This window comes from Schistocerca cancellata, chromosome 8 (assembly GCF_023864275.1).
Source record: "Schistocerca cancellata isolate TAMUIC-IGC-003103 chromosome 8, iqSchCanc2.1, whole genome shotgun sequence".
Classification (NCBI taxonomy): domain Eukaryota; kingdom Metazoa; phylum Arthropoda; class Insecta; order Orthoptera; family Acrididae; genus Schistocerca; species Schistocerca cancellata.
The window spans coordinates 281,000,351-281,288,708 of record NC_064633.1 but is presented as its reverse complement, the minus strand read 5'-3'; the positions used below and the strand labels follow the sequence as shown (position 1 = coordinate 281,288,708).

The 288,358-nt window shown below is 39.0% G+C and overlaps 3 protein-coding genes across 3 annotated transcripts; 2 read left to right on the top strand and 1 right to left on the bottom strand.

Annotated features, from left to right (window-relative positions):
• Window positions 1-21,071: 21,071 nt before the first annotated feature.
• Window positions 21,072-38,202, top strand: LOC126095514 (sorbitol dehydrogenase-like). Its single transcript, XM_049910299.1, has 3 exons — window positions 21,072-21,076; window positions 27,281-27,465; window positions 38,015-38,202. The coding sequence occupies exons 1-3, from the start codon at window positions 21,072-21,074 to the stop codon at window positions 38,200-38,202; spliced, it is 378 nt and encodes a 125-aa protein (XP_049766256.1).
• Window positions 38,203-56,325: 18,123 nt separating this feature from the next.
• On the top strand, window positions 56,326-177,968 carry LOC126095735 (sorbitol dehydrogenase-like). The gene is made up of 8 exons (XM_049910503.1): window positions 56,326-56,463; window positions 90,387-90,420; window positions 111,575-111,739; window positions 137,637-137,796; window positions 153,191-153,375; window positions 166,575-166,753; window positions 166,914-167,035; window positions 177,647-177,968. Exons 1-8 carry the CDS (start codon window positions 56,404-56,406, stop codon window positions 177,798-177,800), a joined length of 1,059 nt encoding a protein of 352 aa, XP_049766460.1. The 5' UTR covers window positions 56,326-56,403; the 3' UTR covers window positions 177,801-177,968.
• A 36,473-nt stretch (window positions 177,969-214,441) lies between these two features.
• Window positions 214,442-239,391, bottom strand: LOC126095737 (transmembrane reductase CYB561D2-like). Its single transcript, XM_049910505.1, has 2 exons — window positions 238,778-239,391; window positions 214,442-215,959 (listed from the first exon to the last, which is right to left on the bottom strand). The coding sequence occupies exons 1-2, from the start codon at window positions 239,030-239,032 to the stop codon at window positions 215,444-215,446; spliced, it is 771 nt and encodes a 256-aa protein (XP_049766462.1). The 5' UTR covers window positions 239,033-239,391; the 3' UTR covers window positions 214,442-215,443.
• Window positions 239,392-288,358: the final 48,967 nt, after the last annotated feature.

The window sequence follows — 288,358 nt, the reverse complement described above, 5'->3', positions numbered from 1 at the left end:
GAGGGTGTGCCTAATTTAGGTAAGCAAGAATTTCTGAAGAAGGCAATAATCACCATACCTTCCTTGGAAAGCATACGATATTATTGTAAGTACATAGGAAAATTTATTTAATATTTTCAATTAGGGTGTGCCTAACTTAGGTCTTTTTGTAAAAGGTAAAATAAACATATATTTTAACCATGAGTCTTACTGCTGTTAAAAACGAGAAAATCATTTCTTACCTACAGTTACATGATGCCGAAAGGATTATCGTGTAAAAAAGCACAGAAAATCCTTCAACCTGAAGTTTTTCCTTCTGATCCTGGTTCTGAGTTTTCAGTCTCTAAAAATGAAAGAAAGAATTTGAAAAGGCATCTCTCTGAGATGGGCAACTACTCTGAGAATGTGGGTCAACCGATCCTCCACCTACTAAAAACTGTAAAATCCCAGTTCAATCATGTGTAAATGGACAGGAGCTGCCGTTCCTCGTACCTTGCCAATGTGGGGCAATGTTGTCATTCCGTCTCCATCGAGACGCGTTCAGGCCCATCACTAGACATTTGCCGTACTGAAAAATCAACCTCTCTTACTTTATCCAGATGCCTAATGGATGAAAGGCTGGATCATACGGTTTTCCAGACAAATGTATACGCTCAGCAACATGAAAACAGATACATGTCCTGCTCAAAGATGGAAATAGAAGTATTTTCGGCATTACAATGTTGATAAAGATAACAAAATAACCAAGTTACAGAGACTGCTGGTTTTCACATTATGAACTGAAACTAATGCCAGTAGATTACTGCTTAAGCTGGTTTGTCTTTCACACTCACATAAACGACTTGCAATCTAATGTCTAAAGACAGTTACTGACTTGTTCCATAGGTCATTTTTATGACAAACGTTACGATGTGAAACTGTGCAGTAATGCAAAAAAATGCCTCATCCATTTTTTTAAAAAACGCATCATCAGGAAGATTTGCTGCCGGTATATGATTTCTTACCTATTACAGTATCTAAAAAGTTAGAAAATATGAAAAGTTTGTCTGTGTCAAAGACACAAATTTCGTTCGACACCCGCCACAAGACTTTGTACTGCTCCTTATTAGAACGAGCTGAACCTTTTCTCTTTCTGTTTTTCGGTCAGTTTTTGCGCCCCTTCTGTGCCTGCAGCCTTGGAGGGGTCCTGTCTCGCCACCACTTCGTTACAGCTCTGGTTGAGCTGAGATAGAGATGCCATTTTTAAAAACAATTAAAATTGCTTCCACAATTTTTGCTGTATGTACCGAAATTTTTAAGCTCCGTCATCCGAAATAAATTGGATCTGCCCATGTTGCACCAGTCTATTTGTTCGGGCGTCGTTCAGTAATAAACGTTGAGTATTTAAACTAGATTGTCCGAAAACACAGTGCTTCATTTGCTTCTTTTTTTCCCTTTTCGCAACCGTCTTTGAGATGCAGTTTATTCCCTTATATAACACGACACGTCTAAATCGCTCGGCGAGGTAAAAATACGTTACAGTTACAAACAACTAGATTACAGTTCTGAGTTGCGGCGTGTAATGTGCCAACTAAGCGGGCGTTCTTACATAATGGCTCAGTAATTTACTTCCAAGTGTGTCTGCTTCTACTGCAGTCAGAGTTCCCTTAGTTTTGCGAGATACTTTGATGACAGATCTCTGTTCATAACGACGATAAAGATCATGGCAGAGCAACAAGAGAATTTGGCCGCTGTACTCCACAAGAAAGATGACATTCGTATAGAAAGTACCAGTGTTAGTTTAGAAAAGTTTTATTTTAAACTGACAATAGGAAACCTACCTGTTTGGCCTGCTATAGCTTTCAGCTTCTCTCCCTGTTTCCGTAACGTATGTCTTATTTCCAGATGGTTATCAAAATTACGAACTTACCTGACAGAATATGCTAATTACTGCATTAGACCTCATATAGCATGATTATTCCGTCCATAAGGGGCGGCATTATGACGACTACAACTGTTGATAAATACAATGAAACAGTTTCTGTATCAGCCACTCGTTTATTTTACTACTATGCGTTTCGAAGGTTCACACCACTCTCTTCAGGTGGAGAATTGTTTATTTACGTGGTTGCTGTTGGTAAAGAGTACAGAATCATTTCACATTAGAAGACCAAGGACAGTGCAGGCTATTTTGCGTCTTTTGCTAATAATAAAATTTGTTTATTTAGCAATAGACGCAAAATGACATACACTGTGCTTGATCTGCTACTGTGAAAGACGTCTGTGCTCTTCACCAACACCAGCCATGCAATTAACTATGCTCCATCTGAAGATGATGGTGTGAACCACCGAAACGCAAAGGCAAAATAAACAAGTGATTAATGTAGAAACTGTTTTCATTTGCTCATATAGCATACCGTATAGCTGCAAATCATCGTGGAATGCTTAACTACAGATAGTATACATATTTCACAGAAATTCTATGCCATTCAGCAGGCTGTGCAGTACTTAGTTTCGTTAACGATGCTGTGGTGCGAGATACGCATCAGATTACCTGCCCCCAACATAGTTGATACTGCTGAAACAATATGTTGGGGAGGGTCACCTCATCCACATCGTAATAACTGCATTGAGCCAAGTTCGTCGTACAACCTCGTCTTTGAAGACGTTGTTCCCATTACACCTTTCTTTCAATCCAGCACTAAACATTGCTGAATATCTGTTGTTCAGTTATTGTGGTGCATTACGCTTTGTTAGGCAATGCATCATTATACACCATACACAGAGGAAAAAAATGAAATGCTTGGTCGGATCCCGTGTACCATCAGCACAACTTTCATTAATTCACAATTCAACATTTACAGAGTAAGGTTAAAGTGCACAAAACCTGAACGAAGGTAGGTGTGAGTGAGCAAACTAGATGCTGGATGAGTAATAACAGTTGTAAGTCCTCGTAAAATCGTAATCAGCATTGCAGTTAATAGTCTATATAGCAGTCCGCAGTCTAGTCCACCAGAGAACAACCAAGCTCCAGTGGTTGAGTGGTGTGTCATGAAGATGACGTCAACTGCATTCACTTGGTGATCGATATATTCTGTGGCGGAATCTATGTTGTTATCTGGGCGACAGACAAGCTCCTTCGTCCCAAAGTTCGTCGGTAAGAAACGTCCAAGATGGTGACAGAGACGACGAACCAGACGAGGGCGAATGTAGGTGGATATCTCGCCCAATGGTTCTGTCAGCAGAGACTGCATATCCACGCCCAAGGTTGGCAGGGAGATCGGAGGTGCCTCATCCATTTCCACTTCCAAAGGTGGTTGGCTGTCTACGGCGTTGAATGAATGGGCAGCAGAATCAGTGCAGCAATCCATGGAATACCGTGCCATCTCGTACTTGTCAGTGGCGTTTTCCCGCAAGACTGTGATCACATTGGGGCAATTAACCGACGAAAAATATAGGTCGAAGACGGCTGACTTTTTCAAATCAGTATGCAAGTACCTCTGCAGTCATAGTGCAACCAATATCATCGTCATAACTTACAGACTTCAGAAATGATCGGCGCATTTAAATCAGTTCTTTTTCTGACGTTCCCACACGCATAACAGATTGTGATAAATAGTGCGAGCCACGACAAAGGTATCGTCAAATTTTATGTGGTGACCATTTTCTAACGCATGCTCAGCTTACGCAGATTTCTCTGGATAGCGTAGGCGATAAAACCTCTCATGTTCTTTCCTGTGTTGTTCCGCAGTGCACACTGTTTGTCCGATGTACTTCTGGCTACACTCACAAGGTATTTCGTAGACTCCAGGTGTTCTGAACTCTACTGCGTCTTTAACTGGTCTCAGTAATTGACGGATTTTCGTTGGAGGCCTGGAGATTGATTTGATCTTGTGTCTTTTCAACAGGCAGCTTATCTTGATCGACAGAGAGCCACAGAATGGCAGCAAAGCAAGTTTCTTTTCCTGTTCCTCGTCGGTGCTCTTATTCTGATATTTCCCAGAAATCACTTCTTTCACTTGATGGGTGCTGAAAACCTTGCGTAGGTGGCTCAGTTCATGGGGCAGGTTATCGTCGTCTGATATTACTGTTGCACGATGCACCAATGTTTGTAATACTGTGCGCTTCTGTGCTGGGTGATGATGGCTGGTGGCGTGCAGGTACGGGTCTGTGTGTGTGGGTTTTCTGTAGACGCTGTGGCCAAGGCACCCATTTCGTTTACGGTGGACAAGGACGTCGAGGAAATGCAATGCATTACCTTTTTCCACCTCCATGGTGAACTAGATATTACTGTTGATGTCATTGAGGTGTCTAGTTTCTCGCGTCCGTGTGGCCAAATGACGAACGTGTCGTCAACGTATCGAAAGAAACACTTCAGCTTCAATGGCGCAGTATCTATGGCAATATCCTCAAAATTCTCCATGAAGAGGTTTGTAGCAGCTGGAGCCAACGGGCTACGCATTGCTACGCCGTCTGTCTGATTGTAATACTGGCCCTTGTACACGAAATAGGAGGACGTAAGAGTATGCATAAATAGCTCGATCACGTCACTTACAAAGTACTGGGAAATTAGGTCCAAAGCGTCTTTGATAGGCACATTCGTAAACAGCGCCACTACATCAAAACTGACCATAATACCATCCTCACTAAGGCGTAGATGGTTGATTCTGCTGATAAATTCTCCTGCGTTTTGTATATGATGTTCGCAGTGTCCCTCATGTGGAGCAAGGAGCTTGGCCAAATGCTTCGCCAGCTTGTATGTTGGAGAACCTATTGTCGACACAATAAGGCGAAATGGCGTCCTGTCCTTGTGTATCTTCGGCAAACCATAAGCATTAGGTGGTCTAGGCGCCTGTGGGAGAAGATTCTTAACCACACTGTCCTCCACTGAAGATCGCTTAAGAAGTTCTTATGTTTTTCCCTACTATTCTTGATGTCGGATCACGTGGGAGCTTCCGTTAAGTATCTTCATTCATAAGCGCACAGATCTTCGTATCATAGTCCTCGAACTCCATAATTACGGCGGCATTGCCCTTGTCAGCAGGAAGTACCACAATGCTTTCATCATTATGTAGTGCTCGAAGGCTGTTGCGCTCAGACCTGGTCATGTTGGATGCTGGTAACTTTCGCCTTCGTCAGTATACGGCTGATTTCTCGCAGTATTTCGTCCGCTGTTTCATGTGGGAGCTTGTGGACTGCCTGTTTAACACCCCTTAATTTCACAAACAGGAATGTCCCACAATGAAAGTGCGAAATTAAGTCCTTTCTTAAGTACCGACGTTGCACCCATGTCTATATCTCTCGCCGTCAAGTTGATGACGATGCGTGAATACAGACGGTGGCTTGCAGCTCATCACTGCGTGGGATCCAGCGACGGCGCGGTTGAAGAGGGCACAGCACAGTGAATGCCGAATCAAAACATGCCCATATATGGCAATGTCACAGGTACCAGTGACGTCACAGCCGGCAGCTAGCGTATATAAGGGCGCACCAACAGCCCACTGGTAGTCATACCACTTGACAATGGCCAAGGTGAGCTTGGCCGAAAGCTCGTGCAGTTTTAAGCAATTGACGCGGTTGGAAACCCAAGAACATTTTATTCAATGTTATCGCTCCGAGACTCTGCACTCATACAGTGGTTCATATGTTCAAAGTTTCTTGTTCCATGTGTAGGCTGCTGTTAAATGAAATTATAAACAGCTGCATTTGGAGTAGTCATCTGAGAATCATGGACTGCTGATGAACAGTGTTGCATTGTATTCAGTGATGAATTGCGGTTATGTATTACTCTAGATGACTACCGTTGGCAAGCATGATAGCGACCTGGGGAAGTCTAATTCCTCCAATGTTTTGGAGAGAAACTACAGTGTTGGTCTCGGGCTCATGGCGTAGAGAGCCATTGAATATAACTTCAGGTCATGGCTGGTAAGTGATACAAGGGTCACTGATGGCAAAACAGTATGTTACGGACATTTGAAATCCTGTGTCAACTCTCCTGTGACCTAGTCATGGCGCCGTTTTTCAACAGGACAATGCTCGTTCGAACGTGGCGTGTGTATCTGTGAACTGTCTGAATGACGTTGAGATACTCCTATGACCAGCAAGATCCATATATGTGTCTCTGATAGAACATACACTATGTGATCAAAAGTATCTGGACACCTGGCATGCTCCATCGGTAATGCTGAAATTCAGTATTGTGTTGGTCCACCCTTAGCCTTGATGATAGCTTCCACTCTCACTGGCATACATTCAATCAGGTGCTGGAAGGTTTTTTGGGGAATGGCAGCCCTTTCCTCAAGGAGTGCTGCACTGAGGACAGGTATCAATGTCGGTCAGTAAAGTCTCGCATGAAGTCAGTGTTCCACAACATCCCAAAGGTATTCTATACGATTCATGTCAGGACTCTGTGCAGGCCAGTCCATTACAGTGATGTTATTGTCATGTAACCACTCCACCACAGGCTGCACATTATGAACAGGTGCTCGATCATGTTCAAAGATGCAATCGTCATTCCCGAATTGCTCTTCAACAGTGGGAAGCAGGAAGGTGCTTAAAACATCAATATAGGTCTGTGCTGTGTTAGTCACACGCAAAACAACAAGATGTGCAAGCCCCGTCTGTGAAAAATATGACCACACCATAACATCGCCGCCTCCGAATTTTACTGTTGGCGCTATACACACTGGCAGATGACATTCACTGGGCATTCACCACACTCACACCCTGCCATCGGATCGCCACATTGTGTACCATGATTCGTCACGCCACACAATGTTCTTCCACTGTTCAATCGTCCAATGTTTTAGGTGTATAAACATTGGATCAAGTGAAGCGTCATTTGGTTTTCACCGGCATGATAACTGGCTTCTGAGCCACTGCTCGATCACAAAAATCCAAGTTTTCTCACCTGTCATAGTACTTGCAGTGGATCCTGATGCAGTTTGGAATTCCTGTGTGGTGGTCTGTGTAGATGTCTGCCTATTACACATTACGACCCTCTTCAGCTGTCGGCGGTCTCTGTCAGTCAACAGACGAAGTTGGCCTGTGCACTTTTGTGCTGTATGTGTCCCTTCACGTTTCCACAGCACTATCACATCGGAAACAGTGGACCTAGGGACATTTAGGGAGTGTGGAAATCTCGCATACAGACGTATGATACAAGTGACACCCAATCACCTGACCACGTTCGAAGTCTGTGAGTTCCATGGAGCACCCCATTCTGCTCTCTCATGATGTGTAATGACTACTGAGGTCGGTGACATAGAGTACCTGGCAGAAGGTGACAGCACAATGTACCTAATATGAAAAACGTATGTTTTTGGGGTGTCCGGATACTTTTGTTCTCAGTAGTGTATGTGGGTCTAGCTTGGTCATCAACTCTGTCTCATTGCCAGTATGCAGGATATCAAGGACCAGTTACAAAGCTGTGGACCAGCTTGCCTCGGGAGAGGATACAATGGCTTTATGACATCCTCCCCGACCATATCAGGCCATGCGTTCTGGCCAGAGGGGGAGCAACGTAATACTGATAAATGTCTTAAGCTGCTAAATTTTTCTTTTTTTGCATATTTGACTCTGTTTTATAATCAGTAGAATGACATAATACACAATATCAATCTGTGGAGTTATATTTTGTTTCTTCCTACTTTTCTGGATGCTTCACTTTTTTTGGCAGGCAATGTAGCTGAAGCTAAAGATGTGGTACTTGATCAAGCTGTATACATAAATTTGGAGGACACACTGACAAATAGTAATCACATGCCACAGAGGAGGGGGGCAGTGTAGTCTGTGGCATTGGCCACTTGGAAAACTCCTGCGTGGCAGCACACATGGCCACACATGTCACTGGACACCACACCTCCCAATCCCCAACAGGTCAGTGATGCAGTTTTATCACAAAACCTCCTTATGGCGCAGAACTTCTCATCCTCTTACTCATTTATACGTGCTTGTTTGGTTGCTGTGCACACAACCTGCACAGCCTTTCAATACTAGCCATCGAGCTCGGTTATGGAGGTGTAATCCCAGAAAGTTCGTTAAGTCTGCACAAAGTTGTTATTAATGCAGCACTTAATAGCCCATATAGTAGTCTGGAGCCTAATCCAATAAAGAACAGCTACGTTCCAATAGCCAATCGCTAGGATGATGTTAACAGTCTTCACTTGGCGAATGATACCTCCTGTGGCAGAATTGATGTCATTATTCGGGCTAGATACAAGATTTGCAAGGGTGTACAGAGAGAGGGGCAAGGGTTGGCAGCTGCCTCCTTTTCCCATGGGAAACAAAAAATGATATTTGCAAACCAGTTTCACATCCTGCCTTTCCACAGAGTAGACATATCAGTACAGAACATGGAATGGATATCACTGGTAGCAAGTGTACCCAGAGTAATTTGAGACGCTATTCCAAGGTGGATGACAGTTTGTTACATATTGTTCATCCCTCTCCTACCCCCTTACCGCCCAAATATAGCTTCCTATCATTCCCACTATTAAATGCCACAGATGACAACGATTTTAATAATAATAACAAAAATAAAGGCAACATTTTAATATGACAATAGTAACATGTTCACATCACATATAACTTGAGTATAACATTCAAGAACTTGCAGTTCTGAGAAATTCAGTATTTGAAAGTCTGGCCTGGTGGTCTACTAGTAACGCACATGCTTGGAAACTGAGAGGCTACATGATCAAATCCCTGTCGAGCCATGGAATTTTTCAGTCTGCCCTTATTTCGACCTTCACCTGCCAAGTGAAGTGAGGAATTGCCAGGATGACACGTGAATCGCATTCCCCATTGGACTGAAGGTCCTCTTTCTCTGGTTGAATAACTGGTGTAGGTTGGAGACGTATAAGTCGCTGAGTGGCATCCAGTCAAAAGACTTACATTTGGCCACATGAAATTATGTCAATCAGTGAATAAGTAAGCTTCTCTATTTTATTTCTCTGCAAAGTAAGCTGTTCCCATGACATGTAAGGTGAGTTCGACTGGAAAGTGTTGACAATGCTCACACAACCTTGTGATGCGTATCTTGCCAGTACACTGGAAGGTGCATGGAGTTAACATCAACAAAGTGTGTCTGCTTCTGAGCTGCACTCTTTCATTTGTTTTTTCACAGCAAAATGACTGTCCACTGTCAATATACATCGAGGGTTAATCTCTGTCCATGCAGAAGGCTGTATGAGCATTCAAATGGCTCAACTTTGGCATTTATAATTTGTGGAAGGGCACGCACACGTGCATGACAAATAGAACACACTGAGGCTCACTACAGTGGATCCCATTATTGCAGTTCTCATTATTGCTGAGGGAGATCATTGCATTACCACTGACAACATCCTAATACAGCCACCCCCTGGAACTGCAAATGACCACTCATACATCAAAAATATCCTGACAGACACCTTCACTACTGCAAAGTCTGTGCAAGATGAGACTCACGTTTGCTGAGTCATTTTTACAAACAGCAATGATTGAAGTCAGCCAGAATACTTCTGAAAATGAATCAGAGAGAGAAATGCTCTCCAAACGGCTTTTCCCTGGGGACGAGCTCTGGGTCCATCATTCGACTTGTGAGACAAAACGTCAAGGTACAAAGTGAAAGAAACCTGGCTAAAGGGCCCCAGAAGACGCAAAGATCACATATTCATCAGAGCAAGTTATTGTAACCATCTTTTGGGACTGTCAGGGGGTTTTGATCATTTAGTACCTGCCTTGCAATGCAGAGGTGCTGCAATGTCTTGAGGAATCTGTGAGCTGCCACCAAAAGAAAATGGCCCGGACATTTGCCTCAAAAAATTCTCTTCCTTCACGACAATGCTCGGCCTCATACAACTTGAATGACTCACATGGAGCTCAGAAGATTCAACTGGCAAGAGTTCTCGCATCCTCCATATTCATCAGACTTTGCCCTGGGTGATTCTCACATGTTTCTCCAAGACAAAGGTCATATTGGAGGTAAGCACTTCATCACCAATGATGAAATCAAATTAACAGTGAACAGCTAATTACAGGTACATTACATGATCTGGTACAACAGTGGTTTGGAAAAACTTTTTTTGAGTTACTGTACCAAAAATACTTGGAAAAACATGGCAACTATGTGGAAAATGAATGTAAGCATTGTATAATATCAATAAAATAATTTCAAAATGATAAATTATGTGTTTTATATCATAAAAAAAATTTTGCTTCACCTCAGTTCTTTGAGTTCCAGAACCTGTACGGAAAATTGGAATAGAGATCAACATAAACGTTATTTCTGCCCTTTGTACTGCTCATGAAAACCGCACACAGCATGTTGTACCACCATACAGTGAGACCTTCAGAGGTGGTGGTCCAGATACCTGTACACATTGGTAGCACGTCCTCTTGCATTGATGCATGCCTGTATTCATTGTGGCATAATATCCACAAGTTCATCAAGGCACTGTTGGTTCAGATTGTCCCACTCCTCAACGGCGATTCAGCGTAGACCCCTCAGAGTGGTTGGTGGGTCACGTCATCCATAAACAGCCCTTTTCACTCTACCCCAGGCATGTTCGATAGGCTTCATGTCTGGAGAACAAGCTGGCCACTCTAGTCGAGCAATGTCATTATCCTGAAGGAAGTCATTCACAGGATGTGCACGATAGGGGTGCGAATTGTCCATGAAGATGAATACCACGCCAATAAGCTGCCGATAGGGTTGCGCTATTTGGTTGGAGGATAGCATTCACGTACGGTACAGCTGTTATGGCGCCTTCCATGACCAGTAGTGGCGTACATCATCCCCACATAATGCCACCCCAAAACAGAAGGGAACCTCCACCTTGCTGCACTCACAGAACAATGTGTCTAAGGAGTTCAGCCTGACTGGGTTGCCTCCAAACATGCCTCCAACAATTCTCTCGTTGAAGGCATATGTGACACTCATAGCTTAAGAGAATGTGACGCCAATCCTGAGCTGTCCATTCGGCATGTTGTTGGGCCCATCTGTACTGTGTTGCATGGTGTTGTGATTACAAAGTTGGACCTCGCCATGGATGTCATGAGTAAAGTTGCACATCATACAGCCTATTGCGCACAGTTTGAGTCATAACATGATGTTCGGTGGCTGCACAAAAAGCATTATTCAACATGGTAGCATTGCTGTAAGGGTCCCATAGGTAGTGATCATCCTCTGCAGTAGTAGCCCTTGGGCGGCCTGAGTGAGGCATGTCATCGACAGTTCGTTTCTCTCTGTATCTCCTCCATGTTCAAACAACATCACTTTGGTGCAGTCTGAGATGCCTGGACACTTCACTTGTTGAGAGCCCTTCCTGGCACAAAGTAATAATGTGGACATGATCGAACCGTGGTATTGACTGTCTAGGCATCGTTAAACTACAGACAACACAAGCCCTGTACCTACTTCCTGGTGGAATGACTGGAAATGATTGGTTGTTGGATCCCCTCCACCTAATAGGTGCTGCTCCTGCATGGTTGTTTACATTTTTGGGTGGGTTTAGTGACATATCTGAACAGTCAAAGGAACATATCTGAACAGTCAACGTCTATCTTCAGGAGTTCTGGGAACTGGGGTGATGCAAAACGTTTTTGATGTGTGTGTATAAAGCATTTGTCCAAAAATTTGATAAGTAGCTGTTTCCTGTAATTGATTTAAGAACTATAATAGTGACAAAGTTTCACAAGTTTCGCAACATATTTACACACTACAGAATCTAAGTGAGCACTCAACACTAACAGTATTCCATGTAGCATTGCATTTACGGACAAAGTTCTGCAGACTATGGTTAGGCGAGTGCGTAAAGAAATGGAATGCTGTTTCTTTCTGTAGCTTCCTTGTATGCTTGGGTAGTATGTCTTTTATTGTCTTCCAAAAGTTACCTGAGTAGGTTGCAAACTGACATATGTAAAAATATAAACACTTTTCTTAGGGGATGTATTTCTTTTATGTATTACTACACAGCGCCCAAAACTGCGACAAATTTGAGTACAGAAAGTATCTGTCCAACAACAAAATACATGTTAATGTGACCACTGCCTGTGTTCAACGTCAACATGAAATATCCTCTCACAGATGGCAGGTGGCAACACTAGCAGTGGAGGGTATATAAAGCGTGTCGGGTTGTGTGGTAAACAGTGCAGTCATTGTCGTAATGCGGGAACAGAGTCATTTATCTGCCATGCAAATGGACGCAATCATTGGCTTTCAGACCAAAGAGGAAGCATTTCCAAAACGATACAGTTTTTAAATTTTTTCCATGCTGCAATAGTTGTAAGTTCACTGGCCATGGGAAAATGGAGTTACCAAACATTCACTATGGCAATTGAGGTGTAGCATGGGACATAGGTGACAGGGGTGAATGATGGGTGTGGAGATGTGTACATGTTAATAGATGTGCAGCTGCTGAGCAAATGACCACCCATATGAACCAAGAGGCTACCAACAGTGTTTCCTCAATGACTGTTCAGCAAATGTTGCTGCATAAGAGCATCCTCAGCAGGCACATGTTTCATGCACACATGCTGACTGCTGTTCATCAGTGATGAAGGTTGGAGATTGCATGCCAGTACCACAACTGGACTCCTCTGAGTGGTGACAGGTGACATTTTCACAATGAATCACATTTTATGCTTCATTGGACAAATGCTTGTTGGCATCTACAACATGAAATGTCTGAAAACAAGATGACCAAACCAGAGAAGGTAGAGTTATAGTCTGGGGAACGTTTCTGTGGCATTCCCTGGGTGATCTCATCATTCAGGAAGGCACATTGGATCAATACAAGTATGCATCTATCCTTGAGAACCACGTCTACCCCATCCTGCAATTTGTTTTTCCTTGGCATGTTGGCATCTACCAGCCAGGCAATCAATAGTATGTGGAACCACCTTGATCACACTGTTTGTGTCATGGATTCTCAACTGGGAAACCTATCACAGCTGGCCACAGCAATGATGAAACCCACATGACTTCACATCCCTGTCGGTACCTTCCAGAACTTCATTGACTATCTTCCTGCTTGTCTTGTGCAAAAGGTGGTTGTTTATGCATGCAACAGTTGGTCATATTAATGTGAACAGACAGTTTAATTTGTAAAAATCACATGCAAACCAAACAATCTCAGTTAAGTACAATGTACATTGTATTTAGCAGGCACCTACTACAAGAAAATGGCATTACTGTAGTTGGTCATTATTAATTATAGTTTGTCAATATTTTTGAGTTTATTTTGTAATAAATTGTGCTCTTTTACATCCAATCCTCTTCTGGCTCAGATCCAGGGTATTTTTTACCTTTCTCACACCCGTTCCCTACAGTATATAACCCTACCATATTGCAGGACTGTAGTATAGTAGGCAAGCAATCTAATTGTTCATTACATCATTTGACAAACGTGAAATTAGACTTTGAGTCTATTAAGATTTGCAGCTCTACTATCATTGATGAGAATAAATGAAGTAAAATTCTTTTGCAAGCAATTGATGCTCTGTATGCATTTTCTAAACGACAAATCACAACTGTACAGTACACTAAAGATTGTCGTTATATTAAATAATGAATGGCTTTCCCAGTCATACTGGCAGTAAATTCTATTTGTTCTTTCACTCAATATGTCCCATACATCCCATCCAGAAGGAATACTTCCATGAATGTGGAAAGATCCCATGCAAAGATAAACAAGCCACAAGGAAGTAATAGAATCTTAATCCATATACTGCTTTAACAGCTTTAATACTAAAATAAAGAATGATCATAAATTTTTTACATTCATAATTCTTTGCTCCAAAATTTAGCCTTATGACATTGTGTTAGCTTAACGTGTCAAAAACATGTCATAATAGTTTCACTGTTGGCAATCCTGACTGTGAGAGGTGGGCAAGCTAAGTCTAGTATCGCCTACTTCACCAATAGAGGTGATGTGTGATGAGCAATATGTGGCTTTGAAATTCTGCTTTCATATCGACAACTATTCCATTGAGGCATATGGATTGCTACAGGAATCCTATGGAGAGACTGTTCTTCCCTACAGCACAGCTCATAGGTGGTTTAAATTGTTTAAAGCAGTGACACAGTCAAATCCAGAAGAAGATGTTCCTGCTCTCCACCTTTTGCTCTTGCAAAGGGAAACATCAACACTGCTACTGTCATTGTGAGAGAAGGTCAACAAATAACCTTACAAACAATTTCTCAAACAATGAAAATTTCATTGAGTACCACCAACAAGTTGAGAGAAAATTTACACATAAGACATATTTGTACACTGTGAGCTCCAAAATGGCTGATTCCCAAACAGACAAGTCTATGTGTATTTGAAGTTGGTGCTAGAGGAAGATCTGGAGTTTCTTTCTAAGAAAATCTATGCTCATGAAACTTGGCTACTTTGTTATGATCCTGCGAGCAAACAGGAAAACTCCTTCATCACCCCCCCCCCCCCCCCACCCACACAAGAAAACAAAAGTGGTTGCTTTTGCTGCAATTTGCTCATCTCACTTTTCTTTTTGATATTCATGGAATGGTTTATCAGCATGTTGTGTCTGCACATGCATCAATAATTCAACAGTGCTACAGGGATCCCCCAAAAACTTTGCAAGTCCATACCATATAGAAAAGATCACATATCCGTAAAACAGGCTGAATCCGGATGCTGCACCACGATAGTGTACAGTTGCAAATTGCAAATGATGATATTGATTATTTTGCAAAAGTCAGTGTGATGCTCAAATTTTACCATATGTGACTTTTTTCTATTCTCTAACCTGAAGAGAAGCACCTTCGGCAGATGTTTTCTATCATCAGAAGCAGTAGCAAAGACTGCATAGATGATTTTGAAGGACCTTTCAAAAATTAGTTTCCAGCAAGTTTTTCAGACTGGCAGAAATGCAAGTGCATTGCATCCAAAGGATATTATTTTGAGAAAGACCGTCAAAATTCCGATGATGAGAAAAGGTATGTTGTCAAAGAAAATTATGATCATTCTCTGTTGAAAATTCCACATATCTATGCTTAAGTTAGTTAAATTTAACCTGGTAAGTTGGGGAGAAAGCTGCTACTTTGAGATAAGCTGTTGTTTAATGTCATATTGGCAGCTTAATGTTTACTTCATTACTCTGGTACTTTTCAAAGAAAACAGTTACCTACATCTGTAAATAGAGAGGTCAGTTAACAACATACTACTCTTATGCAGCTCCTTCAGTAAGCCGTACAACTTGCCATGTCGCTATCAAAAATTATCAATCCTGCAGGAGGAGTGGCTAGTGAGGCACAGTTGTAATGTTCTTCTGAATTTGGTGGGATTTCAAATGTTAGGCTTTATTTTAGGTGGAAACTTGTTATTTGTCCAGAGATCATGATATAGGATTTTCCATCCTATTACAATGAAATATGAACAGTATCAGCTGAAATATACAGACAAATACATACAAAGCTTTTCTCCTAAATGTCATCAGGCACACTTTGTCTGGTGTTTCAGCAGATATTACAATTCTGTTGTGCTGCAAAGTGAGGGGACATCCCTATGGGAACTCGAGGACAGGTGATGGGCACCTACTCTGGGCCACATTTAAGTTGTTCAAGGAAATGTCATAATCCACATTCCAGGAGATCTAAAATTTGATATGGACTGTATAAGGAAGTGGCAGAAAAGGCTGACGACACTATTTTGGCATGGGTCTATAAAATTACAGGTTCATTTTAACTACAGAACAGAGTACTGTAGTGTTTTAGGCTACTCATGCCTGACTCCATGGTTGCATGCCACTTGACCCTGTGAACTGAGACTAAAGCCTCTTCTACTGATGTTGGATCAGATAGATTCACTCAACAAATGGTAACAAAAGAATTTGCAAAGAGACACTAACCTCACTTCTTCAGCTTCACCAGATATGAAGACCATCATAATCCTACTTGATTTATGCACTAGAAATTTCATTTTCCAACATGCTATCACACTAATCACACACATCACTATCTCCACTGCTGGTAACTACACTGCCTTTGGTTTTATATCTGTCTTCATCTCCAACCCTGGATTGACTCCCGACACCTCGAACAGCTGTTGATTTGAGTGAATTGTCTGCTACTGGTTCTGCACTCCTTGGTGGTGTGTTGTCGCCATCTGTTGACTGATCGGGAAAGCTTAACCACACCATTTGGTATTGTCTGCTATTACATTATAGGTGTGTTGGTCAGCTGTTACCATCTGCTTCATGATTGTTTACTGTAGCCTCAGAGGGAATACTCTCTCATCAAAGATGACATATCTTCTCAAAAGGATTTTTCTTTGTCCAAGACTCCACAGAGGATATCCTTTCAGTCCTTCTTCTACTCCAAGACAAATACATTCTTTTATTTGCTCCCCAAGTTTTTCAGACTGTTAGTGTGCCTGTCCAGGATCTGCAACCAATCACTTTGAGCATTTTCAAGTCCTCTTTAATAAGTTCTTTCTGATTCCAGACTTCATACAGGATTTTTTCATCAAGGGATCTTGTTGGGCAGCTATTTTGGATATAGCATGCCAAAATCAAAGCGTCTCACCAAAAGTTGTTGGGCAAACCACCTTGGTGTATTAGACACCTCACAATGGACATAAGTGTTTCATTCAGGTGCTCTGCTTTTTTGTTGGATGTGGTGGAGTAAACTGTGTTTTTCTGGTGTAACATGCTCTTTTTCTTGAACAACTGTTCAAATTTGCTGTTGATGTTCTCAGTTTCATTGTCTGACTGAAACTTTTCTCCCTGTCTCACACTCTGCACATCCCGTAAACACCACAAATGAGTTAGATACAACACTTTTTTACGTAAGTACTTTCACTACTGAATATCTTGAGTGATCATCTAGCTAAGTAGCATAGTAATATGCTCAACTTAAGGATGTCTGTCTTATGTAGCCCACATCACTATGTACCAATTCTAGAATATTTTCAGTAGCAGTTTGGCTTGGTTTGAAAGGCTGACTACTCATTTTACCTTGTATATATACGAGGTGCATTAAAGTTCTAAGGCCTCCGATTTTTTTTCTAATTAACTACTCACCCGAAATCGATGAAACTGGCGTTACTTCTCGACGTAACCGCCCTGCAGACGTACACATTTTTCACAATGCTGATGCCATGATTCCATGGCAGCGGCAAAGGCTTCTTTAGGAGTCTGTTTTGACCACTGGAAAATCGCTGAGGCAATAGCAGCATGGCTGGTGAATGTGCAGCCACGGAGAGTGTCTTTCATTGTTGGAAAAAGCCAAAAGTCACTAGGAGCCAGGTCAGGTGAGTAGGGAGCATGAGGAATCACTTCAATGTTGTTATCATGAAGAAATTGTTGCATAACGTTAGCTCGATGTGCGGGTGCATTGTCTTGGTGAAACAGCACACACGCAGCCCTTCCCAGACGTTTTTCTTGCAGTGCAGGAAGGAATTTGTTCTTCAAAACATTTTCGTAGGATGCACCTGTTACTGTAGTGCCCTTTGGAATGCAATGGGTAAGGATTACGCCCTCGCTGTCCCAGAACATGGACACCATCACTTTTTCAGCACTGGCAGTTACCCAAAATTTTTTTGGTGGCGGTGAATCTGTGTGCTTCCATTGAGCTGACTGGCGCTTTGTTTCTGGATTGAAAAATGGCATCCACGTCTCATCCATTGTCACAACTGATGAAAAGAAAGTCCCATTCATGTTGTCGTTGTGCGTCAACATTGCTTGGCAACATGCCACACGGGCAGCCATGTGGTCGTCCATCAGCATTCGTGGCACCCACCTGGATGACACTTTTCGCATTTTCGGGTCATCATGCAGGATTGTGTGCACAGAACCCACAGAAATGCCAACTCTGGAGGCGATCGGTTCAACAGTCATTCAGCGATCCCCCAAAACAATTCTCTCCACTTTCTCAATCATGTCGTCAGATCGGCTTGTGCGAGCCCGAGTTTGTTTCGGTTTGTTGTCACACAATGTTCTGCCTTCATTAAACTGTCGCACCCATGAACGCACTTTTGACACATCCATAACTCCATCACCACATGTCTCCTTCAACTGTCAATGAATTTCAATTGGCTTCACACCACGCAAATTCAGAAAACGAATGATTGCATGCAGTTCAAGTAAGGAAAACGTCGCCATTTTAAGTATTTAAAACAGTGCTCATTCTCGCCGCTGGCGGTAAAATTCCATCTTCCGTATGGTGCTGCCATCTCTGGGACATATTGACAATGAATGCGGCCTCATTTTAAAACAATGCGCATGTTTCTATCTCTTTCCAGTCCAGAGAAATAAATCGGAGGCCTTAGAACTTGAATGCGCCTTGTACTTCACATTTTTCTTTATATTTTGTGACTCCACATACTTCTGTGTGTCCAAGTCTTTGATGCCACAAAATTTCTTCCTGTCTGGCTGTTGCTTTATTTTCCACTGGTTGATGTGTTTTGTCATTTTGGGGCATTGCTATATTGTTATTCACTTTATGATATTCATATTCCACTAAATAGATATCACTGCCTGATGATCTTTCTCTGAACTATCCCTTCTCACGGATAGACACACAGTTTTTGAATTAATGCACATTCCTTTCTTGTCTATTTATATAACAGACAACAAGTTGCTATCCAGTCCTTTCACCAGAAGCACTTCTGTTAGTTGGATTGATTTATCCCCACATGACTTTGCTGCTTTAATGACAACACTTCCATTACCAGTTACTTTACTAACTTTCCCATTAGCCAGTTTCACTTCTTCAAAGTTGCCCATCTCTAAGTCCTCCAGTATCTTCTGGTGTGTGGTCATATTATGTGACACTCCTGCATCCAGGACCCACACTTTTACATCAGCACCTCCTCCACTTTTGGTCACTGTAACAGCCACTATTTTATCTCCTTTAGCACTTGCACTTAAGTCTTCACTGTTTGGATAATACTTAGCTCTGTTGAGATTGCACCCATTTGTCCTGTATTCTGATTTCTTGGGAGCCCTCTGATTGCTTGCTGCAGCCATTCCTTGTTTTCCATGAAAATGTGGGCACCCCATGACAATGTGATCTGCTTCATCATAGCAGGAACATATTCTGTTTCTACTAGCTGTGTTCTTCTCATTTTCTTGGTTTTGCTTATGATTTTTATAGTGGCTTTGGCCAAACTGTGTTGATTATGACCCCCACCTCATGTTGCATATATGCCTTGGCTTCTTCTCGGCTCTTAGTGGACTTTGAAACTGGTTCTAGGCGCTTCACTTCTAATTATAGTCTGTTGATGACAAGATCTGTGGTCATTCTGCCTTTGTCTCTTTGTAAACTTCTAATGAGGCATTCATACTTCCCCAGAGGCAGTACTAGAAGCACGAAGACTGCAACTATTTTGTCATCAAAGGTAAAGACCCCCCTGCTTCACTAATCTATTGGCAGCCAATATCTTTGTTACATAGTCATCCATAGTCACATTGTCTTCTTTCTTCATATTTACTAAGTCCCTCATCTTGGACATAATGTTAAGAAGCCCACTGTTGAAGTGTATTTTATCCAATTTCTCCCACACTCCCTTCACTAGTTTTAGAGGGCTAATCATCTGTAGGTAACAGTCTTCAACCAGCATTAGAATGATGGACAAGGCCCTCCCATTTTTCTTCATTTTCTCCATATCTAACTGATCATAATGTGCTCCAAACCCAGGTTTTATGGCATCCCATGCCTCACAAAATTTTATCTGTGAACAAACATTAAATGATCATGCAAAATAGTTATTGCTGCACAGGCAATCAATCTTCATAGATGGTTCCATCATTCTGAATTGTTTCACTCATCACCAGCTAAGGTAAAACATCAGATATGTCATCTTCATCAGTTCTTGTACCTCGGTTTCTTAAATATGCTCACCACACCTGTCCACTGGGGCCATAACCTGTTGTAATGTTTATAAGTGCAGCACGTACTGATACATGGAAGTGGGTGGGCTGTTTAATTAAAATGCACACATCATCACTGTTGATAAATGTATTACAGAAAACACACACATGGCACCACCATTACACTACACTCTTCTCAAAGAGCTGTTTTTTCATGTCTTACTTGAACTACGTTAAGGAAGAACATATAGAGAAGAGAAGCATACACCAGAAACCCTTGACTTCTGAGTGCTTTGGAAATAGCACTGAATTTGAATTATGATCACCACATTAAGTAAACCTGATTACAACATTTGAATATCATGAACAATTTTTTCTTCTTAGTTCCATCTGAATTAGCACATACTAGAACCAGTTTCTTTTTCTTTATATAACTTGCCATCAACACATTTTTAGCCCAGGAATTTCAGTATTTTGTCCGGTGTTAATTTAAAGAAAATGCCAGTCTCTCCTCTATTAAAGATGTCACAGTCTGCATATCCTTCATGAATTGTAGGCCATACAGTAGTGAGCGATTGTTGGATTGATTCAGTATTCACACTGTTGGGCTTCACCACTAATTTTTCCATAAGTAATGCAGCAATATTGCTTAAATATGTCAATCCAGCCACTGCTGCACACAAATTCCTCATATTTTAATTTCTTGGCAAATTCTTCTGCTGTGGCCATAAGGAGAGGTCCACTAATGGGTACAGTGATGCTTCTCTGGTGGTTAAACCACTTAAGCAGCACTCATCCCTATTGCTCCTTTCAGCTTTTTGTAACCGCTTAATTTTAGATCTATTTTGTTCAACCACTTAAGCAGCACTCATCCCCATTGCTCCATTCAGCTTTTTGTAACCGCTTAATTATAGATCTATTTTGTTCACACACAGTGACAATTTTATCCTTGTTTTTCCAAATTATTTGGACTGTGGAATTTACGTGGCCAAATTGGTGACACAAGTTAACCTTTTCAACTCCATTCTTGATTTCATGAATGAATTTCACTTTTTCTTCCAGTGTTAAAACTTGTCTTTTAGTGGCCATGCTGTTCTACAATTGCTGCAGAGGCAATCAATCTTCATAGATGGTTCCATCATTCTGAATTGTTTCACTCACCACCAGCTAAGGTAAAACATCAGATATGTCATCTTCATCAGTTCTTGTACTGCATAACAAAAGTACTTCACGTGTACTGTTGATGAGTTCTATGATTGTCACCACTACTGTAGTATGAATGCACAAGGGTAACAATGAGGTGAGGAGTCTATACTACACTTGTTCTTGATGGAAGGGCAGGGAGAAGAATATTCCAAGTTGTCATATTACAACAAAATGATTTCCATTTACCGTACATTGATTCTTGGAAAATGTTGTAGCTAACTGGGACTGAAAATGGCATTATATGTGAGGTACATGCATGTACATTTGTCATATTAAGCAAGAATGAGAAGTATGTCCCTTATGAGGAATACGGTTGAACCACAGAAATCACAACATTATAGCCGATTGGTTGTTGTAACTGATGTATCTATAAGAAAGTTGAACTAAACAGCTACATCTACATCCTCGTTGCAACATAAAAACATCTAACTTTAATAATATCTGTGTTTCTTGGTGTTTCAATTCCAAAGAAAGTGTGTTTAATGACAATATTATGAAAAGGATAGTTTTTACTCACAATATGTAGTGAAGATGTTGAGTCACAGGAAAATACAACAAAAAGACAGCAAAACAAGTAAGCTTTTGGCAAAAAGTGCTTCTTCTGAATTAGACTACATACACATACGCATTCAGGCAAATGAAATTCACACAAACATGACCACTGTCTCTGGCTGCTGAGGCCAGATTGCAAGCAACTGTGCATGCTGGGAGAAGTAGTCTGGGTGGTGGGGGTAAACGGGGCTGGAGCGGGGTGGGAAAGGATAGGAGAGTGGGGTGGGTTATGGTAAAGTGCTGTTTGTGGGAGCATACAGGAATGTGGCGGAGTGTGTGTGTGTGGGGGGGGGGGGGGGGGGGGGGAGAAAAGAAGAGAACTAAAAAGACGTGGTAGAGTAGAAGGCAATGTACAGCTGGAATGGGAAAAGGGAAAGGCATTATGTGGGTGAAGGACAGTGACTACCAGAGGTTGAGGCCAGAAGGGTTACATGAACATAGGATACATTGCAGGGAGAGTACTCATCTGCTGAATTCAGAGGAGATGGTGTTATTAGGAAGGGTCCAGATGACACAGGCTGTGAAGCAGTCATTGAAAAGAAGAACATTGTGTTGGGCAGCATGCTTAGCAACTTGGTGGTTCAGCTGTTTCTTGGCCACAATTTGTCAGTGCGAACACACACCTTGTTGGTTGTCATGCTCATGTAGAATGCAGCACAGTAGTTCCAACTTAGCTTGTAGATCACATAACTGGTTTCATAGGTAGTCCTGCCTTTGGTTGTATAGATGATAGTGGTGACCAGACTGGAGTAGATGGTGGTGGGAGGATGTATGGGACAGATCTTGCATCTAGGTCTATCACAGGAACATGAACCATGAGGCAAGGGGTTAGGAACAGATGTTGTATAGGGATGTACAAGGATATTTGGTGGACAGTGCAATACCACTGCAGGAGGGGTGCGGAAGATAGTGGGTCGGACATTCTTTGCTTCAGGGCACAGAGAGACGTAGTCAAAACTCTGGAGGAGAATGTGATTTAGTTGCCTCTGTCCTGGCTGGTACTCAGTTATGAGGGGAGTTTGGGGGATGGTGGGTGACTGGAGAGATAAGGCAGTGCATGGGAGATCTGTTGCTGTACAATACTGGGAGGGTAATTATGATCTGTGAAGATATATTTTGAGAGGGACTGCTCATCACTACAGATATGATGGCCACTGGTGGGAAGGCCGTATGGAAGGGACTGCGTGGTATAGAATGGGTGGCAACTGTCAAAGTATTGCTAGTGGTTGGGGTTGGTTGGCTGATGATTGGGGTGTCCTGGGTGGTTGGGTTTGTGGACTTCAGGATGCATATAGAAGGTAGGGGTACGGAGAGAGGTAGGGGTGGAACGATAAATAGACTCTGGGGAGCAAATCTGGGATGGGCCTAAGGATTTGAGGAGAGACTGGAGATCTTGTTGGTTTTTTGGAATGGGGTTGCTATGGTAGGGTTTGTGTGTGGACAAGTCAGATGAGAGCTGATGGAATCCTTCCACCAGGTAAATCCTGCTCTGCAAAATAACAGTGGTGAAGCCTTTTGCAGCTGGTAGGATTATAAGGTAAGGATCAGTTTGTAGGTGGTAGATTACAGTTCTTTCTGCAGCCGTAAGACTAGCTTGCATATTGAGGGATTTGGGGAATGATGGTAAGGCAAGGTTGAAGGGTAAGAAATTTTGGAAAGTTAATGGGGTTGATATGGGGGCAATGAGGGTGGATCACGTTTGGATGGAGAAGTGAACTGAGTCAGAAATGGTTCAGCATTGGTCTTTGGTTGAGTCTGGCCAGTAGAGGTGGTGGCAAGAAAGTGTCTTGGGAATGGAAGAAGAAGAGAAGATCTTTAACAAATCCAGCATGTTGGAATTTGGGAATGGGGCAACAAATAAGCCCTTTGGATAGTACTGTTACTTCTGTGGGACTAAGGCCTATGGAGGAAAGATTCATGATTGTGTTTCAGGTCTGTTTAGGTTCTAAATTCTATATGATAATGGGAGAGAGTGTCTGAGTGTGAGTGAATGTATTTGGTCTGGAAGGTAGGGTTTGTCAGCTATGAGGGAATGTGGGGGAGTTTCACAGCTATTGTAGAAGTGGTGGATAGTGGTTGTTGAAGGTGGGAGTATGAAGTGAACAGGTTGCAAAGTTTTTTGAGGTGGCATTGTGCATGCTGCTGAAGTGCCTGGAGGGCAAGAGTTTCATGGTGTGAAATGATATCCAGGAATTTTGGACTGTACTGCAGGTGAATTTTATGGATAGAGGGGAGATGGTGGTCACAGTGGAAGGAACCCTTGCAGCCAGAGAGGGGTAATTTGTTGGTAAGACCATTAGGGGGATTCCATGAGCCAAACAACAGGCAGGAAAAGTATGCATGATAAGGAAACTTTTCTGTATTGGCGCAGATGGAGGAAGCAAGGATCCATGGTAGAGGATAAAACTGTCTAAAGATATAAATATGTGCAAACAAATTCACAAAAATATGCAAAAATACGTGAGAAACATCACAAAATAGGGTGGGATGGATGAAGTACGAAGAAACAAGATGAAACCTGAGGGAATAGTATGATAGCAAAAGGCAAAAACGAACTGAAAGTGATGTGAAAACACAATAAGAATAAAATTAAAAATAAATGACTAGATTATAATGTGGGCTGTGTGTTGGCAGGTGGATATGCATACAGAAGGGGAACAGCAGATATGAGTAGATTAGGTGAGGTTAGTGGGTGCAATCTGTAATAAGAAAGGAAAAATAATGGTGGGTATGGGGGAGGGATTGGTAGTAGCGCTGTTGATAAAATATAGACATACTGATATTTTTCTAAAATATATCAATATACATGAGCAATAATTTTCTGAGTGATTTAATGATATATCGATATCAAAAGCACAATCCAATATTTCTATTTTATGTTATATTTTTTCACTGTTTTCAATAAATATTTGAAGTTATACTTTTGGAATTGTATTACAACATAATTTTACTTTCAATGTGTGAAGGAGTCTTACAACTTTTTGAGCTTTCATTACATCCAGTCTTTCTCTTTTACTGTGTGAAGCAAGTATAGATGGCACAAAGAAGAAGTCAGATAGCACTGGTGGATGCCGGTGTGAATGGGATAACAAGATGTCCAATGTGAAGTAATAGCACACCAGTTGCACTGGAAAACAATTTTTAATGCAACTGGTATGCTATTTCTTCACCTTGGCATTCTTTAAAAACTGTTGTAAAACTGATGAACAAATATCTAAATGACAAGATTGTTCTTTGCGATGGATGGAGATATGTGAGAGGAAATGCTGACACAATTGGCGCTTGGTGCTACCAACAAAAACTGCAGTTTTGACACTGCAACTGCTAGGTCACTGGCGTTCACAGAAATGAAAAGCACAGGAAAGTCGACAGTAAATGTTCCAGACAAATCCGATATGTGATGAAACCAAATGATGGACCCATTGTAGATATTTTATTGTGCCACTTACCTGCAGTTACCATTATTAGCAAAATAGTTATCGCCAAGAGTGTGCATGCATCATTTTCCTTTGAATTCTTGCTCTGAGGGGGATAAGTAGGCTGCTTGCTTCTTGTTGATGTACAGAATGTTTAATACTGAATCAGTACATAAATATACAGCTATAAAACTGGCAGTATATTTACAATGTGCAGCTGATTTTGTTTGGCTGGAACATAGGTATTCTTTCCATCAATTCATCAGTAACATTTGTGAATATATCATGGGTCCGTATTGATATTTTTTTAAGTACTGATATATTGGGTTCCTGATATTTTTAAAAATATCAATAGTCCCAGTTGGTAGGATGACGTATAAGTTTATGTAGCACAGGAAAGTGTGAAAAATAACATGAAAATTTTTTTGAGAGTAATGCAGGAAGACTGATCAGTGTGAAGGTCTAGGATTAATGATATCAGCAGGAGTGATGTGGAACACAAGATGCTGGATCAGCAATCAGCATGGTCTTGTAGCCATGTGTTTGTGCCAATGAGACAGTTGATGCAGTGTGGTTTGTAAGTCAGAGCATGCAGTGCAGTTTGGAATGTGACAGTGAAATGCAGGCAAGAAGAGAAAGAAAGGAACAGACCCTGAGTATAGTAACGCATTAGAAAACAGTAACAAATAAAAACAGCACTTGGTTACAGGCTGGAAGAAAAGCCTGTAGGCAAAATCCAGCAATGGAAAATCCAGGATGGGATAATAACGTTATTATGAAAAGGATAGATTGCACATATACACACATTCAGACAAATGCATCTCACATACACATGACAACTGTCTCTGGGTGCTGAGGCCAGACTGCAAGCAACTGCTCGTGGTGGGAGAAGCAATCTGGGTGTTTGTGGTAAAGAGGAGGCTAGTGTGTGGAGGGATAGCAGGGTAGAGTTTGGCAGTGTTAAAGTGGTGCTTGTGGGGGCATACAAGGGCAAGGCACAGAAAGGGTTTGGCAGCTAGGTACAGTGAGGGAGCTAGATGGACAGCAGGGGTAGGGGGACAGACAAGGAGAGAACTAAAATTCCTCTGGGTGCACTGGTGGAATAGAAGGCTGTGTAGAGTTGGAATGGGAACAGAGAAAAGGGTACATGGGTGAAGAACAGTGATTAATGAAAGCTGAAGTCATTTTCATTCACAAAGCCTTGGATGACTGTACTCAAGTCATACATCACAAGGACATCATTAGATTTCTGCTCCAACCACCAGACACTGGCCATTTTCTGGTGTTGTGATGAGGAGACCACACCATGAAGATGTTCCAAAATGGCTCTATAAAGTCAGTGTGATTCCCACCTTAATCATTACAACAAACCACACTGACACCATACACCTCACCAAGCCGAAAGATGCTCATACAGATCTCAGCTGTGGTTACCACCCCACCCCCTCCTCCTTTTCATCAGCCATTAGCCATACTGTCTTCATTACAGTCTGCACAGAAGCTGATCATCAAATAAAGTTTAAATTTCCTTAAATTCCAGGTGCTCTGTACTATAGGGGGTTGGGGATGCCCTGTGAGACCAATTGATCCAGCAGTTGACTGTAGTGGATGTTACTGTTGATACAAAATTTATTTTTGGAATGACTTTCAGTGTCAGGTTATCCTATGTTTGGAAATGTATATTTGTGTAGTTGGAAATAAAAAGTAATTTTGTACAGTTAAATACTTTGTGTATTATTTTATGAGGTGTACAACTGTTACTCACACACTAAACAAGAAGCAGCAGATAAAACATCTTCTAATTAACATAACTAAAAAAGTGCCTTTTTGTAGTACCATAGTAGCTTGCTGTTATTTTTATATAATCATCTACAATCTCCCTTTTTATTGCAGTTCAAATAGCAGTTTAATGTAAGTTTATTGTTGATACAGTCTACAGAGTAATTTCTGTTATTTATTTCTCTATTAATTTAAGCCTTACTTGTCCCATATCCCTTTAATAATAGGTTCTAGAGAATGCAATAAATATATGAATGAATGTATGTACGGATGCATGGATGAAAAGGGAGTAAAAAAATATTTCTCTGCTCTCAAGCGGTGGGCCATACTCAGCTTTTTATTAGACTGAACTCTCAAATACCTAAAAGTAAACAACTTCGTATAAAAATTAGATGAATAAATATGGTGATCCTTGAAGACTTTTAGGTTAAAGATTCACATATTGTCTTACACATATGTAACATATTTTTGTGTGTTTGTTAATACTAGTACAACTTTTTAGGTATTGATGCAGGCATATGCTGTAAATCTTAATTTAACCTCTATTACAGGTTACCAGACAATGTCTCATTAGAAGAAGGTGCTCCTGTACAGCCACTTTCTGTAGGAGTTCAGGCATGTCGTAGGGCTGGAGTCACATTGGGTTCTACTGTTCTTATCACAGGAACAGGACCTATTGGTCTCATCACACTTATAGCGGCAAAAGCAATGGGTGCAGCCAAGGTGCTTATGACAGGTATTACAGGAGATACTTTTTGGTAAACTGACAAAAAAGCACAAATTGAGGAAGGTCCATGGATCACTGTAAAATTAATTCTGAAGCATCTAGTTGTAATGACCTTCCATTAAGTGTCAGTACAAAATGTTTATCTGATGTGAACTTAGTATTAAGCAGTAATAAAGTTTGGTGTCCTGGAGTTGTTTAAGAAATTACCAAAAATATGGTTTACCTAACATGTAGTGGAATAATAATAAATACCAATTCTTTGTCTATTAAGGATTATACTGATTTGTTGTTATTTACAAATTCATAGTTTTAAAAATTTAATTTTAATATAATTTCAGCTACAGTTAAGTTAACATAATTGTACACAAGAAATTTACATGTTAAATATAGCAGTGGAAAGTTATGTAAATAATTTAGAAGTAAAAGTAACAAGTTACTCTAGCACCTGGAGTGTTTGTACAGTGCATGACAATGGTGATGATGAAGATGATAATGTGGAGAAATCCATTCCTTGAATAACTAAACTTTTATGGTTTAATGACATCTCTATTTGATTAAGTCTTTCCTTCATATCAAAAGCCAGGTCACATCAATATGTTGCACTACAGGAAAAAAACTAAACTCAGAATGAAAGAACACATAGCTTGATGTATGCTGATCAAGGACACTACTTGGTTACACTGAGTGCTACTGAAATGATACTTACATAGTCCCATAACTGGTTCACAGCAATCAGTTTATGTCTTATTCTCACAAAAAACCATAGCATAATATTTCAAACAAGAAAACATGGCCTGCTGATACTACAAATAGACAAAAATGATCATACACTAAATGCAACACTATATGTAAAATGCCAGGTGGACAACAAACTAAAAGGATTCAACTCCTAGATAAACTAAGGAAGAATCTTTGTTCAGCATGTTTTGTACATAGAAGTGCCTCTCAGTGTTTTAACTTGAAAACTACAATGCTCATTTTGTAAACATTCACACCATGTTGTCTTATGCAGAGTGTAACGAGTATAGATATTTTTATATATCATACCTTAATATCTACAAGCATCAGTGTGTCAGTTGTATATTTTTTTTTTTTTTTTTTTTTTTTTTTTTTTTTTTTTTTTTTTTTTTTTTTTTTGTGTGTGGTTGAACATCTTCCTACAAACACATCACATAATTTATTACCTGATGTTTTCTGCATGGTCATAACTGCACCACTAAGAAGACTATGCCTGTCAGGATAGACTAACCATTTTGCATCCACACATCCATACTTAAATGCCTGACCTACTACCAAGGGAAAATAAGCCTTAATGGGTTGTTCTTGCCATACATACCTGACAGAAAAAGGTACAACTTGTAATACCTACATTTATTAGTCTGCAAATGATGTAAATACCAATTAATTTTCTTAAGTACACTGTTCTCAGTCCCTAATAGAAATATTTGCAATTATACCGATTACACTCTTTGTAATCATCATCTTGAGGGAAACAGGTATGATAAAGGAAATATTATTTTAGCAGAAGTGAGCAAGGAAATACTGTGTAAATTTAACAGTCATACATCTTGCATAGCACTCATTGAAGACGTTGGAATTTTTATAGTTCTTTCACCATCTGTTTACCCCTGAATTAAGTAAGTTCTTTTTCTTGTACCATTGTCTCACATTGGTGCAGAGTCGGTGTGGTTATTAACAGATTTGGCACGGTTCATTTGAGGGATGGTGGGATGCACTTGCTGCAGATTCCCCTTTACTCTGTTGCAAATTTTCCCATTAGTTATTATTACTACGCCTCCTCTATCATTAACAGACCCATACCATTTATTCTGAAGGAGAGGTTTCTAGGATGTTGAATGACTCAAGTTATACATTAACAGGCACAAGTAGCCACTGCAGGCTACATTCTGTAAAGTATACTAACAACAGATTAATGCTAATCTACTAACACTGATAATAATGGAAATTACTCCAAGACTACTTTATACAAGCATATTCTGAGGAACAGAAAAAAACAACTGCTTCTTTGCTTATATTATTCAGCTTCTGTTTTTATGTAATGCTTCAGACAAAACATTCACTTTGTGGAGACCACTATCAGCTGTCCATATGCTGGCAGGGTCAAGATATTTTTAATGCAAACATTAAAGCTGTGCAGAATTTACATCCCTAAGTCAATATGTGTTGATGTGTTGTTGGAGTGGCTAATGAGGTACTGTTCTACTTTGTTTATCTACAAGCAACCTGTTATAGGCCTTTGCACCAGAGTATAAAATTCAATCCTGAGCCCTAGATAGGGATGCATAGTACACTCCTGGAAATTGAAATAAGAACACCGTGAATTCATTGTCCCAGGAAGAGGAAACTTTATTGACACATTCCTGGGGTCAGATACATCACATGATCACACTGACAGAACCACAGGCACATAGACACAGGCAACAGAGCATGCACTATGTCGGCACTAGTACAGTGTATATCCACCTTTCGCAGCAATGCAGGCTGCTATTCTCCCATGGAGACGATTGTAGAGATGCTGGATGTAGTCCTGTGGAACGGCTTGCCATGCCATTTCCACCTGGCGCCTCAGTTGGACCAGCATTCGTGCTGGACGTGCAGACCGCGTGAGACGACGCTTCATCCAGTCCCAAACATGCTCAATGGGGGACAGATCCGGAGATCTTGCTGGCCAGGGTAGTTGACTTACACCTTCTAGAGCACGTTGGGTGGCACGGGATACATGCGGACGTGCATTGTCCTGTTGGAACAGCAAGTTCCCTTGCCGGTCTAGGAATGGTAGAACGATGGGTTCGATGACGGTTTGGATGTACCGTGCACTATTCAGTGTCCCCTCAATGATCACCAGTGGTGTACGGCCAGTGTAGGAGATCGCTCCCCACACCATGATGCCGGGTGTTGGCCCTGTGTGCCTCGGTCGTATGCAGTCCTGATTGTGGCGCTCACCTGCACGGCGCCAAACACGCATACGACCATCATTGGCACCAAGGCAGAAGCGACTCTCATCGCTGAGGACGACACGTCTCCATTCGTCCCTCCATTCACGCCTGTTGCGACACCACTGGAGGCGGGCTGCACGATGTTGGGGCGTGAGCGGAAGACGGCCTAACGGTGTGCGGGACCGTAGCCCAGCTTCATGGAGACGGTTGCGAATGGTCCTCGCTGATACCTCAGGAGCAACAGTGTCCCTAATTTGCTGGGAAGTGGCGGTGCGGTCCCCTACGGTACTGCGTAGGATCCTACGGTCTTGGCGTGCATCTGTGCGTCGCTGCGGTCCGGTCCCAGGTCGACGGGCATGTGCACCTTCCGCCGACCACTGGCGACAACATCGATGTACTGTGGAGACCTCACGCCCCACGTGTTGAGCAATTCGGCAGTACGTCCACCCGGCCTCCCGCATGCCCACTATACGCCCTCGCTCAAAGTCCGTCAACTGCACATACGGTTCACGTCCATGCTGTCACGGCATGCTACCAGTGTTAAAGACTGCGATGGAGCTCCGTATGTCACGGCAAACTGGCTGACACTGACGGCGGCGGTGCACAAATGCTGTGCAGCTAGCGCCATTCGACGGCCAACACAGCGGTTCCTGGTGTGTCCGCTGTGCCGTGTGTGTGATCATTGCTTGTACAGCCCTCTCGCAGTGTCCGGAGCAAGTATGGTGGGTCTGACACACCGGTGTCAATGTGTTCTTTTTTCCATTTCCAGGAGTGTATATGCTGAAATTATTTTTACTTCTGGAATTGTTGTAATGAATTCACCCTAAATTTAGTTTTGTTATTAACCACTAACACCTTTAGAGAGTGTATCTATCAGCTTGTAAAGGTGAAGGATCTCTAAGTTCCTGAAGAGGCTTTGCAAGATGTTCTGTTATAATCTTTACACAATATTCCTGTTGCATGAAGAAGAAATATTTTCATAAAGTTAACTGTAATACCTTGGATGATTATGTCATAGGACAGCATTGAGTGTCAGTATGCAAATTATTGCTGAGAATCCTGTCTGCCTGTCAACAGAATGAGAGAGGTTTTTAACTGTAAAGCAGACAGAACTGAGCTTTTTTGATAAGCTTATCCACATGCTGGTACTACCTGAGTTTATTATCCATCTGGATGCCCAGGAACTTCACACATGAAATCTTGTCCTGTTTGTATCCATTCATCTCTCTTCTGGTACCTGTAACAACAAAGTTATGAAAAGGATAGATTGCCCACACCATGCCTCCTCCTTATCCCCACATCTCATGCAAGATTGTTTTTCCCATCAGGCACTGTTGCAGTCTGTAGTCTGGCCACAGCAGCCAAAGGCAGTGGTCATGTGAGTGAGTTGTGCTTGTGTGAATGTGTGTGTTTACTTTGGAAGAGACCCTTTTGGCTGAAAACTTCAATGTATAGCAGTCTCTTCATTGTGCCCGTCTGTTAGTCCATCATGGACTTTCCATTCTCTGTTACCTATAAGTAATTTTTATTTGTTTGGAATTGCATAATAATCTTATTGGTTCCTAAAATGTGTGTTGTCTCCTACTTATTTCCACTTTTAGAATTTTTAGTTTCCAATTTTTCCTCATGTCTTTAATGTTCTAACATTCCACATGTCCAAATACAGCTAGCAATTGCTTTATTTTGTGTTTTTATAGTTCCTCCCAAACAGTCCCTGCCCAGAAATTCAAATGTTGGCCTATTTTACTTGCAGAATAATTTACCCAGTAGGGAGCCATTTTGACACTTTTAGCAAACAAATGCATGTACTAAGGCAAGATAATTTGGCAGTCATTATCTTCCACATCATAGAATGCCACCTAGTCACTGCTGTCCCAATGAGGTGCACAGAAATGATAACAGTTGCCATAACAGTCTCATTGATTTTGTTGAATGTGACTACTGGAGGAACTGTGACCTTTTTGTAGGGTGAAGTGTCTTTGTATACCAATCCAGCAGAGAAAACTGCTTCTGTTCTGTGAAATGTACTCAAAGACCAATGCAGTCATTGCCGTAATTTTGGCAAGAGGCCCTTAAAACTTACTACCAGATAGGCCACAGACACCAAGCTTTTTAAGGATATGCTGCTCCTCCATCATTCCCCCTTTAGCCTAACTTGTAACAGGCAGAGCCTGGTTTTCCAAAGCAGGGGTCAGTTTATCAGGTTTCATTTGTCAATCACTCATAAAGGAGGTAGTTCCTGAAATGAATTAGTGTCGATAAAGCAATTACATACAAAAAGTTATAAGTGAATGGATGATGTTATTTAAACAGTGCTGCATTTTTTACTTCATTCTTCATTCCTTGATAGTGAAAAAGTAAAAATAAATGTGATAATATTCCCTCAGTTTTTATTGTTTGTTTCCAGATTTTCATGACATGACTTCAAAATTTCAGAAAGTGTCACAAAATAAGAATGGCTACACACTATTCAGCAATTTTATTTGCAGAAAATGAAGTTGAATTATGAAGGAAGGAAGGTTATGGTTTAATGTCCCAACAGTGACAAGATCACTAGGCACAGAGGTAAATTATACATGAAATTGTGACATTGATAGGTCATATCAGCCTGAACAACATGATATTTGACTGAGATTGGACATTTGAGCTGCCATGTAATTCTAGAAGTCTGCTTTGATGTCTCTTGCCATGTACATGTGTACGACTACTGTGGAAATATATATTTAAGTGCAGATATTTGTGGGACAATTTGTTCAGTATACCTCTACACACATCTTGTTCCCATACTGGTGCCCCGAAGTTTTCATGTCTTCTGCGACTACCGCACTGGGTGTTGTAGCATCAACAGGTTATGTGCACACCACCACGACCGCCTCACCCAATGCTTTGTTTGTCTACACTAATTCACAGTGATTCGTGATCTCCATCCGTGTTAGCCTCAAACTTTGTCTCTCTACAACGGTCGAGTGCTACACCGCTAACACAAACAATGGACTCTGGTTTCGTGTTGCCAGACTGTGCTCACCAACGTGTGAAGTTTGAAGTGAACAATATTCAGAACTGTGCACCTACCGATCAATTGTATAATGCTCAAAGCCATCTACATTTGCACACGTACTTTGACTCTCAACGGGCCCCAGTGACAGTTACTGTGGTGCTGCGTGCAGCGCCACCATTACCACAAAATGCACCCAACTAGTGTTTCACCTTCCAATCGCATCTTACCACACTGAAGTGACTTTCCGCAAGTTCCACCAGTCATTTATAGCGAGGGGGGGGGGGGGGGGCTGGTTCTGGCTGCTCTTGTCTCCACATTGCGGACCAACTGCATTCATTGCTTTGACAATGCCAGCCAGCTCACCACTCACCACTAGTTGGCACAACTGCTCCATTCTCCACTGTCTGAGCACTCCAGGATCACCCACGCACCATATGTGCCAGTATACATGTCAGACCACCACATCCAGCTCATCCATACTGTTGGTAACACAAGGTTTTCAGTAAGGATGCCAAGAAGTACCGGTTACCTTGCCAGCACCCAAATGCCGACTGCTGGACCTAAAAGCCACCGAGTCCTGCAGGGAACCTCATGGGCATCCTCATACATTGCTCTCCATCAACTCATCCACTCTACTGAGTGGTAGCTTGTACGTGATTGACGTTTTGTCACGGCTCACTTTCCTAGTCGAAACTGGTGCTGATGTGTCTATCATACCTACATCGATGGCTCCCCCCATTTTTTCACCGACGAGGTCACTTCTATGAGCTGTTAACACATCAACATTACAAACCTCAAGCACTGTCAAAGTTACGGTGCACCTATCTCATTCTCTGTATTTTCTGTGGACTTTCTACATTGCCGACATTGATGATCCAATTCTCGGCATGGATTTTTTGTCCCATTACAACTCTCTCTGAACATAGTTCAGGGCTCAGTGCTACATCATCCCACTAACACTCATATACTGTGCTCCCGCACTTATGTTCCCTGCTCTGCTTCTCTCACGACATGTGAGTTAGTATGCAAGGGCTCCACCCTCGCGGGCCAAATTGTGACCAGTGTAACTAATCTACTGTCAGAATACGACTTGGTGGCACAACTCCGATGGGACAGCAATGAGCTGAAACAACACATCACACACACCTACAATGAGCTTGTCGCAGCTCGTAACTCACTGCTAAAACTGCAGTCCACAGTTCCACCACCTAATCGAGCTTCTCTGGCTGACACTAGCTCAGACACTCATCAGGTTAGTCCAAACACATTAATCGCGTGTGATGATTCGTGTCCAGTAGACTCCGCAACCCCAATGCGCTCGCCACATTCAGTGTCTTGTGTTTCAAACAGTGCTTCTAATGACAGTCACCAGATTCCTGTAGCACCGGATGACATTCCTAAAACAACTATTATCACACTGCTTAGTTTGTTCCAATACAACTTCATGCCATTTGGCCTGAAAAATGCAGTGCAAACATGGCAGCGATTCATTGAATCCATCTTACAACCGGTCGAGTTTTGCTTTGCATATCTGGATGACATACTCATTTACAGCATGTCACACCCCCCCCCCCCCCCCCACGCTATTTAAAAAGAACTCTGACATTTCCTGGGCACAATAAATTACTACTGCCATCACCTGCCCTCTTCCGCCACCATGCTGGCCCCATTGGCAGACTTGCTGTTGGGTAAACAGACTTCAGGACTCAAACCCACTCGCTGGACTGCACCTATGCCGGAGGCCTTCAATGCACTTCAATGCACTTACATGCCGTGACACTCGCCTGTCCTGACCCCTCGGCCGAGTTGTTCATCACTGTGGATGCCAGTGACATCACAGTGGGAGTGGTACTACAGCAGCACGAGGCAGACATGGTTTCGCCCTCATAATTTCTTCTCTAAAAAAACTATCAACAGCTCAGAAGAAATACTCTGCTTTCAATAGAGAACTCCTTGTGGTCTACGAGGCTGTCAAACACTTCTGCCCTGATGTGGAGGGTCGCTCATTCTTCATCCTCACGGATCACAAACCACTCACAGATGCTTTCTACAACCCACCCAAGGACCCACCCCCTCGGTGTTTCCGCCACTTTTATCTAGTCTCCCAATTCACAACCAACGTTTTGCTACATCAAAGGCATGGACATCGCTGCAGATTTTGTTTCGTGGATCAGTACTATTTCGTGCATCATAGACTTATCCAACCTGGCCACCCTACAAGCCTCTGAAGACGAATCTCAAGCTCTCCTTGCAGACCCTCGAACATGCCTTGTGTTTACCAAAGCTAAATTCCATAGCATTGTGTACCAAGTGTGGTGTGACTCTTCTACCAGTACCTTACGCCCATTGCTTCTGCCCCCCTGCGCCAGCAGGCGTTCGATGCACTGCACAACCTCGCTCACCCTGGTGTCTGCACCACTACACAGCACATCTCTGAGTGTTTCTTTTGGAAAAATATAAAACTGGACTGTCAGACTTGGACACACAGTTGCATCCCCTGTCAATGCAACAAAATCAGCCACCACCCCACCCCACCACTGAGCAGGTTCGATATTCCCTCAGGACGATTTTGGCATGTACATATTGATCTTATCGGTCCTCTTGCACCATCAGAGGGCCACAGATACATTCTATCCACAATCGACCACATATCCTGTGGAGCAGAGGTAGTTTCTTTACCTAACATCATGGCCGAGACCGTGGCCAAGGGTTTCATCTACTCATGGATTACTAGGTAGGTTGTCCAACCACCATCACCACCGACCAGGTTCAGCAGTTTGAGTCTTCCCTGTTCACCATTTTATGTAACATCTGTGGCATGAAGAAAATTCATACCACAGCCTACCACCCACAAAGCAACGGACTCGTAGAATGGTGGCACCACAATTTGAAAATATCCCTCAGGTGCCACGGCTGCCTCTGGTCCGAAGCCCTTCCATGGGTGCTCCTCGGCCTCTGCTCAGCTTTCAAGCCCGACTTACAGGGACCTATCTCAGAATTCACATTCTGACAGAACCCTGTCCTACCAGGGGAACTCATTCAGCATCAGGTACCCAAGGATACCCCCCTCCCCCCCCACCCGGATTTCACAAGTCCCATGCACACTCACTTCAAACAAGAGCACCTGGACCCACCTATCAGCCACTCCCTGCCAGACAATTACATGCCAACCACTCTCAACACTTGTTTCCATGTGATGCTGAAAGACGATTCAGTCTGACAACCTCTGGAACCTTCTTATGTTGGCCCCTTTAAGGTCCTCTGGTGGTGCGATACAACTTTCGACATCATTGTCAAAGACTCTCCCCAAACTGTTTTGTTACACCAACTCAAACCAGCATTCGTGGACCCCGATGCCCCCCTGCTGGCTCAGTCAGATTCTTCTAACAACTCTCCTGCCAGTCTCTCTCTTTTCACCTGGTGCCTCCCTGTCACCATTCGTGAGTTTCTCGGACACGTCAACCTCCATCCTGTGTGCATGTTCCACTACTACCTCACAGACTATGGAGACACCCTCTCCCATAGTCACCCTGCTCTGCATCGTACCCCCACACCACATGGACAACATTTCAATCATAACTCTCAACGACTGAGTTCTCATTCTACTCACAGACACCGCGACCTCACCACCCAACGACCAGCCAAACTTCAGTGTAGCACATAGCCTCACTCTCCCTCGTGAGTGTGACCCGATGACAATCCATGCCTTCATCTCACCGGATGGCTCAGTTAAATGGTTCAAATGGCTCTGAGCACTATGGGACTTAACATCTATGGTCATCAGTCCCCTAGAACTTAGAACTACTTAAACCTAACTAACCTAAGGACAGCACACAACACCCAGCCATCACGAGGCAGAGAAAATCCCTGACCCCACCGGGAATCGAACCTGGGAACCCGGGGATGGCTCAGTTAGCATCTGGGCTTACCACACCTACACACCACCATCCGCCGTTCCACCTGCCTGCTCACGGACAGGCTGCCGCATTGTCCGCCCTTGCTGGCTCCACAACTTTGAAGTCGCTCCGCCTCCGCAACCCACCCTGGTCAAGGTGGAGGACCCGGTCGTGCATCTATCATCTCGTACAGCCACCGACAGAGTCAATGCCCACACTTTCTCCAACCAAGACTCATCTGTGGTACTCTGTACTGCAGGGGGAGGGGGGGGGGGGGCTGTGTGGAGTCGAGGTCATATCGACTATGAACAACATGATCTTTGACTGAGATCAGACATTCAAGCCGCCATGTAATTCTAGGAGTTTGGTTTTATGTCTCTTGCCGTGTACATGTGTAAGACTACAGTGGAAATATATGTTTATGTGCAGATATTTGTGGGACAGTTTGTTCAGTATACCTCTGCACCCATCTCATTCCCATAAAATAAAACACAGCTCTCAGAATAACATATGACCAAAGAATTAATGGAATTTAGTTAGATGGATCAACCTTGATCTTTAGTTTTGAATGGAAATTGATTTTGAATGTTTCAAAGATAGACTTTTGACTAACACTGGTGACAGTGACAGAACATATTTAAGAAATGTATATTATTAAATAATTTCAAGACTTACTTTAATCCCTGAAATTACATCTTATATTTCAGATGTTGTTGTTCATCGGCTTAAGATAGCAAAGACATTTGGTGCAGACTACACACTTCAAGTCTTCCCTGGTGAAAGTGTAGTACAACAGTCAGCTAAGATATGCTCCCTGCTGACTAAGGCTCCAGATATAACTATTGACTGTTGTGGAATAGAATCTACAGTCAGACTGGGCTTAGGGGTACAATAAATACACATTTTATTCATCATAAATACCAGACAGACATGTTTTCTTCACTTGTTCCACTTGTAATGGTCGCCTGGTCGTAGATATTGCTAATTGCTATAATCGCACTATTTCACTCCCATTTACGGAGCTTGTTAGCACTTGAAGTTAGGTTGGCGCCATTACAATGCATTGTAGTAATCACTGCTGCTTGCTGGATCGCTGCTGTGTCTCGATGTTGATGCTGGCTCTAAATCTGGTTGTCTAGGGTTAAAAACATGAGGTCCCGTGTTTTTTATGTGCTTTTGATGATAAAGAATGAACGAAACCAACAAATATGTAAACTTCAAATATTTATTTCTCTGGTGGCCATCTTAATTCCACTGCCCACCAAAGACTATGACACAACACAACTTCCTTTACATGTTCTTTGCATTGTTTGTCCACCTCAAACAATAACACACTAACACACTGTACCAAAGTGACATTCTGACTGCCCCTCGACCCTTCTTGCTGCTCGTATTTATAACATTGTCAAAGAACTACTAAAAAGAGATATAGTTTACAAGTCACATGTACATCTGTTATCATAATTTGTGCAGACAAGTTATTAATTTGCATCGAGTGACATAATTTAACATGTTATTAAAATGACAGACAGATTTGTTGACTTGACAGAATAATTCTTTGTTACAAAAAGTCCGTTTTCTAGAAGTTTGTCAATTGACTTCTCTAATTTGCATAAATAGGTAATTAACATGAGTTATTAAGAAATACATTGGTTTTCATCTAAAACAGGATTGGTTTCGTGAATACTAAGTGAAACCGCTCCTAGTGAACAAATAGGTTTCACTGGGTGATTTTTATTTAAGGAGATCCAAAATACCTAAGTTGTACACTATTTTTCGTACTTCATATTAATTATTTAAGATGAACTCAGTGTTTTTACATGATGACATTTGCTGTATCAGTGATCAAGTGATATTAACTTTTGTGTGGGTCAGTTATTCAGTATAATTTAATGGGTTGACTGTTTATGGAGACATGTTATGCAATCATTGTTAACATACACAATAACTTTTCTATAATCATAAATACTCGTTAAACTGGTTGAATTTGGAGGGTATCGCATACTTTGGTAAAGTAAAGCCTTTAATATCTTCCGTTACAACTTCAAAACGTCAGGAAAGCATCCCTGTTCAAAAGACTGGTTGAATATTTTAATTAGGGGAGGTGCTATTATGCCACACACTGTTTTTACCACTTTAGTGGGTATCTCACCCAGCAGAGATATTATTTTTAATGATAGTATATTTTCCACACACTTCATTGTGACTGTTTTAAAATATGTAAGATACTCAGCTTATTGGTGGATTCCAAAGGGATTTACTTTACTCTGATGCTCTGCTACATCAACACCTTACTTTGTCACATTTATGAAGAAGTCAATTAAACACTCTGATATTTGAGTGGGGTTTACAATGAAGCTATCATCTGCTGAAATCCTAGATATTTCATTACTAGTAACTCTAGCACCTGTCTCTGATTTGACAACAGACCACAATGCTTTTGTTTTACTTTTATGGTGTACAATGAACTTCTTGTTTGCCATTTGTTTGGCTGCCTTCACAATTTTTTAGATACATCTTTATAATGATGAACACACTCAGTAAACTGTCTATTTTTATTATATTTCAGTTCATTGTGGAGTTTTCTCTTCCCGGCACTAGAAACTTTTATACCCTGGGTTATCCATTTAAGTTTATTGGTTGTTTTGTTGCATTTGGTTCTAAGTGGAAAAGTTTCATTAAATATTTCAAGGAAGCTACTTAAAAAATGGTTAATGTTACTATTACTCAAAATATAGCTGTTGTAAGGCCATTAAACCTCTCTTAACTTATTTCTGCATGTAACTGAATTGTTATCATTGAAGTTCCTTTCCATGTGGCTTTTGTTACATGAAATTTCCTTCTTAATTTTTGGTAGTTCAATGAATAATACAGAGTGGTCATGGATTCCTAAATCTATGCAAAAGTTATAAACAACTTCAAATACATAATTTGTTAGAATATTATCAATACAGGTAGCTGACTGTGCAATTACTGTAGTGGACTGCATGTCAGTCCAAAGTGATCATAGTCAAAGATAAGGTGCTTTACGCCAGAGGTGCCACAAATAAAATAGAACACTATATTTAATCCAGAATGGAATTTTCACTCTGCAGCAGAGTGCACACAGATGTGAAACTTCCTGGTGGATTGGAGAGCACTTTCCCACAAAAGGCAAAGGTCTCGAGTTTGAGTCTTGGTCCAGCACACAGTTTTAATCTCCCAGGAAGTTTCACTATATTTAATTATTTTTAATCCCAACAATGGCTATAGGCTACTAATCATCTCACAGAATATGAGTGTTGCGTATGGTGTGGAACAATTATTCTAATATGACTACTGGAAAATATCTCTCAGTTTCCAAAAATTTTCAGAAAAAAAAATTGAGTAATTATTTATGGATACAAATATAATCCCAGAATTTTTAAGTTTTCCTGGGTTTTTGTGCAACATGATCATAAAACCTTACTTCCTCAACCATAGGAAATACAAACAAAATAGTAAGAGATCAATATTTTCAAAGCATCACACAATTTTAAATACAACAAATTCAGTACTGAAACACAATTTTATCAGAATAGCATGTCCATATACAAATTCTGAGCATAAATGACAAGTTGAAACCAAACAGAAAGCAGGAAAAGAAAAAGCAGAGAAGATTCTTAAATTTTCTTTTAGAGATAATAAGAAAAGGGGTGCCAAAAGATGAAAATAAAGCAGTACATGTAGATAATTTTGTTCAATATCCCATACTGGCACTTCTGTGAGATTATTACTCACTCTTAATACCAACTGTCTGATTATCTAGATCCAATAATAGAACATTCTTGTAGAAGTATCATAAGTTACAATTTTCATATTAAACAGGCCTCTTAACTTGCAATGTGTAAATATCTATCAATTTCTTTATTTGTTTTGGTTCCTGTGACCAAATACATATATTGGACAAGTCAGTAGACAGGATAGGGATAAAAATTATATAGATATGATAATATTAATTCATTTTCTCACTTGTAATTAGTAAAGAAAATACAGATTAATGCATTAAATATGTGTGGCATAATTAACACAATTTAATAAACTAGTCCTGCTGTCAGCACAAAGTTAAATATGTGTAAGAAAACATTAGCACAGTAGTACAATATATCATCACTAAGTTTTATGAAAAATGCAAAGCCAAGTAATATGACTGGTAACGTTACACAGCAAAATTCCATTTCATAATTGCAAAATAATTATTGTTCTTTTTTACTGTATTAACTGTATAGTACTGTAAACATCAAGGCTGGAAATAGAAGATAAATAGCAGGCACTTTGCAAATGAAGAAATGTCAATATTTTTCAATGTAGATGGTGATTTGGCTATCTTATTATGTTCATTTTTATGTTATTGTAAGGAAGACTATTTAAAATGGCTGTGTGTTGTAGATCATAAAGGAACAGCCCTAGAACTTGTAGCATGGAATCTATTTATTAACTGTCCTGAAAAATTGAACATTTTGGCAGAAAATGATGCACTGTTGCTCATTCCATATTGTGACTTTGTGGTATCCCAGCTACCAAGGCTGAGCTAGTGTACAATGTTTATTTAATATCTGTTTAGGAACCCAGTCAACTGATGGGTTCAATAAACTCTCTGTTGTTTTAACCATACATACTGAAATACGGCTATGTACCACATATCACCAGAGGGAGGTATAAATTTACTCTTTGGATTGTAATTGCTCCTTGAAGGGCCAAATCTAAAGCAGAGGTATATCGATTGAGAATAGACATGTAAAAATCTTGAACAGAATTATTCTAGCTCACTGTTGTCCAGCATTAAATTTAGTTTTATTTTACTTTGTTATTCTGATGAATGTGTTAAAAGTACTGAAGAGCAGAGACTGTACTTTTCCTCAAGAATATAATACAATGTTGAAAGGTACTTAAACAGGTTTTACCTTATAAATGATGCTTTTCCATGATTGACTATATGTGCAAGGTTTCTGTAGGACCTTCGGACATCTTGTTTGTGATGTTTGCTGACAAACCTGCACCACAGTCTCAGGATACATTGGGAGGTGTTTTTACCAATGAATGAAATAATCTGCTGTCCAGCTTCAGACTGTCGAAGCCAATGATTACTGACTTGCACTGGATCAGTTTCCAAAACTTCTATACAAAGTCCTAAATACTACCAAGAATTACAGGCAGCCAATGGAGATTTACTGCTGCTCCTACACTATGAGATCTTTGAGCACCATTAATCACTCTCTTATAATTTTTGGAAGGGACTATTGAATTTTCAATAACATACAGGAGGGAATCTAATCATAAGCAATCAAGACAATGGAGGGAATCTATATTTTCCCTGAGTAGATAATAATAAATGATTTTAACTCAACTGAACTTTAATGAGAACCTTCCCTGCAACAAGGAGTTTCTACGTTAGTTAACTTCATAATTACTTACTCTATTTCCTTCAGGTGCATGAGTAGTAAATCAAGTAACAACAGTTAATTATTTATCTAATCCCTTGTTCACATTTGAATTAAAATCAAAGGTAATATTTTACCACCAAATTTTCAGAAATGTTGAACACAATTAAAAATTGTTGTTCTAAAACATCATTAAAGCTGAACTGCTGGTAGATTGGAATGTGCGTCTTGATGTTGTTAAAACTGATCATCACAAGCACATGTCCATATCCACTTAAAAAGTTATACAATTACATTTATAAATCTAAACTTTTATACTTTTGCAGATTTTTTGATAATTTGAGAATTTAGTCATTTCTTTGAACCTTTGTATCATAAGAGGTGATATAAAAATGTGTATTACCAGTGCAAATTGTGGGAAGTTTAGCACTTTAAAAGAAAGGCCTGCATGCTTTTTATTGCAGTACATATGGTAAAAAAGTTATAGTGAAAAAAACTGAAAAAGTGCCATAATGTTGTTGTTTCTGAACTACCTCAAGCACATCTTTGAACCCTGCTATGTTGTTTGTTGTTTGTATGTTATTTTGTAGTTTCCAAGGTGTAGAATTGCATATTGGCAGAGCTTAGTTTTTGTATGAAGCATATAGGGATCCATTTTTTTTTGCCTTGTATTATGAGTGTGTACATCTTCACTTCTGAGGAAGAATGCGGGATTTTCAATTACATATTGCTGTATGAATACTATGGTTTCATATAAATGATGGCGTGGAAGCGGAAGGATTTGCAGTTTTCTGAAGATTGGCTTGCAAGATTTTCTGTGTTTGGCACCTTCTATGATTCTTTTTTGGATTATAAATAGCTTGATGGTTTTTGCAGAAGCTCCCCAGAAAATGAGTCCATGCTTCAGCATTGATTGGACACTTGCACAGTACATACTTTTTAGGCAGTCTTTACTACAGCAGCTATCAAGGATCCTCATCACATAGATGGATATGTTCAATTTTTTGCTGACATTGTCAACACGAGTTCCCGACCTGACATTATCCTGGAGCCACAGTCCAAGAAACTTTGTCAGGTCAACTCTGTTTACAGCTTTGTTTGACAACTGGACATTTATAGTTTGTGGAACCTTTTCCTTGACATTATGGAAGCTGATTGCAACAGTTTTTCCTCCATTTATGATTAACTTATTGTATGCAAAACTTTCTGCTATGCCATCCATTGTCTCTGTTATGTTTTCTTGTAGTAGGTTTTCTGATATTGCAGTAATGAGAAAGCTTGTGTTGTCAGCAGACTGGCAAGTATTTTCACACTGTATGTTTGTTTGTAGGTCATTTACATCTAGTAGCAACAGCACTGGTCCCAGTACTGATCCTTGGGGAAGACCATGTTTCATGTATTTGTAATCTGAGTATTGGTTTGTGATTTTGTTACAGTCAGTGTACTGTATTTCCACTGTTTGTTTCTGTCTGTAAAGGTATGATCTGACCCAGTCATTAGATGTACCTTTGATGCCAGTTGATTTAAAAAATCTAATGGAAATGAACATATGGCATCAATTTGCCGGGAGGCCTCTATCTGGGGAAGTTTGGCCGCCAAGTGAAAGTCTTATTTCAGTTGATGCCACATTGGGTGACTTGCACACCGGAGATCAGGCAGACCCAGCTGATTTAATTTTTGTAGGAATGTAACAATATTAGAGAAGGAAAGTTGCTACTCACCATATAGCAGAGATGCTGTGTCGCGATATGCACAACAAAAAAATTCACACAATTATAGCTTTCAGCCATTAAGGCCTTTGTCAGCAATAGACACACATACACACATGCACACACACACTCACACAAACGCAACTTGCCACATACATCTGCAGTCTCAGGCAACTGAAACCACACTGTGAGCAGCAGCACCAGAGCATGATGGGAGTGGCGACTGGGTGAGGGTAAGGAGGAGGACGGGGTGTGGAGGGGGAGGTATAGTATGGTGGGAGTGGTGGACAATGAAGTGCTGCAGTTTAGAAGGATGGCAGGAGAGAAGATGGGGAGGGGTAAGTAATGGAAAGGAGAGAAATAAAAAGAAATTAAAAGACTTGGTGCGTGGTGAAATGACAGCTGTGTGGTGCTAGAATGTCAACAGGGAGGGAGCTGGATGGGTGAGGACAGTGACTAACAATGGTTGAGGCCAGGAGGGTTACAGGAAGGTAGGATGTATTGCAGGAAAAGTTCCCACCTGTGCAATTTAGAAAATCTGGTGTTGGTGGGAAGGATCCATATGGCACAGGCTGTGAAGCAGTCATTGAGATGAGGGATATCATGTGTGGCAGCATGTTCAGCAACAGGGTGGTCCACTTGTTTTTTGGCCACAGTTTGTCAGTGGCCATTCATGAGGACAGACAGCTTGTTGGTTGTTATGCCTACATAGAATGCAGCACAGTGGTTGCAGCTTAGCTTGTAAATCACATGACTTGTTTTACTGGTAGCCCTGCCTTTTATGGGGTAGGTGATGTTAGTGACCAGTCTGGAGTAGGTGGTGGTAGGAGAATGTATGCATCTAGGTCTATTACAGGGGTATGAGGCATGAGGTAAGTGATTGGGAGCACTGGTTGTGTAAGGATGGACGAGTATATTGTGTAGGTTCAGTGGACAGCAGAATACCACTGTAGGAGGGGTGGGAAAGATAGTTTGCAGGACATTTCTCATTTTAGGTCATGACAAGAGGTAACTAAAACCCTGGTGGAGAATGTTATTCACTTGCTCCAGTCCTGGATGGCATTGAGTTACGAGGGGAATGCTCCTCTGTGGCCAGACTGTGGGACTTTGAAAACTGGCGGGAGATTGGAAGGATAAGGCATGGGAGATTTGTTTTTGTACAATGATGGAAGATAATTACGCTCAGAGAAGGCTTCAGTGAGACCCTCAGCATCTGTTGAGAGGGACTGCTTGTCACTGCAGATGCAACAACCACAGGTGGCTAGGCTGTACAGAAGGGAGTTCTTGGTATGGAATGGATGGCAGCTGTTGAAGTGGAGGTATTGATGGTAGTTAGTAGGTCTGAGGTGGAGGTCAACATCTAGCAAGGTGGCTTGTTGGGTTGAGTAGGGCCAGGTCATTATTGATGCAACCTAAGACTCCTAATGCCCATGGCCTTGCTACTATCAAACACCACCTTTCCAGATGCCGTATGAATTCCAGACCAACAACCTCCTTCCTAGTTGCCATGACCAACTATATCCTCACTCACAATTACTTCTCCTTTGAAGGCATTACCTACAAACAAATCCAGGATACAGCTACGGGCACCCACATGGCACCATCCTATGCCAACCTTTTCATGGGCCATCTAGAGGAATACTTTCTAATAACCCAGAATCATAAACCCCTCACCTGGTTCAGTTTCATTGATGATATCTTTGCCATCTGGATTGAAGGTAAGGACACCCTATTCACATTCCTCCAGAACCTCAACAATTTCTCCCCCATTTGCTTCAACTGCTCCTACTCAACCCAACAAGCCACATCTCAATGACTGCTTCACAGCCTGTGCCATATGGATCCTTCCCACCAACACCAGCTTTTCTGAATTGCGCAAGTGGGAACTTTCCTTGCAATACATCCTATGTTCCCATAACCCTCCTGGCCTCAACCATTGTTAGTCACTGTCCTCACCCATCCAGCTCCCTCCCTGTTGACATTCTAGCACCACACAGCCATCATTTCACCACCGCACCAAGTCTTTTAATTTCTTTTTATTTCTCTCCTTTCCATTACTTACCCCTCCCCATCTTCTCTCCTGCCCTCCTTCTAAAGTGCAGCACTTCACTGTTCACCACTCCCACCATACTATACCTCCACCTCCACACCCCAGCCTCCTCCTTACCCTCACCCAGTCGCCACTCCCATCATGCTCTGGTGCTGCTGCTCACAGTGTGGTTTCAGTTGTCTGAGACTGCAGACGTGTGTGCAAGTTGCATTTGCGTGAGTGTATGTGTGTCTACTGCTGACAAAGGCCTTATGGCCGAATGCTATAATTGTGTGAATTAGATTAGATTAGATTAGATTAGATTTACTTTCATTCCAATTGATCCATAGTGAGGAGGTCCTCCAGGATGTGGAACATGTCAGAAAAACAACAATACATGACAAATATTTACAACTAAAACAAATAAGCTAATGTACCATTCCACAGGTCCCAAGTGGAATGATCGTCATTTTTTAATGAACACTAAGAGTCATTTTACAAATACTAATGCACTGAATTTAAAATAAAAAGTTTTTTATTTATTTATAAGGTAATAAACATGTAATACAACTACTGTAATACTTATTTACAATGAACACATTACTGCACTGAAATGGTGCAGAAGTTAGATTATACTTACACACACACACACACACACACACACACACACACACACACACACACACACACAGACACACAAATTTTCAGTGAACACATTACTGCACTGAAATTGTGCAGAAGTTATGTTGTACTTATATACAAATCAGTTGGTTTTACTAAGAAATTCATCAATGGAGTAGAAGGAGTTGGCCACCAATAAAACCTTTAGGCTTCTCTTAAACTGAATTTCATTGGTTGTTAAGCTTTTTATGGCTGCTGGCAAGTTATTGAAAATGTGTGTTCCTGAATAATGCACACCTTTTTGTACAAGACTAAGTGACTTTAAATCCTTGTGAAGATTATTCTTATTTCTAGTATTGATTCCATGAATTGAGCTGTTGGTTTGAAAAAGTGATATATTTTTAATGACAAATTTCATTAAGGAATAAATATATTGGGAAGCAGTAGTTAGTATCCCTAGTTCCCTAAACAGGCTTCTGCAGGACGTTCTTGAGTTCACACCACATATAATTCTTACTGCACGTTTTTGTGCCCGGAAAAATTTAGCTTGGCTTGATGAATTATCCCAAAAAATAATCCCATATGACATTATGGAATGAAAGTAAGCATAGTATGCCAGCTTTTTCATTTTTATATCCCCTATGTCTGACAAAATTCGCATTGCAAACAGAGATTTGTTAAGATGCTTCAGCAGTTCTGTGGTGTGCTCCTCCCAGTTGAATTTATTATCAAGCTGTAATCCCAAGAATTTAACACTGTCCACTTCTTCTATCTTCTTGTCATCGTATGTTAGACATATAGTCTTGGGACACCCCTTACAAGTTCTGAACTGCATGTAGTGTGTTTTTTCAAAGTTTAGTGACAAAGAATTGGCTAGGAACCAGTGATTAATGTCCACAAATATTTTATTGGCTGAGCTTTCTAAGACTACACTTGATTTGCTGTTTATTGCAATGTTTGTATCATCGGCAAACAAAACAAACTTGGCATCTGGTAATGTTACTGATGAAAGGTCATTGATATACACAAGAAAAAGTAAGGGCCCCAAAATGGAACCTTGTGGGACCCCACATGTAATTAGTTCCCAGTTGGATGATGCCTGATAGCTTGATACATGTCTCTTTCCTAATAACACCCTTTGTTTCCTGCCAGAGATATAAGATTTGAACCATTTTGCAGCATTTCCTGTCACACTATAATATTCTAGTTTACTTAAAAGGATATTGTGATTTACACAGTCAAATGCCTTTGACAGATCACAAAATATACCAGTTGCCTGCAATTTTTTGTCTAATGAATTAAGCACATTTTCACTGTAAGTGAAGATAGCCTTCTCAATATCAGAACCTTTTAGAAATCCAAACTGTGACTTTGACAGTATGTTATTTGAGATAAGATGGTTATAAAGACGACTGTACATTACTTTTTCGAAAATTTTTGAGAATGCTGGTAACAGTGAAATTGGACGGAAATTTGATGCTATTTCTTTATCTCCCTTCTTAAACAGTGGCTTAACTTCAGCATATTTCAGCCATTCAGGAAATATTCCACTGATAAACGACTGGTTACACAGATAGCTTAATATGTTACTTAGCTCAGAATCACATTCTTTAATTAACTTTGTTGATATTTCATCATACCCACTAGATGTTTTTGATTTTAAAGATTTTATGATGGACATTATTTCTGTTGGGGTAGTGAGGGTCAAATTCATATTATGGAAGTTACTTGAAATGTCTGGTCTAAGGTAATCCATAGCTGCATCTACCGAACCTGACAACCCCATCTTTTCAGTAACAGTTATAAAATGTTTGTTAAAAAGTTCTGCAACACTATACACATCTGTCATCAATGTATCATTTACTCTTAATGCTATTTGTTCCTCTTTATGTCTGGTTCTACTGGTCTCCTCCTTCACTATATCCCATATTGTCTTTATTTTGTTATCTGATATGACTATCTTTTCCTTGTAATATATTTGCTTTGACATCAGTATTACAGTCTTTGATATTTTGCAGTATTTCTTATAATGTGCTATAGCATCAACATTGGAAATGTTTCAGATTGACAGATACAGTTTTCTTTTTGTTTTACAAGATACCCCTATTCCTCGAGTAATCCATGGCTTCTTTGTAGACTTTGCTCTAACCTTGGTAAGTTTTGGGGGAAAGCAGTGTTCAAATAAGGTAAGCACTTTATTAGCAAAAATGTTATATTTTTCATTCATGCCATGAGCACTGTAAACATCAGTCCAGTGAATGTCTCTGAGGAGTGTCCTAAAATAATCAATTTTTGGCTTACTGATTACACTCTTGAGCTTTTTGTTGTGCCTATCGCGACTCAGCATCTCCGCTATATGGTGAGTAGCAACTTTCCTTCACTATTATTGTTAAATTCCATCCCGGATTTTCCATTGTTTAATTTTTGAAGGAATGCTTCATGATCTATAATATCAAATGCTTTTGACAAGCTAAGGCATACACCTGTGATGTAACTGCCACTGTCCACTTCTGGTAAATTTCACTTAGGAATTCATAGATAGCACTGTTGGTTGAGCAGTTCTTCCTAAACCCATGATGTGCTGTGGAAAGGATTTGGTATTTGTCCATAAAGGCTGTAAGTCTTATGTGGAAGACTTTTTTAGAATTTTGAGAAGCCAAACAATAGGGCAATTGGCCTGTTGTTGTAGGTATTTGCTACTTTACTTTGCTCTGTTATTTTCTCTCCATCTTGACATAGCATGGCATCGACATTTCTGGTAGTGACATTACCTGTCTGTTGTTTCACAGCTTTCCACAAGGCTTTGGTCTTGTTTCCAGAAGACAATGTGTAGATCATTTGCCTTCATTTTTGCTTCCTTGACAACTTTTTTGAGTATTGTCTTATATTTACTGTAATAAGCATGAAATTCATCATCTACCTGCTGTGTCTTTATAATATCATATAGTTTTCTTTTTTTCTTGCTTGAGATCTTTATTCCAGTCGTTACCGAATATCTGTTTCTATTATTAGACCTCAGTCTATGTTTCTTTATTAGGAATGCAGTTTCATAGTGCTAGCTAAATATTTCTGTAAATCTGTTGAACTTTTCACATGTACTTCCATGCTCATATACAAGCTTTCCATGTTTCCTTAGCTAACAGTTGTTTGAAGGTGTCTATGTTCTGTTCGCTTAGGATTCATTCTTCTTTGACTAGTTCTGTTGGCATTGTGGGTTTAGGTATTGGTATTGTATGGAAAGCAATGTACTGTCTATTATGTTCAGTGAATCCTGTTTTTATGGTTCCAGACTGGAAGTCATTTTTTCTGCATTTATGAATATTTGGTTATTAGTGGTACATGTAGTTTTGGTAATTCTAGTGGAAGAATTTATAATGGCCTGTAAATTATACATTGAAGGCATGGTTATGAGATTTTGTGTTACATTTGAGTTTTTCTGGATATTTATTTTGAAGTCCCCACATATTACTAGATTTTTCTGGTTAGCTTTAAGTTTGCTGAGTGCACTTTCTAGTTTCTGTAGGAAAATATGTGAGTCCCAATATGGGCTTCCGTACAAGAAAATTATTAATATTTTTAGTGATGTTATTTCAGTAGCTGAAATTTTAAATTCTTTCCCTTTTCCCAGTACCTCCAAGGATTTTAAGCAGTGATGTTTGGTGTCACTTCTATTAAAAACGCATGACTCACCACAGACAGAGGATGTCCTATAGAATGATGAGGATAATATTAATCCTGATGTGATTCTTCAGTTTTTCCTGGCGTATTTGTTGCTCGAACAGTCCACAGGTATACTGTCGGTTCATAGTGTCCAACAGGCACACTACGAACTGGCAGTATACCCATGGACTGTTCGAGCAATATTAATCCTGGTAATTTTGATACTGCTGACTCAACCAATATTCACTTAAACATATAACAGATGCTTGCTTGAGATCATCTGACAAGAGTGCTTCACGTTTGTTGATTTTATGTCAAAAAGACTGAACATTCTGATGGAAGAGCATGAATTTTGTACTTCTGTCAAGTTCAGGCACATGTAATTGACCACTTTTCTTTTTTGCCTATTTGTTTTCACTACTGGTGTCTGGTTGTTCCTTGTTTTTGGACATTAAATTAAATAATGAGGCAATTAAAGAAGTGAGTAGCACAAAATTCTTAGGAACTATTATAAATAGACATTTAATATGGTGCAAGCACACAGATGTTCTGTGTACAAGTATAAACACTAAGATCTTTATCATCCACAAAATGACATAAGTTGTGGATGACAAAGCACTCATGGCAATGTACTATGGACTAGTGTTCCCACATCTGTCCTACTCAATTCATATATGGGGAAGAACATAAGATAACTTCCTTAAAAAAATATTTAAAATTCAGAAAAGAACAGTGAAATGTATAGACAAAATACCACCCAGACAAACTTGTAGATTAGCTTTTGTACACTATAACATTATGGTAGTGTACTCATAGTACATCTATCATAATGTTAGAGAAGTAAGAATAAGTGATAAATACGTCCTAAATAAAAATGTACATGACCATGCAACAATAGAAAAGGAAAATTATTACATAAGGCATCAAAATCTGGAAGTGACAATGAGGGCTCATAATGAATCAGGCGAAAGGTTTTCACCAAGTTTTCTAAATCAATAAAGGAATTAAATTTGTTTAAAAATTGTTTAAAAGAGTATCTTACAGAGAAATATATAAATGGTATGAGTGAGTATTAAAATGTCAGATTAAATATTAGCTGTTGTACTGCCACAGAAAATATGGAATAACCTCATATGTGCCTATAAAATGTAATCTTGTTTTTTTACTATATATTTATTGTATAGATCATGCTAAATGGAGAAACACCAAAGAGTGGACAATGAGGAAGAAAGATAGAGCAAGGGTAGAGGTTTTTGAGATTGGGATGTGGTGGAGAATGGGAGGAGTAAGTTGAATGCATATGGAAAAAATTAGAGGTACTGAGAAAATTGGGACAACAGAGGCAGTTGCTGACTGTAGAGAAAAAGAGACAATTGCTGGGTGTAGAGAAAAAAAGAAAGAAATTGTCTTAGGAGATATTTTAAGAAAGAAGGAAGGCCCTTATAAAAATAGTCTTAGCACGGTATGTGAAAGGGAAGAGAAGATCGGGGAGGAAGATATTTGACATCCTGGACAATGTGCTGGATGGGTGCACATACAGTAGCATTAAGAAATAAGACATGGACTACCTGAAATGGAGACACTTAGAAGAAAACTATTGATGAGATATTCATACAGTATTAGTTTCCAACATATGCTACTCTTGATTGATATATACTTTCATAAATATGTCGGATAGTCAACTGATTGACATATTTACAATTTTCACAAACTGCAGAGCACCGTATGTACAAGATATTCTTGACTTCTTTTGTATCTTTTGGAGTTCCATAATGAATGAATGGGTTGGGTCATTTATGTTCTAATGTGTGATACTGCAGCACTAAAAAACAAAACACTTACATTTGTGACTGATAGATTTTCAGATATAGGGTCTGTAGATGACTTTGTCAAGTTAGAAAGCTTAGATTAGATTAGATTAGATTAATCCTAGTTCCATGGATCATGAATACGATATTTCGTAATGATGTGGAACGAGTCGAGTTTTCCAATACATGACATAATTAGGTTAATTTAACAACATACTTAAGTTAATATAACAACTTTATTCTTTTGTGTGTTTTTTTTATTTTTCTTTATTTTTTATTTTTATTTTTTTTATTTTTATTTTTATTTTTTTTTATTTTTTTTTCTTAATTTATATCTAAAAATTCCTCTATGGAGTAGAAGGAGTTGTCATTCAGAAATTCTTTTAATTTCTTCTTAAATACTTGTTGGTTACCTGTCAGACTTTTGATACTATTTGGTAAGTGACCGAAGACTTTAGTGCCAGTATAATTCACCCCTTTCTGTGCCAAAGTTAGATTTAATCTTGAATAGTGAAGATCATCCTTTCTCCTAGTATTGTAGTTATGCACACTGCTATTACTTTTGAATTGGGTTTGGTTGTTAATCACAAATTTCATAAGAGAGTATATATACTGAGAAGCTACTGTGAATATCCCTAGATCCTTAAATAAATGTCTGCAGGATGATCTTGGGTGGACTCCAGCTATTATTCTGATTACACGCTTTTGTGCAATAAATACTTTATTCCTCAGTGATGAATTACCCCAAAATATGATGCCATATGAAAGCAATGAGTGAAAATAGGCGTAGTAAGCTAATTTACTAAGATGTTTATCACCAAAATTTGCAATGACCCTTATTGCATAAGTAGCTGAACTCAAACGTTTCAGCAGATCATCAATGTGTTTCTTCCAGTTTAATCTCTCATCAATGGACATACCTAAAAATTTGGAATGTTCTACCTTAGCTATATGCTTCTGATTAAGGTCTATATTTATTAATGGCGTCATACCATTCACTGTACGGAACTGTATGTACTGTGTCTTATCAAAATTCAGTGAGAGTCCGTTTACAAGGAACCACTTAGTAATTTTCTGAAAGACAGTATTGACAATTTCATCAGATAATTCTTGTTTCTCAGGTGTGATTACTATACTTGTATCATCAGCAAAGAGAACTAACTTTGCCTCTTCATGAATATAGAATGGCAAGTCATTAATATATAATAAGAACAATAAAGGACCCAAGACTGACCCTTGTGGAACCCCATTCTTGATAGTTCCCCAGTTTGAGGAATGTGCTGATCTTTGCATGTTACGAGAACTACTTATTTCAACTTTCTGCACTCTTCCAGTTAGGTACGAATTAAACCATTTGTGCACTGTCCCACTCATGCCACAATACTTGAGCTTGTCTAGCAGAATTTCATGATTTACACAATCAAAAGCCTTTGAGAGATCACAAAAAATCCCAATGGGTGGTTTTCGGTTATTCAGATCATTCAAAATTTGACTGGTGAAAGCATATATGGCATTTTCTGTTGAAAAACCTTTCTGGAAACCAAACTGACATTTTGTTAGTACTTCATTTTTACAGATATGTGAAGCTACTCTTGAATACATTACTTTCTCAAAAATTTTGGATAAAGCTGTTAGAAGGGAGATTGGACGGTAATTGTTGACATCAGATCTATCCCCCTTTTTATGCAAAGGTATAACAATAGCATATTTCAGTCTATCAGGGAAAATGCCCTGTTCCAGAGAGCTATTACACAGGTGGCTGAGAATCTTACTTATCTGTTGAGAACAAGCTTTTAGTATTTTGCTGGAAATGCCATCAATTCCATGTGAGTTTTTGCTTTTAAGCAAGTTTATTATTTTCTTAATTTCAGAGGGAGAAGTGGGTGAGATTTCAATTGTATCAAATTGCATAGGTATGGCCTCTTCCATTAACAGCCTAGCATCTTCTAATGAACACCTGGATCCTACTATATCCACAACATTTAGAAAATGATTATTAAAAATATTTTCAACTTCTGACTTTTTGTTCGTAAAGCTTTCATTCAATTTGATGGTAATACTGTCTTCCTCTGCTCTTGGTTGACCTGTTTCTCTTTTAATAATATTCCAAATTGTTTTAATTTTATTATCAGAGTTGCTGATTTCAGACATGATACACATACTCCTGGATTTTTTAATAACTTTTCTTAATATAACACAGTAGTTTTTATAATTTTTGATAGTTTCTGGGTCACTACTCTTTCTTGCTGTCAGATACATTTCCCTTTTCCGGTTACAAGATATTTTTATACCCTTAGTAAGCCATGGTTTGTTACAAGGTTTCTTACGAGTATATTTAACTATTTTCTTGGGGAAGCAGTTTTCAAATGCATTTACAAAAATGTCATGAAATAAATTATATTTTAAATTGGCATCAGGTTCACGGTACACCTCATCCCAGTCTAACTGCTGTAGGCTTTCCCTGAAATTTGCAATTGTTAAATTGTTGACTGAACGTACTACTTTGGAGGACTGTTTAGTATTGCTGAATGGAGCTATGTCATATATTGTAACTAGCTGTGCACCATGATCAGAAAGACCATTCTCAACAGGCTGAGCATTTATCTGGTTAAACTTATCTTGGTCTACAAAGAAGTTATCTATCAGTGAGCTGCTATCCTTTACCACCCGAGTAGGAAAATCAATAACGGGTGTCAAATTGAAAGAACCGAGTAATACTTCAAGGTCATTTTTCCTATTACCCTCTTTCAGAGAATCTACATTGAAGTCCCCACAAATAATAATTGATTTATTTTTCCCAGAAGGCCTCTGTTTTACATCAAACTCCACAACAGAGTGGTTCAGCCGTCATAATCATTAGTTTTTGTTTGGTTTATGAAGAGCTCTGATAATGGTGTCATTGAAATATTGACATTGGCAGACAGCAAGGCTGCTTATATGCCAGTGTGAATTGACACTACATAACGTCTCATTATGAATGTAAAAAAATGCACAAATGTCAGATATTTTTGTGTCTTCTATCATGCACTTTGGAAGATATTTAAAGACAGGAGTTAATCAGTTTTCGGTCCTTACTAGCAATGGTGACAGATTTTTATCTGTTTTTGGTATTCTGTTGGGTATTATTGACCATATTTTTAAGTGAGACAGCACATTAAAATATCAGAAAATCTGAACAACTGTATCCATCAGAATACCTGAAGGCAGTTCAATATCATCATCTGCAGAAAAAACCTAAACTCATTTAAGTACAGGAGGCATCAAAAATGACAATGACAAAAACCAACTTAAGGACTGGATGCAGAATGAAAATATTGAATAGTAAAGTTGATAGGAAGTTTGCTTATGTCCATGTCTCATGACTCCAGCCATAATAACAGCACATATCAAACTTAATGATGAAATGAGATAATTTTGTCTTTTGGAGATGAACAGTGACCTTTATAACTAAATAAACTATAGAATTTCCAGTCTTGGTCACATTTTGATTTATCTGAAGAGATAAAAATTTTCAGGGTTACAGTCACCATCAAATACTGAAAAACAGTGACATGGAAGATGAGTAGCTGTAAAATAAAATATGACTAAGCCTATGAATTCAACAGTTTATTTAATTCATTATGACTTGCAAGAGCATTATTAAGTCTCTTGTATCTCAGAAAACTGTTCTACATCAAACATCAAGGAAGGAGATAAGATACGGCACAAGTGGCTTAAATCTCAGTGTCATGAAATGTAAATATGTCAGTGTGGTGAGCTTTGTCATACACAGTTTCTGAAGTTCTTGGCTGATATCTACTCCCAAAAAGCATTTGTTCTGTTGACTGGAAGACCTTTAGTTTTGAGTTTTGTGTTACATAGTAGAATAACATGGAGTCACAAGCAGAAAATCTTGCTGCAGTACTGCACATCAAAGATATTATTCGCATAGTATGTATGCTGTTAATAATAAGTATTATATGCTTACTTCTGAATAGATTCAGATGAAAAACATTTAATTTACTTGGATTTTTTCCCTTTTGCAAGGAGCACACTTTCTCTGATCCTAATATAATTAAAATATATTAAAAGGGTCCCAGAGTGACACTTTTTTTACTGACATAATGATTCAACTTTTATGCAGTGTTTTCAAAACTTATACCATTGTTAGCAATAATGATACCAATGATTATTGTGTATCATATTACGTATTTGTTTTGTGTGATGAAGGGTAACATAGATAGATGTAACATATACTGCATACTGACTTGGTTCTAGTCTTGATTATCAATATTTATGCTGCATACACAGATTACATCTCTATGATTCAATTTAGTAAGATTTTATAAGACTCTCATCCCATTTACAGGTGAGAATCTCATGCTGATATAGGATGATGAATCACTGTACTCAGCTGTCTTTAGGCATTTGGTTCTTCTCATCTCCCAAAAATCTCTTCATCTTCTCACTATGCATCTCCAGTCTTTCTGATTGCTCTCTGTTAGTAGTTTGGATGTGATGTTATAAAATTGTCTGTCTCTGTGTAATCTGTGGAGCCCCCAATGGGCCAAAAGTGATACACAAGGGTGCATTTTGGGCGTTGACTAACTACTGGAACTTGTCTTATTAGATTCTGTTTACATTGTGATGAAGTGCCATGTCATAGTGGTAAGATAAAGATCACATGTATTTGGAAAGACAACAGATCAAATCCCCACCAGCAATTCTGATTTAGGTTTCCCAAAATTTTCCTAAATTGCCTATGGCAAATAATGTGTCAATTCCTTTGAGACAAGTGATTGATTTCCTCCTCCATTCTTTCCCAGTCTAACCTTGCATTCTGCATCTAATGACCGAATCAAAGATATGTCAAAATCTAATATTCCTTTATGACATGAATGGTTCTCCTGGACAGTCATGAACTGTACCTTTGTTCTATATGTCACTTAAATTTCAGATGTATTTTCCACTGATTACATAACTGTGTGCTCAAAAATTAAAGTACTTCTGAGCTTTTGCATATCCAGATATTTTCTTGAACCTTAAACCCTAACATTCCTCCCAATATTTGTAATTCCAATTTTGTTAGTGGGATTGACTTTGATGCTAATGATGTTATCTCACCTATATTGAGTGGCTCAGAGAGAATGACTGTCTGTTAGTGGTAGAAAGAGATTTCTAGTAACAGATATTACAAGTAACTATGTAGACTTCACACAATTTTTCTGCAATGTGTTTATTGGCCTCTCTATCATTGTCAGTATTCCTAATAATTTCACCTAAGTACCTGACATGTTTAGTGTGTACAATATTGCCATATTTCCTCATAATAGAGCTCAGATCTGCATTCTTGCAAATCATCTTCTTTGATTCTTCATAAGAAAGTTGGATGCCCGTTCTGACAGTAATATCATGCAGTTTTTCTGTGGTGTGTTTGGCTTCAGTGGTAATTATTAGAAGGCCGTTTTTAAAGATAACGCACTAATAGTGACTTCTTGATCCTTTTTCCTTGTTTATTTCCAGGTGTGTATTTTTTATGTTATGGTGATCTTGTCTAGTAACAGATGGATATAACTCATCACTTTGCCTTAGAGATGATTTTATTTCCAAAAGATGAGGAGATTTCAGTCATGAATTTTAATGTGGAGATTTTCTTCTTGAAATATGTTTGATTAAGTGATTTATTATATTATCCACACTCCATTTGTGTAGTACACTGAACAGAATGATAGGGTCAGTTGAGTTGCATACTATTTAAAAATATACAAAAGCTGCCCCTCCCCTCCCCCATGTATCATGGTCCTTGCCACTGGTGAGGAGGCTTGCCTGCCTCAGCGACATATTTAGCCATACCATAGGTGCAACTACAATGGAGGGGTGTATGTTGAGAGGCCAGACAAAGATGTGTTTCCTGAAGGGGGGCAGCAGCCTTTTCAGAAGTTGCAAGAGCAACAGTCTGGATGAAAAAGTAGTCCCCCATTTGGATCTTCATGTGGGGACTGCTCAGAAGGATTTCATTATCAGGATAAACAAATTTGACATTCTACTGATTGGAGCATGGAATGTCAGATTCATTAATCAGGCACACAAGTAAGAAAATTTAAAAAGGGAAATGGATAGGTTAAAGTTAGATATAGTGGGAATTAATGAAGTCCGGTGGTGGGAGGAACGAGACGTCTGATCAACTGAATACAGGATTATAAATACAAAATCAAATAGTGGAAATTCAGGAGTAGCTTTAATAATGAATAAAAAATAGGAACACAAATAAGCTACTATGAACAGCATAGTGAAAACATTATTGTAGCAAAGGTAGACACAAATCCCACACTTACCAAGTAGTACAAGTTTATATGCCATCTAGGTCAACAGATGAGGAGAAGATTGAGGAAATGTATGATGAAATAAAATAAATTATTCAGATCGTTCAGGGAGATAAAAATTTAATAATCATGGGGGACTGGAATTTGATAGCAGGAAAAGGAAGTGAAGGAAAAGTAGTAGGTGAACATGGACTGGGGGAAAGGAATGAAAGAGGAAGCCAACCTGGTAGAACTTTGTAATGGTAACACAGTGATTTAGGAACCAGGTTTTAAATTGTAAGACATTTCCAGGGGCAGATGAGGACTCTGACCATAATTTATTGGTTATGAACTGCAAATTCAAACTGAAGAAACTGCAGAAGGGCAGGAATTTAAGGAGATGGGGTCTGGATAAAATGAAAGAACCAGAGGTTATAAAGAGTTTCAGAGAGAGTATTAGGGAACAATTGATGAGAACAGGGGAAAGGAATACAGTCGAAGAAGAAATGGTTGCTTTAATAGATGAAATAGTGAAGACAGCAGAGGATCAAGTAGGTAAAAATATGAGGGCTAATAGAAATCCTTGGGTAACACAAGAGATATTGAATGTATTTGATGAAAGGAGAAAATACAAAAAGGCAGTAATGTAAGCAGGTGAAAAGGAATACCAATGTCCCAAAATGAGATTAACAGGAAGTGCAAAATTGCTAAGCAGGAATGGCTAGAGGACAAATGTAAGAATGTAGAAGCATATGTCACTAGGAGTAAGATAGATCCCACCTACAAGAAATTTAAAGAGATGTTTGGAGAAAAGAGAACCACCTGCATGAATACCAAATGCTCAGATGGAAAAGCAGTCCTAAGCAAAGAAGGGAAAGCAGAAAGTTGGAAGAAGAACATATAGGGTCTATACAAGGGTGATGTTCTTTGAGTACAGTAGAAGAGGACATAGATGGAGATGAGAAGGGAAATAGGATGTTGCATGAAGAGTTCAACAAAGCACTGAAAGACCTAAGTCAAAACATGGCCCTGGGATTAGACAACTTTCTATTAGAGCAATTGATAGCCTTGGGAGAACCAGCCATGACAACCCTTCCATCTGGTGAGCAAGATGTATGAGACAGGTAAAATACCCTCAGACTTCAAGAAGAATATAATAATTCCAATCCCAAAGAAAGCACATGTTGACAGGGGTGAAAATTACTGAACTATCACTTTAATAAGTCACAGTTGCAAAATACTAACACGAATTCTTTACTGAAAAATGGAAAAACTGGTAGAAGCTGACCTTGGGGAAGATTATTTTGGATTCTGGAGAAATGTAGGAACACGTGAGGCACTACTGATTTTCTATGAGAAGATAAATTAAGGAAGGGGAAGCTACATTTATAGCTTTGTAGGCTTAGAGAAAGTTTTTGACAATGTTACTGGAATATTTTCTTTCTAATTCTAAAGGTATCCAGCATAAAATACAGGGAGCGAAAGGCTATTTAGAATTTTTACAGAAACCAGATGGCAGTTATAAGGCTCAAGCTGTATGAAAGGGAAGCAGTGGTCAAGAAGGGCATGAGACAGGGTTGTAACCTATCCCTGACATTATTCAATCTGTATATTGAGTAAAGGAAACAAAAGAACATTTGGAGTAGGAATTAAAGTCCAGGGAGAAGAAATGAAGACTTGAGGTTTGCCGATGACATTGTAATTCTGTTGAAGATAGCAAAGAACTTGGAATAACAGTTGAATGAAATGGACAGTGTGTTGAAAGCAGTATACATGATGAACATTAACAAAAGTGAAATGAGGATAATGAAATGTAATAGAATTAAATCAGGTGATGCTGAGGGAATTAGATTAATTGAGACACTTAAAGTAGTAGATGAGGTTTGCTATTTGGGAAGCAAAATAATTGATGATGGTGAAATCTAGGGATGATATAAAATGTAGATGGGCAATGGCAAGAAAAGAATTTCTGAAGAAGAGGAATTTGTTAACATTGAGTATACATTTAAGTGTCAGGAAGTCCTCTCTGAAAGTATTTGTACAGAGTTCAGCCATGTATGGAAGTGAAACATGAATGATAAACAGTTTAGACAAGAAGAGAACAGAAGTTTTTGAAATGTGATGCTACAGAAGAATGGCTGAAGATTAGGGGGTAGATCACATAACTAATGAAGAGGTACTGAATAGAATCAGGGAGATGAGAAATTTCTGGTACATACTCACTAGAAAAAGGGATCGGTTGGTAGGACACATTTTGAAACATCTAGGGATCACCAATTTCATACTGGAGGGAAGTGTGGGAGGTAAAAGTCACAGAAGTAGATCAAGACATGAATGGGGTAATAGTGAAAATTGATTGGCAGTTCTGTAGTATCTTCCTGAGGTACATGATCTAGTCTGTGAATGACAGGCATTGTAGGAATCTCACTTGCTAGTCAGTATCTTTCATTACGCCTGTTGCTTTATTTTGGTAATTAGGTCATTTTAAACTACTTTGTGCGCAAGTCGTTTTTAGATAAAATAATCTACTCACCAAGCAGTGGCAGAAGTAAACATATACAGAAGTTAAGGAAATGTGCAATCTTTCAGAGCAAATGGCTCCTTCTTCTCAGAGAAACATTGAAGGTGAAGGAAGAGGTATGAACAAGAAGGATTGGTGACATTTAGGAGATGGAGAGTGTTATAGAAAAGTCACCCAGGGGCCAGGTCATGGGAGACTTACCAGACAGAATAAGAAGGAAAGACTTCCCTCCCCATCTTGTCTGGTAAATCTCCCGTGACTCAGCATTGTGCATAACTTTTTATGTAACCTTACACATCTCCTAAATCTCACCAATCCTTTTCCTTCATCCAGAGCCATGCCAGCGTGATCCTGTGCTCTTGACAGAACTCCCAAAGCTGTTGAACCCCCTGCAGCTCAACCGCCCTCAAGAAAAAACTAGATTTCTCCAGTTTTTCTACACAGATTTAGAAATTTTGTAATATTTAAGGTAGGTTTAGTGAAAATGAAACTTCATTTTAAAAATATTATTTAAATGACCCATATGGATGAAAAATATTGCACACAATAAGTTAAATGTATAATTGTCATAAAGAAATTCCACAATGTACAGACATTCTAAACAAACTGAGCATAAAAGAAAATCTATGCCTCATTGTTTGTGGCAACTATTGTACACTCATTTCAGTCTGATGTATAATAAAGAGTAGATTTTATTTGCTCCTCATAAATTATTAGTAGTGTTTGCTCGTCATAAATTATTAGTAGCGTATGAACCACTAATAGGAAATTAAATAAAAAAGGCTACAATTAAGTATTGAGAACACTTTCTTTTAAAAAGTTGTGTTTTTATTATAATTTTGATTTACACTTCATTACTTTGGGTGGAGCAAACACATTGATCATGTCACTGTAGGTAAATTGAGCAACTGTGTCATATTCAACTGATAAGGTAACTGAATTTTCATCAGTCTGCCTCACATACACTTAACCTTAAGGAATTTTTTATTCTCCTTAATTTTCTGACAGTGTGTTGACAAAACTCTGCAGTCACTGATAAAACAACTTCAAAATATCCAAACAGAAATATGTGTCAGAGTTCTTCATTAGCTCTTTCTACTGGAACTTGAATGCTTCTGCTTTATTAACTAGCTCAGCTGTATCAATATTTCTGTTATACTTGGCACCAGAATCAGCTGTATACTTTTTTAAATAAGTTACAGAGCTCTTGTTTAAAGCTTTCCTAACAGAAAAGTAAAGGGAGTTGAAATGGTGCATTGTATGTGAGATAAATTTCCCATTTAACTTTTTATTCTATCAAATTCTTTGAAGTAGTTTAGTCTGACAGCGTCACTCTAGTCCTCAGTTAGCAGAAATAATCAAAAGCAGAAGCATTCAGTTAAATTGCACATTTCCTTCAAGACTTGTTGGCCAACCTTCAAGATCGTACAACATCATATCAAAGTAGCCGAAAACTCCATTGTTGAATATCTGCTAGCTGTGTAGACACATAAGCCATATTACACCAGCTCTGTATTAGTCATTTTCTTATGTACTACTTGAATGAAGTCACTAACTGACAACAGCATGTGTCTACAGTTTACTGTTGCAGGGAAAGGTTCTTCTTGCAGGTGGAAGGTGGGAACTTGTACAGCAGGAGAACTCTTGTATCTCTCCTGTTTGATTCTTAAATCATATTTGTCAGTCTTTTCCCATCTGTCCATTTTCCCTTGGCAGGGGCATAACTCATTATGATCTTGGTATGAGCCTTCCTTCATCCCTCTTCCTCTGCCCACAATCCCTCTGCAAAAAGAAAGAGTCACTGCCTCCACATGCTTGCACATTTCCTTAATTTCCATTTGTGTTTTCTCCTGCTGCTGCTTGGTGAATAGATTTTTTATCTATCCAATCATACAATATTTTCAAAAATTGATTACATTTGTAAATATATTGCTAATTGTTAGATTTATCTTGATACCTTTTTTGTGTATCAAATGAATCAAAGCATTTTTGCAGTCAGTATGTGTAACTTCACTACTCTGTTATTCTACATCCTGTAATGGCTTATCATAAGTCAGTCATCAGTGTGCATCCAATTTTGACCATTGCTGCTGTTATGCCATACTATGTATCTCACCAAAGGTCAGTGGAACAGAGGCCTGGATCAGAATGAAATATTGTCAGATTGCAAATTTTATGTACAATATTCTCAGTTATGTAGGTTGTAAAACTAATGTCTCAGGATAGGATGTCAGAGTTTGTATTTGCCTTGAGTGTTCCATCTGGGCAGCAGAAACAAATACCCTGTTAGTTGTTAGTTTTCCTCTAAAAGTACTGTAGAAATTTTGTGTATTGCTCTGATTTCTCCCAGTCCTCTGAAGTCATACACATATTAAACTTGTTTATTTTTTTGATGTTTGCATCTGTATTTCCTTTATTTACTCATTCAGATTTCATCTGATAATTATAGCCCCCTGATATCTAAAGCTGTTTTAGAATCATATTAATAATGAACTTCTTTGAACTGTGTTAGATCAGTACAAACAACATGTTAAAGAGAATATTTTAAGATTTTTTGACAAAAATCTTAAGTATGGAATAGCCATTTAAGTGGACATTGAATCTGAATGATATATAAAACTGCTGGACTTAAAAAAATTTCTCTTTGATATTAAAGCATGCATGTTCTTACTTCTTTTATGTTCATGTCAAGCAAGTCTGGTGGCCAGCTGAAGTGTTTCAACTCAGGTGAGTGTTCCTGAAGCCACTCTGTAGCAATTCTGGATGTGTGGGGTATCGCATTGTCCTACTGGAATTGCTCAAGCCTGTAGGAATGCACAATGGATAAGTTACATGCTTAATATTGAATATATTTCTTGTAAAATGAATTGACTATCTTATGAAGTCGTTTACCTGATTACATTTTCATTTCGTTCTGTAAATGAAACTAGCCTCCTGCATGATGTGAAAGGCATGAGTCACTATTATTACCATCCTGGACAGTTTCCAGCCTCTAGCTGGGTCTGTATGGAACATAGGCCTCTCCATCATGTTCTGTCTTTCCACCATCTCTCCATCTTCACCTTGGTCCAATCTTCTCCTTTCTTCTGGATGCATTCCTCTATTCCTTTCAGTGATCTGTCTCTCCATCTTCCTTTTGGTCTCTTTCCTTCCAGTTTCATCTCATGTATCCTCCTGGGTATCCTCTTCTTATCCATTCTCTTAACATGTCCATACCATCTCAGCCTTGATTTCTCTATCTCCTCCTGTAATTGTTCCACCTTGATTAACTCTCTGATCCTCTCATTTCTTAACCTATCTATCTTTATTACCCCAATATTGTTTCTCAGGAATTTCATCTAAATAGCTTGTAGTTTGCTTTTCTCTCTTCCTTTCCTAAACCAGGTTTCTGATGAATATGTAGGATCAGGACATAGTATGAATGGTATATAACCTTTTTACTGATTTGGGGTACATTCTTGCTTCTTATCAGGCTTCTGACACTCTTCCAAAATGCTTCTGCTTTTATCCCCCACTCATTTATTTCTCTGTTGTTTTCTCCAACTTCCTGTATCAGGCTTCCTAGGTACTTGAAACTCTCCACTCTCCTAAATCGTTCCCCACCAATTGTTATTCCAGTTGTTCCTCTCTCCTTCTTTCTTGTTGTGATAATCATCTCACTCTTCCTTATATAAAATATCATCTCATATTCTTGTACTGTTTGTTCCCATACATCCAACTGCTCTTGTACTTCCTCTTCCTTATTCCCCCAAATCATCAGATCATCTGCAAACACAATAGCTTTCATCTTCCTTTCAATAATTATTTGTGCTACTGTACTCATTATGACATCCATCACTACAATGAAGAGTAATGGTGAAAGTGCACTTCCCTGTCTCAACCCATTCTTCTGTTTGATCCAAGCTGATCTCTCTCCTCCCACTTTCACACAGCTCTCACTTCCATGGTACATTTCTCTTATCCTCCAAATAATCTGTTTTGCTACTCCTCTGTTCTCCAGGGCTTTCAACATGTTATTTCTATGTACACTCTCCTGTTGTTGTAGTCTTCAGTCCTGAGACTGATTTGATGCAGCTCTCCATACGACTCTATCCTGTGCAAGCTGCTTCATCTCCCAGTACATATTGCAGCCTACATCCTTCTGAATCTGCTTAGTTTATTCATCGCTTGGCCTCCCTCTACAATTTTTACCCTCCATGCTGCCCTCCAATACTAAATTGGTGATCCCTTGATGCCTCAGGACATGTCCTACCAACTGATCCCTTCTTCTAGTCAAGTTGTGCCACAAACTCTTCTACTCCCCAATCCTATTCAATACCTCCTCATTATTTATGTGATCTACCCATCTAATCTTCAGCATTCTTCTGTAGCACCACATTTCAGAAGCTTCTATTCTCTTCTTGTCCAAACTATTTATCATCCATGTTTCACTTCCATACATGGCTACACTCCATACAAATACTTTCAGAAATGTCTTCCTGATACTTAAATCCATACTCAATGTTAACAAATTTCTCTTCTTCATAAACGCTTTCCTTGCCATTGCCAGTCTACATTTTATATCCTCTCTACTTCAACAATCATCAGCTATTTTGCTCCCCAAATAGCAAAACTCTTTTACTGCTTTAAGTGTCTCATTTCCTAATCTAATTCCCTCAGCATCACCCAACTTAATTCAACTACATTCCATTATCCTTGTTTTGCTTTTGATGATGTTCACCTTATATCCTCCTTTCAAGACACTATCCATTCCGTTCAACTGCTCTTCCAAGTCCTTTGCTGTCTCTGAAAGAATAAACAATGTCATAGGCGAACCTTAAAGTTTTTATTTCCTCTCCATGGATTTTAATACCTACTCCAAATTTCATCTGTCTCATACATTTTGCTCACCAGATGGTAGAGTTTTGTCAGGACTGGCTCTCCCAAGGCCGTCAGTAGTTCTAATGGAATGTTGTCTACTTCGGGGGCCTTGTTTCGACTTAGGTCTTTCAGTGCTCTGAGCTCTTGATATTCATACAAGTGGTTCTCTTTTCTCCAAAGGTCTCTTTAATTTTCCTGTAGGCAGTATCTATCTTACCCCTGGCGAGACAAGCCTCTACATCCTTACATTTGTCCTATAGCCGTCCCTGCTTAGCCATTTTGCACTTCTTGTCAATCTCATTTTTGAGACATTTGTATTCCTTTTTGCCTGCTTCATTTACTGCATTTTTATATTTTCTCCTTTCATCAATTAAATTCAATATTTCTTCTGTTACCCAAGGATTTCTACTAGCCCTCATCTTTTTACCTACTTGATCCTCTGCTGCCTTCACTACTTCATCCCTCAAAGCTAACCATTCTTCTTCTACTGTATTTCTTTCCCCCATTCCTGTCAATTGTTCCCTTATGCTCTCCCTCAAACTCTGTACAACCTCTGGTTCTTTCAGCTTATCCAGGTCCCATCTCCTTAAATTCCCACCTTTTTGCAGTTTCTTCAGTTTTAATCTACAGTTCATAACCAATAGATTGTGGTCAGAGTCCACATCTGCCCCTGGGAATGTCTTACAATTTAAAACCTGGTTCCTAAATATCTGTCTTACCATTATATAATCTATCTGAAACCTGTCAGTATCTCCAGGCTTCTTCCAAGTACCGTATTTACTCGAATCTAAGCCGCACTTTTTTTCCGGTTTTTGTAATCCAAAAAACCGCCTGCGGCTTAGAATCGAGTGCAAAGCAAGCGAAAGTTCTGGAAAATGTTGGTAGGTGCCACCATAACTAACTTCTGCAGTAGAATATATGTAGCGCTACACAGGCATGCTTTGTAGGCACAAAGATAAATACTGGCGCCAAAACCAATGCGTCAGTAAAAAAAAAAAGATGGAAGATGAGCTTTTTTCTCCGCCCCGAGTTTCAACCACTGCATTTTCATACATTATCCAACGAAATAATACAAATTCTGTATTGTTCATCTTCGAATGTAGCAGAATTTCAAAGTACTACGAAAATCCGACTGGCAAGACTGTTTGGGATGTTTGTCAATATGGCCAACTCTACGTTCTGAATTTTTTCATACCTGTGAGAAGAGATGGTTGCTAATAGGAACCTGATGAAGTGTGAATCACATGCAGTATTCTCTTCACCATAAGAGTAATACGAATATAAACATTTTGCCATGTATTCTTTCGTGTTTCCTGCTATCTCATTTAAATCCTGTCTACCTAATAAACTACGAAACTAGAGACAACAGCAAACGCGGAAGAATATACATATCATGTCATGTTTATATTCGTATTATTCTTATGCCTAATAGTGATACAGTCAGAAATGAAGCACGGCAACTGACTAGATTTTTAAATCTAAGACGACTCTAATTTCTGTGCAGAATTTGACGTACTAAAGAAGCGGCCGCAAAGATTTTCAAACGGAGAAAAATTTTCGCCTAACTCTCGTTCAGAACATGTTCTATCATACGCAGTCTATTATTTGGTTCTTGTTGATCATTATCAAAGAAAGCAGCAGTGGAAGTAACAACAAATAGCAGTCTTTTGACATTGTTTCGCTAATGAGACGATTCCTCTCTCTTGTTTTTTAATTGTAAGCGGCGGTAGCACGCACGAAAGCAAGCCATGCCGCGAGCAGCGACAGGCCGTAAACACGCACTATCAGAATGCGACAAACAATGTATGACACAGCACAGTAATGCATTTTCAGCTTAGAGTGACGTAAACACCTATAACAAAGAAAACAGCACTTATCAGATCAAAGCAAAACAAGCAATCGATCCAAACCAGACGAAGCACGTGAAAAAGGAAGGGTACCCGTATAAATACGGATGGAGCGCCTGATGCATAGCAATCGCTACCTGGTAAAGCTTAACTGCTAAGCTTACGACTCGAACCAAACTACTGTAGCTGTATCGTCATTCATTATACCTAAATTGTGTCTCATATTAGAATGGACCAACTTTGTTTCGATTTGGAGGTGCGGCCTAAAACTTTTCCCTCCCCTTGAATTTCGAGTCTCAGATTTCAAGTGCGGCTTAGATTCGGGAATTTTTTTTTTCCTTTATTTCAAATCTCATTTTTCAGGTGCGGCTTAGATTCGAGTGTGGCTTAGATTCGAGTAAATACGGTATACAACCTTCTTTTATGATTCTTGAACCAAGTGTTAGGTATGATTAAATTATGCTCTGTGCAGAATTCTACCAGACGGCTTCCTCTTTCATGTCTTACCCCCAATCCATGTTCACCTACTACTTTTCCATCTCTTCCTTTTCCTACTGCCGAATTCCAGTCACCCATGGCTATTAAATTTTCGTCTCGCTTCACTATGTGGATAATTTCTTTTATCTCATCATACATTTCTTCAATTTCTTCATCATCTGCAGAGCTAGTTGGCATATAAACTTGTACTACTGTCATAGTTGTGGGCTTTGTGTCTATCTTGGCCACAATAATGCTTTCACTATGTTGTTTGTAGTAGCTTACCTGAACTCCTACCGGCACAGAAAGGCTGTTTTGGTTAGTGTTACAAGGCCAGATCAGTCAACCATCGAGACTGTTGCCCCTGCAACTACTGAAAAGGCTGCTGCCCCTCTTCAGGAACCACACTTTTGTCTGGCCTCTCAACAGATACCCCTCCGTTGTGGTTGCACCTACAGTACAGCTATCTGTATCGCTGAGGCACGCCAGCCTCCCCACCAATGGCAACGTCTGTGGTTCATGGGGGGACACCCTCCTATGCTTTTTCAATGTCCAGGTAGGTCACTAGTAAACCCATTCCATATTCATAGTGCTGTTCCTGCAGTTGCCTTACAGCAAAAATTAGATCTACATTGGACCTTCCTGTTCAGCAGCTGTGTTGCTCTTCTCTCATTTTTCCTTCTACTTTTTCTCGAATTTGTGCTTCGAAAATTTTCTCAAAAATCTTTGCACAATGACTCATCAATGTTATCCCCCAATAGTTTTTGCACTCTTTTCTATTTCCTTTCTTAAAGATTGGAACGAGTAACAAAATTTAAAGGAAATGTCACATTTATGAACTAAGTATAATGAACAAATATTACTCTTCTGTTTCCTTGTATTCTCATCACTGTAGTCTGTGTCACTGGAAGTACCATCTCCTTTTTCCAAAAATTCCTCTGCCAAAGCTATCTTGAAAGCCATGAACTGGAGAACATTCATCCTGTTGTCACTTAATTTACCCTTGCAACAGAACTCGGGCTCGTTTACTACCTATTTTGTCACGTGGCTCATCTGTAAAGGGGGTTGGTAGTAAACGGTTGCATTATCGCCCCTATTATTGAGTCTGATATTGGCTGGCTTTTGAAGAGCAGTGAATTGAACTATACACGTTCAGATTGAAACTTATTTATTCAAAAGAAACACTTTAACGTTGTGGCCACGCATTTTTAAGTTCACAAATAATAATCGGTGCAATTTGTACACTGTTTGTCTCATACCCACACACTTTCACCTTGTTCCATCGCATACCCTGGCGTCCATGCTTGCACTCGCGGAACTTTGCCGCTCCCAACTCGCCACCACAACGGCCAACCACAAAAGACCTCGATTTTCCCGCTCACATCCACAGTCCTGAGTTGGGTCACATGACACCACAGTAGTCAAAATAATTGCTAAACATGGCCACAATTCGTTTACAGTATTTTATAATATTTAAATACTTAAATCTAAATACATTATATAATTTTACAAATTATCACCACACTTATATAATTCGTTGCAATTAAAAGAAAACCAAAACACCATCCAACGGAACTACAACGTCCATCAAAACACAAAACAAGTATTTTCTGGTCTATTTTGCCCAGCATATTATCTCTGCTGCTGTGCTTTAAATTTTAAATTACTTGAAAGAGTTCCATATTATCCCCTGTTACCTTACATACCCCCACTTCATGGAGACATTACCTTAGTAACGGCAACATGAAGTAGCACCAAATGGAGTGAACCCATATTACTTTACATATTAAACATTTTAATTATAACTATAATGGCACCAAAACATGTAGAACAGTGTTATAGTGGTGAGTTAATCAGTGTAAGTACTGTCATCAGAAAACATACATACATAATCCAACAATGTATCCAACTCAAATATACAATTGGATAGTCTCCTATTGAGTCTGATTGGGCAGGCAAAATAAATGCCCATGTTAGTCTATATGTAGGTTGCACACTCACTGCACATTAACACTTCCACTTTTTACACAGTTGTTTCTGTAAGTTGCACAAAGTTGTTGTAACCAGATCCTTTTGTTCACAGGTTTATGCATTGGAATACAGTCTTTCCAAACTTGCCAGCCAACAGCACTGTGCTTCCTCTCATTAGCCAAGCCATCCTATCAAAATTTAATCAAATCCTCTTAAATCTTGGCTAGACATGCAGACCCACATTTCCCAGGAATCAGGCTATCCAAATCCTCCCTGGAACATCCTGTTTTCACTGATCAGTTCTTATTGAGGTTTGTACAAATGACAAACATGCACATAAATCAAACACAAACATGGCATAGTTAAATATATTCTATTTCACCCTTCAAATATTCCCAGATCAGGACCTCCGACACTTCTACCCCCACGCACCAGTATCAACTCCAGGTGCCACAGATACATTAGGAATTTTAATCAAATCTCATTTTTTTTTTTTACAAACTATTTGCAGATTTCCTCCCTCCTATATTCTCCACATATTTATACAGAAACAGACTATATGTACAGTAGGTTTCAGTTCCCGTATGACTTTCAACAAGGCTTCTATCACACCCACACCAGTTGTGCAAATCCATTGGACAACAGATTCCCTTATTGCAAATATATACAGTATAATGAAGTTTGTTGACCACCAACAATGGCATCGCAACATACACAGTAACACAAATAATACTCCAATTATAAATACACGTATACATAGCCCCCAATAATTTTTTTTTTTTTAACTCGACAATAGTGTACATGGGAATCTCACTTCCTTAACCTTTATTCTTTTACCACATATTTTTTTCAACTCCGTTACATTTCTCAGTCCAAATGGCTTTTTGGACACTGGATATACCAACCTATATGCATTAGGGTGTGGACAACCCGTTATCTCAAAGGGTCCATGGTATAATTCAAATAACTTTTTGATTTCGCCATCAATGTCACTGGATTTTTTCTTGTTCCTCACCAGCACCTTATCTCCCTCCTTGAACTTTGTTGTCTTATACCTTTCTCCATGCCTCCTCTGTCTCTCATGTCCTTTCTTTAACATTTGCTGTCTGGCCACCTGCATCTTCTCTTGACTTGTCAAGTCTTGAGATGGAGGAAAATCTATGTGTTCTGCTATTAGATTGTCAGGCTTGATATCTTTCATGAGCTCATAGGGTGAGAATCCTGTTGCACAACTCTTTACTGTGTTCATAAGATCCTCAAACACAGTTATATATTCTGCCCAAGTACTATGCTTTTTACTGCAATATGTCCTACATAGCCTACCCAGCTCCCTCATATACCTCTCAGCAGGGTTTCCCGCAGGGTGATACACTGAAATCCTTATATGCTTAATCCCAGATCTTTGCATAAACTTTCCCCACACACTAGATACAAATTGTGCTCCATTATCAGACAGAACATTCTCTGGTTTTATAACATTCACAAAGTAATCTTTCTCTAGCTTGTTAATTATATTCTGGCTAGTGGCCTTTTTCAGTGGATACAGCCTTACAAACTTTGAGAATACATCAACAGCTAAAAGAACATACTTTACACCCCCTCGACCTGTTGGCAGCCTCCCAAATAAATCAATAGCCAGCAGTTCACCATTTCTTTTAGGAACAATATTCTGCATCTCTCCTTGTACTGCAATAGTATTATACTTCACTTTTTGACATTTGTCACAAGAAGCCAACTGTCTCTTTACTCTCCTGGCCATGTTGGTAAAAGTAACATAGTCCTGCAGTATTTCCAAACATTTTTGAGCCCCATAATGCCCATGGCTAAGGTGGATGTAATTTATTAATTTTTCCACATGCTCATCTGGAAAACATACCTTCCACTCCTCTTTGTCCAAATTTCTTCGTCTAAATAAAATACCTTTATAAATTCTATAATATTTAGCTATTTTTTCATGTTCTTTACTACCAAAGTTTGTTTTGATAAACTTCAAGGTTTGGTCCCCATTCTGAAGTCTCCTCATGTCCTTACAGATGGATCTGATTTCCTTCTCTCCACCCACTCCTTTCATATACAATATCTGTAGTTCTTTCTCGTCTCCATTCGCTTCATGTTCTTCTCCAATGAAAGGTAATCTTGATAAGGCATCAGCCACATTGTTGTCTGTGCCCTTAATATATCTTATCTCATAGTTAAACTGCTGCAAAAACATGGCCCATCTCATGAGTCTATTATTTAACAGCTTACATTCTTGCAAATAGCTCAGAGCCTTATGGTCTGTGTAAACAATCACTTTCCTACCTTCCACATATATCCTGAACTTCTGAAATCCAAAAACTATGGCTAAAAGTTCCTTCTCTGAGATACCATACATCAATTCATGTTTGGATAGCATTCTGCTTGCAAAAGCTATTGCCCTGTGCTCGGTCTTCCCATCTACTACCCTCTCCTGAAATAGCACTGCCCCTATCCCATAATCTGAGCTGTCTGCCCCAATACAGAAAGGCAAAGACAAATCTGGATAGAACAAAATTTTGCTGTTTTTTAAGCTATTCTTGATGGCTTTAAATTCCCGGTCACAGTCAGATGTCCAGCACCAGGTTACACTTTTCTTTAATAGTCTACATAAGTTAGGTGAATTCAGGCTATAATCACTTATGTACTTCCTATAGAATGAACATAGTCCTATAAATGATTTCAATTGTTTCCTGTTCGTTGGCACCTTGCAGTCAACAATAGCCTTGATTTTCTCTTTATTGGGCAGAATGCCATCAGGAGTTAACTGATGACCGAGAAATAGTAATGTTGCTTGAAAAAATTCACACTTACTTAACTTAAGGGTCATCCCCCCTTTAGATATAGCCTTTAATACATCCTCCAACAGCTGACAGTGCTCTTGCCAATTGCTACTCGTAATCAAAATGTCATCTACGTACACGGTCAATTTTCTCATTAGTTCATCACCCAACACATGACTTAAAGCCCTTACAAAAACTGCTACAGATATTGATAAACCAAATGGCACAACTGTAAACATATAAGTCCTGCCCTCAAATAAGAAAGCAGTGTACTTTCTGCTCTCTTCAGCCAATTGCACCTGCCAGAACCCTGAAGTCAAATCAACACTTGACAGAATTTTAACATTATAAAATTTTTGCAACAGCTCATCCATGTTCTCTGGCTGATCATTTTCTTTGACTATTATTTTATTTAGCTTTCTTGCATCCAGTACTATTCTTATAGAACCATCCCTCTTTTTCACCACTACTATTGGATTACAATACTCACTCCTCCCCATTTCCAGTATGCCCCACTTCAACATCATCTGTATCCTTGCCCTTACAGCCTCTCTATTAGCTATTGCTATAGGATAAGGTTTGGCCCTTATCACTTCATGTGGCAATACCCTCAAAACATAACTGAAATCTACGACTTTTCCAGGTCTGTCAGAGAACACATGCTTATGCTTACACAACAAACCTGTAAGCTGCACCATTTGTACCTCATTTAAATGTCCCATTTCATTCACTTTGTCATGTATCTGCTGTTCAGTGCAGATCTCATCACCTACCTCTTCTATCCTTTGTAAATGAGTAATAGTCTCACCTCCTTTTAATTCCCTTTAAATTTTATTCTTCGTCTATTTCCACCAGCATCAAATTCTACCATTCTGTTCTTTACAAAAATGCTACAGTCATACTTGTACAAGAAGTCCATACCCAAAATTACATTCAATGCCAAACCCTTCACCACAAAGCAACTAATATCAAAACAATACTCATTACTATTAAATTCCAGTAATACTTCCCTGCTGATGGGCTTGCTACATGTCCCAGTTGCTGTCTTAATTTTGACTCCTGTAACTGGTAATTCTATTAATCCTAAACCTTTAATTTGCTGCCAGAAAGATTCAGAGATTGCAGATAAACTTGAGCCAGAGTCTAATAATGCTATATCTGCAACTCCTCCCACACTGATATCAATTATTGGCTGTATCACCTCTATTTCTACTCTGCTCAGCCCTGATTCCTGTAATAAATCTCTTTCTACTTCACTCCTGCTTTCCTCTTGCATAATGCAAATATCTTTAGGTCTTTCTCCAAAACATACATCAGTATCCCCTTCAAACAGATCCTTAATAGCAAACTCAACATTCTCTTCTTCACTTAATTCTTCCAATTTTCTGGCAATTTTAAATTTTATTTTACCCCATTCTTCAGGCATCAAAGCTTTATGTAATTTTGCATAGGACACCCAATCACTCAAATCATAATCAGCCTCCTCCTTTCCTAACCATCCACAATTAACATCTTTGAGGCTTGCATCATCAGTTAAGAAAACATAGGTTTCAATTTTATCTTCTGGGCAACCTACAGCAACGTTCTCCATATCATTACACATTTCCATATCCACACTGAAGTCATTATCACTACCACAGTTAACACCTGCACCCACAAGCACAGTAACCTTATCAGTAGGTGATTTACCAGCATTTTCCACATTGTTAAATACACCACTCATATTAGCCTTTTCATCACACTGAATAACCCTTGCCTCACCTTTTCCACAATTCTCCATACTATTTCCAATAGACATCTCTACCCATTCATCACACCCATTATTACTGTGAACATTGCCCCTTAATTCCATATCCACTTCTGTTCCCCCTTTTGATGAAACTACCTCTGTCTCTGGTCTTTCAATGAATTTTGCTGCACACAAACCAATATTGTCCTCCTCTGCTTGTAATTTCTCTTCCCTTTTAAACATGTCATCAATGTAAAACTCCCACTGTTGATTGCTGATATTAGCCTTGTTCCCTTTTTTCCTCTTATACCTTTTATCTGTATTTCTATAATTGTTAAAACCCCTCCATAGATTTTCATTTCCTAAGACAGCATCCATATGACATATCCCAATTTCCCTATTTTCCTTGCTGACTTTATTACTCATCCCATCATGTCCTTGTCTGGCCCTGTTCACATAATTACCAGCCCCCCTGCGGACCTTAAGTGAGGCATCAATTAGTTTTTTGATTGCCTACCCTGTCCATTTGCATCTGGCATTCCTACCCTCATACCTTCTCTATCACTCCTCATCTGATCAAAATTGTCTCTTCTCCCTCCTAAAATTTCTGTTATACCTTTGTGGCTTGCTTCTCCAATCTCTATCCTGATCACTTCTATCTTCTCTCCACCTGTTATGGTTATTACTGTATTCATAATTAATACTGTTTCCCCTTTCATGATACCTTCCACTCTCCCTATGTTCCATGTATTTAGGTCTGTAACACAATGCCCTGTCCATATTATCCACAAAATTAAGAAATTCTTCCACTGAATCTGTTGCACTGCGAATCAAATCCCATTGCAAATGCTCTGGTAATCTTCTCTTTAGTGTAGATATTTCTGTTAATACGCCCAGTGGCCTATCCAGATGATTTAATTTATTCAGTTCTCTAACACAGAACTCTCTCATACTTTCCTTTCCACTCTTGTAACTGGATCCATTCAAAAAATCGTTTTGCAATCTTAATTGTTTTGCTTGGCCCCAGTATTTGTTCAAGAACAGGTTTTCGAAGGTTTTAAAATCACAAAATTTATCATCATTTTGGTTTGCCCATGTTTGAGCTCCCCCTTCCAACTGCCTCTTAACATATTTAATTTTTGCCTGCTCACTCATCCCTGTCACAAAGTTATCCTTACACGCAGCTAGAAAGTCAACTGCATGGTATTTATTCTCCCCATTAAAAGGTTTTGACTGAAATCCATGCCCCAAAGGATATCCCAACAATAAATTTCCATTCCCTGCTACCACAGTATTAACTGTTTCCCTCAAGACATTTATTTCCCCTTTTAATTCCTTCTTATTGTCAGTAATTCCCTTATGGCAATCCAGCACTCCTATCTTAATGGATTCAATGTCTGCCTCTGTTTGTCTTTGAAATAATGTGCATTTCTGTTCCTGTACCTGAATGTGCCCCACAAGATTACTTTGCACAGTGTCCACCTTGGCTACTAGGCCTCTTTCAACCTCATCAACTCTCTCAATAATTCCCTCAACAATTTTAACTGTGTTTTCAACTTTATCTGTAATTTGAGTGAATTTGAGATCTAGCTGATCAAATTTTTCACTCACTGTCTTTATTTTATCACTAAGCCTTAATTCCATATCCCCTATTTTCGAATCCATTTCTCCAACTATCGCAGTTTTTATATTCCCTATTTTCGAGTCTATTTCTCCTAATTTACTAGTAAGTTTCACAAAAAATGTGCTGAGGTCACTTCCTGGTATCCAGCCTATTTCTTTTGGCATGCTAGGGCTACTACAGGTACTCCTAACATCCACTGATTCGCCTTCACTTTGAGATTCACGCATCTCATCGGCCATGGCTAATGAAAAGGACACAATTTTGCAATGTAGCTGCTGGCTGTACTTATCTTTTAAATCCTCGTGTGACGCGACGTCTGCAGTGAGCTCCGCAGCACAGCTATGCAATGAATCTTAATCGGCAGCGTGGACACACAGCAAACTCAATCAGGAGCGAGAACACGTTGCGTAGGCCCCTGGCAGCATGTAGTCGTGTTGGTCGATGGCACGGACGACGGCGTTGATCGTCGGCAGCACGTGGATACAGCTTCGACTGCTTTACCCGTAGCAACACATGGACGTGGCACGGACGACGGTTTCTTCTCGCGGCAGCACGTATCGCGGCACGGACGACTGTTTTACCCGCGGCAAATACGTGGTCGACTCATCAGACTGTGTAACTGACTGCTTCACAATCGTGGTGGCCTTATATCGGCGTAACCACGGGGCAGCGCGTATCTTGTCCAGCACAAACACTCCGGTACTGCTAATGCACCGATTTAGCTCAGAGCCCCCACACTGACTGTTCAAAAGCCTAACATCAGAAGGACATTCGATTCCGAAATACTATGGAATATGGAAGAAAGTCCTATCCCGGCTGAGCCCCCAATTGCAACAGAACTCGGGCTCGTTTACTACCTATTTTGTCACGTGGCTCATCTGTAAAGGGGGTTGGTAGTAAACGGTTGCATTATCGCCCCTATTATTGAGTCTGATATTGGCTGGCTTTTGAAGAGCAGTGAATTGAACTATACACGTTCAGATTGAAACTTATTTATTCAAAAGAAACACTTTAACGTTGTGGCCATGCATTTTTAAGTTCACAAATAATAATCGGTGCAATTCGTACACTGTTTGTCTCATACCCACACACTTTCACCTTGTTCCATCGCATACCCTGGCGTCCATGCTTGCACTCGCGGAAGTTTGCCGCTCCCAACTCGCCACCACAACGGCCAACCACAAAAGACCTCGATTTTCCCGCTCACATCCACAGTCCTGAGTCGGGTCACATGACACCACAGTAGTCAAAATAATTGCTAAACATGGCCACAATTCGTTTACAGTATTTTATAATATTTAAATACTTAAATCTAAATACATTATATAATTTTACAAATTATCACCACACTTATATAATTCGTTGCAATTAAAAGAAAACCAAAACACCATCCAACGGAACTACAACGTCCATCAAAACACAAAACAAGTATTTTCTGGTCTATTTTGCCCAGCATATTATCTCTGCTGCTGTGCTTTAAATTTTAAATTACTTGAAAGAGTTCCATATTATCCCCTGTTACCTTACACCCTTGTCCAAACAGTACTGCACCCAACTGTTTGCAGTTTCTAAAACAAGAAAATGAAAAATAGTTCTATCAGTCACCAGTCTTTATTCAGGCATTAACCCATTAGTAGCTGATAATTCTGCTGATGAGGTGAATGCCGCCCATGTTTAAGTTGTATTGAGGGACTACTAAGAAAATACCTCTCACATTTTTCCCATAATTTTGTCCTAGCAATGCCTATATTTTCATTTAGAATCTCATCACCTATTCTGCCAGTGACATCATCATCATCATCATCATCATGATCATATCATCACTGTCATCACTTGAATCACCTGCATGTTGTGGCTCTCACTATTTTTCATCCACAACTGCTTGCTGCTAATGACTACTGTCTATGGGGTCATCTTCCTCATCAATGCTAAAGCCATCCAGATCAGAAAATTCTCCATTCATCAGCAAATTTTCTAACTTTTTATCTGCAAGGTCCTTTCTTCTTAATAAAACAAATTACTTACCTTACGTAAACATACTAACAAGAACTGCAACGCTTACAATATTTCACACACGTAGTGTGGTGCAAATTGAGGAGGTTTTTGATTATATGGAGACATGTTTTGTTAGCACTAAATCCCTGTGCCCATTAAAATGGACATCTATTTCTCTCAAAAACAGGCTGTGGAAAATTTTATTTGGTATATTAGTAAATTAAATACAGTATCTAAGGAACACCAAAAACTATAATTCAAGCATTAATATTGACAAGTGATTTGTTTATAGGATATTATTTCCTAATAAAACATACACAGTCAACTGCCATGTTTTACTAAAACACAGATACTAAAACAGAAGTTCAGTTATTAATGTAGTATGCATAAGCTCCAGCAGTTGGAAGCTCTAAACCTGCTTTACTGGACAGTGGATTGTACTTAGCAAAAACTTGTATCTACAAAATGGCAGGCCATAACCTAAATCTACAGGCTACCATGACTGTTGTAACTGAAGTTAACTTCTTCTGGATTGTTAGGCTGTGTCATATTTCTTCTAAACAATCGACATTTTGACCCCTCTGCTGAGATCTCCTGCAGGATCCTGTGGTGTCCACTGTAGATGGACCCCACAAGACCATTAAGAACATTCCAGCAGAAGGATCTAAATGTTGATTGCTTAGAAGAAATATGATGGTGGCCAAACACTCCAGAAGATTTTAACTTTAAAACCTTAGTGACCATTTTAATGGATGTGGGGATTCTCAGGGTGATATAGGATTTGGCATCATAATACAATGAAAGTAAATAGTTCAAATACACATACACATAGAAAGAGGACATTTTATGAGGATAAAAAGTTCTACCAAGTCCTTAAAGTTTGGTAGCTGTACCAGTTTTACCAGGCTTGGATGTGAAATTTCAGAGTTCTACCATATTCTATCATTCATCACCTGTATGTATGGTTTCATGGAAGGAGGCTGAGTTTCCTTGCTGAATCCCAGATGGTCTCAAATACCATACTGATAATAATGTGTCTCAAAGACCATATTGATGATAAGGATGGATCATCTTTAGTGCTTCTGTTTCATGAACTACAGGCAGTAAGATACATCATGGAGTAGTTAAAGGAAACCCCTTATTATACAGTGGGAGAATTGAGCAGTCCACCCATACAACACAATCTGGTTACAGAGCTGGGACAATACAGTTATTCCAGATGAACATTCATTGTGTTCCAAAGGTCTGATAAAGTAGGAAAACATTCAAGTCACAGATATGCATTAACAAAATAAATCAGATGTCATAAAATCATTATACTGTTATAAAGTAGTAAAATAAAACATTATAAAACAGGGAAATAAATAAGAATGCTACAACTTAAAAGTAAATAAATAAAAAGTTAGTTGCTTTATGATTCCCAGATGTTAGCTTAATAACTTCATCCTCACATTCATAATTTTGTCGATTAATGGTTATTTGTGCACTAAGAATATAAGCCTGTTTATAATGAGTATTGTCACTTATTTAGCAGGAAACAAGAATCTTCAGTTTCTGAATACAGGTAACAATATAATTTTAAGACATGTTGTCTCTTTTGTTTTCCAGTGTCTCTTTTGTACTCATAGTTATAAATGTAAGATAAGATGCATACCATCTTTTGCAACTGTAATAAAAGTCTTATTTAGACAAGATCTGTTTCAAATTTTTTAAAGCATCTTCAGTGGTCACTGTAATGGTATGGTTTTCCTTATACATCTGTTTAACAAGATTAAAACAGTTATCACATTTTAAACTAGTGCTATTAAACAGTGTTAAATCATTGCTTGCATTGTGTTTTTCCCCACTCCTAATGTTCTTCTACATACAGTTGTTTGATTTTTGTACAAAGTGTATCACTGAGATGGATTTTAATTTTGTTTTCATTTGTTCTTATCCACTTACACCTTGTGTACTTTGTTTTGATGTTGCAGAATGTGATCATGTTTTGTTTTGTTTTTGTGGCTGTGGCAACATCTGTGATTCTTATACATGTGTGTGCATGTGTGTGTGTGTGTGTGTGTGTGTGTGTGTGTGTGTGTGTGTGTGGAGATAGTATGTCCTAACTTCTGTTGTGCACAAATCATTACTTTGTTAAAACTACTTTATTAAACACTGTGGTAGGTGGCATTAGTGGGCAAGTTCCTTGGTTTATGTGATACCATTTTTGTGGGGGCCAGAAGGTCTGTTGTTTATCTACTCTACTTTTTATTAGTTTAAGTAATGTTTGGTTACTAATGTTTGTTTGCTCATAGCTGATACACTCCTCACAAATAAAAACAAAGTGACACACAAAAAATCATAAAGAAACAAGAAGTGAAACTATATTACCAAAGAAATAACTCCATACTGAAATGATTAATGGAGGAGGATGATACTGACATGGGACACATTAAAAAATTGTCATTTACCAACTTTACCATATCAGAATGAAAATATAGCACCATCCATTCAAGACTTGCAGAACTAACTCAACAAGAAAACCATCTCCTACCGCAATAGAAACATTACAAAAATCATATTTGGTAATGAAACGCATCTCCTAACACCACAAGAAAACTTCAAAATTCAAAGTCAATCACAGAAAATAAATACATACTAAATGACTAAACAAACATTACTTAAAATAATAAAACATGTAGTAAATAAATAACAGCCCCTCTTGCCACCACAAAAACAATATCAGATAAACCAGGGAATGTATTCATTCATAATCAGGTACCACATCTCTCTCTCTCTCTCTCTCTCTCTCTCTCTCTCTCTCTCTCTCTCTCTCACACACACACACACACACACACACACACACACTCCACTCTCTCTCTCTCTCTCTCTCTCTCTCTCTCTTAAAAGCCACTCTCACTCATTTATATACACACTAAATTTAGGATATATCACCCTTATTAAACAGAAACAAATTATGTACACACTGCCTGACAAAAATGTGAAGCACCCAGAAGGAGAGGAGAAAACAAAATTAAACCTCATGGGTTGCAAGGTCATGTGATGTTATTTTAGTGATAAAATCAAGTAAAATTTAGAAAGAACTTGGCAGTATGAGCTCCCTTTTCACTGTAACATTGCACACCCTCTTGCATGGATACATGCACTGTTTCAGTTGGGAAGAGTGGAACAAAGCCATTGTATCCACTCTTGGGACAATCTGACTAGTAACTGTTGAAACTGGTACTTGATATCACAAACACTGATACTAGGCTGGAGTTGACACCCAAGCTGGACCAAAAATGTTGTATTGGGGACCAATATGGGAATCTTACTGGTCACTGGAACATCTCCACATTGTGCAGACGTTCATGGAGACATATATCATGGTGGATAAGCATTGCCTTGTTGAAAATGGCACCACAATACTGTCACATAAGATGTACAACACGAGGACGCAAGATGTCTGTGATGTGCCATTGTGCTGTCAGAGTTCCTCCAGTCACTACCAGCCATGGCATGAAGTTATGCATGATGGCTCCCCAAAAATATGACACCCAGAGTAACACTACTATTCCTCTCCAAACACAGGAAGAATGAGATTTCACCCTAGGTTAATGCCACACCTGCCAGCATTCTTCATCCAGGGTAGTGCAGAACAGTGATGCTCTCTGGTCAAGGCAGCCATTTCTGTTGTGGTGTTAACAGCAGCCTGTGCATGGGATGGTAATTTCTTAGTCTGGCTGCTACTCATCCCTAACCAATGGGGCAGGATGATGTATAATGTTGCAAGAAATCCATTACTTGTTCTTGGATATTAGACACAGATGTGCTTGGTGTACAGTACATTGATCCTCCTTTGTGGTGGTCAGACATTTCTGACTGGGACCTTGAGAAAGAGTATGCCTGCCCTCACATTCCAATGAAGTCCAATACTGGTACTCTGTCACATCTGCGTGTCCCACAAATCTTGATACTGCATGAATGCACCAACCAGCTGAATGGTGACCCATATGAGACCTCTTTAAATCCCTATCTGATGATGAAATGGTGCCTCACATGAATACATGACATTCCCATGTTATTCACTGTGATCACTCAACATCTGATGTGAACAATAACTCATCAGAACACACAAAAGCATACCATTACACAATCATGTCAATAAAACCTAAGAGACCATCTGATGCTGTCTACAGACTTGTTAACAACACTAAACATAAACAACACTAATGCACTATTTCAGTGAATCTTCCTACCACATTAAAACTGTGCACCAGACTAGGGCTCTGCATTTCATGTGCGAGTGCTCTACCAACTAAGCTAGCCATGCACAACTTACAACTTGCCCTCACAGCTTTGCTTCTACCAGTACCTCAACTCTAACCTTCCGAACTTTACAGAAGTCCTCCAGCATACATATTGGGGCTAGTACTCTTGGAAGAAAGGATACTTTGGACATATGGCTTAGCCACAGCATGGGGGAAAATTTACATTCTGTAGCTCAGTGTGTGCCAATTTGAAAGTTTCCTGATGGATTGAAACTGTGCCCCAGACCGGGACTTGAACCTCAGACCTTTATCTGTAGTGGTGGGCAAGTACTCGATGAGCTGAGCTATCCAAGAATGACAGCTATGTCATCAGCATATGCATATACAGATACATCTTCTTCATTTTCTCCAATTCGAAGTACTTCTTCAGTGGCAAGAATGTACAGCAAAGGGCTCATTGGGTCACCCTGTAGGACTCCGTTTGATTGCACAATGGGGTTCGAAAAAGAGAGGTTGTCTGATATTGTGATTAGGTTGTATTCGAAGATTGACTTGATTATTCTTGCCCATATGCTATCTTCTCCCATTGTGTTTCCTAGTTTTCATACTATGAGATCTCTTTCCAGTAGGTCAAAGGCTTTGGTAAAGTCTATGAACACTGTGTAGAACATTTGTTTCTTTTGTAGCACTTCATCAATGTTGTTTAGAAGAAGCCTGAGTGCCGTAAGTGTTGATCTTCCAGATCTGAAACCCATTTGTCATTCTGGGAGATGACAGTCCACAGAGGCTTTGATTTTTTGTGTAATTATCTTTGAAAACATCTTGAATTGAGTATTTTCCAGAGCTATCCCTCTGTACTTGTTTGGGTCCGTTGGGTCTCCTCTACCTTTGTAGAGAACTTTTATTGTCGAGTGTCTCCATTGTATTGGAGTTCTTCCAAGTTCCAGGCATTTGTTAAATAGTTTGTTCCATACGTGTTGAAGGGCCTCTTTTGCATCTTTTATATGTTCATTATATATATTATCGGGTCCTGATGCTTTCTTGTTCTTCAGTATTTTTATTACTTCTTTCGCATCTTCTTCATTTAGAGGTTCCAATATATTGTCTTTTTCCTTAGTTTGATGTTGTTTCTCTTTCTTTGGGGGTGTTTTGATTCCTTGTTTATTCAGTATCTTACTGAAGTGGTCTTCCCATTCCTTCATGTCTATATTTGGTGTATGAGCCATTTTGCTTGGTCTTGCTGCTATGTATGGGTCTTTCTCTGCTTCATCCACTTCTCTTTTACCTCTCTTTCTATGTATTCTTTTTTCTTCTCTTCTATTAGTTTTTTGTAGATTCTCCTCTCTTCTGTGTACAGTTTGTATGTTTCCTCATCGTGCTGGTTTCTTAATCTGTGGAGCATTCTTAGAACAGTGTTCCTTTTGCTGTAGCATTCAGCATCAAACCATCTTTTTGCCATCCTTATTTTTGGGTTTGTTCATATCACTGAATTTTTTAGGAGGTCTTCTATTTGGTCTGTTGCTTTTTCGAGGTCTCCTTCCTCTATTAAAGTTTCTATTTGTGTTAATTGTTTTTACTGGTTTGTTAATTTTTCTATATCAGTTTTTCTTTGTGTGATTTGGTGGGCCTTTCTTGCTGGTGGTGACATGACGATATTTATTTTTATCTTCATTGGAATGTGCTTTCATATAGGAGTAACGGAGTCATGCCATATTGGTTGAATACTTACTTCTATTTCTCCTCTTGTTAATGCAATATCAATGGTGCTTTTCCCATTGTGGCGTATGTATGTTGGTATCCGTGTATCATTAAGTAGGATGAAACCATCTTCTTCTAGGGTTTCAATGACTAGTTTTGTTTTATAGTTTTCTGTGTCTATTCTGTAGTTGAGATCACCTGCAATAATGTTGGGTTTTCTGTTGCATTGTTTGACGAGTGTGACTATTTTGTCGATTATTTCTACAGCATTTGGGTGCGGTTTAAAATAGGCTGCAATTATATTTATGTTTGTTGCTTATACTAGCATACTATTTTCTTGTTTTACTATTTTTTTGGTGGGCACCATCCAGGGTTTCAGTAGGATAAAAATTCCTCCCATGGGGCATCCTCTTTCTCCCTTCTTTGCCATTAGGTGATAATTGTACAAATCTTTATGTTGCCAGCTGTCTATCAGGGAGGTTTCTGTTAGAATTGCAAGATCCGAGTTTTGCAGAATGTCTGTTGGTGTTAGGTTAAGAGCACTTTTTACTCCCTTTGTATTCCACAAGACTGCTTTTATTTCTTGCCCTTCTGGTTTTCTTCTTAGTTTAATTGAGCTCTGCTCCCTATTCCATTGATCATCTTGGGAAACAAAATCAGCGTACTTTTATGTTTTCTGGCCATAATTCTGGTTCTTGTGTGATTTGTAGCTTTTCAAACGGAATGCCTACTTTGAAAGCTTTTTTGTCGCCCAGTGTGCACAGTTCTTCACATTCTAGTTGTCCCAGTATTTCATTCTTGTTAAGGTATTTCACTACTGTAGCACTTGTGGTGGTTCTCTTTACATTACAGATATATAGCCACGCTGTTGTTTCTGCTGCTTGCATTTCTTCGTCTTTTTTTGTACCCATTATGGCTTTATTATTACTCTGGTTTCTTCTGTACTAGCTCCTCCCTACCACAGTACTCCAAGTTGGTTCCCCTAGTTCATTAACCTGATTTTGGGTTTTATTATGTTGCTCATGTGCATTTATTTGGACTTGTAGCTGATTTTGTTGCTGGAGCAGAGGATTTCTGTATATTGTCATTCCCCCCTGGTTTAACTTTGTTGTTGTATTTAGTTTGTATGTTGTTTCCATCAGTTTTGGTTTTCTCTGGGTCTAGGTGACTTTCTTTTTCTAGAGTTTTTTTTTTTTTTGCTCCTGTATTAATATCCCTAGTTGTTTTTTTTAGGAAATCAGTTATCTCCTCCACTTTATGCCTCAGTTCTCCCATTTCTGTCTTATTTCCATCTTTTTTTTTTTGCTTTTTCTAGAAAGCTACCCACACTGATGTCTCATTTGAAGTTCATCTCAGATCCTGTAGGTGTCTCTTCCATCTGTCTCTGTCCACTATGTGCTGTTTCCTGAGTTTCGCCAACAGATGTCGCTAGGTGCCCAGCAGGCCACTGTCCGCTATGTGCTGTTTTCTGCATTTCTCCAATAGATGTCACTAGTTGTCCAGCAGTGCAGCTGTCTTCTCCCCCACTCGTCTCCTCTTGTTGGATGTTCCTAACCTCTCTTGTAGGATTCCTATTCTCCTCTTTCTTTGCTTTTGTTTCATTTTTCAAAGATTATAAGCATTTTCTTATTTCTCTCACCACCTCTAGTAAGTCGTTCTTCATTTCCTTCTTCATATATCCTCTTTCTTCTGCCACTTTTCCAATCATCACAAGAGCATTCTCAATACAATGCACTGCACTGTCCACCAATTTATCTTAATCAACAGAAAAGACAAAGTCTACATGGTATTATTTTCACATCTTGTATTATAGTTGCATAAATCACAATTGATTCCTAAATGATGTTTATAATCAGCAACAAACACTGCCAATGAGTAAATATACTGGGAAATGAGTGTAAGAATTTGATGATCTTTGAGAATATGCCTGCGAGATTTGAAGCTATACTCTTTACAAAGTATTCTTTTTCGTCATGTTGCCTGAATGAATATTTTGTTTACTTTAGGCACATTTCCCAGAAAATCGTTCCATACAGCAACAGGGAGTGAAATCATACAAATTGACCCCATTGCCCATGTCTGCAGGCCAACAAATGAAAGTTACTTTTAAGAGGAAAACACGCTGCACTGATTTTAATGTTGACTCCACTTTAGTTAGTAAAGCATTTGGACCTTAAGGAATTTTACATTCAGGGCTCCATTTTGTGTATGACCATTAACTTTTATTTCTGGTGCTAACAGATCCTTTTTATTTGTTTCAAATGGCATAATATGAGTCCTTGTCAGATTAAGACTTTGAATGTTTTTGTTGTGTAGCAGTAGTAGTTTGGTTCAGTTATCATCTGAGTTGTGTTCGGTAAGGTTGAGACTTAGTGCTTTTTTTGTGTCACACACAAACATAACTGTTTTTTGAAATTTGTAGGAGGGTTGTTTATGGGGCTGTCTACTACTTAGGTTTAATTTTTCTACAAACTAGGCAGTTGTGTAAAATAAACATATTGCTTTTGTCCAAGCCAGAAATTTCTATTATTATGATTTCTTTCTTGTAGCACAAACAGTTAATTTTGTGGCATAGTAAGCACATATAGAAATCAGTTTGGTGTGAAAGTCTGTGTGCTTAGAAAAATCAGCAAGTTCTATGGGATATGAAAAGAAATTGAGAGAGACAGTGTGTCACAGTTGGAATCAGTGAACTCATACAAATACCTGAGTGTAACCCTTTGAAGAAATATCAAATGGAAAGATCACATAATCACGGCCATAGTTCAAGCAGGTGGCAGACTTTAAGTTTATTGGTATAATACTGGAGAAATGCAATCAGTCTACAAAGGAGACTGTTTAGAAATCACTTAAGTTGGCTGTCCTAGAATATTGTTCAACTGTGTAGGAGCTATACCAGATGGGGCTAACAGGAGGATATTGAACATATACAGAGATGGGCAACATGAATTTCAGTTTTGTTTAACCCACAAGAGAATGTCTTAGAGATGCTGAAGAAACTGAACTGGCAGAGTCTTGAAGATAGATGCAACCTATCCTGAGAAAGCCTACTTATAAAGTTCCAAAAACCAGCTTGAAATGCTTACTCTAGGAATATACTACACACCCCTATGTACCACTTCCATAGAGATCATGAGGGTAAGATTACATTAATTACAGCATGCATGGGGGCAGCTAAAGAGTCATTCTTTCTGTGCTTCATATGTGAATGGAACGGCAAAAAACTCTAATAAATGGTTCAATGTAATGTACCAACTGCCATTCACATCAGAGTTGTTTGCAGAGTATAAATGTAGATGTATAAAACTGCATTTGACTGTGCAATTCTGAATTTAAAAGGTCAAAAATATTTTTAGAAAAGAAGGAAAAATGCCCTGTGTTTCACTTTTAGTAGAGAGTTACGTGAAATACATTTGGTGCAATGTAGTATGTATGTCTTATTATAGAAACAATGTTGTTTTAGAATGATAAAATAAATTTTTCAAGATTTTATTATCTTCACTCCTTTAAACTAGCTGTTGACTAAACATTCTTAGCTGTAATCTTTATTTCCAGTTGGATTTGCTGTACCGCCAAAGAACTTGGAATAAAAGTGACTAAAATTTGAGTCACTGACATTAGACACTATGACAAAGCAAGCTGGGATCACTTTACTTCCTCTCTTGTTTTGCTGTCTGCCTCCTTAAATTCATTTTATTTTCATTTTTGTGTAATTACCATTAACATGCAAGAGTATAATCTGCATTTCCATGAAAAAGAAAGGTTGGCCCTCAGTCTTAAGGAATATAGCACCAGGTCTAATTTTGTGCATAGTTTTGTGTATGAACTTAATTTCCTAATTTATTTTGACCATTTCTAGTTAATATCTTTTGCTACAGATTATTATAGGATGAAATCAGTAATTGTTTCATGATTTAGATTCTATTGTTGACTTATAAAAAAAAAAAAAAATTCTGTACTAATTGTAAACATTTGGAAGAAGAACTACTAGGATTATTAAAGTATTTATTTGGCACCATTCAAAAAAATATTGGCAAAGCCAGTCATTAATCAATTCCAAAATAATTACCAGATTTTTCAAAAGTATTATTTTTATAACTACATCTGTTAATTTCATCATTTAAACAAATAATTTGCCTAACCTTTGTGGTAGAAGGAACTATTTAAAAAAAGGAATTTTTCTATGTGTTCAGTTAATTGAATGGGTTATGTTTTAATTGTAATTTCTGTAACTTCAACATTGTACAATGTATAGTTTCAGTGCCTATTATTGTGAGGATATATAAAGGACCAATTTTTGGTCCCGAGACAGTCTGTCCACGGCCAATTTTCAGACATGAAACATGTGTTGGTCAGATTAACAACAATGTATCAACTTAACAGTGGAATAAGTGCAACACAAATAGGCCAAGTGTTAGAGCAATTAATGACAATGTCTGTTTAATTTATTTGAAAAATAGTGTCACATGTACTGTATTTTTCTGCAAGAACTGTGAACTGTGTGGTTAGGTTTTTACTGTTCATGGGCGTTGAACAGCAAACTGCTGTGTTAGTATGCTGATGTTGCCTGTAATCCATTAATGAGTGGCCATATAATTGTGTAATATTGGGGAAGGGGGTGGGGGATTGTGAACAGGGAAAGTAAATAACAGGGAAATGCAATTGTGGAACTGTCGGCTACATCATTTACTGTAGTCAGTGTTGAACTCCCCCCCTCCCCCCCCCCCCCCCCCCCCAATTTTTCAACCAGTGTAACAATGCAGTACAATAAAGTTAGCAAGAAAGTTACTAATTTAAAATAGTTAAAGTTTCTTCAGTTATGTATTTGCTGCATGCATAATATTTATGTGAGGGTAATTATCAAATGGCAATTGTGATCTACATGTTGTTAGAATAGAGGCTAGTTTTCATTGCTCACAAGTAACTACATATTTACTGTTTCAATGTAAACTTATACCAGAACATACCACAAGAACAAAACTCTCTCATTCAGATACTATAACTCTTCCAAATAATTGATTTATGGTAACAACAGATAAAAATTCTATGCAAATTAGGGACTTTCACCACTTCAGTTTAGGAATTTCTTCCTATAGTCAAGATCTCTGACAGGTGGCAAAGTTGTCACCAGTTTTCAACGCTGAAGTGCTAACAGCTCCATGCCAATGCAATAGCCACCTACCAAGCTGTAGCAATGTTGAAGCATTACCATAGAGACATTTACAAAATCTCACTACTTTATTGGTCCATGAAGCTACTGTGCCCAGCCCACAGCAATTGTCAGGGATCAACTATGCCACTCAACTATAACAGTTTTACTCCTACAATTTTATTCACTCTGGTGCAACGGTTTAATCAACATTCTATATAATTCAACATAACATAGCTCACTGATTCTACCAATACTGAGTGCTATGATTGATACTTTTAGTAATGAATATGTAATTATAATTTTTGACTTTCAGCTGTATATAAATTGTATCAGCAGAACACTATTATTATAAATGTGTCTAAATCATATTTCCTTAATGCCAACATATTCTGTGTAACCCAGTGTTCAGTTGCTTTGAGGAAAAAATTGAAACATTCAGTAGACTGCCTATAAACATCTGATAATTCCAAAACCATCACAATAATAATAATAATAATAATAATATAGAATTAAAAGTAAAATATTCATTAAATGACAATTTATTTTTTTCAGTGTGTTTATTTTTGTTGTAGCTGGATAACTGATTTTGTTTTCATCATCCCATCATGGTCATTACTTATTTACAAAAGAATCATTTCCATTTTTTGCAGGAAAAGAGACCAATTCCAGAACCTGGAGAAAATGGTAAGTTTTGAAGAGAAAAAGGTGTTGTTTTGACTGAGTCTTGACAGTTTTATTTTTCCTGGTATGCAAATTATTTTCCTAAAACTTGAGGAGAATTATTGGCGCATTGTATTAATGAGAGGTGGAGTATTCTTAACAATACCAAACAGGAGGAGATGTGTGTGTTCTTTTTTTTCTTTTTTTTTTTAAAAAGAAGCTACTCAATTTACGCTAAACCATTTAAGCACTAATAAAAAAAAAATTATTACTGTATTTTCTCTGTTAATGTTTCTTTACTCCTTTTAACAAAAATTCTGGTATCAGCAAGGAGGAATAATTTTCGTCCTGATTCAAGTACAATAGTTGGTCACTGATGTATCCTAAGAGCACTCAAAGGCCCATGACTGAACTCTGCAGAATTTGATTGTAATTTTTCTTTAAGCAAATCTTGTGGTAGCCTTTCCTGAATCACTTGTGCACCCTAGCAAAACTTTCTGCAACCTTTTTCTCAAATATCAGCAAAAATGAGAGCAACAGTGTTGGAAGAGACAGATTGATACTTACTGTAAAGAAGACATGACAAGTGTAGACAGGTACAATTGAAAAACACATATAGCTTTTGCCCACAGCCTTCATCAGTAAAAGAAACACACACATTATTCACATACACACAAGCAAGCACACCTCTTGTACACATGACCACCAACTCCAGCAACTAAAGCATCTTGTCATTCCGGCCCGAGACATTGGTGTTGACGGTCATGTGTGCAAGAGGTGTGCTTGCATGTGTGTGTGAATCATGTGTTGGTCCCTTCTACTGATGAAGGCTGTGCCCAAAATCTATATGTAACTGTCTTTCAATTGTGCCTGTCTGCAATTTGTCATGTCTTCTTTATGGTAAGTAGAATTTTGTCTTTTCCCACATTGTTGATATTCCTACCAGAGTTTCCATTGTTTGATTTTTGTCTATCAGCTAAATAAGAAATATGATAAACCAGATATTCTATAATAATTATGACTGATGTCATCAAATTCCTGCAACAGTCACAGATGATTCAAACTAATATTATTTTACCTTTTACAGTTTTTATTATGCACTCATTGAGAGTATAAATAGCTGTCCCAATAGAATAACCTTTTTGAAATCCAGAACGTGACTGTCAAAGTACACCATTATGCCACAATTAGGTGACTACATTAACTGCTCATTTCTTATCAACAAGATCTGAGGAGAGACACTGTCTGATAGTAATTGTTATGTGTGGATTTACTTTCATATAGAAATGCATAGCAATGGCACATTTTACTCTGTCTTGTAAAATAGTCAGTTTCAATTCTGCATTATAAAGTAAGAACATTAAATTTCAAAGAAGCCACACCAATTAATGTCATATTGTAAGTATCATTCCCCATAAGAACCTTTAATCTTCGGATGAAGACATGAGAAACATATTGATATCACTACATTTCCTCTGTATCTTATCTTCACAGTATCATTTCCCTTTCATTTCTAAATTACTTGCAGAAACTTTCTCATCTACCTTTAAAATATGACCCTTAAAATATTTTCTACACAGAGACTGTTCTTTACAATGGTCCTACTCACATTAATAGAATATTTCTATGACAGACTGTTTCAATACTGCTCAATAAAAGGCAGGTACAACTCAGCTCCCCTTGGGCAGGCACAGCTGATAAGGCTACCCATGAGGAGGCCCTACTGCATACATTCCGTGCATGGGTGAGTCACTATGCCACTCATGCCTGGTGCTGTACAAACATCTATGCTACTGCCCAAGTGCCTGACTGCCCAACTGCCTGCACTTCAGCTGTTCGATGAACCCTGCCCACCATTGCCTGTGGGCATCTAGCTGTACACAGCAGCAGCCACTTGAGCTGAAACAGCCCACTCTCTGGCTTACTTCCTTGTTTCTCAGTCCAAAATGTTACACATATGATTCATTTTGATTTTAGGAATTGCCAGTTTCGGACAAGGTATGTAAGAATGATAGACAAAAGAATTAATACTGCTTCTCCCTCCTCCAGGAGACATCATGTTAATACTGTGCAACACCATTTCTAGCCTTGATAATGGCCTCAGTCCAGTGAGGAAGAGAGTTCACAGTTTCTTCAGGTATGCCATATCCAGCCACTCATTGTTGATTAGATCCTGTAGAGCTATCAAACTACCAGAATATTGAGTGCAACATTTTTTCTACTAATTCATATTGTCGTAGATATTTCTATTGAATTAACAGTGGTTGATTTAGTGGCCCAATTTAGGTGGATATAGTGCTTGAATGTTTAACAAACCAGGAACAAAATGCTTGCAGCGCTTTAAACAAGGCTGGTTGTTATCCTGGAAGACAGGAGACTCCACAGTGAACACTTGATGAAGATGTAGAAGAAAATACGAAACATCCTGATTCACATTAACAGGAAAGTGAATGAATGAGCCGAAGCAGCAGTACAAAAGACAACCTCGAAACTTCAAAGAACCATCTCTGGTCTGAACTACCTCCATACACTGCTGGTTAAACACCTCTTTGGGCCATTGGTACACCCAGCCCCTCATGTAATTTGAAAATAAGCAAAATTGTGACTTATGGGGTGATTAAATCTCTGCAGTCAACTACTGTTCAGTTTCTGTGTTGTTAAATCCATTGAAGACATGCAACTCTATGTTCTGCTGTGTGCAGTGGCCTTTCACAAAACATTAACTCCAAATTCCACTGCATGCAGTCCCCATGTCAACATTCACTTGAAATCTAACTATGGAAAATCCAGGATAGAATATGACCGTATTAGGAAAAGAGTAGTTGCTACTCACCATACAGCAGAGATGCTGAGTCGTAGATAGGCACAACAAAAAGACTATCAAAAAGTATCTTCGTACATCTATAGTTGAAATGGAGGGCAGTGGGACATCAGCTGGTATAAATTTATATTGAAAATTAAGAAATTCCTCCAGCTGTATTTAAGGTGTTGATTTTATTTTGACAACTAGTTTCAATGTTGTAACAATGTCATCTTCAGGCCCATACACTTGTTGACGTCAATTGCTTGCGGTTGATACTAGAAGTAAGTGGTGAGATACGGACACGTCCATACACCATCAATTGTCAACTCACAGTTGACAATTGATGATTGGAGTGCTGACACATTATCTGCGAATCCAGTAATGCTGGCAACTGATGGGTTATGCATGGGGATCGTATCAACCTGTACCACATCAAAACCACCTGAATATGACACAATGAATCGTCGAAACTGGTAGCAACAAAATAAAATAAAATCTTAAGGACAGCTGTAGGTGTTTTTATTTTTTGTCACAATAGTAAATTGGTGTCGTCCTAGAGATGTCCTGCTAAAAGCATGGACATACAAAAACATGGAAAATGTGGAGAGAGGGTAAGGCACCTTGGTGCAGTCGGGAGGTTAGACATTGAGTGGGGGGGGAGGGGGGGGTAGCAGAAAAGGAGAGAAGTGAAAAGATTGTGGGTGCCTTGGTGGAATAGAGGCCTGTGTAGTGCTGGAATGGGAACAGGGAAAGCGCTAGATGGATAAGGACAATGACTGATGAAGGTTGAGGCCAGGGGGGTTATGGGAACATAGGATATATTGCTGGGAGAGCAAGGTCCCATCCCAGCTATGCATATCAGGAAATCTGATGTTGGTAGGAAGAATCCAAATGGCACACACTGTAAAGCAGTCATTGAAATGAAGGTCATGTTTGATAGCATGCTTAGCAACTGGGTAGTCCACCTGTTTCTTGGCCACAGTTTGTCAGTGGCCATTCATATGGACAGTTGTCAGGCCTGCACAGAATGCAGTACAGTGGTTGCAGCTTAGCTTGTAGATCACGTGACTGTTTTCGCAGGTAGACCTGCTTTTTATGGGATAGGTGACACTTGTAACTGGATTGGAATAGACAGTGGGGGTATGTCTGTGACATGTCTTCCATCTACATCTATTACAGGGATATGAGCCATGAGGCAAAGGGTTGGGAGCAGGGGTTGAGAAGGAATGGATGAGGATATTATGTAGGTTCAGTGGGTGGTGGCATGCCACCTTGAGAGGGGTGGGAAGGATAGTAGGTAGGGCATTTCTCATTTCAGGGCATGATGAGAGGCAGTCCAAACACTGGCAAAGAATGTAATTTATTTGCTCTAGTCCTTAGTGGTAATGAGTCACAAGGTCAATGTTGCACTGTGGCCAGATGGCGAGATTTTGGGAGGTGGTGGGTGACTAGAGATAGAAGGCATAACACATCTGTTGTTGTACAAGGTTGGGAGAATGATGGCATCAGTGAGACTCTCAGTACATTTTGAAAGCAGGACTTGAGATGCATCTCCATTCATTAATGACAGCAACTGCTGTCAAGTTTTCTGATTCCATTCAACTGAGTGGCACATACAAACTATTTCACTCTTGTTATGTGTCTCAATAGTGGAGGGTCATGTACCTGCCTTGCACCAGTTCTACACCATCTACAGAGCTCTATGAAAGGGGTGATTCATATTTGTTTTTTGAAGATTTTTCTGAATGTGTGATATTACTGTTTATAATAAACAAGTCAGTAGGAAATTGTCATCAGGAGAAACAATACCATCATTCTACAGATCAGAGTGTGAAACGCCTAAAAAAAAAAAAAAAAAAAAAAAAAAAAAAAAAAAAAAAAAGAAAGAAAGAAAGAAAGAAAAGAAAAGAAAAGTAAGCCTTAATCAGGCAGATAGGCTACAAAATTTAAAAAGGGAAATGGGCAGGATGATATTAGATACGGTGGGAATTATTGAAGTTTAGTGACAGGAGGAAGAGGACTTCTGGTCACGTGAATATAGGGTTATAAACACAAAACCAAATAGGGGTAATGCTGGAGTAGATTTAATAGTGAATAAGAAAATAGGAATATGGGTGAGCTACTATGAACAGCACAGTGAACACATTATCATAGCCTATGTAGATACTAAGACCACTCCCAACACAAGGGGTGAGCTACTATGAACAGCACAGTGCACACATTATCATAGCCAAGGTAGATACTAAGACCACACCCAACACAAGAATTCAAGTTTATATGACAACTAGCTCCATAGAAGGTAAAGAGATAGAAGAACTGTATGATGAGATAAAAGAAATTATTCAGATAGTTAAGTGAATAAAAACTTTAATAGTGATGGGGGACTTGAATCTGATAGTTGGAAAAGAAAGAGAAGGAAAATTAGTAAGTGCATGTGGACTGGGGGAAAGGAATGAAAGAGGAAGCCAGCAAATAGAATTTTGTATAGAACATAATTTAATCATTGTTAACACTTGATTTAAGAATCATGTAGGAACATTGCATACGTGGAAGAGACTTGGAGATAATGGTAACTACCATTGTGTAACCTATGTGAAACCTTTTGGTATCTCCACGTCTCTTCCACGTATGTAATGTTCCTACATTATTCTTAATCAAGTGTTAACAATGATTAAATTATGTTCTATACAAAATTCTATTTGCTGGCTTACTCTTTCATTCCTTCCCCCCAGTCCACATGCACTTACTAATTTTCCTTCTCTTTCTTTTCCAACTATCAGATTCAAGTCCCCCATCACAATTAAAGTTAAATAAAGATTTTGGGACTTTATTTTAAGTAATAGGACATTTCCAGTGGCACTCTAACTACAATTTACTGATTATGAAATGTAGATTAAAACTGAAGAAATTGCAAGAAAGGTAGGAAATTAAGGAGACTGGATCTGGATAAGTTGAAAGAATAAAAGCTTACTGAGAGTTTCAGATGGAGCATTATGCAACAATTGACTAGAGCAAGGGAAATGAAACACAGTAAAACATAATCGGGTAGCTTTGAGAGATGAAATAGTGATGGCAACAGAGAATCAAATAGGTAAAAAAAACAAGGCCTGGAAGAAATCCTTGGATATCACAGGAGACTTTAAATGTAATTGATGAAAGGTGGAAATACAAAAATGCAGCAAATGAAACAGGCAAAAGGAAATACAACTATCTAAAAATGAGATAGACAGGAGGTGCAAAATGGCAAAGCAGGAATGGTTAGAGAACAAATGTAAGACTCAGAAACATATTTCACTAGGGGAAAGACAGATACCACCTACAGGAAAATTAAAATGGACTCTGGAAGAAAGAGAAGCAGCTGTGTGACCATCAAGAGCTCAGATGGAAAACCAGTGCCAAGCAAAGAAGGCAAAGGTGACAGGTGAAAGGAGTATATAGAGGGCCTATACAAGGATGATGAACTTTAAGGAAATATTACAAAAGAAAGAGAATGTAAATAAATATGACATGGGAGGTAATATATTGTGAGAAGAATTTGACAGAACACTGAGAGACCTAAGTTGAAACAAGGCTTCTGGAGTAGACAACATTCCTTTGGAATGGCTGATATCCTTGGGAGAGCCAGCCATGATGAAACTATTCCACCTTGTGTGCAAGATATATGAGAGAAGAGAAATATCATCAGATTTCAAAAAGAATGTAACAATTCCAGTTCCAAAGAAAGCAGGTGCTCACAGGCATGAACATTGCTGAACACAGTTTAGTAAGAGATGCTTTCTAAATAGTGGCATGAATCATTTGCAGGACAATGGAAATGCTTGTAGAGGCAAACCTTAGGGAAGACCAAACAGAGTTCCACAGAAATGTAGGCACATGAAAGGCAACACTGAACTTGACTTATCTTGGAAGAAAGGGTAAGGAAAAGCAAACCTGCATTTATTACATTTTTAGACTTGGAGAAAGCTTTTGACTATGTTGACTGGAATACCATCTTTGAAGTTCTGAAGGTAGCAGCAATAAAATACAGGGAGAAAAAGACTATTTATAACTTGTACAGAAAGCAGGCAGCAGTTATAAGAGTCAAGGAACATGAAAGGGAAGCAGTGGCTGAAAAGGGACTGAGATCAGGTTGTAGCCTGACCCTGATGTTATTCAAGCTGTACATTGAGCAAGCAGTAAAGGAAAACAAAGAAAAATATGGAAAAAGGATTGAAGTTCAGGAGGAAGAAATAAAAACTTTGATGTTCGTCAATGGCATTGTAATTCTGTGAAAGACAGCAAAGGACTTGGAAGAGCAGTTAAATGGAATGGACAGCATCTTGAAAGGAGGATATAAGATCAATGTAAGGAAAAACAAGGCTAATGGAATATAGTTGAATTAAATCAGTTGATGCTGAGGTAATCAGATTAACAAATAAGAGAGTAAAAGTAGCAGAAGAGTCTTGCTACCTGGGAAGCAATATAACTGATGATGGCCAAATTAGGGAGGATATAAAATGTAGACTGGCAATGACAAGAAAAACATTTCTGAAAAAGAGAAATGTTTTAACATCAAATACAAATGTTAGGAAGTCTTTTCTGGAGATATTTGTCTGAAGTGTAGCCATTTATGAAAGTGAACCATGGATGATAAACAGTTCAGACAAGAAGTGAACTGAGGGTGTTGATATGTAGTGTTACAGTAGAGTGTTGAAGATTAGATGGGTAGATCATGTAGCTAATGAAGAGGTACTAGTACAATTGGGAGGCAAGAAATTTGTGGGACAAATTGGCTAAAAGAAGTGACCAGTTGATAGGACACATGGCAAGACATCAATGGATCACCAATTTAGCTCTAGAAGGACATATGAGGAGTGAAAATCATAAAGGGAGATCAAGAGATGAGTACAGTAAGCAGATTCAGATGGATGTAGGTTACAGTAGTTACATGGAGATGAAGAAGTTTGCACAGGATAGAGTAACAGGGAGAGCTTGTAACATAGTGTGGCAAAAATGTTTTTGTAAGTGAAGTTTGGGATGTGTATCATTGCTTAACACAAGAAAAATAATGATAAATATACCTTGGCTACTACAGATATCCTCCAACAATAAAATAATATGTATCTTGTGCAATCCAGGGTGCTGCTTCTTGATGCTGCTATAGGTTCATCTTGATGTTACTGCACAGGAATCATGCAATGGCAGAAATAAGTTTCAGTACTTCTTGTTCACAGAGAATTTTATTTCACATACTGAAAGTTTGGTGGCAAATGTACCAAGTTTGCCTACATGCTGTTGAAATAAAATTCAGTCCAAGACTGACTTAGGACCAACATAAGGCTGACCTAAGACTGGCCTATGGTGGCATACAAATTGCCTCTATGTAAGAGATTTTAAACAGTTACTGTTATTGTTACATATTAAATTTGCATATTTAACAATTAAAGTTTTACATACATCTTCCCAAATTTCATTGAAAATAACATTGAATAATTTCATACAAAGACAGGAAAGGATCTGTTTCAATTAAGACTATAAATTACATGTTTTACCATTGAAACAATGTATTTCATTAATTTGTTTATATTATTTTATTAACTAAAAGGAGCATTATCCTATCATTTACAGGTGAACAGAGCGATTACTTTTATTGCATGAAAGGCCTAGATTCAATTAATTAAATTTTGTATGAGCAAAATGTTACATTTTTTATATGGTCATAATTACAGTTAACTAACTCCAATTAGAACATGACCATGGTTGATCCTGACTGAAAAATCATCATGTAATATATCTGTTAGGGATACAAATAATTTCTGATTTATCAAAGCATAAAAATAGCTGTCTATCAATGACTAGAAATATCAGAACTTTAATTGTAAATTACTCCATAATTACAACAGCAATTTTATTTCTACCACATTCCTGTAGTTTGTACTGTGTGCAAATTGTGAATGTACTTTAGGCTTTAATCCAACATGCTTCCTTCATTCTATATACTGGTGAGGCACATCACAAACAATGTCAAAACAATAGCTTAAATTAGTGTGAATTTCTAACTTTCTGCATGAAAAATCTTCCTTATATTCAAATCCAGACAACCAGAAAAAACGAAGTCAAAGGAACAGTTTAAATTGGTGTAAATTACTAATATTACATATATGACCTCTTCTGGAGAGTGGGGATGAGACTGGAATAGGATATAGGATCCCAAAAAGGGGTTGTGGTATTACAAGCTGTACCAAACCAGTCATCTGACTGAATATCAAAATAACATCAACAATAAGGTAGTGCTTCTAGATAATTACTTGAGTTTGGTTTTTCATTTTGAAAATTCAATGATATCTGTAGTGATCAAAGGTTTCTAGAAATAATTTTTACTGTGTAGCAGATTATGCATTGATTTAGACCTTCCTGGCAGATGCTCTACTGACTGAACTATCCAAGCTCAACTCATAGCTTTAATGACTGACCTCATAGGTTTAATGAAGTTTGGTGGGTAAGAAAAGTGGTACTGATTGAAGTAAAACTGTGAGGGCAGGCTATAAGTTGTGCTTAAGTAGATAAGTTGGTAGAACATTTGTCCACAATAAACAAAGTCTCATTCTCAAGTTCCATTCCATCAGATTCTATTGGTAATTTTCTTGTTAAACAAGTCAACCAAGCCCTTCTTACAACTGAGTTAATTCTCAAAATCTTTATTTATGTCTAGTAAAATTCTAATTTGAGTTCAGCAGTTCAAGACTTTTTGTAATGTAAATTACCATTTATGTGAATCTTACAATGTACAGATAAGTTTAGATGAACTTTTTGGTCCACAGTGAAGAGATCAGCAATATATAAAAAACATCATAAAACAAGAACACACAACACATATTTTAGAAAAAGGTATGCTAATGTGCCAACAACATATGCAAATGTAATGGTGCTCCTATGTGTGAAATAACTCAAAAAATTTAAACATATTTTCATTTAAGAGTTTATAAACAACTTTGTAACAAAACATATAAATAATGCAATAAACTGAAGTGCTTATCTTAATTCTTAGGCTGTTCTTGCTAAGTGTCATCAAAGGAAAATTTATTTTACAACACCCACTTACATTTGTGGTGATTATCGACTGCAAGAGTTGACCATCTCATCTTTGAGAACGAACGTCTTTGAAAACTGTTGATCTCAGTGTGTTCTGAACTCTGTATTCAAGCGGATGTGTTTGTACCTACATGATCAAAATAAAGTTAATTCATTATAAACGAGCGAATATGTAATGTTGGGTTCAATATTACCGTATGTAACATCTCGACCCCCACACTGGGGAACTCGATGCTCACGAACGCTGCTTACAATGCCAGAAATGTGAATTGGAACATCGCCATTGACACACAGTGCAGCAATCCTTTGTTGGATTTCTACGTCCATCAACTTCGCATAACGCCGCATCTGGATGCAGTGTACAGGAAGTGTAATTAGTGTGTAAATTCCTGACTCTTGTGTGAATCGTGCTTTTTGGTAACTTTTGTCACCTTCTCACACATCGTCAATGTGACCGAGGCGTACACGTCGTCCGTTGAAACCCGCTCAGCGTGTCGGTAATTTCACTTCCGGACAGTGCAGTGCTCCTTCACTGATTAATTTGCACAATTTTGACTTGCTTTTGTGTAATGAATGAACTTTGTGCAGTGCTTCAAAACCAGACAGTCATGCCAAACAATGGACTGCAACAAATGAGGACTACATTGCAAATCCCAGTTCACACGAACTCCGAACTATGTCTAAATCGCTTGCCTGATCGAATTCACAAATGCCCGTCATGGCTACCGTGTCTTCCACACCACATGCAAATTCGTTCAACCCAGTTTCCACACAGCCCGTCTTCCAGAGTTTGAATGTTTGCGCCAACTTTTCCACCACTTCTCCGTGCTTGTCCCTCATTTGCAGCATTCAACTACCAACATTTCTCTCGGACCAACTTCCAATGTGATTCATGGCCACAGAGTATATACTCTCCTCTTATGGCATCACCGATGAAAGTGAAAAATACCTCGTACTCTTCAGGCACCTAAAGGACTATCTTTATATAATTATGGACATTATCTGTGACAATTGGAGTGACAAGTACACCAGAGTGAAAGCTGCTTTAATTCAGCGCCTGTCACCAACATCACAGGAACAATTTCATCAAGGACATCCTACTGATCAATGACAATGCACCAATTACACCGACGACAATGCCAGCTGTTTCTGGATGTGCCACGCCTCCCTATACACAGCAGCCTAGCCGCACCGACTCTGCTCGACCGCCACCAACAGCGACATCACGGCCGCCGCCTGCTGGCTCACTGACCTTGACCTATTCAAAACAAACAGCTGCACAACATACGATCCCACCACATCTACCGCACCCACATCTTGTCAACAACTCGCCGACACTACGCACGCTTACCGCCCAGCCGTTCACTACTCGATCGCGCCCGCAACTTGTTCACCCACCCCAGAAGATGATTTCAGCCCTATCAATGCTTCATACAGCAGTGAACGTGTTCTCACTCCGCCGCCACTGAGTACTGAGTTTCACATTCGCGATCACACACACAATCTCTTCTACTTAAACTGTTACGTCAATACTGTGCCGCCGACCTTGTCTTGTACGACAGGTTACCCTTTGATAGAGACAGATTCTGATTTTGACACCATCTTACTCAGTGATACACAGCAGACTGCTTCATGACATACATTTTCACCTGAACAACTGAGACAGCTACGTGAGAAAATTGCGACATACAACTTGTTGGTACAAGGTCAGTTACACATGCTGCAGCCGACACCGACCGAGCACGACATGCAACGAGATGCTCCTGTCACTGTTCCACCTCCGACTGCTGACGATCCTTTGCTGTTACTACCAGCTACTAATACCCTTACGATCACGCTACATGGATCTAGTCCCAGATGTCACAACTACCATCATCACGCTGCCTCAAGTGGCAATTCTATGTTACTGATGTGATACAAGCAACTTATTTACGCCACTGCCACCTTTCTTTGGTAGTTCCAGACACTTTGTCTCTGTACCACAGCATAACCAGCCACTTTCCAGTGCCGCTTGCTTTGCCGCCCTGTTCACTACCTTCACAATGTACGACCAAAACATCTGCCATTTCTGCTTCGACGAGAGAGCATCTTTCCACTCCAACACACGACCGTGCAGCATTTTCTCATGAGCAGCTCTCAGCCTTACGACTCGACCACAGTGCCAACAGTGACAGCAAACACACAGCTCCAGTTCCATCGAACTGTGTTGCCTCTCCGCCAACAGACCAGTAGTTCATCCGCCGATTCGACTTCTTCAAATTCGCATTACGTCTCATCGCCTTCCTGCTCCTACCATGGTTTCGCCGACCATGTCCACCTTCCACCACCTCTCCCTGTCACCATGCCTCATGCACAGGGCTTAAGGCCATGCACCCAACCTTTGATCATGGCTGTTTCACACATCAAAACATCAACACTGTCAACTCCACTTAGAACATCCTGCCATCTACCGCTGTAACACACTCACCATCCACGGGCTCTGAGATGACACTTCCGTCTACACTGAAGTCATCCACCGCCAAGGTCAGTCATGTGTAGCTTGCTGTTTTCCCCCCTGCTGTGACATCAAGTGCCTCTATAACTCCGTCATTACCACAAATGTTGCTCATCCGGCATCCCTTACGCAACCCGTTAAGCCACAGCATGCTTGCTCCTTTATGTCATACGGCCAATAACAAACTGTTACAGGACACGTTGCACTTACCGCAGCCCTCACCTGCAAATACTTTGGCATTACATTGCATAGAATCTTCGACACACTCCGCGCCTTTGATCGGATCAAAACCCCGCTGCACCACACAGCCTCGGCACGACAATGTTCTCCCCACCGACACGCCGCCACCTTCTGCTCCCACCGTGCCATCAGCATCAGCAGCATCGCACGGTCAACCTGTGGATGCCTTCTGCGCCTCCTTCCTTCACTGGTCGTGCCTACCAAGACATCGAGAAATGGTCCGATCGTGCCTCGCACTAGTGCCTGCCACAACACGATCGGTCACGTGTACCTGCGCCATAAGCCAGCCGGGTTCACACATGCCTCTCATCATCCTTAACGTGCTCTGCACTACCAGTGGGGGCTCTGTGTTGGTTATCAACTGCAAGAGTCGACCGCCTCATCTTTGAGAATGAACTTCTTTGAAAACTGTTTATCTCAGTGTGTTCCGAACTTTGTATTCGAGTGGATGTGTTTGTACCGACATGATCAAAATAAGTTTAATTCATTATAAATGAGCAAATACTTAATGTTGGGTTCAATATTACTGTACATAACATCTCAATTCCCACACATTGATCACATCACTGCACTGAAAATATGCACAAGTCAGATTTTATGCAACACTCATGTTATGTAATATGGGCAAATGAAGATTTTTTAATGTGTTTCAGCAGTTTGATGGTCCATTATTTGCAACTGAACTTATTACCAAGTTGTAATCTCAAGAATTCAACACTATCAACTTCTTCCATCTGCTTGTTGTCATATTTTAGGCCTGTACCAAAGGGAAACCTCTTATTACATTCCATTAAAATTTGTTCCATAGATTATGAAGTCAACATTTTGTAATGATGTGGAATGTGTCTTTTTTTCTGATTACTACTTCATATCTAAAAATCCATCTACTGAGTAGGAGTTGTCATTCAAAAACTCTTTTAATTTGTTTTTAAATGCTGGTTGGCTATCTGTCAGACTTTTAAAGCTATTTGATAAATGACCAATGATTTCTGTGGCAACAGAATTCACCCCTTTTGGTGCCAAAGACAGATATAACCCAGAATAGTGAAGATCATCCTTTCTTCTAGTGTTGTAGCTATGCACTTTGCTATTATTTTTAACTTGGGGTGGGCTATTAATAACAAATTTCTTAAGTGAATATATGTATTTGAAAGGTACTGTGAATATCCCGAGTTCCTTAAACAAATGACTACAAAGTGATCTTGGGTGGGTTTTAGCTATTATTCTGACTGCATCATTTTTATGCAATGACTACATTTTCTCTTAATGATGAATTACCCCAAAATATGTCACATGAAAGCAGTGAATGAAAATAGGCACAGTATACTAATTCACTGATATGTTTATCACAAAATTTAGCATTAACTGTAATAGCATACATAGCAGAACCTAACCATTTCAGCAGATTATCAATTTCTCATCGATGTACCCACCCAGAAATTCTGCCTTAGCATCAGACCCTGTTCAGAGCCTATATTTATAAATGGCTTTATGCCATTTACTGAACAGACCTGTATATACTGTGTTTTCTCAAAATTTAGTAAGACTCCATTTGCAGACAACCTCTTAATAATTTTCTGAAAGACATTATTACAAACTTCCTCAGCTAATTCCTGTTTGTTGGATGTGATTGCTGCATTTGTTTCATCAGTACAAACAAAAAGCTTTGCATCTTCACAAATACAGAGTGGCAAGTCATTAATATTCAGGATGATTCAAAAAGAATACCACAACCCTGAAAATCAAGAATTCTGCAAAGAATAAAAGGAGAGTTACAGTCGTTCTGCGATCAATGGAAGGAAGCTCTGAAGTTTCACTTGATTGCTCATTTGGTCACTAGGAGCACTGTAGGTCACATAACCTTCATTTCTGTTGTCAGTGCAATGATTGCAATGATGGCAAATGCTCAACAAAAAGCTCTTTGTGTTATCGAGTATGACAGAAGTGAATCAACAATGGTTGTTCAGCATGCATTTTGAGCCAAATATGGTGTTCAATCTCCTGATATGTGTTGCATTGCATGTTGGCATAAACAATTCATGAAGAAAGGTGTTTGTACACAGGGGAAAATTCAGGACAGTAACACATGAGTGAAAAAAATGTTGACCACATTCAGAAAGCATTTGCTTGTAATCTAGGAAAATCCACCCACTGAGCTATCAGAGAGATGCAGATTCCACAATCTACCATCTGGAGCATCCTAAGGGAAAGGTTAGTAATGAAACAAAAAAATGGCTCTGAGCACTATGGGACTTGACTTCTGAGGTCATCAGTCCCCCAGAACTTAGAACTACTTAAACCTAACTAATCCCACCTCTCCACTGCAACTACAAGAAAGGGAAGACATAATACACTCCTGGAAATTGAAATAAGAACACCGTGAATTCATTGTCCCAGGAAGGGGAAACTTTATTGACACATTCCTGGGGTCAGATACATCACATGATCACACTGACAGAACCACAGGCACATAGACACAGGCAACAGAGCATGCACAATGTCGGCACTAGTACAGTGTATATCCACCTTTTGCAGCAATGCAGGCTGCTATTCTCCCATGGAGACGATCGTAGAGATGCTGGATGTAGTCCTGTGGAACGGCTTGCCATGCCATTTCCACCTGGCGCCTCAGTTGGACCAGCATTCGTGCTGGACGTGCAGACCGCGTGAGACGACGCTTCATCCAGTCCCAAACATGCTCAATGGGGGACAGATCCGGAGATCTTGCTGGCCAGGGTAGTTGACTTACACCTTCTAGAGCACGTTGGGTGGCACGGGATACATGCGGACGTGCATTGTCCTGTTGGAACAGCAAGTTCCCTTGCCGGTCTAGGAATGGTAGAACGATGGGTTCGATGACGGTTTGGATGTACCGTGCACTATTCAGTGTCCCCTCGACGATCACCAGTGGTGTACGGCCAGTGTAGGAGATCGCTCCCCACACCATGATGCCGGGTGTTGGCCCTGTGTGCCTCAGTTGTATGCAGTCCTGATTGTGGCGCTCACCTGCACAGCGCCAAACACGCATACGACCATCATTGGCACCAAGGCAGAAGCGACTCTCATCGCTGAAGACGACACGTCTCCATTTGTCCCTCCATTCACGCCTGTTGCGACACCACTGGAGGCGGGCTGCACGATGTTGGGGCGTGAGCGGAAGACGGCCTAACGGTGTGCGGGACCGTAGCCCAGCTTCATGGAGACAGTTGCGAATGGTCCTCGCCGATACCCCAGGAGCAACAGTGTCCCTAATTTGCTGGGAAGTGGCGGTGTGGTCCCCTACGGCACTGTGTAGGATCCTACGGTCTTGGCGTGCATCTGTGCGTCGCTGCGGTCTGGTCCCAGGTCGACGGGCACGTGCACCTTCCGCCAACCACTGGTGACAACATCGATGTACTGTGGAGACCTCACGCCCCACGTGTTGAGCAATTGGGCGGTACGTCCACCCGGCCTCCCGCATGCCCACTATACGCCCTCGCTCAAAGTCCGTCAACTGCACATACGGTTCACGTCCACGCTGTCGCGGCATGCTACCAGTGTTAAAGACTGCGATGGAGCTCCGTATGCCACGGCAAACTGTCTGACACTGACGGCGGCGGTGCACAAATGCTGCGCAGCTAGCGCCATTCGACGGCCAACACCGCGGTTCCTGGTGTGTCCACTGTGCCGTGCGTGTGATCATTGCTTGTACAGCCCTCTCGCAGTGTCCGGAGCAAGTATGGTGGGTCTGACACACCGGTGTCAATGTGTTCTTTTTTCCATTTCCAGGAGTGTAGTTAATTATCCATGACCAGTGTGTGAATTGTGTCATTTTGTAGGCATCATCAACTTGTATTATCATTGTGTGCAGAACCATGCATTGTAGCCACCCCACTGAATGATCCCCTATGTGTTGGCATAGGCCAGGGGACAGACTGTTGTGGAATAGTGAAGCCAAGAAAGCTTTCAACAATGTAAAGTCTGCTATCACTGAGACCACTCTATTGGCACACCCTGTCCTGCAAGTGTCACTCACCTTAATGGTTGATGCACCAGCAACACCAATATGGGCAATGCTGTAGCTGTAGGTATACGATCAGTGCTCATCATGGACCACAAATCAATGACATTTGCATTTTGTTAATTCCCAGACAAAGCATTGCCACACCAGCCTCAATATTTGAACTTCATAGAACAGTTTACAATCAACACTACCCACGTGGAGAGACAAATTAATGTCCCAACAGATACTCTCTTGTGCACTGAGATGATCTCAAAGGCAATCGATTATGAGGTGCTAGCTGTAGCACAAAAGTCTGGTGAGGAGCTGCAAGATGTCTTGACCTGGCCTTCTAGCCTTCAGCTACTTTGCATTAAAGTACCTCCATTAAATGTCTGTTTGTATTGCAATGGCTATGCATCGAAGACATGACCGTACGTGACTCGAGGTTTTTGACAGCAAGCAATTGCATCACTACACAACCTGTCTCACCCTGGTGTTCACACTACAGCACATTTAACGAAAAGAACTTTTGAGTGGCCTAACATTGACGGGGACTGTAAGTCCTTTATTCACCCATGTAACAAGATCACTCTTCATGTTAGTACTCCCCTCGGCATGTGTGTTCCACCTAATCCCACCTAATCAATAGTTCGAACATGTCCACATTGAGATAATTGGGCCACTGCCGCCATCAGGGGGATGTGCTTACTGTCTGACTGTTGTAGACTGATTCACTCACTGGACGGAGCTATTCCTCATGTCCAATATCACCACCGAGACTGTCGACACTATGTTTCTTTGGTGATAGATTACCAATTTTGGCATATCATAACACATCACTACTGACCAGGGCAGGCAATTCAAATCTTATCTATTCCAGGCAATTGCCACTCTGTTAGGTATGAAACACATCTGGGCAACTGTTTACCACCTGACAGCGAATGGTTTGATAGAATGCTTACACAATCAGCTCAAAGTATCTCTTCCGTGTCACAAGTCAAAGCATTGGACTGACACTACTGATCTTGCTCCTGTGCCTCTGCACGGCCATTAAAGATAACCTGAAGACAACCACGGCTGAGCTGGTCTATAGGCAACCAGTTAGACTACTAGGTGACTTCCTGTGCACCACGTTGGACACTATCATCACCGCATCAGATTTTGTTAGCAAGTTACGCACAAAGATGCAACAACTCTGGCCTATTGTAGCAAGTGAGCAAGTGACTTGTTGCCCATTCATCTTTGTTGATTTGTTGAGCTGCAAACAAGAGTTCATTCAGCAGTACATAAACCAACCACCATATGAAGGGTTATATACCATACTTTGCAGGGAGGATACAACATCTAGAGTTGACATCATGGGTATGCCAACAACAGATTCCATTGATTGCCTAAAACCTGCCTTTAGTGCTGCTGATATTGGCACACACAAATCACCTACCACATGACTTATGGACATGCCTGAACCATCCACTGTCCCGTCATGTACTGCTGATAACCCACCACAGACATTGAGTTCTACAACTGATGACTCCACAAGAATATTTGTCACACAGTTTGGATGCCAGGTCAAGTTTAATTACGGACATTATTAACAATTGGTGGGGGAACGGGGTGCATTAAGGTGCAGAAGTGAAGTGCACAAGTTGTACAGTGATTACATTTAGAAGTAATATCTTTGGCTTTGTGTTTCTTCTTTGGTTTATATATTTATGCCATTGTTGAATTTTGACACTTTTAGATTAAAGTCAGATTGCATTGTGTGAACATGTCAGATGGTAAATGTTGCGTCAAAGTTTATTTCATACTTGTCGCAACAAATAGCTTTCATGTGTACAGTTCAGGAAAGCTAGTGATTGAGGGGAGGATTCAGATGGTTGAGATGTGAAGCAGCATATGAAATCATGCATGTTGTGTTCACCTGCATGTTGTGCCACAGGGTGATCCACTTTGCTCTTGCCACAGTTTGGTGTGGCCATTCATCCTAGTGAACAACTGGCTAGTAGTCATAGCAATGTAAAAAGCTGTGCAATGACTGTAGCAGAGCTTATATATGACATGGCTGCTTTCATAGGTGAACTGGCCTCTGCTGGGGTGGGATAACCTTGTGATAACTGGAATAGTACGTGCTGGGTGGATGCATTGGATAAGTCATGCACCTGGATGTTCCACAGGGATCATATCCCTGTTGTGTATGGATGGACTAGTGTGTTATGGAGGTTTGAGGGGCAATGGAAAGGAACTCGGATATGATGTTCCTCATTTCTGAGCATGATGGTAGTTAATCAAAGCCATGATGAAATATGTCATTCAGGGTTCCAGTCTGAGGTGGTATTTGGTGATGAAGGGGGCACTCCTTTGTAGCTGGTTCTTGTGGGTGGTGGGAAAATTGAGAGCATGTGATGATATGGCATGGGAAATCTGTTTCCAGACTAGGTCTGAGGCATTGTGGCTATCTGTGACCTTCAGCATACTGGGCAAGGGAGTTCTTGTCACCACTAATACATCATCCCCAGGTGACAAGGCATTATGGGAGGGATTATTTTAGATTATTTGGTGTGAAAGAAATGGTAGCTGTCAAAATGTAAGTAATGCAGATGGTTGGTAGATTTAATGTGAGAGAGGTATGGATGGAGCCATCAGAGAAGAGGAGGTCCACCTTCACAAAGATCACACATTGGTTTGAGAAGGACCATGTGAAGTGGAGGGGAGACAAGGTTGAGATTGAGAAGGAATGAAGACAGGGTGTCTTGGCCCTGAGTTCAGATCATGAAGATATCATCAATTATCCTGAACCAGACTAGGGGTTTGGAGTTTTAGGGGGTTTAGTAAGGTTTATTCTAGATTGTCCATAAACAGGCTGGAATAGTGGCAGTGCCACAGATACATTTGTATAACTTCCCTTCAAAGGAGAAGTAGCTGTGTGTTAGGACAAAGTTAGTAAGATGTGTTTAAGGTGTATGGTGTAAGATATATGTAAACCCACTACCTCATTCTTCAGACATCTTACTTCCTTTATCCAAACACAAAACTACTTCACCTTTGAAGGGAGGCTTTAAATACAAATCTGAGGCACAGTCATAGGCTCCAGCATGCCACCCTCCTATATCAACCAGTTTATGCACCATCTAGAGGAAACCATTCTACCCTCCCAAAACCCCAAATCCCTGGCCTGGTCCATGTTCATTGATGATATCTTCATGATATGGACTCAGGGCCAAGACATCCTATTCTCATTCTCATTCCACAACCTCAACACCTTCTCTCCCATCCACATCACCAGGTGCCCTGCAACCAAGCATTCCACCTTCTTGGACATTGACCTCCTTCTCTCTGATGGCTCCATCCACATGTCTGTCTACATTAAACCCACCGACCACCAACAGTGCCTGCATTTTGATAGCTGACATCCCGTCAACACCAAAAATATCCCTTCCATGCAGCCTGAGCATCCAGGGATAGCATATCTGCAGTAGCAAGAACTCCATTACACAGTATGCTGAATGTCTCACAAAGGCCTTCACAGAACCTGCAAACCTAGTCTGTAAACAAATTTCTCTTGCCATATCCCCACACAACATCAATCAACCCACCACCCCCAACAGTCAGCTACAAAGAAGCACACCCTTAATAACCCAATACCACTCTGGACTCGAACAGCTGACTCACACCCTTCATCATGGCTTTCATTATCTATATTGTTTCAATGGCCTCCAGATTCACCCAGTCTGACACAAAGTGATTTTTACCTTTGGAGGATCATAAAGGATCACTTGCCTTTGCATCCATTACCAGCTGATCTAGCAGAATTAAGAAACAGGATTGAAGCAGTTGTTGTAAAAATTACTCCAGACACACTAAACAAGGTATCGGAAGAACTTGCCTATTGACTTGAGTGCTGTGTGATGAATGGTGCTCACTCTGAACACTTGTAATAAAAACTGTCTGAGTTGCTATTTCATTTGATGTTGTTGTTTATAATTGTAAGTTGAATGTAAAACTGCTACAAAGCCTGAAAACTCTATATCCATTTTAAAACACCCAGTATATAAGACACTAGGATATAGTTACCACCATGCACTTAGTGTTCCCAAAAAATATTTTTCTTAAGATTCAAGTTATAAAATCAATACATATTTGCCTTCAGGTACAAAGTAAGTGGGATAAAAAGTGTGGTGTGTTAGTATATTTTAAATTATTCATGAAAGTATTGTTTTTGTTTCTAATGAAGACAGATAGTTTGTTAAAAAGTAATAATTCTTATCCCACCATGACTTCTGCTTAATCTTTGGTTCACCTGATGAATGTTTGCCTCGGTTTGTGTGTCATGTCTGTACATCTCCCCATTTTCTGAAAACAGATCTAAGGACTTTTTTAACATAAAAGGTATTGTTTACAGAATGTAAGTAAAGGACGTTGGAAATATATTTAGTTCTCAAAATAAAAGTTTGGTAGCTGATTGCATTGGTATTCCTATCATTACTTTTATTAGCCCTTTTAGCATAAGATAAATATTTATCTTACTACAATTAAAGATAAAGCATTTGCCTACAGCTCCTTATGAAACCTTTAACCTATTCTGTTCCAGAGGTCCAGATACGTATGTCATGTGTAGGCATATGTGGTTCTGATGTTCATTATGTGCAGTACGGTTATACTGGAAGAAGTGTTGTAAAAAAACCTATGGTTCTTGGTCATGAAGGAGCTGGAATCATTACAAAGCTTGGACCAGGAGTCAAGAATCTCAAAATAGGTAAGTATATGCATTTGGGAAGGAGTGCACCCAATGGTTAAAATAAAGTTTTGTGTTTGAAAGTTCAGATTAAATGAGATATCATTTGCTGTATAAAGTGTGTAAGTAAACAAGTGACTTCTGTCTGGAATTTCATATGTTACAAGGAAACAGAAATAGAAACAAACTCAGTAAGTAGTTCATATTATCAATTAGCTACCACTACCATGAGGAAACCTTTAGGTTGTAGGATGAGCCAAGAGAGAAATAGTTATCATGGCAAATTTCTAAAAATCATATTAAATTATCATTACTAAATTGCTAATGAAGACAGGTGAAACCTAGTTATTCAAATGGTAGCTGAAACTGGTACCACAATCTAACATGTACAGCTGTGACACTCACTGCTGAAAAAGTTGTTACTGTCTGACGGATGAACACATGCTGATGCCCCTAATACAGTAGTTAGAAAGCCATTCCTCACTTAATGTCACATGTGCCATAACATTAATATGTGTTTCTAACCCTTTACCCACTTAGTTTACAAAAATGCTTAGTTTGAGTACAAGCATTAGAAAGTATGGTATCAAGAGACCTAAATAACTGTGAAATAAATGTAAACAGACCCAAAACTCATGCTTGAAATGGCATAAACTACAATATCTTCATGAAGAAATATTCTCAAAAATTAATATAATTGCAGCTCAGCCTTATAAAAGAAAAAGAATATAAATACAGTATTTCAGCCATAAGAAGCATATATTTCTGTTGCTCTCTTCTTTTAAATGCAATGGTTTTGTACAGAATCAGAAGATTTGCTCATTGTTGCACTTCACTCTACTTTACAATTCATGAATATTTGTTTAATATAATTACTTTTTCTTCAATAGATGAATGTGTTGAAAAATTCTGATGTTGGTGGTTTCAATGTAGTAACAATAGCATAATCAGTCGGGTCAGGAGACAGTTTTATTGTTTTGTCAATTTATTGTCTCACCTATGTGATAGTTTTCTCCTCCACTACATTTATGGGGACTTATTTAGTATATTAAATAATGTAGGTACTGCCTTCCATAGATTTCATATTTTATGAATTCATAAACTCATTAATTTCAATGTGTAGTGAACAGAACATCAGATTATTGTCTTGGTATACATCACCTTTCTGTAATTCATCACGTCTCTCACTGCTTATTACCTATTTCTTCTTCTTAAAAAGCAAAGTTATTCTTCAGTAAATATCTGTAGGTTGCAAGAAATTGCTAACTAAACAGTACAGTAACATGCTGTTTCATATCTCTTGCCACCAAGAAACCCAAATTGTATTGTATTATATTTATTTGACCGATCCAACAAATCATAATATTGTACAATTCATGCATATGCTATTATACAAGTCAAGTATGCATTTTTACAAATAAATTCTTACAAATTAATATGTTACAAGAAAGCCTGTGCAAGATGACAAGAATTTAACTACATCACATTGCACTTTCATTAGTTAGCTGGGTTCCAACTTGTATTTAAAATAACATTAAATAATATGGGATATAACAGAACATGATGGGAGCAAAAATTGCACCACTTCTTTTTCTTCATCATGCTTTATTTCCATTCAGTTCTTATGCCACAAGACAGTGCTACTGGCCTCAAGACATCGTGTGTGACTACATCTCTGACGTGTTTTATCCTGCCACCCCTAGGTGAAGAGTGTTTTACCTGTGCATATTATATTAGGTTGTATGTAATTCATTTTAGTGAAGTCAAATGAAAAGAGGACAGGGATTTCTAGTTTAGATTAGATCACATTAGATTCAGTTTTCATTCCATAGACTCAAAAATGAGATGATTCTTGTGGGCATAGAAAAAGCCAGAAAGTATACTGTAAGAAAATAAAACATTTGAATATAATACTAACTACCCTGATCATTTGTCAGGACATTGTCAAAATAGGTGAATACATTACAATAAACTGGAACTGCTAATATTTACAGAATAAACACACTGTCAGAATGACACATAGTTATGCACTTTTAATAAATTTATCATCCACAAAATACCTAATCTTCTCTGGTGTGACCAAGTGCTGTCAAAACTGAAGTTAACAGATATTTTTGCTCCGAAGCTGGTCTAACAGTCCCTGTTATTAATCTATAGAGTAGAAAGAGTTACCTATCAAAAACTCTGTTTAAAAAGAAATCAAGTTTTTAATGGTTGCTGGCAATTTATTGAAATTGTATCTTCCTGAATATTGGAGCCCTTTTTAACTCAAGGTAAGTCATTTTAAGCCCTTATATAGATTGTTCTCGTTCTTAGTAATGATACTATGTATTGAGCTATTAGGTGGCAATAGAGATATGTTACTTTCAAAAAATTTCATTAAGGAATAAATATACTGAGAAGCAGTGGTTAGAATACAAAGTTTCTTGAAAACATTTCTACATTATGTTTTTGCATTCATGCCACAAATGCGTCTTATTACACATTTTTGCACAGTATCATTCTCACTGCAAATATAAGCTTGCTCAGGCACTTCAGCAATTCTGTGGTATGCCCTTCCCAACAGAATTTATTATTGAGACGTAATACCATGAATTTAACACTGTTAACCTCTTCAATCTGCAGGTCTTCACATGTTATACACATGCTGTAAGGAAATCTCTTACATGTTCTGAACTGCATATAATGAGTGTCCCATATAATGAGTTTAATGACAGTGAATTAGATTCAAATCATCTATTAATGTCAGTGAAATTTGATTAGCAGCCATTTCTAAATCTGCACTTGACTTACTATTTATTGCAATGTATGTATCATCTGAAAACAAAACAAAGTTTATATCTGGCAATGTAATGGATGAAAGGTCATCAATGTGCACAAGAAAAAGCAAGTGACCCAAGATGGGATCTTGAGGAATGCCATATGTATTTGACTCCAGTCAGGTGAAGACCGACTGCTTACCACATAGACATTTTGCAGTGACACCCTTTGTTTCCTGTTAGTTGGATAAGATTCAAACTGGGAAAATTTTACATTTCACAAGATTCAAACCATTCTGCAGCACTGCTGGTGACACCATAATGTTCTAATTTACTTAAGAGAATGCTGTGATTCACACAGTCAAATGCCTATGACAGGACACAAAAAATGCCAGTAGCCTCTAATTTGTATTCTAATGAATTAAGTACATTCTCACTGTACATATAAATAGCTTTCTCTATATCAGAATGCTTAAGAAATCAAAACTGTGACATGGACAATTTATTATTTGCAGTCAAATGCTTAAGGAGATGCTTTACATAGCCTTTTCAAATATTTTAAAACAACCAGCAAATGTGAAACTGATTGATAGTTTGATAGTATCCTTTATCCGCCTTCTTGCAAAGAGGCTTAACATCAGCATATTTTAGCCAGACTGGAAATGTCCCACTGATACAAAGATTGATTACACAAATAACTTAAGATGGAACTCAACTCACATCAGCATTCTTTGATTAACTACATTAACATGTTATCATAACCACTAGATTACTTAGATTCTAAAGATTTCATGATGGGTGCTACTTCTTTCAGAGACATGAGTGTAATTTCTACTCATCTCAAAAAAAGTTTCGCATCACCTCAGTTCTGAGAGTTCCAAAAACTGCACAGAAAATTGGAATAGAGATCAACATAAACATCATTTCCACCCTTTTTACTGCTCATGAAAACCACACATTGTGTGTTGTACCACCATACAGCGAGACCTTCAGAGGTGGTGGTCCAGATTGCCATGCACACTGATACCTGTAAAAGCAAGTATTATATCCTCTTGCATTGGTGCATGCCTGTATTCACTGTGGCACACTATTCACAAGTTCATCAAGGCACAGTTAGTCCAGATTGTCCCATTCCTCAACAGTTATTGGCATAGATCCCTCAGAGTGGTTGGTGGGTCACGTCATCCACAAATAGCCCTTTTAATCTCTCCCAGGCATGTTGGACAGGGTTCATGTCTGGAGAACATGCTGCCACTCTAGTTGAGTAATGTCGTTATCCTGAAGGAAGTCATTCACAAGATGTGCTCAATAGGGGTGCGAATTGTCATCCATGAAGATGAATGTCTCGCCAATATGCTGCCGATATGGTTGCACTATTGTTCGGAGGATGGTATGCACTATAGTACAGCCATTACGGTGCCTTCCATGACCACCAGCAGTGTAAGTCAACCGCACATAATGCCACCAGAAATCATCAGCAAACCTCCATCCTGCTAAACTCGCTGGACAGTGTGTCTAAGGTGTTCAGCCTGACCAGGTTGCCTCCAAACACATCTCTGACAAATGTCTGATTGAAGGCATACACGACACTCATTGGTGAGGAGAATGTCATGCCAATCCTGAGCAGTCTATTCGGCATCTTGTTGTCCCATCCGTACTGTGCTGCATGGTGTCGTGGTTGCAAAGATGGACCTCGTCATGGATGTCAGGAGTGAAGTTGCACATCACACAGCCTATTGCGCACAGTTTGAGTCATAACATGACATCTTGTGGCTGCAAAAAAAGCATTATTCAACACAGTGGTGTTGCTGTCATGGTTCCTGCAAGCCATAATCTGTAGGTATCGGTCATCCACTGCAGTAGTAGCCCTCGGGCGGCCTTAGTGAGGCATGTCGTCAACAGTTCCTGTCTCTCTGTATCTCATCCATGTCTGAACAACATCACTTTGGTTCACTCTGAGATGCCTGGAAATTTCCCTTGTTGAGAGCCCATCCTGGCACAAAGTAACAATGCAGATGCGATCAAACCACAGTATTGACCATCTAGGCATGGTTGAACTACAGACGACACGAGCCGTGTACCTCCTTCATGGTGGAATGACTGGAACTGATAGGCTGTCAGACCCCCTCCATCTAATAGGCACTGCTGATACGTGGTTGTTTACATCTTTGGGCAGGTTTAGTGACATCTCTGAACAGTCAAAGGGTCTGTGTCTGCGATACAATATCCACAGTCAACATCTATCTTCAGGAGTTTTTGGAACCAGGCTCATGCAAAACTTTTTTCGATTTGTGTATTTTACTGAAGTTATTTGCAAAGACTGGTTTCAGATACTCCATTGCACAATTTACCAAAGCTGATAACCCCAAGCTGTCAGTAACAGAAACAAAATACTTGTTCAAGAGCTTTGCAATATTAAATGCACTTGCCACCATCATCTCATTTATTTTTAGAGCTATCTGTTCCTCTCCCTTTTTGGCCCTACCAGTCTCTGTCTTCAATATAAGCCACATAATAATAATAATAAGAAGAAAAATAATAATTATTATTTGTCTGATGTAATTATCTTCTTCTCATAATAAAACTGCTTAGATTTCTGGATTACTTGCTTCAAAATTTTGCAGTATTCTTCTTAATGCATTACAATGCTAACATCAGAGCTGTTCCTAGATATTAGATGCAGTCTCCTTTTTGTCCCACATGATATCTTTATTCCTTGTGTAAACCATGGTTTATTTTTAAACTTCTGTCTGATTTGAGTTACCTTTAGGAGAAAACAATTTTCAAAAGAGGAAGCAACTTTATCAATGAATGCTTTGTATTTTCCATTTGCATTAGAAGTATTGTAAACATCTATCCAGTTCGTGTCTTTGAGCATCCTCCTAAAAGCCTCAATTTTTTACTGATTTATTACCCTCCTGTATTCAGATTTAATAGATTTTTTATCCTGACAAGTTTCAACATTTAACACAAGATGCTGCAGGTCATGATCAGATACCTCATTTACCATTGGTTTTGTGTGATGACTATTTTTGCTAGATTTGTCTACAAATGTATTATCAATAGCAGTCTCAGAGCTACAATGATAGTGGAGCAAAAACAGTAGCTTCAGCAAATGGTGTACGAGGTGTTGGTTCTGTGATGAATAGGAAAATAGATTATTGCAGTAAAGCCACAAAAATCCATGACTGTGCTGTTTTACATGACTATGTAAAAAAATTGATGATGATGAAACTGAGTAATATGTAAAATATATAAAGGGCAATGAAAATTTGATTGCTTTTGGTGCTGGAATGTTGTAGTGGGAAAGAGGAAGGAAGGAAGAATCATCCAGGAATTCTGAGTTGTGAGAAAGAAATCAGAAGGGAGATATGTTTCTAGACTTTTGCAATGAGTTTTAACTGATTTTGGTGAATATCCAAATCCACAGTGCAGATTACAACCAAGACAGTTACTAACCAAGTATACATATGGTTCACAGCAAAGAACATAACATTTTTTTTTAAACTAATATAATGCAGTTTCATACAATAAATAAAAACTTCAAGTTTGTGAAACAAATACAAACAATCAGGAAAATAATAAAAAACCACATACAAAACAGTTAGGAACTGGGATGGACAATCAGTTGCATATCGATTAGCTGCTCAAAAACTTAGCTCAGCATGTTTTGCACTGAAAGCCATTTGTCTCTTTGTGGATGGACAAATAATACTATTGTCATATTTTGCATATTTTCTTTTTATACTCTCCTATGGTATAATCTTATGGAGAAATGAGAAAAATTTTAAACCAAAAATGGGCAGTAAGGTTAATATTTGGTGTTACTAAAAAGGATATCCTGCAGGGATCTCTTCATATGTCTGAGAATATTTACACTTACACATGAATTTATGTGCTCACTGATGAAATTCATAGGCAACCATAGGAAAATATTTCAGATAAATTGTGACATTCACAGTCATGAGAGATGATAGACAAAAATTTTCAGCAAGAATCTGCAACTCTCATGAAAGTACATAACGGAGGTTCTATGTTTGGAATGAAGGTGTAGAATAAACTCCATGTCAATATAAAAAGGAAATAAATAATGGTTAGTTATTCAAAAACCTGAAAAACTTTTCCCATAGATCAAACTCTTCATAAAATGAATGATTTTTGGAAATATAACTTAGATAAGATATTCACTAACATAAGAATGGAGGAAATCAACTTTGCCCTAAGGATTAAAAACACTGCAAGCACAGTAAAAGCCCATCAGTCTGGCAACTGATAGTCTGGCACAATAATCCAGCATCTTTTCATACATACTGAATATTTTGGACCCATTCAGCAGAATTCAGTCACGCTCAGCAGTAGTCAAGAATTCTGAGTCATGTAGTGGCAACAGTTGTTTCAGTCACCTGTCAGACAACTTCTGTCATGCACCAATGTCTTCTCAACCAAGCACCTCTCAAAACAAGGTGGAAGTGAAACACAAACATATTATGCTTATGATACATATTAACTAGACTGAGAAATGTGAGAATAGAAATAAGATTATAGAATAATATAAATTTGGTTCATCAACAGTCTATGATATTTAAAAACAGGCAAACTCCAAAAGTTTGCTCACAGGCAGTTGCAATGAAGGACACTGAATCACAAAAAACTTTGAAAAAGCCCTAAGTAGATCAGAGGGATGAAATTTTGTATAAGTGGTTCTGTGCTAAAAGGTCTGATGGAAAACCTGTAACTGGGGTTGGAAAAGGTAAACAGTTCCATGACAATTTCAGGCTATCAGAAACTGAATGTGTATTTTCTTATGGTTAAGCTATACTAATAACACTCACCATGGAATTTGGAAGCTTGAAGTGGGTGGGGAGTCATGATCGACAGATCAAAATGCAGCTGCAGAACACAAAGTTCCTCTTTGAAAGTTAAGGATCAAAAGTGCACCAAAGTCTCTCTTTTTTTTATTTACCAAGAGTCAGTTCATAGTTTTATTGTGTGCAAATGCTTCAGGCAACCACATGCTGATGACACCTAATTTTATTGGCAAATATGAAGAGCAAAGAGCTTTTAATGGTATTTTAAATTTTCCTGTAATTTATGGAGCTAATTACAATTCGTGGATGACTTCAGAATTGTTTAAGACTGGTTTTCCCATAATTTCACACCTTCTGTGAGAGACATTTAAAAAAATCTTGGTTTGCCTGAACAGAGCAAGGTTGTACTGTTGCTAGATAAGAGTCCAGCCTTCTGTGTCTGAATTTATCTCAGGGAATACATTCACCACATATCTTCCAGCAAACATTACTTCCCTGATTCAGCCAGTGTACCAGGGAGGAATTCAGAATTTCACATGTTCTTACAGGGCTTCTTTTCTTCAAGAGCTTATCAATTCAGACTGTTGAGTGTGTGGATTTTCAAAAAATATCTAACATTAAATATCATATTTTTGGAGCTGCTTTGGCATGGAATAAAGTTAAGCCTACTATCCTTTTAAAGTCTTGGCAAAAACTCTGGCCAAACCCTATGAAGAAGAAATAGACTCAGCTATTCCAATTGAAAATGATGATGTTGTTGAACTGTTAGGTGTTGCTCAAAATGAAATAAGAGTTTTTTGTTTGATGAAGTTTTAGACTGCATAGACAATGACAGTAAAGAATCTTTCATTGAAGACAATCAGATGAACTGATATTAGAAAGTGTGATAGAACCACAACAAGAACTTCAACCACCAGATGTTGAATCCAATGAAGAAGAGGGGGCTGATGCAAAAAAAAAAAAAAAAAAAAAAACAACACCTCCACCTACCTGGAATGAAGCAGCTGCCATTATTAATATATTTATAAGATTTGCTGAAAGCAAATCCTGCAGCACTGCAGACCTTCTAAATTTGTGAACAAAAGGACATTAGGTCTTATTTCAAGTGAATAAAATATACAGAAATACTGTATGCACTGTAGTATATAACATAAACAGTACTGTGTCATAGTATAATACTGTATTTTCCTGAACTTTACATCAAATCTTAAAATTACATTACAAGATTTATGCAATAATTTTTATTTCTTCTCTAAAATGTTTTTATTACAGTATTATGTTGCTTATACAGTGTTATACATTTTTACACTTTGTTGAAAGTGAAGAATGTACAACAAACAATCAAACGCTGGTTGCCTATTGCTTACTGCTCATCTCACATTCTGTTCACAGCTATTTCAGATGAAGCTCGGTTATCTGGCATTTTTGGTCATTTGGCACCATCAAGGTCCTGAAGGTACCAGATTAGTGGGTTTCTACTGTAGCAGTATGAAGCTCAAGTAATGAAATATAGACACAAGTGCAAAGATTGGATTAGATTACATTAGATTCAGTTTTTGTTCCATAGACCCAAAAATTGAGATGATTCTCGTGGGAGTGGAACATGTCAGAAAGTATGACATAAAAACACAAAACTTTTGAATATAATACTTGCTACCCTGATCATTTGTCAGGAGGTAGTCGAAAATAAGTTAATACAATGCAGTAAACTAGGACAGCTGATATTTACAGAATTCACACATTGTCAGAATGAAACACTGTTATGCACTATTAATTAATGTATCATACGCAAAATATCTAATCTTGACTGTTGTGACCAAGTGTTGTCAAAACTGAAATCTAACAGATATTTTTATTTAAGCTGACTTAACAGTCTCTGTTGAGATATTCATCTATGGAGTAGGAGGAGTTGCCTATCAAAAAGTCTTTTGAAACCAAGTTTTTAATGGTTGCTGGCTATTTATTAAAAATGTGTGTTACTGAATATTGGACCCCTTTTTGACCAAGGTAAGTGATTTTAGGCCTTTATGTAGATTCTTCTTATTCCTAGTATTGATACTGTGTACTGAGCTATTGGTTGGAAATAGAGATGTATTACTTGCAACAAATTTCATTAAGGAATAAATGTACTGAGAAGCAGTGGTCAGAATACAAAGTTCCTTGAACAGGTTTCTACAAGATGTTCTGGAATTTACACCACAAATGATTCTTATCACACGCTTTTGCACCCTAAAAACTTTTGCTCGGTTTGATGAGTTGCCCCATAATATGATCACACATAACATAATAGAATGAAAGTAAGCAAAGTATGCAAGTTTTTTTTATATTTATATCTCCTACATCTGACATCATTCTCATGGCAAATACAGACTTATTTAGATGCTTAAGCAATTCTGTGGTATGACCTTCCCAACTGAATTTATTATCAAGTTGTAATCCCAGAAATTTAACACTGTCAACCTCTTTGAACTGCACATCTTTGTACATCATACTCATGCTGGAAAGAAATCTCTTACAGGTTATATAGTGGGTCTTCTCAAAGTTTAATAACAAAGAATTAGCTTTAAAGCACTTATTAATTTCAGTGAAAATTTGATTAGCAGCTATTTCTAAATCTGAACATGACTTGCTACTTATTGCAATGTTTGTATCATCTGCAAACAAAACAAACTTAGCATCTGGCAATGTAACAGATGAGAGGTCATTAATATACACAAGAAAAAGCAGTGGACTCAAAATGGAATCTTGAGGAACACCACATGTAATTAATTCCCAGTCCGATGAAGACTGACTGCTTACTGCGCAGGTATTTTGCAATGACACCCTTTGTTTCCTGTTAGATAGGTAAGACTCAGACCATTTTGCAGCATTGCCAGTGACACCATAATACTCCAATTTACTTAGGAGAATGCTGTGGTTCACATACCAGTAGTGGAAGTCTTTTGACGTGTCACAGAAAATGCCAGTAGCCTGTAACTTACTATCTAATGATTTAAGTAATAATAATAATAATAATAATAATAATAATAATAATAATAATAATAATAGCTTTATTCAACATCGAATGGTACACTGCACATGTACAAGAAATAGTAATGATGAAAGTTATTTGTACAATACACAAGACACATTCTTCTGAATACATCATTAATTTACAACAAAATTGCAATAAGGTGTTTACTTATTTCTATTCACATAATTTCACAAAGCATTTGTTGTTCTTCATATAAGTGTGGTACTCTTCTAATGTGTAGAAAGGGTGTTTTACTAAAAATTTCTTAAGCTGATGTTTCAGTTTAATTGTAGGAAGAGCCATGACTGCTCTAGGCAGTGCATTAGCTAATTTTATACCTGCATACTGAGGCCCCTTTTTGTAAAGTGCTGTTCTGTGGCTGCCAATGTAAAATCTTTCTTTATTTCTAGTATTGTATTGGTGGAAATCTGAATAAGTGTTTGGGTGCAGTCTTTTCACAAGCAATATGGCTTTTAGAATGTATGTGTTTATAACAGTTAACACCTCTGTTTTTGGAAACAAGTTGCGACAAGATTCCCTATATTTTGCTCCACAGATTATTCTCACATCCCTTTTTTGAAGAATGAGTAGCTTATCTAGATTAGCTTTGGTTGTTGCCCCCCAAATTTCAATACCGTAGTTCAAGTGAGAGGAGACAAGAGCATGGTATGCAGTCTTTAGGACTACGGTGTCTCTACAGAACTTGCTAATAGTACTGATTATTTTTTGACGACTTAGTTGCTAGAGAGTCAATATGTACATTCTCACTGTAAGTGTAAATAGCTTTATCTGTATCAGAAGTCTTGGTCTTTAAATATGTCTGCTTGTGTCTGTATATGTGTGGATGGATATGTGTGTGTGTGCGAGTGTATACCTGTCCTTTTTTCCCCATAAGGTAAGTCTTTCCGCTCCCGGGACTGGAATGACTCCTTACCCTCTCCCTTAAAACCCACATCCTTTCGTCTTTCCCTCTCCTTCCCTCTTTCCTGATGAGGCAACAGTTTGTTGCGAAAGCATGAATTTTGTGTGTATGTTTGTGTTAGTTTGTGTGTCTGTCGACCTGCCAGCACTTTCATTTGGTAAGTCACATCATCTTTGTTTTTAGGTATATATTTTTCCTTCGTGGAATGTTTCCTTCTATTATTCCAATAAATTGTTGGATGTGTTGTACTACAGACAGATATGGTGGCAAATGCAAAGTTTTCCTAAATTTTTCTATAGCCAGCACTAATCCAAGCCAGTGCACCATAAAGCAAACAGAATGACAAACAGGCAGAGAGTTAATAGTGCAAATAATATGGCATACCCCAGAAGCTATTGCTTTGCCTCACTGGAGTTCAAAAACATGACCTCACTGAGCAGGGATCGGAACATCATTCTGACAGCGCAGCACGATTCTCCAAGAGTGAGTAGATGTTCCACAAGGACATGTATCAGCCAGCTGACATGACAGAAAAGGAACAAGCAGATGCACTGAAAGTGATTGTTGTGCACAGAGATGCAGCAGAGAATGCTCATGAGTCCAGAATGATGACACATGTGGTCATCCTTAGCAAGACATAACTTCATTCCCTCAGATCAACAGCAATAAATACTGGCTTCCAAACCCACATTCCATTCAGGTACAGTGAACCAGCCATGATGCAGACCCTGTAGCATGCTGCCTATCATTTGCCACATGACACCTTTGAGAATTGCTGCCTGCCTGCTCTGCCAAACCTGATCACTTTGATCCGCCCACATAACAATTGAGTATGTGAAGTTTTGGGGATTTCTACCTCTGAATTTCTGAGAGCTGAACTGATGGTTTTTTGTGCATTATCAACCTGTCGCTGTATTTGTGAGGTATGCTGAAGGCTGCTGCCCCAACTTTCTTCTGTGTGCAGACACCAGCATCCGTGGCCTACCTCTGGGGAGATGTTGTGCCATAAATCTGCACTACCATCCACACTGCATGCAGAGCTGTTGGAGTTTACTCAGTCACACACCTTCAATGTGCTAAAGAGAGCCCGAGTAAAAAGCTGTTGGTGAATACCATTGTGCAAGTTATGCCTGCCACACACTAGCCTGCACAGCATTGCAGTGTTATTTGAACAACTGGGACACAGAAAACAAGCTTGATAATCTGCTGAGACGGACAAGTCAGTGTATTCAAAGCCTGTGTGCTGCATCTAATGCCCTCACCATGGGCACAGAGAAGATGATTCAATCATAACTCTTATAGCCAATAAATGTATGTAATTCTAATTCTATTTTATTTGTGCAAAGAGCACCGTTTGGCCTTCATTATTGTACTCCAGATATCACTATTCTCCTGCCATAAAGGTCTCAGCCCAGGCCATTACAAATTGGTGTCAGAAGTGTTTACATTGGCTGCCATCACTGTAGTGGAACCAAATCTGCAGCACCATCCTCATTGCTGTCTGGACTTCCATCCCAAGGTGATGCAGTGCAGTGAGGGGGAATTTTTCTGTTGGCCTTTCTGGTTGTGTTTATTCTGTGTGGTCATGTCAGATCATAGGGATATTAATGTCACTCTCAAAGTGTCATTTGTTAAACTGCAGGAACTTGCAAACTTGTCATTATTTAGGGGAAATACCACAGAAGTGTATTTAATGGTGGTGAGGTACCAATTTTGTAATTTATTAGGGCATGGGTTGCCATGTGCTAAGTTAGAACCAGCTACATCTGATCTTTGTAGATGGTTTCGTCATTTAGCATAGAACTGTTCTGAATCACACTTAGTCTTGAGCCTGTATAGAAACTAATTTATTTTATTGTTATATGCTACATACATATAGTTTTTCCCATATCTCTGTTACTATAATAGTAGTTGCAGAATATGCAAGATAGTGGAAACACATGCTACTACTATGGGTGAAACTGTTACCACTTTAGAAGAGTGAGTTCAACATTCAACAGTATGAGTACAAAAAATGAAGAACAACATAGGCATGTTGAAACTTTATAGCAGGTGCAACTGTCTCCCCTACTCTTGATCCATCAGCAGTGTACTTGAAAAATTTCTTTTTCCAGAAGGACAATGGAGGATGTGACTGTATTCATTAAAGACATACTTGCTACCTCCGAATTGTGCAGTTGGATGGGTGAAACATGCATAAGTATGACTAATTTATGGTTAGTGGGTGAAGCTAAAACATACATAATGTATCACATGGCACATAGTAAGGCAGAAATTGCCCAGGAGCTAGTTGATGGCTGCACCAGCGCTACCTGAAAAGGAATAGTGTAAGATTTTTGGGAGGAAAACTGAGTAGTTCAGCGCAGAATTCCAGGGAGTCAGTTGAATCCTTCTTGGGTAGAATCTGGAAGGTTTATGCAAAATGTCTGGCATGGTGTGAAGTGCAGAGGCTGCTGCAGTTGTGTTGCTAGAATTTGAGAATAAGACTTTCAATGTCTTCTTATGGGTTATCGCCAACAACATGTTACACAGAGTCAGAATGTAGAATCCATCTCACCTGGCTGCAGCTATTAGGAGTACCACACAGTTAGAGGAAATCAGTATTGTTATGAAAGGGCATAAGGGTGTTCACCATTGAAGTGAACTGCTGTGCTATGACTGAGATTGAGTCAGTCATAAGGCACCAGAGTGCAGGAGCAAGAAACAAGGGAAACAGCACCTTAAAAAGTGTCCATTAAATTACAAATGGGAATACATCAACCATTGAAAAGCTTTCCCACTAGAATGGAATACTGCACATACATATGTTGTAACAGTATGCTACTTGTTAGGCATAGTACAAGGCAAGAAATACAAGATTTTAGTAGACACAGTTGCACGCACGTCAGTCTTTAGTACAGACCTCTTAGGCAGGAAGAGACTACGATCTCCATGGTACAGAGATGTGAGGCCTTGACATTGATGTGAAGTCATTAGGGATGACACTACTCAAATGTAGCATTGGAGCTAAGAATTTTCATGCGTACATGTAAGTATTGCCACATGTTTGTAAATATCATTCTGAAGTTCTCAGATTTTCAGACTAGACTTCCCTGATAATCATCATACTAAAATTAATCTTTTGCAGTATACAACTTAATTCAGTGAAAGTTTGTTTCAACTGAGAACAACAATTGCGGGCTAGGCAGCCGAAAGGGACACCAATCTAAAGTGTTGCCAACTGAAATGCAAACATGTACACCAAAGATTGGTTCCCATGGTAGTGTAACACCAGGTACATGGAAGCTGGTTTGGATTGCTGTTGCTACTGATGGCCACAAAAAGTATTGTGTAAGGTAGAACCACTGAAAAGTAATGAAGAATTGGTTTTAGTGGTTCTGTGTGCAGAAATGTGGTGCACTTTCACAATATAAATGGAGAGTTCATGGTTCCTTTTAAGCTGGATAATTTTGGCATAGATGAGGTCAGCCTGTCAAAGGGCTTTCCACTTTAAATGTTCTGGACATGAAGGACATTGATAGGTCATGTGATGACGTGATGACCAGAGCCACAAGAAACCTCAGTGCATCTGCACTATGTAAAAAATGGAATCATCTGTAAAGAAGTGATCCACAAGTGATGGAAGCTTTATAACTGTGATTCATGGATTTGTTGAACACAAATAGTCTGTTGCCAGTGACAGTTGTTACACAACACCATATACCCAGGGGTAACAATGCTCCAGTTTATAGGAAGTTATATCATATACCAAAGCATCTCCTACCATTCATGAAGGAATTCATTGATCAATGACTGGCACAAGGAATAATACAACAAAGATATTATTGGACGGTAAACATCACCATCACTCTAAGAATGTCACTGATGAAATAAGGAAGTACAAATTCTGTTTTGATAGCCAGTATTCAAACACAAAAACTGTTACTGATGTGTATCCTGTCCAGAATATTACAGAGACACTGGAAAATCTAGGCTAAGGAAACTATTTTCCAATGGTGGACCTAAGAAGCAGATATCACTAGTGAGAAGTATATCCAGAAGATATAATAAGGTGTGATATAAAGTCATGTAGTAGGCTAGCAACCATTCTAGTAAATTTGTGTAGATCTGTAATTAAGCTGGCTAGGTCACACAAAAAGGCATACAGCAGGTGAAGAATGCTTTATTGATCACAAAGTAGTAGTAGAACAAGCAGTAGTGGTAGTAGTAGTAGTAGTAGTAGTAGTAGTAGTAGTAGTAGTAGGCAATGGGAGAACATCACTACTACAGTGCTGCCAGGGTTCTGCTAACCAATTGTGTACTCTTAATATACTTGAGACATAAAACCACTCATAACCCCCCCCCCCCCCCCACTCATACAACAAATACCTGTTAAGAGACTAAAACCCTTTTACTGCGCTGGATGTGTTACCGCGCACGCCTTTGTAGCTGTCCCTGTGTGCTCTGAACGTGTTTATGTGCACCACCAGTCCTTCTACCCAGTACTCTGAACATGTCTAGGTGCAGACACGTTCAGAGTACCAGGTAGAAGGACTGGTGGCATGCATAAACACGTTCAGAGCACATAGGGGCAGGTACAAAGGCGCATGCGTTAACACGTCCACAGCAGTTAAAGGGTTCAGAAACAAAACAAAGACATTGTGAATAAGCTTTTATGAACATTCAAATGACAAAACGTTGTACAGTGTGTAATTACCCATGTAATATACAGGGTGATTATAATTAAAGTTAAACTTTCAAAAAACTGTAGAAATAACACCACTGGTCAGAATGATGGCAAATTGCAACGGAATATTATCGGAGAAGGGGGAAAAATGTATGCAGAAGAAAAAAAAATAGTGTGAAAATTGATCAATAGATGGTGCAGTCTGCATCAAAATATGTAAATGAAAACACCTGTCATGTGCGTGACCCACTGAAATTGGTATAAACATGCTGGTACACGGCTTCTCCTCCTTTCGCATTTGCGACGTTCACCATGAATGTCTCAATGCACAATCACGCTCTGCTTCTAAAGCTGTATTACAAGAATAATGACTGTGCACACATCACTCTGCAGAAGTTCTGGACACTGAAGGGTTTGAAGAAAGGCATTGGTCCAATGACTGCTGTGGGTCTGGAGAAAACGATGCAGAAATCTGAAAAGATGGGTTCTTTTGGTGTTCAACCTGGTAGAGGGAGGAAACAAATTGATTCAACATCCTTTGAAGCAGTGGCCAAAGCAAAGCAGGAGGAGATGAGTGGTGGTGTGGAAACATGCAATTCATGGAGAATTGCCCAAACATTGGACATACCCAGTGCGTAAAATTCTACAAAATATCCTTCTTTGCTATCCATTCAAAATTACCCATGTGCATGAGTCACTTCCTGTTGAACTGCCAGCAAGAGAGATCTTTGCGTTAGAATTTCTTGTTTGCATGGAAGTGAGCAATGATTGGCTGTGGACGATTTTGTAGACGGATGAAGCCTGCTTCCATCTGACAGGATATGTCAATACATAGAATTGTTGAACACGGGTAACGGAAAATCCACACGCAAATCAACCAGTACCTCTTCATCCTGAAAAGGTCACTGTGTGGTGCAGGTTTACGGCATCATTTATCATGGGGCCATATTTTTTCAAGGAGATAGGTGCTTCTGGTCCTGCTCCCTTTACCATCACTGTCACTGGTAAGCGCTATGAGTGCCTTTTCTGCAACTACATCATTCCAGCTCTCCAACAGCATGGATGTGTGGATGGGATTATTTTTATGCAAGCTGGTGCATCTCTGCACTTTGCAAATCCAGTTAAGCAGCTGCTGAAACTCCATTTTGGAAATGCTAGAATTATCAGCCGCCATTTCCCTACAGCCTGACAGTCCCGATTACTTGATCTTAATTTGTGTGACTTCTGGCTGTTGGCTATCTAAACGATGTTGTGTTCAGTGTTCTGATTGCAAACTTAGATGCACTGGAGGCACACATTGAGCAGCACACTCTGAACATGACCTGGAAACACTTAGATCAGTTATGGAACAAGCTATTTCTCAATTTCCACTCATTGCACAAAACGGTGGACAGCATATTGAACATGTTTTGCACCAGTCACATGGAAATGAATAATCTGATTTGATTGTGATTGATGCTTTTTATGCAGTTTTTGTCCTCAACACGATTAAAATCCAATGTGACTGGAGCTTTTTATGTTGTTTTTGGTCGCAGGACAGTCAAAAACCGATGTAAGTTACGCTTTTTATGTGGTTTTTGGACTTAGAACAATTAAAAACCGATATTTCACATCCAATGTGATATGACCTTGCCATGAAGGATGGGCTTACGTAACTAACAGTATCACATCTGTACACCCATGCACACTGAGTAGTAAGTTTGTTTAATGCCAAACGTACACATTAGGCATTGTTGTATGATTCATTTGTCATTTGTAGTTGACCACTATTAAATTCTGATGCTTACAGTCCCATCTACTGCTACATTTTGTAACTATTTATTTTTCTTTTGCCAAACATTTTCCCCCTTCTCTGATAATATCCCATTGCAATTTGCTGTCATACTGACCAGTAGTGTTATTTCTGCAGTGGTTTGAAACTTTAAAGCCATAGAAAGATATCATGGTCAAATGAAAAATTTCCTTAAACTTTTCTACATCCAGTACTAAGCCAAATCAAACCAGCCAGTGCCATGTAGCAATGAGAAATAATATCACATACTATGAAAGCTACTGCTTCACATCACTCCAGCGAGCAGTCTGAATTGTTAATTCAGCAACATAACATCACTGGGGAGGGATCATAATGTCATTCTGATGCACAATGCTTCAAGAATAAGTAGATGTTCCACAAGAATGCCTACAGCCCACTGGACATGGCAAAAAAGCATCAAGCAGAAGCTCAGACTCCAAAGTGTGGCAAAGAATACTGATGATCCCAGAAAATGAGGACACATGAGGTCAACCTCAGCAAGACATAACTTGACTGGCTGAGATGGACAATGATGAATACTTAGATTTCCAAGCTTACATTCTATTCAGTTACAGTGGGCCAGCTAAGATGCAGACCCTGTAACATGCTACCTATCATTCGCCAGATGGCTTCTACCTTGGAGATTTATGCCTGCTTGGTCTGCCAGACCTGGTTACTGTGAGCTGCCAACATCTCATCTATTACTGAGAAGTTTTGAGGACTTCTACCTTCAGCTTTCTGAGAACTGCACTGATGGTGTTCGGCACACTGTCAACTTGCCGTTGTATCCGCTAGGCACAGTAAAGGCTGCTGCCATCGAGTTGCTTTTGTGGGCTGACACAAGTATTCATGGCCTATCTCTAGTGGAGATGTCATGCTGTCATGCCATAGCTCTGCACTACCATCTTCAGTCCCTCCAGGGTTGCTGAAGTTTATAGGGGCCCACACCTTTGACACACACACACACACACACTCTCTCTCTCTCTCTCTCTCTCTCTCTCTCTCTCTCTCACTTTCTTTCTCTCTCCTTCAGGACCAAATAAAAATAGAGATTCTGAATAGATCAAAATCAGAACATAGCAGTAATCAATAGTAACAGAAATTTGAAAGAATGTCATAAAAGTAGCAAATTAGGAAGTAGACACAATACAATAAAGTAGAAATTCTTCAAGGCAGTGCCCAGTGGCATAGATTACAATTAGGAACTAATCAGAGCAAGATGGATGGAATGTAATAAAGAATGGAATGGTCTAGGCAGAGTTGGCAACTGCAGGCACAGTGAAAGCAATGACAAAAACATACACAACTCATGAATTGTGCCAGCTTACTGATGGAAGGAAGAAGGCTGATAATCCAGAGAGTGAGGCAAGTAGGCAGTACAGACACATTATACGTGGTTAGACAGCAGAACATGCAAAGAGGATAAATGAGAAAACGAGAAAGAGACTTTTACATGAATGTGAAAGGGGATTGTCACAGGGCGTTGTTGGCATGGCAACAATAAAGAGTATACACAATTTTGGAGAAATAAAAAGCAAAAAATTTTACCTAAAAGGCACACATGGGAAACCTATGTTACATACAGAAGAAAGAGCAGATACAGAACAGAATACATACATTTATATACATCTTTAAATTTGGAAAGATAAGACAAGGGTTGTTCGGTAAAAAAAGACTCCCAATTCTTTTAACAGCCATTAATGTATGAAAACATCCTGGTAGGTGCTTCAAATTTTATGTTTCTTCTACACTTGTACAAAGTTTTGAATAATTCTGACTGATGGCAGAGATCTAGTGAACCATCAAAATGGCCTCTGTTAGAGACACTCATTACAAGCAACACACTGTAATGGATTTCTTCAATTGAGATAAAGAAACCATGGTGGTCATCTACAAACACCTATGTGCAGTAAGTGGTAATTATTGAGTTGATAGTGCTGTTGAGTGATGGATAAAGAGAGTTAAAGTACCAAGATGTGCAGAAACTGAGCTTCAGTCTGTCAAGTTCCGAATGCCCTTTTCAAAGCCACTGCTACCAATATGGTGAACTGTGTGAATTCCATTATGCAGGCAGGCTGGTGGATCACCCCTTGATAATTATCTCTACAGTGATCAGTGAGCATGGAAATGCACGTACAATGACTCAGTATTTGTGGCTGGTTCCATTTTCTATCAACAATCCTTAATTGAATAATAACAAAAACTTCAACAAGATCCAGCACAGATAAAAAAAAAAACACCAAAAGTAAGAAGGGCATAGAAGATTTTTCTAATGGCATGGAGAGTTTAATTTACATAGAACATAGTTTAAGGTTAAGCAACACTAAAACAAAGGTTATTAAGACAGCATCAACTCGCTTATCATCAAAAAGATTATCAGACATAGTTTGCCAGATGAGAAAAAAACTTTGTCAGAAGAGCTTTGCTGGTACTGTGGATTGATATAGAATAGAGGTGTTCCTCAAGGTGTATGTCTAGAGCACGGCATTGTGTGGAAGTAAAACATGTCCCATTAGAAAAAGAGGAAAGAGGTAGCTGAAAGAAGTACACATTTGGTGTTGTAGAATGGTGTTAAAAAGGAAGAGTATAAATAAAGTCCAGTGTTAAGAGGTGCACTGATTTCTTCAACCAACAGAACTGGCTTCAATTCCTAATCAAAGTATCCAGTGTTATTTTATTACTTCATGCATTTACATATACACCAAAATGGTGACCTGACTTGGAATGAGTCCATAAACAACACTGAGGGCAGTTTTGACCTTGACTTCAGAATGAATCTGCAACAAACCTTTAATTTGAAAGAAGTTGATGATACTTTAGGAGTGAGTGAGGAAAGATGTTTGTGACAAACCTTCACCAGAAACAGGGACAGTTTAGAGTGATGACTGCTGCTGCTGCATCCAGGAATAACTAATGTGGTATAGGAAGGAGCTATAGAGTCAAAATATTTTAAGGGTAAGAGAGGTTTGTGATACCAGATGCAAAACAGGTTATCAAGAAATTTAATTGTGGGGACTAGGTATACAAAGATAAACATGTAATGGGAAAAGATGGAGATTGCATCAAATCAGTTGAAAATCTGCTAATGAAGAGAAAATATATTTACCATCAGCAGGGGTAACATTGGCCCACATTTCCACAATATATAACATGTTAAGCTCTTGGTAGCTGACACAATACTGGTAAACTGTAATAAAATATTTTTTAAAGCATCTATATAACCATGTGTGACAAAATCAGTCTAGTGTTACCAAATTTCAGAAACTGTTTATGACCATAATATTCTTTTAAAAAACTGGGACAATGTTACCTTTACTTGGGGTAACTTTGTCCCGCATGTTCAAATCTGTCTACAAAAAACTAAAAAACACAATAAGCCAATGTTCAACCAACCAACAAGGATCATATAATTATAGAATGTTACTGAACTTCAATAAGTCATTTAAATCCCAAAATTGAGTTAGATAACTAACATTTAAAGAGAGAGAATGAAAAAGGAAATACCGACTAGTTTACTTTTGTTTTATTATTTATTATAAAAGCTCAGAACAGTTTCAATATTGCAGAAATTGATTAAATAAAGTTGTCCAATTCAGGAACTGAAAATTGGTTCCTTTTAGATACCTTTTTGGGTTCTTTTATTTTGAAGAACACATCTTTCCAAGAATATTGTCAAATAAGTTAGATGAACTGTGAATAAGGGGACTTTTGAAAAAGTGGTTCCAGTCATATCTAAAAAATAGAAGACAGATAACTGAAATCTCACATATTTCAAGTTGCTCAAACTATATTGTAAAGTATACTTCAGATCCAAATTATGTAAATATAGGTGTCCCACAGGGTAGTGTCCTTGGCCCAATACTATTCCTCATTTACATAAATGACTTCCCACAGAGCATCAAGCATGGACAAACAATATTGTTTGCAGATGGCTCAAATGTTATAATCAGTGACAAATCACCAGACGCACTGATAGAAAAAGCCGAACAAACACTTAAACAGTGTACGTGAGTGGGCATCCAATAATAAACTAACACTAAATTTAAAAAAAACAAATGCTGTTAACTTCAATGTCTGCAAAAAACCACACTATAACAACTTTAAGTTAAACAATGAAACTATAGAATGTGTAGACTACACAAAATTTCTTGGTATGCATGTTGACAGTCAGTTAAAGTGGGAAGAACATATTAAAATACTTACTAACAGAATCGCTACAGCATGCTATGCTCTTTCTGCAGTGTGTGATACTACATGTGTCAGATCTGTATATTTTTCTTATATCCATGCTGTTATTACCTATGGAATAATATTTTGTGGAGTCAACAGTTAAAATATTCAAATTACAGAAAAGAGCAATTCATACAATAACTAGGAGTGGCAGTGGGCTCACTGCCTTGAACATTTCCAAAAACTGGAAATCCTAACTGTACCCTGTGAATACATTTTTCAAAGTATTATGTATGTAAAAAAAAAAAATTGACTGCTACGTTAAAAATTCTTTAGTACACAGCTATGAAACTAGAAACCAATACAACCTGCATCTGGAGAGGAAAAATAAAGTTAAAACTCAGCCGAGCTTGTTGTACAATGTCGTTAAATTATATAATAAATTACCCCAAAATATAAAAGATATTGACACAATTGGACAGTTCAAAACAAAACTAAAAAAAAAAATTATTAAATAAAAGTTATTATGCAGTAATGGACTATCTGAATTAAAACATGAAGCATAATTAAAGTAGCCTGCATTGTAATACATGAGGAAATAATTATAATATGAAATCCAGAATTGTACAGTACTATACGAAAATTACATAAGGATATAAAACTAATGTAAGATACTTTAAAAATGTGTGTAAATATTAATTTTATGTGTATAAATTGTAGGTATATTGTATTGTATATGACTTTGCCGACGAAATCCACACAATGTAAATTGTTACATGGATTAATAAAGAAATCAATCAATCAATATAACATCGAATCTCATCTTTCAGGCCACCTCCAACACTTAAGTTTCTTATCCATGCATTCAACAACACAGCCCATCTCATTAATCTGTCTTATTTATCCTGGATACTTTTCCCCCATTGAAAAGGACAGTTACAAAGTAATTTTAACATAATCCTCATTACAGTTTGATGAACACTCCTCAGGCACTGAAAATCTTTCACTTTTTTCACTTGATTCTTCCAATGATACATCATCAAGATCATCATCACCTGAGCAACCTGACAGTTTGATTCTCTTCTGTCTTTGCTTATTTTGCTGGGAAAATGGAGAAGAGGCAGGTATCTCGGCAGCAAGCAGTTTCGGATCATTAACCTAGATGCTTTTCCCAGCAGGCACGTCTATCATCTTTCTTCTTTTCTTAGCATCAGATGAGGAACAGAACATTATTGAAGTTGAGCTCTTACTAAAGTTGTAAATGTTTTCTACATATTTTGCATCTTGTTTGCAAATCACCTTCTTACTTCCTGAGTCATCACAGAGGTTCATTTCGTCATAATTCCAGATTCAGGATAGTGGAACATCTTTCACAGCTTCACTTAAGTTATCCATATAACTGTTCAAGTCTACTTCACTGATCTGAGCTCTGACCGTTTTGATGTTTGAGCTCATTCTAACAGAGAGTTCATTGTGGCGTTGCAAAAAGTATTTAGTCCACTCATAACCAGGAAAATTATTCTTGAACACAGGAATATTGTCTCCCTTTTTATCTAAACTACTTTTGACAGCCATATGAAAGTCCAGTTCATCAATTGGAAATCCAAAATCACACAACTTTATGAGATGGTGTTGAAAGGAAAGGTCTTCCTCATCTGCAAACAGTCGAGATTGACCTACATTTTTTGAATGCTTGCCAGCAAGCTTGTTTTTTATGGTCAGTCTGGGTATCCAAAACCTTTGTTCTGCTTCATGTTGCATCATTTGACGTGCACGAATTGCTTTTAAACATTCTTCCAACTTCTCCAGTGAGTAATTTGCGTATGATCTTCAACCAAGTTTCTTCTTATGTATTTGTGGCATTGTCTATAAAATAAGAAGAAAAACATTTTGTAGCCTCACTGGAAATAATTCTGCTCAAAAGAGTACTGAATCTTTAAAATAATTACTGGTAGATAATGAAATAAACAACCTGTAAGCTTAACATCATTTGGGCCAAAGTAACCCAAAACGAGGGACAATGTTACCCTATGGTGAAATGCAATATTTATTTCATACTTATATGGAGAAATTGACATCTTTCTGTTTTAAATCTTAATCTAGACAAATGAAGCGATAATAAAAACTACTTACCGAAAATTAAATCACTTCCGTAACTGATAACCAAATGAAAGTTGGAATAACACTAATTTTCCACGAGTTGCAGACCATAACAGAACAAGTGCTGCTGCAGCATCAAATTCATTAACTACAAAAACAGTGAACAAGCAGTTAGCTGATGCTGCCACCTATTGTTTAAGACTATAAAAATGGATATTCGTTGATGTACATATGAGCAGCGAGACATGGAATCTTTGTTTTTCTCTGGGACAATGTTGCATGCAAAGGGCCATTGTTAACCCCACTGATGGTACACTTATTGAATAGTATAATTACCATCAAACAGATATGTTCAGTGATAAACTTGTCACATTTCACATGCTTTGTACTGCCTGCATCTACATTCATACTCTGCAGATTGCTGTGAACTGCTTGGTAAAGGGCACTTCCTGTTGTACCATACTCAAGGATTTCTTCATGTTTCATTCCAGTATGGATTGCAGAAAAAATGACTATGGGAGTGACACACAGGGAGCTGTATTATGTTCAATTATTTCAGGGCTTCTGTCACACTATGCCATGGGTCAAACAAACTTGTGACTACTTGTGCTGCTCAAATTTGCATACATCCAATATCCCCTGTAAGTATTATTTGGTATGGGTCCCATATACTTGAGTAGTATTCTGGGACAGGTCAAGCAAGCATTTTGTAAGCAGTCTCCTTTGTAGATTGCCTACTTCTTCCCAGTATTCCATAAGTTAACTACAGTGTGGTTCACCTGCTTTACCTACAGTTGAAGCTATGTGATCAATGCATTTCACACAGATATTGCAGTAGTATGAAGTGACTGTTAACTATTTCACATTTCTGGACATTTAAAGAGAAATGTCAAGCTTTGCACCACTTTGAAATCTTATCATGACCTGATTGAAAGTTTGAGCAGTTTTTTCAATAATTTTTTCATTATAAATAACTGCATCAGATACAGTATTTCTGAGATTACTGTGGGCCATTAATTCACAACACAAACAGTAAGGCTTCCAACACACTACCCTAATGAAACTTGAAGTTACTCCTTCATCTGTTGATGACCCTCAATCCAAGGTAACATGCTGCATTCTCTCTACTAAGAAATTCTCAATTCAGTAGCAAATGTTGTTTGATGCCCCATATGATTATTAATAAGCACTAGTGTGACACTGAGTCAAATGCTTTTTAGAAGTCAAGAAACATTGCATCCACCTTATCATTGTGATCCTTGACATGTGAGAAAAGCATAAGTTCAGTTTCATATAACTGATGCTTGTAGAATCCCCAGTGATTGGCATGGAGCAAGTAATGCTTTTAAATTAATGCAGAGTTTTACCTATGAAGATGTTAATGATAGCAGAGTCTCCAGAGGCAGACTGGTTATCAATCTATAGGTACTGCTGTACAGAGTTCGGAGACTCTAAATTCACCAGAACACTATTTTGTATGTCAATATGTTACACAGAAATGACTTTTTGCTTGTAACTAAAGTATTTCAAATTTTAGTCTTGTGTTGAGCTGTCTTCTTAACATTTTGTAATAGATATACATAAGGATGGTTTACATCAACATTGTCAAATGTGTTTTTGATAAAAGACAAAATAGCTCCTTTCTTCCTTTTTGCCTAACATTTTCATGTGAATACTGCTGTCTGCAGGTGACCGTGTAGCTATTGAGCCAAACAGTCCATGCAGAAAATGCAACTACTGTAAACTTGGGAGATACAACTTATGCACAGATGTCTCTTACTGTGGAGCACCACCTCATGATGGCAGCCTTAGTTATTATTATAAGCATCCAGCTGATTTCTGTTTTAAGTATGTATGGTTTATTTTTTGGTTCAATTGTTTGTATTTGTTAGACAACACTTGTGCACCATTTAGAAAAGATTATATCATATTTATTTTTATATATTTAACAGTACTTATACTATGGACATTCTGTGCAATAGCAAATGACACATCAAAAACACTACAGAAATATTTACAGAAGCAGAAACTATTGTCTTGTAACATACGAGCTACATCAGTGATTTATTGTATTGGAGATACATCTACATTATACCGTACTACACCATAGTCTAGTTTTAGGACATTTTAATATTGTACAATACAATTATAATATGTCATTTAATTTCATACACTACACAGATATCAAGTCATTAGTTAAAAGAATTTATTTATAGGTTTACCTATTACTGTTTCTTTTGCAACATCTTGCTCAAATAACAATATTATCAATCAAGAAATCCTCTAGTAAGTAAAAGCACTTTTGGACTAGCATACTATAGAATTTTCTCTTCAGAAAACTACTCTCAATCATATTTACATTTTTGCCTTTTATTACAAATATTTATGCACTGTGGAGTTTGGGTATAGATTAGTAGTCGGCGGGTAAGAAGCACAATTTTTTCATTATTATTAGTACTATAACCTGTCCCACCATGCAGACAAACACATCAGATTCTTTGTTAGTTTGAAAAAGACGTAACATGTAATGGATATTGAGTAAAAGAAAGTGTAACCAAAGCCATCTGTTGTGAAATCTCAAAACTATTTTCTTGTTTGTCACTATTCTCCTTTCAGATAAAAATTCCCTTTTCTGTTCCAAATGCTCCTAAATCAGTTTACCTCCAATTTTTATGTTTCTTCTAGTGTTACAACCCGGTGTCAAAACTACCAAAAATGGGAATAAAAGAAGTATTCACATGTATCTGAAATTCTGAAATTTATGAAAAGTATGTACGAACTGCAAGCAAACTAATACTCTCTCCATTCAGAACATTGTTATTTATTAAGTATCTAATATGAAATGGTAGCATTAATATGTTTGGTGATTAATAAGCACAATTTTATTTTGCAAGAAATTGTGCTTTATTGCTTCCATCCCTTTCCCATTCCTAGGAATTAAATGAGGCAACTCTTTTAACTCAGATCATCAGTGAATTGTGATTCTAGCAAGCAATCATGTCTGTTTATTTATTTATTCATTCTTTGGTCACTGTTTAGAGTGATATTGGATAGTCAGTATAATCTACAATTACAATATTGGGGTAATTTAAATTTGAGCATGTATATTATTATATTACAATAGATTTATACATATATAATAATGAAAACATGGGCAACACAAAAAAATTTACTACTAATTAATTTACTACGAGGGGAATTTGAAAAGTCCATACAAAGTCCGAGAGATGGCACCACCGGCGCGTATTGAGGTCATGTTTAGTTAGTAGCATCTTTGGAAAGAACACCCACCAAGTTTCAACCGTATTAGTCTATTTCTTTGTGTTTGGCATTCGTGTGTATCAAGGAAGTCAAGTCATTGTCAAAAAATGGACAAAAAAAATGTCGTGTGGTGATTAAAGATTACTTTATGAAAGGCAAAATGCCTCAGGAGACTAAAGAGAAGCTTGATAAACATTACTGTGACTCTGATCCTTCAATTGAAGAAATGGCTGGCGGGACAAAGATTTTACTCAAACAAGGAGGTGAGCAACTAATAACTATTTTGCAGATTTGGACAATTCCTATTATTCAGAAGGGATCAACAAATTATAACAGCATTGGACGAAGTGTATAAGTCCAGAAGGAGACTATGTCGAAAAATAAAAATGGTTTAGCTCAAACAGATAAGCAGTTTTTATTTTTGCACAGACTTCTCAAACGCCCCTCTTATAAAAAAGGCAGCTAATTTTAGTTTCTGCTGTGGTGCTAGTATATTGATAAAATTAAGAAAATTTTCATGATCCATTTTCATTGACGATGTATACAAGGAGTGACAATAAAGTAATGGGACTGATTTTCTTTGCAAGATGTGGCAACCCTGCAGGCTTCATAGGCACAATATCTTTGACCTAGGTCTATAAGCTAGTTCTAGTCCAAGCGGCACGTTGATGCAACTACTCCGTCATGAGTTGTGCTGCAATAAGTTAACACGTGTTTGTGTCCTCATCACGGAAATGGAACCGCATAATATTGCGCAATGGATGCCATTTCATTTTGCATTAAATTGGGTGAAAACGTAGTGACAACTTATGGTAAGGTTCAGAAGGCTTTTTGAGACGAGGTTATGTCAAGAGCTCAAATTTCTCAATGGCATAAGATGTTTAGTGTAGGCAGAAAGAATGTTGAAGATGAATACCACAGTGGATGACCATCAACCTCAACTTGGCCAGGGTGCATGAACTCATACAATCTGATCAAAGATTATCCATGAAAATGATTGCAGAAGAACTGAATATCAATCGAGAAATGGTTCATCTAATAATAACTGAAGATCTTGGTATGAGAAACATTTGTGCAAAACTGATCCCCTAAAATCTCACACCATAACAGCGAGAAACACAGAAAAATGTGGCAGCCGATCTGTTAAAGCAAACAGAAATCAATCCATAATTGTTGAGCTGTGTTATCACTGGTGATGAAAGTTGGTTTTTTCAGTACGATCCAGAGATGAAATGCTCAAAGGGATCACTCAGACCAAAAAAACTCGCATGTCAAAGTCAAAAGTGAAATGCATGCTTGTGTGCTTCTTTGATTCCAAGGGAATTGTTCATATAAAGAGTGGGTGCCTCCTGGACAAGCACTTAACCAATATTACTACAAAGAAATTTTAGAAAGACTTCATAAAAGAGTTCTTTGTGTCTGTGCCAATATTGCTGATAATTGGATTCTGCATCATGATAATGCACCATCCCATACTGCTCTGTCAGTACAGCAATTTTTAACCTCAAAACAAATTCCAGTACTACCACAGCCACCTCATCCACCAGATATCGCTCTGTGCAACTTTTTTCTATTTCCAAGAGTCAAAACGGTCACAAGATGTCCAAAAAGCTGTGACGAGGGTCTTGGAGGATATTACAGAAGATGAGTTCCAGAAATGTTACCATCAATGGCAGAAGCGCTGGAAAAAGTGTGTGCAATCATAAGGGAACTACTTTGAAGGAGAAAACACTAAACTTAACTAAAATGGTAAGCAACATTTTTTTTCACATCAGTCTCATTACTTTATTGTTGCACCTCATATGTAGCACAGTTCTCAGGATATTACTGTAGTACTGCAAATTCTTTCTAATTTTTCTGGATTAGCCTCAAAATATCTCATAACACTGTACAGACATATAGTTTTTTAAGGAATCTCATCATTTTGTTTTGAAAACTGGTACTGCTTTTATATTTTCTAAACTGTTTTGTACTCTGTTGCATAATAAGCACCCTGGTTTAGTAGGGCCTATTGCTTGGAGCACCATATTGAACCCAAGCTACTGTTAAAGAATGTAGTTTTATGGGAAGCCTAGAATAGGAATGCGTTGTGATCATAACTGAGAAGCTACCTGAAGGAAAAGTGATGGTTCTGGTTTTACAAAATTGATGTATGCTGATTACATGCTGCTCTCATATTGCTGACCAATGTGTTAGTGCCAGCTTTAGATAGAAGGACAAGGTGGAGCAACATTCAATCACCAGGGCAATTTACTACAGCACAACAGTTTTAAGGAATTAGATAGTTTGGAAAACATTTCTATATTTGAAAATAAGCTAATATTTCGAATTAAGGATTACTGAAGAAGATCACAGCAGAGGGATCAAAATGTTGATCGTTCAGAAGAAATATGATGCAGTCTAACAACATAGTAGATTTTTAACTTCATTATTAAACAAGTTTGTAATCACTTGCAAGCTGTGTAACAGCTGTCTTTCACAGCACACCAATGACATAATCCCACAGGCCTATTCCATAATTTATAAATGGAAAAGTTTTCTACAGTACACTGTTTTCAGTATTTTAGTTTGATACAGTTTTGGACAGCTGGGTAATACAGCGCACTGTTTATTTTCCTACATTTATTTATATATTTATTTACATTCCCTTTCATACCGGTAGCTCAATGATGGCCTTTGCAGATGTAGGAGATAATAATATGACAAAAATTATATTTACAAAATTTTACACATTAATTTCGTTACAGCTGATATGCTACTGGTTCATACCACAAATAGTGTCTTAGAATTTGTTTAACAAATGTAAACATTTTTCAATTAACTTAAAATTTATACATAGCTGGAGCAGCAACTTAGAGTGAAATCTTCATGAAGAAATTTCTTCCTGAAGATTTTTCTATTAGTAAGGATTTCAATTTATTGGTAAAATCAATCCTCTTACACGTACTTAAATAGTTTGATAGCTTGTTAAGCCAAATCAAACCACTGATGTATGGGCTCTTATGTCAGTTTTAATTTTGTTCTTTTCCTAAAACAGTTCTATTTAGTTCTGGTGTCATAATCTTGCACATCACTGCACTTGAAAACTTCAGTTGATTGATGCATAAAAAAATATAAAGGGTCACAATTATTGAACTATATGATAAAAAGTAAACAAGTTGTAAACTAAGGCATGCACACACTTTATTCAAATGTAAATGTCACTACAGACATTAAGATTTATGTTATGACATGTTTGATATGCCTGCCATCATGATTAGTGAAATTCTGGTTGATCCACTGAAATGTTAGAACATTGATGCTGTTCAATGACCTCCTGAATGGCTGTTTTCATGTCAGAAATGGTTTTGGGGTTATTGCTGAACACTTTGTCTTCAATATAGCCCCCCAAAAAGAAGTCACATGTGTTCAGATATGGAGAATGCCATGCCAGTGGTGGTCCCCAAAGTGTTCCTGCACGGCATCACTCTCCTGCTTCAATGGGGTCGAGCTTCATCTTGCATGAACCACATCTTGTCGAAATCTAGGTCACTTTGGGTAATGGGGATGAAGTCATCTTCCAAAACCATCATGTACCATTCAGTAGTCACTGTGCCATCAAGGAATATCACACCTGTTATTCCGTGAGTGGCCATTGCACACCACACAGTCACCTGTTGAGAGTGAAGAGACTTCTCAGTTGTGAAATTTAGATTCTCAGTCACCCAAATGTGCCAATTTTGCTTATTGACAAACCCATCCAAATGAGAGTGGGCTTTGTTGCTAAACCAAACCATACAGTTCACATCATGCCCCACAACCAACCATGCAGTTTGAATGTCCTAATTCAAACTGTTCAGGAGTTTTATTTCATATAGTTCAATAATTATCACCCTGTAAGTATAAAGAATATATTGTTCAGTATTTGTGCTGCACAAATACTTCACAGCATGATTATCTGTGACCTATCTCATGTATAAGTCCTACTGCTGGTTTCTGTAACAGCAATATTTTTTAACAGTATTATGAATAGGATAAATTGCTACTCACAATAAGGATGAAAAACTGAGTTGCAAAAAGGCACAATGAAAAGACTGTTACACATTGAGCTTTTGGACAAAGGCTTCTTTAGAAAAGAGAACACGCACACATTTACACAAGCAAGTACACGTGACTGGTATCTCTGGCTGCTCTGGTCAGAACACAATGGTGTTGCATAGAATGCCAACAGCAATCCAGACTGGGATGGGGAAGGGGGATGGGTAGCAGGGTGTGAGTGGGGGAAGAGGAAGAGGAGTCAGTACTACCTGGCGAGGGAGGGAGCGGGGGGGGGGGGGGGGGGGGTGATGCTGGGACTAGGTGGTAGCTGGACAAGGCTACCATGCACAGTGTTGTGATGCTGTAGAGGATGGAAGGGGCTGAAACAGGGAAGTTACAGTATGGTAACCTATTGTCACCATGTGCTGTACCCAACAGTTCCTGCCCCCTCTGTCCTGTCACTTCTCCCAGTTTACATACCCTCATTCTCATTATGCTCCACTGCCTGTCAACACACCCACTAAGCTTATCCCCTTCTCTGCACCTCACCTTTGCCACTCTCCACTTCTCCCCTACAGCATACCAATGGTGTTCCCGGCAGTCTAGTCCAGCTACCATCTAGTCCCTGCATGCTCCACCAGGCTACACTGACTCCTCTTCCCAAGCCCATACCACACTTCCCAGCCCCATTCCAGATTATTGCTCATATTCAATGGGACATCATTTCATTCTGGCCAGAGCAGCTGGAAATAGCAGTCATGTGTGCGTGGGGTGTGCTAGCTTGTGTGAATATGTATATGTTCTCTTTTCTGAAGAAGGCTTTGGCCAAAAGCTCAAATGTGTAACAGTCTTTTCATTGTGCCTGTCTGCAACTCAGTGTGGCACCTTTTCATAATGTTGTTGATATTCCAACTATAACTTTCCATTGCTTAATATTTTTTTTTAAGTGGACATCAGCAGGGCAGACTCCTAATTCATTCCAATAGTTAAGAAAGGGGCAAATTATTCCACAGTAAACTATTTTTGGTCTTTGACTAGGAACTGTCTTGGTGAGTTGGATAAGGAGATACAAGCCACGACAAACTTTTCCATGTACAAAATTAACGTGATTTGTCCACCACAGATTTTTGTCAATATGTACACCTAGAAATTTACAACTTCCCATTTGTGTTGCCTTGATGTTGCATGCATTATTTACATTGGTGTGGTGCAAACTGCCTCTTTTAACTGTCAGTAATTGAGAATTCGTAGCATTCATCTTGAGTCCCTGTTCATTGAAGTATTTTGTTAATTCTTTTGTACCACTAGAAGCAAAATATTCTAATTCCTTATGTTCTCTGCCATAAAATAAGTCTGAGGTATCATTAGCATGGATTATAACATGGGAGTTAATAGTTCGTACAATGTTGTTAAGATACATGAGGAAGAGGAAGGGAAAGAGAATAAGGAATTGAGCCCTGAGTACACCTAGCCCCACTGCCTAGCATCAACTGATAGAGTGAAGATTTAAAATTTTATCATCTAATTTGTATGTCAGTTCAGTGCATAGCTTATGATTCAACATGTATGTTGTTATAAGATGTGTGGACAGATCCACTCCATGACTTGTCTTCAGTTTTTTAAGAAGTAAGCTATTGTTTACTATATCAAAAGCTTTTGTCATGTCCAAAAACAGACTTGCAGTTTGCATCCTCTAGTCTAACAGACAGTACACTTCATGGAAGAACTGTGTAGCTGCTGCAGTCATGCTTAGCCCATTTGTAAGGCTATGCTGAGAATCTATAAACAGTTTGTCTTTTGTGGAAAAGGCATAAGCTGGGACAAGACAACACTTTTGAGTATCTTGTAAAGATAGGAGTTAGTGATATTGTCTGTAGTTAGATACCTTCCTTACTTCCCTTTTTATACACTGGTTTTCTAAGACTCATTTTTAGAACTACTGGATACATGAAACTTCCTGGAAGATTAAAACTGTGTGCCAGACCAAGACTCGAACTTGGGACCTTTGCCTTTCGCAGACAAGTGAAACTGTGAGGACAGGTCGCGAGTCGTGCTTGGGTAGCTCAGATGGTAGAGCACTTTCCCATGAAAGGCAAAGGTCCTGAGTTCGAGTCTCGGTTGGGCACAAGTTTTAATCTGCCAGGAAGTTTCATAACAGCATACACTCCACTGCAGAATTAAAATCTCATTCTGCAAACATCCCCCAGGCTGTGGCTAAGCCGTGTCTCTGTGATATCCTTTCTTCCAGGAGAGCTAGTTCTGCAAGGTTTGCAGAATAGCTTCTGTGAAGTTTGGAGAGTAGAAGATGAGGTACTGGCAGAATTGAAGCTGTGAGGACAGGTCATGAGTCGTGCTTGGATAGCTCAGATGGTAGAACACTTGCCTGTGAAAGGCAAAGGTCCCGAGTTCAAGTCTCAGTCCAGCACACAGTTTTAATCTTCAAGGAAGTTTCATATCAGCGCACACTCCGCTGCAGAGTGAAAATCTCATACTGGATACATGTTTTCTCTAAAGCTGCAATTAGTCACATAGGTAAGAGGTTATGGGATTACTTTTAAGAACATTTTAGTAATTGCACTAGATGTCCCACCCCATCCAGATGAAAACTTTTTTGTAAGAATGGATATTAACTTGTCAACTTCCTGCTCATTCACCTCTATAACTCCAAACCTGGTACATTGAGTGGGGTGGCAAAGGGTCTCAACTTGTGCATCTATAATAGCAGTTGGTTGGTCAATAGGAGCAGTGAAATATTTATAAAAAAATACTACTTATAGTAATTTCATTTTTCACAATGTTACCATCATATCTTATGCTGAATGGTTCCATGTTCATCATCTTGGAACCTTTACAGAATTTGCCAGTTAACTCCCACAATGCTTTACTTGTGTTATAAGAGTGCTCTATTGTTTTGCTTTTAATCTGCTTCCTAAGGTTAGTAATTTCCATTAAAATTTGTAGAGTTGTAGCTTTATAAAACCGTTTTGATCATGTATATTCTGCCTGAGCCTTATCAGACTTGGTGGGCACTTGAGCCTAGGATTATTTTCATTTTGACAATGTTTAGCTACCTTATGACTATTGTCATAATGTCTCCACAGTATTCAATAGAATTCATTCCATTTGTCAACAGATTCCTTTACCTCATATATAGAATCCCATTTCTCCTTTACTAGTTTATATTTAAAGGCATTAATATTTGATTTATTGAGAGTTGGTTTCTGAAGAACAACCTTTTTTATTTTTGGCGCAGCTGAATTTGCATGTATATTACTTGACAAAAGTGCTCAGACTAATGAATATCTAGACCACTGTAATTTACCTTATCTATAATATATCTGCTGATTACAGCACAATCTATTATAGTGGACCATGTGTCTATTACTCTAGTATTAGAGCTAATTGTACTGGCAAAATTATACAAGCTTAATACATCAGCGAGCTTCAAGTGTACTGTACTATTAGAAATTGCATATATGTTGAAGTTACCAAATATAGTAAGGCCATTAGGGCCAGTCATCAGGGCATCTATCCATAAAGCATATTACATCTGCATTTGGAGTCTGACATACTCCAATAACTTTATGCTTAACTAACTTGGATCATTACTAAACTTACTATAATGAGGTGTTCAGGAAAAAGTATCTTTTAACTGTTATATGTTCACTAACAAAAATTTCCACACACAAAATATACATAGTTTTTCCTTTGAGTATTTTCTTCCAGTGCTGGCCAATGATTCTACAGTTTTCATTTTTTGTACAAAAAATTTCAGAAATATTATTTATACATTTACAACATCAGCTGTCTGCACTGAACTTCAGTAACTGTGATTCTGTGGTATTGACTTTTGAGTCCTGGTTAGTGAAATATCAGTCACTTGCGAGACCTAAAAATATGTGCAGGTATTTTTCTCTTATTCTAGATAGTTACAGACATCAAGCCAAACTTCCACAAGAGCCGTCACAACATTGTGATCTTTTTGAAATACAAATTAGGTCACTGCTAGAAGATGGTTACTTGGGAAGACAGCACTAAGCTATCAGCACTCTTAACGAGGAGTTTAAAAAAAGTGTAAATCAATTAAAAATGTCTGTAATTCAGTGCTTCCTCATTATATTATTTTTTATGTACTGGTCTTATTGCACTCCTTTTCAGTGTCCTAAAAATGTGCAATCTTTGATGCCACAACTGATGAGATTGTAATTAGTGTGATGATGACATATTTAATAATGTGCTGAAAAGATAATCTCAACCACTAGAATGTACCATTTTTATTTATATCTTGCTCTTTTATTTCCTCCAATTCAAAGCCTTCATCTGTTGCACATTAGTGTATTGTTTTGCTATTTAGATCTATGTCTGGCAGTATGGTGCCAGCTGGGGACACAAAATGCTTGTTGATAAGGTTACAAACTGTTTTGCAATGGTAGGTCTTCAAGTCTAATATTTATTGCTTCCCCTTCTGTATCTGTACATATTTTACTGTGTGTCTAATGACTTTCCAGGGGCATGGCTTACATTTGCCAAATGTGCTACTGCATTACAGTGGACTTGTTTGCTAAGATTTAGAAGCTATGATTTTATTTGAAAATGCACAGACCAGGAGGTTTCTACAATATATATGTAGATTGTACACATTCACACTACACATTTCAACAAACATTACTGTTTTTTGCACACCTTTCTGATTTCATAATGATACCAGTCATTTTCTGTTAATTTGGAAAAAAAGTACACTTAGGTCTACTTACAAAAATAAAGTTGAGGAATATACATGGAGGTGACAGAAGTCATGTGATAGTGGTATTCACATGCACAGATGGTGGCAGTATTACATACACAAGGTATAAAAGGGCAATTGATTGGTGGAGCTGTCATTTGTGCTCAGGTGATTCATTTGAAAAGGTTTTCAACATAATTATGCCAGCACAATATGAATTAATAGACCTTGAATGCAGAATATTAGACAGAGCTAGATGCATGGGACATGCCATTTCAGAAATCATCAGGGAATTCAGTATTCAAAGATCCACAGTTTCAAGAGTGCTCAGAATACTAAATGTCAGGCATTACCTCTCACTACAGATGACACAGTGGCCAACAGCCTTCACTTAACAACTGAGAAAAGTGGTGTTTGTGTAGAGTCGTCAACACTGCATAAAATAACTGCAGAAATCAATGTGAGACATAACAACAAATGTATCCACTAGGACAGTGAAATGAAATTTGGTGTTAGTGGGCTATGGCAGCAGACAACCAACATGAGTGCCTTTGCTAACAGCACAATATAACCTGCAGTGCCTCTCCTGGGGCTCGTGACCATATCAATTGGACCCCAGATGACTGGAAAACCATGACCTGGTCAGATGAGTCCCAATTTCAGCTGAGAAGAACTGATGGTAGGGTTCGAGTACGGTGCAGGCCCCTAGAGCCATGGATCCAAGTTGTCAACAAGACACTGCACAAGCTGGTAGCAGCTCCACAATGGTGTTGGTTGTGTTTTCATGGAAGTGAACTGATTATTGACTGGAAACAGTAATGTTCAGCTACTTGACGACCATTTTCAGCTATTCATGGACTTCATACTCTCTAATTACAATGGAATTTTTATGGATAGCAGTGAGCCATGTCACTACAGAATTGGTTTGAAGAACATTCTGGAAAATTCAAGTGAATGATTTGGTCACCCAGATTGCTCAACATGAATTTCATTGGACATTTATGGGACATAATCAAGAGGTCAGTTAATGCACAAAATCCTGCACCAGAAACACATTTGCAATTAGGATGACTATAGCAGCAGCATGGCTCAATATTTCTGCAAGGGACTTAAAATGAGTTGTTGAATCCCTACCATGTAAAGTTCTGCATTACGTCAATCAAAAGGAGGTCAAACATGATATTAGGAGGTATACCATGACTTTTTACACCTCAGTGTATGTAAGGCTTTCATGCAAACTTATTTTCATTTACAGACAAAGTGATTTTAACTCAGTACCATCGTACAATATGCATTAGATGAGTATGTGCCAAGCAAGATCGTAAGAGATGGAAAAGAGTCACTGTGGTACAACAACTGAGATAGAAAACTGCTGCGTAAGCAAAGGGAACTTCTCAGCAAACATAAACATAGCCAAAGCCTTGCAGACAAAGAAAAATTACACGAAGCGAAATGTAGTGTGAGGAGGGCTATGTGAGAGGCGTTCAGTGAATTCGAAAGTAAAGTTCTATGTACTGACTTAGCAGAAAATCCTAAGAAATTTTGGTCTTATGTCAGAGCAGTAGATGGATCAAAACTAAATATCCAGACACTCTGTGACCAAAATGGTACTGAAACAGAGGATGACAGACTAAAGGCTGAAATACTAAATGTCTTTTTCCAAAGCTGTTTCACAGAGGAAGACTGCACTGTAGTTCCTTCTCTAGATTGCCACACAGATGACAAAATGGTAGATATCAAAATAGATGACAGAGGGATAGAAAAACAATTAAAATCGCTCAAAAGAGGAAAGACTGCTGGACCTGATGGGATACCAGTTCGATTTTACACAGAGTACGTGATGGAACTTGCCCCCCTTCTTGCAGCGGTGTACCATAGGTCTCTAGAAGAGTGTAGCGTTCCAAAGAATGGGAAAAGAGCACAGGTGATCCCCGTTTTCAAGAAGGGACATCGAACTGGTGTGCAGAACTATAGACCTATATCCCTAACGTCAATCAGTTGTAGAATTTTGGAACATGTGTTATGTTCAAGTATAATGACTGTTCTGGAGACTAGAAATCTACTCTGTAGGAATCAGCATGGGTTTCAAAAAAGGCGATTGTGTGAAACCCAGCTCGCGCTATTCATCCCATGACTCAAGAGGGCCATAGACATGGGTTCCCAGGTAGATGGCATGTTTTTTGACTTCTGCAAGGCATTCTATACAGTTCCCCACAGTCATTTGATGAACAAAGTAAGAGCATATGGACTATCAGACTAATTGTGTGATTGGATTGAAGAGTTCCTAAATAACAGCATGTCATTCTCAATGGAGAGAAGTCTTCCGAAGTAAGAGTGATTTCAGGTGTGCTGCAGGGGAGTGTCGTAGGACTGTTGCTATTCACAATATACACAAATGACCTTGTGGGTAACATCATAAGTTCACTGAGGCTTTTTGTGGATGATGCTGTAGTATATCGAGAGGTTGTAACAATGGAAAATTGTACTGAAATGCAGGAGGATCTGCAGCGAATTGACACATGGTGCAGGGAATGGCAATTGAATCTCAATGTAGACAAGTGTAATGTGCTATGAATAGAAAGAAAGATCCTTTATCATTTAGCTACAATATAGCAGGTCGGCAACTGGAAGCAGTTAATTCCATAAATTATCTGGGAGTAGGCATTAGGAGTGATTTAAATGGAATGATCATATAAAGTTGATCATCGGTAAAGCAGATGCCAGACTGAGATTCATTGGAAGAATCCTAAGGAAATGCAACCCGAAAACAAAGGAAGTAGGTTACAGTACACTTGTTCGTCCACTGCTTAAATGTTTCTCACCAGTGTGGGATCCGTACCAGATAGGGTTGATAGAAGAGATAGAGAAGATCCAACGGAGAGCAGCACACTTCATTACAGGATCATTTAGTAATTGCGAAAGTGTTACAGAGATGACAGATAAACTCCAGTGGAAGACTCTGCAGGAGAGATGCTCAGTAGCTCAGTATAAGCTTTCGTTGAAGTTTCGAGAACATACCTTCACCAAGGAGTGAAGCAGTATATTGCTCCCTCCTACGTATATCTCACAAAGAGACCTTGAGGATAAAATCAGAGAGATTAGAACCCACAAAGAGGCATACTGACAATCTTTCTTTCCACGACCTATATGAGACTAGAATAGAAGGGAGAACCGATAGAGGTACTCAAAGTACCCTCCGCCACACACTGTCAGGTGGCTTGCAGAGTATGGATGTAGATGTAGAAGAGGTGCTAAGCTTCACTCTTCAGAACACAGGGGACTCTTTTAGCAGTAATTAGAAAAATGTGGAAAGGAGACTGAACAGGAAAGTAACAAATGTGTCACTTCAACTGATGTCTTTCATCCATACATGTACCCCATCTCTGTCTTTATCCATTTATTTCTTTTACGCTGTATTATCTTTTATTCTTCAAGTTCAATATTAGATATCCTCTTTGTCACTTTTCTGTAAATCTGACTCAGATCTGCAATTTACTTACATGATTTTCCAGTAGTAGGTAGTTTTAGGTTCACTTCATTTTTATAATACTCACAGAAATACTTCAAACAGTTCTCTGTTGTATTAGAAATCATTTTTATATATGTCTTTGGTTGATATTTATTTTCAGCACTGTAACAAAGTGACAAATTTGACAGAACTTATGGACTGACACTGGAATGTTCCGCTTCTTTTACATCTGGTAGCATCTTGTATCTTTGCTTGTTTGGCTGCTGTTTCTCTCTTTTAGTCAGTTACTGTCCTTTTTTGCCTCATATGCAGTTCTGTTCTCAGTACATTCTTATCTTCACTGTTTTGTCAGTTGGACTTCCTGTCACTTCTGATCTCTCAGGTCTTCAGATCTCATCCTGTAGCTTGTTGTTTTCTCTGTTATTCTGCACCACTGCATATCTCCTCTTGAGTGTGGCTTCTATGATTCATCCTTGAATAGTATTGTTTTCTCCTGTGCATTCTTCTCTTTTATCAGTTATTATGAAAGCTAGTGATGTTGTTGTATATCCATGTTACTGATTTGTAAGTGCAAAATTTTTATCATTAAACTATGGTCAAAAGTATCCGGACACCCTAAGTAATACAGAACTGATCACTAGATGTGATAAGAGGTGGACCTGCCAGTAAAAAGCAGGCAGGGAGTTTTGTGTTGCCAGCACAGAAGCAGTAACATCAGAATGGATTGGTCAGGAATCAGGAACATTTCAAACTTTCTAAAACTGCCCAAGTTGACTGTTGGTGATGTGATTGTGAACTGGAAAAGTGAAGGGACACCACAGCTAAACCAAGGTGAGACAGGCTGCATGTTCTGATGGACAGGCACTGTTGAGCATTGTAGAGTGTGGGTCTAAAAAAATTGCTACCTGCATACATCTATCACAATGACTATGTGTTGGCATTAAAATGGGGAAGAATGGTCAATTGGCTCCTCATAAGCCACACATTTCTGTAGTTGACACTATGCAACACTTGAAGTGGTGTAAAGAGCAATGACTCTGGACAGTGGATGACAAAACAAGTGATGAATCATGTTGTACTTGTGTCAGTCTGATGGAAGAATGTGGGTTTGGTGAACGCCTGGAGAGTGTTATCTGCCATTGTGTGTCATGCCAATGGTGAAATACAGAGGAAGGGTTGTTACAGTAAGGGTGCATTTTTTGTGGTTAGGGTATGGTTCCTTATTGTGCTTAAAAAAAACACTAAATATAGGAGGATATGAATGTATTTTACAGCATTATGTACTGCATACAGGAGAGGAACAGTTCAGAGATGATGACTGTTTATATCAGCTTAATGATATGCCCTGTCATAAAGCAGCACCTGTGAAGCAATGGTCTGTGGACAACAACATTCCTCAGATGGACTCATCTGCCCAGAGTCCTGACCTGAACTCAAGAGAACAACTTTGGGATGAGTTAGAACATCAACTTCATTCCAGGCCGAAGTGTCCAATATCATTAACTTCTCTGGTTTCAGCTCTTGAGGAAGAATGGGCTTCCATTCCTCCACAGACATTCCAGACACTTCATTGAAAGTGCTTCCAAAAGGGTACAGAACTAATAGGTGTCCGGATACTTTTGAAAAGATAGTGTATTTAAATGTATATTTATGTTGGAGAACATTTTCATTATGCAGATACAACATTATTTCAAGAACCTCTCAAATATGGACAGACACATACAAGACCATTACACACACAATGTAGAAATTAATCTAGAAAATATCTTCAGGTTGCCTGATAATGTGTCCATGGAGGAAGGTGCCCTCATTCAGCCTCTTTCAGTTGGTGTTCAGGCATGTTTTAAGGCAGAAGTAACACTGGGATCTGTTGTTCTGATAACGGGAGCTGGTCCTATTGGGCTTGTCACACTTGTTGCAGCAAAAGCAATGGGTGCATCTAAGGTGATCATCACAGGTATTACCAAAGAATTTACTTACTTTTCAGAAGGAACACTGTTATTAATAGCAAGTTTGCTGAAATGACCATATTTTAAGATGCTCTGTAAACTGTGTGTTTCTTTATATAATCAAAATTGTCTAACATGTCGGCTGCCACATGCATAGTGATGGATGTTTCACTGCAAAGCCACAGCATCAGTGAAAGGCTCTGCTGTGGCTGCCAACAGGCACACAGCATAAAACTCTGTTGTGGCTGGCAGTGGCTTTGTGACAGTCAGTATGTTAATATGCAGCAGTACAGATAGTCAGTGTGTTAATGTGCAGCAATGCAGATATTTTCAACCCAAATGTAAAGAAATTTGATTTGTTAATTTTTCTTTGATGTGTTCAGGAAACTTCCCTGGTTTTTACTCCATGTGAATACAAGTAGATGCCACAAAAACAAACAGACCAGGGACCAAACTTATGTTTTCATCATAAATGTGTTAACCAATGGTTACTTCATTAACAAAAGTTTGATGACACTCAGGAAGAAAAATGTAAATATTCAGTGGGAGTGTGAATACGGTTCAAGTGCAATCCTCAACGTGTGCTCACATGGAGAAATACAATGAAGTTGCCAGGCCATGTCAAAGACATATTAACTTATCCCTCTGAAGATGGTTTTCAAATACAAATATGAAACTGATCTTGATGGCAAATATCAACATAGCACCAAATAAAAAATAACTTTATTAAATATATATGAGCATTATTCCCAAGGGCATGCAGCTTTACTGTATGGTTAAATGATGATGGCGTCCTCTTGGGTAAAATATTCCGGAGGTAAAATAGTCCCTCATTCGGATGTCCAGGTGGGGACTACTCAGAAGGACATCGTTATCAGGAGAAAGATAACTAGCATTCTACAGATCGGAGTGTGGAATGTCAGATCCCTTAATCGAGCAGGTAGGTTAGAAAATTTAAAAAGGGAAATGGATAGGTTAAAGTTAGATATAGTGGGAATTAGTGAAGTTCGGTGGCAGGAAGAACAAGACTTTTGGTCAGTCGAATACAGGGTTATAAATACAGAATCAAATAGGGGTAATGCAGGAATCTGTTTAACAATGAATAAAAAAAAATAGGAGTGCAGGTAAGCTATTACAAACAGCATAGTGAACGCATTATTGTGGCCAAGATAGACACGAAGCCCACGCCTACTACAGAAGTACAAGTTTATATGCCAACTAGCTCTGCAGATGACGAAGAAATTGAAGAAATGTATGATGAAACAAAAGAAATTATTCAGATAGTGAAGGGAAACGAAAATTTAATAGTCATGGGTGACTGGAGTTCTAGAGTAGGAAAAGGGAGAGAAGGAAACATAGTAGGTGAATATGGATTGGGGGAAAGAAATGAAAGAGGAAGCCGTCTGGTAGAATTTTGCACAGAGCATAACTTAATCATAGCTAACACTTGGTTCAAGAATCATAAAAGAAGGTTGTACACATGGAAGAATCCTGGAAATACTAGAAGGTATCAGATAGATTATGTAATGGTAAGACAGAGATTTAGGAACCAGGTATAAAATTGTAAGACATTTCCAGGGGCAGATGTCGACTCTAACCACAATCTATTGGTTATGAACTGTAGATTAAAACTGAAGAAACTGCAAAAAGGTGGGAATTTAAGAAGATGGGACCTGGATAAACTGACTAAACCAGAGGTTGTAGAGAGTTTCAGGGAGAGCATAAGGGAACAATTGACAGGAATGCGGGAAAGAAATACAGTAGAAGAAGAATGGGTAGCTTTGAGAGATGAAGTAGTGAAGGCAGCAGAGGATCAAGTAGGTAAAAAGATGAGGGCTAGTAGAACTCCTTGGGTAACAGAAGAAATATTGAAGTTAATTGATGCAAGGAGAAAATATAAAAAAGGCAGTATATGAAGCAGGCAAAAAGGAATTCAAACGTCTCAAAAATGAGATCGACAGGAAGTGCAAAATGGCTAAGCAGGGATGGCTAGAGGACAAGTGTAAGGATGTAGAGGCTTATCTCACTAGGGGTAAGATAGATACTGCCTACAGGGAAATTAAAGAGACCTTTGGAGAAAAGAGAACCACTTGTATGAATATCAAGAGCTCAGATGGAAACCCAGTTCTAAGCAAAGAAGGGAAAGCGGAAAGGTGGAAGGAGTATATAGAGGGTCTATACAAGGGCAATGTACTTGAGGACAATATTATGGAAATGGAAGAGGAGGTAGATGAAGATGAAATGGGAGATCCGATACTGCGTGAAGAGTTTGACAGAGCACTGAAAGACCTGAGTCAAAACAAGGCCCCGGGAGTAGACGACATTCCATTCGAACTACTGACGGCCTTGGGAGAGCCAGTCCTGACAAAACTCTACCATATGGTGAGCAAGATGCATGAGACAGGCGAAATACCCTCAGACTTCAAGAAGAATATAATAATTCCAATCCCAAAGAAAGCAGGTGCTGACAGATGTGAAAATTACCGAACAATTAGTTTAATAAGTCACAGATGCAAAATACTAATGCGGATTCTTTACAGACAATTGAAAAACTGGTAGAAGCCGACCTCGAGGAAGATCAGTTTGGATTCCGTAGAAATGTGGGAACATGTGAGGTTATACTGACCTTACGACTTATCTTAGAAGCTAGATTAAGGAAAGACAAACCTACGTTTCTAGCATTTGTAGACTTAGATAAAGCTTTTGACAATGTTGACTGGAATTCTCTCTTTCAAATTCTGAAGGTGGCAGGGGTAAAATACAGGGAGCGAAAGGCTATTTACAATTTGTACAGAAACCAGATGGCAGTTCTAAGAGTCGGGGGGGCGTGAAAGGGAAACAGTGGTTGGGAAGGGAGTGAGACAGGGTTGTAGCCTCTCCCCGATGTTATTCAATTTGTATATTGAGCAAGCAGTAAAGAAAACAAAAGAAAAATTCGGAGTAGGTATTAAAATCCATGGAGAAGAAATATAAACTTTGAGGATGACATTGTAATTCTGTCAGAGACAGCAAAGGACTTGGAAGAGCACTCGAATGGAATGGATAGTGTCTTGAAAGGAGGATATAAGATGAACATCAACAAAAGCAAAACGAGGATAATGGAATGTAGTCAAATTAAGTCGGGTGATGCTGAGGGAATTAGATTAGGAAATGAGACACTTAAAGTAGTAAAGGAGTTTTGCTATTTGGGGAGCATAATAACTGATGATGGTCAAAGTAGAGAGGATATAAAATGTAGACTGTCAACGGCAAGGAAAGCATTTCTGAAGAAGAGAAATTTGTTAACATCGAGTACAGATTTAAGTGTCAGGAAGTCGATTATGAAAGTATTTGTATGGAGTGTAGCCATGTATGGAAGTGAAATGTGGACGATAACTAGTTTGGACAAGAAGAGAATATAGGCTTTCAAAATGTGGTGCTACAGAGGAATGCTGAAGATTAGATGGGTAGATCACATAACTAATGAGGAGGTATTGAATAGGATTGGGGAGAAGAGAAGTTTGTGGCACAACTTGACTAGAAGAAGGGATCAGTTGGTAGGACATGTTCTGAGGCATCAAGGGATCATCAATTTAGTTTTGGAAGGCAGCGTGGAGGGTAAAAATTGTAGAGGGAGACCAAGAGATGAATACATTAAACAGACACAGAAGGATGTAGGTTGCAGTAGGTACTGGGAGATGAAGAAGCTTGCACAGGATAGAGTGGCATGGAAAGCTGCATCAAACCAGTCTCAGGACTGAAGACCACAACAACAACAACATATGAGCATTTAAATTATAATTTTTTGTCACTCCTACGATCCTCATGATTTTTTATCAGTACAATTTCAATACATTTCAGCGCCCTCTTGGTTCATTACCTGGTTGAGGGTGCTACTTGTACTGAACTAACTACCAAATTATGTATCATCAAATGATACATTACAATTTCTCACTTACAGAAAATATTTACATACGAAATTATTAAGTAGAATCAAGTACACTGAACAATGAATGCAACCACACTGTTTGAAGACTTTACAAGGGAGTTACTTTTATTATGGTCTGATTACATCACTATTGCTGATAGTGATGTTTAAACTAATTACTGTAATGCAAAACATTGCTGATATTCCGGCCGCTACGGCCGCAGGTTCGAATCCTGCCTCGGGCATGGATGTGTGTGATGTCCTTAGGTTAGTTAGGTTTAAGTAGTTCTACGTTCTAGGGGACTGATGACCTTAGAAGTTAAGTCCCATAGTACTCAGAGCCATTTGAACCATTTTTGCTGATATTCACTAAAAGTGTAATCGTTTCTAAAACTTTAATGTGTAGTGTCAGAAACATAGAAGTATTGGAACAGGTTATTTTTCACCGGTACTCGCAAAATTAATGTAAACTGTGTTGGAAGAACTTTTTGAATGATGAACTAGCACAGTACACCAACAAAAATAATCAATTTTTGACAATATAATGAAACTGAATAGATAAAAACTCTTCTCACCAAGTGGCAGCAGGAGAACACATATAAAAAAAGGTTTTACACATGTAAGCTTTTGCTGCCAGTGGCTCCTTCTTCTGGCAAAAGGGTTGAAGGGAAAGGAGGAAGAGTGAAGAAGAAAGGGCTGGAGAGGTTTGGGAAAAGGGTTAGAGTTTGGAAAAGTCACCCAGAACTCTGGGTCAAGGGAGACTTACTGGACTGGATGAGAAGGAGAGACTGATTGTTGGGACTGCACCAAACAATATTTGAAAACTTGAGAGATTGAAGGTGGAGGACAGGTTAATATGAAAGACAGAGATCACTGCTACAACATCATGCATCACTTAATAAGAGGGAAAAGCTAAGTGCATTTTATGTAAGACAGATGGGAAGGGGATAGTGAAAAATAAACAGGTCAGCAAATGAAAGATGCAGAAAAAGAAAATGGAGTGAAGAAACGAGTAGTTACTTCAAATAAATCCTGAGATGGAAGACATTAATGCAAATTAAGGCCAGGCCGGTGGTGAGAAAGAAGGACATGTAGTGCTGATTCCCACCTGCAGAGTTCTGAGAAATTGGTGTCCAGGGGTGACAGGCACTGAGGTCATGACTGTCATGTTGTAGAGCACGCTCTGCAGCAGGATATAGTGTGTTGCCGGTATACACCCTCTGCCTATGCCCGTTCATCATAACTGATAACTTGGTGGTAGTCTTGCCAATGTTAAGAGGCCGAACAGTGTTTACATACCAGCTGGTATATTGTGTCATTTCACAGGTGACTCTCCTTTTGATAGTATATGTTTTGCCAGTTACAGGACTGGTGTAGAGGGTAGTATGAGGGTACACAGGGCAGCAGGTCTTGCAGCAGGAATGCTCACAGGTATAGGCACCACAGGGTAGGGAGATGGGTGCAGAAGCAGCATAGGGCCTGACAAGGCTGTTGCAGAGATTGGGAAGCCAATGAAAAGCTATTCTAGGTGTGGTGGGTAAAATATCAGATGGAATGGGCCTCATTTCAGGGCATGATTTTAGGAAGTTATGGCCTTCTTGAAGTAGCTGATTAATACATTCAATACCAGGACAATATTGAGTGATGAGTAATGTGCTCTGAAGCTCGTTTCTTGAGGCATCAACAGTACCAGGATTGGATGTGATGGCCCATGAAATCTGCTTTTGAACTAGGTTGGTGGGAAAAATTACATTCAATGATGGCTGAGAAGAGAATGGTGGTCTATTGCTGTAAAGAGTCTGCATCTGAACAAACACTTTTGCCTCAAATGCCAAGGCCATATGGGAGGGAAAGTTTGACATGGATAGGATGGCAACTGTCAAAATGTGAGTATTGTTTGTTAGTAGGTTTAATGTGGACAGAAGTGTGTAGCTGGCCTTTGGTGGGGATGAGATTTAATTGGTAGAATGTATTTAGAGATTCCAGGAATTTCAGCAGGTCAGCCTAACCATGAATCCACATGAAAAGATGTCATCAGTGTATCTAAACCAAACTAGGTCTGAAGGTTTATGGATCCCAGGTAAGTCCCCTCCAAGCGACTCTTGAAAAGGATGGCATAGGAAGGAGCCATCCTGGTTCCCATGGCTGTCGCCTGATCTGTTTGTATGTCTGCCCTCAAAGGTGAAGTAGTTGTTGGTAAGTGTAAACTTGATTAAGGTGAGCAGAAATGATGTCATAGGTTTGGAGAAAGGATGTCATAGGTTTGGAATCAGGTGGGTGCTGACTGAGGAAAAGTACAGCAGCAGACAAACCATGTTCATGGGAGATGTTGGTATAGAGGGAGGTGGCATCAGTGGGGACAAACAAGGTTGTGTGGTGGGAGAGGGAGGGGTATGGATTTCAGACAGTCCTAGAAATGGTTGTGTCTTCAATATAGGATTGAAGTCTTTGTACTATGGGTTGCTGGTGTTAATCTACTAAGGAAAACATATGTTTCATTGGTGCTTTGAAGAACATTCCATTTCTTGAAACCTGCTCATCTCTTGGAGTTACTCCCAAAGGCACACTGAAAGTCCCACTTCCTGGATGTAATTCTATTCTACACCAGGCTCTTTTACAGTTTCAAATATAGCAATCTCTTGCACTTACCCGGCCAATCTGTGACGTATGCCTCATCTGCCAATTTCCAGTAGTGTTCTCTCCTTCTATAAAATTCTGCAGTTATCTACCACTCATTTTTCCTTGTATGGTATCATCTGCCAAGCCAACTTCAGACTGCAACATTATTCCAAACTTCCACATCAAAAAACTATCCCACCTTCTCCTAAACTAGCTCAACAGTGCTTTTTCCCTTCTTGACCCTCTGCAACTCCCTAAACAGCCACACCATCAACCACCACACCTCTGATACAAACTGAGCTTGGCCAACCCGCTTAACATCACTCGGCCTTCAATATGGCTTCCCAGACCAATAATAATTCCAAATCATAAGAACCAGTCACAGCAGTAACAGTGTTCTCAGCCTGTCATCTAAAGCACTCTCCTCTTCTGAATTATCTCCATTATCCGCAGGTCTCACTTTCAGCCCTAAACCTGCATTTAATCATGCTTTCTTTCACATGCAATGTCAGCTGGAAATATCACTTTGCAAACCAATCCCAAAACCTTTCCAAAAGCAAACCTGACATTAAACCCTGTCTTGAACAGTTCCAACCATGATCCCAACTTGATGCACCGCCACTACCTCAAAATCACCCCTTTCAAGCCTTCCCAGAATTCCTCGCATCCAGCATTGTTTCACAACCCTTCCTCAAGTCCTTAAAACATGACCCTAACTTGTCTTCCGCAGAACTCCAGATTCTGCAATCCATAAAAGCTAAAGATTCTACCATTATCCTCTCAGGAGCCAATGAATCTACCACTGTGGTACTTGACCAACAAGAGTATGTTATTGGAGGTCTACATCAACTGTCTGACACCTTTTCATACAGCATCTGCCATCAAGATCCAATCACTGTGATTGAAAATGCACGGCAATTCCTCCTTAAAACCTCAGGCCCCTCACAAGAGCTAACACCTCAATCCACAGAACTTTTTACCCCCACCTTTTACATTCTTCCTAAGATCCACAATCAAACATCCTGGCCATCCTACAGTTTCTGTCTTCAAAGCATCCACTGAATGTACATCTCCCTTAGCTGATCAACACCTGCAGTCCATAGTACAAAGACTTTCCTCCAACGTTATAGACACCAACCATTTCCTAGATCGTCTGAGATCTGTGCCCCTCCCTCTCCCACTACACACCTTGCTTGTCACCACTGACGCCATCTCCCTCTATACCAACAACCCAGATTCAGATTCTTTATTAGTCATTCAGCATTATTACATGCAATAGACTTCGTCAGTTCACTTAACCTATTAATTTTATAAAATAAATTTTTACATATTTAAGTTGATATTGGGCATTTCTAAAAATTCTTCTAATGAACAGAATGGATTAGTTAACAAGAAGTTATGAACATTGTCTTTAAATAATTTGTCAGGCTTGATTGACCCATTTTTAGACAGTTTGTTATATATTTTAATTGCCATATACTTGTGACTATTGTTAGTTTTAGCTAATCTATTTTGTGGTAACAGCAGAGAAGTACACGTTCTTGTATAGTAGCCATGCCTTTCATTTGTTACACTTAAATTAGGTAGTTCAGCAAGTATGTAGTTAACACTGTCAAGAATATATAAATTAATTACTGTTAAAATTCTATATTTAATGAACAATGGTTTACAATGTGTTCTATTATCTACCTTAGCCATTACTCTGATTGCTTTCTTTTGGATCACCATAATTTCATTTATTTTTCTGCTGTTTCCCCAGAGTATTAACCCATACCTTAAAACAGATTGAAAAAAGGCAAAGTACGCTGTCCTTACATACTCAAATGTCACACAACACATCAGTCTCTTCAACAAATACATAACTCTTGACAACCTAACCACTATGTGATCAACATGAGAGTTCCATGTTAGACTGTTGTCAAGTACGATACCTAAAAACTTTGCCTTTTGTTTTTCTATTTTTGTAGTCTTTGATAGACTGAACCACATATTCTGGGTCTTTTCCTTATTTAATAGCAGACCATTGGCATTAAACCATGATGTTGCATTTTCTTTTGCCAATATCATATCACTTACAAGGTTATCAAGTACATGGTTTACAGATAGAAAAGTTGTGTCATCTGCATACATATATGTCTTTACATCTATATTTCCTGGTAAGTCATTTATGTGTACAAGGAAAAGAAGTGGTCCCAATTTAGATCCCTGTGGCACACCGTGATGAACCTCGAGTATGTTTGACAGATGACTTCCTGAACTCACCACCTGCTTCCCTTTATTGAGGTATGATTTGATGAGTTTTAAACTTTTATCACATATTCCATAGTCCTCAAGTTTAGAGAGCAGAAGTGAGTGGTCAACACAGTCAAAAGCTTTGCTCAGATCACATAAGGTTACCTGTGCGTGCGCATGGTCCTCAAATGCTGCTAGAATGTCTCTGACTTAAGAGCTCTATGGCATGTATAACTGACCTTCCTTTTCAGTAACCAAACTGTGATGCACTTAACATACCATTTAGTTCTAGGTACTCATACATCTGCTTATATATTATGCCTTCAAAGACTTTTCCTAGTACTGGAATTAGTGAAATTGGTCTGTAGTTTGCAGGATCTGATTTGACACCCTTCTTAAAGACTGGAGTTACCTTGGGTAGTTTGAGAGGATCAGGAAAAAACCCTTCTATGAGACACAGGTTTATGGAATATGTTCATGGTGCTGCAATGTAATGTATGATTTCTTTCAATAGATTGTTTGACATATTAAAAATATCTGTACTGTATGAATTTTTCATTTCTTGGACTATTTTAAAAACTTCCTGTTGGCATACCTCTTTGAAGTGTTTCAATGATGATCTGGCCCTATTATGATTTAGGTTTGCTCTCTTCAGATAATCTATAAATGTTACATTGGGTTTACTGATCAGCTTTTTGATATCATCATCACAGCTTACAAAATATTTATTGAATGTATCTGCTGGTATTGGGACTGTCTTGTCAAAGTTTCTGACTTCACCTTTAACAGTATTAATTACTGACCAGGCTGTTTTGCATTGGTTTCTACTATTTTTTATGAAATTTGTGTTGTATCTTAGTTTCGACAATTGCAACTCTTTCTTATACAGTTTCTTAGTGATTTTTTCGAGATCCTTAATGTCATTAGAATTGTTTACTTTGGCAAGGCGCTTCAACAGCAGTAGCTTATTTTTTAGATTCTCCAGTTCTTTGGTGTACCAAAATTTACCCTTTCTTATTTTATGGTATTTCTTTTGAACAAGATGGGTTTTTAAAATACCTGTTAAGTAATTGTGGAATGTTTCATAAACTGTTTGGGCACTGGAATCACAGTTTTGAAATAATTTGTCCCAGTTTGTTATGCTCAGCTGGTGTGTTAGTTTTATGAGATTGTGTTTTGTTAATATTAAGGTATTAGCTTTTTGTTAACTTTTGTGCAGCCTTGCTCTCATCCCCTTTTATAAAATGTCTTAACTCTACTGTTAACATGGAGTGGTCTGAGAAAACAAATTCCTTTACCTTGGTGGAGTACATATCATGTGTACAGTTGACAAAAGCATTATCCAAGCACGCTTGTAGTCTTGTTGGTTCTGAATTTACATGATGGAAGTTGTGCTGCCTTAGCATATTCAGTAACTTATTTACACTGGGTTTGTTTCATGTTACATCAAAGCTTGAATTAAAGTCTCCCCCAATTACAGTTACATACTGTTTCCATTTCGTTATGTAGCAGAGTACACTGTCTAAATTATCTAAAAAAGTTTTATCATATGAGTCAGGGGAATGGTAGATACATACTATGATAAGTTTCATTATATCACATATGATCCCGGTAGTTTCAAAGTGTTTCTCTACACATGCCCAACTAAGATCTAGTTCTCTACGCTCTATTTCATTTGAAACATAGATAACAGTACCACCATTACGGTACTGAGATCTGCAAAAACTGTTTCCATATTTATAACCTTCTGGTACATAGTATTGTATTTGTTCTGGTTTAAGCCAATGTTCTGATAGACATAAGAAAGAATACTTATTCTGTGGCAATGACTCCTCCAGAATTTCAACTTTATTTTCAAGACCCTGAATGTTTAAAAATAGGATGTTGTTGTGACTTATCTGTGAGTTAGCAGGCTGGTTTTTCACATTTTTATTTTCTTCTTGGCTTGAAACCATAAAAAATTATCACTGAATGACACAGATGTATTTTTCCTTTGGCACCTCCTTAAGCGTTGCTGTGTTGCTGCTCCAGTCGTTGTTGGTTCTGCTGCTGTTGCTGCTTCTGCTGATAATGATGGTGCTGCTGCTGTTTCACTTATTTCTGGTGTTTGTTGTTCCATAACTGCTGTGCCTTTCTGTGAATTATTAACATTTGGAGTGTTCACTTGCATTAATAAAATTTCACATTTGTCTTGGAGAGGTGTAGCTTCGCTGACAGCAGATTTCACATTGGAGCCTACAGGATACACACACTTCCTGTCTATGAGATGTATGACTTTTCTATCATCACACTGCACATTTGAGATTTTATTTACAAGTTCTAAAATTTTTGTTACTATTACGTTTTTTCCAAGTACATTTAGATGGGAACCATGTGTTGTGTGAAATCTTTTCCCTAAATTGCTGATGTTCACAAATGTTACATTTTCAAACCGCTTGCAAATATTTTGCATCTCTTTATTTGCAGTTTCAATTTCTTTATTTACACAGGACCATTCTATCAAGTCGTAAAGGTGTGGCACTGAAAACAAAATAACATTTGTTCCTCTCAGCTCATACAGTTTTCTTTTTAGTGAGATTAAGAGATCGTTTTTTTCGTTCCTAGCTATATCATTTGATCCCGCCAGGAAGATGGAAAAGTCCTTTTTGCTCAATGAGGAAATTTTTTCTTGACTCATTGACATAGCAGCACTGAATTTTGCTCCTGGTTTTATTGTACAGTTAAAACTAAAATTCTGTCTACTTGTACGCCAAAATTCAGCGGCTGTATTTCGTCCTTGGCTGTCGGCATACAGTTCAATTTTACCGGTACTTGCTGTTCTGAGATTACCCGTTTTCTGCCTATCTTTGCAGTAAGCGAAGTTTTGTTTGGCACTATTTATTATGTCTTTTTTGCTAACACATGTCGATATTGTCTCAGTAGAGCAGCTTAGAGGTGGAAGATTTTTCGTGAGCACTTTCGCATATGATCTTTTACTTAACTGCTGCTGAAATATTATCTTATTCACAAAGTCGTTTGGTTTTCCACATGGTACACTCGCACTGTTAACTTCACTTTCACAATCCGTAGTCGAAAGAGCTTGAAAGTAATTTTCGTTCACTATATTTATGTTTCTTTTGCCGTTTTCTGTATCTTGTATTATCTGTTTGCATCTTTTGTACTTCACTTCCGTCCAATTCTCCAACATATTCGTATTTTCATGGCGCGAGTTTTTCATGTTCCGTTCACTTTTTTCTTCTTTAAATTTCTTGATATCCATCTTCAAGGAACTGATAATAAATTGTAAACTAGACACCCGTTTGCTGAGCTTTGTAATTTCATCCTTACAACTGTCACAATTTTTCTTTTTCACGGCAAAATTCACACTTTTTCTCGTACATGCACAACGAATTTTTACATTAGCCTCTTGCAATAATCTCCTCATTGATTTTATTGGCCTCCACATCATGAAGTCTGAAATGTCATGAAGCTTCCATTCCACTAAAATTATGGGCCTATCAGTTCATGGTGAATCTTGAACTGAACCTGTTGTCTGTAATTTGCTATTTAAATCACATAGAGGGTTACAATGTGGACACCTCAAAGCAGGAAAAGACACTCTATATTTCCACCTCACATGCTCTGCAAAGTTTCCTCCTGCCTCTGTAAAGTTTCCTTCTGCACGGAAAACCTCTTCCACTAAAAACACTCTCTCTGCAAGAGTAAGCATTCTCACTGCATTCAGCTTACACAAGAACTGAACAACACAACTAACAGCTGCAATGCACATGCAACAGAACTAACTACTGCCATCCTACCACTGCAGAGCCATGGAACACATGCAGGCAAGACTTGAATGTTCTGGCAACCTTATGTGCTCCACAAGGTGAGAGACACTAGGCTCACAATTACAGAGAGACTTTGTGGACGCATGGTATAAAATTAGTACAACTGAATGGAGCACTAATAAAACTGTTCATCAATTTTTTTTAAATTTTGCTCTGATTTGTTTATATCATCAAAAAACTCTTTCAGACACTGTAGTAAATAAGTAAAACAGAAAATGAAATAAAACAGAGCAAAAGATAAGAAAATAAACCCAAAACGAAAAGTGCTATTGATACAATAGAAATATGTATTGACTAACTGAAAATTTGTGAACAGTATCAAAGGAAAAGAGTGGATTAATTTGAAAATGTTGATGCATACTATAAAAAGACAAAGCATTATAAAAGACTGTCTTGATCTTTATACACTGCTTGCAAATTCAGAGGTGCTGATTACATTTAGCATACTGCAGGCATAGTTTCTAGTTTCATTTGATTACATTTTGCATACTGCAGACATAGTTTCTAGTTTCATTTGTATGGGACAGTGACTCGCATATGCCATAAATTGTGTGTACACATATCAGTCAATAGATGTCCATTCTTTAATTAAGCTATCTGAATCGTCTTATGAAAATTACAGATATTATTGCTCATCGTCTCCAAGTAGCTAAAACATTTGGAGCTGATTTCACTCTTCAAGTCTCACAGAATGATATTGTGGAACAACAGGTTGAAAAGATACATTCCATGCTAAATGAAGCACCTGACATAAGCATCGATTGCTGTGGGCTCGAAGAAACTGTTAAGTTATGTTTGCAGGTATGTCCAACAATCACTTCACTACTTTGCATGAGAAGTAATTTATGTATTAATATCACAGATAAATGTCTACATTTACATATTACTTCATTCCAATAGAGATATAAATCAGTGTGATAAAACACTAAACATGCATTATAATGATTGCTCTAATAAACAGGCAACTCGTTCTGGAGGCAAACTGGTTGTTGTTGGCTTAGCTGGACGTGAAATGACCCTTGAACTTGGGAAAGGCATATTCCGTGAAGTTGATGTTCGTGGTGTTTTTCGTTTCTGCAATGTGTAAGTATCCCAGTAAATGGAGATTCTAACATAAATAATATCATCTGATTGTTTTTGATAGTAATTAATATAAGCATTTAAACTTATTAAAATATAGAATGGCTGGCAGTACTTATGTCCAGTAAGTGACAGTCCAGCACAGTTGCTAAACACACCTTGAAGAATGGGGGGGGAAGGAGGAGTAGTGGGGGTTTGGGGGGGGGGGGGGGACGTAGAGGGATTGATTGGAAGAGCTGGGAATGAGAAAAGTCACTCAGTCCCAAAAGTTCATCCTGAAGTCTTGTCTCACTGATCTACCTGTCATCCCCAACCTTCCTGAAGATAAAAACTGACCAGCCAGTCTACCTCTTTTACAGTTTTTGCAATTAATACAATATATACATTTAGTTAAAGATAAATTCAATCTATAAAAAATCATTCATTTCTGCTCGTAATATGTAACAGATAAAAAAGGGATAATTAAGTATATACACATGCAGCTAGAATAACCAAAAATTTTTGAATTAAATAGATAATTATGCATCTACATCAAATAAAGATATGAAAAGCCCTACTTACCAGGTGACTGCTGTTAATAGACAGCATCATAGATGATCATGACTAACAACATTTTGGAACACAGGAGTTCTTAATTTACAAAAGGGATCTCTTAAAGGGTGACAGAGTTGCTCTAGTTCCTGATCTGTATTCACTAGCCATCAGCAGTAGCAGTATATAGGTTATATAGAGAATTTACTTTAGTCAATTCCTTACATCCTTCAGTGTAGAAGTGGAATGTAACTGTTTACTGTTCTGTATTGAGTAGCAGTTATTAACTTTTTAAGCTACTTGCATATCTTATGACCTTTAGCACCACTGTCTTTGAAGTATAGTTTCACATTACCATAAATACCACTGTCACCTGATTCAGTTTAGAATTTGTGACTGCTGAAGTTATTCAGTAGAGCTCTAGTCGCTGACCAGTGAGCAGTAGCCGTCAGTCTATTCTGTTTCTTAGTCAGTCTCTTACAGTTTTGATTAGTAGATTTACGCATGATATTCTATAGTTAGGCATAGTAGGAAATGTAATTGGACTGTGTTTATCAAGTGTGGACACAAGGGGAATTGGTAGCTGTTTTGAAACACTAGAAGCTGAGTTGACCACAGTTGGCAAGCTGCCCTGGGCTGCAAGGACATTGGGGCAAAATAAACCCAATGTCAACATTTCTTCTGATGCACATGATCTGACCTGTTCATCCTCACCAAGAGTGAGCAATGGATAGTGGTAGGGTCACATATCTCTTCATGGAAGCTGAATCTTTGTATCATTCACAAATCATCCCATTATGCCTTAGCAACAATCATGATGTGCTGGGTAATGTTGACAGCACATCTGAGATACAACAAGATGACTCTTCTATAGGATCACTGGCTAATCTTCTTGCCAAGTCTAGCTGAGAACTGAGGGTGGGTATGTTCTCTTTCACTTTGCAGTAGTGGTGCTGTTTTGATACTTTCCAGCAGATTAAAACTGTGTATCAGATTGGGACTCAGACCTAGGGCCTTACCTTTCATGGACAATGATCCTATCACTTGAGGTATCCAGGCTCAAATCACAATCCATTCTCACAAATTTACCTCTGCCAGTACCTACCTCCACTTCAAACATTACAGAGGCTCTCCTGTATACCTTGTAGGCCTAGAACTCTGGGAAGAAAGTATATTGAATTTTATGAAGAACAGATTAGCTCACCTACAGGATTGTTTCCAGAATGAATCTTTCACCCTACAGAGGAGTGTGCAGTGTTGTGAAACTATCTCACATACTGGGTACCAAATCAGGATTATAATCCGCAATCTCAACCCCTGGGCAAAACTCTACCTTCCAAACTATTGCGACATATGGTGTAATTGTGCATGTGTTGTGTTGTACAAGTTCAGAAAGATTACAATAAAATTAGTTAGTTATTATTAATGTAACATGAGGTTTTATTTAATCACTGCTTTTCCTGGCTAGTGAACGTTATTTTGTTAAAGAAATCTCCACCTGGGAACGTGTAGCAATGTTGTCTGTGAAGCAATGTAAATGTCACTAAGTTCATTCACAAAAGTAATCATTTATAACCAACAAACAAGCTAATCTGAACTAAACAAGATTAATGATTTTTAGTAATTTCAGTGCCACTATTTAAAAGGCTCTTTGCTAGTTGCAGATTGTTTATCAAAATTAATGCTACTGTTATCTTGATGTGGCAACACTTTACTTTAAATAAAATGAACAGTTTTGTCACACAATACCACACATACATGATACTAATGTATTTTCCTGTCAAATTATTTCATAAAAGTTGTTACGAAATACATACAACAGCAGAGAAGCATTTATATCATTACAATGCAGTTTACATTCATAGACGTTCAATGTATTCAAAGTTTAACTGGAATTTATTACTTTGGAGTGGGTCCTCCGCCACTAGTACACATATGATTGCAATTATAACCAACAACATTTAAGTCTGCATAGAAAATCAATTTAAAACTGCAGCTGCAATCTTTCACTAAGAAGGCGGCTAACATAAGACAATCACTTATCAATTCTGCTTCAGGCTGTGTTTTAGTCATAATAAATAACATATATTAAATATTTTCCCACCTCCACTACACATGTTAACATTTGAAAATATTTCTCTATGTTAAAAGACACAATATTCACCATTTACCAATAAACTGCACTGTAGATCAATAATGCTAATGGCTGCACTCTTTGGTAGCTGGGCAGAAAACTTAACGTTTACATTGGAAAAGAATTACAATGAAATTAAACTCCAAACGAAGAAGATTCATTCAGTAACACATAAACCATATTTTCAAACATCGGTTAGCAACATAACAATATCTTACTACAGTTTTTTATAGACCTCTGTGTTATGAGACATCAATCAGATCTTATGAGTACAATAGTTTGAACAAGAAGAAGAAGAAGAAGAAGAAGAAGAGGAAGAAGAAGGATTTTTCTACAAAATCATATATAACAAAAGATTAAGATTTTCATAATCTTTTTACATGAGTATTGTCTGAGATACAATTTTTTACAAGATATTAAATTATGCCATTGACAATAATTATCTATTTTTTTATTAACAATGAAGTTCTTTTTATTAGTATTACGAGAATAGGATCAAAGTTCAGTCACATTCCACATAGAGTGCTGTTGTGAATATTATTTTCAATAAAATATAGGCATGGATATTACACTATCCAGGAATAACTCACCAACCACACTCACAGTTTTACTTCAGCCAATGCCTCTCCTACATAATGGAAGTAGATCATGAGTTGAGCATGCATAGCACAGGCACTACCTCCAGATGTGAGTCCCAGTGCATTATGTAAGTAATCAAGTCACTGAGAGAAGTAGTTGACTGGGGAAGAAGGTCGTGTCACTCACTATGTTCTCTGAGAGGTCTTGCCCAAGATGTGAAAGAGATTTCCTGGCAGTTATTGAAAGTTACGGATGTAGCTAGCTGCAAATCACAGTTCACATCAGTACAAATGGCACCTTCCACTGTGGCTGCTTTAGATGTCTGAACTGGTGAAGAAATTTCTCACAATTAGTCTCAATTAATAAAGTTTATAAAGCAGCATTTCATAAGAGAATATCATCGCTTTCATATTATAACTGATGCAAAGTATGCAGCGCATGCCAGGAAAGTTCTCTGGAGGCATGAATATTACATGTTTCATATTCAACTGGCATTTGGAGTTACATCTCATAGCGTTGATGGGAGCACATCACGATCCAAGTAATATATTTACAACCACTTTAAATATTGTAGGCCAATCGTATTATATGAGTGATTTAATATGTATTGGAGGCTGGCTGACATGGCACAAATAAAAAAAAAAAACAAGAAACACATATGAGTCACTTGTTTACCCATTTGTAGAATCTTAGAACACATTCTTAGCTCAAACATAATGAGGTATCTTGAACAGAATGGCCAGCATGGCTTCCAAAAACATTGACCATGTGAAACCCAACTCACACTTTTCTTATGAAATATACTGAAAACTCTGGAACAAGCCAGTCAAGTACGCAGTATTTCTTATTTTATTAAAAGCATTTTACTCAGTAAAACACCTACACTTACTGTCAAAAGTATGTAAATACAGGGTACCAAGTGAAATATGTAACTGGGTTGAGGACTTTTTGGAAGGGAGAATGCAGCACAGATGGAGAGTCATCATTGGATGTGAAGTAGCTTCAGGTGTGCCCCCAGGGAAGTGTGATGGGACCCTTGCTGTTCATGTTGTGTATTAATGACCTTGCAGACAATGTGCTGGAGATGATGCAGTTATCTATAATAAAATACTATCTGAAAGTAGCTGCGTAAATCATCAGTCAGATATGATTAGATTAGTTTTACTTACATTCCAATTGATCCGTAGTGAGGAGGTCCTCCAGGATGTAGAACATGTCAGAAAAACAACAATACATGACAAATATTTACATCTAAAACAAATAACCTAATGTACCATTCCACAGGTCCCAAGTGGAATGATCGTCATTTTTTAATGAACACTATATGAAAGAGTCATTTTACAAATACTAATGCATTAAAAAAGATGCTGTGACTTACCAAACGAGAATGGTAGATAGACACAATAAAAAACACACAAGCACACACACAAATTTCAAGCTTTCACAACCCACGGTTGCTTCATCAGGAAAGAGGGAAGGAGAGGAAAAGATGAAAGGATGTGGGTTTTAAGGGTGAGGGTAAGGAGTCATTAGAATCCCGGGATTATTTTCACTTTAGCCTCATGTTACACTTCCCACCTTCTAATATCATGTCACCCTCACAACATCCCCACAATGACCCCATTAAGTTTTATTTACATTCCCTCCGCAAACATGCCTTTGCCCTAGTCAGATTATGCTCCCATATTTTATTCACTCAGGCTTGTCTGACATTTGATATTACCCCCAAAGGCCTCACACTTAAAGTTCCCATCTCTGGCTGTAACCCTTCTTTCCATCAGTCCCTATACCTGCCTAATCCTTCACCTACACATCATCTCAACCAATGAACACACCCGTCAACTCCTATCCCTAATCAAAATCCTCAATCTTTCCTCTTCCACATGCACACCAGCTGTTCAGAGCATCCTCCTACAGGCCAACCGCAAATTAGAACAGCATGCTACCCTCCACCTCAAAAAACTATCCAATCTACTGGTTTCCCACCTCCAGAAAGGCAACTCACTCACCCTCCACAACCTTTCCAACAAACCTCAACCTCCTCTCCTTGCACACACACCCAGTCTCTCCCATCTACTCAATCTCCCACTTCCAGCTCTACTCCCCTCAAAATCTCAAAATTCTAGTCGACACAATCTGGAACCACAACACCCCAATTCAGTAGTTAACCTTTCCTCCAAACCTCTCTCCCAATCCGAAACCTCTGTCCTATCCAAAGGCCTCGCCTTCAGCCCCACTCCGAGATTCAACCAAACAGCCCTCGTCAAAGATTTACTGTCCTACACTCGTAGTCTCTGCTGGAAATATCACTTTGCCATGAAGAAAAATAATCCTAATCCTACTCCTAATGATCCAACTCCCCAAGACACTATCCAAATTGAACCCTGCCTGGAACAGTTCCGTCCTCCATCACAGTGGGACCCACCTCCTCTTCCTCAAAATCATCCTCTCCAAACCTTCCAGAAATTTCTCACTTCCAGCCTTGCCTCTAATTCTTTCTTGAAAAACCTTAATCCTACTCCCAACATCACCACAGCTGAAGCCCAGGCTACCTGTGATCTGAAAGCTGACAGATCCATCGTCATTCTTCCGGCTGACAAGGGTTCCACAACCGTGGTACTTGATTGTGGCTGAGGGACTGCGTCAGCTTTCAGACAACACTACATACAAAGTTTGCCAAGGTATTCCCATTCCTGATGTCCAGGCGGAGCTTCAAGGAATCCTCAGAACCTTAGGCCCCCTACAAAACCTTTCACCTGACTCCATCAACCTCCTGACCCCACCGACACCCCGCACAGCTAACTCCTACCTACTTCCTAAAATTCACAAACCCAAACAACCCGGCTGCCCCATTGTAGCTGGTTACCAAGCCACCACAGAATGTATCCATGCCTACGTAGATCAACACCTTCAACCCATTACATGCAGTCTCCCATCCTTCATCAAAGACACCAACCACTTTCTTGAACGCCTGGAATCCTTACCCAATCTGTTACCCCCAGAAAGCATCCTTGTAACCATTGATGCCACTTCCCTATATACAAATGTCCCGCACTGCCAGGGCCTCGCTGCGATGGAGCACTTCCTTTCACACCGATCACCTGCCACCCTACCTAAAACCTCTTTCCTCATTACCTTAGCCAGCTTCATCCTAACTCACAACTTCTTCACTTTTGAAGGCCAGACATACCAACAATTAAAGGGAACAGCCATGGGTACCAGGATGGCCCCCTCATACGCCAACCTATTTATGGGTCTCTTAGAGAAAGCCTTCTTGGTTACCCAGGCCTGCCAACCCAAAGTTTGGTACAGATTTATTGATGACATCATGATCTGGACTCACAGTGAAGAAGAACTCCAGAATTTCCTCTCCAACCTCAACTCCTTTGGTTCCATCAGATTCACCTGGTCCTACTCCAAATCCCACGCCACTTTCCTTAACGTTGACCTCCAACTGTCCAATGGTCAGCTTCACACATCCGTCCACATCAAACCCACCAACAAGCAACAGTACGTCCATTATGACAGCTGCCACCCATTCCATATCAAACGATCCCTTCCCTACAGCCTAGGTCTTCATGGCAAATGAATCTACTCCAGTCCCGAATCCCTGAACCATTACACCAACAAACTGAAAACAGCTTTCGCATCCCGCAACTACCCTCCCAACCTGGTACAGAAGCAAATAACCAGAGCCACTTCCTCATCCCCTCAAACCCAGAACCTCCCACAGAAGAACCCCAAAAGTGCCCCACTTGTGACAGGATACTCTCCGGGACTGGATCAGACTCTGAATGTGGCTCTCCAGCAGGGATACAACTTCCTCAAATCCTGCCCTGAAATGAGATCCATCCTTCATGAAATCCTCCCCACTCCACCAAGAGTGTCTTTCCACCATCCACCTAACCTTCGTAGCCTCTTGGTCCATCCCTATGAAATCCCCAAACCACCTTCCCTACACTCTGGCTCCTACCCTTGTAACTGCCCCCGGTGTAAAACCTGTCCCATGCACCCTCCCACCACCACCTACTCCAGTCCTGTAACCCAGAAGGTGTACACGATCAAAGGCAGAGCCACGTGTGAAAGCACCCATGTGATTTACCATCTGACCTGCCTACACTGTGAAGCTTTCTATGTGGGAATGACCAGCAACAAACTGTCCATTCGCATGAACGGACACAGGCAGACAGTGTTTGCTGGTAATGAGGATCACCCTGTGGCTACAAATGGCTTGGTGCATGGCCAGCACATCTTGGCACAGTGTTACACTGTCCGGGTTATCTGGATACTTCCCACTAACACCAACCTATCAGAACTCCAGAGATGGGAACTTACCCACCAGGCCTCAACCTCCACTAATTTCAAGTTGCCGCTCCTCGTACATCACTTGTCATTCTACAACATCTTTGCCTCTGTACTTCCGCCTCGACTGACATCTCTGCCCAAACTCTTTGCCTTTACACATGTTTGCTTGTCTCTGTATATGTAGGGATGGATAAGTGTATACCAGTCCCTTTTTCCCCCTAAGGTAAGTCTTTCCACTCCCGGGATTGGAATGATTCCTTACCCTCTCCCTTAAAACCCACATCCTTTCATCTTTCCCTCTCCTTCCCTCTTTCCTGATGAAGCAACCGTGGGATGCGAAAGCTTGAATTTTGCATGTGTGTTTGTGTTTGTTAGTGTCTCTATCAACATACCAACGCTTTTGTTTGGTAAGTTACATCATCTTTGTTTTTAGATATATTTTTCCCACGTGGAATGTTTCCCTCTATTATATTCATACTATTTTATTTTTCAATTTAAGACCTCTAGTGTGATACCATATAATATGTAGGTCCGAAATACATAATGGGCAGGCTTCTATCAACAATCATGGTTTAGTGAAAATTCAATTTCCCTTGAGTGGCCACTTTATGCCACCTTTCACTACTCCGCAACAACATGTTAGACACCAACAGTGACAGCATTTTTATTGCTATAAAGAACTCAATAGAATCTAGTGGGGTTACTACAGGTTCCGACTGCCCAGGGACAGGGAGGGTTACATATGAGATTGTTCTCAACAAATTTCTTAAAATTATTTCAAGTAGTTAACCAGAGAACTATTACAAGATGGTAAATTAACAGACCCAAAGCTTTTTAATCAATTAACATAGCAGAGTCAATCAGTGACCATAAGGCTGTGCTATTGTCAATGACAACACCAGAAGTCTTAAAATGAATATTAAGAAAGCTAAACAAATATTTTTGTTTGGGAAGAGAGAGACAGGAAGCAAGCTGCAAAGTCTCTGAGTAGTCCACGTCAAACATTCAGCTCTTGGTATGAAACCCCAAGTAAAATTTAAAAGCATTGTGCAATATGCATCAGACACATATGTGCCAAGCACTGTTGTCAGGAATGGAAAACCCACCATGCTTCAACAACTGTGTTAGAATGTTGCCACGAAAATAAAGACATTTTCATCACAGATCTAAGCAAAGTGTAAGACTTGCTGATTTGACAAACAAATGCTGAACACAACCAAAATGAGCACAACCAAGAGCAATGTGAGAAGAATTCAGTTAACCTAAAATTAAAACTTTGCCAAACAATCTGACCAAAATTGCTAAGTAGGGTTGGTTTTACATGAAGTAAGAAAGTGATCTGGAGTCATCTATTCTAGTTGTCATCAAACTTTTCTGCTCAAGGGGCAATACTGATGTTGCGGGTTGGCACCTTGGATTGTGTATGTATCAATCTTATTATTAACTGATAACCTACTAAATTAGTATGTTATGAGCTGCAACAGACTAGCTGTAGTAAGGGTATTATATGTTGGCTCCAGCCCCCCCCCCCTTCCCCCCCAGTACTGATCATGAAGTCACCACCATTCGGAATGCTTTGTGTCAACTGTGCTCTGTTTCAGATTGCTACCACCCTCAGTGATGCCGTAGTTGTGACACTACAATGCATGACAAAAGTGCTGTTAAGTTGTCTGTGTGGGTGGATGATTAATTTATTAATAACAGTAGTTGCACTTATAATTAAATGCAATATGAGACATGAACCAAATGTTTTGAATGTCCTTTTTCTTCTACCCACTGCACTGTATTACAACAGCCTTAATTTAATTACGTATTCCTTGTTACAAATATGTACCATGTTTGAAGATGATCATTCATTTGTGAATCCGTTACTTCTGCTTCAAATGTATACCATAGCTGCTGATTGGTACAAATCACACACACCCATGAGTTGTCAGTACTGGAAGACAAACAATCGAACATTCCCCACTCTCACATCTTTTAATCCACAAGGACCATGCTACTTAGCCCTATGCCCCTGAGCTAAATGGCCAGATATACTTGCTTCATGGACAAATTCACCAATATCAATTAAAATTAAGCATATCTTAAAATATTATCATCTCCTAAGAGGCTCTTAACTTTAACTGACTTTTAGGATTTAGCTGTAGTTGCTAGATGCATATGATTATAAAACATGCCCAAGGACCATTGGCCACAGTTTTACAGCTACTGATCTATTCAGCTGCTCTGTGACCATATTGGTGCAAAAGGAGAATGTGACAGACAAAATGCCACAATATTAAATTTGGTTTTCCAGAATTATGGATGATTTATAAAACAGTTCATCCTTTCAATCATTGCACAAATGTTGAAATGGTGGATGTTGCGATGAGTGCCTGTACGATAAATATTAACTAAAATTGCCCAAGAGACAAAAATACATCAATTTACAGTAGAGCATCAGCTCATTCCCAGTTACTGGATTCATAATGGGTACCAATGAATTAGAAAGAAATGCACATGATTCCCACTTTCAAGAAGGGTCATCAGGCAAATGCACATAATTATAAGCTTATGCTGACAATGGCAAGTTGTTGTAGAACTGTGGAACACATTTGCATACAGTTCCACAATGCCTTCATATCGAGGTTCCAGAAAAACATATGGCCTTGTTTAAATTCAGCCAGCTAAGTATATTTATCTGTCAAAATGATGATACATTGATGATACATCATAGAAACAAATAATTTTGTATGCCTTGGTGTTACACCCCCCCCCCCCCCCCCCCCCCCCCACACACACACAATACAAATGCTTTAGAAAGCTCTATAAATTGTCAGTGAAGTCGTGGCTTAAGTTACATTTTTGTGCAAAATGTACCAACATAACAAAAGCCAACTTTGTTGATATTAACATGACCTCTGTGTAGTGCTGATCATAATGAGGAATTTTTTTCCTTCTTTTGTCATGTCTATTGCTGATGGGGGTTTTATCGTGTCACTGACTGTCATTACATTCACTAAATTCAATTAAGTTAGTGAAATAAGCTCCTTACTAATAAGTTCTTGTATGCAATTTTTCAGCTATCCTGCATCACTGTCACTGATTGCCTCACAAAAAGTGGATCTCAAGAGTTTAATTACACATAACTTCCATTTAAAGGACACAGAGAAGGCAATCCAGACTGCTATATCAAAAGAAGGGAATCCTATTAAAATAATGCTTCACTGCAATTAATCTATACACCCTTCAAAAGTTGCCTCCTCACGAATATATAACCACTTGTGTTATTGTACTATTGTACTATATCTTGCTATTTTACATTCAAAACTTGGGAAAATTATTGTATGATAAGTAAAGATAAACTATGTTATTTTTCTTCACTAGAAGTGTAACACATTTATTGCATTGACAGAATAAATTGTTGAATAATCATCAATTCTATTATGTAAATGAAATTACCTTTTGTGAGTAATGCTTTTTGCTGATTTACACCCATAATATGAAGTTGACAGTATTATGAAAAGGACAGTTGCTACTCATCATGTAGAGGAAATGCTGAGTCGCAGATAGGCAGAACAAAAAGACTGTCAAACAAAGTTTCCTTACTTCTAGCCAGAACACAGTCCCAAATATTGTTGCTGCATTGTTGCTTGGCTCATGGAATCCCCCTGAGAGCAATAACATCAAATTAAGTATTTCCAGCTGCAACCCCTCCTTCCACAATTATCTCCATCTCTTTAGTTTCGATGAGTCCTTAACCCTCACCAACATAGTCCTGCAAAACCATGTCAATTAGGCATAGAACCTCCTTGCAGTACCTTCTCTCCATTTGTAAATTCTCCTCCTGCTATGCAATCCCAAATTTCTGGATCCCATTCCACACACTGAAATTTTGGCCTCCAGGAATTAGAACAGCATGCATAGTGCCACCTCAAAAGACTCTCCACCCTATTCACTTCTTACTCCTGCCTTGGACTACCACTATCCACCACCTCAACAGCAATGCCCAGACAACCTCCACATCCCCTCACTGTTGACAGATCCTGCCTTGCTGACCTACAACATTTACTCCACCCTCAAAAACTCCTGACCATTACCACAGAGAATCCAGAACCTAAACAGACCCAAAACACAGTCATGAACCTTTCTACCAAAAGCTTTAGCCCCACAAAAATATCAGTCCTTTCCAAAGGCCTCACCTTTCACTCCGCTCCCAAATTCAGTAAGGCAGGACTTGCTAAAGACTTTCTCTCCTTCTCCCGGTCCCTACATTGGAAACACTTTTTCACCACCAACCCCACCAATCAGATCCAACCAAAGATCAATGTTGAACCCTGCCTGACTCTGTTCACTCCTCCATCTAACCACGATCCACCACCACTGATCCCAAATTACCCTCTGTTAACTTTCCAGAAATTCTTAACCAAAAATCTTGTGTCACTACCATTCCTCAAAACCCTCACGAGGAAAACTACCCTTACATCCACAGAAATAAGTGCAATCCACCACCTAAAAACTGATCCCAACCTTATAATCCTACCTGCTGACAAAGGCTCCACCACTGTTGTTTGTGAACAGCAAAGATTACCTGGCAGAAGGACTCTGCCAGCTACCAAATTCATCTACCTACAAACCCTGCCACAGTGACCCCATTCCAAAAATCCAGCAGGATCTCCAGTCTCTCCTCAGATTCTTAGGCCCAGCCCAGAACCTCTCCCTACAGTCCATCTCTTTCCTCAACCCTACCACTCCCCATACTCCTACCTTCCATACACTTCCTGAAGTCCAGAGTATCCCATTGTAGTCAGTTACTGGCCCCCACTAAAAGTATCTCTCCTCTCACAGACCAACACCTTCAGCCTATTACCCGCAACTCTACCCTCCTATAGAAGAGATACCAGCCATTTCTTCCACTGAAGACAGTCCGCAGTTCCTGTTCCTTTATAACATGGGCCCTGCTCATCATATTAACACCACCTTCCTTTACACTAACATCCCTAATCCCCATAGCCTTGCCACTACTGGACACTACCTTTCCCAGCACCTGATGGATTCCAACTTACAACCTCCTTCCCAGTCGCCATTACCAACTATATTCTCACCCATAATTATTTCTCATTTGAAGACATCACCTACAAACAAATCTGGGGTATGGTTATGTGCACCCACATGACACCATCCTATGCCAGCCTGTTAATTGGCCATCTAGAGAAATCCTTTCTAACCATCCAGAATCCCCAAACTCTCATCAGATTCAGACTCGTTGAGCACATTTTCATGACCCTCCAGCTCAAGGGTGAGGACACCCTATCAACATTCCTCCAGAACCTCAACACCTTCTCCCCCATTCACTTCATCTGGTCCTCCTCAACTCACAAAGCCACATTCCTTGCTGTTGACATCCACCTCAAAGATGGCTTCATCAGTACTCCTGTCCATATCAAACCTACTAACCACCAGAAATACCTCCACTTCCAACAGCTGTGACCCATTCCATTCCAACAAGTCCCTTCCATATGGCCTAGCCACCCATGGCCATCGCATTTGTAGTGATGAGCAGTCCCTCTCGAAATATGCTGAGGGTCTCACTGAGGCCTTTGCAAACTGTAATTATCCTCCCAACCTAGTACGAAAACAAAATTTCACTTGCCTTATCACTCCAGTCTCCCACTACCTCCCAAAGTCCCACTGTCCAGCCACAGAAAAGCATTCCCCTTGTACCTAGTACCACCCAGGACTGAAGCAACTGAATCATATTCTCTGCCAGGGTTTTGACTACCTCTTGTCATGCTCTGAATTAAGGAATGTCCTACCCACTATCCTTCCCACCCTTCCCACAATGGTATTCTGCCACCCACCAAACCTCCCTTGTCCATCCCTGTACAACCCCTTCTCCCAACCCCTTGCCTCATGGCTCATATCCCTGTAATATACTTAGAAGCAAGACCTGTCTCACACATCTTCCCACCACCACCTACTCCAGTTCAGTCACAAGCATTGCCTATCCCATCAAAGGCAGGGCTACTTGTAAAACCAGTCATGTGATCTACAAGTTAAGCTGGGCATGACAACCAAGCAGCTTTCTGATCATTTTGATGGCCAACAACAAACTGTGGCCAAGAAACAGCTGGACCACTCAGTCGCTGAGCGCGCTGCCCAACACGACATTTTTCATTTCAATGACTGCTTCACAGCCTGTGCCATCTGAATCCTTCCCACCACAACCAGCTTTTCCGAACTGCGCATGGGGAAACTCTCCGTACAATATATCCTATGTTCCTGTAACCTGACTGGCCTTAACTTCATTAGGCATTGTCGACCCACCTCTCCCCTTCAATGTTCCCAATCCAGCACTAAACAGCCTTCTATTCCACCAATGCATCCACAGTCTTTTTACTTCTCTCCTTTTCCTCTGCTCCCATCCCATTCTCTCAATCCTTCATCTAACTTCCCGAGAGCACCTAGCTTCCCTATCATCTCCCCATCTTGTAGCCGTATGCTGCCACAAGCAGCACTTTACCATCCACCATCCCTAACCTACTATCCCTCTCCAATCCCACCAGAGCTTCCTCCTCACCCTCATCACCTAGTCTGCTTCTCCCCCCATCTGCTTTTAGTCTGGCCTTGGCAGCCAGAGGTTGTGGTCACGTGTGAGTAATTTGCATTGTGTGTGTGTGTGTTTGTTTGTTTGTTGTCTTATTCTGATGAAGGCCCGTTTACCCAAAAGCTTTGTTTGACAGTCTTTTTGTTGCGGCCATCTGCGACTCAGCAACTCCACTATATGGTGAGTAGCAAATATCCATTTCATACTACTGCCATTATTCCATCCTGGATTTCCATAATATGGAGTTGGTATTTTATTCCAAACAAACTGTATGAAACAGATGCTCTTACTTATATAACTTGTGGAAACAGAGCATTCAGGGATAAAGTTTACACAACCTTTATTTTCTGGAAAAAAAAGAATCTTTTTTAGCCTCTGATTCTCATAAATGTTCTTTAGGAGATAGAATAAAGACAGACAGAGACGTACTGTTATGGCAGTAAATACAAAAACCATAGACCCAAGAAACATTGTCACAAGAGGCACAAAGGCAGATACAATTCGTTGCAGACAACTGTGTTGTTCTGTAATGAATAGGCACCATTAAGTTTAGAATCACTGTAGCTTTTGAAAGAAGCTGAGCAGCTTGAAGCAATTATTAGTTCAATTGCTTATCTTTAAGGAGACCTTCATTATTTTGCTTTTGTCGGTTACTTTACGTACCTCACCGTGGTCTTGCAGTTGATTTTGATGACATTTTCCAGGACATGGAAACTTCACTGAAGTTTAACTTTTTTTCACTTCCACGCAAATAAGTTCAAGTTTTGTTACAGTGGCATTAATAAGGAAGCCGTCTTGTCATGATGTCCATATTTATCTCATCAATATCAAATGTTGGGAATTGTGATGTGAAGTGACACACATTCTAACTACAATATTCTTTTTCTTTTCCAAACTATCTTCAGCAGTAACTTGACATTCAAATAATCTCAAGACTTTATTTTTTTCAGATGAGAGGATAATACTGAATTTGGAAGAAAATAATTTTGAAACCAATTTAAAACCTTTCATGATACACTTCTTCATAGTAACCAACATTTTCTATGTCCTGAGAAGCACTTGACTTCCACAGATAAAGAAACATCATGCACCTCCATGCAAAATAATCACCAAAGAGGAGTACCACAGCTTTATCCTTGTGATTAATCCAACAGTCTGGTCTTTACTCATGTTTTGTCAAACCATTTTATATCTTTAAAATTGTGTGATTCATTTCACATAAAAATCTCTATCAAAACACCCAGGATTGTTCTCTCCATCAAAAATATAAAGCCTGAAATATTTTTGTAGTTGAAACCGACATTTATAAAAATGAGTGTCACCAATGCACCCTTAAAAACAACAAATCAGTTCTAAGAACTTAGTACTATTCTAGTCTTGAATGTATTAACAAGCATCTATGGCAGCAATATGATTTTCCTGAAAATATGCTTTGAAGTGAGGTCCAACCTACCTACCTCCTTCCCACACCACGTTAGCTTTTAATGAAGGGGGAAAAAATAAAAACTCTTAGTTGACAATGACAATGTAGGTCAGTCAGTGACAGAAAAGGAATATCAATTGCATGGAATCGATAGTGTCTTCAAAACAGTTTATCAGATGAAAATCAACAAATGTAAAACAAGAGTAATGGAATATTGTCAAGTAGAATATTCATGTGACGCTGAGACAATTAGATTAGAAAGTGGGGAAACTAAAAGTAGTACATGAGTCTTGCTATCTGATGATTATCAAAGCAAAGGGGATATAAAAGGCAGACTGACAACAGTAAGAAAATCACTTATGAAAAACAGAAATGTGTCAATATTAAAGAGAAACATAATTGACAGTAATACTTTGTCCAGGGTGTGTAAAAGAGTGAGAGACAGAGGTGGGGAGAGAGGGAGAGGGAGGGAGGAGGGAGATGGATGGAGAGAGAGATTCATGGCCATTAAATTCCTAGTGCTGTTTTGATAGTCTTCTTACATTCTCTCTTATGTACCATAACATTTTGATATGATTGTGTTGTAATAATAAATATGTTATTATACTTCCAACAACATAAATCTGGAGATAGAATACATCTAAAGCAGCCAAATGCATTAGTACATGTGTTCACATTTCCGTACAGGAGATGCTGTATGGTTAGGTGTTATTTTGTCTCAGTTAATGATATAATGACCAAAGTGGTTGATTACTATGGTGGATGGTGGAGTGGAGGACCTTGATGTCAGAATGTCAATAGACCACCCCCCTGAGCTGGGTAGCAGTGGAAATGTGAGTGGATGCCTTGTGGATGCCCTACAGGACATCAAAGAAACAGCATTGTAAAACCATTCATTACTACTCAGTATTACAATATTGTGATCCTCTCTCTCTCTCTCTCTCTCTCTCTCTCTTTCTCTCTGATTCAAGCATAGCTCACCTGAGGACATTAATACATAGCTTTGCATCTCCTTGGAGATTAACAGCACCTCCTATGTTTTGATCACGGTTTCCCATTGCACTGGTGGGGATGAATCATGAAGCACTGGTAATGCCCATCTACACTTGTCATAGGGAACCAAACCAACACATGAATTTTAGCTCCATTAATATTAATCTCAACCACTGATCTATGATAAAATAATGACAAATTCCGTTCTGTTGGATCAACTATGTGCAGCATTTCTGCTGTCAATTCCTGCTGTACCTTCTGAAGTTCAGCTACCACCTGTCGTGAAGATAGTAATGAAGAATTTAATAACCCATGCACTATGCAAGGTATCACCTGCTGCAATGCTGTCACCCCCACCCTCGTATCACCTATGCAGTCTGCCAGAGCTTGAAGTAACTTCACTAGTAAGTTCTACTTATCTAGTAAGTTTGAGCCCGTATTTTATCCAAATCCCTATTAACTGTTCCCATAGTTGTCTTCAAATATCCTGCTAACTCTGCAGTCAATTCCTGTATCACCTTAGTATTATTCAACACGTCTTGATCCAAATATTCCAACTGTGCGATATGCCATTCCATAGTTGCTCTGTTAGTGCACTTCTACCAGAATGTCATTTAATTCCTGGATGTTGTCATTATATTCTGTGCCAAACACCACCTTTTTTAACTTTCCAGCTGCATCTCACCATCCACTATTCCTCCATAAAAATGTACATCAGCTAAATCCATCATCTCCTGCAACTGGGCCCTTAAATTGCAACCTCTGATATTCTGCCTGTATCTTTCTTAGTACTCCTTGCCTCTCAGCTTTGAGATGAGAATGTTCCTTTTATCTTATTTCATTCCTTACTTCCCATGTATTACAGATTAGCCTTAATGTCCATAGGTAACTGGTTAGCACGATGTCCCCCTGTTTGGAAAACAGCACTCCTCCATTGAGTCAATGGTTCTACATTGAGTCCACTATCCCGCAAAGAGGTGCAACATCATGAGAATTATCGTGCCTTTCTGGACGTTTTTGATGGTAGAATTATATGCAGCAAAGTCATAAGGTAATAAACATCCCAATCGTCATTGTGGGTATTCACATAACATCATCTTACCCACAGTTAGACATGTTCTCTTTTTCCATTCCTTTGAGGGTGGAAAGGGTTAGTTATGAGCCCCTGGATCCACAACAGAAGGCGTAACTGCTTAATCAACTCAGACATAAAGTTGGTGCCCAGATCTGTAATTACTGTGTGATGCGTTTCGCCTACAACAGGCAAAATGTGTCACATGTGATGACTAAATAAATCTACCTTGTGCAACCAAGACTGTCCTTTCTGTATCTAAGGTGAAAAATATTCTATGATGGTTAATGTGTAGCGAATAGCCATTAGTGATAGGTTTGGACCTAAAATGGCCATTCCCATCATTTCAGATGGGTTAGATGACTCTGGTGAACTTTGCAGTGGTACTCATTACTGACTGAGATCAGCACATTGTGCGCATGATATGCAGTTCCTCACATACTGGTCAACATCCTGCCTCCTCATCTTCCACCAGCACTACGAGCTTTGTCCTCCCTGACCTGTGAGTACATGGTTGTGAGCATCCCTTAACATTTCAAACTGTGCGTAGCACAATGTTTGGCCTGTACATCATCATCATCATCATCATACATAGGAGCCCCTCATGTGTTGCAAACAGAGACTGTGTTCTAAATAAGTGGCAGTGTGCATCATCAGTCTCTGCTTCTTGCCACTCAGCAAGACTTCAGCCAAGTGCTCTTATAAACCCAATCTTTCTGCTCGAGCCACTGACATTGCTATGTTTCTTGGCAGATATATGTACTAACTCATAAGTTCACTCAATTTTAATGCATAATAGGTTAATCCACTCAAAGAATCTTTCAGTCCTAGTAACCATGTTAATGCTACATGGTCCATTACAACTTTGAATTTCCTACTAAAAAGGTAACAACAGAAATAGGTAATACAATATATGACACTTGACAACTTTCTCTCTGTGGCTGAATAATTCTGTCTGGCTTTATTCAACTGTCTTGATATGTGTGCTACTGGGTGTTCCTTGTCATCTGTATACTGACTTAGAATACATCCAGCTGCCCAACTGCTTGCATAACAGGACAAGATAAATTCCTTCTGGTAATTTGGAAGTACTAATAATGGACACATCACTAATGACCCTTTCAGTTTCTCATACACAACTTGACAGTTGGCTGACAACTGGGGTTTCGCACATTTTTTCAACAAAGTGCAGTTTTGGCAGCTGGACCGACAATACGACTTAACTGAAAGGCAAGCAAGCAATATGTCTCTACTGCCAACAAAACAATTTACCTCGAATGTGGACAAAGAAGGTGAGAAAGACATTCATAAATGAAAGATGGACAATAAATCACATATAATAACGCCTGTGTAAGAAAAAAAAGTGATAAACTCATGTAATTACCAAACTTGTAAATGTGACAGTAAACACAAGACAATTTTAGGTAATTCTGACATGTGTAAATGTAATTTGAAAAATTGTATTCTTAAAATTTAATTTTTAATTATTACGGAGAGTAGTGCCTCGAGAATTTTGGGGTAAATTCTAGAAACACTCAGCATTCCACCTCAAACACCCGATATTTTAGGTACAAGTGCAGGAGAGTGAGAATGTTTCTACCGATCCATCTGTTTCTACGTGCAGGTCGGAAGACTGTAAGAGGGGTGAGTCACTGATGACAAGTGTTTGCCAATGAACAGTGCCACAGACCACGTGAGGAGAACTCAACGAATAATTATGTCATATTCTTTGATGTGTTAGTGTCTTTGGTGATTGTAAAAAAAGGCTATTGAACAGTTGAATATAGTGCTAAGCACATTCATGTATTGGACTCGCTAGAGGCTAGAGACTTTTAAATTATTTCATATCTTGGCTATGAACGAAACAAAACACATGTACACTATCTGAATATGTGTAAATGAGTCTTAACGTGTAAGGAATAAGTTAGCTTGCAGAAGTTATTATCTGTGAAAGCTGAAAATATAAAGTGATTGGACTGAAAAGTATTATACGAGTACCAAAATTATTTCAAGGATTGAGAAGTATTTTAATAAATTCCCTTAACAAAAATTACGCGAAGCGAAATGTAGTGTGAGGAGGGCTATGCGAGAGGCGTTCAATGAATTCGAAAGTAAAGTTCTATGTACTGACTTGGCAGAAAATCCTAAGAAATTTTGGTCTTATGTCAAAGCGGTAGGTGGAGCAAAACAAAATGTCCAGACACTCTGTGACCAAAATGGTACTGAAACAGAGGATGACAGACTAAAGGCCGAAATACTAAATGTCTTTTTCCAAAGTTGTTTCACAGAGGAAGATTGTACTGTAGTTCCTTCTCTAGATTGTCGCACAAATGACAAAATGGCAGATATCGAAATAGACGACAGAGGGACAGAGAAACAATTAAAATCACTCAAAAGAGGAAAGGCCTCTGGACCTGATGGGATACCAGTTCAATTTTACACAGAGTACGTGAAGGAACTTGCCCCCCTTCTTGCAGCGGTGTACCGTAGGTCTCTAGAAGAGCGTAGCGTTCCAAAAGATTGGAAAAGGGCACAGGTCATCCCCGTTTTCAAGAAGGGACGTCGAACAGATGTGCAGAACTATAGACCTATATCTCTAATGTCGATCAGTTGTAGAATTTTGGAACACGTATTGTGTTCGAGTATAATGACTTTTCTGGAGACGAGAAATCTAATCTGTAGGAATCAGCATGGGTTTCGAAAAAGACGGTCATGTGAAACCCAGCTCGCGCTATTCGTCCACGAGACTCAGAGGGCCATAGACATGGGTTCACAGGTAGATGCCGTGTTTCTTGACTTCCGCAAGGCGTTCGATACAGTTCCCCACAGTCATTTAATAAACAAAGTAAGAGCATATGGACTATCAGACCAATTGTGTGATTGGATTGAAGAGTTCCTAGATAACAGGACGCAGCATGTTATTCTCAATGGAGAGAAGTCTTCCGAAGTAAGAGTGATTTCAGGTGTGCCGCAGGGGAGTGTCATAGGACCGTTGCTATTCACAATATACATAAATGACCTGGTGGATGACATCGGAAGTTCACTGAGGCTTTTTGCAGATGATGCTGTGGTGTATCGAGAGGTTGTAACAATGGAAAATTGTACTGAAATGCAGGAGGATCTGCAGCAAATTGACGCATGGTGCAGGGAATGGCAATTGAATCTCAATGTAGACAAGTGTAATGTGCTGTGAATACACAGAAAGATAGATCCTTTATCATTTAGCTACAAAATAGCAGGTCAGCAACTGGAAGCAGTTAATACCATAAATTATCTGGGAGTACGCATTAGGAGTGATTTAAAATGGAATGATCATATAATGTTGATCGTCGGTAAAGCAGATGCCAGACTGAGATTCATTGGAAGAATCCTAAGGAAATGCAATCCGAAAACAAAGGAAGTAGGTTACAGTACGCTTGTTCGCCCACTGCTTGAATACTGCTCAGCAGTGTGGGATCCGTACCAGATAGGGTTGATACAAGACATAGAGAAGATCCAACGGAGAGCAGCGCGCTTCGTTACAGGATCATTTAGTAATCGCGAAAGCGTTACGGAGATGATAGATAAACTCCAGTGGAAGACTCTGCAGGAGAGACGCTCAGTAGCTCGGTACGGGCTTTTGTCAAAGTTTCGAGAACATACCTTCACCGAAGAGTCAAGCAGTATATTGCTCCCTCCTACGTATATCTCACGAAGAGACCATGAGGATAAAATCAGAGAGATTAGAGCCCACACAGAGGCATACCGACAATCCTTCTTTCCACGAACAATACGAGACTGGAATAGAAGGGAGAACCGATAGAGGTACTGAAGGTACCCTCCGCCACACACCGTCAGGTGGCTTGCGGAGTATGGATGTAGATGTAGATGTAGATGTAGAACCGGCTATAGTCTTGGTAGAAAAAGCTTGTGGGAGATCGATGTAGATGATTACCCAGAGAAGAGGATCGGCTACACACAACATGCAAGTTAACTGAATTGAGAGACGTATGTGCCTTGCAACCTAATACCACAATATCTCTTGTTGTCCGAAAAACGTTAGAAGAGGGCTAACCTACGTCCAGTGAGAAAATACACTCCAACAACAAATCTTCATCCTCTGGTCCAACAAAAAGAAATAAATTCCTAGACCATGGTACAGTTCTGATAAAGTATGAAAGGGAGAATGTAGAAATAATCTTGTTTGACATGAAAACATTTTGCTTCTTCAATATGATAAGATTTTTGTACTGTAACATGCCAAAATACAAAATGCAACTTCTATGTGTACAATCTATACATACAAAAAAATTGTAACAAGCCTATGTTTGTACATAGGAGACATTTAAAAAATCTTAGTATTAGATGTCTTTATAACAGCAACAGAAGCCAAAATAATTATTTTTGAATTGTTGTCTGCCTGTTTGTCTGTCCACATGTTTGTACATACATCACACAATAACTGCTGAGTGAAATTGGATGCAGTTTTCACAGTTTTATTGTTGGAGGTCTAACTTAAAATTTTGTCCGCTTCATCCCGATACGTCGCCTACAAGCCGAGTTACCCATGCATACAGAGTATTTTCTTTAACTGGCTCAGTATGGGGAAACTGGAATCCATACAAAATACAGGGAAACAGTCTTAGGTACTTTTCGTGTAAGGATCATTTCATTATATCGGAAGAAGAAAATCGGGACAGCATAACTTTTATAAAAATTAACTAAACAAACCAGGATAGAAATGATAGGCTCTGTAAAAAGCAGTATTTTACCATCACGGTAATAATTCAACAGTCTAATCCAATTATCAATAGCAATTCTTGAATCAGAGTGACTATTATCATTGGTAAGTTTGTCAAGTCGATGCTACTATTACTGCTGACAAGTTTGTCAAGTTGACACTAAAAATAACTTTTGTACATTTCTTCAGAGGTTTTCATTGTGTCTTATTAATATTAGTGAAGTGATGCAATTGTTATGTATTAGTGTCTTTATTTGTTTAACTTCTTTCATTCTTGAATTCATTCTTCTATTGATGTAACTACTGATATTGATAAGTTTGTCTTGTAGTAATAACACCTTCCTGAAAACGCTCTAACCTTTCCTCTATCTGTGCTCTACCAAATGAACACGACTGAGGAGAGTAGCAGAGAGTGAAACAGTGAAGAGCGTTTAGCATCACAGTGTTCTAGAATTTCACTGTCTTGGTCTCAAGAGACTTCTTGTATAAATATATATGTATAATACACAACAGTGAAAAGTTGTTAGCAAAGAGGAAGGTTGTATTGATGGCTTATTGGTATATGATTAGAATACAACAACAGAATCTGAATTCTGCAATACCAATAAACAAGGCTCAAGGTCATAGAGGGGTGAGGGGAGGAGAAGATATGCCAAGAAAGGGGGAAGAAGAAATGGACTGAGAGAAAGGGGGCACGAGGAGATGGAGAAGAGGAGGGAGGAGAAGATGGACAAGGAGAGAGGGAAAGAGGAGATGGATGGACAAAGGAATGGGGAGGTGGAGATGGACAAAGACAGGGAGAAGAGGAGATTAGGACATATACCCAGTTCCCATACTTAATAGGAACATGCGTCTGCTCTTTTCTTTCTTTCAGTTTAATCAGAATGCTGTGTACTGTCATCAAAGGAGCTGAAATGGTCGATGCCAGTGGGAGTATATGTAATGTATCTAGAAGGGATAAGAGAAAAAAGAATTTTTAACTATTATTATAAACTTTATTATTTTGTAATCACTTACTATAAATTGTACATATTAATAGGAACTAAGAAAACGTAACATCTTCGAAGTCATGAACAGAATTCAAAGATTGGGTTACATTGAATTTTTTAATTAGCTATTTCTGTATACATCAGTTGTTGCTGGTGCATGTTGAGCAAATCATCCATAATAAAAACTCCACTTTTAAAGGAAAAATACACAATTCTTTATGAATACAAAAGTTGTACTGGATAGGAGACACAGCACGGCAAGGCAAAGAAAGTACCCCAGTTGCCAAATCCAGGATGCATGGAAACAATGCAAGATTCAATTTGGCAGACCTTGATTAAATTACAGACTCTCGAAGACCACACAATGAAAAGGTAAAACTTCATTCTTAACTACGTCCACAGAAATCAGTGCCTATAATTACACTGGAAAAGACAATCACACAAATGTTAGCATTGTATAAAAATCTCTGTAGAAATTTCTCCATTGTTATATCAGTTTCTGTAAGGGATGCTTAAAATACTAAACTGACTGATAAATAGTGTAATATTAACACTATACAATACTGGCATCTCACTGGCTGTAAGTAATATTATTACTTACAATTTCTCTTAAAAGTAAAATGTCCACAGGCTCTTCTGGTTTCATGAACTGCACCTTCATATTTTGTGCATGTGTTGTCTATTAACTATGGCCATGAATTAAAAAAAAAACCCACCTTATAACTAAATGATCACCCACCAAAAATATACAGATGAAGTGCATGGTCTGGACCCATGCTGCAGATGTCGGTGACCATTCTGACAGTGCTTAAAGCAATCAGGATGTTAGCCACTATGGTCAGTGGTGGAGCTGGGTATAATTCACCAGTCTGGACTGGAGAGCAGTGAGTGAGTGCCTGGTATGTGCCGACATCATAGAAACATCATTGTAAAGCCATTCATTTATTACTCAGCATTACAGTAGTCCTGTCACTGCCGCGGACACCCACAGAATGTCAGAAATACCTGCCCACTGAGGAAGGTGTTGTGGTCAGTATGTGGGCCACAACCACGGGCAGATGGCAACATCATGTACGCGAGGAAAAGCTGAGGCCAAAGGCGTGGCAAGGCTGCTGACCCAGAGAGACGAACACATTATATCATCATAGTCAATAGCCCTGGACAAAGCATGCTGTGGTGACAGAATCCCAATGTCGACCTGGTGTATAAAGGGCAGCTCACAACAGTGTAGCATGCCCACAGCACAGGCAGGCAGCAAGCACAGGCCGTGGCAGCTGAACATTTGAACAGCCCTGGCTAAGAGCCAGACACCTCCAGGGTGAAAGGCCAGAAGCAGCTGAAGTAGGACCGTCAAGTTCACAGCACTGGACTTGGCACCAGTGGCAGGTTGCAGTTAGCAGTAGCAGAGTCTGTCGGGGTGACTAGTTGAGCCAAGGAGACTAGTGTACTGACACAGTTCCTTCCTCAGGACCAATAGCCAGCAGACCCCAATACTTTGGGCTAAAAATGATGAGTATTTATAAGATCTTCGCCCTTCTTGTTTTGCTACAGCACCAGTTTCTATAACGCAAGGTACAAGTTCATCGTCTGGATGTAACCGTGTCATCCAGACTGTAGTGTCTTTGTTTGTTAATGTTTTTCATGCTGCTGCCCCCTCTGCTTCATGTCAATATGAGGTACCACCACAATGCTTCAGTAGCAGTATTCGCTGCATCATCAGGCAGCCATGGCATAACTCTGCTCAGAAGAAGTGAACCCAACAGATTTTAGTACTCACCAACTATCTAACTGGCATATTTATCACTCGTTTGCAATTAGGTCTAAAACTGAACATATGTTTCTCACTAATTTCTGTCAAAGAAGACAGCTTCTAATTACTTTCTCAGTTTGCAAAAGACAAGGATAGGGAATACTATGGTTTAATCTCCCACTGTTCCTGATTGGACAAGGATACCAGCTACTGTAAAGGTACCATGCAGGCATTTGCATTAAATGATTTACGGTAGTAAGGAAAATCTTGACCATATAGTAATTTAAAGTTGGCTTTCCCTGGATGCACCTCTACTGTTTTAACCATGCTCAACTGTTCCTTGATAACCAGAAATGTGGCCAAAGCACTCTAGATATTTCAATGGATGCACTCTGTAGAATATAAACTGCAAATAAAAATGGACATTGTCACTGACACGTTTTCTGTCAGTCTAAGTCAATGGACAAAATTGATCAAGTTTGATCAGAGGACAATATTAGTTTATATGACATAATGGCATAAGTCACAGAGATCTTATATAAGTTACATACACTTAGGTCCACAGAGCCTACAATTAATCTTGCAAAGAAGAGGTTTCACCAGTGTCCTATAGGTTATTTGAAACATGGCTGGTGAGCCTGAAGCAAACTGTTGGTGTCCTGAGACTTTTGGCGAGATAATGTATACACTGATGAGACAAAACATTATGACCACAGTCAACTACACAGTTGAATGTTGCCTGGTGGCATGGTAGTCACTTGATATGGTGAAGAAGGTGGTGCAGAGATGAATGGAGAATCATTCTAGTAATGATACAGACTGCATATTGGGAAATCCACTGACATAAGTGGCTTTGACAATGGGCAGATTGCTATGGCCTGATGTTTGTGTATGGTAAAGCTGGTTAGCTGTTTGCATGCTAGTCATGAGTCGCTATGGAAAATGGTTGAAGGATGGTGGAACCACAAGTAGGTGACAAGGTGTTGGACGTTCATGGCACATCACACAAAATGGAGACTGGAGGCTTGCCCAATCTGTACAGTAGGATACACAAATGGCAATCTGTGGCAGATCTTAAGACAGAATACAATGCTCATGCATGCACAAGTGTTTCAGAGCTCAATGTTCAGTGCACATTGCTGGACATGGGACCCCGCAGCAGGCGGTCCCTATGTTTTCCTATGTAGACCCAACACCATTGTCAATTAAAATTGAAGTGGGCACAGAACCATCAAGATTCGACTGTAGATCAATAGAAATGTGTCACCTGATTGGATGAATCATTACATAGGGTCATGTCCAGATACACTGCCATCCAGGAGCACAACTACTTGAAACATGAACTGTGCCAAGGATGCAGGGTGGTGTTGACAATATTTTGCTATGAGGGACATTCACTTTGACTTCCTTGGGCCCTAAGGTATTAACCAAGCATGATAACAGATGTACATCACGTGAACATTATTGCAGACCACCTGCATCCTTTCTTGCTTGATATTTTTGCTGATGGCATCTTCCAGCAGAATAACTGTCACAAGACTGGAATTGTGCTGTAGTGGTTTGAGGAGCATTAAAGGGAACTCAACATCAATGTTTTGGGACACCAAATTCACCTGATCTGGTCTGAACCCACTGGAATATGTCCAGGATGCTATTAGGAGTCAGTGCTATGTCCACAGACTACCGGTCCATAATTTATGGGAATCTCTTGACCTGTGCACAGACATCCGGTGCCATATATCTACAGAAACCTACCAAGGACCTGTTGACTCTACACCATGCAGAATCGTTGGTGTATTGAGTTTCAAAGCTGAACCAAGACATGTGGTCTTAATGTCTTGGGTTATCAGTGCATCTCAACAAAGGAAGTGTTTTTCTTAAAATAATAATAATAATAATTCACCAAGTTAATAACATTTACCTTGTCTGATTGAATTCAGGGTATATAAACCTTACAAGGACAACATGCTTATGGTATTTTGGAATGAAACACAAATATTTTTGGTTGGCCTTAACACCAGTCCACCAGAGAAAGATCAAATCATATGGTACAGTGTAGCAGGTGCAAGACTTCCTACAAGTGTGACACCCGAACCGTCATGTGACTCATGCCACAAGTGAATAACTAAAAGTTGAACATGCTACGGTACAATATCTTCAAGTAATCCCTGTATCCCTAGGTCAAGGCAGTATTTTGTGTTTTACATATTCTATATTGGAGAACTTAAATACTAAAAACTATGTATGCAGTGGAGCTGTATTTGCGCCAATGTGCCTTACAGAGTTAACTCTGTTTCTCCATGATTTTCTGGACATCTTGTGGAGCATCTCAGGAGTTATGCTTCAAAAGATGTCCTAAACAGTTTTGTGAAACTCTTCATTAGTCTTGCACTGACTTGACTGACTTGATTAATCTCTATAAACTGTTATCTTGTATAGTAAGATCCACATTTTATGGCAGTCATTTGAAAGGAGGCTGGAGGTGCTGCTGAGCCACACCCAATCCATTGGCCTCAAAATTGTTCACAGAGATACTCATGCACTTGAACAGTGAAGTGTGCTGGAGCTCCATCCTGCTGGAACCATACATGATCCACAATTCCCTTGTTTTGAGCTGAGTTATTAAGCACGTTTGGAACATATCTGAATAAACATTTCCTTCACACTCATTTCAAAGAAATTAATCCAAACATGTAATGTGATCAAATCTGTTAAGAAAGACTTGTTTTTCATTTGCTGACACCTTGTACAGTTGTAGTTTGTTGTTTCTCATTGTTTATCTGCCTTGCAATTATCACAAAATAAATAGTTTTGATGGTCTGTGATCCTAGCATTATGGTGTACATGAATTTCATATTCATTACTAAGTTGACTTGATACTCTCTTACAGGACTGATTGAAGCCAATAGCCAATGATATCTCAACCCACATCACAACATGAGTTGGGTACCTTTCAAACTCTTTCGTGCACACAAAGGTGATTTCCTTTATAGAAGAAAACCACATTCCTCCATGTAATTGTGATATATCACAGTTTAACCAGAAAGTAACCCTCTTAAGTGAGACACAGCATTTGTAAATTGTGCCAAACAAAAGAGGGTGGCTGCAACTCACCGCTCTATGTTGCTGTCAGATAATTCATTTACAAACATTTGTCTAAATTTTTTTCATTTTCAAATCTTTTATAGTGGGAACATGCATACTTGACCACAGTATTCAAAGTTCAACTGCAAATAGATACCAATAAAACAACTATTTCTCAATTTTATGAAGTCAAGAGGAGTAGGACGACTTCTCAGGCATCCTGTGGATACAAATACAGAAAGAAAATCACAAATCGATCACCATATTTCATTGATTTTAGAAGTGATTATAGATGGTATTTGTCTAGTACAAAGATTTTCACTTGCATCAATATCTGTGAATAGGTAAAGTGAGTTCTCTCTCTTTTTATGTTTTAATTGAACAAATTCCAAGTAAAGTAAGTGAGTTAGATAATCCAACCATCCTGCTTAAAGAAGAACATTAAATTATATTAAATATACTTTATTTCGTCACTTAACCATTTTCATGAATTTTTTATTTGTACTTGGGATAGAAAAGAAGGGACTCATAAATTTGCCTTAATACTGCAGAGAGACAGAACTTGAGCTCATCTTACCAAGATTAAAATGTAAAGCAAAAAGCTACAAACAAATATTCAGTTTGTCATTTAATTTGAGACACTATTTATTTATAAATATTTATTTATTTGTAAAATGTCTGGCAGACTTCCAGGTATCACAGCACAGTAGTACAAAACGAATAAACATATTTGTTATAATAAATGAGGCAACACATTCATACATATGAAATATTTACATCGACAGAGGATGTATCAAAACAAAATTTTGCAACAGAAGTCAAAACTAAAAACAATAAACACTAACAGACATGCATAGTTAGCCATCACTGAAAACTTCACGACTGGAACTCTACTAATAGTTGTTCCCAAAACAAAATGTGAACTGTACGCCTTTGGAATCGAAAATAATTTCTTCTGATGTTATACGGGAAAACATCAAGTAAAACACTGAGAAAAAAGAAAAGAGATGGGAAGCTTACAGTTTCAGCTCTCAAATGTTTGACTATTGGAATCTTAGTAACTTAGAACTTCCACTACAATCTCCCTGGTCTACAAAACAAAAAATCTACGCTTCCAAAAACTAAGAAGACTTTTCTCTTATTTAACATTTCCAGTATTGCTGCTGATTAGTTTCCAGTAATCACCAAGTCTGGTAAGAAATCCACCAAGCTGCTCACTGAAACTGGGCACTACATACTACTGGTAAACTATCTATTATACTGGAGTAAGGATTAAAATGGTCCCTTTCTAAATAACTAACTATTTCTTCCTCTGACCTCTCCCACTTCAACTCTCAACACTACTCAAATACACAAAATAATAGGAATAATAACGACCCAACACTTTCTCCTTTTTCCAATGTAACATCTATGTTTTTCCAAACCACCTGAGATAGAGAATTATAATAAAAGGATAGCAAAAATACATATTTTGTCACTTAAAAATCAATGTTATTCATCACATAGATGACGGTAATCCAGAAAGTAATTTTTGATAGACGACAAAGAAAACAAATATATTAATAACTAAGAAATATCTGTTTCAGTATTTACAAATATTCACTGGTTACTACTCAATATCACCATCCCCACCACTACAACATATATTATACCAATGCACCATAGGCTCATGTGATAAAAAGGCCGTATCAACATCTGAAGTTCATGAAGTGACTTTCATTTGTACCTCATCATAAACTGGAAACAGTTTCCTACTGGAAAGTGTTTAAGGGAACAGAACAGATAAAAATCATTTGGGACAAAGATGGGACAGTGAGAAAGGCCAGTTTTGTGAAAGTGTTCGCTATACACTTTCAGTCTATTCTGTTGTCATCAGCTGCAATCGGCCACTACAGTCTTAGATTGGCCTTCAGTCAACTATCTACACGATTTCTAATAATACATGAGGCACAATTGACAGTGGATTTTTGCTGCAGTTTCTTCTGATAATTGTATAAGTCTTGCATCTAATGGGAGACAATATTATTTCTGGGATTTTCTCCTAACCGTGTCAAATAAAGAATATTATCATGACACTGAAACTGCAACACATTATTGTTACATATCCCATCCCCCCTTTTATACCACCAAATGTGTAGTCTGGTCCTATGAGTAATATCATCTCTGGAGACAATAGGAACTTACTTTCTGGATTACCACTGCACAAAAAATCTATTAATTATGTAGTATCTGTATGTAGTTGTAAATACTCAGGGCCTGTATCTTATATAAACCTGGAAGACTAATAATTTTAAATGCAGTACATACTTATTGACCTTATTCTGAGTACACAATGGAATGCAACAGCCTTAATGACGTAAGATGAAATCTCATTTAATCTATAGTTTTCCAGTATTTACTATTAGTATATAGTGAAAACATCAGTATCTTTCATTAAGAATTATCAGCTCCAAAATACTGTTTCCACAAAAGTCAGTGCACAATTGCAATGATTTCAGACTAAAAATCACTATAAAAATAGTTGATAATTATTCTTGGCCCTTAGCAGAAATCAAAGTATGTGTAAACACTACCACTGACCAAATTTTGTAGTGGTTAATGTACATCTATGCATATCTTAAAACAACTACTGTTAGGTCTGCCATTATAGTTGTAATAGTGAACATACTAAATCGACATTTAGATATTTATTACTCTCTCCAGAATTTTACCAAAGGTGGGAAACCAGAAATCATGCTTAAGAATATAAGAATAACATTAATCTAAAAAATGCATGACTGATTAATATATCCTTACAACTAACAAAATATAATTTGACAACTGGGCTGACTAAGATTATTTTGATATCTCAGGATCGCATTAGATACTCTGAGAATAAAAATGCTATTTAGGCAATTAGAACTATATCTTGTTCATGTCAGTCTTCTGTTAAATTATCTAAGAGTCACACAATTATAAAAATAATTGTACCTACCAATCATTTTCTTGTTATATAAAAGGAAAGGAAAAGCAATAACCAAAAGCTGACCAAACAAAATCTCACAAACTTATAAAAGTTTTAAATATCCATGAGAACAGATCTCAATTCTCTCATTTAGATCAGGAAGCAAGGATACACCACTGCAATGTGCATGAACTCATAAAAAATGTAGTCATTACATAAATTTTATATAACTGTGACAGCTACACGAAGAAAAGTAATTAGTTATCAAAAACAACACAGCACCAAACAGAAATACCCATGGGAGACTTATCTGAATACACAGATTATCAGAGAAATTAAATACAAAGCTATAGTAGATGATTTTCTAGTTAGAAAATGTATTAATATGAACAGCAAAGACTGTAGCAAATTGGCATAAAACTAACAACAACCTTTCCAATAAAATTGCCCACAAGGACCTCGTTCTCCTTAAAAACACATTTGGGCTCTTATTAGTTGAATCATGTAACAATAAATAATAAGAAATTAATGTTATATGTTAACTGATTCTTACATTGCTGCTTGCTTTAACGACTTCATAATTATACAAGGGCAGTTCAGAAAGTAACCTCCGATCGGTCACAGTGCGGGTTGTGGGGGGAGTAGCGACGCCATCTGTGCGTTCACGCACTCAACAGGTCAGTCGGCATCAAGTCGTGGTCGAGTGAACATCGTACCTGCGCTAGTTTAGTTTTTGTGGCAGTTTGAAATGTGTGCTGCAATAGAAAACCCCGCCAAATGTGAAGTGCGTGCTGTCATAAGGTTTTTTACAGCCAAAGGATATTCTGCAGCAGCTATTCATCGTGAGCTTTGTGCCGTGTACGGACCAAGAATTATGAGTGAAGGAGTTGTCCGAGAATGGGTACGTTTATTTAAAAGTGGACGAGAAAACGTTCATGATGAAGAGAGGAGTGGTAGACCATCATTGGTGACTGACGATCTCGTTCAGACAGTTGATGCAAAAGTTCGTGAAAATCGACGTTTCTCAATGTCGGAGTTGTCTACTGGTTTTCCACAGATTTCTAAGACTCTCTTGTACGAGATAGTGACAGCAAGATTGGGTTACCGTAAGTTCTGTGCACGATGGGTGCCCAAAATTCTTACCGACCACCACAAAACTCAAAGAATGGCCTCTGCATTAGACTTTCTGTCACGTTATGAGGACGAAGGAGAACCATTGTTAAACAGAATCGTGACCGGTGACGAAACCTGGATTAAGTACGTGAACCCTGAGACAAAAGAACAATCAAAGATGTGGGCACATTCAAATTCGCCTATCAAACCAAGAAAAGCCTCGCAAGATTTTTCTGCCAGAAAACTGATGGCAATGGTGTTTTGGGATGCCAAAGGGGTGTTGTTGGTTGAATTCATGGAACGTGGTACGACCATTAATCAAGACGTGTACTGTGAAACAAAAAAAAAGTTACAACGGGCTATACAGAACAAACGCCGTGGTATGCTGACTTCCGGTATCGTTTTTTTGCACGATAACGCCCGTCCTCACTCTGCTCGCAGAACAACGGCCCTTCTTGAGTCCTTCAAGTGGGACGTTATCAACCATCCACCTTACAGCCCAGACCTGGCGCCAAGTGATTATCACCTCTTCATGCATTTGAAGAAATGGCTCGGGTCACAGCGGTTTGATGACGACGAAGAGCTCAAAGATGCGGTCACAGGCTGGCTCCAGGCACAAGCGGGTGATTTTTATGCAGAAGGAATTTCAAAGCTTGTGAAGAGATACGATAAGTGCCTCAATCGCTATGGAGACTATGTAGAAAAATAGTGCAAAGATGTAGTTGTGAGATGTATATATTAAAATATTTTTATTTAACTTGGTGTATTTTTTTAAATCAACCGGAGGTTACTTTCTGAATGGCCCTTGTAAATGAAAAACCCATAATTACAGATGACAATATTAAGATGTTCTATAGTACTAGATGTAATGCTCCAAACAACTGAAAAATATACTTATAAGCTGAAAAATGCGAAGTGAACAGGGATGGAATTGGCTGCTGAATACTTATATAAAAAGCAAAATTATGAGACAATTATAAACAATCCCTCATTATCTCATTATACATTAAAAGAGATGAGATGTATGTCAACAATGACAGATGCAGTTCTTCACAAGCTTTCAGAAAAATATTTTCAAAAGTGTTACAAAAAAAAAAGAACAAGCAGAATACACAACTGGAAAATTGCGGACAGAATAATTGATATAATAAGGAAAGTGGATCCTAAGGGATTCTGCCACCTCCTCTTCATCAGCAGAAGACACTAAAAATATCATTATTATCACTTGTATATTTAATGACTAAACCTGTTCTGTTGTTAGTGATCAATGGTTAATAAAGAATTAAACTGAATGAATGAAGTGAATACCATGTAGAGTTCACAGAAAGCAGATAATATTCAGAATAAATTTTCAGCATTAAAACACTCCTAATAATTAGAACAAAACATAACATCACCACATCAGTCACTTTCATTGAGTCTGAAAAGCCCCACAATTCCATGGCTCTACTAAGCTTAATTATAACACTAAACGAATCAGGAATAAAATAAAAACACAAGAAAATCACTTGATAAAATGCTTGCAAACATGACGCAAAGAGTCAAGTTTTCAAACAAAATTTCAGAACTCCTCAAAATTAAAACAGGAGCTCTAAAAGGTGGGACAAATGGATGTAAACTCAACCCATTTGGAGAAAAAAGGAAGGAAAATTTCAAAGGGAAATGCCTTGCTTTTGCCAATGATATTGCAAAAGTTTCCAAAGACAAGTAGCTGTGAAAATGACGACTAATTCTTAATCAAATTACAGCAAAAACTTAACTACAAATAGGCAAATACATTTAGCTCAGATTCTGTAGAGAAAACTACATTGAAAACATCATGGAACATTTGGATGATTTGACAAATTTTTTAAACATATGAAGATAGTAACTGTTACGAAAGAACAGATACCAATGATGGCCATGCAGCTTCTCTAGAAAGAAATGAAATTAATCAAAATCCTCAGTTGCCAACAGGTGTTGTTGATATACGTCAATGGTGACAGCTGAAAATGTATGCCCCGACCGGGACTCGAACACAGGATCTCCTACTTACATAGCAGACACTCTATCTATCTGAGCCACCGAGGGCACAGAGGATAGTGCGACTACAGGGACTTATCCCTTGCACGTGCATATAGTTAAAGGCTACCTGGCCATTGACCTCCTTCTGTGTGAATGCACACACTTTGCCGAAACTCTAACGGGAATCAGCACCTTAGTTGGCATGAGTAATGAGTGAATGGGCAATTATCCTTTAGGAACATTACGAATGTAAGTTGTGAACAGTTGGGAATGTGGGTCTCACGGGACGTGTGCAAGAGATAAGTCGCTGCAGTCGCACTATCCTCTGTTCCCTTGGTGGCTCAGATGGATAGAGCATCTGCCATGTAAGCAGGAGATCCCGGGTTCAAGTCCCAGTTGGGGCACACATTTTCAGCTGTCTCCATTTGAGGTACATCAACAACACCTGTTGGCAGCTGAGAGTTTCAATTAATTTCATTAATTTATAAACACTTGGGAGAATAGAATCAATAAAATGAACTGAGCAATAAAACCAGCAAATACACGTAGATTATGTATCTTAACTCACCTGAAACTATTACAGTAAAGAAGCTAAACTTTTCAGCCTAAAGTCAAACATCAATAAACAGTAATTAAATAAAAGGAACTATCTGATCGTAATCCTTTACAATGAGTAACAAAAGGTAAACAATAGGACTATGAGAAAAAGGAATGAAAATACTAAGGGAATTATTGAAGAACTAAAGAAAATGCAACAGACAAAAAGACAGGATGAAGATTTACACAAAAACACAAGAGATGATGACATACACTATAAGAAAAGATTCAAGTGTTATGGATCCCTCCACAGACTGAACAATAACAAATTAACCAAGAAAATTGCTCTTCATCTAAAAAAAAATACACCATTTGATGGCTAGAAGAGACAAAACATGATCTTAGCAAATCCAGGCCAGGAACAACTTCCCCAATATTTCTGATCCAACAACCAGAACCTTAATGTAAGAGAGCAACCTTAGATGAACAGAGGCAGGTCTTCAGTCAATGTATGAAGAAGTACTGGGAAGAAAGGAAGAACATTTGTCTATTATCATCTTAGGTTCTAAGCAGTCTAAAAATGGTCAAATTCTTATTAAAAATAAAGAGTTGTTAGGCATACTACTACCTTGCCTTGGCAAGCACCAAATTTCAAATTACAATGACATTGTTATACACTACATGAAACTTCTATATGTAAAGGTCATTGGGGTCCAGCTAGATAATTAGTATTTTCCTGAACACCAGATTCTAGCTCCTTTTGCATATTTTCCATCACTGCTGTCTTATCCAATTATCCTCTTAGGCAACTATATCAACTGTTTTGCAAGCAGTCTGTAGGTGTACTGATGGTTCATATTGTCCAACAGTGTCTGATAACACCTAGTGCGTCATAATGGCTGTGGTAATGTGGATGAGGGCACTCCATCCACCATGGCTGCCAGTTCACTGTGTTTGTAGATTGTCTTCTTAATTAGACTCAGTGCTGGTTCCTAAGCCTTGCTGAGACTATACCACAGTTCCAAGTGGTGAGGTTGTGCCTGGTACATATTTCGATGACATCTCTGATGATGCCATCCTAGTAGTTTGATGTTTGTGCCAAAATCCTGGTATGTTCATATTGGATCAGATGAGTTTCAGAAAAAATAGTCCTCTGTGGCCACTGACTTGTTAGGATTCATTAGCCAAGTGTGCTGTCGGTGTTCTCAATAGCACACACTTTTTGTCCAATTATGTCTTGCCACATTGGCTTGGAATGTGGCATACCCCAACCTTCCATAACTTGAGATCACCTCTGATGTTCCCCAATAATACCCACATTTTGATGGGCTGGCAAAATACAGTCCGATGTTCCCCAATAATACCCACATTTTGATGGGCTGGCAAAATACAGTCCTTACTTGGTGCTTTTTCAGTATACACCCACTTACTCTTGATAGCACACTGGTTAACAGTACAATCACAGCATCCGCCTCTTTTTCTGAAATTTCATCAGTCTCCACAGGTACTGTAGTGGTGGGACATAGACTGTTCCTAATCTGACATTCTGAATAAGAGTTTCTTCCTGAACACTGTCCTGAGGTGTTCCAGTCCCTGAAAGCCCCTCTCTGCATCTGAAATTGTCAGAGTGTTGTATATTACTGTTTTGAATACCCTACTCCTCTGCACAGGATGATAGCAGCTGTCTACGGGCAAGTACAGGCCGGTGGATATTTTCTTCTGATATACAATGTTGCCCACGGAAGCATTTGCTCCATCCTGGAGTCCAAAAATGGTAGTCTTCCCTCTGCCTCGGACTCCATAGCGAACCCGATTTTGGTATCTGTGTGGTTTAGATGTGTGAGGATGTCACGGAGTTCACCTCTTCCATGGGACCAGATGACAACTGTGTCATCCATATAAGAGAAAAAGCAAGTAGATTTCCATTTGGGTGACCTCAGAGCACCAGGCAAGAGTGGGCAGCCCATTGTGATTATCTCCATCTGTTCACAGTATTCTCCATTAAATGGAAAAAAACATGGAGGTTAGGACATGTCTGGAAAGGATGTTGGTCTTCAAGTCAAATCTCTGACAAATGAATTCTAGAGATTCTCATAAAAGTACCCTGGTGAATAGCAAAAATACTACAAAGCTTTCCACAATATTCAAGTTCTTCAGCCTGAAGTTATCAAGGCATTTCATAAAATCCGCAGAATTGTTGATGTGTTACGAGCATTTACCCATATACAGGCTTATTATGTCTTTCAGGTATTTTGGCAGCAAATATGTAGGTGCCATGATGTCGCCATCAATTGGGGTGTATTGGCACCCTGTCTCTGTGGACCTTAGGGAGCCTATAAAGTCTTAACACTGCAGATCCTTGTGGTAACAATTCCTTGATAACCACCTCTGGTAAAATGTGAGTCCTTGAGAAGTGCCCTGGTCTTGTTCAACAGCTTCCTGTAGGAATCATCATCTAACAATGCCCTGTGCCTTCTCGGTGTAGTCCTTATGGGTGAGGATTACAGTGGAGTGCTCCCATGTTAGGCAAAGTTTTCTGTCTGACTCATGTAGCACTATGACCGTCAGAGGGTGGTACGGGACCAGAAGTCCCACCGCCACACCCCCAAAGTGAGTTGCAGTGACGCAGTCATTGCCCGTCAGGTAAGAGAACAATGTCTCTCTCAGGTCCCTGATGGCCACCCTGCGACCCTCTTACTGCTGGTCATTTTCGATTTTGTAGATTTAGTTATGACCTGCACCTGCACTTCTTCAGCTGCTTCAAGTGGCAATCACGCCATGACTTGTTGAACTGCGCTGAAGATTTCTGTTGGTGATGTGAACTTAGGGGTCGAGAGCCAAGTAAGTCACTCTTCATAACTGAAACTCTATCACCACACAGCTGTGATTTTATAAGATTTAAGACAGTCTTGCAGGTGGCTTCCAGTGATAATTTGTCAGTGAGATGTACAAACGTGATACTTGATTTCCTATGGTCTTCATATATGTGGAATTGACTGTCACTCATATAATGCCATCAGTCCATTCCCAAGTCCATGAATTAAATTGATTGGCCTGTTGTAAATATAGTTTACACAGTTCTTGGAAGATGTTCTCCAGGCTCCAATAGGCACAGGGTACCCTTTCATGGACTAGGGCAAGGCCCGTTTCTTGATTCTCCTGGCTGCCACCAAACCAATGTGATGTGCGACCTTGGTGAAATTCAGCTACACATGCTTAGCATGACATTTTTTCAGAAATACAAGAGCACTCCACAAACAGCATATACAGAGGCACAGCTTGTGGAATTCCTTCACACTGTGTTACATCTCCTCCCTGCAAAGGTATGTGATATGATTATTCAATTCCACAGGTGTACTATCAGTTCATAGAGTCCAATGGACATAGAGTCCAATGGACACAATATTTCAGTGATCAGACATGTTGCCATTAGTATGTGTGCTGACAAGCTGAACTCTTGGGTCTCGTGCCTGACTTAAATACCCTCCCCTGCAGATCATTCCATACACAGTCCATGCATGAGTATCCATGTTGGTGGCCAGAATGGTCACACTGTTGCGTCTGTCACCAGTGACATCCAGCAGGGTGTCCGAGCTGCAGTTGTGTAGATGTAGGCACTCAGGCCATCCTGACCACCAACTTGTGTTCACTGAGTGTCTTCTTAATTATTCTCAGTGCTGGTTCAAGCCTTACTGAGACCACAATCACAGTCTCAGTTGATGAGACTGTCACTTTTGGGCATTCTGCTAGCTTCTCTGACAACAGAGGAGACAATAATAATCTGAGAACTAAACTAATTCGAGCAGTGTTCTGTAAAGAAGTTCAATCGGAATTGTAGATTCAGCTCACTCTGCGCCCCACCACTACAGTACAACCTGTGGAGACTGAGGCAGTTATAGAGAAAGATGTATACACTGTCTTTGTACCACACATCAACATGCTACTGGGAAAAATCAGACGCGTACTGAAATGCTCCAAGTAATAACTGTCTTTAGTACAGCCAATAAAACACAAGGATTTTTGGAGAGTGCCAAAGACGACCAGTTTATGGAAGACCAGACCTGATTCCATGCCACTGTGGCAAGACACATCGGCACTCACAAAGCGCACTGTCTGTCTGAGGCTCATGGGATGGAATATGAGCGCATCATGATGTTAACACAAATGTCAAAATACTGGAACAGCATCATTAGAGAGGCTATTGAGAAACGTACCAAGGGCAATCTCATCTACACAGAATGCACCTATAGCCTCACAAAGGCTTGGAAACTGGATCCAATTAAGAAGACATCCAGGAATCACAATGATCTGGCAGCCGAGGCAGATGGAGTGCCTCAACTCACGCTACTGCAGCCAGCGCGTCCCGCTGGGCTTCGCCAACCACAGACTTCGATGCAGTTGCTTTTCAGCCACCAATGCACATCCTCAGCTGTGGACAACATATGAAGCAGCAGATGGGAGAAGGGTGTAAGTCATCCGTGTGGCCCCATGAGACAGTTTTGTCAGAGCATCTGATGATAGCGACATGTCTGATGGCTAAAATATTGTTCCCATTGGACAATATGAACTGGCAGTACAGTTTGTACACTTCAGCTTGGCACCTGAGTGGAGAATGCTGGGAGTGAAAGTTTGTGATCAGTTTGTAGCACACTGGCTGCTGAGACGAGCCCCATCTCCTTTTCCCAGAGCAGCCAGCTTATAGCTTATAAGAGGAACAAATATGTACTAGATTAATGGATTGCAGATCTGACACAAAAGATGATCGCAAGTATCTACGACCAGATACAGCTTCTTCATTCATTTTAGTAAATAATATTAACAATCATATGCACAACACCAAACAACTTTCACTGATCACAGAGAGTCCAAGTTAAAATGTGCTATCTGTACACCCATGGACGGTTTGATCAACTAATATTGCAGATTCACAACAAATTGTTTATTCAGGAAAAGTAAGAATGCAGAGGCATCTTCAAAGATCTTTCCAATACATTTACACCAAAATTAAGTTTGTTGCTAATGTCAGTTTTAATTGACTAATACAAGAGACTCAATTATTATTTTTATTTAGACTGTACCTCCTTGAGTAGGATTCAGTGTGGAGTTCTGTATTTTAGTCCAAAAGTTTTCAACAAGCTAAGCAAATATTGAAGGTCACTATAAATACAGCTCTATTGTTATATTTTACCAAGTATCAATGTGGGCATGAAACAGTTTTTGCCCAAAAGTACCACCTTCCAGGTAACATAACTATGTCAAGTTCAGCACTATATCCATAAGTCACGTGCAGCGCATAGTAATATTTTATTTAATACAGTATATAGATTTAGGTTCAAATAGTTACTCAACTTTTTTGGCTTGTTATGTATTACTGAAGGTCCTCTTTGTGGTGAGATCTACAGCGTATGATGAATGAATGGTAGGACAGCACACACCTTTTTTAAAATATTTTTATTAAGTGATATCAATGTAAAAAGAAAGATGGATGGAAGGACATGTTAGTTCACTGAAAGGAAATTAGACTTTTGAATGTTAAAAATATAAAGGGAGCAGTTAATACTAAAAGTATAAGGAGCAAACAGGGCAGACAAACCCAAAAGTATGAGATACAGGCTACTAATATAATATCAGCTACAAGAAATACACTAGCAAATAAATCACAAAATTTTATTTCTTATTTCTATTGCATTCTAATGATGCCTTTCTGACTGTGGTTGTAGATGTGCAGTAGTATTTCATCTAGAAATTGTTTGGTTTAAATCATCATGATAAAAGGAAATTTTCCTTACAAATATTTCACCAGGTTGGGGAAAATGGGGCACTACAGAGTTTGTGTGTGACAGCATCATGAGTTTAAACTTCAAACTTCCAGGTATTATCTTATGTCATAAAACACTGCTGAATGTGAACAACCCCAATGGATTAGGTAATTAATCTCACCTGGCCTGTTGATGCTGCTGACAAGACAGGTGTTAGACTTGAGTCTCCCTCTTTTTTCTTTCTGTATTCTTCATACAACACTCTCAATATTTTACCAGTCCAAGCACTTTTCGTAATCATCCACATCACATCATTCAATACACACTTGACTATCAGACTAAGTCAGAGAAGGGGCAGTTACATATTGCCTACACTTGGAACTTAGCAAGGATAGTAACTTGAGGACTTCTAGATTATCTAAAATGTTCAAATATGCAAGAACCTTATACTCAATTCTGGCATTCACAACCTATAAGATTTCCAATATAAATTCAAATTCATACAACCATAAGAATTCAAATTATTAACTACAGTGACACGGTGGCACTCACTAAAAGATTACTTAAACTGAGTGTGACTGATACAAATAGCTTCATAAGATAATAGAGTTGCGATAGTACAGTTACAGATCAATGCAATGTATATCGATGTCAAAATTATATCTCAAAGCTTTTCTGCAGCATCTTGTAGAAAGAGCTGGAAGTAACGACAGTGAGCTCTCTATCAAGTAGAAACAGAGAACTCAGTAGTTACTTCTTTGTGTTTTCAGGAGTCCAATTTTTTACACGCTCCCTTCATATGTATCAAAACAGACAAAAACATGTTAAACATGTAGTTACTGAGGTAACTTATCAGTTATTAAAGATAGGTCATTGTCCATATCACAGAAGGCATAGGTAACTGAGACTTCTTAATGATTCATTAAAACTGAGGGATCTAACATACCCTGGTGAGCTGCAGTATAGTGACAAATGCCTGTTGCAAAATTTAATACCACCTGGTGGCATTGTGAGCACATTATGCAGTAAGAAAAATATGTAAGCAGAGCAGGGACAAATTGGGAATCATTTTAGTGATGACATGGGCCACAAATGGGGAAATCCATAGACAACAGTCAATCACATTAGGAACAGGATAGATAGCTACTCACAGTAAAGATGACCTGGTGAGTTGCAAATAAGCACAGAAAAGACCGTTATATATTATAGCTTTCAGCTAAAGTCTTCTTCAGCAAAGAAAGTACACACACAAATTCACACAAGCAAGCACATCCCACGCACATGACTGTACCACCAGCAGCTCTGATTGGAATGTAACTGTCACATGAACAGCACACTGAAGTGGCACAAAGAAGGGGAGGGACAGCACGGTATGGGTGGGGGGAGGAGGTGGGTGAGAGTGCTGTCTGACAGGGCATGCAGCTACTATAGACTGCCAGGTGCAGCACTTGGAGATGGGGCACTTGGACAGGGGCAGTGGGGCACAGCCATGGGCATCCACATGGCAACCTCCTGTGCCCGCTTGTTTATGAGACATCTAGAGGAATCTTTCCTAGCCTCCTAGAACCCCAAATCCTTGGTCTGGTTCAGGTTCATTGAAGATATCTTCATGATCTGTACTCAGGGCAGAGACACACTATCCTCATTCCTTCACAATGTCAACACCTCCTCTCCCAACGCCACCACGCCTGGTCCTCCTCAAACCACCGTGCCACATCCCTAGATGTTAACCTCTTCCTCTCTGACAGCTCCATCCACACCCCTGTCCACATCAAACCCACCAACATTACCTACATTTTGATGGCTGTCATCCCTTCCATATTAAAAAATTCCTCCTATACAGCCTTGCCACCCAGGCACAGTGTACCTGCAGTGATTAGAACTCTCTTTTCCAGCATGGTAAAGGTCTCACCAAGGCCTACACAGCCAGGCACTATTCCCGTCCAATTCTGTAGATTTCCTGTGCCATTCCCCTCACACCCTCAATCCTCCCACCACCCCCACAAGCCAACTACAAAAGAGTGCCCCCTTCATCACCCAATACCACCCTGGAACAACTAAACCACAGCCTTTGTCAGGGCTTTGATTATCTATCATCATATCCTGGTGTGAGGAATGTTCTACCCAGGACCCTTCCCAACCTTCCTAAAATGGTGTTCCATCACCCACAAACCTTCGCAATATCTTAGTCCATCCCTACGCCATGACCAAACCAAAGCCCTTGCCATAGGGATCATTTCTCTGTGGAAGATCCAGGTGCAAAACCTGCCCAGTCCACCCAGCCATCATTTTCTGTTTCAGTCCTGTACAGGCTATCTTATCTCATCAAAGGTTCGGCCACCTGTGAAAGCAGTCCTGTTGTACACCAGCTTTGCTGCAACCATTGTACAGCTTTTTATATTGGTATGACTAACAACCAGCTGTACACCACGATGAATGGCTGCTGCCAAACTGTGGCCAAGATCAAAGATGACCACCCTGTAACACAACATATACTGAACACCATATGCTTGATTTCATTGGCTGCTTCACAAACTGGGCTATTTGGATCCTTCTCTCCCCCAATAACTTTTCTGAACTGTGCAGATGGAGTTATCCTTGCAACACATTCTGCACTCCTGAAATTATCCCGGCCTCAACTTATGGTAACCTACTGTCCCCATACCCTCACCCAACAGTTTCTGTCTCTTTGATCTCCTCCCTTTTCACTTTCCCTCACCCTCTTTGTGTGCCAATGTACTTGCCCATCCGTTCCCCTTCACTGCTCCTCTCCTTTACCCCCCCCCCCACCCTGCCCCTGCCAATGCCCCCCTTCCCCCACTTTGTCCATGGCAGTCCCTACTCCCTGCACACCCTGCCACACAGCACTCATCTCTCCCCCCACGCATACCTTGCTTTCATACCCCATTTCTCACCCCCCTTCCCACCTCTCTCTAGATTGCTATTCATGTGACAGTCACAATCTGGTCGGAGCTACCAGTGGTAGTGGTCATGTGTGCATTCAGTGTTCTTGCTAGTGTGAAAGTGTGTGTGTGTGTGTGTGTGTGTGTGTGTGTGTGTGTGTGTGTTTTCCTTTGCTGAAAAAGGCTTTGGTGAAAGCTATAATGTGTAACAGTCTTTTCATTGTGCCTGTCTGCAGCTCCATGGGTCACCCTTGTGGTGAGCAGCAATCTATCCTTAAAAAAAAAAAGTTGTTATTCCAACGTGGAGCTTCCATTGTTTGACACTGTTATGGTCCACCACCTGGGAAAAAGCATCTTGGAAACGGCAAAGATGGTCAGTTGTTGTGGGTTTCTATAGAAAATAGTTGAAGAACAGTACAACCACGAATAGGTGACAAGGTGTAGTACGTCCACGCCTTATCACCGAACATGGCAGTCAGAGGCTTGCCTGCTGTGAAGCAAGATATACAAGTTGCATATGTTACAATTAAGTACAATGGTTGTGCAGGCATAAGTGTTTAAGAGCACATCATTCAGCACACAGAGTTGAACATGGAGTTACACAGCATATGACTTCTACACGTTCCCAAACTGACACAACATTAGCACGCAGAATTGCAGTGGGCACAGGACCAATGAAATTGGGCTGTGCATCAATGGAAACATGTCACCTTGTTTGGTGAATCATGTTTCTTGTTATACCAAGCTTATGGTTGTGTCTGGATCTGATATCATCCAGACGAACATTTACTTAAAAAATGCATCATGCCAAGGATGCAGGCTAGTGGGGGTGGTATTGTGTTATGGAGGACATTCATCTGGGCTTCCTTGGGACCTGTGGCAGAAACTGAAGGCATAATGACAAATGTGAACTATTTGAAAATTATGTGGACTACCTGCAACCCTTTACGTTTGGTATCTTTCCCACTGGAATTTTCCAGTAGGGTACTGTCCATGTCATTCGCCAGAATTGTGTTACAGCAGTTTGCCAGCCTGACAGTGAACTGACGTTGCTGTCTTGACCACAAAATTCAGTTGATATGAACCCAATTGAACACATCTGGAAAACTACCAGGTAACAGTTTTGCACCCACAAACCAGCGCCTCGTAATTTGTGGGAATTGCTTGACAGGTGCACGGACATCAGGTGCAATACGCCTCCAGAAACATACAAAGGCCTTGTACCTATGCCACACAGAATCATTGCTGTACCATGTTCCAAAGTTGGTCAAAATGGTTTGGTTCATCTGTGTAATACACAATAAGGCTCTTGATTCCCAGTCCCCGTGCCGAGGAACCCATACTGTAGTACTTCTATCAAATAAACCATGCCACCTACTGATTCAATTTTTCTGATGTTATACATAATTTGTAACATTCACAAGCTTACAAATGTGATGCTTTTACGTGTGTTATAATTATTAGTTTCATTCTACTGCAACAAATTTACTTCTAGGTATGATCCATCTGTGCCAATAATGAGCCAATGCATCAGTAAATGAAGTACAAGGTACCATCATCATCATCATCATCATCATCATCATCATCATCATCATCATCATCCAGTCAGCCAGCCACTCTTGTACCAGTAAATCTTTCCTTCTTGTCCTATAGTTTATTTATTTATTTATTTATTTATTTATTATCTCTGAAGGCATGTTATTTGGTCCTATGCAATTTGAAACTTTGTGCTTTTGCCTACAAACAGTAAAATGAACAGCATTCTAAACTTTCAATGACATTAGCACTTTCACCTGCGGTTGCAATACTTTCAATAGTTACATCGTTATTGAGAACCAAGTCATTCAAGTCAACTGTACTGGATACTCAACGGTAATATAAAATAACATCCTATGCATGAAAATTACTTCCTTCAAGTATTTCATTTCAGATTTTATCTCCCCGAGTCTGATGAATACTAATATAACTGCTCTGTTCTAACTAAAATGGCTTTTCAGTATCAAAAGTAATCTCATTTGGTAAAACTGTGATACCAGCCATGCAATAATTTACAAGAACATGCTTGCTGACATGTAACAGTAATTGGTAATTTCAGAGTTGCCACAAGTTTCCCCAAGTGAAATTCCTTGATATTTCCCTGATTTCCAGACGAGTATTAGCACTTTTCCCTGACAAGTGTTGCGATCTCAAGGGTAAGTTAAGATGTAAGTTGACAATCTGTCTTTGCAGCTATGGTACAATAGTGCAAAGAAGGAAATATCTATAAAAAAACTTGCAAGCAGATGGCGTTTCCTGATGTGACCAAAAATCTTAAGTACTAACATCAACATCTTTTGTGATGAACTATTTTTAGATGGAGGAAGCAAGCCAAATGGTATGTGTGTTTCATTAAGACTGCTGATGTTATTTTATTTCAATAAAACGAAAGTCATTTGGTGACAAAAATACATATTTCCTTGGATTTGGAAGCCGGATTTAAAATATCTTCACCGATTTCAGAAATAACCTCAGAAAAAAGTAGGCTCCTTCAAAGAAATGTATACGGTAGGGAAGAATTATGTAAACCAACACTGTAGGTGACAGCCAATAAAATGTTGGTTCTACTATGTTCATTATTGTCAGTTATTACCCACTGTGTTATAACTATTATTTTACAGGTATTGTGAGAGTTTTCTTTTGAGAAATGTATAAGAACTCAGCATAAAAACCACCTCTGACTGACTCATTTTCTTCTTATCATAAATACTTTCTAATATATAAACTACTTTTGAAGTGCGCAAAATACACTAGAACAAATAAAATGTCTATAAACTGCCATGATGTACAATGCATTTGTGGTGAGACAGTCGCAATTTCTGAAATCCATCACCCATGGTCTCTGGCCTGCTGAGGAGCATCGCAGTCCTGGGTCCATGGAAAAATCATGAAAATCCGCTGCATTATGCCACACACAATCAGAGCTGGCCTGCGGGCAGATGGTGAGACTACACCCAATGGGGAGGGCCTGCACATTGGTGGGAACCGAATGGCTTCAGTTCGGCAGGCCCAATCCATTACTGATACCCGCAGAAACGGCCTCAGGTTTTGGCCCGTCATGGAAATCCACTTGTGTGGCCAGATATTCACAAGCCACAGACAGCATGTTGATAAAATGAGACCACGGTGATCAATCTGTGCAACAGGTAACTTGTTCAAATACTCTGAGAATCAATAATAATGAGGATAGGTAGAAACACTGTAAAGATGATTGCTGAGCCCCAGGCAGACATGTAGAAAAGACAATCACACTCACAACTAAATTTTCAGCCATAGCTTTCGTCAAAAAATGTGAGCACACACACATTCACACCACCACTCAGACACAACTCATGCACACATGACCACTGTCTCCGGCCACTGCATCTGCAGTCTCTGAGAATCTCCAAGCAAAACACTTCTCATGCCTCCCTGCCTCTCATCAGCAGCTGCTAGACTAGCGGCAAGAAGTGAGGGTAGCACTGACTGCAAGCTGAGGAGAGTGGTAAGAAGGGAAGAAGCAACAGGAAAGAGGGAGTGGAGAAGTGGCACACATACTCATCTGCAACCAGCCAGCAACAATCCATGACAGCCAAAAATGAGATCTTTCCAGCTTTTTAAAAAAAAAGAAAGTTTTCCTAATATTTCCCTGATTTCCCTGATGTGTTTGAAATTCCCTGATTTCCAGAACGTGTGACAACACTGAATATTTCAACAGTGAAACAAAATACATTTTACAGTTGCTATAGGAACGTTATGTTTTTTGTCACTATTTTCATGTAAGTCTAATAAAATTTTCTAAGTAAAAATACTGAAAATTGTAAGACACCTGTGAGATGCACAGACAAAAGGCAGAGCCTGGCAGAACAAATTTCTATAAATGGGAGGTTTACTTTGTTTTCAATTAAGCCCTTGTTTTACTCCAAGAAGTCTTTCACATGACATTAGAGAAATCAACAAACCCATTCATGTTGCCTCCTTTTATTTGTAAATATTTTCTTTCAGGTAAATGATGTCAATTTTGAGCATATTCATTTGTACACAGATATAGCCAGAAATTAATATCTATCCTGCTTCAAAGGATTAAGAACTTCACCAGCGTGCTACTTGGTGCTGTGCAACAACCAATGGGTTACTTGTCTGATTTATAAGAAGAAGAGCAGGCAGTTAACTACCAAACAGAGTGCTAATGATTTTCTACTGGAGATTCTCAGAGAACTTTAGTGTATAAACAAACTGTCATTTGGAACAACACAATCTCATTAGACATGTTGTTCAAAAACTGGGAGAACATTGCAAGTTTTTTGTTAACAAAATAATATATTGCATGAAACAACAAAGATGCATGGTCAATATCATCATTCCATTAATATGACAATTGTTTTCCAATACAAATACAAAGAGACTTGCCCCATGGTTCCATATGTTTTTTGTAACACCAGCCTAAAATTGTGTATATATGAAAGGAAATTAAACTCCTACAATGGACTACATCATTAACAAGTTTTACCTTACTTCTCAGCACATTTGTTGCAGACTGCAATGTATTCAGCAATGGAAAAATGAAGTAGCAGTTTTCTCGGAAAATATTGAGCATTATTGTCAGTCCTATTATATGCGAGATAAATAATTAGGGTAGCAATTATCTGAACCAATCCATGCCCCAACAGTACCACAAAATGATTTGAGGAGATAGATCTTATTTACTAATTTTCAGTATACATATTTAACAAATACACTGTTTTTGGTCAATACTTGGTCTTAACTTCCTGCTGAAAAAAGTTATTTCAACAAACGCTTTGAAACAATAGATCTTGTTTCTTAGAATGCAACAAACACACATCACAAAAATAGTGATTATTGTACAATACTTGTTAACATTCTACTGAAAAACCCTATAGTTTCAATGTATACAACTCAAAATGATTTCTCACCATAAATGCACTATTTAACCATAGTACATCAATTTAATGACCTTGTACCATGTTAACAAATCTGGAATACGCAGATTTAAAAGCATTTATCACAGCAAAAATGCTTGCTAGTGTAACAACTATTACAGAAACTATCTGCATTAATGTATTTGAATGTCTTGTGAACCATCCTGAATAAATACCAAGTATCGTTGATGCTATTCCAATGGCAAATGTAATAATGCCAAAGACATTGTGTGCAAATTTAACTTTAGCTGGTTTAATTATGTCTTTCAAGCGCGTTGTATACAATGCGGCAACGCCTCCACTGCTGGTTATTCCAACAAATATCACAGAAACTAGACCCACTATTCCATGAAGAGACTGAAAGTGTAATTTTCCTTTTCTGTTTTTATTAATAAATATTATCAAAAATCCTGCAAAAATACAGGCAGCAGCTATGGCCTGCAATACCCAATGAGCTGTTACGCGGTTTCTCCTGTTCAGTCTTGAAGTCAGCCAGTTCCCAGTTGAAATCGCCAAAACTGCCTCACCCATGAAGAGCAGTGACTGTTAACAACAATTTATAAATGTTAATACAAGTGAAAAATGACAACAACGATGTATGTCTAATGTGCTTATTGTACAAGTAACAGGCCAAGTAAAATCTGTTCATTAAAGCTGAAATATAAATTTAAATACTGTTACTGTAACAATGGGAAAAAAGAGGAAGCACCTCTAAGAGTGCCCTCCCCTATAATCATTATGAATTGCTACTGTCTTAACCAAGCGGTCACATTAGAAATGGTTGGATAGATAAAAGCCTTAACATCAAATCATTCGTATAATCATTATGGTATGTAGCAATCTATCTTTTCCTATTTTGTTCACATTCCTACCTGGTGTTTCCGTTGTTTGACCATTAAGAAGTGTTATTTCTAAACAAATTTCCTAATTTTTTATAATGTATTCATGAATGAACAAAATACAAATGTAAATGAATGCTGAAGACCTGAAACAGGAATGTATAGCTTTTCACAAAATTTACTGGCTCTCTCTCTCTCTTTTTTTTTTTTTTTTTTTTTTTTTTTTTTTTATATAAAGTAGTAGTTGTTGTTGCTGTGGTCTTCTGCTTGATGTATTCATCTCTTGGTCTCCCCATATGATTTCTACCCTCCATGCTGTCCTCCAATACTAAATTGGTGATCCCTCGATGCCTCAGAACATTTGCCACCAACTGATCGCTTCTTCTAGTTGTGCCTCAAATTCCTCTTCTCCCCAATTCTAGTCAGTACTTCCTCATTGGTTACGTGATCTACCCATCTAATCTTCAGTATTCTTCTGTAGCACCACATTTCGAAAATTTCTATTCTCTTCTTGTCTAAACTATTTACCATCCATGTTTCACTTCCATACATGGCTACATTCCATACAAATACTTTCAGAAAAGACTTCCTGACACTTAAATCTATTCTCGATGTAAACAAATTTCTTTTATTCAAAAATGATTTCCTTGGCATTGGCAGTCTACATTTTATATCCTCTCTACTTTGACCATCATCAGTTATTTTGATTCCCAAATAGCAAAACTAATTTACTACTTTAAGTGTCTCATTTCCTAATCTAATTCCTTCAGCGTCATCCGATTTAATTAGACTAAATTCCATTATCCCTGTTTTGCTTTTGTTGATGTTCATCCTATATCCTCCTCTCAAGACACTTTCCATTCTGAACTCCTTTTCAATGTCCTTTGCTGTTCCTGACAGAATTACAGTGTCAACGGCAAACCTAAAAGTTTTTATTTCTTCTGCATGGATTTTAATTCCTACTCCAAATTTTTCTGTTGTTTCCTTTACTGCTTGCTCAATATACAGATTGAATAACATCAGGGATAACCTACATCCCTGTCTCACTCCTTTCCCAACTACTGCTTCCCTTTCATACCCCTCGACTCTTATAACTGCCATCTGGTTCCTGTACAAATTGTAAATAGCCTTTCGCTCCCTGTATTTGACCCCTGTCACCTTCAGAATTTAAAAGAGTATTCCAGATAATATTGTCGAAAGCTTTCTCTAAGTATACAAATGTAGGTTTGCTTTTCCTTAACCTATCTTCTAAAATAATTCGTAGGGTCAGTATTGCCTCACGTGTTCCAACAATTCTACGGAATCCAAACCGATTCTCCCCAAGATCAGCTTCTACCAGTTTTTCCATTTTTCTGTAAAGAATTTGTGTTATTATTTTGCATCCATGACTTATTAAACTGATAGTCCAGTAATTTTCACACCAACCAACATCTGCTTTCTTTGGGATTGGAATTATTATATTCTTCTTGAAGTCTGATGGTATTTCGCCTGTCTCATACATCTTGCTCACCAGATGGTAGAGTTTTGTCAGGACTGGCTCTCCCAAGGCTGTCAGTAGCTCTAATGGAACGTTGTCTACTCCTGGGATCTTGTTTTGACTTAGGACTTTCTGTGTTCTGTCAAACTCTTCACGCAGTATCATAACTCATCTTCATCTATGTCCTCTTCCATTTCCATAATACTGCCCTCAAGTACTTCGCCCTTGTATAGACCATCTATATACTACTTCCACCTTTCTGCCTTCTCTTCTTTGCTTAGAACTGGTTTTCCATCTGAGTTCTTGATATTCATACAAGTGGTTCTTTTCTCCAAAGGTCTCTTTAACCTGTAGGCAGTACCTACCTTACCCCTAGTGAGATAAGCCTCCACATCCTTAAACTTGTCCTCTAGCCATGTCTGCTTAGCCATTTTGCACTTCCTGTCGATCTCATATTTGAGATGTTTGTATTCCTTTTTGCCTGCTTCACTTACGGCATTTTTATATTTTCTCCTTTCATCAATTAAATTCAATACCTCTCCTGTTACCCAAGGATTTCTATGAGTCCTTGTCTTTTTACCTACTTGATCCTCTGCTGCCTTAACTATTTCATCTCTCAAAGCTACCCATTCTTCTTCTACTGTATTTCTTTCCCCTGTTCTTGTCAATCGTTCTCTAATGCTCTCTCTGAAACTCTCTACAACCTTGGTACTTTCATTTTATCCAGGTCCCATATCCTTAAATTCCCACCTTTTTGCAGTTTCTTAAGTTTTAATCTACAGTTTATAACCAACAGGTTGTGATCAGAGTCCACATCTGCCCCTGAAAATGTCTTACAATTTCAAACCTGGTTCCTAAATCTCTGTCTTAAAAATCTCTCTCCTATAAAGATAAGTTAAAGTAATAAGACTGCACCTATAGACAATTATGTTCAATAATTTTTCCAGTGCCCTTAAAAAATGAAATTTCAACATAGATGAAACTCACCATTGGTGGTGATACAAACTGCACTCTTACTTCAAAGCCTGTCACCTGTGGGTCTAACAAGGTTATCTCAACTTTAAATTGGATGTCGAACTGCTGCTGTCTGAGTGTCTGGTCAACAATTTTTATGTTTCATTTCTTGTCTACTACAATATGATGGATATTACATGTCCATAGAAAAAGAGCTTTCTGATTCTCTGTCTACATGAGCAATTGGCACTGTATTTTCTCAATTTCAAGAGAAGAATTATTTGAAATGTTTTGAAACTAGTGAAAAAAAAAAGATGACTGTCCTGTTGCATCATATGAAAACTATAGTGTGACGTGGACATCTGAGGGAAAATTGAGAAGTGAAAGCATTGGATATTTGTAGTCAGGTACCAACCAAAAGGCAATTACTCACGGGAGTACTTAAAGTTGTATATCTTTAATGAGTCAAACAATACAGAAACTGGACAGTAGCTGACTACAGATGTGTAATGCGTTATGATGAGTTGCAGTATTGCCTCTTTTCAAATGATTCAAGGTGTCCAGTACACAGGGCCCCCAATGAGGAGTTTAGCTCACAGTGTGTGTAGGTTGTATTTTAGGTGGGAGGTGGTTCTGCTATGTTTTGGACTTTTCTTTTTTTCTTTACCATGAACCGGACACCCTCATTCAGGTTACCATGAAAATGAAGCAGGATGTTTATTTTAACTTTCCAGGTAATCAAGTGTTGCCCTTTCTTTTACATTTTCATGATGATTATACTGTGGACTATGTCTTTTTAGATGACAACATCCATGTCAATGGTGTACTTCAGTGTGTCCTGCCAAGTTCTACATTATAAGACCAAAATTCTCCATCCAGCTTTGGTTGTACGAAGATCACTGAACTAACATCTCACCCATAATGGTTACCTTATCAGTGGAACATGAAAGATGAATGTTGCAACATTTTAATCCTATCAGAGAGTCAAAATGAAACAGGTCAGTAAACATGGAATTAAAAACTAAGATTAATAGTACAAGTGAACATTACATGCCTGATGGTAATTTACTCATTTGATTATCATTCCATACGGTAAATGTGTCACTGTAGGAATCTCTCTACAACTTCTTAATTTCACCTGATACTGAAGTAGTGACAGGCTTTAAAATCTCAGATCGGTGTTAAGCCTTGCTTTTGCACTTGATACAGTAAAACACAAATCTCTATTTTTGTTGCATTGATCTGAGGTAAAGGTGGCTCTATCTTTAAAATGCTAAAGGACAAATCACCAACCCAATTTACAATTGAAATCAGTGACTTATTACAAAAACTGAATACATGGCACCACTTCTTTTCTTATTCTTAATTTGTTGGATATTTTCCAAGAGAAGAGACTTGTAATAGGGTAATAATTAGTTTGCTTTCGTCTATGTCACTTAATAGCTGGGCTAGGTAATAGTTGTAATATGCAGTCTTCTCAATATTATTGTAATTCTTATAATTGTTTGATCATATTTTATGCTACCAGCTGGTTACAACTGCTACTTCTCACAGACAGTATGGTCTATTTATATTTTCCACGATTATCCTAATGTACCTTTTTCCTCTCAGCTGGCATGTACAGTATTTTTTTTTTTTTTTTAATAAGTGAATTATTCATTTTACTCTATATAAATACACACAGCTATTTTCCTGTACAGCTCTTTTCCTGTTTGAGTGTCGCTCAGCGTCAAACTACAAGTGCGAACATTCAGCAGTTCAATTCCCAGTCTGTTCTACAATTTTTATTTCCTCTTCTAAACTAACTGCTTGTGTAGTTGAAAGGTCAGAGAATGGCAAGGGCAATCAATTCTAACAACACCATGCCTAGTATGCCACAGTGGTGTTCAAATCAATTTCGAGGGTGAGTGCAGCTTCAGTAAGTTCTGAAAAACCTTATTTCCATTCAGGAGATGGAACTGATGGAATCACTTTAATCTCTTCATAAATCAACTTGAAAGCCCCACTGGCCTTCTTAACAGAGGCAGAAAAATGAGACATAGTCGATGATGATGATGATTTTAATGCAGATTTTCGTAAGTACTTTCCCAAGAAGCATGTACTGCAGTCAGTAACACTATCATTCAACTAAACTCGTGGCGTAAACTTCCCAACTAGGGTAGCTAACTGCTCACAAACAGCCATTGATGATATCTTTATAGGGAGGTCTAATGAACAAAATTACGCTATAAAACAAACAGACAATGGACTCTCAGAGCATGACATGTAGATTTTTTTGAAGTTAATACTGAACAGGATATAATATCCATTGTAGTCTTCAGTATGAAGAATATTTGCTGCAGCTCTCCATGCTACTCCATCCAGTGCAAGCCTCTTCATATCCGAATAATTACTGCAAGCTTTTTCAACTTGCTTACTGCATACATCCGTCTGTCTGTCTCCCTCTACAATTTTTTCCTTCCTTACTTCCCACCAGCACCAAATTGGCACTCCCTTGATGTTACAGAATGTCTTATCAACTGATCCTCTCTTTTAGCCAAGTTATGCCCGAAATTTCTTTTGTTCCCAGTTCTATTCAGTACCTCGTCATTGGTTACATGATCTACCCATCTAATCTTCAGCATTCTTCTACTAAATCTGAATTCAAGAGGGTAGTCAAGCCAAATTTGATTATTGTGGCAATGGGAGTGATGTATACTGTGCTCACAGCATGAATGATGAATCCAACACTTTTATTAACAACATTCTTACTGATTTGAACACTCTGCCCCCCCTCCCCCAAACATAAACTAACCCAGATAAACCAAAGTCTACAAAAAAGCCATAGATTAATCCAGAAATAATGGTACCATGTAAAACAAAAACGAAACTGTATCTGCCAGTCACAAACAACTATGATGTTGATGCTACAGCCTATTACAAGACATACTGCAAAATATTAAAGATAGTAATACAGACATCGAAGCAAATGCATTACCAGAAAGAGACAATCACATCAGATAACAAAATAAAGATAATATGGGATATAGTGAAGCAGGAGACTTGTATAAAACATGACATGAAGAGGAACATATAGCACTGAGAGTAAATAATACAGGTAACAGATGCATGCAGTGTTTCAAAACACTTTAAAGTATTTCATAACTGTCACTGAAAAGATTTGGTTCTCAGGTTCAACAGACGCTGTCACTGAATACCTCAGACCATCTTCACAAATAACTTCAGTAATATGAATATGATCCTCACTACAAAAACAGAAGTACTGTCCACTGTAAAATCTTTAAAATCAAAAAACTGTAGTGGTTATCATAAAATATCAACAAAGTTAAAATCAAACAAAGGAAAATCCAGAATAGAATAATGACAATATTATGAAAAGTATAGATCACTACTCCCCATATAGCAAAGATGCTGAGCCACAGATACGCATAAAAAAAGAATGCAGCAATGCAGTCTTTTAATAATATTATCAACAAAGTTAGTTAAAGATTGTTCTTCAGAGTTTAGCAACCTATGAAGTTACATGCTTAACCAATCAGTTACCACTGGAACATTTCTCAACTGACTGAAATATGCTGAAGTTAAGCTTCAATACATGAAAGGAGATAAATAGGGCCAAATTTCCAACCAATTTCATTTTTACCAGCATTCTTAAAATTTTGAGAGAAGATAATATAGAAAGTCTTAGCCATCTGACCACAAATTATTTATTGTCAAAATCACAGTTTGGATTTCTCAAAGATTCCAGTACTGTTACGTATATCTACACATAATTCAATAACGAAATTTGAAAAAAAAAATTGTAATTCACGGGCAGTGCTGAGGATGAAGCTGTTCACTTCACCTTGGCCAACTGTCAGTCAACTACAATCCGCCAATGACCGGATGACAACAGACAGAAGCCTACTCAGAAGAGAGAAGAGCAGCTCTTGCTCAGTAGGTTACAAATCATCAACCAGACCTGACTGAGACAGGGAAAGTTCTTTAGTGATCTCTTAGAAGTGACTAGACAGTTGTAAATTGCATTTGCTATGTACTGCGAAGTTTACCTATGATTCATTAATTAATACTTCCGAGCTGAATTGTCGTGGTCCATATGTAAAACTTCTTCTCCTTCCTGACATTTCGTTGCCTACTGCGGGCAACATCATCTTAAATGAGTCGGCAACTGGCTGCTAGGCGCTGGAGGTCCTGCTTATATAGAGCACTTAGATGGCGCCACCACTCACCACGTGCTTTCGACTTTAAAACTATCTCTGGCCTGTGTCATCTCTCTCGATTACAGGTAGTCGATTTTCACTTCGTTTGTACAATGTCGACTGCCATATCTTGTCTAGTTTTAAACCTTCTTCTTTTTTATTAAAATTATTTTCGTGCTTGTAGATCTCTATAGCTTCTCTATACATGCGGGTATAATAATGTGAGGTCCTAGCTATCACGTTTGTCTCACTACATTTTATTTCGTGATCACCGTCTTTGAAAACGTGTTCCGCTACAGCTGATTTGTCAATTTGTCCCAATCTACAGTTCCTTTTATGTTCCGATATGCAGGTATTAACACTCCTTTTAGCTGTACCAATATAAACCATGCCACAGCTACATGGAATTTTATACACACCTGGGGTAGCTAAGGGGTGTCGTGCGTTTTTCACCGATATTAGGTCGAAAGATTGTCTCCACTTGAAACTTGGCCAAAACTTTCCCAATACTGTCCGTGATGTTATGAATAAATGGAAGAAAAACTTTTCCAGCCGACAGTTGTTGTTGTCATCATCGTGTATTTTCGGACACTTTTCTTTTAGGGTGGAGTGCTCGATCTATTTCGTTGTCAGTGTACCCATTTGCAAACGGCTTTCGAGAGAAATGGGTACACTGACAACAAAATAGATCGAGCATTCTGCATTGAAGGTCTGTCCAAACGGCTCGTCACAGAGAAAGGACCTCAATTTGTCTCTGCATAATTTGAAGATTTCTGTGCAGCAAATGGCTTGCACCATCTCACCTCAACACCATTCCACCCACAATTGAATGGTGAAGCTGAAAATTTTGTTCACAGGTTCAAATAGCAAATGTACAAACTTCACTTGCATCATCCACACAAAAAAGCCTTACTTTGCTTCTTGTCTACTTATCACTCCCAACCCCGCAATGGCCCTTGGCCCGCGAAGGTGCTACCTGGCTGATGCCACCACATGCTCTTCCATGTGTTCCATTGCTCGCTGCGGTTGGCATCTACAGACTCCAGTCAGCCAACATATCGGATTAGCCATCCTGTGTTTTACAGAATCTATGGGAGAAACGAATCATGGAAGTGTGGCATCATCACTCAGTCAATTAGTTTGTGTATGTTTCACATTCGAGGTCCTGATGGATTGCAGAAGCGGCACCTAAATTAAATTTGCCCTTGTCGCTTGCAAAGCCTGCCGCTTCTTGTATGTTCACAGATTCCAGGCCTTCCCGATCGACGTAATCCGAGCGCCGTGGAGTGCTCTTTGCAGATCTCTAGCCAATGGACATCGATCCGACATCGCACCTGTCCACTAGCGGACGTCCGCTAGCACCTGACACACAACAGCAGCTGGGTCAACCCCACACTGAGGCCTACCATGGGGCCTCCTGTCAAAGAGTTGCCGTTGAGGATTTTCATCATCAAGAAAATGCTCTGCCGGCGGGTGCTGGGATGCACCCTCTGTGTCGTTTTTCGGCCGGTGTTCCCTCGGAGTCTCAACACAAATGATAGGGTGTGAGCAGCGACTCGGCATTGGCTACAGCAACGGTCACTGCTGCACACTGGTTCAACATCACGCCTACCCCCACTGTCAGTATTGTGCTCAGCTGTACATGATGATGGTGTTGTATTGTTTGAACAGGACACAGCCAGAGAAAAAGCACCACAGGAGCAAAGACGCAAGATGGTGCCAGTGCCATAGAGACTCGCCACTTGTGCAAGTACCACCAGCACCGTGGGCGGCACTGAGGATGAAGATATCAACTTCGCCTCAGCCAATTAGTGGCCAATTACAATCTACCAATGACTGGATGACAATGGACAGAAGCTTACTAGGAAGAGAGAAGAGCAGCTCTCACCCACTTGGTTATAGAGCATTGTCCAAGGATGACTTAGACAGAGAACGTCATTTTGTGAACTCTTAGAAGTGAACAGACAGTTGTAAATTGCATTTGCTATGTACTGTAACGTTTACCTACGATTATTTGCACTTAGCCATTGCGGGCCTTTTTTGTGTAATATTCCATGCAGTGTTGCAGACTTCATTATTCAATAAGTCACAAAGATAAGTAAATGGTTTTAACTCACTTGTGTAACTTTGTTGCTAATTTGTTGAGGTGTTGTAGAACTTTCGTTCTCCTGTCCTGTTACCTGACCCTGGAGCATAGCTGTGAAATAGTGGCAGGGAGAAAGTTTCTTAGGAGTGTACTGCACTAGAAGCCATTTCATGAACTCACAAACTCTGCCTACTGTAACAACAGTGGCAATTCGGCCTCCACAGCTGTAGCGATGAGGCCTTCACAAAACTGCCAACAAGGGTTCACCAAACTGGTGACAAGGTTTTACAAAACTAATACCAACATGTCATCATTTTTCTGAGTTCAACATCTCTTTCATCATGAGGGGGACACTGACTGATTTTTCAGACAGGCAAAAGGGAAGACTGTAAACATAATATGTTCATGGTCCTGAAATCATCTGCAAGTGTGTGTGTGATGTGTGCAGTGTAGATACTATATGAACAGAGTTATTAACCACATTATTGTGCTACTTTGTTCTAAGTACACACAAATATAAGAGCACTGTGTGTTAGATATAAACAACTGAAGCAGTGCATTTGTTAAAACACTGACCCTGGACTCACAAGGATGGAAGCTCATGCTCTGTGCAGCCATCTTGCTTGAGGTTTAATGTTGTCTTTCTAATCACTTCAGGCAAATGTCAGATGGTTCCTTCAGCCCTTCAAGGCCACAGCTGACCACCTGTCCTCTGCTCATTAAAGACGTGCATATTTTTTCTGTGTACATACAGCATGAATTATTTATTAAGCTGTCAGATTATATACCATTGTAAACTTGATGACTGGATGAATAAATTACTACTACTGCTGCTGCTACTACTACTACTACTGATTCCACCATTTGATTCATATCCATGTACATGGGCAAATTTTTTATCAATTAGTTTTACATTGTCAAAGTTATCTGCTTACATTTGGAAATTATTAGATATCTATAAAAATTTTGCATAAAATTGGATAGAAAATCATAGTAGCAAATAGTTTTCATTCTCTCACTTTCTTAATTTTTATTAATTATTGATACATTTTATAAAACTCATAAGCATCAATAAAAGACAGTTGTAAAATACAGTGGAGCATCCAGTAAAAGAATGAAATAATACATTCTGTAAATAATTTTCTGATCAGCTTAGTGGGAGTGTCTTCCTGAAGCAGCACTTCAATGTTTCCTACTCCATCTTCATCTTCAGGTGAAGTGTATTGTTTCTAGATGAAAATGACACTCAGCTGATAAAATGGGAAAATTTCAATTTGGAATTTGCTGAGAAAAAAATACAGGGAAAAAGTTATGTGAGAAGTTATATCCAAACCTTTTAATTTTTCTAGTACACACAGGCAACAATGCTGTACTCTTTTTTAAAGAATTTGGTTTGAATGGTTGGCTAAGACAGAGAGAGAAAGCAGTGCAATGGGATTGACTAGTCTAACAGACAGAAAACAGGAGACAGAACCTGCAGAATTCTATCAGCTCTCAAACAGTAGGTACAGGCAGCTTTGTGATTGCACCCACTCATATTCTTTCAGTTCTGTCTTCAAGGTGAGAAAATCTACAAATACTATATGGTACCAATTTTTTTAATATAGTTAATCCCTGAAAGGTAATTTCCCTACTGTACATATACTTGTGATTTGCTTCAATTCTTACAGGGGATTTTTTGACTCAACAGATTAAAAGATAATCAGCAGGCTAAGCTAAAATTATTTAATGTAAAGTTAAGTGTTAACTGCCTTATAATAAATTGTGAAAGCCACAATGCAGCCCCACTGTGAATGCTGTTCTCATACAGGGGATGAGTTGGTTGACATTAATAAGCAGCTGAAAATTGCCCTGACTACTGCCAAATGATTGGCAGTTGCTGTGAATCTGTGTGTTGGAAGAGCTCCTGTGAGTTATGTACCTGTGATACCTGTACCACAGGTACCTCTCAAGTGCTGTCCTCTCTGTCATTGCTCATCCACCTGTCTGCGGGTGGTTGTACGGGGTGGACAGGAACCAGGGAGGACTCTGGGTGTTGTGCCAATCCCCCTAATCAACAAGTCTGTGGTGCTGTCTTTCACTGAAACTGAACCACTGGGGCTCATTTCACCTGTATGGGGAAACCTGTTTTGTCTGGTGTCAGGAGGAGGCAAGTGCAAAAGGGCAGAGGTTTATTAATCGTCTGCCATTCAAACATACAGCAAATGATGGTACCCCTTAGGTAAATGGCAGCAAGGAATAGGAAACAACATGAGGTGCACCCAGTGTGTATGTCTGGGGGACTAATTCAACACATTGAAGTGGCTATTTCAGCAGCCATTTAGGGAACAAGTTGTAACCAACTGCAGATTGTGGCGCACATTGGAAGAAATGATGCTTATCACTGGGCCATCCAACAATTAATTGGGAACATTACAGTTTCATTAGTGATGGGTGTGAAACTTTACCAAATGTCTTCTCTGAAAACAACCTCAAACAGATAGTTGGGAAACCCACTCATGACGGTAATATATTGGATCTAATGGCAACAAATATATCAGACCTCTTTCAGGATGTACACATCAAAACTGGTATCAGTGACCATGACACGGCTGTGACAACATGATTACAAAAGTACAAAAAACTACTAAACAAGCAGAAAGATATGTATGTTCAGTAAACTAGGTAAAAGTCAAAGTGTCATATTAGATTATATTAGTACTTGTTCCTTAGAACATGAATACGACACTTCTTAATGATGTGGAATGTGTCAGGTTAATAAAAGGTGTCTATACAAGATATTACATCACACAAAATATTACAGGACAAACTTTTTTTTTGGTGGGGAAGGGGGGAGGAGGGGAATTACCCACTTACTATATCCAATAATTCATCTAATGAGTAGAAGGAGTTGCCATTAAGAAATTCTTTTAATTTCCTTTTAAATGCTATATGGCTATCTGTCAGACTTTTGATGGTATCAGGTAAGCGACCAAAGGCTTTTGTGGCAGCATAATTTACCCCCTTTTGAGCCAAAGTTAGATTTAACCTTGAGTAGTGAAGATCATCCTTTCTCCTAGTGTTGTAGCCATGTACACTGCTATTACTTTTGAATTCGTTCGGATTGTTAATAACAAATTTCATAAGAGAATATATATATTGTGAGGCTACAGTGAAGATTTCTAGCTCTTTAAATAAGTGTCTGCACGATGATCTTGGATGAGCTCCAGCAATTATTCTGATTACACACTTTTGTGCAATGAACACTCTTTTACTCAATGATGAGTTACCCCAGAATATGATGCCATACAAAAGCAGAGAATGAAAATAGGTGTGGTAAGCTAATTTACTCAGATGTATATCACCAAAATTTGCAATGACCCTAATAGCATAAGTAGCTGAACTCAAACGTTTCAGCAGATCCTCAGTGTGTTTTTTCCAGTTCAACCCCCCATCAATGATTACACCTAGAAATTTTGAATATTCTACCTTAGCTGCCGATTTCTGATCGAAGTCTATATTTATTAATGGTGTCATTTCATTTACTGTGTGGAACTGTTTATACTGTGTTTTGTCACAGTTTAATGAGAGCCCATTTGCAGAGAACCACTTAATGATTTTCTGAAAAACATCGTTTACAATTTCACCAGTTGATTCCTGTTTGTTGGGTGCGATAGCTATACTTGTAACATCGACAAAAAGTACCAGCTTTGCATCTTCGTGAATATAGAATGGCAAGTCATAAATATATATTAAGAACAGCAGAGGACCCAAGACCGAACTTTGCGGCACCCCATTCTTGATTGTTCCCCCGTTTGAGAAATCACCAGTTTTTTGCATATTATGTTAACTGCTTATTTCAACTTCCTGCATTCTTCCAATTAGGTATGATTTAAACCATTTGAGCACTGTCCCATTCATACCACAGTACTTGAGCTTATCTAGAAGTATTCCATGATTTACACAATCAAAAGCCTTTGATAGATCACAAAAAATCCCAACGGGTGACTTCCGGTTGTTCAGAGCATTTAATATTTCATTAGTGAAAGTATATATAGCATTTTCCGTTGAAAAACCCTTCTGGAAACCAAAGTGACATTTTGTTAAAACTTTATTTTTACAAAGGTGTGAAGCTACTCTACAATACATTACTTTTTCAAGAATTTTGGATACGGCAGTCAGAAGAGAGATTGGGCGGTAGTTGTTGGCATCAGGCGTATCCCCTTTTTTATGCAGTGGTTTAACAATGGCATACTTCAGTCTATCTGGGAAAATAACCAGCCTCAGAGAGCTATTACATATGTGGCTAAGAATCCCACTTATTCCTTGGGAACAAGCTTTTATTATCCTGCTGGAAATGCCATCAATTCTGTGTGAACTTTTATTCTTCAGAGAGTTTATTATCTTCCTCATTTCAGAAGGAGAGGTGGGTGGAATTTCTATTTTATCAAATGGTTTGGGTAAGGCCTCTTCCATTAACTGCCTTGCTTCTTCTAATGAACATTTAGATCCTATTTTCTCTAAAACATTTAAAAAATGATTATTCAAAATGTTTTCGACTTCCGGCTTGTTGTTTATCAAGTTTCCATTCGCTTTGATGGTGATGCCGTCATCCTGTACTCTCGGTTGCCCTGTCTCCCTTGTAAACATTCCAAATTGTTTTGATTTTGTTATCAGAGGTATTAATCTCAGACATGATGAACATGCTTCTGGACTTTTAATAACCTTTCTTAATGTAGCACAGTAGTTTTTATAATATTTGGCTGTTTCTGGGTCATTACTCTTTCTTGTTACATACAGTTCCCTTTTGTAGTTACAACATATTTTTATTCCTTTAGTAAGCCAAGGTTTTTGCATGGTTTCTTGTAATTAGATTTAACTACTTTCTTGGGGAAACGGTTTTCAAATTCTCTTACAAGTGTATCATGAAATAAGTTATATTTTAAATTAGCATCGGGTTCCTTGTACACCTCATCCTACTCTAACTGCTGAAGATTTTCTCTGAAATTTCTAATTGTTGAGTCATATCTCAATGAGGAACTTGAACCATTCAGCATAGAGCAGTAGCATGTAGGGGAAAATAATGCAAAGGAACCTCCATGGTATACGGTCACTGTAAAGAAACTTTTAAAGAAACAGAGATTACTGCATAATAGATGTAAAACAAAGCATAGGGCTATTGATCGAGAGATGGTGAATGAAACGTGTTTGGCTGTCAAGACAGCAATGCATGATGCCTTCAATGGCTACTGGAGCAGAATATTGTCAAGTGATCTTTCACAGACCCAAAGAAATTCTGGTTGTACGTAAAGGCTGTTAGCTGCACCAAAGTTAGTTTTCAGTTCCTAGCAAATGAGAAAGGAACTGAAATTGAGGGTAGCAAAGCAAAAGCTGAAATGCTTAATTCCATTTTGAAGTGTGCCTTTACAAAGGAAAACAGGAGAACTGCCATAATTTAATCCTCGTACCATGAAAAATTAATGAAATAGGAATTATTGTCAGAGGTGTTAAGAAACAGCTGAAGTCGTTAAAATTGAACAAAGCTCCACACACCAATGAGTCCCCATCAGATTCTATACTGAATTTGTGGCTGAGTTAGCCCCTCTTCTAATTATAATCTATTGTGGATCCTACAAACACAAAAACTGTGCCGAGTTCTTGGAAAAAGGCACAGGTCACATCTATGTACAAGAAGGGTAGAAGAAGTGATCCACAAAACTACCGTCTAGCGTAACTGACATCAATTTGTTGTAGAAGCTTAGAACATATTCTGAGCTCAAACATAATGAGGTATATTGAACAGAATGACCACCTCAAAGCCAACCAGCACGGATATCAAAAACAACGATCATATGAAACCCAACTCACACTTTTCTCACATAACATACTGAAAGCTTTGGAACAAGGCAACCAGGTAGATGCTGTATTTTTTGATTTCCAAAAAGAATTTCACTCAGTACCACATGTAAGCGTATTGTCAAAGGTACGATCATATGGGGCATCAAGTAAATTTGTGACTGGATTGAGAACTTTTTGGTAGGGAGGACGCAGCATGTTATCTCGGATGGAGAGACATCGTCAGATGCAGACGTAACTTCAGATGTGCCCTACGGAAATATGTTGGGACCCTTGCTGCTCATGTTGTGTATTAATGACTTTGCAGACAATGTTAACAGCAAACGCAGACTTTATGAGATGCTGCCGTTATCTACCATCTGAAAGAAGCTGTATAAATATTCATTCAAACTTGATAAGATTTCAATATGGTGCAAAGACTGGTAACTTGCTTTAAGTGTTCAGAAATATAAAATTTTGTAATTCATAAAAGGAAAAAAACAGTATCCTATGATTACAATAGCAATGAGTCACTGTTGGAATCAGTCAACTTTTACAAATATCTACATGGCTCATTTCATTTAAAATCACCCAAAATAAAGAAAACTCGTTGCCACCACGTCACAGATATTTGTGAAAATTAGGTGTAAGGATGTACATAAATAGAAAGTGATAAAATATTTTTTTCAGATTTTTTACATCAAAACTGTAGTCAGGAGGCCATTTGGAAATGTCTAGCATTTTCTCCATCTGGCGTCAGTATGAAAGGTAGGTTGTCTCTTGTTTATAAATCAATTTTATTCAATTTGGTGTCATTAGAAAGATAAAAGGACCAACTATATCACTAAACCATAAAAATGCTGCAACTGTGCATATAAATATGTGCAAATCTGTAATGAAAGTCATTTTTCAATTTTTTTTACATATTTCATGATTTTTGTCAAAATCACAAGTTAAGTTTCACCAATTTAAATTTTGCCTCAAAGAATTCCAATTGTCATACATTTCAACATAAAAAAAATCAGAAGGGTGTTTGTTCTGTTTAATCATTTAAAACAGAAAGAACATAAATAATAATATACATGTTTCATTTTGTGACTCTTACCTAGTGGTCACAAATGATGATCAGTTCTCATAAAATTCTAAAAAGCATTCATTCTTTAAAACAAGTTTTCAATGGACAATCTTATGTCTGATTCAAAAGTATATAAATGACCAGTACTTGTGCTGGCCCTAGGAGCAGGCAAAGTCATTAAAATGTTTTCATAAGGTATCCAGCAAACATCAGTGTGAAGTGGCCATGAATAACTTGAGGTAGGGCCACTTGGACTCGTGAACTTGACCCTTGCATCTCTGTGTTCTTCACTTATCTCTAGAATTTTTCCAAGCCACCACTGGTTATCGTAGATAGCTGCGACAAATGTTTCTTCTTTAATTGTGTTAGAGGCAGTGTTTTGGATTCCAAGAGGAACTTCAATGAATTTAGTAGATGATGATACACGCTTTATCAGCAACTTGTTTTCATTCAGTGGTTTGAAAAAATGATTCACTCTTGTCCCAGGATGATAGAACCAGTCTCATATTGTTCTTGTAACATGTTTGTGAACTTTGTTATCTCCTCTGTTGTAACATAAAAGGTTTCTACTCCTGTAACATGAGTTTTGGTAAATGTAAACAGATCTTTTGGACTTAAAATGGGACTGTCATATGGATGCTGTATACTTGCTCTTGTTGCTAAAGGTTTAATAGTACTCCAACTCCATCACATGCATTCTTGCCATGACTAGTGGCAAAAAATTCCATTCTGCAGTTGCTCCATGATCTTGCTTGTGATGGCACAAATTCAAAAAGTTCTTAAAGTTTTTATATTGTGCAGAACTGCCATCACTGAAGTACATAACATGCTGGATGTGTGGTAATTGTTCCAATACATAAGTAAGAGCAGTTTTCTGGAAAACATAGAATGTGTTTGTATCATGCTGCAAACAGTCACTTGTACAACACAATAACATTGACTTAATGCAATCATCTGTTTTAAAGTACACCACAAAAGGATGAAGGGTGACATGAATGTTCTACCAGTGAAATCCTTGTGCAGCAACCTGAAGCAAACAGGTAGGCCTAGTTCTCTGCAAAATCCACTATGATGATGCATGTAGTATCAGGGAGGGTTTCTTTGCTCGACTTAAAGTAATAACTCCGAGATTTTGATACATAATGATGATGTGTTACGTTTTGAAGTTTTTGCATTAAATACTCAACAAATTCATTGGTCATCTTCATTAATGTCTCCAGTGTAGGTCAATCAGTTTGCATCCATTGTTTGAATACAACATTTTCACAATCTTGTAAGGAATCCAGCTCCATTAAAAAATTGTGCAGTTCATATTCGTCAGGACACTGAGAACAGCAATGCAGCATGCACTCCTCATTTTCCATATTACACACAAGTTTATGTAGATGTTCAGTGTAAGATTCTTTCACATGTGCAGCATGCATTAACAGTTTTACGTTTTGGAGATACATGCATACACATACGTTACGCATTCCACGAATGTTTACAGTAACACATTCTTTTGGCCCAAGTTCACAAAATTTAGTAAAACCAATTTTATCTTCAGGATATTCTTCTCTGAAAACTAAGTATACATCTTTCAGATTACGTAAAATTAGTCTTTTCGTCTTATACACTCTTTTGCCAGTTTCTGAAGGGACAGACAGACAGTCTTTTTTATTAGCAGAAATGCGACTTATATCATCTTCACAGTAAAAATTCTGGTCACTTTTTTCCACATCCTTACCTGTTCTGTTCCCCACTTTATAACTCCCTTTTGACAAAATACCGCCTTCTTTTAGCAATATCCTCGATGTATTTACCATGTATTCGGTAGTGTTAAAAAACATTTGGTTTTTTCTTTACTCTGTGCAGCTGGTGCTAAGGTATGTATTTGTATTTTTCCTTTAACCGAATTTCTGATGAATTTCTCTTTAAGTTTTTGCATTAAAATATTACAGTCTGTACATTCAGCACTGCCAGTTTCTTCAGACACGTTTTTCACTGGAACATTTAGCACTTCTGATGCTGTTTGCTGGAATTTTAAAGCTAAGCGACGAGACTTTGATCGAATCTATTCTGGACGCATGTCTTGTGCTCTCATGCTAACCTTAAATGGTGAAATTTCAAGTAATTCACAACTTTCATTAAGTTTTTGAAGAGCTGTAGATGGATCTGATGTATATTCTTGATCTTCAACTTCACATTCATCCATCCCTGGAAGGTTATCCCCCACAGGAGATAAAATGTCCTTATACCATGTTATGCACAGCTTGGTACCTGGGATAAGTCCAAGGGTTTTATATTTCCTTGCCATGGGCAAAGAAACAGGTTTCAAAGATTTCTTAGCAGTCTTTTTACCATGCTTCTTAAAAGAGTCACAGCAAATTCTTTGTCTGTCTTCAAATGTTACCAAACAGAGCCTTTTGTGAGAAGAAAAAACACACTCAATATTTTCACAGGTGCTTCTTAGCTTCAATAATTCAGCATCAGCTTGATTCAGGCTTAACATATCTATTAAATCAAGCTTTTCACTGCTACTACTTTACTTCTGACATACAACTGCTTACACAAAACCTAAAGAACAATTGTTTGCCATTGTGATTTTTAATCAACTGTGTATGTTGCAGAAAAGAACTGGATGGTTTGACACTTTTTCTTGTTCTCTAATTAGTCACATACCCTGTGTTGCATGTGAGTGTTGCTACTAGACTAAATTTTCCATTGTTGTTTCATGTATTGTTGATCAGCTATTTGAAGCAATTAATTATTACAGCATTATTGAAAAAGTATAAGATCTAACAATAGAGAACAAATACCCTTCTGATTTTTTTTATGTTGAAAAGAATGGCAGTAGGAATTATTTGAATCAAAAATTAAAAAAAAAAAACCTGAAATTTGCAAAAAAAATTGGTAAGAAATTACATTAGCCTAATTACAAATTTTCAAACATTTGTTGCTTAGACACAGCACTTTAATAATTTTTATATTATAGCTCTATTCTTTTACTTTCCAATGACACCAAATTCAATAAAATTGATTCATAAATAAGAAAAGTTATAGTGGTTAACTTACAAGGCACTTCGTTTCTCAACACCAGTTGGTAGAAGGAGCCCACGTTTCAAAATGGTCTCCTAATTACAATTTTGGTCAAAAAATTTCAGAAAAAATATTTTAACCCTAACTAATTATCCTCATTCTTACACCAAATTTTCAGAAAAGTCTTAAGGGCAACGGCCACTGGGTGATTTCACATGAAATTATCGACATGTAACACTTTGTAGGGATATGAAATGGAATGATCACATAGGTCCAGTCTTGGGTAAAGCAGGCAGTAGACTTCATTTGATTGGCAGAATACTGGAAAACTGCTATATATAGGAAATTCTTACAAACCTCTCATGTGACTGATTTTAGAATACTGCACAAGTGTATGGGGCCCATATCAAATAGGCCTAATGGGAGATACTGAAAGTATACAGAGAAGGGCTGCATGAATGGTTGCAGGTTTGTTTAATCCATGAGAGTGTGTCATACAGTTACTGAAGGAATTGAACTGGAGGACTCTTCAAGATAGATGTAAACTATATCCAGAATTAGTCTATTAACAAAGTTTCAAGAACCAGCTATAAATGATTACTCTAGGAATATGCTACAACTCCCTACATATTGCTCACATAATGTTCGTGAAGATAAGATTAGAATAACTACTGCACACACAAATGCATTCGAGTAGTCATTCTTCTCGCACTCGATATGTGAATGGAAAATGAAGAAACCCAATAACTGCTACAATGGGACATAACCTCTGCCACACAACTTGCAATGGTTTTAGGAGTATGGATGCAGATGTAGATGCTTTCTTGCACTATTATGCAACAACCAGAATTCAATTTTTGCCCTCGCCATTTCTCAGTATACCATAAAAGGAAAGAAACTGTTCTTACAAAGTTGTGTATAACTATATCTGCAGTTTGCAAAATACTCTACAGTTGCAGAAGGCGGTACTTAGTGCACCAGTTTAACTGAATCTTTTCCCAATTACATTCACAAATTTAATTCCCAATTACAGTGACAGATGTAACACAAGAAGAATTATTACACACACAAACAGTATAACTGGTGCAATATTGTATAATTGGCACAGTATTTATTTATTTATTTATTTATTTATTTATTTCACATACATGACGAATGACTACTAATGTGCTTCCATGTAATGTGTTTCTAATTTCACCATAATGGCATTACATGAGTTGTCCATAGAAGTGTTTCGCGACTTGTCTTGGAATGTAAACAGAAAATCTTACACTTGGTATACAAATCTCAAGGGAGGTAGGACGTCAAATGGGCTGACTTGGAGCAGGAGAGGCACCACAGGACATTTTAATTTTCACTGTCTATACATTTACAAATAAATTCATAAAACTTTAACAGCATGACCAGGAAGGATTCAGAATTCATACTCATAGCTGTAGATGCTCAAAAACGTAACAAAACACTTTTTTTTACATGTGAAATTTCATCATTTTTTCACTTACTACTGTCTGCATTTGTTGCTATAGCTACACTTTTCTTCCTAAGAGAGATTCTTTGATGACTTTTGCACAGCATACAAACCATAGTTACAGATGTATGAAACTCTAGAAGTTATTTAATTTATGAAAAATGAATGAACTGTTACATTTTAAACTTTATGTTTAGAAAAAATTCAAGTTTTATAGTTAATTATCTCAATTTTTTCCACAGTTTTTTAATAGATTTGGAAAATTCTAAAGTTTCATACACCTGTAACTACTGTTTGTATGCCATGAAAAATTAATCGAAGAATCTCTCATACTTAGGAAGAAAAGTGTACCTATAGCAACAAATGCAGCCAGTAACAAGTGAAAAAATGATGAAATTTCATATGTAAAAGAAGGTATTTTGCTACGTTTTTGAACTTCCACTGCGATGAGTGTGAGTCCTCAATCCTTCCTGGTCATGGTGACAATGTTTTATGAATTTATTTGTAAAAGTATAGACAGCAGAAATTAAAATGTCCTGTGGTGACTCTCCTGCTCCAAGTCCCCCCGTTTGATGTCCTACCCACCCTTAGTGTCTCCCACTGTAATTTGCTGAGCATGTAAATGTGACTCTCTTATGCACCTTAAGACATCCTGAAGAAATAATACAGCAGCTTTCTGAATTTCAATGTAAACAGTTTACTCATGTACAGGTCATAAAATGTGGTGCAATAATCACTCCAGTAATTTTTGGATACATTTAAACTGCAATCAATTCCTTTTACAATACAGATAACATAACTTACAAAATTTGATATATCTGGTTTTTCTTCATACCAACTGCTCTTCAAACTGACTCAGTCTAGTCAGTTGTTAGCTTGGTGACTTATTTCTTAATACAGTACTGACAAAATTATCCTGTTGTTTCTATCTAAGATGGAGTCACTTGGAAATATCCATTAGTTACTGACTGCTATACCTCCTGCTGCTTCTGACTCACTTGTCAATATAATCAAACTGCATAAGGCAACACAGAGGTGCAGTTTTGAGTTTTCAGTGGAAAAGGGTTGACATTATTTCCGAGATACCATAATGTTTGTTATAGTCTTCTATCCAGCCAATTTTTTCCCACAGTATTCCACACGAATAGAACCCTGGTACCTGTACTTAATGGAAATACATTAACTTTTTCTTTGTTTTGTTTTTGCACCACCAACCATTTTGCAAATGGAAACTTGTCGCTGCAGCTTCATTAAAATCCATCCGCTTAAAATAAAATTTCACAGTTTGTATAATTCCCACATAAGAAATAAAAGTTCTACTCTGTACCAAATTTCTCAAGAACTATTTAGAGACTACTCCAACACGGTTACTGACGATACACTTCAGAGGAGGATAGGTGTGTTGTTAAGTTTGGTTGCCTGCTTTAAAGTTTTGAAAAATATGCTCAAGTTTTCAACTAGCTAGGCCTACACACAATAATCATTACCAGTACCTGATTGGGAAATTTACTGCTTCACGTGACGCGCACACGACAAACCAAAAATCTTAAAAGTGTTTTATCTACATTTCTTTAGTATTTTTTAATTATTTGCTGCATTCTACATGCAATACAATATTGAACAAGTTAATCTGCTCGACGAGTAGCATAGTCTAAAACGACGAAACGACTACATGGGCACCACATAAATACCATAAAAGATATGCATGGTAGTGTTGGTTTGAAAATCTCTATAATGAAAACTGTTATGACAGTTATTTATTCTAAGTACAGGCCCGTGGAAAGACAAACTTATAACCTTGACGAGGAAACTGCTTCACAGTAGCAGTCCCAACATAAACAAACGGGTGCCCCCCTTCTCTCTCTCTCTCTCTCTCTCTCTCTCTCTCTCTCTCTCTCTCTCCGAACTAAAAAACGCAATTTCTGGGGTAGACAGGTCAAAACTGCAACTCCACTAATTTCTATTTCGCACATCACGACTGTTTAAATACTATGACGAGCAGACGAAATACAACCACCAGCGTGTAATTTTCGCTGTTTAGTACGTAAATCCATGCACAAATTCCAAGCTGCACACGTACGAGTAATATTATCGTGGTGGTGTCCTTACAATGTGTTAACTTGGCAGTACATTGGTGCGATACGGAACACTTGCACAGTACTACTGATCGGACAGGTGAACAGCAGATGAAATAAGATACATATGTCTGTGTGTATCTGTGATATACATAAAACTAAATTATTATTATTATTATTATTATTATTATTAAACAATCTTCTTCATAGAAACCACAAAATTTCTCCACCTATCTACGAATGAAAACGACGCTACAAGATAAGCAACAGTTGCATGCTGTACCGCTTGGTAACAAAAGCTTACGCTACACTGCCTAATATCTACGATAATAATGTACATGATTTTGTATACTCACACCGAGTGTCATTAACGCTGGATGCCACGAAAAAAATGAATAATCACCAAAACTTAAAATCAACACGTACACTGTGAACAACAGCATCAAAATATGACTTGTGTTGCTCATGATGTTTACTGTCCGCCAGCGTGATTTCGGGTTCTTGGTATTAGGTTTTTTATCTTGAGGCTCAAGCTGAAGTACCTCGTCGTAACCATCTTCATCCTTGAGTGGATCATTAGCTGGAGATACGTCTGGAAAAGCACTTGCCATTTTCTGTAGATTACAGAAAGTGTCATAAAATCCACATCACCAGCTACAATAAACACTCAACCGTTTCACTTCCTCAAACAGCCCTGTTTGTACGCAGTGTTGTATAAACGTCATGTTTCCTTTTATAAGTCTTTTTTTTTTCTTTTTTTGCTCGCACAGCTGTGCACACATGTGCTCGTGCGCACTTATCTATCTTTTTATCGGATGAAACAGTATATGGTTTCTTTCTCCCTAGCAGACCTCACAAAAATGCCCGCTGCTACATCACGGCTGTTCTACAGCAACCATAAAAGAAGAAAAAAACGTATTAATTTTATAACACGTTACTCAAATTTTCCGTATCGGAGTAACAGTCTGTTGTTAACTGAGTGACTGACGATGCTTTAAGTGGCCTCACGCTGTGTCAAAACTATTTTTGTATCTCCCAAAATAGAACATAAGAAAGCAGTTCTCAAAGCTCTGTGCATTTGATATTCAAATCTACAGAAAACCGTCAGCTAGGAACAAAGTGAAACGGAAAAGGACCTGATTTACGGCTATTATGGTAAGTTACAAACGTTTTTGACGTCTGCCTGACAGAAAAATTCCTTTCCGGTACGTTAGTGTTGTCAGGGAGGCTCGATTACATTTCCGTAGCTTTCAGTACATTGACGGGACCATAACAAAATAAGATTAATTCAACATCTTGTCGTCATCGACGTCGTCCTGTTTGGCAATGCTACTGGCATAATTTTGCAAGCTTAACACTATTAAGAATAATCTGAAGATCTAAATTGGACTATGATACAGGTTTCGAAAAATGCTGTAGACACCTTCGGCAATGATAAAATAATAAAATTACCTTATGTAAAATCTCTCATAATAAATGGGAGCCTGCTTGAAGTTCCACAAACACAGAAGTGGATACAGGTAAAAACTATGAGAAAGCTGTGTACAAGCAATGTTAAAACTGCTACAGATGAATTTTATCTCTCTCTCCTCTTCATTATTTTTTTAATGCTGTAAAGCCCTGTTTCCACACGCAGAACTTACACTTCCATCCCCTCCACAATCGGACTGCACAGTTCATGCCCCACTCGCTCATTCCTGTCTTGTCAGCTGGCTGGACAGCAAAGTTTTTTCGTGTTAATTAGTTTCTAAGAACTGTTGCAACGACGGTGAGACTAGCACCTTGAAGGAAGTGGAGGTATATGATGTCTGTTGGAACTGTGTGAACAATATATTTCGTGTGTGACGGCGCAAAGTGCACTGTGTAAAATAGACCTCTTTGGCATTGTCTAACACTCTTTGTGTGCGCTAATTATTCTGTTGTAATTTTGTTTGTTCTTGAATGTGCAAATATAGTTATTAGTAAGATGTCCTTTTTCTCCTTAATACTTATTCAGCTGCGCAAATTCCAATAGGTTATGGGCCCAGCGTTCATTTGGAATAAGTATATCAATAAAATAGTAAGGAGAAAGTATTGGAAAAGTTCCAATTTACGTGAAGTGCGAGTTATCCTTACAAGACGATCGCAATTTTTTTTCCGCATTATTTTTTGGTGTTCTTTACGGCAATAAAAAGCAAGATACCGTTAAGAATGAGTGCGGCACAAATTCCACAGATTGAAAGACTTATAGGTCGCGAAAATTATGCAACCTGGAAGTTTGCAGTAGAAGCGTATTTACGTTTAGACGACCTATGGGACGTGGTAGATGGGACAATGAAATCCACAGATCAGAAATATTCAAGTAAGGATAGGAAAGCAAAATCAAAATTGATATTACTGATTGATTCGGTGAATTATGTTCACGTTGAAAAAGCTGCTACAGCGAAAGAAGTCTGGGACAATTTACGAAGTACATTCGAGGATGGTGGTCTTACGAGAAAAGTAGGATTATTACGCGAGTTAATTACCACTCGTCTGGACAAATGTAAGAGTGTAGACGAATACGTTAACAAAATTATAACCACGTCGAACCGACTGAGAAACATCGGATTCGAGATCGCTGACGAATGGATAGGAACATTGATGTTGGCAGGACTGCCCGAAAGGTATGCACCTATGATTATGGGACTTGAAAGCTCGGGTATACCAATCACAGGCGACAGTGTTAAGGTGAAAATCCTGCAGGACGTAAAGAGTGCTCCAAGCTGTTGTACATTGGAGAAGGAAGGTGCGTCTGCTCTCTACTCAAAAAACAAAAAGAAGAAACCGGTGAGGTGCTATAAATGTCAGAAGATGGGACATATTGTGTCTCAGTGCAAAGAAAAAGTAAGCCCAAGATCAGACACTCAGCAGAAGAGGTATGTTACTGATAGCCCAGAGAGAAGGACCAATAACAAAGGTAAGGCACTCTCATGTTTTTATTCTTTTGGTGGGATGAGCAATCGTGATATGGAATGGATTTTAGACTCAGGTGCATCTGTGCATATTGTTAAAGATAAATCACTTCTTTATGACATCAAAGATAACTCATATGGGAATATCTACTGTTGATGGCAACAAGCTCCAGTGTCACCTGGCTGGGAAACTAGATCTAGATGTAAGTGTAAATGGTGAATCAGATGTGGTTACAGCACACAATGTTCATTATGTGAAAAATGTGGCAACTAACCTGCTGTCTGTAGGGGAAATTGTCAAGAAAGGAAATACAGTCACCTTTGACATGCAGGGTGCAAGAGTAATCAGTGAAAGTGGTGAAGTTATAGCTACAGCAAGTAACAAAAGGGGTATTTTTAAGTTGGATACCATTGACAGTAAACATAAAAATGTTAGTGATTCAGTTTATTCAGCAGAAGGTTTTTTATGGCACCGGAGGCTTGGACATTTAAATACACTCTTGGAAATGGAAAAAAGAACACATTGACACCGGTGTGTCAGACCCACCATACTTGCTCCGGACACTGCGAGAGGGCTGTACAAGCAATGATCACACGCACGGCACAGCGGACACACCAGGAACCGCGGTGTTGGCCGTCGAATGGCGCTAGCTGCGCAGCATTTGTGCACCGCCGCCGTCAGTGTCAGCCAGTTTGCCGTGGCATGCAGAGCTCCATCGCAGTCTTTAACACTGGTAGCATGCCGCGACAGCGTGGACGTGAACCGTATGTGCAGTTGACGGACTTTGAGCGAGGGCGTATAGTGGGCATGCGGGAGGCCGGGTGGACGTACCGCCGAATTGCTCAACACGTGGGGCGTGAGGTCTCCACAGTACATCGATGTTGTCGCCAGTGGTCGGCGGAAGGTGCACGTGCCCGTCGACCTGGGACCGGACCGCAGCGACGCACGGATGCACGCCAAGACCGTAGGATCCTACGCAGTGCCGTAGGGGACCGCACCGCCACTTCCCAGCAAATTAGGGACACTGTTGCTCCTGGGGTATCGGCGAGGACCATTCGCAACCGTCTCCATGAAGCTGGGCTACGGTCCCGCACACCGTTAGGCCGTCTTCCGCTCACGCCCCAACATCGTGCAGCCCGCCTCCAGTGGTGTCGCGACAGGCGTGAATGGAGGGACGAATGGAGACGTGTCGTCTTCAGCGATGAGAGTCGCTTCTGCCTTGGTGCCAATGATGGTCGTATGCGTGTTTGGCGCCGTGCAGGTGAGCGCCACAATCAGGACTGCATACGACCGAGGCACACAGGGCCAACACCCGGCATCATGGTGTGGGGAGCGATCTCCTACACTGGCCGTACACCACTAGTGATTGTCGAGGGGACACTGAATAGTGTACGGTACATCCAAACCGTCATCGAACCCATCGTTCTACCATTCCTAGACCGGCAAGGGAACTTGCTGTTCCAACAGGACAATGCACGTCCGCATGTATCCCGTGCCACCCAACGTGCTCTAGAAGGTGTAAGTCAACTACCCTGGCCAGCAAGATCTCCGGATCTGTCCCCCATTGAGCATGTTTGGGACTGGATGAAGCGTCGTCTCACGCGGTCTGCACATCCAGCACGAACGCTGGTCCAACTGAGGCGCCAGGTGGAAATGGCATGGCAAGCCGTTCCACAGGACTACATCCAGCATCTCTACGATCGTCTCCATAGGAGAATAGCAGCCTGCATTGCTGCGAAAGGTGGATATACACTGTACTAGTGCCGACATTGTGCATACTCTGTTGCCTGTGTCTATCTGCCTGTGGTTCTGTCAGTGTGATCATGTGATGTATCTGACCCCAGGAATGTGTCAATAAAGTTTCCCCTTCCTGGGACAATGAATTCACGGTGTTCTTATTTCAATTTCCAGGAGTGTAGAAAGAGTATGTCTATAATAAAGGATATGGTTAAAGGGAATACAGAATTTTAGTGTGTCCAAGGATCCTTGTGAGACATGTATAAAGGGAAAACAAGCAAGGTTACCCTTCAAGACTAGTAAGAGTAAATCCACAGAAGTCTTACAGTTAATCCACACAGATGTATGTGGCCCGATGGAGTGTGAATCCATAGGTGGGAGTAATTATTTTCTTACGTTTATTGATGATTACTCACGATATACTCATGTTTATTTTCTTAGTTCTAAAGACCAAGTGAGAGATATCTTTGAGGAATATTACAATATGGTTGAAAGATGGACAGGAAAGAAGATCAAGATCATCAGGTCTGATAATGGGAGAGAATATATTAACCAGAAATTGAAGAAAACTTCTGGCAGAAAAGGGAATCAGGCATCAAACTACCATAAGGTACAGCCCATCTCAAAATGGGGTTGCTGAGAGGGCTAATAGGACCATTGTTGAGAAAGCAAGGAGCATGATGACTGACGTTGAATTATCCAAAGATTTTTGGGCAGAGGCAGTGTCAACAGCTGTATATTTGAACAATAGATCACCTACAAAAGCATTAAAGAATAGAACCCCTTATGAGATATGGGTAGGAAAGAAACCTGATCTAAGCAATATAAGGGTTTTTGGGTGTGATGCAATGGCACATATTCCAAAACAGCTAAGAGGAAAATGGGATCCGAAAGCTAAAAAGTATATTTTTGTAGGCTATTGTGAAAATTCAAAGGGCTACCGATTAATGGATCCATTGACTAAAAAGATTGTCACAAGTAGAGATTTAATATTCTTTGAAAATAGAAAGGACTCAAAAGAGAGTAAAACCACTAAGTCAACTGCACCTAGTTCAGAAGGTGAAACCTTGTGTGAGGAAATAGGAAGTGAAGAAGAGGAAAACGACAGCCAAGGACAAATGGATACTATTTATGGTGACAATGAGTTAGAGGATGAAAAACATGAAGAAAACAATGTGAGGCATTCTTCTTGTGTACCAAAACCGAAGGAATATCCGGATTTTGAGATGTATACAGCACAGTCTTTTAATGATGAGCCAAGAACAGCAGAAGAAGCAATGAGTGGCCCAAACTCTCAAGAATGGAAAGAAGCGATGAAGAGAGAATTGGAATCTTTATATCAGAACGAAACCTTTGAATGGGTAGATATGCCAGGAGATAAGAAACCACTGCAGGCAAGATGGGTATTCAATTTGAAGAACCCTGAAAGCTCATCACCAAAATACAAAGCAAGGCTTGTGGTAAAAGGATATTCACAAGAACAAGGGGTAGATTACGAAGAAACTTTTTCACCTGTAGTCAAGTATGCATCATTGAGATATCTTTTAGCCTTGGCAGTAAAACGAAATTTAATAATTCATCATATGGATGTTAAAATGGCATATTTAAATGGGAAATTGGAGGAGGAGATATATGTCATTCCACCAAGGGAAGCCATAAAAACCAGGTCAGAAAGTAAAAAGATTTGGCGTTTGAGAAAAAGTATTTATGGACTTAAACAAAGTGGACGTTGCTGGAATCGATGTCTACATGAAACTCTAATAAATATGAATATGAAGCAATCCAAGGCAGATCCCAGCATTTACTATAAAGGGAGAAAAGAAGAAATAATAATAATGGCGATATGGGTGGACGATTTCTTTATCCTGACTGAAAGTGAAGGCCAAATGAGAATTTTCAAGAAACAGCTGCAAACCAAGTTTAAGGTGCATGATTTAGGGGAAAAGTCAAACGTTATTTGGGTATGCAGATTACTAAGGATGAAGAAAGACAAGAATTGAGCATAAGTCAATCATCATACACGGAAAAAATATTAAAGAAATTTGGCATGAGTGATTGCAAACCCATAAGTACTCCAATGGAAGTAGGAGTGAAGTTAAGTGTAAATGAGACTGATGTAGAATGTGACAAGAATGTTCCTTATTTAGAAGCAGTAGGGAGTCTGTTATATTTGTCTCAAACATCACGACCCGACATTGCTTTTGCCACCAATGCAGTGAGCATATATTGCAGAGACCCAAAGGAAAAGCACTGGAAAGCTGTAAAGAGGATATTCTGATACCTAAGAGGAACCTCAAACTATGAGCTAAAATACCATAGAGATGGTAACGCAAAACTAGAGGGATATAGCGATGCGGACTGGGGAAGTGAATTGGGAGACAGATACTCCACCACTGGCTGCTGTTTTAAATTAATGGGGGGGCCTCACATCATGGTCCTGTCAAAAGCAAAAAACTGTTGCATTGAGCACCGTAGAGGCCGAGTATATGGCACTATCTTACACCACACAGGAAGCATTATGGCTACGAACATTAATAAATGAAATAGAACCCAATTTAATTGAGGAACCTACAACCATCTTCTGTGACAATAAGGGAGCCATAAACCTAGCTAAAAATGATGTTACTAGTGCTAGGACAAAGCATATTGATATACGGCACCATTTCATTCGGGACCACGTAGAGCGACAGAACATTGCCGTGGACTATCTGCGTACAGAAGACATGTTGGCTGACCTTCTGACCAAACCCTTGGAAAGGGAGAAGTTTGAGAAGATTGTGGGACTATTTGGTTTATCTTGTGGAAGCAACACACAAAATATAAGTTCAAGGAGGGGTGTTGGAATTGTGTGAACAATATATTTCGTGTGTGACGGCGCAAAGTGCACTGTGTAAAATAGACCTCTTTGGCATTGTCTAACACTCTTTGTGTGCGCTAATTATTCTGTTGTGTTCGCTGTAATTTTGTTTGTTCTTGAATGTGCAAATATAGTTATTAGTAAGATGTCCTTTTTCTCCTTAATACTTATTCAGCTGCGCAAATTCCAATAATGTCATTAAACAAAAAGCATAAGTTAGTTATTCCAAGTCTGAATATATTTATGACTCATCAAATTTTGAGATTAAGGACGTAATGGAATTGATCGCACATCTTCTGAATAAATTACAGAATTGGAACTTTGTAAGTGACCGTTTTCCAGAAATGTCTATAATAAATTGCAAAAAAAAAAATGGTGACAAATTCTATGCTAATAATGATCGCATACTTTCTCTGCCGCCTATATTTCCCAAAATAATTGAACGCCGCATACAAGAGGAAATATGTCTACATTTGTTAAATAATAATATTTTGACTAAATCTCAGTGTCATTTTAGGCTCCAATTTTCAAGTCAAAGTTGTTGATAATGTATTTTACAGACTTCTTTTACGCCTCCTACATCCAGTCCAGTCCATCCAAATAAGGTAGTTGATAATATAAACCATAAAAAATTGTTGGAGGAAATTTGATGTTGTGGCGTTAGGGACTTCGAAGCCTCCCTCATCAAATCATATCTCAGTAACAAATCGTAAACTACATCAAAGAAAAGCAGCAATCAAAAAATATTTTTCACGTTGTGCTTCAGGGTTCGGTGCCACGGAAACTGCTATTTATAATATTAGCAAACAATCTGCGAAGTATTAAGCCAGCTTCCACAAGTATGGATTACACATGCTACCCTCCCCTCTCCCCCCCCCCCCTCCTACCCACGGACACTGCACACCGCTACCATTACATGTAAGTTATCGTTTCCACACGTCGAAACTGGAAACACTATTTACGCCGCTTTCAAGATAGTGACAAGTGAAATTATTCATACAGGAATTAATATGGTTGCCCAGCTTTTAGCTGAAGAGTTTATAGTGGCATTAACAAAGAAGCTGACTGCCAAACGATTCTGAAGATACGATACGAGAAATTAAGGCTCATATCGAGGCATGTAGACAGTCGTTTCTCCCTCGATCAATTTACTTGTGGAACAGGAAATGAAATAACTAGTAGTGGTACAGGCCTTGCGGAGTTTCAATGTAGATGTAGATGTAGAAAAAGCAGACCCACAAATGTTGGGTATGAAAATGGGTATCTCATAGGAATCTTTTGGGAACATTCAAAGCTCTAATAGGGAAGCTACATGCTGGGAACGAACTTTCTTTCAAAAATCATTTTCGAATTATTAAAATCAATTTTGCATTTATTTTGAGCCACATTTCTGGCTCTGTCCGAAAGTCTAATACGTGAGGGCTGTTCAAAAGAAAAGGTACAAACAACACTATAGGTATAATTGAAGTCTTTATTCAAAAGTAGTCTTCAGTGGCCTGAGCACAACTATCCCAATGTTTTATAGGGGAAAGTCGTCGTCCTGGGTGGAACATTTCCTTTGAGATGTCTTTTTAGCAGACCAGACACATGGAATTCGCACGGCGATATGTCTGGGCTATAGGCTGGATGCTCAAGCTGCTCCCACTTCAACTTGGTCATTACACTTTATGTTACCTCGGAGCAGAATCACTCCCTCCATAAGCACTCCACGCTGTTTGCTCTTGATGGACTTGGCGTAGGCTATGGAGTGTCTCACAGTACATGTTTGATTAATGGTTTTTCTGTGCTCAAGGAATTTCCTTAGAATCTTTTAAGAGGAGGTGACGGTGCATGCTTCCAATGAATGCTGTTCCTAGATGTCTCGTTACATTTTCCAAAAGCAATATATGCAAATTTCAACCGGCTTGGTTATTATGACATTTCATACCTTTCCTTTTAAACACTCCTTATATGTATATAAAGTTCCATGGAAACTGACATTAAATTACGTGTAACACTGCAATATCTGGCAACTGGTGATGCTATCATTTCTGCAATACACACATCACACTCCAAAGAGCACTATTTTGAAAATCATTAGTGAAGTACTGAATGCTATTTCCATTACATTGAAGATAGTTGGAAACTAACGTGTGTGTCTTATCAGCTGCGCTTTCTTTCTATTTTCGGAATCAGTCATGTTTCTGATAGGTCAAAGAAGCTGTAAATACAACGTTTCCTTTACCGGTACCGGTATGGTCCTTAATTTTGGAACCAAAATTTGTGCTAATGTGCAAAACAGGTATTAAGGAATGATTGCGCCAATACAAATACTATGGTAAATTACACAGCATTTTAATTAATTCTGGTGTAGTTTAAAAACCTCTAAAAGCACAGATAAGTTTTGTATTTCCAGTTGACTGTAATAAATGTATTTGGGGACTGATGACCTCAGATGTTAAGTTCCATAGTGCTCAGAGCCATTTGAATAAATGTATTTGTATTTTATTTGTCTCGCAACATACATTTTGGAGACCATCTGATCGTATTGCACAAGACACATGTCAATTTTTGGTTTATTACACAAACGGTTACATAATTTTCTAACACAAATTTCAGTAGCACAGGTCTATGTCAAACACGGTGATAATAGTAAATTGTTTTTCTCGTGATCTACCAGTACCTAGAGTCTTAATTTCGCAGATATTGTATTATGCATACAATATTATCCACAATACTACGATATTAAATCATTATACTACTCAAAAGATCACCTCATCATTCATAGATTCCCCAACTGAGCAGCAGAATTTTTCCATCAGGAGATCATGTACTTTCACTTCAGTGAGCCTATTGGTTCAGGATGTGTGTGGTTTCAAACGAACGAAAGCAGAATGAGAGGAGATCCACATAGAGCAAGCTGTTGAAGACGGTAGTGTGAGAAGCAACTTTATACAAGAGAATTAGAGCCCTTTTAACTTTTGTTACGTACATGTAAGTACGCATGACAGTGTGCAAATAGGGTGTTATCACATGTAAATTGATTTGTGGGTTTCCACATGCAACAAAGGGACATAACGGCTGATACGACACAGGTGCCATCTGTTGTGTTTCGACACACTCATGTCAAAATGGTCGTGACACTGTTTTCAGTTGGCGTCAGCTAGGATTATTTATATGGACATTGGTATTGTTACTCAGGTTATGGTATCTAAATAGAGCTAAGAACTCAATAAAAGGAGGAGAAAGCACAAAGACTGGTTTTGGAAGAGGAATTTATGCACTAAAAACACAGTGGCATCAAACAAAATAATGGACGAAGCACTCTCATACACAAAGACACATACAGGAAACACTTTATGATAACAGAAGCTAATTTCAAGTAGCTGTAGAACTGTGATACAAACTCTACTAGATACATTAAAGATGCAGCGCTGTCTCAAGTAAAATTACAAGGGCTATTTCGAATTTCTTTCCAATATATAGGCCTACACTGCATTCTCAAAAGTACAGTTACTGATTTTTTGTGCGATATGCTTCTGTGCTATTTATGACGTCCTAAAGACTAGTTTAAAAGCTAATATTTTCACTCTTGCATGATACAATATTAAATTTATTCCACATATAATTTTCGAGCTATGATTCATGCAAGTTTACTAAAAGACACTTTAATAGAATTGATTTTATTTATTAAAATCTAAACTCAATCGGAAACAATGATGCTAACAGAAACTTGTTACTTCCTTTATCAAATCCAGTGCACAAGTGTCTAAAAGGCATTCCACTTTCCAGTACTAGAATCTGATTATCTGAATGTACACTACTCCTAGAATTCCATTCATTTTCATCATTTGTAGAATAGTGTGAGCTGCTGTGAAACCACAAATCTCCATTCAGTAATTAAATAATACTTGCTTACTCACACAAATTTTATCTGCACAACATATAGCAGATACACCAGACATCTTTACGATTATGTGCTTTTAACTGTAAAACTTTGTACCCAAAGTATCACATCCTATCACTGTAGCATAACAAACTATAGTCAAATCGTCAAGTTTTGGAGAGATCCTTAATGTGGGGTGGCACTGAAACTATTTTATTTTCGTGATACCCAAGCATAAATATAGTGAAGCGCCAAACAGACTGGTATAGGCATGCATATTCAGATACAGATATGTGTAAACAGGCAGAATACGGTGCTGCGGTCAGCAACAACTATATAAGACAACAAGTGTCTGGGGCAGTAGTTCAATCGGTTACGGAGTGGCCGTGCGGTTCTAGGCGCTACAGTCTGGAGCCGAGCGACCGCTCCGGTCGCAGGTTCGAATCCTGCCTCGGGCATGGATGTGTGTGCTGTCCTTAGGTTAGTTAGGTTTAAGTAGTTCTAGGTTCTAGGCGACTGATGACCTCAGAAGTTAAGTCGCATAGTGCTCAGAGCTTTTTTTTCAATCGGTTAGTGCTGCTACAATGGCGGGTTATCAGGATTTAAGTGAGTTTGAACATGGTGTTATAGTCGGCGCACAAGTGACGGGACATAGCATCTCCAAGGTATCGATGAAATGGGGATTTTTCCGTACGACCATTTCACAAATGTACCGTGAATATCAGGAACCCAGTAAAACATCAAATCTCCGACATTGCTGCGGCCGGAAAAAGACGGTGCAAGAATGGGACCAACGATGACTGAAGAGAATAGTTCAATGTGACAGAAGTGCAACCCTTCCTCAAATTGCTGCAGATTTCATTGCTGGGCTAACAAGAAGTGTCAGCATGTGAACCATTCAAATGTACCCTTGATGACTGCACGACACAAAGCCTTACGCCGCGTCTGGACCTGTCAACCCTGACATTAGACAGTTGATGGCTGGAAGTTTGTTGCCTGTTTGGATGAGTCTCGTTTCAAATTGTACCGAGCATATCGACGTGTACGGGCATAAAGACAACCTCATGAATCCGTGGACCCTGCATGTCAGCAGGGGACTGTTCAAGCTGGTGGAGACTCTGTAATGGTGTGGGAAGTGTGCAGTTGGTGTGATATGTGACCTCTGATAAGTCTAGATACGACTCTGACAGATGACTCGTACGTACACATCCCCTGATCACCTGCATCCATTCATGTCCATTGTGCATTCCGACGGACTTGAGCAGTTCCAGTAGAACAATGCGACACCCCACACGTCCAGAATTGCTGCAGAGTGGCTCCAGGAACACTCTTCTGAGTTTAAACACTTCCGCTAGCCTCAAAACTACACAGAAATAAACATTATTGAGCATATCTGGGATGCCTTGCAACAGGCTATTCGGAAGATATCTTCAGCCCGTAGTACTCTTACGGATTTATGGACAGCCTTGCAGAATTCACTGTGTCAGTTCCGTCCGGCACTACTTCAAACATTAGTCGAGTCCATCCCACGTCGTGTTGCGGTACTTCTGCGTGCTTGTGGGGGCCCTAACGATGTTACGATGTTAAGCACGTGTACCAGTTTCTTTGGCTCTTCAGAGTATGGCAAACACAGCACATTACCACCAAATATGGCGTCAAAGACAGCGCCACATCTGACGCTAAATAGTGGCAGGAAAAGGAAAGTGGCATCACAAAGTTAAAGCGTTTTTAACTTTTGTGCAAGGGTAGAGCTGATGTAACTTGCATGGTTCCACAGGAATTTTGTTCAACCTAACATAGGTCTCACACGAATTTTTGTTGTTTCCACTGACAACTTCGGTGATGCCTTTCAATGGCGGCCTAGTGGAGTCATTTTTTTTTTTTTTTTTTTTTTTTTGCATGTGTAAATCTGGCTGTATGCGAATGGCGATGGGGCAACACCGACTCTAAGGAAGGCCTTGGCGCTTGTTGGTGACGTCACGTCAGCTAGGCACGGCGAACGCCAGGTCTGTTGCAGGCAGAAAAGCCTGGGCGTTCTTCTCACTATAAATCTCTTATTTTTGGACAAACTGTTTGGTATTGTTTTGGATTCTGCAGTTTTATTTAGATGAAAGATTTTCTTACTATCGTAAAGCTACAGATGAAGATCATAGTTCTGCATTACTGAATCCTGTCGAAACAAACGTAGATCAATATGAGAAGATGCTTTGCCCCACTGCAAGCTTCGGAAATTTTACATTCAAGAAACTATATTTACTTGATCCATTTGGCTATCGAAACTTACCCCAACCCCCTTACAATGAACTCGTTTATTTTATTTATTTATTTTCGTTTGACATCGTCACTGGAAATGTGAACTAATTTACATGTGTAAATGTCCAACTGTTGCCAATCATTCGATTACAGTCGTTTTCAACGAAATGAATTCTAAACAGGAAACAAAATAGCTTCATACATCGAAAATACTGCTGAGCTTAAACTTTTTTAAACACGCACATTAGAAAAGATAAATATTCCCCTCTTGCAACTGAAAGGAGAAACTTTATAAGATAAAACAATTTTATTTGATAAAACAAGTATCCCTCTTTTGCCTCTTCTTCTGTCCCCCACCCCGTGCCACAACATGTACAATCGCAAAATATTTCATTAACATTCAGTGGTCCTCACCCCATAGTCAACCAAGATACCTAAAGAAGAGCACCAATATGTTCACAGTTTCTTGTAAAAGGAACCCAGTACAAACGTAACTTCCTCAGATTTACAAATAAGGTAAAGAAGCACGAATTCTGTTGCTGCTGGACCATGAAGTTGTTTTTGTATGTCAGTCCTTAAAACAGGTGGAAATTTAAGTTTAGGAGTACACTATTTGTTAAGAAGTGTAACGAATTGCACAATTAATTGATTGCAAAAGTCTCTCAGAACAATGTGTGTTGGTCAACTACCGCCAATAGTTTCACATTTTCCTGTGTCAGAGAGGGAGACACCACCATTATGAGTATGCCTGCAACAGACCTGGCGCTCGCCGTTCCTAGCTAACGTGACGTCACGAACAAGCGCTGAGGCCTTCCTTTGAGTCGGTGTTGGATGGGGTCATGTACTTGCAAGTAATTGTCTGTGAAAACCTGGCTATATGATATGTAAAATTGTTTTTTATGCAATGACATAAGTTTCATAAATTATGGAGATCGTATACCTACGCCTATACTCTGCAAATCACTGTGAAGTGCATGGCAGATGGTATGTCCTATGATTGTTTAAATTTCTCTGTACGAGCTGTAATTGATCTAATTTTGTCTTCACAACCCAGTTGGAGTGACACTTATGGGTTTGTAGTATATTCCTGGAGTCAAGTCATCATTTAAAGCCGGTGCTTGAAACTTTGTAAGTGGGTTTCCTGGAGTAGTTTATGTCTATATTCAGAGTCTGCCACTTCAGTTTCTTCAGCATCTCTGTGACACTCTCCCATGCATTAAACCAACCTGTAACCATTTGTGCTTCTTTGTCTGTCTCCAATATCCCCTGTTACTCATATTTTATGCAGGCCCACAAATTTGAGTAATATTACAGAATATATCACACGAGAGATTTGAAAGCAATCTGCTTTGTAGGCTGATTGTGTTTTCCCAGTATTCTACCAACTGTAACGTTCCCTGGCAACATTCACACAATTAATAAACTAAAATTTAATTGTACTATATACGCCACTATGAAGCAATTTGTACATACTGTAATTATTTAACAAAAAATATTATTTAATTTTGTGTAAAGGACATTCGTTATTATTGTAATATTTTCTGTAGTAATATTCTCGATGTGTTTATGATTGTAATATTTCTATACTCATAATGTAATTGCTAAATGTGTCAATATCTGCGATAACAAAAATGTAACATTCAGCCACAGAGGAAAATAATATTGTAAGATTACAAAGAGATGTTAATGGTCAGCAATAATATAAATAACACTGCATGGTGTGCGTTCTTTGTAGTCTTCCTCGAGAGCTGAGAGAGAGAGGAACCTGTGACGTAGCATTTTATGAATGGGTAGACTTCATTTGTCTGTATCTATATTTAGCCGCCATTAGAGTAGCATGGAGAGCTGCATCAAACCAGTCTCAGGACTGAAGACCACAACAACAACAGAGAAGAAATTGCAAACTAATGTAAGTTGAATTATTGTTGTGGTCTAAATACATTATAATTTATCAAAAGTGTGTATTACTAGTGTAAATTAGCTTGCCCATGTCATCTATAATATTTCTTTAAAGAATTTTCAGCATTTTTAGCAATGATCGCTGGTGTTGCTGGGCTGTGCCGCGACCGAACGATTTGCAGCGGCGGCACATTTAAAAAATTGTTCCGCTAAGAAAAATTAACCAAACCCGTAAATCGGGAGCAGATAAAAATTAGCAGTGAATTAAGAAAATGTTTTTCTTTTACAGCGATCCTGAGACTGACGGAATTTATTACTAGTTTCACATTTGTGCATTCATAGGTGGATAGTTAACGTTGAAATTTAACAATTTGTTGGTTTTTTCAAATAACTTAAATGTTTAGTGAAGTGTGTTTTATCAATGATAATTAAACGTCGGCTTGGCAATATTTAACCATTTTCTGCTAATAGAGACAGTCTTGTGTTCCATAGCTAACGCCGGGAAAGAATTCAGTAAATATTTAAAAAAAAACACAGCATTTAGAAAATGCGTGCCAAGGCCGAATTATGTAAAGGATTTAATTCTCAACTAAATATTCTTAATCAGTTAATATGAATTTATCAGCATGAGAGGGTTGACTAAGTTCACGTAATTTTAAATATACTTAATTCTGTCTAAATGAATTTTTATTACCACACGTAAATAACGTGTTCTACAACAAAGTTCGTACTGAAAGAAAGAAGGAAAAAATAACAAAAAAACATTATAAACAAAAGTAACTATTTAATTTTTTTAAATTTAATTTCATTAAATTGGCGCCCAATAACGTCGGGCCCGAATATGCAGTGGACACAAAATACCCATGAGATAACTAGGGAATTATTGTAGTCGAACTTTGTTGGAGAACAATTAATAATTTTTTCATGTATTGTATGTATTGCCTAACCAATATTGTGTGGTAATACCTGTATATGATTTTTTTGCATGAGAACACTATATACCCAGAGGCAAGCTGAAGAAGAGAGCTCATTATATCGAAAAATTAATTACCTACCACAATACCAGGGGGCAGCTGCACCCAAGATAGATCACCAAAAGGTAAAGCTTCAGTGTAGTTGTCCTGTGGGTAGTAAAGTAGCCTCAGTGCAGTATTCTCGGATCATTAGTGGTGTGCTTGTTGTTAGTGTTCTTTTTTTTTTTTTTAAATAACAGGACATTTGAGTAGTTAGTCATTGTAGTATATAATAGGTGTGTTTCTACAAATGACCATTTCTTGTGTGATTACGTCACTGAAACCTGAGTGTTAGGATATTTAGTTCAGATTTTGTTTCTTTTGTTGACTATGGTTAGATTGCGTAGTCAGAAAGATGTAAACATGGATAATGAACAACAGTTAGCAAGCAGTGATACCGAGTTAGAAAGTGGGGCACAAAGTAATGTTAGTGGCGTAGTTCAGGAAGTACAATGTGAGAATCTGGGGCAGAAGGGCAAGAAATGTTGCCACTGCCAGCCAGTGATTCAGTTGATAGTAGAAATACTGTACAACCCACAAGCACTAGACACGGACCAGAGAGTGGTGAGGTGTCAGAAGTGCAGTCATTAAGGGTTATGTTCGAGCGCATGCTCAATTTCCAAGCTGAATTTGCACGTATGCAAGCAGAATGCGATAGAGAACGTGATGCTAAACAAGCAGAGCGTGATCGACGCCTGCACGAGAGAGATTTGCAGTTAATGCAATCTTTGGAAGCTATGCAAAGTGAGATTGTTAGTTTGAGACAAAACTATGAAACCATACCTAAAGCGGTGCAAGAACTGAGCGAAAGAGTAGATAGTATCCAAGTGGCTAACGCCAGTATCGTAGATGAAATTAGTGTACTGGCTAACAGGATGGAACAATTAGAAATTGACACAAGTCAAGTAATTGATCAGAAAATGTCCGAACAAGTGCACAAAATTGAAAACGAACTTATAAAAAAAAATAGACGAGAAGGTGCACGCCGCGATTGAGGCCAATGACGTGGGTTCCAATGCGGAAGTGCAGGACCTGGAAAAGGAGGTGCACACTGACATTCCGCTGCCTCGTCTTGCGGAGCTGGAAAACAGCTTGCTGCACGTCGACGCGCAGGCGTATGTCACGACCATGATAGGCATATAAGTACAGCAGTGAAAAATTGCGACTGCGAGACAGAACAGGCAACCAATGTTAGCGAAACAAACACATGTCACTCCAAAATAGTGATTGAAGAAAGCCTGATTAGAAACCGACAGTTTCAGATCTTTACAACGGAGAAGAAATCTGTTCACCCTGTAGTGTTTATCAAGGGATTTAGAAACATTTTGCCTAGCGTTTGGAGGCATACACAGAAAATACAGTTCGTTATGTCTTACATACAAGGAGATGCTGCATTATGGGCAACAGAAGCAGCTGACAGCTGCGACACATATGAGCAATTTGAAAAGGCATTCTTGGCCAAATATTGGTCAACATGTATTCAGGAGAGATTATAGAAAGAGGTATATAATCCAGATCCGTATTCTCCACGATTAGGCAATTTGCGAAAATATTTTGAGAAATACATTAATAAGACCCGTCACTGGGACGAGCAGATTTCATCCCGGGATTTGATCAGACTTTTGAAATCACACTTGCCGATACACGTAAAGGAAAAACTTATACACGTACCGGAGAACGACATGGAACATTTCCTGTCTGTTCTGAACTCAACTGACCTGATTCAGGAGGATGTTAATGCAGCCTCTGAACAGGCTAGAAGTAACGGAAACGGTTACAGAAATTGTCGAAATACACGCCTCCACCAAATAATGGAAACGGCGGAGGTAACAATAGGAGACAAGATTATGTACAAAACGGGAATAGAGGTAGAGACCGGAACGGTAATAGTCCGCCGGTGAATAATGAGCGGAAAAGGAGGTCAGAGGACCGATATGAAACAGGCCCACCAAGCAATAGTAGATGGAAAAATACCAGGGGGCCATGGAACACTAATACCTATAACGGTGCAAACCGAACTTGGCCACAGAACCAGAGGCCCAGTCCGGACCGGCAAAACAGTGAAAGATATGACAATAACCGACCGCCACGACAAAATGCGCCAATTGCGCAACCGTGGCGGCCGACGCAACACAACTTACACATGGTGGAGGTCAGCGACACAGAGCAGCCACACCCATCCACCAGTAATAATCCAACAAACTAGATTCAGCTGAGATACGCTCTCCATCGTCGGCTGAGGTTTGGAGTGAGAGCAGCCCGACACAGAACAAAACATCGGGAATCTGTATCCTCAGGTATAATGACGGGGTACAGATGGGACAGGAATTAATAACTGAACCACCCACGTGCATAAAGGAGCACAAAGACAAAGTACAAGCGATAATAGAGATCAAAATTAACAATATTGATGTGCAAGCAATCGTAGATACAGGTGCTACTGTCAGTGTCATGAGTATGGACTTATTCAGAGCACTGGGGAAAGAAAAGCGTATGCTGACTTTTCCTGTGAACAATTGCAAAGTCACTGGAACCATCAGTGCACAGCGACAAATAATTAAAATCCAAGTGCGGGTAGAGATATATATAGGGGGAGAAGCCATAGCATGCTCATTCCTGGTAGTAAAGGGTGTAAGAGGGCCTGCATTTTGGGGGTAGATTTTTTGAGAGAAAGGGACGCACTAATCGATCTTTCTCGGGGAAAATTAAGTTTGATGAACGCGGGTAGAAGGATAGAATTGTCCATGCTCAGATCTGAAGAGGTACCTGTGCCTAATTGTAATGTTATTAATATAAAATGTAGGAATCAGTGGATACTACATTTAGACAATCATTCTCTAGGACAAAATCTCTATTATCCAGATGTACAAAGTGATCAATTAAAAGCAAATATGGACGCACTTGAGAACAAAGTATCACAGTCCGAAAATTTGAACTCAATGCAACAGCAGGATTTGGTACAGTTATTATCTAACTATGCAGATGTATTTTCAGAACGACCAGGAATTGTTAAGGGATATCAATACAATATCGAGGTGAAGCCTCACAAAACCTACTGTCGAGCCTCATACTCCATTCCTTAGTCCTTAGCTATCTCTTAGCAGATCCCCAATCACGGAGAGTACGGGGACTGTATCTGCGTAAGGATGTAAAAATATTCCTACAGTAAATCACTAATAGTCCTATGTGTTACGGGAAAAAGGTACGCCATTCTTTTGAAAATGAATGAACATTAATGATGTGTGATCTGTAGAGATAATGTACTAGTGTAGAAGTATTTAGTTATAAGAATATGATTGACTTTCTCTTTTGTTTATGAATATTTGTGTTATGTCTTCTTTTAATTAGTGTTAGCTTAAACATGTTCTAAATGTCTGCACAGATAACCTGATTAGTGCAATTATTTATAGTGTTAAATTGTGACAGAGATCAGTCAGGAGGAACATTTTAGTAGTGATTAGTTTGTGTACTGTATAATATTCTATATGTGTGTCAAACTTGAAATATTTCTTGGCACAATCTTTTCTATTATATGTATATATGTATATATGTGGAGCTGTCAGATTGACAGATTCGAACCCAGAATAACATCAATAATATGAGACCCTGAGAACTTTATTTTCAAACCAGTGTTATCAAAGAGGATAATGCACCCAGTAGTGACCCGAGGGCACCATGGGAGGCAAACGTATTGCAAATTTAAGTAACGCAAAGTTACGCACAAAGAAGCTTCAATTGAAGCATGTGCAGATCCAATCAGTAAAAAAGAGCTAGCCTGATACAGTCCAAGTCAATTTTAGCCTACGGAGACTACACTGTAGTTACGTAGGACCTTGCAAGTAAAGTGAGACATAATTTCAAAGGAGTTATTGAACAATATGCCTGAATCCGGCTGGAATGCACAAATAAAATCTACTCGACCATAAATATAGATGATTTTTGGGCAAACTAATAAGAAATTTAAATATTTGTTACCATGTACGCAAATATCACACACCTTGGTAAAGAGCAAACAAAGAAGTTACGAATGTGCTGTTACAAAAATTGCACAACGGACATTGTAAATGAAAAAGCTTAAACAAAAGTGCAGTATTGTGTGGCAGAGACAGACAGTGACTGTTAAACCTGCAGCAATACGTCACGAGGTTGTTTTGAACAAGCAATAAGAAACTGTATCATCGCCGTATGTGCAAGTGGACAAGGAACTAGCACGACACGAACAGTGAGCCGATAACAAGTTAGTGTCAAACTATAACTCTTTGTTTGTCAAGGGACGCTAGGAAAGTGCATTGACTACAGAGATACATTTTGTCCTAAGGTGAAAACTTGCGTGTGACTAATGACGAGTCATGACATGGTGAAAAAATATTGTGTGCTCATAAAACGTGTTACTGTGACAACGAAACATTGTGCAAACCAGACTAGTGAAGGCCTACTGAATAATAACTGCCAATAATTGTGTGCGTTTCTTCCCACAGCAGGAAAAATGCCCATAAGGATAGTACACTGTTTGTGAACTTGTTGCATGTTTGCTGGAGCACTGCAAGAAGATGTCACATGGGCGAGCTGATATACAACGCGCATCCGGCTACCTCAGCCATGCAGCGGCCGCAGCAGCCCGTAGCAGACCAGACAGCCACACGCCCCTCCGCGCCGTAGCTGTCAACACCGGGGCAGTGACCTACACGGAGTCGACGCGCCACGCCGAGCGCCGCTCAACAATCACTCCGCACGGCTCACCAACTACAGCATTATTGACATATTCCAAAATATTTACACAAACTGCATAACATGTCAATGAACTCGATTTTTTAATAAACATTGAACATTTATTATGTATACCCGTAAATTGACAAGAGAAAATTAACACTAACAAGATTTGTAACACGTAGGTAGTGGGAACATTATGAAAAGTGACGTTGTGCTAAATGATTTCAAAAAACTAAGTGATATATCCTAGGAGAAGTGACCTTGCAGTATATCGCAAAAATAATAATAACGAATTGTTAATCACACATAACAAACTTTCGTTGAACTGTATGTGACTGTGATATTATGTAACCATTGATGACAAACTGCTAAATCAATTCAAAAGAATGACTGTTAAAGAGACAAGATTAATCATGAACCAACCGGGATGGCTGGGCTCCAGCACAGTTTTGCCCAGGTTTCCTGTCTGCCTTCGCCCAAATGGGGGAGCCATGAACATATATAACACTAGGACTAATTAAAAGAGCCATTCCATAAAAAAATACAGAATTGTAAAGAACGTTACTGGCACCATTGTGTCAAAGTATAGAAACTCTTTGCCAAATGCTGCCAGGGGGCAATGTAACGTTCCCTGGCAACACTCACACTATTAATAAACTAAAATTTAATTGTATTATATACGCCACTATGAAGCAATTTGTATATACTATAATTATTTAACAAAAAATATTATTTAATTTTGTGTAAAGGACATTCGTTATTATTGTAATATTTTCTGTAGTAATATTCTCGATGTATTTATGATTGTAATATTTCTATACTCATAATGTAATTGCGAAATGTGTCAATATCGGCGATAACAAAACTGTAAAATTCAGCCACAGAGGAAAATAATGTTGTAAGATTACAAAGAGATGTTAATGGTCAGCAATAATATAAATAACACTGCATGGTGTGCGTTCTTTGTCGTCTTCCTCGAGAGCTGAGAGAGAGAGGAATCTGTGACGTAGCATTTTATGAATGGGTAGACTTCATTTGTCTGTATCTATATTTAGCCTCCATTAGAGGAGAAATTACAAACTAATGTAAGTGAATTATTGTTGTGGTATAAATACATTATAATTTATCAAAAGTGTGTATTACTAATGTAAATTAGCTTGCCCATGTCATCTATAATATTTCTTTAAAGAATTTTCAGCATTTTTAGCAATGATCGCTGGTGTTGCTGGGCTGTGCCGTGACCGAACTATTTGCAGCGGCGGCACATTTAAAAAATTGTTCCGCTAAGAAAAATTAACCAAACCCGTAAATCGGGAGCAGATAAAAATTAGCAGTGAATTAAGAAAATGTTTTTCTTTTACAGCGATCCTGAGACTGACGGAATTTATTACTAGTTTCACATTTGTGCATTCATAGGCGGATAGTTAACGTTGAAATTTAACAATTTGTTGGTTCTTTCAAATAACTTAAATGTATGGTGAAGTGTGTTTTATCAATGATAATTAAACGTCGGCTTGGCAACATTTAACCATTTTCTGCTAATAGAGACAGTCTTGTGTTCCATAGCTAACACCGGGAAAGAATTCAGTAAATATTTAAAAAAAAACACTGCATTTAGAAAATGCGTGCCAAGGCCGAATTATGTAAAGGATTTAATTCTCAACTAAATATTCTTAATCAGTTAATATGAATTTATCAGCATGAGAGGGTTGACTAAGTTCACGTAATTTTAAATATACTTAATTCTGTCTAAATGAATTTTTATTACGACACGTAAATAAGGGGTTCTACAACAAAGTTCGTACTGAAAGAAAGAAGGAAAAAGTAACAAAAAAACATTATACAAAAATTAACTATTTAATTTTTTTTAAATTTAATTTCATTAAACAACAATCCACTAATGAGCCTATGTGATCATTCCATTTCACATCCCTACAACCCATAACACCCAGGTATTTGTATGAACTGGCCTTATCCCAAGTGTGGTTCATTGATATTACAGTCATAGGATTGTTTTGCACTAGTGCACGATTTCATATTTCTGAACATTTAAAGTATGTGGCGAATATTTGATCCCTTCTGAAATCTTTTCAGGATCTGAATTAATATTTATGCAGCTTCTTTCAGATAATACTTCATTATAAAAAACTCCATCATCCTCAGAAAGTCTGAGTTTACTACTGCTAATGTCTGGTATTGTCTAATGTCATTAATATACAACATCCACAGCAAGGATCCCAACACACTTCTCTGGGACACACGCAAACATACTTCTACATTTTACCATGACTCTCCATACAAGATAACTTGGTGTGTCCCCCCTGCCAAAAATTCCTTAATTAAGTCACAAACTTCGCTTTACACACCATATGTTCATTCTTTTGACAACAAGTGTAGATGTGGTACTGAGCCAAATACTTTTCAGAAATTAAGAGATGCAGCATCTACCTGACTGTCTTGATCCAAAGCTTTCCGTATGCTATGTGAGAAAAGTGTGAATTGGGTCTCACAAGACTGATACTTTCGGAATCCGTGCTGGTTGGCATGGAGGAGTCATTTTGCTCGAGATATTTCATTATATTCGAGCTCAGGATATGTTCTAAGATTTTACAACACATCGATGTCAAGGATATTATACAGTACTTTTGTGGATAACTTATAGTACCCTTCTTTTAAACGAGGGTGACCTGTGCTTTTATGAAACTACTGGGCGGTATTTGGAGATATCTGCTATCGATTATAATTAAAAAAGAGTCTAATTCAGCCACAAAATTAGGGATTCCTTCAGGCATTGGAGCTTTGTTCAGTTTTAAATATTTCAGCTGTTTCTCAACACCATTGATAACAACATGTATTTTACTTACCTTTTCAGTGGTCCGAGGATAAAACTGGAGCAGTTCTCCAGGGTTTCCCTTTGTAAAGGAACATTTGAAACGGATTTAAGCGTTTCAGTTTTTGGTTTGCAATCCCAATTTTCATTTCCTTCCTGATTCACGAATGACTGGATGCTTACTTTAGCGTCATTAACAGAGTTCACATATGACCAGAATTTCTTTGAGATTTGTGAAAGATGATTTCACAATATTCTGGTTTGGTAGTCACTGAAGCCTTCACACGTTGCTCTCTTGACAGTCAAATGCGTTTCATTGAAAGGTGCTCTATCTATAGCCCTGTGCTTTGTTTTATACTTATTGCCCAATAGCATCTGTTACTTTAGAAGTTTCTTTACAGTGACTGTATATCACGGAGGTTCCCTTCTATTACGAACTGCTCTACTGGGTATATATTTGTCCAGTACTTACGAGGGGAGGCCACGACGTTCGGAACGCGGATTTACTGTAAACTTCGTACATTCGCAGTACTCCATGAGGACATCAAACTGTGTAAGCAGTAGCGCGTACTTCTCAAGAGTTATTGAGAAAATCGCAAGATAATTTCGGTCGGCAAGTATATACCTGTGCGTGGCCATTTTTACCATGAAGCGGCGGCAGTTCAGTGATGCCGGCACGGTAGCTCATCGTGTTCGGTCTCTGTAATAAAAAATCTGAGTTACTGGATCGAACAACGAACTTAAACGGATGTCTTATTACGTCCGCCCCGAGCACATGCAACGAACACAAGTGAACAAAATGAGATTAAAAAAAAAGAAAAGAAAAAAGGAAAAAGAGGCGTTAGCGTTCGAGCCCCGTGATCGCTGGATCGAGACCCGTTCGTCAATTTTCTTTTATTTTTCAACACAGTCATTTTCTTTACCATTTATACCACAATTGATATAATGGGAAAACACGTGTAATAACATGAACTTTTATTAAATTTACAATGGTATTTGGTAGTCTACAAATTTTTATTATCACAAATAATACAATATTCATAACTATCGACTAGTAAACGACCAAACGCATAAAGTGATACTGAAAATGTATACTTGTCCGTGATTTGAGGAATCCCTTATACCTGGAAGGAGCCCGAAATTACTTGTTACCTGCAAGTTTTGACCGGCACAAACGGCTTTCAAAGGATGTACAATTAATCGTCTCTTTCGGCATTACGAGTACAAGTTGCAGAATGGTATTTTTCGTAAAAACATGGCAAACGTAAAGTTAAACGGCGCCAGCTTCATTGAATAGATGCTATGTTTCCGCATACGCAATGACTTTGAGGTTTTCCGTGGAAAAACAAACCTCGTTAACATTTTCAAGATCCTCTCTTTCAGCCAATAATTTGGAAGCAAACCATGCGTAACGCAGTATTTCTTTAACTATCGACGCTGATAATTGGTCATGCAGTATCGTGTGTATTTTAATAGCGTTTTCAAGAGAAGCAATTTCTCGTTCTGTTTCAATTAAATACGTATGTACCTCGACACTCGTTTTAGTTGCCCTCCTTATTTTGGTGATCATTGTTGCCACAACTGTGTCTTGCTCACTGATACCTGTTACGAGGTGGACATTTTAAAAGATGTCAGGTCAATTTGGTACAATTAGATTTAATACACACCCATCATGAGTGGGGTTCTGAACCATTAGTTCTATGCAGTTTCCAGAGAAGGGACTAAACAATGTGTTACAGAATATCTTGTCATGCCCACCTTAACAGAACTGAAACTTCCCTAATTGATTACTGGATGATTAAAGTCCCCATCCCTGATAACAGGGTGATTGCAGAACTAATGTACAAGCGAACTGAAGTTTCCTCTGAAGTTTACTGTTACATCATGATGAGAGTGTGGCAGATGATAGAACAAGTCTTGCCCAAACGATCTCGCATGCAGCTTCAATTTATACCTCTGTGAATTCGAGTTCTTGTCTACTGCGACAAATACACCACATTCATTTCCCACTGGCCAATCTATTCTATATCATCAGTGTCCTACACTTCCTTAAGAAAAATTCAAGTGGCATCACACAGGCGCTTTCTTTGATGACTCAGGAGTCCAGTGGGAGAGCCCACTTGGCACCCTCGAGTCGGGCAACTGAATACCATACCAAAAATGGGGTTCATCGGAGGAACTTCTGTACATGTTCATTTTGCACTCAGTTGTTGAGTCAGGTGCCATCATGGAACTTGCTGCCATCCTTGATGGGTTTTCTCCATCAGCTGTAGTCTTCAGCGAGCTTCTCCCATTTGTCACAGTCAGTATTAAAAATATTCATGTCATGTTTGATACAGTCTTTAAAGTGCAAAGCACGCCTTCCATTGTGTCTCTTGGCATGTGCTGTCTTACTGAGTAGTGTGTTGGCGAAGATGGGAGCAGTCCATACTGATGTAGCCTTGCTATTGAGGTGTGACTGAAGACACTTTGAAAGAACAACTGTTTATTGGATGAACATCTGCACAACTACATTCAACGGAAATGTCTGTCTTATGACACCATTCCTGATGTGACCACACGATGAACCCTAGAGTCATGGTAGGTACTGGCGTGAAGGCTTGGAATATTACAGTGCTGTTGCTGCTGATGTGTGTTGGCTGACATCCTGCTGATGAAGATCTGGACGAAATGGGTCAGGTCTGTCAGCATGGAGCACAGAGATGGAACTGCTGGTACTGCCAACTAATAGTATTGCGACTGAACTACTGATGTGGTGGAACAGAACTGTTAGTATTGCTGATTTGAGGCATAAGGCAAAACTGACTTCATACAGTCCGGCAGTGGCCTAAATAGTGACGCGCAGTTGGGAATTCACATGTTACTGGGAGGGCACATGATATGGCATAGCAAAATAGCGCCCTGCTGGCAGCGCTCATTGCTGCGACAGGCACACTGCCTGTTGGAGAGGTTAGTACCCACAGATGCTGTGAAGGCAATATGTAATTCTGTGGTAAACAGATCATGCCATACAAAGAACCATTTTGATATTTATTTGAGCCGTTTACCCATGTCCTCCTGGCACGTCGACTGCACACACTGCCTGCCCCGTATGCAAAGGAAACGACCACCAGGAGGATACAACACACATGATGTAAGTGGCCTAGCCACTGCAGACAACATTCCTTGAAAGTGGTGGCGATACTCAGTAGATTCACAGTATTTAGAGACATTTAATTTGTCACATGGTCCCTTCGTATCTTACCTAGAATGTTTTGTAAGATGGAAGGTGTTGCGCTTATATTCTCGTTTGGCATGTGATGTCCAGGTTTCAGTAGCATACAATAGTGCGCTGAGCATGCAAGCTTGATAATGAGCATTTTTGTGGTCACCATAAGGTTTTTGTTGATATGTACTTACACTTGTCGATACACATATACATTTTCCATAGAAATCTCGTTGTTATCAATTGCAGATTTGCAGCAGTTTTCTGTAGATAGAATTATGTAAGCTTCAGTGTCTCCCAGGAGCATTTCAAATTCTGGAACTTTGTTGCGAATGCTTGGCAGAGATTTCAAAACTCTCGAGTGTAGGGGCATTCTTTTGGATCTTGTGCTCCTCGATCTACTACAGCTGTCGCTATTTGGAGTGGTTGGAGTGTCATCTAACCTAAAAAATACCTTGTGCCTACCCCACAGAGTCAGTTATTTGGGCGACAGCCTCTGTTGCAGAGTGGACACCTAACCCATTTATGGTGACCCTACAGTTGTCAACCATATGGTGCAAGTCCAGGAAGTTGCAGTCTAGCCTATCACATAACCCTAAAATTCTCTGGCTCTCTCCTTCCACTCGACTAAGAACGAGTTCTTGAGCAATGCTGAAAATTGCGAACGTCGTTGAGACTCTGTGCTCAACGCTGGCTTTCTCACCCTTCTCTACCAGTCTCTGTTATAATCCCAGGATGACCTCAGAGCCCAGTCAACAGGCATTTTTTTATTCCAAAATGCACCACTATCTGCAGGTGACTCTTCCCTGTTGCCTCCTCAATGGCTCCTGGATAATCTATTAAGCATTTTGAATGAACCTACAGGCATTCACATTGAGAGCATCTGGTGTTCTTGCCTGTCCCCCAGTGCCATTACCCTAAGGGGTATCATCATTCACCGTACATTTGAACTGTTAAGTGATTAAGAGACGTCTATTCTTTTGGGTTTGCGTGCTCTTGACACAAGATAAGCAGGTTACTCAAACAAGTGAAGTGTATGCCACTGGCTCTGATTCACTTTTAGTGGAAAATTACATCTTGAACTTATTTCATAGGGGGATCAACGTAACACCCTGATTCTTCCCTAACCCCTGGCAACCCTGCACAGGGCACCTAGCTCTGAAATGAGATGCCACTCACAGTCAAGTGTATGAGTAATAACAGATCCTGTGCTTCCCACAAAAGAGACAGGTTCCACAAGAGAAGACAGTACTTTTTGTACCTCAGGTAGGTATTGGAGAACGATTCTCAGGATTTCTTTCAACACACAGATTCTCAACCGCTGCCAGACACTTCACAGTATTCAGAGAGACTTCTAGCTACTTTCCAGCATCAACTAACTCATCCCATGTACGAGGTCAGCACTCACAGTAGGACTGCAGTGTAGCTCCTGCAGTGTTTTACGGAAACAAATATCTTTAAAATAAACGTACTGCTTGTCTTTTAATCTATTGAGCCAAGCAATTACTAATTCTCTATAAGAATTGAAGCAAATTCCGCTACACAAAACGTGATTTTTATTAAGGTAACAGAAAAACCTTTGGTACAAATTGCTAGTTTCCTAATTATAGTCGTCAACCAACTAGAAAATGAACTAGATAATAGAGTTAATTTGCGACAAATGTAGGTAATATATAGTCCTCTTTAAAGGTAAAAATAGACAATACATTAGTTACAGCATGTGCTACTGTATCTAAACAACGAATACCGATTTGCTATGGATTAGAGTATGCACAGGACAACTGCAAGTTCCGAAGAGTTTCAGGAATGTACGTTTCTTTGGCAGTGGATCACTAACGCTAATTTGCTAAGAAATAAGTTATGCACAACACTCATAACTTCTAAAAATTTTCAAAAATTGAATTTTGTAAACGTCTGAAAATTCTCAAAAATTAACTATTTCTCACATAATTACACAATTAAATTATAGAAATATTTATTTGAATAAATAGAGTTCTATTGTTCTTGAAAATTTTAAAAGAGGCTAATAAGCTTTAGCCTAAACTGAAGATTACTCAGGAGCAATTCGAACAGTAAAATATGCGATTATGGAATTTCATATCGGCACATAAATGTGTCACCCATGGTCTCACACAACAGAAAATTCCGAAGTCGGCTTTTAGATATAAATAAACGTGCGAACTTCACGGATTTTTTACTTAGCTGATTCTGTGAATCACTATGTTTACAGACGATACATCTTCCGAAAGACGAAAGCCGAATTTCGGAAACCATTCTTCGGTGTAATGTTTACATCTTAAGATCTGAAGCGGATTTGCCAACCCAGTTAAATATGGTGCCTGGGAAACAGCTGTTTATGATTTAGTCAGCACAATCGGTATTTCTCTTCAATTACACGAGATGTATACAGCTTCAGTCTAACATTTGGTACTTATCCTCCACTGTACAAGAAGACATTCCATCGATATTTCACGAAATTTTTTTTTAAAAAAAGGATGAAACCTGACAGCCAATCACGTTTCAAAACCTGTTGCGTGTAAATGGAAGCGAAAAGCGATTGCGTAATGGGAAAACCGGCAACCAGAAGGGTATTTCCAGAAGCTATTGTGAAATGTTTACTTGCGCTACGTTTACATGTGACACATCTTCCGAAAGACAACGGAATTTTGGAAACCGTTTTTCGCTGTCGTTTTTACATGTTAAGCTCCGAAGCGTACTTTCTAGACCAGTTAAATATGGCGTCTGGAAAACAGCAGATCCAGTTCCTGATTCAGTCAACACAGTCGTTATTTCTCTTCACTTAAACATTACAGGTAGACAGCTCCAGGCTCAGTTTAATATTTCTGCTTCTCCTTCACCGCACCATGACTCATATTAAACGAATATTCAGAAAACTAGACGTAACTTGACAACACAAGCATGTTTCAAATCCAGTTGCGTTTACAAGGGAGCGAACATCAATCGCGGAATTTTTAGAGAACCGTCAAGTAGACGTGCGCTCATTTCCATAATCAAAAATACATTCAGTTCCAGAGATAAGTCTCGACAGTGCAGCCAACCAATGATAACGAAGTTGCCATCAATCAATGAAACGTCCCGCGCGAATGGAGTTGAAATCAACTGCTGACGTCTACAAGACATTAGTATGTCAGTAAATGATTTAAGAAACAAAAGAAAATTCTCCACGAATCGGCTGGGAGTTGTAAAAACCACAATTCGTACCAGTTCACTAAACTGTGTAACTTTGTCTTGCCATCTTTTATCCCCACAAAGCCATGATTCATCTTGACATTTATTATTTTCTGTCCATTAATGATGTAGTGTGGAATTAATTGCATCTGTGAATATGAAGTCTATGTAACGTAAACATTGTGCACCAGTGAAACACATGAAATTTTATAGTTTGTGTGCGTAGACCTAATTTGATTTTGTATTGTGTAAGTCATTAAAGCCTTGGATGTAGAGTGGTTGCAGTGTAGCGAGTGTTTATTTGCATAGCTGATACTGTAACATTTGTAACTCTGTATGACTTTGGCGAATATTATAAAAACCTAATATTAAAAAATCGTGGACTGATACATAGTTAATTACAAATGGTGGTGAAATGTGTGTTTTTACTGCCTGAAATTACCAGGTATTAAAAAAAATACCTATCTATTACGTAACACACTTCCAGCCACAGTACAATTATGATTTGGTTTGCTTTTCTGTTCTGTCTTTACGCATTTTCTTTGCAGTTAATGTATTCACTTTACATAAATTTCATATAGGTTCATAATAAGTCACACATTTTTTACATGTTCAGTGAATATACATGGTTTATACTGAGCACATTTAGTATTCATTAAAAATAAACGCATCATACAGTGTGACAAAAGGAAAAACAGTAGGTGTAACACAATACACGTGCTGAAAAAGAAAAAAAAACATTTTAACAAATATAAATAAGATACATTTGATACATGTTTATCATTAAGTATAAATCAATTTTGAAAACGAATCGCAACATTATGATACAATAACATTTTTAGAATAGCTCAAGTAATATAGTCATATCATATAACAGCTTTAGTACATTAGCTAATTTTTGGTGCATAGTTTAAATTCTCCCATCACTTAGAAGGCGCTTTGTTGAAGCCATTGTAACATTTCTGAAGACATTCAGTGATGCACTATCTGCTGTAGGTGATAACATATTAAAGAATTGTATCCCTTTATATATGTAACTATTGAGGGTATCATGAAGTACAGTAACTGGGTGTCCATTTTCTGCCTTTTATGTATGAAGTGATTATGTATAGATTCTCATACTTTATGTGTGTCTTGGATTTCCTTCATATGTACCAAGCAGCTGAGAATAAACTGTGATGCCACTGTCAGTATTTTGAGTTCTTCAAATTATTCCCTGCACAATGCATGATTTCTTATTCCAGCAGCGCAGCTATTCAGCTTTTTCTGCTGAATAAAAACTCTTTTTGTCCAAAGTAGTTGTCCCATAACAGCACAGCATATGTGAGTATTATGTCTCTCTACTGTAATTTATTATTTGATATATTGATTTATTAGTATTGACTGTTATGTAAAAAACAATAAAGGCTGTAATAAGAAAATTGTTTTGTAGAGTGCCAAAATAAATGTTAAGTTATGATTTACTTGAGCGCCAAGCTCCCTACAAATTTTTTCAAATGCTCTTTGCATAATGGAAATCCGGCCAAGTCCACTGACCTAGAAGTAATTGAATGTCTGAAAATTTTTGCCAAAATAACATTATTGAACTTTTCCACTTTAAATAACTTAATGCCTTGGAATGATTTTTACTACATTGGCTATTGAAGTAATCTGCACAAAATAGCAATTTTAAATATGCTGCATAATGGTGTCCAATTGTTACCAGTCAAAGATCACCGCTGCTCGCTTCGCAGCAACTGAAAAATGCTAAATAACTTTTTTCATTTGACACTTTATGAAGAGGAGCTTGTATGAGTTTTTAAATGACAGAATGCACTCACTTTTATGTATGTATTTTCACCAAGCACAGGATACACTCTAATTAATCGCTAAGCAATAGAACAAACAGAACAAATGCTATCACTACATGTAATCTCACCTATACAATAGCGATCGTACCTTACAGACAGCAGACTAACAGCAGAAGAAAAATTCATTGTCTTTTTTCAGTTTGTATATAAGAACAAAGATCATAATGATTGCATCTATACGGCCAGAAATTCTGCAAGCGTGCGGTGCTCCTGCACGCCACAGTCGTCAGCGTTCATGTAGTGCATGTTTCTATGCACAGATTTCGCTTTATCCACTTGCTGGAATACTCTGTATCGGCGCATTCTAGTGCTCTTTCCACAGCTTGCAAGCCAGCCATGGGAAGGTATTTCGCGTATACTGTCACAGTCTACTCATTGAGACTAACAGTTTAACCCAGTATGACAAGTAATACAGTTAACAACCATGGGTTTTTATTCAGGTAGCTTCACTGACGGCACGTAAATACACGTAATTTTTTTGATCTAGTATTTAAGAAAGAGAGCACTTAGCGACTTCCAAAGAACCTTATTCATGATTCCAAATAACATTAAACTAATGCAAGGTTTCCTATAACTAATTCTCGGTGCCCTCAGTTACACCCACATAATTTCACTGACCTCTGAACAGAATGATAACCACAGACTTCTCGATGATCACCTGTTATTTCAATACCATTATTGCTATATCTTTCATCAGTTCCATCTGAAATCTGCATAATAACCGACAATTAGATGAATGTTATGTTTTATCGACTTCAGCTGAGCGTAGCCCTTCACACATTAAAAAAAACCCTAAATGTAAGTATACTTTCGAACAATCGGTTTAATGACCAATTTTCGTGATAATAATGTAACATGGAGCAGAATGAGGCAATAATGCACAGTTAGTAAGCAATAATTTTTAATTATGAAAGGAATAAATCCAAACACGTTTATCACTGGTCATGAGAAATGATGTAGTTAATATCGGGCACAAAAGCACGGCTCATTGACAAACGCAAGCAGTTGCGAAGATTTTCATCACTTATGCTTGATCGAAAACTTGATTTATTCATTTTCATCACCGAGAAAAATCTTTCACAAATATATGTCGACCCGAACATGGACATAACTCTCGCGGCTTCTCGGTGCAGGCGTGGGAATTCTTGTTGTGAAAAATTTTCGTAGAATTCTTTTCTACTTTGCACTGCAAAGAACTTGTCCTTCAGTCTTGTATTGCACTGTAGGTCGATCAGTTCCATCTGTAGATCATTCGGAGCATCTTCAATTGACGACGAGAACGCTCGAGCAAAGAGGCGAATGACAGGAGACAAACTCGTAACATCTGCAAATCGTGCTCGAAATTGTTCCTTAATTTTTACAATTATTGACACTTATTCTTGAAATCTAGCACTTTCATGGACCAGTCCAAGAGTCGGGAAACGTGCAGTGTTTTCTGTCAATAGCTGGATCTCCCAAAGCGCAAGCTTCCTTTCAAAGGCATTTACTTTTTCCAACATGTCAGAAATTAAATTATTTTCACCTTGCAAACTGACATTCAGGCTGTTCATGTGAGACGTAATGTCCACGAGAAATGCAAGGTCTGATATCCAACAATAGACCCTTTCTTCCAACGTAGGTACACTTTCTCCCTTCTCATGTAAGAATGTTACTATGACCAAACGTAAATAAAAAATAGATTTCAGCATTTTATCTCGACTGAGATAGCGTACTTCGGTATAGTAAGGTATGTCGCCGTACTCCGCTCCTAATTGCTCCAAGAACCGCCGAAACTGGCAATGCATAAGGCCATGTGTCTTCAGATAGTTTACAGTACGCACAACAATTTTCATCACGTTTGCTAACGTTACTGACTTTGCACAAAGCGCCTCTCGATGCAGAATGCAGTGAATTCCCTACAACGTCTCATCTGTGCGCCCTAGCTTTTTGTGCATCCTTGCTATTAGTCCTCTCTGATGGCCTTCCTTTGATGGTGCTCCATCTGTGGTCACTGAGACTAACCGATTCCATTCCATACCGACACCATCAATCGCTTGCTCGACAGCTTGGAGTAAGTCCGCACCTGTAGTAGTCCCTTTCAAAGATACTACGTCCAAAACGTCCTCTGTTACACAAAGTGCGTTATCGACACCTCGTATGTATACCACAACCTGGGCTGTATCTGTAAGATCTGTTGCTTCATCGAGCGCAACAGAGAAAGTAACAAAGTCTTTAGCCTTATTTATTAGCTGCCTTTGCACATCACTGGCCATAGCACTGATACGTCTTGTCATTGTTTGTTTGGATGGACTGATTTCTTGAAACCTGCTAACGTTCGTGGGATACACAAGTTCTGCAGCATCAGTCAGACACCCTTTCACAAACTCCCTTTCGGAAAAGGGTTTCCCAGATTGTGCTATTCTTAATGCGATTTTAAAACTTTCTCGCAGTGAAGATTTAGTGTGGTTGTCATTCTGGAAAATTGAAAACAGTACATTGTATAGCGCACAGTAAAATAGGCATAATTTTAACACAAGAAACGAAGAGTTCAAGAAATATCAGTTACTTTGACGTACAGTAAAATCGAGTTCATGTGTCTCATCCATTTTCGTATGGACGTTTAATTTTGCTTGCCGTTCTTCACTGTTGAGTACACTACACTACTCTTTGTGATATGTATTGTAGTGACTTTCAGTTGAAAACTTACGCTGGCCGCCTATTATTCGGCGACACAGCAAACACTGCGAGTTTTCGCCAACGGCTACAAAAAAGAATTGCAGTTCCCAGTCGTTTTCAAACGACTGAGAAAAAAGATCTCCCGTCCTTTGCTTTTTCACAGTACCTGCCATTTCTCAGTACTTCTCTGTTAAGGTTACGGTCACCAGGGGTAAACGATACTGGATATGTCGCGCTCTTGCTTGTACCACATAAACAGTGAAGTGGAGCCGCCGCCATTCATTTAGGACACATGTCTAATAACAGATGTCGCTGTCACACACGTGTGCACTTCCGCATGTCTGCACACTGTGCAGCGTTTGGCCGGCCCTGCGTTATACACTATGATTTCGCCCATTACATATAATGTCTTTTTTTTACATTATGATCGATATAATATTTCCTTGAAATTAATTTGTCAAATTTTCATAATAAATTTGACATTCCATTAAATATTATTCACAGTCTCGTTTTTTAGTCATTTCGTATGTATTGTCCTTAATATTTCAAAAGGGACACTACAGTGGCTATGAAAAAAGGAACACAAGTCCTAAGTTTCGTTTGATGGCTCAAGCTAAATTTGACATACATAGTTACTGTTAGTTTCTCCAAGTTAATTTTGGATCAAGAAGAATACCAAGAAGCTTAACCGAGGGGCTATAGTTGTCCTTCTTACATAGACTGAAACTATTATTTAGTTTTACAATGGTTAATTTGTAATTCACTTGCTCTGAACCATATACTGGATATTCTGACTTATTCTGTACTTGTCTGCTTGAGTGTGTCCAAGGCACTATCAACTGTAACATAGGTGGGGTCATCTACGTATAGCAAGGACTTACATGGTATGTTATTGTGCAGATCATTTACTTAGATTATGAAAAGCAAGAGTCCAAGCATGGAACCTTGTGGAATATCTCGTGTTACACCCAGAGTGTCTGATTTCTCTTTTTTTGTGTTAAAACATAATATTTGTCGTCTCCCACTCAGATAAGATATAATCATAGATAGAACTTTGCCTTTAAAATGATAAGAGCACAGCTTTTTTAATGGAATTATGTTGCTCAGAGAGTCGAAACCTTTCTCATGTCTACAAGTGTGTCATTGACAGGAAGTTTGGAATCAAATGCAGAAAAAGTGAAAGAAATAGTATTTCTTACTGCTTTCTCAGGTAATAAGCCATATCTCAAACCATTTTGAGAATCACTAAGAATGTTGTTGTGAGCTAGATATTGTGGATTTGGTGTTGTATGTAATCCTCTGTTACTTCTGATAGAAAGCACATTAGAGGAACTGGTTGATAATTACTTTGACATAATTTATCTCCTTTGTATGTAGTGGTGTGACCACTGTCATTTTTAAACATGCTGGGAAACAACCACAGTAAATATCAAAGCTACAATTAAACAGAGAGGGCATGCTATTATGTCTCCCATTGTTTTTTATTACAAAATCAGTTAAACCATTAATGTCTTCAGCTTCTGAGCTACATAATTTTTAAATTGATTTAATGATTACCTGTAAATGAACCTCTTTCCATTCATATGTAGAAGAAATGCATTCAACAATGTGTTCAGAAGGTTGTAGAAAGTGATAATATCCTTTAGGTCTTGTTCATAATTATTATCTGACTCAGTTGCAGTACAGCAGCTTACATCATGAACATTAACAAAATAAGTGTTGAATTTTTCTTGTGCCATCATTTTTATAACTCTTGCTTCTCCCCAGTTTAGTCTTTACAACATACCAAGCAGCTTTACACTTGTTATAGTACTTACTAATGTAATTGAGATTTGCTTTACACTTTGCTCACACGATTTGTGATCTGTCGTTAATCTTTAATTCAATATAATTAGCTTTGTCTGCATCATAATTTTTATATTTAGCATAGTAAATCGTAACTAACGTTCTAAGCCTCTGCAGAGTGGGTATGGACCACTCAGATGAAGAGTCATGTTTCTAGACTGTTGCTGTATTTGTTTTCAAAACCTTTGTGCAACAGATCTTAAAAATGTCTTTGAGATTGTTGATGGCCCATTGTTAGTTTAGTTTTGTGATGATGTCATATGGCTATATTGATATGAAACAAACAAAATAAAAATTTCATAGCCTACACATCACGTATACCTGCTCTTTACTAACACTCTCATATCTGTTATGTATTTTTCACTGAAATGAATCTTGTTTAAAAGCCACTTTTGTTGACACAAATAAAATTTTGCCATTTTACATATTTGAGTGTCACTATATTTGTCTCCTTTGTCCACTGTGGTTGTATTGAGTCGAATAACCTCTGACACAAGCATTATAGGCTGGCACTTCAAAGAAAAAATGCACAGTTTTAATTAATTCACTGAACTGTTCTTCACTACTAGACGACTCAATGTACTTGCTCTATTGCTTCTGGCTTGGTTCAGATTTTCCATGATAAGTGGCTATGACTTCTTTTTAAAATCTGAAAGCTGATCAGAGCACTTTTCATCATAAATTCCAATACTTTTATCAAACAAAGGTTTGATAGATTCTTCCATGTAAGACCATGATGATGTGATTCAATAACTGAAGTAAAAAGCGTGTACATTGTTTATGAGATGTCATGAAAACCAAAATCTCAAAAGATCACAGTGCCCAAAACTAAAAATAAATGGACATCTACATAAAAAGGTAAAAATGTATGTGGCTGTTAAATTAAATGTCGAAAATTCATACATGTCCACACAAATTCAGATGAATGTTAACTTCTGATTTATCAATACATTTATAGAGATTTGCTAAGCACTATGGGAAACAATGGAGTTACTAATGTAGTTTTTCATTTCCTTGCAAAAGACGTGGGTCTTTCCAGTAGCAGTAGCTATCATTGGTACATGCAGTTGCTGCCTTTCTGTCCTATGTATTCCTTTTGCTGCTTTATAAATCTGCTCAATAACAGAACTCTAGCCTTGGCTATAGTGCGCAAAATATAAAGTATCTGTAAGGGACACCAGTTGAGGAATGTAAGAGTTTAGTTTAGTGGATATTGCTGCTTTAGGCCTAACCCTCTCCTGTAGCTGTAACTAAGTGAAGGCTGTGGACACAAATCAGTGATTGTATTAACTATATGTCACATAGTATGATCAATAGGCCTATAATCATTGTTCCACAGTCTGTGCCATTCTATTTCAGATAACTTTATCAGTACTGTGTCATGTCATGTTTTTTAGAGCAGCCTTAATATTCTGAAGTGTGTGGATTACTGTCTTATATGGACTACTCCTTCTGACATCCGCTTTGAGGTTTGATGTAAGGAAAGAAAAAGAAAAATTAATTTTACATTGCTTGGGGGACAGACAACAGTGGTCAATATATCTGTCCTGCCTTCTTGCAGCCTCTGATCCCATTCGTGTTTTCAGCAAAAAATATATATCATTCATGTGTCAATCTTGGTATGCATGTGTTAATCTCATCTAGAACCTACATACAACAAAAAATTTCTATAGCTCAAAAACCTGTGACATCAGGCCCCACATTCAGTTACCCAGGGATGAGTAATTGCCAGTCTCCAGTTTTTGTTTTTGTTGTTAGGTTCTCATAATTTGTCAATGGTTGCACATTCAGGTAACAGACTAAGAACTAACAACCATCACACGTATGTGGAAGAATAAGGATGTGCAGGTGGCAGGTGCAGGTAGAAGAGGCTCAGTAATGATGACTGCTTTCAAATACTTGAGTTCACAGTGTTTTCTATTGGAAGTGAGGCACCACTTGATAGAAGATTCATATGTAGGACATAAATCCACATGGAACCAAACCTGATGCAAATGTATAAAGGTGAAGAAGTATTTGCAGCTTCAAGCTTTTCGTGTAATCGTGGCTATCATGACTTTGCTGTTATGTTTGGTTGATCTACTGTGACAATCATGTAATGCATACTTGTTCAGTGGCGTAACAACTATTTGCTTAGAGGGGGAGTGTGGATGAGGAAACAGATTTACTCATTTCGTCTTTCAGCAAAACTGTTAAGAATACGTGCTTACCAATGGTGTAGGAAGGTCTTTTGGGTAATCAGCACTATGTTGTTCTACAGAGAGATACAATTCATTAATACTGATAATTTTATCTTGAAAACAATTCCGTTCCTTTAATTTTTTAAAAGACATAATTTATCTGGGAAGACATAATCCCACTTTATTTTGAGATCATTTACGAAAAGGAGTTCTATTTACTGTACACTGCAATCTCAATCGGTCAGAGAGAGAGTCCTTTTGTTATCATTACTACTTTACAAACACTCAGTATCACATATTAATGAAAAAAGAAAATAAAATTTTTTTGGAAAAGAAGAAGACATCTATTTTGTTTTTACTTAGATTAAAACATTTTACGTACAGTTTCCAAATGCAGTTTCCGTCTTGACAGCTCTGGAAACAAATTCTTTCATGCTATCCATAAGATTAATTTTTCCAGTCCATTCTTGATGATTATGGAGGAGGAGTACAATGGTGCATCTCGACGGAGACATTGGTGATCTGAGACAAGTTTTAAGTCATCTCAGGGTACTGAATGACCTCTCAGGTGATACTGGAACTATCAGAATCTGGATGATGAGGCGAATAGCTTCCTGAAAGAATTCTTTAACCATAGCCGGGCTGAGCAGCAAGTTTTCTTCCAATAGAGGATACATTATGTGGTTATGTACCAGCCGTAATGGTTTGCAGCATTTCGAGCTGTGCATGATGTCTGTCCAGGCTGTCTGTATGTACTCCAAGCAGTTCCTCCAAACCTCATGTAGATAGTAGATGTGCATCGGAGGACGTAATAACTATCTCTTCAAGATAGGATAGTCGCTTTAGATCCTCTTGGTTGAACCTTAGATCAATCTCATTCAGGAGGAGATCAAGAATTTCAAACAAATGTTTCCTAAATTTTCGTTCTTAAGACAATTCTTTTGGAACAGACTGTGTTTGTGTGCTCTACGATTCCGTTGGTTTTTATTTTATTTTATTTATTTATTTTTTTTTTTTTTTGGCGTGACCGATTTGGGTATTTCAATTTAGGTTTTTTTGAATAATAATATTGTTTGAATTTCCTTTACAGTATATCAAATGCTGCCATAGTCCTAAGATTTGGAAGAGCTACTTTTAGAGCCTGTGCAGAATGTTTCACTCTCGATGCAGTAAAATTTGGATTCTGTAGGGATCTGGACAGTTCCTCGCACAGTCCAAACACTTCAGTTGCAACTGTTACATAAAAAATTGTTTCAGTCTTTCCGAGACACTTCGCATAGCCCCACAGGACTACATTCTTTCGTCTCTAACTGAGCTTGGTCACCGTTTCCTGGACCTGGTCATAGTTCTCCCTAAAACGTGTCAAATTATTTTACTCTTACAGCCCATCGTTTGGGACACATTGGAATCAGTCAATGAGCTTCTGGTTCTAGATTCGTCTCATCGACATCAGATGGTAGCATAACATCTGCATACACGTTTTTCCTTTTAGCTGATTCTAGAATTATATCTGAGACGTCTTTCACAGTTACCAGTACATTGCACAATGGATCACAGATTCTTGAAACTTCCTGTAATGCCAGATCCAAACAGCGACTGCTGCAGTCGATGTAAAAACTCTGTGGCTCGTCTTGAAGAGGATTTTCTTTCACATCTTCGTTCCGCTCAGACATGTTAGCTGCACCATGGAAGCAGTGGGCGTGCAGTAACTCAATTTCTAGTGACAGTCTTAGAAGGATGTCTTTAATGGTAGGTGCCAGTGTTTACGCCTTGGAGTCCAGCGGACTACGAGGTGCGACAATAAAGTAATGAGACTGATGTTGTAGCGTGAAGGATGGAGAAGTGGAGATAGGAGAGGTGGACAAGCGTTAAACGGCAGAGGGAGCCCAAGACCCATCTAAAGGAGCTCCCATTTAATTTCAGTGCTACGAATACGTATGCAGAGGTGGCGAAGAATTACAGGACGCTGATAACGATTGTAAACTGTATCGGACACAGCCACAATTTAATATGTGTAAGGGTAGTAGTGCCAGCGAAGTTGAGGAATGAGGTTTTAAAGAAAGCACATGATCACGTGTTATCTGGTCATGGTGGGTATAGAGCGACGAATAGGAGAGTGGCGGAGGAGTATTGGTGGAGAGGAAGGAAAGCAGATGTGGATCAGTACGTCAAGAACTGTATACCATGTACGCAGAGAGCAGATTTGAGTCGGAAACAGACACAGCTACAACGATTACCGTAAAGCGACATGTCCATTTTCTTTTCTGGGGATTGATGTCTTACGGCGTTTTAGGCGAACACGATCGGGGAGCAGATTCGTTCTGAAAATATTGGATCATTTTTCAAGGTATGCCAAATCAACAGACAACAGTGGTCGTGCAAGCATTAGTAAACAACTGGATTTTGAAGTTTGGTGTACCACAGACAATAATTACTGACCAAGGGACCAACTTCATGTCGGATTTAATGAAGGAACTGTGTAAATTGTTGAACGTAAAGAAGTTGAGGACGAGCGCGTTGCATCCACAGGCCAACGGAAGGACAGAACGGGTACACAGAACAGTCGGGAAGATGCTGGGTTTTTATGTGGATTCGCATCACCATCAGTGTGACAAGTATTTGAAGCATATTGTATGCGCATACAATGCAATATCCATACAAACACCGGTATGTCTCCATATGAGGTAGTGTACGGGCGGAAAATGCCGTCACCGTCTGATTTATTGAAGCTACAGAAAGGAAGGACTGGTAAATCTGTACGTCAATTCGCGAAAACAATTCGGGATGTTTGGAAACGTGTACATAAGGTGGACCGAGTGAGGTGGCGCAGTGGTTAGCACACTGGACTCGCATTCGGGAGGACGACGGTTCAATCCCGCGTCCGGCCATCCTGATTTAGGTTTTCCATGATTTCCCTAAATCGCTCCAGGCAAATGCCGGGATGTTCCTATGTAAGGGCATGGCCGACTTACTTCCCCATCCTTCCCTAATCCGATGACACTGACGACCTCGCTGTTTGGTCTCTTCCCCCAAACAAACCAACCCAACCCTACAAAAGATGAATACAAAGGCTCTGGAAAGGCAGGAAGACGCAGTAAAGTGGAATGGAAGTTTACCGTGGTATAAAGTGGCGCAATGGGTAATGCTATCCAGCCCCTATATGCAAAAAGGGAAAACGTAGAAGTTCCTCACGAGGTTTCAAGGGCCATACCAAATTGATGAAACCACATCTCCCGTTAATGTTAATGTCAGCTGCCAATGAGAACAACGATAGAAGACATTGGGCCATGACAGCCATTTAAGGACTGCCCGGATGTGATTTCAGGCGTGTCACAGGAAGGAAAGAGGAAGAAAAACAGAGTGCAGAGAGGTGTTCAGCACAGAGAAAACCAGGGAGATAGAGTACAGCATGAAGTACCATATGCTTTGCGATCTAAGTTAGTTAGAAAGTAGTAGAGTATTTGTTTTCGTGTCATGTATCATTGGGTTGGCATAGAGTAATTGGGCATTGTATTTTATATTTGTTTTCGAGTATTGTGAGCCTGCTAGGGGCAGCTGTCTTATTGAAGAGGGAGGAAAGGTGATCGTGATCCCTGTCCTCAGATCACTGAAAAGGGAAGTGTAGCGTCTGACGTATGTGGAGTGTTGTTGGAGGAGGAATCGAATGCAGTTCTGGAGAAATAAATGCGCCAGAGTACATTTTGTGGCAAAGCTATAATAAATATGTATTGAACGATGTCAGAGTCGTACGATTTCTTGTTTAAATTTTTTCGTTATCGACTGTGCTGGGTCATGAAATTCGTGTTTATTGCACCAGTTCATACAAAATAATTTAAGGATGAAAGTAGTCAACAATCAGTGTTGTGTTTGGATCAAAAATAGTGAATCTTAGAGGAAAATCAGTGAAGCTACAAATATGGGACACATGCAAGGTGCAGTTATTTTTAGCCGGGCCGAAAGGAATGGATCGTTCAAGGGACATTGTGGAACCAAAATTGAGCATTCTCAGCGGGTCGGGATGCATTGGATCTTCTCCACCTACGAGAATTTGGTAGTAGTAGCAAGTCTTTCGAGTAAGGAGTGTTTACGGAAGCGAAACGTGAAGAGCTCGAAGGAAGCGGAATTTTAATCAATAGAACTAAGCGTAACATAATAGGACCAACCTTCCCTCTCCCAGCGTCAATTTCAGGAGTCACACAATTGAATGTTACGCACCCACAGCTGTACTGGCCAGAAGCCACTTTAGAGTATTTTCCAAGGCAGAATCTGACCTTGTTAAACAAAACTCTGGAACCAGGTCTGTTGAGATCCGTAAACCAGTTCATTTTAGAGCAAAAGGAGCTCATATCAGCCGAACAGCACCTATGTGTCAAGTGTCATTGCAACCTTGGCATTGTTATGTGTTGTTTTCTTTCTGATCAGGCGGAGAGCTAATTCCAAAAGGGAACCAAGGGTAGTCCAAGTCCCAGTGGATTGGACATTGAGGTCATGAGACGAGTAGGTAATGGGTTGATCGAGCAGTGGTCGTCCAGTAAGGAATTTTTACGTTTTGTTTCATGCCTTGGTTTTAAGAGGGCACTAGACCACATTTAAGTTTTCCAGTAGTTAGTAAGTTTGTCATAAGTGCCAATCCAAACAAGTTTAAGAGTTAGTTAAAGGATGACCCGGGGACCGGGTCTTTCCAAAGAGGGGAATAATGTAGCAGCACCACTGTTTAGGATAGGGAAAGTTAGTTTTTTGCGATATTCGGAGCACAAGTTACAGCCAGTTGCGGTCCGGATAGCAGTAAGTTATGCATACCAGCAGTTGTGAAGGCAAACAGTGGCAACAGGGGCGTAAAACTGCCGGAGAGGGCGCACACAGCAGTTTCCATGGCGCAAGTTACAGGCAGAAGAGTGCCACTGTCCAACCTAATTGTTATGAATATGTGACACAAAGTGGCACATTTGACAAAACTGAGTCACACAGCCAAGTATAAATAGGTGCCGTTTCTTTATGATTTTCATTAAAGCGTGGCAGCTCTCCTGGATGGCGGTGCGTGTCACACTGCTGGGCTACATGAGCAACAGATGGGGTGACGGCATCCCAGTCCATGGCGGATTGTTGGTTCGACCCTCTGAGGCCGACGCAGGGTCCGCAGCCAGTCAGGGCGGGTCACTCCTCGGCCCGCTACCCAACACACGCCGGAGACTTCCTGAGGCGAGCGCCGCAGATTCAGATGCTGGATAGCCAGCACTTATTCGGCGCCGCGTTCTCAGCCACACCAGCGAGGAGAAGGACGCAGCTGGACACCTGCGGCTCACACTGAGCAGTGCTGAGTCAGCTGCTGGCACAGCCGTCCTGACGTAATCGGAACTCTGCAGCTGGCTTACAAGGCAGGCTGGAAACAGCATCTCGTTGCACTGGGTTGCTTGAGTGGTGGCCTCAGCATTGCAGGACCCTGTGACACAGACCAAGGTGAATGGAGCACTGTAGTGGAAACAAATAAATCATTTGGAAAGTTCTTGCTAAGTTTCAATACGCCACATTTGGCATTTGATACCACAACAGATGTGAAAGAAAATGTTGCTTACCGTTTTAGTCAATTTTAGTACTGCCTCCTTCAGAGTAGTTCCCTTCTGATTGCACACACTTTTTCCAGCACTTCTGCCATTGATGGTAACATTTCTGGAACTCATCTTCTGTAATATCCTCCAAGACCCTCGACACAGCTTTTTGGACCTCTTGTTTTGTTTGAAAATGGTGTCCCTTCACCGCTGTTTTGACTCTTGGAAATAGAAAAAAGTCGCATGGAGCGATATCCGGTGAATAAGGTGGCTGTGGTAGTACTGAATTTTGTTTTGAGGTTAAAAATTGCTGTACTGATGGAGCAGTATAGGATGGAGCATTATGGTGATGCAGAATCCAATTATCAGCAATGATGGCAGGGACACGAAGAACTCTATTATGAAATCTTTCTAAAATTTCTTTGTAGTAATATTGGTTAACTGTTTGTCCAGGAGGCACCACTCTTTATGATCAGTTCCCTTGGAATCAAAGAAGCACACAAGCATGCATCGTCATCCACTGCAGTCTTCATCTTCAACATTCCTTCTGCCTTCACTAAGCATTTTATGCCAACGAAAAACTTGAGCTCTTGGAATAACCTCCTCTCCAAAAGCCTTCTGAAGTTTACCGTAAGTTGTCGTCGCGTTTTCACCCAATTTAATGCAAAAAGAAATGGAATACCGTTGCGCAATATTATACGGTTCCATTTCTGTGACGAGAGACACGAACACGTGTTAACTTATTACAGCACAAATCACGACTGAGCAGTTGCATTGATGTGCTGCTTGGACTAGAAGCAGGTTATAGACCAAGGTCAAAGATATTGCGCCTACGCAAGCCTGTAGTGTTGCCACATCTTGGAAAGAAAACCAGTCTCATTACTTTATTGTCGCACCTCGTATATAAACCAGAAAAACTTCTTTTATTTCGAGCGTCTCAGTGTCAACACAACTTACACAAAGAATGAATTGTTCCTGGCCAGCCACGTCCGTCATTCAGTCTGGTGTAATTCCGTAAAACAGGGATTTTTTTAAGTTGCGCACAGTTTCTCGCAGGCTCATGTGAGCTGTAATTTCCAATACTTCGTTCTATATCGCTGGCGCAAACCAAGTGTCTCGGTGTTTCAGTCATATCTTCAGTTCTGGTACATCATTTTTCCTCTCCTCGAAATGTGTCATTAGGCTCCCTGAGACCATTCCAGCAGTGGCGTTATCCCGGACGGAAGCACTGGGCCGTACTAGAGTGCTCCCGTCCGCTGCTGGCGCGCCGCCACGATTGCATCAGCCAGAGATATCAGTGCGGGGTCAAAGGTCAAGCGCTCAGATGTCTCTGTCTACAAAACTTTCAAGTCCTGGAACATTAGGTACTCCTGTACCTCCTCGTACAATAGCTACAGTAAGCCAACCATTACCGTGTGAAAAAGAATCATTAATGTCAATACAAAAAATTAAGTCTACATCCACAGAAAACACATGGTCCGTCGACAAGTGCAGTGGCAGCAACATTCTTCACTGGTATGCGGTTCTTCTTGTCTCCTGCTGTTGTGGCGAATCCAATGTTCTCAATGTTGACCTTTGACCCCGCGCTGATATCTCTGGCTGACGCAATCGCGGCGGCGCGCCAGCAGCGGACGGGAGCACTCTAGTACGGCCTAGTGCTCCCGTCCGGGATAACGCCGCTGCTGGCACTGTGAAATATTCTAAGTCCGAGAAATTTTCTAAGTCCCCGCTGCTTATATAAGCGAGCGAGCTCCGCGCAGCGGATCACTCGCGCTGCTGCTGCTGCACAGGCAACTGCATTGAATGCCGCCACGATGCCCTACAGACGATACCGTCGACGTTCGAAACAAACAATTTATAAAACAACTGAGAACATAGAATTCGCCACAACAGCAGGAGACAAGAAGAACCGCATACCAGTGAAGAGTGTTGCTGCCACCGCACTTGTCGACGGACCCTGTGTTTTCTGTGGATGTAGACTTAATTTTAGTATTGACATTAATGATTCTTTTTCACATGGTAATGGTTGGCTTACTGTAGCTATAGTACGTGGAGGTACAGGAGTACCTAATGTTCCAGGACTTGAAAGTTTTGTAAACAGAGACATTATTGCCTACCGTACCTACCATATGGAAGAACTTGCAAATAAAGACTTTGGTAAATCAGCACTACAGACGATACCGTCGACGTTCGAAACAAACAATTTATAAAACAACTGAGAACATAGAATTCGCCACAACAGCAGGAGACAAGAAGAACCGCATACCAGTGAAGAGTGTTGCTGCCACCGCACTTGTCGACGGACCCTGTGTTTTCTGTGGATGTAGACTTAATTTTAGTATTGACATTAATGATTCTTTTTCACATGGTAATGGTTGGCTTACTGTAGCTATAGTACGTGGAGGTACAGGAGTACCTAATGTTCCAGGACTTGAAAGTTTTGTAAACAGAGACATTATTGCCTACCGTACCTACCATATGGAAGAACTTGCAAATAAAGACTTTGGTAAATCAGCACTACAGACGATACCGTCGACGTTCGAAACAAACAATTTATAAAACAACTGAGAACATAGAATTCGCCACAACAGCAGGAGACAAGAAGAACCGCATACCAGTGAAGAGTGTTGCTGCCACCGCACTTGTCGACGGACCCTGTGTTTTCTGTGGATGTAGACTTAATTTTAGTATTGACATTAATGATTCTTTTTCACATGGTAATGGTTGGTTTACTGTAGCTATAGTACGTGGAGGTACAGGAGTACCTAATGTTCCAGGACTTGAAAGTTTTGTAAACAGAGACATTATTGCCTACCGTACCTACCATATGGAAGAACTTGCAAATAAAGACTTTGGTAAATCAGCACTACAGACGATACCGTCGACGTTCGAAACAAACAATTTATAAAACAACTGAGAACATAGAATTCGCCACAACAGCAGGAGACAAGAAGAACCGCATACCAGTGAAGAGTGTTGCTGCCACCGCACTTGTCGACGGACCCTGTGTTTTCTGTGGATGTAGACTTAATTTTAGTATTGACATTAATGATTCTTTTTCACATGGTAATGGTTGGTTTACTGTAGCTATAGTACGTGGAGGTACAGGAGTACCTAATGTTCCAGGACTTGAAAGTTTTGTAAACAGAGACATTATTGCCTACCGTACCTACCATATGGAAGAACTTGCAAATAAAGACTTTGGTAAATCAGCACTACAGACGATACCGTCGACGTTCGAAACAAACAATTTATAAAACAACTGAGAACATAGAATTCGCCACAACAGCAGGAGACAAGAAGAACCGCATACCAGTGAAGAGTGTTGCTGCCACCGCACTTGTCGACGGACCCTGTGTTTTCTGTGGATGTAGACTTAATTTTAGTATTGACATTAATGATTCTTTTTCACATGGTAATGGTTGGTTTACTGTAGCTATAGTACGTGGAGGTACAGGAGTACCTAATGTTCCAGGACTTGAAAGTTTTGTAGACAGAGACATTATTGCCTACCGTACCTACCATATGGCAGAACTTGCAAATAAAGACTTTGGTAAATCAGCTTATATGTCTACCTCTGCATTGTCATTGTATACTCGTAACAAGAGAAAAATATCTGTAAATGAATTTGTATTCATTTGGGTTAAAGGTAAAGGAGTATGTGAATATGTAAAGTTTGTTGGAGACTGTACTTTGTATTTTCATAAATAAAGTGATCTGTAGCGTAGCTGACAACCGGACAAGGGTACATCACGAACCGGGGGCTCAAGGAGGCAACAGCATGTTACGTCATCACTCTGAGTGCTTGACCTTTGACCCCGTGCTGATAACTCTGGCTGACGCAATCGTGGCGGCGCGCCAGCAGCGGACGGGAAATGCTGCAAAATGGTTCAAATCTTATATCTCTGGCAGGAAACAAAGGGTGTTATTAGGAAAGAGACATGTATCGAGCTATCAGGCATCATCCAACTGGGAACTAATTACATGTGGGGTCCCACAAGGTTCCATTTTGGGGCCCTTACTTTTCCTTGTGTATATCAATGACCTTTCATCAGTAACATTACCAGATGCCAAGTTTGTTTTGTTTGCCGATGATACTAACATTGCAATAAATAGCAAATCAAGTGTAGTCTTAGAAAGATCAGCCAATAAAATATTTGTGGACATTAATCACTGGTTCCTAGCCAATTCTTTGTCACTAAACTTTGAAAAAACACACTACATGCAGTTCAGAACTTGTAAGGGGTGTCCCAAGAGTATATGTCTAACATACGATGACAAGAAGATAGAAGAAGTGGACAGTGTTAAATTCTTGGGATTACAGCTTGATAATAAATTCAACTGGGAGGAGCACACCACAGAACTGCTGAAGCGGCTTAACAAATCTCTGTTTGCAATGCGAATTTTGTCAGACATAGGCGATATAAAAATGAAAAAGCTGGCATACTATGCTTACTTTCATTCCATAATGTCATATGGGATTATTTTTTGGGGTAATTCATCAAGTCAAGCTAAAGTTTTCTGGGCACAAAAACGTGCAGTAAGAATTATATGTGGTGTGAACTCAAGAACATCCTGCAGAAGCCTGTTTAGGGAACTAGGGATACTAACTACAGCTTCCCAATATATTTATTCCTTAATGAAATTTGTCATTAAAAATATATCACTTTTTCAAACCAACAGCTCAATTCATGGAATCAATACTAGAAATAAGAATAATCTTCACAAGGATTTAAAGTCACTTAGTCTTGTACAAAAAGGTGTGCATTATTCAGGAACACACGTTTTCAATAACTTGCCAGCAGCCATAAAAAGCTTAACAACCAATGAAATTCAGTTTAAGAGAAGCCTAAAGGATTTATTGGTGGCCAACTCCTTCTACTCCATTGATGAATTTCTTAGTAAAACCAACTGATTTGTATATAAGTACAACATAACTTCTGCACAATTTCAGTGCAATAATGTGTTCACTGAAAATTTGTGTGTGTGTGTGTGTGTGTGTGTGTGTGTGTGTGTGTGTGTGTAAGTGTGTAAGTATAATCTAACTTCTGCACCATTTCAGTGCAGTAATGTGTTCATTGTTAATAAGTATTACAGTAGTTGTATTACATGTTTATTACCTTATAAATAAATAAAAAACTTTTTTATTTTAAATTCAGTGCATTAGTATTTGTAAAATAACTCTTAGTGTTCATTAAAAAATGACGATCATTCCACTTGGGACCTGTGGAATGGTACATTAGCTTATTTGTTTTAGTTGTAAATATTTGTCATGTATTGTTGTTTTTCTGACATGTTCCACATCCTGGAGGACCTCCTCACTACGGATCAATTGGAATGAAAGTAAATCTAATCTAATCTGATTCCAT

Coding starts and splice junctions, on each gene's coding strand:
- LOC126095514 (XM_049910299.1), top strand. Junction 27,466..38,014: donor AGCCAAGGTGCTTATGACAG/GTATTACAGGAG, acceptor CTTATATTTCAG/ATGTTGTTGTTCATCGGCTT.
- LOC126095735 (XM_049910503.1), top strand. CDS start 56,404: ATGGAGTCACAAGCAGAAAATCTTGCTGCAGTACTGCACATCAAAGAT. Junction 111,740..137,636: donor AGTCAAGAATCTCAAAATAG/GTAAGTATATGC, acceptor TGCTGTCTGCAG/GTGACCGTGTAGCTATTGAG. Junction 137,797..153,190: donor CCAGCTGATTTCTGTTTTAA/GTATGTATGGTT, acceptor AAATATCTTCAG/GTTGCCTGATAATGTGTCCA.
- LOC126095737 (XM_049910505.1), bottom strand. CDS start 239,032: ATGGCAAGTGCTTTTCCAGACGTATCTCCAGCTAATGATCCACTCAAG. Junction 215,960..238,777: donor CAGCGTTAATGACACTCGGT/GTGAGTATACAA, acceptor TGTTGTTAACAG/TCACTGCTCTTCATGGGTGA.